The sequence below is a fragment of the Protopterus annectens genome, chromosome 9.part0 (assembly GCF_019279795.1).
Source record: "Protopterus annectens isolate FY-2018-M chromosome 9.part0, PAN1.0, whole genome shotgun sequence".
Taxonomy (NCBI): domain Eukaryota; kingdom Metazoa; phylum Chordata; order Ceratodontiformes; family Protopteridae; genus Protopterus; species Protopterus annectens.
This window is the reverse complement of record NC_056743.1, coordinates 704,382,499-704,670,856: the sequence shown is the minus strand read 5'-3', so window position 1 is coordinate 704,670,856 and position 288,358 is coordinate 704,382,499.

Here is a 288,358-nt window from a genome sequence, read left to right as displayed (position 1 = left end):
TGCACACTACAGCAAGCAGGTGTCATATCAGTAGCCATGCAGTTCACACAATAATGGTAGTATGCATGCATCCCCGTGATACACCATGTGGACCAGAACAGGATAACAGTACACATGGCTGACGTGACCTTGACATGTAATCTGCTGACGTGTGCATTAACATGCATACATGTCTGACACAATGGTGTCCTGACACATGTACAGCATCGTAATGGGCATCACATTGTGGTGTTGTCTGTATGCCCTACAGATAAAATGCATGTTTAGCAAATGTGCATGAGCATGGAAGGGTAGTGTGAGCCATCTACATTGGTATACAGTGTGAGCTACAGACACTGTGCCATTGCATGGCATCATGAGGCATCTATATTGCTATACAGTGCATAATATGTACACATTGCATAGCCATAACTGCATGCATACCCATGACATAACTGTGGATGGTGACCCATGATGCTGAGGTGTATACACAACAAACCATGGTGTGTCATGTGACAGGTCACTGGAGGACCTACAGATGACACCCCTGCACAACTACTACAGAGTCTTAGCTGCCTGGCAACCATGTCCACACATAGCAGACTTGTCAATTCACCATGTCCCACACGACATTGATGTACCACACACATGAGGTGCACAGCTAACGGTGATGTCCTACAGCAGCAAGGGAAATGTACAGTATCTTTGGCCTGATGTTATGTCAATGTCTGTGGAAGCTGTAGAGGTGACTACTGTCAAGCTATGACACAGTCGTGATGTTCAACACATCTTATATGATAGACTTCAGTGACACCTCCACTAGCTGTGCACAGGCTTTTAGGATAGCCAGTGTACCACATCAACTGTATAATCACTCAACTAAGGCTATAATTGGACCATGTGCGGACAATGTGCAACAGGGTGTATACACATCATATCTACTGTGTGGCTACATGTCTCAGGCCATCCCCCATGGCCATGTGTGCACATGTGTTGGCCAAATGTGTGTGATGGCCATCAATCTCACATGTCTGTGTTGTCCCATATGACATACACCCATAGATGTCAGATATGTCACCATCCACAGGGCTATGCAGACAACGGGTTGTATGTTTGGTATGTGGGGTATGGGTTATGGGATAGTGTGACAATATTGCAGCCAGAACACTATGTGTCTGGGACATGTCAGATGGCACATCACAATGTGTGCACCCATTGCAGGGGCATATAACACAATGGCGACTCCTGTGGGCTGCCCATATCACAGCTCACTGTGTGGTACTGTTTGCATACCACACGTGTTGTTCCAATGTATAGTACATATGCCTACATTGTACAACACCTCCACCGTTGTATGCACAGCTGTCCACACATGTAGCAATGACAAATACTGTGGTCTCATGTTGGTGTATCATTTCATTTGTATATATTGCACATGGGTGGCCAGTGTGAATGATGGGTGATGCAACCTGTATTTAGTGACTGGACTGAACATCATGTGTACAGGTGTTAACTGGCCACATGGTGACTAGATCTATGCTTTAACATGCCTGATACTTATGACAGTCTCACCTTAAATGGACTGATGTCTGTGCAGCACACCAGAGGTACCTGTATAGGGGTGACACAGCAGTTTGAACATTATCCATGACTGTATGACATCCACAGGGTGCACTGTGCATGTTAACACATTCGCCTGTACAATAGCATATAGTATGCACATGTGTGCATACACAGGGTAGTATACTGTAGTATGCAAAATGTGTGTAAACATACTTTGCATATGATGTTACATTACATAATGTACAGTGACACATGCAACTAAATGAGATATAATAGCCATATGTGCAGTAGTGACATACCAGGCAACTCCAGGCTCATTGGTTGGGAGACACCCACCTCCACGATGGCAGCTAGTGTTTGAGGATGCTGTTATGAGGGTGTCCCCAGACTGCCCATTAGCTCCTTGGTGTGCGTGAGTGGGGGCTGGGTTGGTGGCCCTCCACCTGTTCCACCTTGCTCCCTGGTGATTGTAGTGGCATGCTGTTTTGCATGTCATATCAAGTCCATGCAGTGTCTGTGCACCTGCTGGTAGGTGCAGTTATGGCCACCCACATCATTCACCCTCCTGCAAAGATCCTGCCACAGGTCATCACGCTGCTGGGCATGCTGTGGCACATGGCTGAACAACACCTCGTAGTTCTCGTGGAGGTACGGGATGAGGACATCATCCTCCTGGCAGCTGTACGCTGGCAGGCGTGTACGAAGCATTATCTGTAAGACATAATGATGGTGACAGGTCACATTATCAGAGATGTACAGAGATACAGCTGCACATACATTTCTAGTAAATCTAGTACATCTGCACAGTTATCTTTGCAAATTATCATGACAGTGACACAACTGACATGTTTGTGTCACACACATGTAACACCCGTTATGCATTGGATATCATCACCATATATGTGTGTCACCTCATTACATTGTTCATACTCCATGTGAATGATGTCTTGATGTGGGCATGTGTGTCTGCCTGCACTGGTGTTCTTACCTATCAGCACATGCCTGGATGTGTCCACGGTAATGCTGTTGAGCTTGATGCTGTGTATATGTCACATATCAACACATACACTGCCTTAATGGACTTGAGCAGTGACAATGCACACATATGCATGGAAACCTTTACATGCATGTTTTTTGCCATATACATCTACACGGCACTGTACAGCTGTTCAACATCCTGCCACAGCTCGCCTGTGTTGCACATGTGATAGACATGGGACAATGGCTAGTCGGATGTCATTCGCAGGGATGGTTATCAACTATAGCATGTGCGGGCAAGGTTTCCTAGCTGTATCCGACAGCCATTTTGGCACCTCAAGGTGCATCAGTGCCACATTACTGATCCAGACAGTTGATACTACATCTATCATACGGCCATCACACCATGTATGACAGAGATGACATGTGCAGCTTTGATGGACAGGGTTGCATGGTATGGCGGGAGTATGTCACATGTATGGCACAGGGATCTGTCCAGCATGTGGCGATCCAAGTAGTAGGACGGTGGCTGTCCATGATGTATGTCTTTCAGATCAGGATATGGACATATAGCATGTCCAACATCATAGTGTAGCACATGTCTTTATGCAAGGTAGACAGCATGCTGCATAGTAGAGGTGAGGATTGTGAAGGCTGGTATCGCCCATCCATGCATGGCCAATACCCCTTAAAGGTGATATGTGATCCAATATTGGTCACCCGAGTGCTGTGTATGCCTGTCCAATGCTCTCCATGCTCATGGATGGCACCCTGTCATGACATGGGTACCACGTATGACTACCTAAGGGGCCTGGAGACGTCATCAACTCAGTGAGGTGAACTGCACAGCACCATCCCTTACACAGTGTCCATAATGTTGACCGCAGCCTAGGTGGTAGTTAATGGGTACAGGGATATTCACCTAGCAGTGACAATGCTGATATCATCCGTCAGAATGTGCACATATGTCACACACCTCACCCACAAAGCCCATTCTGTATGTTGTTCACAACACTGAGACAGCTATTGCTCATAGGTCATGGCCATTCACATCCTTACTATGGGCTACAATGAGGGTGGAGTACAACACATTAACCCTGTTTTACTGTAGCTGGCACTAGTGTGATATGCACATGTAACTCTGGCACCTTTTGTAGTGTTGATTCTATCGACAGGCCACTGGTAGAACACTCCTGTGACATACGAAGGTATATGTAGTCAAACATCCGTACTGTCATGTACATCTGTACTGCTAACATCTACATTGATAATGGTTCATGGACATGCAGACCATACTCAGCAGGGTTATAGTGCAGTGCCACCAATTATGACTGTCGTCACCACTTGTGGGTTGATATTATCCAACACCCTATCTGCATTGTATTTCCATGCTCAGCACTTGTGCAGAACTTGTGAGCACTTCATGAGTTACTGATTAATATAGCACCCTTTCCACACCATTTCTCACAAGTACACTGTCTGTCCTGACATTTCCAGCTTGCTTACAGTACAACAGCTGTTGTACACACGTAACTCACATATCTTGTGAGACATGGTTGTATATACAGGCATGTCCAACTGTCACGTACCAATGCTATTGCCTGTCTATATGATGAATATGTTGTACATGTGGCAATAGAGCAATTGTCTCATGTGCACAGTCAATGCTCACCTCCCAACATACGACACTACAGCCTGTGGGAGATGCACATATGCAGCCCTGCTGGGGGTAATGCTGTCACCAACCCTGACTGCACCTGACAATCATGTGGGGATGTGTAACATTCGCAACACACCCCACTCATCACATAGTCTCACAAGATCTCCACCAACACAGGCCACACATACAGGTACAACTTGTGCAGTACCTCTCCATACTCTGTGCAGGCACCAAAGGCAGCCCCCATCACCAAACACAACAACAATAACTTATAGCCCACAGACTCATGTGTGCACATCACATACAGCCAATACGGTGTTATAACATACACAACACACCTGTCATAGGTGACTCTGTAGGCGGTCACACTGATGTTCCACTCAGCAGGCTACACAAGGCGATAGTCGCTTACATCTTGCTGTCGGGTAACTGGTTCTGCAACATAACCTATGCACCCATGCCACACCTCACCAGGTACAATTTGACTGTCATTCTCCATGTTAGTGTGACTGCCCTGAGATGCAACTTCACAGACTACATGTGCAGGGACATGCAATAGCTCACCAGTCTTGTAGCCCTGAAGGTATGGGCCTAGCCCTGGGGAGCATTATGCATTCATCCGGACCTGATACCACTGTACAATGACTGACTGTGTCACTTCAACAGTTGCCTATGCTTTTGCTGTCATTCCACAGGCATCTGTCTGCTTTGACTGACATGGTCAACAAAACACAATGCCTTGGCACAGCTGACCTGCACCTGTCAGCCCTGGGAGTACTGATAACATGTAAGGCTCTTGCTGCTTCAATACTGCCTGTCTTGCACAGTTTCCAACAACATTCACCACCAGAACGGGAACAGACAAGCAGAACATGGGGTCATGTGACGCAATGTTTGACATCTTCATCTCTGATGCACACAAGCAAGGCACTCCTTATAATGGACAACTTCAATATCTCTGCAGTGACTGGGACCTGCCTCTAGGCTCTACAGAGCACACCTGCAATGACAGGTTATACACAGACCATACCTTTCAGTCATGTAACCTGGACCGACACACCCATGGCTGAGGTGTTCCCATATTCCACTATGTTGTGCACACATCCTGGCTAGTTACTTAGCACAATGCATCAGAGGTGTTCCACATGCAACTAACTTTGGCCAGAACTGCTATACACATTGTAACAAGCTATGGATTCAATAACATACCCCACGGTTACCAGACCTCATTTCTTGGTGTACTGAACAGTAAGGCTCAGACAGGTACTACTGATGTGAGACTGACACTACCCCTCACTTAACTGGGATAGCCACTCATGTACCGACACATTAGGCCAAAGCTGTCCAGGATTCATAACCTCCACTCGGCTGGATCAACCCATACACACCACCTCCAAGACCAACAATATCCTTGACATGGACACTACCATCATGTGACTGGTGTTCCACACCTGGGGTTATCCCCTCATTGGTGGATTCCGAACATATGCTAATCACCCTTGTTATCCACATCCCGGCACCACACCCTTCACGGCATACACAGTACAAGGGTACTACAATGCCTACTGCAGACGTCTTATGACAGCAGTAGTTAACGTCATGACACCTGTGCAGATGGACAATGCACATACAAATGTTGAAACATACCCCAGTGCACTTCATTAGCACTTACACAACTGCATGGATCATGCTATTCCACACAGAGCCATGATGGTACCCACCAGATAATGGATGCCACTCTGGGGGTCCAGTTCCATGGACATAGTTTACAACAGGTGGTGCCTGTTGCAAAGTGGAGTACAATCCCATGGGTGGGGTAGCTCACTGGTCAGCCTCAGTAGGGCTACAGGATCCCTCATCACATACTCTGAAACTAGCTATGTAAACATTACTGCGACATATTCCAGGGTGTACCACAAGGCATTATGGAGGTATATTAGTGGTCAATGGCAATACCTACATCTTCTCTGACATACAACAGTTACTCAGGAACATTACAGAACCAGGTGATGTTGGCAACATGCTGGCGGATTGGTTCAATGCTAACATTACACCCTCTCACTCCCTACAGGGCCACAATCCATGCAGGAACATTGTGGTGTCCCTGCAGTCACACTTACACAGTGCTAACCTGCACTCTATATGGCCTGGAACACTGGCCCCATGTGACCATCCAACATCCCAGACTGTGATTTACACAAACCTCTGAACGACATGTCTCCCCACTTGGCCACCATGTTTAGTAATAGCCTTGTATCAGACATTGTGGCCCCTGAATGGCACACAGCAACAGTTATCACACTCCACACAGGTGGCGCCACAATACACGAGGGGGACTATTGCCCTACACACCTGACTGGACTGTTCTGCAAGGCTATGGGGCACATCATCATGGAAGTCATTCACAGAGACATTGGTGGGCTCCGGTCCTTTGATGCCACCCAGGTTGGACTTGTTAGGGCCAGAGCATGGCTCCTACACCTGGTGGACTCCTTTCATACAGTTACCAGGGTAGTTGATGACGGTAAGAGGGTCCACACAGCCTACATTGTCCTCTCATTGCCTTGCAGCACCGTTCTCCATTCTGGTATTGACAACATATGCATCCACCTGCACATCGACCCCTATGTCTCAGGATGCTATGCAAAGTGGCTCATGGACAGGACACACACAATGAGGGTAGCATATCATAGTACCTACTGTATTTCAGTTACACTTGGCGTACCACAGTTCTCAGTCATAGGGCCCCTCATGTTCGGTATATGCTTCCCTGGGGTACAGGCTAACACAGAGGGACTTTCCCTGCCTAGCTTTACAGACAACTGCATACAAAGCACCATGATTGATCCACCAGCTGATACTGACCCCCTCCATAAGGGTGTCACTGTGACGGATACCTGATATCAATATCATGTCCTCAAGCTGCATGACACAAGGTGCATGAACATCCCCTTTGCATTACACCATCCACCCACTATCACATAGGTGGTAGTCCCCTACATACATGTCTCATTGTACATGCTCGTAGTACACACGTATGTCGCACCCACTCCTTTGATAACCATATTGCCACTGTAGCGTGGATATCCTTCTACGTGGCCACACTTATCTGTACTGGGTTTGTACCTGGAACATAGGCACCCATTGTACCTTTGAACTCCAGATGTATACACATATTCAAGGGTACAACACCCCATTTAGGGTGTACCTTACACAACAGCTACGGCTTTACATACCACAACATTAACATGCCATGACATTTATTGAGCTCCGATGGTTGAAGTATGTGGCAGAACTACGGACACCACGTCTGTACACATTTGCATACTACATACTCAGGGGTGACCTCTGCTGAACAGACAGGGCCCATGTCCACAACAATATTCATGGATATACTCCACATACGCAACATAAGCAAAAGTCACTGTGAGCAACATGCTCATGGATATGTGCACACACGCAATGATGAGTGGGATGTGCATGAGGGTTACATTCCCAAACCAGACACTCACCATGCTTTGGAACATGATTCCTATGTACATCACGCAGGGACACTCAGTAGCACTGTGCATGTGATACCTCACTTGGTGGATGGGAGACACATGTACGCCAGGGATCACTGCAGTGGCTGTACTGTGCAGAGGTGCAGGTAACACATGGCTCTGCTGTTCACAGACAGGACACTACCCTAGAGAGGAGCCACTGGTGTGAACACTGTAGTTGTGCTTACACAGACTTGCCAGACTGTATAGTACTCCACTATGAACCTGTGAAGCTATTACATGTCCTTTGTGCATGGTTAATTGAGTAGCCCTTCCATTTAGATTAGCTCTCATGCTATTACAGTGTCCCGTGACTACAAGCCATATGTATCCTGTTATTGTATATTGTACATGCCAATAGACGATACCTTTGGTATGCATGATATGCCTGTTATGCTGTGTAGAATATCTGACATATCTACCTACAATACTGTACATTACACATATTTTATATAGTATCCCATAATGCAAAGCATACTTGCACAGCGGGACCACCTTCGACATGTCATTGTCGTTATATGCCCACACACATGTCTACTGTGACAGTATATCAACATATACTATCCCCTGCTATGGCACGTACTTGTTGGACATACCCTACCATTGACGGCGGGTGGTATGGAATTGTTCTGTTTAAAGCCTTCATGTAGCATCCCTTGTGGTGTCTGTGATGTTTACCTTGTGGCCCACTGCAGGACACACAACTTCTACAAGCGTTACTATGCTCAGCAAGACATCACTACATAATACCTTTCCCTACTTTATGCATTGCGGACACTTTTAATTAATACAAAACAGGCTATACATACACTAACATAATTAATACATAACAGGCTATACATACACTTACATACCGAGTGTTCTACATACCTTGTTATCATTCTGGACTTTCGTAACTATCTCTCTTACACTGTTTAAACAGTTCTATGGTATGAGCATATGGTTTGAATGTCTGGCAAGTCATCCTTATATACGTCGATACCTGTAACATGTGGTTTCCTGCCGCCAATTGCTGTTCCTGAGTGACTTATTACTTGTACATCAGCTGTGCAGCTACTCCATTCACCAGTTACGTGGCAACAGTGGGGTATAACTGAATTCTCCACTTGGGCATTGCCCATTTGCCCTACCTTTGGGGAGACGGCCTGTATTGTGTTTTGTTCTGTGTAATTGCAACTGCTATGTGTAGAGACACGTATAGTTTGGATTCATGTCCCCTGTGGATTGTGTGTGATGGCTAGAGTATGTAGTTCTACATGTGAGTGTACCTGTCATACCAACTGTCTGATAAGGGACTATTGCAAACAAAACCTGTAACATCGCTGTTTGTTCCATTATACAATGGCTACGATTTTACATGGCGCCTTTAAATGTGTCTCTCACAAGGTATGTTAACGCTTCTGCAGATGTAATTGACTGACTGGATGTTTGTGCTGTAATTACAGTCTGCATTGCTATAGTTTCGTGTGTGGGGGATGTAGGTGGGTGTACGTAGCATATACAGGTTTGTGGGGCCTGCATTTCTACATATTCCATATATGTGTGTGGGCTCCTTCCCTAATTAAAGAGCTATCAGTTAGTAGACATTTGTTACAGGATTATACATTGGGCCGTTGTTAATTGGTTTCTATATAGTATGCAGGTGAGGTTGATACTTCCATACCTCCGGAATTACAGCGATATGTAAAGGGATGTTGCTAACTGACAGCTGTCCCGTGTATTTCTGTCCCGGGTATTTGCAATCATTGCAGTTGTGTTGCTAACTGAACCTCTTTGGCATGGGTTGCCACCTTTTCAAATGGACATTGTGGGACACTTGCGGGACACACATCAGTGTTTACAGACTGACACATACCCATAGTCAGTACACAGGATAGCACATACTTTTATCCTCAATACATACTTATTGTTGTAGGACTTTGGCTACTTATCATATTGCATGTAACATTTACGTTTCTTACATACAGGCATAACTATTTAATGCAACTATTACATAATATATGGGACATAATAATGTCCTACAGTCTCGGACAGTTGCCCTTTGTAATGTTTTATGTCAGGACACAACTGCCCAGGGAGGGGCTGTCCCTCCTAATGTTGGACAGGTGGCAACCGTATGCCTACGGCTAGCTATAACCACACCTACCATAATGATCTACCTCCGAGTTAGCACTGACAGACACATGATGCAGACACACACACACACATTACAGTCACATGGAAACGCACACGGCACCCTCAACACACACATACACAGACTACAGCAATCACAAACACAGTTGAACACAGTACCTACGTGGACCGCAACACCGGCAGCGGTAACTAAATGTCCCTTCTTATCGTGATAATATTACTCGCGGTTCTAGTGTTCCGGTACTGTGTTCTTTCAGTCTTTCAGCCTTGTGGTTATGCATGTCGGTATTTGTACCTCCAAGGTTTTATGAATGTCGTTGACCTATCTATATATTTGCAGATATCAGTGAATCCGTATATATCAACATATATCTCTGTATCACCCTTTCTATCTGTATTATATCTATGTATATATATGTATATATATATATATATATATATATATATATATATATATATATATATATATATATATATATATATATATATATATATATATATATATATATATATATATCTGACAGGGAAAATGACAGGCAAACTACACCTTTCATTGTGTACTTGTCAGTGTATACTGTTTCCTGGACTCCACACGTTTGTGTCTGAACCTGTCACATTACACACCTGCCATAGGTACATCTTGGCTACCATAGTGTTAGGTAATTGTTTACATGATTGCGTGTTCCACTCCTGGCAGTGGTCATTTTACCCCTCAGAGCAGGCGCTATTAGTACAGGGGTGAATAATGCTGGTTTCACCTGTTCTGGACATCATTGACCATGATCTGCATGATATTCAGAGATGTTTGGCCCTGTTTCGCACATATCCATATACTCATATTTAAACAACGCTTACCTGCACTGGGCAACGCATATTCCCGCTAATGTGTGCTAAACATAATCTGATGACCTGCATCCGACATGCATTATTCGTGCCTTCGGGATTACGTTACATCCCTTGCAGGATGTGGGACCAGGAACATGCACGACGGTCACTCCATTTACCACTTGGCCATCTGGGACTTGTACATGTGTTATGGCATTTTGTATGTGGAGTATACTACGGCTGTTACTCCATACTGCACTCACATGGGTAACTCAGTTAGTTTACATATGGATGAGTCCAATTACTGGTGTGTCCATGTGATGTTTACTGGATGTGCTCCAGCACTGGGTATGCATATCACAGTGAGCCACACACGGTGATGTGCTACACCTTCGAACGAACGTAGGTGGACCATGCTGGAGTGATAAATACCTGTCATGGGTACACCTCATGCCTTGACACAACATCCATGATTACATTATGTGGAGCCCCTCATTAACACAGCACGGAATCCGTGCAGAGTGTGTGCAGAACAGTGCTTACACACATGTGATCCCGCGATTGCCTCTGCTCCACTGAGTGACAGTTGGTTACTCGATGTTGTGGCGCCAGCAGACACTGTTTGCCTCATTTGGTGTATGGCCTCTGACAATGGGGCGTGTACCTACCAATGTACCTAGGAACCTATACACACAGCACCAACATCTGCTGATAGGCGCATGTACTGTTCAGGTGTTGACAATCCTTGTTCCAATAGCTGTTGTGTGTACAATGTTTGAGGGCTGCCTATGTCGGATTCACACAGTGGGCCACCTATACATTACAATTTACAGGTGGTCGTGTGTGTGTGTGCCATCCATTTTACTGTGTGTGCAGGTGGAGAGGCGTGTCAGTCCATAGGGGCCTACACTGTCAGAGTATGTGCTATACGTTCCCTCTTTGCCAAGGCATAGGCATATTGGGCATGCCTCAGTCTACCTACTAGGCCTGGCACAGGGTGTTCGTGGTCTGAATCCCTCTGTGCCTGTGATGGCCTTGGCAATTGCGGTGGGCTATGAAGGCCTTCACCATTTTGTCCCTGCTGCAGCTGCTTCTGCAGGATCATGTTATGTAGTATGGCACATACTATGAAGATGTGGGAACACATGCCTGGAGAGTACTGCAAGGCTCCACCAGATGTGTCCAAGCAACGGAACCATGATTTCAGCATCCCGAACACACGCTCTATGATGATTCTGGTTTGTGCGTGTGCCTCATTATGGCATTCTTGCATGGGTGTGTGTGCATTTCTGATGGGAGTCATCATCCACGGCTCCAGTGCATAGCCAGCATCCCCCACAAGGTGGCCATGTGGGATGTCCCCCCTGACAAATACCTGATACAGCTGTGAGGCATGCCAGATATGGGAGTCATGGTAGCTTCCAGGGCTGCCAGCACACACATCCGTGATAATGCCCTGGGCATTGCACATGACCTGGCAGTTGATGTAGTGGAATCCCTTGCGGTTTATGTAGCACCTACCATGCTCACTGGGTGGTGACTTGATATGTATGTGCATGCAGTCTATCACACCCAGTACCTCCGGGTAGTGTACCACATGGTGGAAGTGGCGCATATTGCTGGCGAACTCCTCCTGAGTTCGGGGGATGTATATATGCTCATTGGCATGTGGTAACATGGCATCCAGGAACTGGTGTAGTACCCTGGATGCTGATGCCTGTGAGATCCTCATTATATCTCCAGTTGGCCTTTGAAAGGTACCTGTGGCTAGTATTCACAAGCTTACACATACCTTCATGTCCACTGGGATGGGTTCCCCTCTGTTGTTTCTGGTTCTCAGGCATGGCCGGCAAAACTCAACTATTTACTGTAAGATGTCCCTATCCACCCTGTAATGCTCTACTATCTCCAGATCATGTAGACCCTGGTAGGTTACCCTTGGTCTGAACACTCTTCTCCTCCTCCGGGGCCTGCAGTGGTTGTCAGCATCATCCTCCAAAACACCGTCAGTCTCTAACACATGGTGATGAATCACAGCTATGGCAGCTCCCAACATGTACATTTTAAAAGTTCCCCGTGTGTTTACACCTATGGTGCAGTGTTTGGGAATACACAGGTGTGTGTAGGGTGCTTTCACACTTTATACTATTGTGCTGTGAACACCGATGATGTCATAGGGTGTGTATGTATGATCATAGCTACAGGGTGTCTTATGTGTTTTACTACAGGGACTACTATTGTGGTGCCTTTGGTGTTGACTTACATTTGGCTGCCGTGGATTACCTCTTGCCCTTCCCTTTACATTTCTTCACATTTCACCTACAATTTTCTGGCATGCATCCAGCAGCCTGCTTTCATTTGTACTTTCCTAGACCTGGCTTATCTTGCGTAATGTGTTCTATTGCCAGTCTACTGTAGGTTTGCTTTGCTCTGCTATGACAGTTCTCCTTTCTTTGCAATCCGATGTCTCCCCTATCCTCTTTTGCAGGTTTCTGTGAGCAGACTTGTCAGCTGCCGTCGATTGCCCGCTGTGAGTTAATAGGTGTTAATTGCTCAGTTGTACTCCAATTACCCTACTGTGGCATTTCCTTCTTTTCTTCCCCTGACCTTCCTGTTTGTGCTATGGTTCGCGGCGCGTGCATCCACTTACCGGGTTTCGGGCACGTTTTCATCCCCGTACACATGCGCTTTTGGGCACCATGTGTGCTCTCAGCTAAACGATTCTATACCTATCTCCCCACCCCTGTCCTGCAGCTTTGCTTAGCAACGGCCAGGCCAGATTTGCATTGCTCCAATGTGCTTACAGCTACCATGGCATACCCCACTGCTGATGTCATGTATACCTCTGAGCCACTCCTCGGTGTTTTAGCGCTGCGCCGTATGGTGCATCCTTAATCCGGCGGGACATTTGCGATTCAGTATTACCTGCCTCATTTGCATGGCATTGACTACTAATTCATAGTTACCACGCCGAACACTGTCACAGACCCTTAGCAACCCTTGCAGCTTGGTTGTGGTGTACCATGCATACCATTGCATATTATGGTGAAATCCTGATTTGTATTACATTGCGATTTTCTCACACTTGTATATATTTTCTTTGTGTTCCAGTTTGCACACACATGCCCTGCAGTTGTACTTTGCGTTACTGTGGACATGACATTAAATGTTATTTTTTAGGTGTTGTGCATCTTTTCTTATGCCATTGGCTGTATATTTAGCCATTGGCATATGTTAACTTTGTAATACATGAGTCTGGTCTGCTTCCATAGCTCCGATGTTCTGTTTGGGAAAATGTAAACCGTGTTTTTTGGTTTACATTTCCGTGGGCTTACGCTACGACTGCATCACTTCATGAATCGCTATTTACCTTCATTTGCATGGTGCGGCACTGCGCATGGGGTGATTAGCATACCTACACCGAGGGCTGCGCAGTTCTGGCGTACGCCGGTAGTGCACGTGGAATTGGATAATACCTGAATTGCTCGACGGCCATATTTGCCGTTATATCGCCTACGCTATGCCTGCGCCTGGCACTAGCTTCATGAATCCCGGGGTGTTTGTCCTCCCTGCAGTCACATGGGTCTCCTTCAGGTGCTCCAGTTTCCTCCCACATTCCAAAGACATGCTGCAGGTGGATTGGACACTACAAATTGGCCCAACAGGTGTGTATGTGTGTGTGCCTTTTATGGAAGGTTGGGCGCTGGGCTGGCAACTCGACACTGTAAAATTCCACTGCCAGTCATTCTACAGACCGTTGTTCTGCTGTGGTGACCCCTAATGGGAAAAGCTGAAAGAAGAAGAAATATCACTTCCCTTCCATTATCTGAAGAAGTCTAACAGTTACAGATGGAAGCACTCATGTGATTTATGAAAATTATTGTGACTTAGCTCATCAATGAAGTTTTAAGACTACTAGTTTCTCTGTTTTCATTTTTTCCTCAGCACTTGTGGTGGTGAGGTTGGAACTAGACAGATTCCTGTGCTTGTTAATTTTTTATTTTCTAAATAAATGTGGTGTGGTTTGCAGTGATTATGGAGCATTCATGCTTTTTGTTCTTTTCACAGATGACGTCCTTGCAAAACCACCTACATTTCCAAAAACAGGAAATAAATTCTCCTCACCACTACTGAATCTCCAAAATGTTTTTTTTAAATCTGCATTCATCTATATGTCTGAAGTCTACTGAACGTTTTTTGTATATCTGTACCTGCTATAAATCTCAGATCCAAGATTCAATCCTGACCTCCACCGATTGTCCATGTACAGTTTGCATATACTTCTCATGTCAGTATAGGTTTTCTCTGGGTGCTATGGTTTCCTGCCACCATTGCAAAATGTGAGGGTTGATTGGCTGCTCTAAACTGACCATATATGTTATAATGTGTTTGCCCTTACTGTTATAAAAAAGTGTCAGTGATGGCAAGTTCACTTACCAGGTAAATTAATAAACTAAAAAATTAAAAACATTTAAATATTTCATTTAAATATTTCTTCTTGAACTCCACAATTCTCATGAATTACTTAAATAAGACCACTATAATATATCTTTGTTCTGAGAAAGTTATGTATCACAGCAAATTGATGGGTTCTGATACATCTCAGTAATTCAGTCCAGTAGCAAGAAATATACAGCAATACCTTGTCAATTAATTATAAATGTGAACATGGGGGCATTGCCCCTGGTGTCTCAATTTACTGGTCTTCAAGAGGCTTATTAAACAAAAATCATACAGTTGTAATGCAAACTCCACTAAAAACAGCAATAATTAAACAAACTGTGCTTGATATAAAACCAGGCAACTTAGTGGATGCAGTATATATTATCAAGTTACATGTATTACTTAACAACACATCAGAGAGTGTTGGCCAGTAGCTCAGTCTACACTTTGAGTCCTGTACCATAGTAATGTAAGCCGGCAACAGAGCCCTCAGCCTGACCATCCAGCAGCACTTTCTCAAACTCTCTGTATTTATTATAACAAACTCTAAGGTTTATACCCAAGGACAAGGAAAAGGGAACATCACAGCACTGTTGTTCATAATTTTCAAAAAATCAAGATTTGTTGGAAAAAGTCACTTTCACCAAGCCTTGACTTTGATGTATCTGAACCATGGTATGTTACCCAGTGAAATACAGTTTAACAAATGCTGTTGCAACCAGCTTGGTGCAGTCAGAGAAGAAGAAGATGGAAGGATATCAGATTCAAGAAGATGGAATGTCCTTTTGAGGAGCTGGGAACTTTTAGCCCAAAAGCTCTTAAGGTTCATATGAAAGAAATGAAAGGCATGTTAGCTTTCAGTGAGGCACATATGCTGAACTTGTTGCTTGAGTTCTTGTTTTGTAGTTGCCAATGCAAGTTGTAACAAAAGACATCAAAGACTATAACATTTATTTTTGTATGGTTTATTAACTAGTAGAAACATTGGTTCAGGAATGGCCTGTTCAGGTCATGACCCAAGAAAAGCAAATAAATAAATAAATACAGACTGTGAGAGACATTACACTAGCAATATACAATAAAAAACTGAAAATTTTACACCTTCAGCAATACTCAATGCAGCTACCATTTTTATGTAGAAATTCCATCAGTTCTGCAGACAGTGGTATCTGTTCAGTATCCCAGCCAGGAACTGAACGTAAAAGCCAAGTACCAGAAGCAACACTACAATCTGTTGTGTCACTGTGCTTTCCAGCCAGAAGATAGTAACAAAAATCATGGATAGACAATGAGATATATATATAAAACGAGACAAGATTGTGAATCAATGACTATTAATCATCTTGTGTACAAAAAAGTCTATATGAGTATAGGAAGAACATATTTGCTTCTAGGCAGAAAAATAACATAGCAAGGCACAACTTTTTTTAACACCTTTATTAAATTATCGCTTAAGGCATAGGCAAACATCAACAGAACACAAACAAGTTTAACATTTTCCATTTAAATACAATATACATCACATATAGTTTCTTTGCTGCTATCATCAGTCTAACATTACAAAAACTGCTGAATTCCTGCATTCCCTTAAGCCTCACTCCTCTTCCTCCTTAACACTATTATGCATGTATTGTTCCCACAATTTTCATTTAATTATATGTAATTTCCTCCTTCCCTTTTCTAAAGATCCATCCTCCAGTCCTTCTGTCTCTTTTATAACATTTAATACCTCACATACATTTGGTTTAGACTTTGATTTCATAGGTTTATAAGTTCATAACCAAGTACTAGATTACTTGCCCCTGGGAAACATTATATGCCTAGCCAATTTCCTTTTCAAAGGTGAGACTCGAAACTTGTACCTTGTGTTTGTGAGGTAAACAACTTACCATTATACCAACCCTCAAGTTTCCATTTCCTAGTAATTGCTTTTTTGGCATCCAACAGGATTAAACTTAATAAAGCCTTACTATGTCTAGACAATTCAGAACCTGTATCCCAGCTCAAAAGAATTGTTTCCTTACTTACAGCCATTTGCTCACCCAATATTTCTAATAGAGTACTCTGTAGGGAATTTTTTTAAATCTGCCAACTCATTACAGTCATAGGTTCATAGGTATGTACTAGGCTAATGGCCCTGGGGCCTTTACACGCCTACCTCATAGAAGTGCCCTGGCATTGTGCCATCCGTCGTCAGTTCCCAGTGCCTTTCTATTTCCCATCCACTCATCAAGATTTCTCTAGAAGAGGGCTAGTGAGGTGCTCTGCTTGACATGCATGGGAAGTCTATTCCAGAGCACGGGCAGTCTCTGGGTTATGAACCTGTCCCTCCAGCATGTTCTGTTGATTGTGGTAATGAGGTTGAGGTCTCTGGAACATGTGGTGTAGAGGGATTGGGATTTCTTTATATGTAGCATTTCTAACAAAGCTAGGTCAGACTTGGCTTTGTAAGTCAAGCAGAGATCGCCTCTAAGTAGGCGATATGAGACAGAGAATAGCTATAGTTTTTTGAGTCTGTCCATGTAGGACATGTGTTTAAGGCTTAGAATCCGCTTAGTGAGGTACTTTTGTGGCCGCTCCAGCTGTTGCAGCTGTCTTGTGAGGTGCATACCAAATGAGACATTATACTCTATAATTGGTCTAATGAGGGAAGAGTAGAGAGAAATGATGACCTCTTTCTTCCTGGATGCAAAACACTTGGTAATGAGATGTGCTAAACAGAAGGACTTTCTGACCACAGTGGCAATGTGGTGGTCGAAGGAGAGGTTGCTGTCAACCTGTGTCTCCAGATCTCTTATAACACCTTCAGTGTTCTGTGGGCTCCCACTGATGTGGTAATTAGTGGGAACTGAGTTTTTCCCAAAGGGGATGACGATACATATTTTGGCATTAAGCTTAAGGCCATGGTTTTGACACCAGTCATTTGTCTCAGTGAGGCCTTCTTTAGGATGTCTGCATCACTTGAGAAGTTAATAATGGCTCCCAGCTTGCAGTCGTCTGTGAATTTGGTCAGCCAGCGTCCCTCCATGTTAGCCTGGACTTCTGAGAAGTAGATCCCAAACAGAAGAGGACCCAGGACTGATCCCTATGGGACTCCACTTGTGACTGGTCAGCAGTCTGACTTGGAGTCCACTACTTTCACACTGTGGGTTCTATCTGTGAACCAATTTGCAACCCACCTAATGATGTAGGGGTTGATGCCTAGTTTGCTGAGTTTATATATATAATTCCTGAGTGAGGAATGGTATCAAAGGCATTGGCCAGATTGAGGTAGGCTGCATGAACTGCCTTACCTTCATCCACCGTTCTGGTGACCGGCTCAAAGAAGTCAACCAGGTTGAGCATGCATGATTTACCTTTCACAAAACCATATAGCGTGGGATCTAGAGTTTGGAGATTCCAAATATCCTTGTTAATTAGGTCCATGATGATGCGCTCCATAGCCTTACACATCAGACTCATCAGGCTAATGGGGCAATAATTCCCTGGGTCTGTAGTTGCTTCTCCTTTATGGAGAGGGATGACTGTAGCAGTGCGCCATTCTGTAGGGACAAAGCCTGAGGTGAGGCTGTGATTGAACAGGGCACACAGATGTGATGCCAGCTCATTTTGTAGTTCATGTAGAACACAGCCAGGGATATTGTCGGGTCCCATGGAAGCTGTATGCTTGGCCTTAGACAATGCAGCTTTAACTAGTGCAGCAGTAATGCTGGGTGCATGGCATTCTTCCAGTATTAAGATTGGTCCTTTGGGGGGAGTAAAGTTGACACTGAATCTGTCGGCCAGTATGTTGGCAATATCTGTTGGCTTAGTATAAGAGGTATCATTGTGCTGTAACTCAGAGCAAATCTGGGTATTGCCATGGAGATTCTTGATATAACTATAGAAGGCTTTGTGGTTGTTTTTAGTGTCTGCCACAATTCTGTCTTCATAGCTGGCTTTGGAGGTTTTGATGAGGGATGTCAACTTTTTGTTGAGACTAATAAGGGAATTTTTCCAGTCTTGGGACTTCACCTTTTCCTGCAACAATTAATGGCAGGGGACCACCAGACTGGTTTCATTTTTTTGGAGGAGAACATATTGGTTCTGTTGGGTATGGCTAGCTCCATGCATTTATGTACATGTTCATACAGTGCATTGGTGTATGATTTGGCAGTCATGCATCTATTTTCCATTGGCATGGATGCCGTGAAGTTAGCCACCTCTGTTGTTAGGAGTCCAAAGTCAGCTTTGGAGAAGTTTTTCATAGTGGGTACCTTTGCAGGGGGTGTGGGTGAGATGTGGATTTCCATAGTGATTAGTTTGGGTTTGGATCTAACCAGGGAGGAATTGACTATTGGTGTAGAGCAATGGTTGCCCATGTTAGTAATAACCAGGTCGAGGATGTTGCTTCCTCTAGTGGGGGTAAGAATGAGCTGGTCCAGGGCATATAAATTGATGAATTCCAGGAAGCATTGGGCAGTGAATTGGTGCATGAGTAGTTTTCCCAGCTAATGGAGGGGAAGTTGAAGTCACTTAGTATGAGAGTGTTGGGTTGGATCTTAATAGTTTCCAGGGTGTTTAGGAATGTGGAGTGAGAATCTTGGGACATGGTTGAGGACCTATAGCAGGCTACGACCTGAATCGCCATCTTACCCAATGTTAGTTGTACCTGGAGTATCTCAGATACGTTATGCTGGGCTACTAGTCTGGAGGTGTGCATATCCTTTATGAATATGGAGACAACACTGCCTTTGGAGCTTCAGTCCATGTTCTGGGGCTGAAAGGTGTGGAATGAGTCATAGCCTGATAGCACAGTAGTGCTTTCTGCTGCTTTAAATCAGGTCTCCGTTACAGCACAAATGTCGATGTTCTCCATTTTGAGGACTGCATTTATTTATAGCTGTTACCTCTTACATCTTTCTTCTCCATCACACCTCCAAAATTTGCTATCTACCTGAGGAAAAATTCTTTGAAGTCTGCTTGAGCTATAAAAATAGCTATACAACAACTTCCAAGAAAAGATGCTAAATGTTCTGGACTTGGTTGCATACTTATGAGCCATATATATGTCTGGACTCGGTTGCATACTTATGACCCATATATATGTCTGGACTTGGTTGCATACTTATGATCCATATATATGTCTGGACTTGGTTGCATACTTATGATCCATATATATGTCTGGACTTGGTTGCATACTTATGATCCATATATATGTCTGGACTTGGATGCATACTTATGATCCATATATATGTCTGGACTTGGATGCATATTTATGATCCATATATATGTCTTCCCATTGTTTTCTTGTAAATTGCTTTTCCACTCTTTCTTCCATGTCATTTCTAATCTCCTCTGATTGAGTCTTACAGTTATCAAACAATATTTTATATGCCCTACTAATTATCCCTTTTTAACAGCTGCTTCTCTCCTGGATTCAACTAAAAACTCTGGTAGCACACGTCTTTCAATTAAAAATTCCCCTATCCCTTTCTCTTTGTCTGTGCTCTGAGATCAAGCCCTGGTAGGGGAAGCAGTCTTTAGCTTGCAATCCAAATGTCTTCTTTGGCTCATTCCACTCTATTATCTTCCTTGCTTTAGTTATTCAGTCCCAATATATTGGTTCTTTTTCCAGGTTTCTCCAGTAGATTCTAGCCCCTCCTACCTATTTTCTGTACCCCTACTTACATTTACCCCTTTTGGCAAATTCTCCTTTCTCATTTCTCATATTGGCTTAGTTCTTACAATACTTTCTGCTACTTTTTGAGTATAATATTCTATATGGTTGTTATTATTCTCCTTAAGGATCTACAGCCAACATTTCACTCTCTCTCTCTGTTTCTTGAACTTCCCCCTTGCTTCCTCATTATCTCGTTCTGCTTTGAATTATAACTTGTTGTGTTGTATTTATGAGCCTTAATTGTGTAGCTCTAAAATATACCTTCAAATCCGGTAGACCTAAACCACGTTGCTCTATTGCAAGGATCAACTCATCCCACTTAACTCTTGCCATCTTTCCCTCCCAGATAAATTCCTTCAATGCTTTATTAATTATTGTCCACGACTTCCCCTTGGGTTGATAAAAGTATGCGTGACCCATGTACAAGACTAAAGAGACTGAAAACATTTTCGCTGTTTATATCATACTATCTATACCCATAAAAAGTTTCCAGTTTCTCAATGTTTGTATTTTCTTTTGTTTAGTCTCTTCCCACTTATTTTTAGCTGCCATAACAGAAGCCTTTTTAATCCATACTCCCATATACTTCATCTTATCATGTCTCCATAAATATGGGTATTGCTGAACCAATTCATGTGTGGGTACATTATTTACAGTTATACCTTTTGTTTTCTTTCATTAATTTTATATGTTGAAAAGAGTTGAAACTGTCTCAAAATGTTCCACAACATGGAGATCTCCTTTCCTGAATTTATCAGGTACAAAATATTATCATCTGCAAATAAAGCAAACTTTTCTTGATTATCATGCCAATTATATCCTTGAATTTCTGAGTCCCTTATTTTCTTTGCCAATGGCTCTAAATAACAAAGGGGAAAGATGACACCCCTACCTGGTTCCTCTGTTCAAACACACCTGAACTGAGAGGAACACTCCAACTTTAATTCTTGCCTTTGATCCTGTATATATCCCTCTAATTAACCTTATCATTGTATCAGGGAATGCAAATGTTTCCAATGGCCTATTCATAAAATCCCAGTTTACTTTGTCAAATGCTTTCTGTGCATCAAGACCTAATAACAACAGAGACATTTTCTTACATTCTCCTTCCCTCTGGATCATTATTGTTCTATTAATGTTGTCAAATGTTTGCCTCAACTCCACAAAAACACTGATCCATATCTATCAATTTTGGCAACATCTTTTGTCATTCTTTTAGCTAGTATAGACATAAAAGCTTATAATCGTGGTTTAAAATTGAAATGGCTCTATATGAAGCTGTGTCTGAAGGATCTTTGACATTTTTAGGTACACAGCCACCACAGCTTTCTTCCAGATGCTTCCCTTCCTTTTAAAATAGTGTTAAACAAGATATTCCAGATATTTATCACTTTCTTCCCTCCTAGTTTCAAAATTTCCACAGGAATATAATATATTCCTTAATAATTTTCCTGAAGATTAATTATATATCAGTTTTTATGTCTTCACCTCCTATCTTAATTAGTTGTTGTGCCTCATCTACCTCTAATCTTGACATAATTAAATGTTTCAGAAATATTTCTGTTTGTGCTCTTCCTTGATTTCCATGTTTCTCTACTTTATAAACATTTTCCTAAAATTTTGGAATATTTCTAAAACATCTACAGGATCTCTGGTTATTTTTCTTGTTATAGGTTCCCTAAGTCTGGCTGCAACCCTTTCAACATTCTGTTGCCTAAGCTGTTCTGCTAAACGTTTTTGTGCTCTGGGGTTGTTATCAAAAATAGTTGCTTAACTGCAGTCTTTCTAAACTCATGCATATTATCCAGCTACTCCCTTATTTTCTCTTTAGTACACTACATTTGCTCCTCCTCCTTTTGTTCTGTGAGATTCTCTTTATTCTGCAATGTTTTAACCTTCGTCAGCCCCTATAAGTAATGTTTATTACTTCTTAACCATATCGCTTTCTCTTTTATTTCAACCCTATTTTTAAATGCCATTTTCATTTTATCTTAGTAACTATAACTTCTGAAGATATTTCTATCTTCCTTAATAACTCTTGAATAATTTCCACTACCTATTCGTTAAGTTCCTCTCTTTTTAACAGGTAGGAGAGAAAGCTCTAGTGTCTTATTTTCACTTCATTACCCTGCATTTTTATCTTAATTTTTGTTGGTGAATGATCAGCAATAGTTATTGCATGTGTGTCAAAGGTTTCAATTAAATGCACATGTTCCTATAAAATATAATTTCTATTTAATCTAGCCCAGTTATCATAACTTGGGGAATAATATGCACATTCTGTACAAGTTCCTACTACTGAATTCATATCTTTCATACCAAATATTTTATAAATTTCTTCAGAAATCTACTGTTTTGTTATATTGTCCCCTCTAGGTCCCCTGATACACCCTCATTACTGCAACTCAAATTCCTATAGGTAATATTCTCTGCTGAAAGCTGACTATTTCTCACAAAATATTCTTAAGCTCTACAATAACTATGATGATGTGAGGTACTGCCAGCTATGCCAGAAGAAATAAAGCATTGGATGTGTAACATATGCCAGCATAGCTAGCTGGAGTTTTGTAAATAATTGGGTCCCCTTGACTTGATCGACACACCAGAACACCGACGCTCAGAAGACCGACTCCAGAAGACCGACGAGACAGATGATCGACAAGGTGAAATCCCGACAGCCGAAACACCGACATGGGCAATGTGTGAGCGTGACTTGGTAAGTGTGCGATAGTGAGGGATTTAGCGTTAGGGAGCGGACAGGTAAGTGTGAGATAGTGAGGGATTTAGGGTTAGGGTGCAGGAAAGGTGAGTGTGCGGTAGTGTCGGACTTAGGGTGCAGGTAAGGTAAGTGTGCAATAGTGACGGACTTTAGGTTTAAGGGCGGGTTAAGTGAGTTAGGGTGCGGGTAGGGTAAGTGTGCGATAGTGACGGACTTTAGGTTTAGTGGTGGGTTAAGTGAGTTAGGGTTAGGGTGCGGGTAGGGTAAGTGTGCGATAGTGACGGACTTTAGGTTTAGTGGCGGGTTAAGTGAGTTAGGGTTAGTTGCGGGTAGGGTAAGTGTGCGGTAGTGTCGGACCTTAGGGTTAGGGTTTGGGTTATGGTTAGTGCATGTATAGTTGTGTGTAATGTGTAGTTTACGTTTTGTGTGTCGGTGTTTTGGGTGTCGGTGTTATGGTGTTCGGTTTTGTGAGTTGTCGGTTTTGTGCGTTTTCGGTCTTTTGGTGTCGGTGTTTTGGGTGTCGGCTTTGTGGCGTGTTGGTGTTGTGATAGGGATCCAAATAATTATATGTTATTTGAATATCAAATTGATTTGTATAGATGCTCATGCTGAAAATGTATTCATAAAGTTGCTTGTGTTAAAAATGTATCAACAGCATGTCCTGATGGACAGAGAATGAATATACATATATGTTAGACTGTACTATTTTAACTGATTAAATGTATATATTGTAACAAAGGATACTGGAAGAGAAGAGGTTACTCTCAATCCAGCTAACTTTGAAAAATAAGCTGAAATTAAATTACCTGGTTTAGGCCATAAAGATTGTATCTTACAGTTCTGATTGCAGCCAGAGACAAAATGTCTGTGAAAAGCCTGGCTTAGTAGCTCTGTAGGAGTGGAAATCTTAAATTGTTTTATGACTTCCAGATGCTATTACACATCTTAGCAAAGCTTTATCTGTGTGGTAACACGTATGTACAAGATTCTGGTTCAGTGTCTATTAAAGGGGGCAGTATGGGAACCAGAAGTCAGGTGACCAGATGTGTGTGATGTCAATTCTGCAACCCAGCACTGATGATGCTTTAATACTAGATGACAGTAGTCTCAGTGCAGTCTGTTTTTGAAACCTGACAAAGGAGGACCACACACTCACATTAGCTTGCTTTGCTCTAGTAAGTGAATTAGGGAACAGTAATTCTTTAGATCAGTCAGGAAAATACAGTGAGAGTTTTTGGGATGCATTTGGGATGCATGGCTAGGCTTAAAAAGGCCCTTGTGGTTGTCATTAGCCTAGTAAACACTTATGAACCTAAGAGGTTGGATTTCTGTACTATCATACTGACCTGATCCTGTTTTTAGGATAGCCAAGGAAGCACGACAGAAGGTGGGTGATATAGACAAGCACCCAGACAGAATCCAAAGCTGCCACACTTTTATGATTGTAGCTAGTTAGGAGAAATCTTTAGCTTTTAACCTCTGCTTCCTAGGACAAGATGCTCATTTTATCTACCAAGTTTGGTCCTACCCACTTAGTACCAGAGCCTCTATGCAGAGGCAGACTAGCATGGAAAGCTAGCAAATGAAGTCAATGCAAATTGGACTCCACAGCCATTTCAGACGAAAGATGAACTGCTTAACTAAAGTGGGTACATCTGCAAATATGACCCAATTTAATTCACCGTGACAAATATACCTCTACCACAATAGGTTTTTCAATGGGGGAACCTGATCTGGCTGCTCTGTAGTCTGCAAACAGGTGTTAGTGCCCAAGAGGCACTGAATACCTCACAAAGGCCTGTAGGTTACAGAAACAGGAGAAGCCACAGACTCTACTCTTGGCCTGTGTGAAAGAAGTGCCACAGCACAGATTTTAAAGGAGAAATACTAAAACCAATTACAACCTAGGCTCTTAGAACCACTTGAATATTAAATACAGAGCCAGATGGCAAGATAGTTGCTCATGAAAGTCCACTCACACAACCCCTTTAACAAGCAGTGAGGGACTCCTCTCCTTTGTACAAGTGCCACACTACTACTACCAACACTATGAGAAACACCATTTCAGAACACACTCTTCTCACGCAAGACATGCAGCTCATTACTCCAGTCTGATCACAGCTGCTGTGTCCTAGGTGGTGCCTCGTCAGCTCTAGGCAATAATCTGGGGCCTACATGGTGGTAAGTGTATAAAAGCAATTAACTGACCAAAAATTCAATAGAAAACTTCAATAAAACTCTAGTGCTTCAGCATACAAGCTTTCAAGGAGAAAAAAAAAATCACACACACATATATACATACACAAATATATACACAAATGTATACATTTTATATACATATATATTACATGTATATATTATACATATTATGTATTTGTAAAAATAAACTCAGGGTGCATACTTTCCCTATTTAACAACTGGTTAACATGAGACTCCTTTCTAAATAACTTAGTAGAGATATTACCATGTTCATCCTTGTCAACATATACATCTAAGAAATGTATACCAATCTCTGAGACATTCAGGGTAAATTTTAAAAAATCACTAGATCTATTAACATATAATATAAAATCATCCAACTGTGATATTGACCCCTTCCAAAGAAGGAAGAGGTCATCCACAAACCTCCTGTAAAACAAAATTAAATGGCTAAATGGACCTTTTAATAAGTGTTCAGTCTCCCACACTGACATGACCACATTGGCATAGCAGTTAGAGCAGGAGCCACCCCATGTTTTTGTCTAAAAATCTTGTTGTCAAAAGTAAAAATGTTATTATTAAGGACCAGACTCAATAATGTCATAATTAGACTAACATTTGCTCCCGTAAACTCACCATTATTACTGAAAAGTTTTGTTACATATTCCAAACCTACATCATTAGGAATCACTGTAAACAAGGAGACTACGTCTAACGTGACAAACAGAAATTCTTCACATTAATTGTTAACATTCAAGTCACAATATAAATCACATAAAAAATGTTCAGTGTCTCTCAAAATTATTGGAGACTTACTTATCAATTTCCTAAGATGTTTCTCTAAATAAATAGAAATAGATTCAGTACTCCAATTGTGACCCGCAACTATGGGTCTTAAAGGAGGTTTGGTGGGGTGCTTATGAATTTTAGGGAGTCCCTGAATGATAGGTATAGAGGGAAATGGTGTATTAAAATATTTAGCCAAATCACTGTTAATAAGACAAGCCATTTCTAAATACTTAATGGTTTTAGAGATATTATAAACAACAGTATCTACTTGAGAACATGTCATAGTCTCATAAAACTTAGTGTCACTTAGCATATCCAACATTGTTTTATTATAATCACTTTTATCCATAACTACTACTTGACCACCTTTATCCGCTGGTCTGATGACCAACTGATTATTACTTCCAAGTGCTCGTAGGGCATTAAACTCTGTTCTGCTTAAGTTATGCCACTCATTATACCTTCTGGATTTCTTTTCTTGCTGATATACATTATAGATGTCTGATATACAAATTTGCTCAAACGCATTGACTAATACATTTTGTCTTAGTATAAATGTGCTGGGTCTTTTAAAGCACATATCCGATGGATTCTGTCCATCACCAAACATCATTTTTAAAGTCAAATTGCGTGTAAACATCTTTACATCAAAAATGGCATCAGTTATAGACATATCAGTAGCAGGTATAAATGTTAGTCCCTTTTCCAGGACCTTACGTTCAAATTCTGAAAGACAATAACTGGATAAATTGAAAACTAATGTCTTACTTGTTGTGCATGTTGGAATGCTCTTTTGATGTTGTATGAACTGTCCATTTCCTCGTTCATTTTCCGTTTGTTCCATGCAGTACTCCTGCCCCTTTGTTGAGACTGTGGTTGTCTCCCTGTTCTGTTGCTGATAGATCGTTCCCTCATTGGCAAGGGGAACTGTAGACCCAGTTTGTTTACATCTCTTAAAAAAGGATTAATAGAATGATTAGAGTCGAGGCATGTCGTAATGTCCTCAGACGCTTTATGCACATCAGCCGTGACGATAATAGTTTTCTTCTTTGCTCCTAGAATAGTATCACTCCGATTTATTGGAGTGTTCTGTGTCTCTAGAGACACATCAGATGTTTCAATAGTTGTGACTGTTGGAGACTCCACATTTAATCCACTGACTTCTGTAAATACTCTGAAAATCTCCTCTATAACAGCAACTTATCTGTTGGAACTGACAATGAACTGAATATAGATCATTTAGCGCTAAGAGGGGACCTTCTGTCTTTGGAGAAAGATTTAAGTAAACTAAAAAGATACAATATGAAAAGTTTCATCTTGAAGCCAGCTTGTCAGAAAAAATTATTCCACGTGGCTTAAGAGTATTGAAAATGCCATCCCAAATTGATTGTGATGTGCAACTCTTAAGCAAATGGCAGCAATTGAATATTTCAACCAGCTTTGGTTATCTGAAACTTCTTATACAATCTGCAATGAGACAGGAAGCTACAATATTGAATGTTATTAGGACTAAATATGTTGATATATGTAAAAAGTACAGTTCCGCTGTTTTATCTAGACCGATGGCTGATACCATTGATAATGTCAACATGTATTCTAGAAAATTATTACAAATTAAATTTAATAAATTCCAAAGCGATTGTAAAGATTTTACAGCCGGTAATATCTTCACCTGGCCACATGATTTTGAAAACCACACACGTACATCTTCATCAGACCCGCCCACACGAGTGATCTCTGCAACTAATGGTCAGCGAGAGCGAACGGAAGTAACAGCAGATGTGAATGCTGTATTTACAGAAGTCAGTGGCTTAAATGTGGAGTCTCCAACAGTCGCAACTATTGAAACATCTGATGTGTCTCTAGAGACACAGAACACTCCAATAAATTGGAGTGATACTATTCTAGGAGCAAAGAAGAAAACTATTATCGTCACGGCTGATGTGCATTAAGCATCTGAAGACATTACGACGTGCCTTGACTCAAATCATTCTATTAATCCTTTTTTAAGAGATGTAAACAAACTGGGTCTACAGTTCCCCTTGCCAATGAGGGAACGATCTATCAGCAACAGAACAGGGAGACAACCACAGTCTCAACAAAGGGGCAGGAGTACTGCACAGAACAAACAGAAAATGAATGAGGAAATGGACAGTTCATACATCAAAAGAGCATTCCAACATGCACAACAAGTAAGACATTAGTTTTCAATTTATCCAGTTATTGTCTTTCAGAATTTGAACGTAAGGTCCTGGAAAAGGGACTAACATTTATACCTGCTACTGATATGTCTATAACTGATGCCACTTTTGATGTAAAGATGTTTACACGCAATTTGACTTTAAAAATGATGTTTGTTGATGGACAGAATCCATCGGATATGTGCTTTAAAAGACCCAGCACATTTATACTAAGACAAAATGTATTAGTCAATGCGTTTGAGCAAATTTGTATATCAGACATCTATAATGTATATCAGCAAGAAAAGAAATCCAGAAGGTATAATGAGTGGCATAACTTAAGCAGAACAGAGTTTAATGCCCTACGAGCACTTGGAAGTAATAATCAGTTGGTCATCAGACCAGCGGATAAAGGTGGTCAAGTAGTAGTTATGGATAAAAGTGATTATAATAAAACAATGTTGGATATGCTAAGTGACACTAAGTTCTATGAGACTATTACATGTTCTCAAGTAGATACTGTTGTTTATAATATCTCTAAAACCATTAAGTATTTAGAAATGGCTTGTCTTATTAACAGTGATTTGGCTAAATATTTTAATACACCATTTCCCACTTTACCTATCATTCAGGGACTCCCTAAAATTCATAAGCACCCCACCAAACCTCTTTTAAGACCCATAGTTGCGGGTCACAATTGGAGTACTGAATCTATTTCTATTTATTTAGAGAAACATCTTAGGAAATTGATAAGTAAGTCTCCAATAATTTTGAGAGACACTGAACATTTTTTATGTGATTTATACTGTGACTTGAATGTTAACAATTAATGTGAAGAATTTCTGTTTGTCACGTTAGACGTAGTCTCCTTGTTTACAATGATTCCTAATGATGTAGGTTTGGAATATGTAACAAAACTTTTCAGTAATAATGGTGAGTTTACGGAAGCAAATGTTAGTCTAATTATGAAATTATTGAGTCTGGTCCTTAATAATAACATTTTTACTTTTGACAACAAGATTTTTAGACAAAAGCATGGGGTGGCTCCTACTCTAACTGCTATGCCAATGTGGTCATGTCAGTGTGGGAGACTGAACACTTATTAAAAGGTCCATTTAGCCATTTCATTTTGTTTTACAGGAGGTTTGTGGATGACCTCTTCCTTCTTTGGAAGGGGTCAATATCACAGTTGGATGATTTTATATTATATGTTAATAGAGCTAGTGATTTTTTAAAATTTACCCTGAATGTCTCAGAGATTGGTATAATTTTTTTAGATGTATATGTTGATAAGGATGAACATGGTAATATCTCTACTAAGTTATTTAGAAAGGAGTCTCATGTTAACCATATTATGTATTATATATATTATATCTTATGTTAGATACATACATACACGTATGTTACAGAGAGCACACTTTCAATAAAATAAAGCAATTAAACCAGATACTTCAGTTACATTCCGGATTTAAGCCCAAAGGCATTAAAGTGCCATATTTAATACACAAATTCCTTGTATGGTAATTGATTTTTAAAAGATTCCCCCAAACCCAACTACCACCTGCTCAAGAACAGTACCCTGTAAACCTGAAAAATCATCCAGATGACTTTAAAGTGCCAAGCAACGGGAATGTCAGACCATTGTTTCTTAATGTCCCCAATATGCTCCTGCAACTTAGATTTAAAAGCTTTTACTTTCACCTACATAAAGGTTGCAGGGACATTTCAGGGCATACAATATCTTCAGTATTGCATGTAAACATTCACAGGCTTAAACTAATTAAAAAAAAGGGAAACCTACAATAAAATCACAAATAGAACCCCACAAGGAAAGTACGTAAGGAAGGATGTCTACAAATATGCATAGCAGGAAACAAAACTTATCAGCATGTCCTCCAAGCTCCTGCCCAGTTTATAAGAGGAAAGCTATGCAATATTAAAGTTCACGATTCCAAGAAATAAATTCCAGTAATATCCAAGATAGAAAAGTTGTGTAAAATCTTAAACTAACCATAGATGTCCTTCTCTTCCATGTTGCAGTATTCAGCACACACAGGTCCACTCTTCCCGCTACCCAAGCCACCGACCACCTCACAAAAATCTGTCACTGTATGGTGCGTGAGATGTCCGATGTGGCTAGCAGCACGCCGACCACAAAAGTGACGCCTGCACACACCAGCCCTCAGAACTGTAAGCCCCAGTCAGAACCAGTCCTAGCAATGGTAACGCCAGTCCTTGCCATCCAGAAAGGGAAATGCTATACAACAAGAGGGGTAGGTGGGTGGGAAGGAATACTACAACATGTAACATGCAAAATGGGTCTAGTCACTGAATCCCCCTCCAACAGGCCTGATAGACTAACTAGTGCCAGATTTATGGTCTAAAACTATGCCAAAAAGTGCATCATAACATCTTCCAGAAAGACTGCCACCCCCAAACTACAATGATAATGCATCCTTAAGGGTTGACTCTCAAGTCAAAGATTTGAGAATGCATGTAGACAGCGATGCTACATTTGACCATCAGTTGCCTACAGTAGTAAGGAAATTATACACTGCACAACTTATAAGCAGGGGGTAGGCCATCTACATCCAACATGCAGTCATTCCATTGTATTCTGCTCTCATAAGACCAAGTGAGTATAATGCTCCCTTCGATATGTATCTGACCAAGCATGTGTGACTGAAACAACAGTATTCTTAACAAAAATACACTACTTGGAAAACAAATCATATGCACACTACCTCCAAGCTTTGTCTTTATATCTTGTGTCCTATGGGCTGTTGAGATGGTCTACACTTGACCTACAAAGCATCCTCCAATCCATCCCTTCTAGACCAGTTGCATATTTGAACAAATGGAACTACAACAATTGTAAAACTCCAAACAGTGCTTGCAGCAAATAGGAGATGCTGGAGGGATGGGTTGTGTGTTTAAGAGGCTCCCCGTTCTCTGGGGCAGGCTTCCCATCAATGTGAAATAGAGCTCATGTCTGCACTCAGAGAAACTTGGATCAGTGACTAAGGAACCACAAATATACCCATGGTCTGGCACCCATCTCCCTATTGCTCTGACAGAAACTTGTAAATGCTTGGCCACCTATACCCAAGTATTTATACCCCTGTAAAACCCCTGAGAACTAATAACTAACTTTATTGGAAAGAGTTGCTGGGCTTAAAAAGGTTAATTGGATGAACAATCTAGTATTCTGCTGTAATACCATGTAAAGTCATTTCCACATAAGTAGCATTTCATATTTGCCAAAATAAAATACCCAACTTACAAGGCCCCCCAGTTTTAAGCACATCCATTTAAATCCACAAGTTTCTTAACATGTTATGCTATGAAAGGATAGTTAAAAATTGTATTTTTGTATCTGTGTGAACCTTTCCACCTGTGTTATTTTTAATATTTCCTGTGCTGAAACTTTGGTGTTTACTGTAAATACATATTTAATATTTTCATGACCTTTTATTATTTATTATTAAATATATTTAAACTTTTTATTGTGGCTGGTCACTTAGAGAATATTTTAACCTCTGAGAGTACTCATATATATTTGGTGACAACTCTGGCCACTCCTGAAAGCCTTGTTGTTGGTATAAACTATCATTTGTATTAGTATCGATTGTACACAGTGTAATTGGGTACCCTTGTAAGACCCTTTGAGTAGCTGGCTTTGGCGTGTTCTGGTGGCAGTATATACCCTATAGTCTTGGCAGATGGGGCATAGCCAGTAAAGCTGTGCCAGCCTTTTCCAGGTGTGTGTGTGTGTGTGTGTGTGTGTGTGTGTGTGTGTGTGTGTGTGTGTGTGTGTGTGTGTGTGTGAAAATCAAATCTCAAAGTGTGTCAGCTACTTGGAGCAGGGACAAAAAGACTGGTTTCACAGAGAGTGTATTGGAGGATTTGGCCTGGGACACTCAGCAGAGGACTCAACTCTATAGCTGTACCAGTGGGGAGTCTTACTGGGGGGCCTGGAGAGAGACAGAAAGAGAGAAAGAGAGAAAGAAACCCAGACCACAGACTCTGTTCCCTGTGTGCGCTTAACGGAAATTGTGCTTGGTGCAGAGAGTTGCATCTGGAAATACTGTGTGTATCTTTGTTCAAAGTGAACATCCCTCACCAGTGTCAGTGGTGAGGACTGAGGTTCCTTGATCACTGGCCCAGAGGAGGGATGTCACACAGCTGATGGAGTTTGTAACCAATACTTTAAACTGGACAGCACTTTTAATGCAGTTACAAGAAATTCAATTTCTAGGTAGCCTGTTAATGCTGATTTGAAATCTTTTAATATTAACTGATTTTTTTTACTTCATTAGGAAGGGTGGCCCACATGGCAGGGCCAACTCTAGGGTGTGATGGCCCTCTCAATAAAACTGATACCAAGCAGCACCTTGCCAGGGCACTAAGTGATAATATTAATGTCACTCACTGTGGTGATCAGTGCAGGCACAGGTTTAATAACTGTGGAGGCCACACCTAGACCTGCTTGCCCATTGGGAGGCTGAAGTTAGGGAGAAGGAGTTATCTTACTGCTGTAGCACTGTATATTCAGAGTAGCATCTGTCACTGTGATTGGCTCCTGTTTTTGGGTATCTGTAGTGGTGCTGAGTGTGTGTGATTTGTTGTAACATAGCAAAGGAGGTAGAACTGAATGGAGAAGGCTATCTAATGAAACATGTCAGGCTCTCTAGCTATCCATATTGCCATATTTGAATGCATTGGCTTCCCACACGTAATAATCTGCTGCTTTTTTTGGTTCCTTTTCTCTTTCTATAAAGTACAGCTGTGGTACCGATGAAGTGCGGTAGTGGCCACTAAGGTTTGAAATGACCAGAGCATGAGTGGCTGTGACACCTGCAGGACCTCTGATCTGCATCTCCTCAGGTGATGAAGCTCAGCCTGTGGGATGTGACCTGCAGTGCTTGTTGGTGGCCTCAGTTGCAGCATCTCAGGAGAGTGGTGGAAGCTGCTCCTCTGAGAGTGGTTCAGAAGAGCCCCCTTGGTCACCTGCTGGTAGACATGATGGCTGGTGTTGGCCAGGGTGGGCAGGCATCTATATACCAACATATGCATACTGTGGCATCTTCTTCTGCAACTGAATGAGTCCCATCAAAGTATGTCCATTGCAACAGAGTTAATCAAAATTCTGGGTTTCCTGGATTCCATCTTCAGAAGACCTCCCATATACCTGGAAAAACTGGGTATGTGAATTCAGAATGGATCTTGTTCAAGCCTTCAGTAATTGACTTGGTGGCAAGTAGCAGCAGAATAAAGAAGTTATTGCTTGTCATGGCAGTAACCATACATTCTGCCTGTGGCCATCTGAGATGATCAAGCTCTCAGGTTAAAAAAGGAGGGCAGGAGATATAGGTTACAAAGTTGCATGCCTTCACTCTATTTCTCCTTCAAAAAAGAAATACAGTAACACCATACCATGATACTACATTTTCAAAAAATGTATCTCTGTAATTAAACAATATAATGAATTTTAGTTGTAAAACACACATTGTACCTTCCAACAGTACCTTTTGTTGTACTGGGGCTTCCTGCATGTTTGATTGACTATTACCTTGTTTGTGGTCTGCCAACTGCATGAAAATATCTTTCTTATAAAGCCCCTTTGGGAACATGCTGACATTAGCTGGCATGTATTATGGTACAAAAGGTATAATGTGTGAAGCTTGGGTTCAAGCCCTCATGATAATATTTACATAGAGACCTCTAACCTGGTATTCATAGTGATACCTATATCAAGGGTTTAGAGGCTTTTTTATATGTGTAGTTCTTATACTGCATGCCATTCCAAGGAACACAGAGTGCTGCCCATCAGCACACTATATGGTCTGTTGCACCCTGTTTGTTCTTGTGCAGCTATACAAAATAAACAGCACCATGAGCACCCTCACCAAAGACCATAATCTTCTCAGACACAGAAACAGAGCATGCTGGCACAATAGATTTCTGTCTCAAGAAATCCTATACTTAATAAATGAACTTCCTGTACATAGGTTTATAGGTTAGTACTAGGCTAACTGCCCTTGCGAGACATTTTAAGCCTAGCCAATTATCCCCTGTGAGATTCAAACCCTGTACCTTGTATTTGTAAGGCAAACACCTTAACCATTAGGCCACCCTCCCAGCTAATGCACATGTCAGACAATGCAACACATGGGCTACATTCAAACAATTTTTGAATAAATAGCTGGTAAATTACAAATCCTCCACGGTGGTAAATAGTATGGCACTCCTTGATCATGAAGCTTAATTCATTGAACTGTTCTTGGGTTTAGCTGGCTAGGCTACTCAATGGCATTCTGGACTGCATGCAACCTAATACATATATACAGCTATGTAATAGCACAGGTATAGTCTAAAGGAGGAGGAGGAGTCTCAATTTACATAAAAAATGAACACATCTCAAGGCGGGTCAAACAATATGACACATGAGCTTTTCCATGTCCAACTTACCATAAATAAAGTGCCATGCCATACCCTTGCAGGCTATATGTCCCCATCCGTGACCCAAGAAGCCATGCAACTTATTTTAATGAACTGGAGAGACTCTCCATTCTACCCAATACAATATTTGTGGGTGACATTAACTACCTGAACATTCACTGGGAATCATACATGAATTCAAACATGCAGTCCCAGAGACTACTGGACTTTGTTAACACAAACACCTTCGAGCATCTAAACTGCATGCCCACCAGGGGCACAAGTATCCTTGGCTTGATCCTCACAAACATGGGGGAATGATACAGTCCCCTTGTGCAAAGTTTACATGATCAGTTCGGACCACAAAGCTGTCTGCTGTGAAATAAATATTAAGCCTGAGACATAAGCTAATCTCAGAACATTTAAAAAATATTCCAAGGCTAATTACCTCCTTCTAAGCAACAGTCTAGCAAAATTACAAGTTCACAAAGCCTGAGAACACAACTGCCTATGAGGAACTGTTCATAGAAACCCAGTACAATCAAGTAAATAGCACATTCAGATAGCTGTATCTACCCAAAATAAACACAGGAAAACTTCCAAAAACAAGCCACTCTGGTTGAATCACATAAATAGAATGAAAGGAAATCATGTCCAAAAACAGGAAGAGAGTTGCCCAACAAGATAGACACTCCCTCATCAATTTGAACAAGAAACTCAGGGGACTAATCAAGTCCACCAAAACCAAATTTGAGATAAAAATATCCTCCCATGCTTAGGACAACCGTAATGCTTTCTTCAGTTATGTCTGTAACCTTAAAGGCAGCACCCAACAATGTACCAAACTAATGGTGAATGAAATCACCTATATAGAGGCAAGGAATATAGCAAATCTTCTGGCTGATTAATTTAACTCAAACTTTACCTCGTATCATCAGTCAACCCCAAAGAAATGCCCCAGTATTTCTCCACCAACAGCAGTGAACAGGTCCTCACTGTGCCCTCTAAGACCAAAAACACGGCTTCATTGGGCTCTAATAATATGAGGATACATCCTAAATAACACGAAACATGACCTGTCAGGCCTTCTATTTAACAATAGCCTCCAGAAAAGCTTTTTGCCAACTGAATGGATGACTACAATATTTATCATTCTACACAAGGAAAGGACTTCCATGGACATGGGAAACTACGGACCTCTAAGTTTGACTAATCTCACGTGCAAAGCTATAGAAAGAATTATCATGGATCTGATAAACAATGACATAAGAAACCTACAGACACAGGATCTTACTCAGTTCTTTCTTTGGCAAAGGCGAGTCATGACTACTAAACCTGGTGGACTTATTTAAGAAGGTCATTAAAGCTATGGATGAGAGTAAATATATACATACATACATACATACACACAAATGTTTCAAGCATGGGGATTAATGCCCTTCTAGCTTGCCAATATACCAAAACACTTCTTCCCACAATAAATGTCCAGGCTGTTCTTAAAAATATCTAAAATAGTACTTGCTTTAATGTAATTTGGTAGTCTGTTCCAAGCATCAGCTACTCTGTCAGAGAACCAATTAGTACACTTCTCATTCCTATAGAATCTTCTACATAGGCTATCTGATGATTCTCTGCTACTTTTTGATAACCCCAAACATTCCCAGAGGTAGTTGTCCGTAAATGTCCTCTATACCTGAATAAGATCTCCTCTTAAATATCTGTAAGCGACACTGTACAAGTTCAGATATTTTAGTCTTTCATGATAACTTAGATTTTCACATCCATGGATGCCCTTGGTATATTTCCGCTGTGCTCTTTCCAGTTTATTCATGCTTGTTTTCCTATAGGGTTTCCATATTGTTATTCCATACTCATGTTTGGGTCTAATGTAACTAACAAACAATGACTTCATTATGTTTGCTTTCCTAGACTTTATAAATCTTTTTACACAACCTATAGTTCTATAACTATCATTAGCCAATTGGTTGATGTGATTAGAAAAACACATAGCTGAATCTGCCCATATACCCAGGTACTTAAATGAGTCTACAGTTTCAATCACTGTGTGCTGTATTAAATATTCACCTTTCAGTTTATGTCTCCCAAATCTCATATGCTTAGTTTTTGATGTATTTATCAACATATTATTCTCCTGTGCCCAAATGGTCAATTTAGTCAAATTATTTTGCAGACATGCCTTATCTGTAACACTTGTAATCAGTTTACCCAATTTCAGGTCATCAGCATATAGACTGTAGAACACCTCAGATGAAAAAGTAAGGTCTGAAAGATACAATCTAAACAAGTAAGGGCCTAGTACAGAGCCCTGTGGGATACCTTGACTGTAACCAAGGATTTCACCTGTCCAGTTGGTGTGTGTTACTTGCCATGTCCTATTTGTAAGCCATGCAGCTATCCTATATAATCTGTCATGTCTGAGAATACGTTTTAGAATCTGCATACAGTTTGTCAATTTGTGTATCTTTACTCCTTCCACATCTTATGTATCTATAAAAAGGTTTCCCATTATGCCCAATATCTTTACATAAATTTTATTCAAATTTTTCTTGATCTTGTCTAACACTATGCTTAATCAGTTTGTCCAGCTTGTTTATTTCAGTTTTCAAAGTTGTAGTTCGACCTGTCTTCCATTTCTTATATTTTTTGTCTCTCACCTTAATCAGGTATATTGTTCTTATGGAAATATACCCCCTGATGTTGTGTGCCTAGATCCTGATGTTAAACATTTTTTTGACTTTTTGCACTCAAACAATTTCTCTTTCAAAACTTTCCACATTCCATCTGCAGTTTTTCCACTGAACACCTCACTCCAGTTAGTTTTATATAGTAACTGTTGTGCTTCCCTATAATCTGTAATTAACCTTCTGTGCATTGGCTTAGATTTCAGTTTGGCAGAATTATCTAGCAACAAATTAACCTTAATAAATCCATGATCACTGCACAGCAACAGTGGTAAAACTTGGCTTGAAGTTACAGTAATTTCTTTGGGAACACAAACAATATCTAGTATATTCTGTCCCCTGGTAGTTTTTTTTACAATCTGAAGCATTTGTTGTTCCTGAATATACTCTGTGAATAATTTCTTTACTAATGTTGTTGAATCAATATTATTCCAGTTTGTTTCTGGTAAATTTAAGTCCCCAGCTAATATTATTCTTCCCTCCTGTGTTTCATGTAAGAAATGTATGAATTCCTCTAGGTCATCTGCACTTGACTTTGGTGGTCTATACACTCCAACAATTGTTATATGTTCCAATGTTGTCTTTATTGTCACAATTGCACAGTCTATGGTATCAGTGTTATCACTGAACATGTAATAATCACAGGTCTCATAGCTATCTTTAATCCCTATCATAACACTTCCATCTGATTTTTTGTTAGAATGTCTGTTACAGTAAAAACATTTATACCCTGTTAGAATTGGTTTCTAGTCATTGTTCTTTAACTATGTTTTACAAACAATAAAAACATCAATCTTGTGGGAATGTAGTAAATTTTCTAATAAAAAACTTTATTATTAATGCTCCTAGCATTAACAACCATCAGAGATGCATCAAATGTTGCTATCTGTGAACTGTTACATTTCTGACCTGGTAAAAATCCTGGCTAGTGTTTGTCAAATATTGCAAAATATCTGCTGCAAACATTCTCTTCCCTGATCTAGACAAATGCATACCATCCTGTCTGAATACTTGTGCCCAAAAGAAGGCCTGGATGCTTTACACATTTCCATTTTTTAAAACAGGGCATAGTACATAATGTTTACATATCGACCTGGCCAAGGCATTCAACACAATACCTCACTCAGACGTTGCAGATAAACCTACAAAATTAGACATAAGCTTATATGTCATCTGATGGACAGCCATTTGGCTCACTGAAAGGATGCAGGAAGTTAGGATGAGGAGTCCACCTTGACAAAGAGGTAAATCACTAGAGGAGACCCACAGGAATCAGTAGTGGGGCCAATCCTCTTTAGCATCTACTTCTCTGAACTCAAGGCAAGCATTATGGGTTCTGGCAGACAAACTATGCACACAACTGCAAACTAGGTGTGGTCTTAAAATCTGTTAAAAACACAGATATCCTTATCAGGGCCTCAGACAGACAAGCAACTGATCACAGAGCCATGGACTAAAATTCAGTGTGAAAAAATGCATAACAGCACCTTTTGGAAAGATTGGAAAGACATTCACCCCTGGAAATTACCACATTGATAATTCACCCCCAAAAGTGGAATCAGTGTTCAGGAATATGGGAATGCATTTACAGTAACCTGACTTTTGACCACCATGTGTCTACTGTGGTGAGAAAATTATTCTACATTGCACTACTTATAATTTAGGACACATTATCCAGGTCCAGAGAGGTCACTGTTCCACTGCACTTGGCTCTTATCAGACCAATCAATGAGTACAATGAACACTTCAGTATGCACTTGATCAGTCACTTGCAACAGCTTGAGAGACCATAGAGGTTATTCACAAAAAGAATACACGGAGTAAACAACAAGTCCTATGCAGACCATTTCAAAGCCCTATTCCTGTACTCAATCTCCTATTGACTGCTATGAGGTGATCTATGCCCAGCCTACAAGGCATCCTCTGATCACACATTGATGGATGTGCTACATATCCACAAAATAAATAGCAGAAGAAGAATGTCTGGCATGCCAGATCACAGCAAGCCTCCATTTGTCTAAGGAAGTTCAGCTCGGATGTAGGTGTCTAAGAGGAGGGGGGTAGCCAGTTAGGGTAACAATAAATCAGAAGTGTTGGGAAGGGTCAAGCTGACTATGAGGTATTGAAAAGGCCAGGAACAAAACAACGTGGTCTTTTCAATTTATACCTTGGCAGCATTGGCAGCATTTGAGCAGGAAAACAGAAATCCTAAGAATGGTCAGGAGAACAGAGGAGAAATAAACAATGCACTGAATTCCAGCAAGATTTCAGAAACATCAGGAAATATTTTGGAAGCACTAAGCACTAGGGAGGTATAGAGCAAGGTCATCATAAGCTGGTGGCACAAGACACACAAATGAAATGCACGGTACAAGGTAAATCAGATCTGATTAATTTTTAGAATGCCAAGTTACTGAGTTTAAAAAAGAGAGAAAGAGATTAAGAAATAAAGAAATGAATAACTGTTTTCTTGGGTTTTGCTATATAAAACAGAGGCTAGATCTGGCTTACTTAGAAAAAGATCACCCTGGTGGGGCAGGACTGCACAGGTAGAGGTGTTCCCACCTTGACTGACACCGGATTTGGGGGTGTGACCATGCCTACATTACTTGGGAGGCTTGATTATGCTAATGCGGCAATGACATAATGAATACACTAGCAGAAAAAAGCCTCCCACCCTATTTCTTAGTAATATCTCTTGCAGAATTTTTATTTAAGTTTGCTATTACGCACTTACATGAATACAAATATATATTTTTCTGCACAGAGTTAATCTCATAAATAATTACTACCATAGATGCACTCAAAAAACTTATTAGCCATAGATGCACTGAAAAAATAGTTACACTAAGGTTCAGTTCTAAGATGGCTGTACACTGAGTAACAGCTTGTTTCAAGCTCTCCCAGTGTGAAAACAGAAACTCAGTAGAGAAGGCCAGTAGACTTGTGTTTATGGGTGAATTTCAGTAACTGGCTAGTAAGTACACTGCCTGGATGCCAGGAATAAAGAAATACAGAAGACCTGGAAAAAATCAGCTACAAAAAGTGAAGAAGAAATACTGACTAGAGAGAGTTCTGCAGCTGTTCAGCAAAAAGTAATGCAACCTTCAGACATGACTTCCACTAACCTACAGGATGACATAAGACAACTCTCCATACAGACCTGGTTACAATAAACAAAAGACTGATAGAGTATATCAAGACAAACAACAAAAGGATGGAAGAAGCTTTAAACAGATATTCAGATGAGATGATAAAGCTGCAAAAATCAGAGGTCGAAATGACAAAAAGGTTGGCTGAATATGAGACTGCTCAGGAAGACATGTTTCAAAAAAATATTAGAATTAGAGGACAGAGCATGTAGGGAAAACTTGAGATTTTCAGCTATACCAGAGAACCTGGAAGGAACACACTGCATTAATTTTATGAAAGCACAAATAAGCAACTGGACTGGTATTGAACAGCAGGACTGATTAGTTGAACAGGCACATCGCATGTATGCTCCATACCTAGCCATAAAAAAGCAACCTAGACCTTTAATAGTAAGGATGCAATCCTACCAGCAGAAAGAGTTGATTCTGTTACAACTTTGGCAGAAGGACAAAATACTAAAAGTAGCAGACAGCAGAGAGTTTGTGGAGAATGATTACTCATTGTACACACGGCAAAAGAGAAGTAAATTCATTCCTCTAGTCAAAGAATGTCGAGTCACAGGTGTGAGATTCAAACTGCTGTAGCCAATTCATTCCTCTATTCAGAGAATGTCGAGACAGAGGTGTAAGATTCAAACTGCTGTATCCAGCTGTCTTCATGGCATTTTTCCCTGAAGGGACAAAATCATTTTTTGATGAAGCACATGCTAAGGAGGAAATACAAAAGTTTGTCCAACAAAAACTGAGCTGTGAAACAGAAGGAGATTCTACTTATTTTTCCTCTAGTAATAAAGACCATAGAGAGATTGCACCTATGAGACCTTTTCCAGTATTTCAACAGAAGATGTTTGAAAGAAGGAAGGGAGCATGACTAGAAGAATTGAGAGGACATTGGAAATGAAGCAGAGACAGGATTCGGGTGATGGAGAACAGTAATAAAATCAGTAACAATGTGGGATTACAATGCAGTAATTATATTTTTGAAATATGACAACACAAGAAAGTCTGGAAATATTGGACTTCTTCAAAATTTGCTGAGTGGGGGACTCTAAAGTATATGCCCTGCTTCATGTCATTAATGTTCGGAAAAATGCTTTGGGGGGGAGAGGGGAGAATGCTAACTGTAAGTACAGAAAACACTTTTTTTTCTTAATAGTACTGTATCTGTGTTTTATGGTTTTCTTTGCATGCTATTTTTGGGTGTAATAAGGATTGTAAACCGGTGTTGTTTTTATTTTTCCTCCTCCTCTTTTTCTTCTTGTGTAGTTTTGAGAAACATAGGCAATGCAAGGGGAAAAAAAGGAAAAAGGGAGCCTGGTTAATGGTTAAGATGGGATGACAGAGTTCAAATTGATGTTCTTTTTCATTCTTGCATGGGGAAATGACTGATTAAGGACCTTTGTTTTATGAGAGAGAGCAAGTAAATGAAAAAGACTATTAAATGTTGTAAGTTTTTTTCTGGCACTTATAAATATGTATACTAAGTAGCATTTCTGCAGCTGGTCTTCATGCCTCCATGGAGACAATCTGATAAAGAGAAACTGGAGACAGTCTGGAGGAAGGGGATTAGCTGAGGCAAAATAAGAAAAAAGAACACAGAAATTGACTAGGGCATAATGTTCACTGAAACCAATCAAAGGTTTTCCCAGGCGTGACAGCTTTAAAGATAATACAAAATCAGTTAGACTTGAAGTAAAGTTCTCCCAGTGTTTTTTAAATGCAATGGAGACACTAATATACACAGGTGTTTTTGTGTTTTCTTGTTCACCCTTCTTCTCTCTTTTTCTTTGTTCAGTTTTGAGAAATGTAGGCAGAGCAATGAAAAAAAATGAGATGGGGAGGAGATGAGGTGGAGAGTGGAAGGGTCTGGTTAAGAGAGTATGACAAAAGAAAAATCAGTGTGCTTTTTCTCATGCTTGCATAGGGAAATGACTGGGTACAAACTCTAGGTGCTATTCAGTAACAAGTTTATTATAAAGCATGTAAATGAAAAAGAATATTGAATACTGTAAGGCTTTTTTCTGATAAACAAGGTACCCTTAGCAGTTCTGTGTCTGGTTTTCATGTCACTAAAAGACAATTTGATAAAGTGAAATGGCTTAGAGAAAGTGTTTACTGAGAGCATTCAAGTGTTTTCTCAACTGGGAGGGTTATGAAGAAATACAAAATCAAACAGCACTTACTAATAGTACAGGCTGTACTATGAGTCTTAGCATGACTAACCTTTCTTTTTGGTTAATTTTAGCCTTGTTTAGTGTCCATAACAATAATAACACTGATACAAATGTTGAGGTACCCAGAAGGAGTGAGGGGTTGGCAGAAAAGGAAAGAAAAAACTCACACCAGGATTTTACATTTCCCCCAGACAAATCAGGGGGGAGGGGGACCAGATTTCCACCGAGGAGATGGAACAAATGATTGTGAATGTCCATTCACAGTTGGACCCAGATTTTCATGTAAATTCAGACAAGTTTCCCAACCTTTCCGAGAAATTCACTGTGATAACTGAGAATAACTTTTCTGTATATAATTTTACGGACATACACATTAGTGAAGAGCACTTTGTTTTGTTTACAAGAGGTATGCACTTTGTACCAGCACGACCACTTAATTTAGAAGCAGAGTTAATAGATCTCAAAATGTTTGTTAGACAGTTGAACTTGTTACTGCATTTTAAAGGACAACCCCATTCTGACACAGCACTCTCAAGAAAGAGTACCTTCAACCCTCCAGTACACCCTACTACCAAGTGTTTGAGGAGTTAGTGGAAAGAGAGATGAGGGTCATTAATACCAGAAAACCCGTCATGGCTTCCAACAACCTTGGTTCAAACGAGGCTAATTTAATTAAGTTTCTTACCAGTGATGAAGCCAGATAAAGGGGGTGGTTTGGTCTTGATGTATAACACGGATTATGACACACACATTCATTGCATGCTACAGGACTCCGAACAATATGACATAGTATCTAGAAATGAGTTACACATAGCATACTCAAAAATAAACTACATGTTGATGGATCATTTGCTGCAAGGTACTTTCAATGAAAAGTTATACAACTATTTATTTGTAGCCAAACCAAGAACCCCAGTGATTTTTGGTATTCCAAAAACCCACAAAGGGTTGGACCCATTGCAATTTAGACCAATAGTTTCTGGTAAAGAAGGTATCCTAGAACCTTTAGGAAAATGTATAGATCATGTGCTCAAGGGATTTGTTACATCTTTGAAATACATTTGTAAAAACTCCTGGGACTTCCTTAAAGGCATAGGATTTCAATTGTATCACCCTGACCTTTTGATGGCAACTATTGACATTGTACAATTATTTCTGAGCATACCCCATTCAACGGGTTTGAGTTGGTTTAATGAGGTGTCGGCAAATGAGGCTAATCTTGGTGCGAATGTTTCCAACTTACTGGTAGAACTTATGGAAATCGTGTTAAGTAACAATTTCCTTTGTTTCAATGGTGAAATTTATAAACAAAAGATGGGTGTGGCGATGGTGCTCCATGTGCTTCTACCTACGTGAATATTGTACTGCACAAATGGGAGCAGACTTTTATATTTGCGACGGCATGGGCGAAGCATATCAAACATTATGTTAGGTACCTGGACGACATATGCCTTTTATGGTGCGGAACAACAGAAGAGTTTTTGGATTTCATTGGTTACATCAACTCTACCACCTCATTTTTGGTTTTCACACATTCTGTCAGTGACCAAAGTTTAAATTATTTGGACATTACCCTGTTCAAAGACACTATCAACAACAGGTTTGGTTCAAAGGTATTTAGGAAACCAACATATTCCAACTCATACCTGCACTTTGAGAGCAGCCACCCTTTTCATCAAAAGAAAGGGATTGTTAAAGGGCAGCTCATACGTGCATCCAGAATGACCAGTACTACAAAAAATGTTTTAGAAGAGGTGAACTTCTTGAAAGAGAGGTTTTACGAAAGAGGTTATCCTGTCACATTGGTCAACACTCTGGCCTTAGAAGTATGTATGCATAGGGAAGATAGATATCCACCTTTATTATGGTCTACCACCACGTTAGTGGATGAGCTGAATATCAACCCCCAAAAGTTTGAGCAAAATGTATACACACACACTTTTTCCAGTAATTCTAGGTTAATAGAGGAAGCAGTACTAAGGTTTTGGCCCGTACTTTCATTACATGAAGAATTAACAGAGATGGTTTCAAAGCAACCTAAATTTGTTAGGCGAAGGGACACTAATTTGAAAGAATTGTTTGAAAGAAAGCATACAACAGAAACTGTTAACATTAGACGCAAGAAAGGAACATTTAAGTGTGGAATGTGTAAACAGTGCCCAAACATTTTCAATGGTGACACTTTACATATTCCATCAAGGAAATTTATATGTCGGGCAAGTGGGTATTTTAATTGCAACACGAAATATGTTGTTTACTTAGGTTTTTGTTTAAAATGCCAAAGCTTCTATGTAGGGAAAACAGAAAGGACATTAAAAAGAAGAATTTATGAACATTTATATGACATCACAAAGAAGAAGGAATCTAATGCTTTTTACAAGCATTCATTGTCCTGTCCCAACATGGAGCTTAGGTTTATTGTTTTAGAGCAGCTTACACCGGATGGTAGAGGGGGTGACTGGGAGAGTAAACTGGAATATAAAGAGCTTATATGGCAATTAAGGTTGGACACTGCAAAATGGCCAGGGCTTAATGACAACATGAACTTGAGCAGTGTTTTGAAATTAAGAAGAGCCAAATTATAATAATACAACATAAAATTGGTATATTCACATACTTAATATACTCCCAAAGAATTGATTCATACATTTTTTATTATTTTGATTTTTTTATATTTATTCATTATTTTTTACTTATTTATTTTTTCTTCATACTTATTTAGTATTCATTAGCATTTATTATCTTGATCGCAATATGATTCATTTAATGTTTTATTGTTGTTGAACAATGTTTAGCAAGAAGTTTATGTTTCGAGCCTTTATGTATATGAGAAATATTATGACAAGGCTATTTAACTGGTTTTACATGTAGCCCTTTTAATACCAAGCACTTGCAGGTGATATTTTATCAATTAGTTTTTTAACTTAATTGATCACATGATTTTTTTAGTATTTAAATAGGAGCAGTTGTTACATGGTGTTCATCTTGATAAAGCTCAGTATTGCACTGAGCGAAAGCGCTTGAGGGATTTGTTACTGTGTGGTTTTTATCCAATAAATTTGTTCGTTGAATTTCACCTACTGGACTTCCATTTACCTTCTTTCTGCTGTGGACCACATTTTTTGGTTTCGAGTCTTAGCATGACTAACCTTTCTTTTTGGTTAATTTTAGCCTGTCTATGTAGCTATCAATTTAGAACTTATGTTGTTATTAGGAAGCAAAAAACAGTATTTGAAGATGTATTTAGTTGTGTGTGTTATTGTTAAGTTCATAGGTTTTAGGAAGATTTTTTGGGGGTTTGTTTGCTCTGTTTGAGGGCTTTCAAAAAAACAAAAAGTCATGTAAGATGTGACATAGGCACAAATGGATATGACATGAAACAACTGTATAAAAGACCAACCTGCCGAACAGTATACACATGTAATATAAAAGTTGGAACTAGACATCTAGCAAAAGAGCAGTTATATATAAAAGGTGGTAATAATAACTATATAAGATAATGAAGCTTTCCTGTAATGTCTTTCAATCTGAATGGACTTATGGGTTAATATAAAAAAGAAAGAGTAGTGAACTATATTTAAAAATGTAGAGTGCAATTAGCTATGCTACAGGAGACACACCTGGAAAGAACTGAACATGTGAATTTGCTAAAGAAAGGTTTTCAGGATGGTTATTCAGCAGAATATCTGGGGCAAAGGAAAAGAGGAGTACTTATATTAATTGTAAGAGGAGCTCCAATAGTGATAGAAGAGAGAAAAAAGATAATAATGTAAGATGCATAGTACTAAGGGGCTACTGGCTGAGGAGGAGGATTACATTTTTACATCCTCCCAAAAACTGCTATAAAGGAGCTTAAGAAATTTCTGAGAGAAATAATTAGCTTTCAGCAAGGTATATTTACTTATACGTGGAGACTAGAATTTGGTTTGCAACAGTGAAGATGTGTCTGGGGGAGGGCAAGAAGGGAAAATATAACAAAGGATGGTAGATTTTTGAAGAAATTTATGAAATTGTTTGGCATGGAAGATGTAAATTCAGTACTAGAAGTTCGGAGGGAATTTACATATTACTCATCGAGATACAAAAACTAGGCTAGACTAGATAGATTTTATATCTCACAGGAACATGTGCATTTAATTGAAGATCTTGAAACATACCCAATAACTATTTCAGATCATGCACCAATGATAACTAAAATAAAAGCACAATGTAATGAAATAAAAATGAGACACTGGTACTTTCCCACCTATCGGTTGAAAAACAGGAATTTAAGGGATGGGTTGTGGAATTAATTCAGGAGTTACTAGAGAAGATAGAATTATTATCTGAAAACATAGCTAAGGAGTGGGAAAAATGAAAGTAGAGTTTAAAACTAGGTTGTAAATAAGAGAATGGGAGATATGGTTAAACAGTAACAAGAATTATTTAGAGGGACTGACAAATGTTAAACTATTGCAAAACAGGGGAAATCTCTCAGAACAAGAAAAGAAGCAACTACAGAATACTAAACAGAAAATAAGGGATTACCTTGATAATATGCATGGGTTTAGAAAGATTGCTATTAAGCAACTGTTTTTGATAGTAATTCTAGAGCACAAAACTTTTAGCACAACAACTCAGGCAACAGAAAGTGAAAAGGACAGTCACCAAGCTTAGGGAGCCTATAACAAGGAAAGTAACAAGACACCCTGTAGAAGTACTAGAAATATTTTGGAAATTTTACGAAAATTTGTATAAAGCAGAGAAATATGGAAATCAGGAAAAAGTACAAATGGAAATGTTTATGGAAGAATTAAATATGCCAAAGTTAGTGGTAGACAAGGCTCATTCACTAACAGTTAGGATACGAAGGAATGAGATAAAAATGGCTACGTATAACCAATCTACAGGAAAGTGCCCAGGAATAGATGGCAATCCTGTGGAAGTTTGGAGATTAGGGGGAGAAAAAAGTGATAAAGATCTAGAAGGTTTTGTTTAACAGTGTTTTAAGAGGAGGAGAAGTACCAGCATCCCTGAAGAAGGCGGTCGTAATGGTAATACCTAAAGAGGGTAAAGATCCATCAAATCCAGCTTCATATAGTCCTATTTCAGTACTAAACCATGATTATAAAGTATTCATGTCTATAATGGCTAAAAGAATGGCAAAATTAATATCAAAATTGATAGATATGGATCAGTGTGGTTTTGTAGAGGGGAGGCAAACATCTGACAATATTAACAGAACACTGATGATCCAGGGGGAAGCAGAATGTAAGAAAATACCACAGTTATTGGTGGGTCTAAATACCACAGTTATTGGTGGGTCTAGATGCAGAGAAAGCATTTGACAGAGTAGACTGGGATTTCATGACCAGGGCAATGGAAATGTTTGCTTTCCCTGATACAATTATAAGGTTGATTAGAAAAATATGTGAGGGATTGGAGGTGCGAATTAAAGTGTGTGGGGTCCTCTCCGATAATTTCCGCTTGAGTAGAGGAACCAGGCAGGGTTATCCGCTTCCACTTTGTTGTTTGCATTATATTTAGAACCACTGACAATGAAAATAAGGGACTCAGAAATTCAAAGCAACTACAGTTGTTTCAATGATATCTGTGATGTAAACTGTTTGCAACTAAAGTGGTATCATTTTATATGTTCTTCATTTATATAAATGTAAGACTGCCTTTGTCATATGTGAAAATGTAATAAAGATGTTTGGAGAAAAAATAGTTATATTAACAAAAAAAATATGTATAGCATTACAAAATATTTGAAGACTGAATATACAAAAGTAAATTAATTCTGACTTATTTGAAAATATACTATACATGCTCATAAGTTAGTATTAGCACAAATGTAGTAAAAAAAATAAAAATACTGAATAATTTACATATAGCATTTAAAAATATTAGTACACTGAATAAATAAAAGCAAATTAATTTACACTGATTAGTTAATATACATTAAAAAACTAGATACTTATTGTTTATAATAAGTTATAGCATAACAATCTTAATGAATACCAAAGATATTATATATATATATATATATATATATATATATATATATATATATATATATACACACACATACACACACACACACACACACACACACACACACACACACACACACATATATATATATATATATATATATATATATATATATACACATACATATATATTTTTACACAGTACAAAGCTGTATAACAACTAATTTTAAGTGATGCACACTATTATTTGACCAAATTCCCAATAATCGCCCCTTAAATCAGTTTTGTGTAAATGAACAATATAAAATATATAAATTGTTTGTACCTTGTGACAGGACTCAGTTGTAAATGTTTGACTGCAAAGGAAAATTACTTTGTCTCCTTCCCTCATAAAATACATTTTTACTTTTTCCATTGGTGGCGGGTCATAAAGAGTGTTTTGAATGGTGTACCTTTGGTGTTTCTTACTGAGAATTTAATAATAAACTCCTGAAGACTACTATGGAAGTTTCTTGTCTTTTTTCTCCTGTATCTGCTGTAAGTTAGACTTATTGTGCTGTTTTTCAAATGTAATTCTTTTCCAGCTCCACAGCTTGGATTCATTTCATGAAGCAAAATAACTAAGTGTAGTATTTAAACTAATTAAAACAAAAGTAAAAAAAAAAAATCCTGCCTTATACTGCTGGATTTAAACACTATTGACCTTCTACTAGAGTTTAGGGCACCAGACAGCAACACTGTTTATGGGAAAATGCAGTAATAAATTATTAAGTTGTTCTACCATATCTGTGAATGAAACTACAAGACTATGGGCCCAGTAGGGTTTAAAATGCAAACAGATAGCTTTTACAGGTAATTCTACTTACAGAAACAGAAGTGCAGAATAATGCAGAAACTCTCTTCCCACAACCCTTAATTAAAATGCAAGACTAAGTTCCCAGAACAAACTAAAAATACACACAGATGGAACAGAGCAGAAAAGCACATTGTAGTATTATCACACAGGTCACTATAAATGCAACTTCGGTTCCAGCATTTTAGATTGCAAGACATTTCTCCATGAGCTGCAACTCCAAAACCAGAAGGCTGCAGCACTGCTTCACAGTAGAGCAATATGGCCAAAAAGCATAATCGCTATGGCATTAAATACTGATGAGAAACCTGGCACATTGCAACAATCGTTAAGGACAGCTACCAGCTGTATTCTAACAGCAGAGACAGCCGCACTAGAAAAGTTATCAGAGCAATGTATAGAAGTGCAAGGAAACTGGACAAAATCTAAAAGTCTAGGTTTATAGGTGGAACAGTTAAACTTGGCTCTATTTTGGAATTTTGTCCATCCATTATTTTAGATGGCATGGAATACAGTTATTTTTAGGGGTTCGCTCAATCCAGGATTCCTATTAGCTTATACTTGGGACAAAAATAGAAGGAAAACAGCATTGTATAACTAAGGAAGCAAACCTAGAAATCAGTGGTACTATCAATACCAGCCCATAGGCATCACCAACACCCCTAGCAAAAAGTTTAGCTCCAGGTACAGAACATCTGTTATAGTTCCAGCTAACCAAAGCCTCCAATGACCTTAAGCTTGTAGCTATAATGCAAAAAAGTGGTACTCTATAAATGCGTACAGAAGGCTGGAGTTAGCACTCACTACTGTACTGCCCTGCAAATCAGAGAAGTAATAAATTCAAAACCACAGGACATTGGCAGTATCACAACTTTTGAACCCTAGATAAGTAAGGCCACCACTGTATTAGACTTTGAATAACCGCTTTATATCTTATGATAATACTGAAATAGCTTTGACCACAGTCATGAACACTAGTTCTATGCATCTGGCCCCAATACGTTCACAACAGTGTCAATGGTGCAACAAGTAGCACACTCACCTTTGGAGCTGTGGTCTGTGGATTTCATTCCCACACCAGGTAGATGGACTGCTGACACTGCAGTGCAGCATGGGGGGGTACTGCACTCCTGAGTCTGTCTTCCTTTGGATGAGATGTTAAACTGAAATCCCAGCTGCTTGAGTTGGTGGTAGTACATGTGGATGTAAATGAGCCCATGGCACCTATTAAAAAAGAAGGAGAAGCTACCTTTGCCCTGGCCAAATTTCCTTTAGTAGTATATAAGTACATTCTCAAGTTTAACTGAAAAGAAGCTGTTAGCTTAGTGAAACTAACCTGGTCAACAAAGGATAATTAAAATTTATAAGGAATTGTGGTTTGGCATAATGGTTAAGGTTTTTACCTGACAGACGCAAGATACAGGATTTGATTCCCACCTTTTGGGGGAATTGCTTAGACATAAAATGGCTCACAATGACAGCTAGCCTAGAAGTTACCTATGAAGTTTTCTTGGTGAAGTACAATATATAATACAGTTTCTTTCCCTAACAACTTAAATAACCCCTTTCTACTGGGTTTGTTCATAGACTACTGTGTGGGCCAAAGTGGTGTTTTCACACAAGGTAGACTCTGCAGCTTCCTTTAGAGACTACAGAACCATCTGTGTCAGCATTGACTCTTGTATGTCCAAGGTTATGGAAGGAGGTTTACAGAACTTGTTAAAAAAGACACAAGTGACCGTCTGCTTAAAGATGCTTACCATTTTCTCATTATGAGTAAATATCTATCTCAGTAGGATGGCACATCAACAAATGCAGGGAAATTACCAAAAATTTTGATAAACTGTGAATTACTAGTAAAGACAATGACAAAAATCATTGATTAGGCTTACTCTATGATGTGTATCAAGAGATAGCATTCTTCCACCACCCTCTTACAACTACCAGTATACCTCCAGTTTTCTTTTATGCCCAGGTTGACCTACCACTTCAATTGTAAAACTGCTTTTCTGGACTATTCACTCCCCTCCCAGCTGACACACCCAAGTATAAAACTCTCATTACATTTCAGTATCTTCTTATACACCTCTATTTAGAGGGGCAGCACACTTATTCAAAGGAAGTATTTAAATATCTAATTGACTAAAGTAGTTACCAAAGTCCAAGGAGAGGGTAGATAGCACCTTTACTAAAAGGTGCTATACAAGAACAAAATCAGAGGATAGAGGCAGGCTGGCTCAGAAATGATTTGGCCATTGTTTTCAGTGAATTACAAATACATGAAATGGCTTTCCTCAGAAATATTTGAAAGAAATAAAGTTGTGACAAAATTCAAGAAAACACAAGATAACCAAAAATCAGTTCTAGTGCAAAGTAGGAAAAGTTAGAATACTGGATTACAGTGGCCTGCTCTATAAGTAGCAGATACCTTAACAGACACAGTCGTTGGGTTAAGCTGTCATTATGTATGAACAGATTCTATTTTTTCTATATGGGGTTTGCATCCACAGTAAACCTATGCATGTTATACTACTTAATATTGAAATCAAGGATATTACACTAACATGGTTTAAACCACTTAAGCATCTGTCCTGTACAGAGAGCTATTTTATTCTTCTTTTAACCCCATTGTGTTTAGTAATACTATCTATTTTAGATAACCTTAGAGCACAAGAGCTACATGACACTCTCAAGGTCACAAAACTGCAAGTGACAGCTGAAAGAAACAGATAAAACTGTGTGTGTGTTTATATAAGATAACATACCACAATTACCATAATACCCAGAACTGCAGTTTTAATAATTCTAGAGCAATTTAATATCACCAGGCTATAGGATGTTGGATACTAACTTCTTTTAGTTTTAATCAGTTATCCAATGGGAACTTACAAAACATCCTTTTATGGTCTTTATGCTTGATCATTCTCTCAGTATGAACAAATATCTATCTCAGTAGAATGTTCTGGATGAAGGTGACAGCCAGGGATACAGGGAATCTTCTTAGTAACAGTAGGACTCCATCCCCTGTAAGGGTGTGTCTGACAGCAACTGAAAACACTGAAAGGTTTGGCTATGAAAACAAGGAAACTCTTTTTATTTTTGTACATTAACCAGTGGGATTAAATATTGATATCTACTGTAGATTCATTTAATAACATACATATGTATATATTTATATATGGAAATACTCTTATTGAAACATGTTAACAGTGAGATCAATAACACAAACAACGAAAAGTTGACTTTATAAATGTTGACAGAGCACATATGGGTTAAGTAAATTGGTCAGCCACACATCTATGCAAAAATATTTGGTCTAAACACAATATGTGTGAAAAAAATGACAAAATACTCGCCAACAAGGAGAACTGTCGAATTTCTAAGCTTGTAAAAAAGTTAACTTCAAGTGTTTATGCAGGGGGCAAGTCCCTTCCCCCGCATCCCCTAATGTGGGACCCCAGTTTTATATATATATCAACTCCATGGTTGCACCAATGTTAAGATGGGAGAAATCTCTCAAAAGTTGGGAATCACTCATGTAAAAACTTGTTCTGCATTATGTGTTGGACAGAGCTGTCTTTAGGTTGCACTGTTTAAAGCATTTGATTAGTGGGCACTATGATGTATACATATGTATTATTTTTATCTATGTATCCTTTGTTGACTAGGTTAGTCCCACTAGGGTAATGACTATTTTCATGGGAGACCCAATTTACACTACTTGGGGAAATTTGGCCAGGGTATGAGGGAGCTTCCTCTACTCCTTTTGACAGGTGCCACTGGATCTTTTATAACCACTTGAACTACCATTAACTCAAGTAGCTGGGACCTTGTGTTAATATCTCATCTGAAGGACAGCACACTCAGGAGTAAAGCATCCCCACAACACTACATGATAGTATCAGTAATTCAATCACCTGGAGTTGGAATACAACCCACAAATTTCTGGTCCACCAGCACCAAAAGTGAATATGCTACCTTTTGAGCCACTGACACAATAAATATTATATGCATATATACATATATGGTTCCACTTTATAATCTCAAAATACTGAAATCTCGAATTTCAGTATCTCGAGACCATAAAGTCGAATGCTTAAAGTCCCAAAACCACAAAACACAAAATCGCGAACATAAACACATACAGCATCCTACCCACACTACAACAAATCAACAAACAAAACACACACAAACACAAAAACACAAACCAACAAACCTACACTACATATAAGCAGGGGGGCAAGCCCCCTGCGCCCCCCGCACCCCCCTACTTATATATACTAAATCTGAGATCACACCAAACAGAAAAAGACAGCAAACTCACCACTACACACTCTACAGTACCCTAGCACACACACACATCAAAAATATATGAACACCACCACTTTCAACACTTAAACACTCATACTTTTATCTGCCTACCCTAACCCATGCATAAACTTCCAAACACATTCACATACACTCAAACACATAACTAAAACCCAACAAAATACTCACTTACATTACATACAAGCGAATCCGCACACTAGACAATACATCCTGCACACACTACACCCTGCATCAAATACCGGAACACCATAACTGCAAATTTGGCATTTCTGGATTCGAGCTTATGGAGTTTTGCGATTTTAAAAATTTGACTTTATGGTCTGGAGATACTGACATTCAAGATTTCAGTATTTTGAGATTATAAAGTGGAACCACACACACACACACACACACACACACATATATATATATATATATATAGAGAGAGAGAGAGAGAGAGAGAGTGCAATGTATGTGTGCATGCATGCATGTGTTTGATCTCCAGGTACAGCACTGATCTCTAGGGACCTTTCTCACACTCAGCATGGGAGTGGTGTCTGGTTAAGTGACTTGCTCAGAGTTACAAAGTTAAGCAATGGAGGCTGAGGGAATCAAACCTTGAACTACTGGACAACAGTATAGATATGTATATATAGATATAGATAGCTATATGAGAAAATAAAATTCCCTTTGACATCATCCAATAATAATACAATAGAAATATACAACAACACAGTAAAAGAAAACCAGTGAAAATGCGTTCTTATATTTACCAAAAGCAATTTAATTCCACAGTTGACTTTCTCTTAGCGCCTCGGCCACACTCAGCCTTTACAGAGTAAAATTGTTTCAGTAATAAAACCTTTCTTTATATACTATTTAGAACACCATTAATTACATAATTACATACATTCAATTAAAACTAAAACAGGGCTTTATCTTAAAGTAAAACACCCTCTAAATAAAACTCTGCCAATTACATTCTTTATTTAATCCATAAGGTTGTTAAGAATAAAAAGACTGTGCAATAATAGATTGGAAGCATGTGAAGAAGCTAGAAAGATTGCTGCTATGTTTATAGAGAGGGGTTATAGCTCAGATACAGTAGACAAAAGTTTTTTGAATATTTTTGGGAATACACAAATAAAGAGTGGTAGATTGAGAAATACCAACAGTAGAGATAAAGGAAAAGAAATATCTGAGTATAATTCTTTATTTTTTGTTTCTAAATATACAGTGTTTTCTGAGAGGTTAAATGAACTAGTTAAAGGTTATTGGGAACAATTAAAAAAGGAGGTTCCTTCACTTTCCCAAATAGACTTAAAATTCTCATACCAAAGGGGAAGGAGTCTTAAAGATTTTTTAGTCCATAGTAAATATTTTAAATCAAAGGATAGAATTACAAGGAATTTAATGAAAACAGGTACTTTTCCATGTGGCAAATGTTCAATTTGTCAGTATATTACAACAAGTTTTGATACAATTAATAGAAAAAAATGTATTACTCGGGGTATATATTCTTGCATTAGTAGAAATATTATTTATGCTATAGAGTGCTCATGTGAGAAATATTATATAGGTGAGACTAAAAGAAGCCTGGGAGAAAGAGCTAAAGAGCATGTGAGAGATATAAAGAAAAATAAAAGTATTAGCCCTGTAGCTGAACATTTTAATACAACACACTTGGGGGACTTTAGTAGTTTTAAAATAACAGTTTTGGAACAAATAGTACAATCATATGAAAGTGGTGAGATGTTAAAACAATTATTGAGAAAAAAGGAATCTATTTTGATTATTAAGTATAATACTTTACAACCTTATGGATTAAATAAAGAATGTAATTGGCAGAGTTTTATTTAGAGGGTGTTTTACTTTAAGATAAAGCCCTGTTTTAGTTTTAATTGAATGTATGTAATTATATAATTAATGGTGTTCTAAATAGTATATAAAGAAAGGTTTTATTACTGAAACAATTTTACTCTGTAAAGGCTGAGTGTGGCCGAGGCGCTAAGAGAAAGTCAACTGTGGAATTAAATTGCTTTTGGTTTTCACTGGTTTTCTTTCGCTGTGTTGTTGTATGGTTCAAGTGGTGCTATTGTAGTTCATGTGAAGATAGGTAAAGGCTGCCAGCCTAGTCAGACAGAATTCTGTAGATAATTCTGTCATTTGTAAATATTAATGTAAGCCACAGGCTTGTTCTCTTAAATGTAAAAAGACTGCATTGGATATTGAACTGCAAAAATGTAACAACAGTGCACTCTGTTGTAAGAAAGCTAAGTCAAGCATTTCATGACTGTCTTTGATGTTAAAATTCAGAGCAGATATGTCTAGAGGGTGGCATCCTGCCTACTGTTTTAAGACCAGAGTCAATGGCTAGAATTTGCATATATAAATGTCCTTTATTGCTCTGGTTTCTGACCAGTTGTAAAGAATGTAAATGCAGTTTCTGTTAGCCTGGGAAAACCAGAGAAGTGTGAAGAATGATGTCATGTGACACACCTCTGTGTTATCAATTTAAAGAGAAAGAATCAGAGAGCTCAGAGCATTTTGTCTTGAGAACATCCAACTCACCACTCTGCCTGTTTCAATATGTAAGTTATTTAGAACTGTGTTTTCTCTTAGAAATAGTTAGGATTTAGGAAGATTAGATTAAGTATTTTTTCTGTGATGTCAGAACCTTTCTACTGTGTTAGTTTAAGTATTTTTCTGTGATCTCTGAACTCTTTGGCACTGTGTAGTAAGAAGTATTGTCTTGCATTTTTATTATTTATTATTAAATATTTTAAACATTTCAACTGTGGCTGTTTTTATATAGAGTTAATTTAACATCTAGAGTACATTGCATGTATATAGTGATACTGTACCAAGTCACTCTAATAAGCCTTGACTGTTCAGTCACACTTACCATTTGGATAATAATATTGCACAGTAATAATTGGACACCCTTTTAAGGGCATTTGAGTAGCTGATAAATACTAGTGGGTGGTGGCAGCTGGTACTACCTTTTAGGCTGGGCAGAAAAGGGGCACAGCTGGAGAACCTGTGTCAACCTTCCCTAGGAGTGTCTATGTGGTTGTATAAACTCTTATCTCAAAGTGTGTGTGTGTCAGCTACTTGGGCAGGGACACAAAGCACTAGTTGGACAGAGAGGGTGCTGGACATTTTAGCTTGCTCACTAGGCTGAGATCTGGACCCTATAGCTGTGCCAGTTGGGAGTCTTATTGGGGACCTGGAGAGAAAGGGAGAGACCATCCCCAGATTGACTGTGATCTCTGTGTGCTCTTAAGGGAAATTGTACTTTACTGTGTGTGTATTTATTATCTTTTCCCTATATGGATGCCTCTCACTGGTGTTAGTGGTGAGGACTGAGGCTCCTTGATTGCTGGGCCAGTGCACGGGCATCACAAATCAGAGTAAGAACTTTCCTACTATCAAGCCTTCTCCATGTCTCCAGTGCCTTCAGTAACTTGCATTAACATAACAAGTTAAACTTTAACACAGTGCAATAAAATAGCAAAATTTTCCTCCAACCTACCTAATAGGATTCTACCATTGCATTGCCATCAGCAGAATTTATTACCTAGAATTCCTAAGCTACCTAAGATAAATCCATCTAAAACTATCTTATATAATATTACACCATTCTAACAAATACTCCTCATTAACTACCCCCTACAGTGGTATACCACACCATGTATCTATGCTTTAAAGACTGATACTTTACTGACCTTTGATAAAAAAAAATATACTCACAGTACCCAAGCTCTGAAACAGTATCACACCCATCCTTAGACAAATCATCCAATTATTCAGTTTCAAAGTGAGACTGACAGAACGTCTCTAGACTTTAAGAATCTGTTATTATTCCTCCACACCAGGCAGGGTAGCTAAATGTCTTTATAGTGCAAATCTAAACCAGCTGAATTGAGTTATCTCAAAAATCATTATTATGATTGTATTGTCCTTAGGCATGTACTAACCGCTACCCTGAAAGGGTGGAAGTTTTTGAAATTGTTTTATAGCTTTCAGATGCTGCAACACATCTTAGCAAATGTCATTCTATAAGCATAACTGAAATGATTTTTTAGCTATTAGTAAGAGATATGATGGAACTCTCACAGCAGCACTTTGTCTTTTAGATCTGACAGGAAAGATCTCTTACAAATATCTCACACAGCCTCACACCTCATCTTGCCTTGCTATAGTAAGCAAATCAAGAATCATCATCTTACCTTGCTGCAGTAAGTAACTTAACTAGGGAACAGTAATTCTTTAGACTAGATGTGATGTCATTCTATAACCAGCACTGAAAATATGTTTTTAGTTATTAATGAGAGATATGATGGAACTCTTGCAGCAGCACTTTGTCTTTCTGAACCTGACAGTAAAGATCTGTCACAGATATCTCACACCTTCCTTGCCTTGCTGTAGTAAGCAACTCAACACTCATAATCTTGCCTTGCTGCAGTAGATAACTTAACTAGGGAAGAGTAATTCTTTAGTCAGTCAGGAAAATATAGCGAGATTAGTTAAGTATTGTTTTTTCTGCAACTGTGTGAATCTATCCAACTGTGTTATTTTTTATGTCTCCTATGACTGAAACTCTGGTGTTTATTGTAACTAATGAAATAGAAAAGCACAGATACCAACAGAGTACAAAAACAAAAAATGGTGCTGAAGCAAAACAGTTCAAACAGATATTTATTAAGCACTTTTCGTTTAGTCAAGGAGAAACTGAAAAATAGTAAATTAAAGAAACTTGAACAAGACCGGGTAGAATATGATAATGGCCTCACCTATCTCCATCCACCACCTTCACAAACTTGGCATCCTATTGGTAGATCTACAGCACATGTTTTATATGGCGGAAGAATTAGGGATTGCGATGACATGGCTATACCAGCACCCAGTATGAGTGCGTCTAGTCACAATGAGCAAGGTGAAACACCTTTAATCAGATGGAGTGAATATATTTTCAACAAAAGCTCAAACCAGGCTAATGTGAATAACAATAACCAGCAAGGAAATTTTTTACAACAACAGAATGACTGACTCCACTTTGAGGCTGCAGAATCAACCTCAACACAGGAAGAACTCTCGCAAAGGGAACAAACTCAGGAGGTAACAGATGGTTTGACCAATGACTTAACAGCAAATGATAATACTTGCAACATTATTACAAATAGTACTGGTGACTTTAAAATTTTTAACTTTTCCACATTTTCAGTTCTAGTCGAATTACTAGCTAAAGGCCTTACATTTGTGCCTGCATGGCGGGCAAACCTAGCTAAAACAGTTATGGACATTAAACTGTTTGTTAGGAAATTTAATTTAACAACATTGCTAGGAAATAACAATGATTCTAATGTTGAATTTAAAGTGTCGAGTACATTTAATCCCTCTGGTCACCCAGTTTTGAATTTGTTTGAATGAGTTTGTGAGCTGGACCTTTGTAATTTATTATATAGTCCTAATAGGTTTAAACCTGCTAGTATTAATGAGAGTTATCTTAACAATGTTAGTTAAGCTGAATGACAAACACTGAATATTTTACACACAGTGACTAAACCAGATAAGGGGGTGGGTTAGTGTTTATGGACTCTAATGACTATGTGCATAGGATGAAACAGATTCTAGAAGGGGACACTTACTAACATATTTCACTTAATGAGTTGAATATAGCTTATCAATGTATTAAATGCTACATAAATGACTTGTTTATTGAAGCAAAAATAGATGTCAGTATATTTAATTTCATGACAATGTTAGCCCCTAGAATCCCAATTTTATTTGGTATTCTTAAAGTCCATAAAAGTTTAAATAACCCACCAATGAGACCACTGGTTGATGGATGGAATTCTATTACATACCCATTTGCCAAAATAGTATATGTGATTTAAAAAAAATACATTATTTGTGAACCACAAATTTGTAAAGATTCTTGGTCATTCTTAGCAAAAATTAATGAATTAGAATTAAATGCTGATTTTGGTTTCTTGACTGTTTATGTAAAAGGCCTTTCTATAGCAATCCTCATCAAGAAGGAATTGAATGGATAACTTTGATGTTAAAGACTAGTGGGGCACCACCTTCAGAAATATCACTAGTGGAAGAACTTTTGGACATTATCCTCACAAACAATTATATTATGTTTGATAATAAATACTGTCTTCAAAAACTTGGGGTTGCAATGGGGTTCACTTGTAGCACAAGTTTTGCAAACCTAGTTATGGCATACTGGGAGGTGGAATATTTGTTTAAGAGCAGCCAAGTACAAGAAAGTATCCACTTCTATACTAGATATCTTGATGGCATTTTTATAATTTTCAAAGGTGATTTTGAAGTAGCTTCCCATTTAGTGAATTATTTAAATACCACCACCAGTTTTTTACAATTTACCTTGAACTTAAATCAGGAAGTAATGCCTTATTTGGATGTCGAACTTAAGAAGGATAAGATTAGAGGTAGATAAACAGCAAAAATCTTCAGGAAAAGCACATATTCAAATGCATTCTTTCACTATTTTAGCTGCCATCCGTTTCATCAGAAATGTTTAGTAGTTGTGGGACAACTAGTTAGGGCAGCTAGAATGATAACTGATGATGAAGATTTTACTAGTGAGTGTGACACTTTAAAGGGGATGTTCCTTAGATGTGGTTACCACAATACTTTAATAGTGACTTTAGTTGAAGAAGTCCAAAACAAGAGATGTATTGGGATAAATAAACCTATCCTTAGTCAGGAAGAAATACAGATTGCTGAAGTAAGGACCATAGTGAGCAATGCTAGGGCCACACAGAGCACCTTTAATGACACTAATTTTAAGCTGAGCTTTATTATGACATTTAGTATGGATGCCCCTTTACTAAGTAACATAATATATAAGAACTGGCACTTAGTAATGAATAATTCTGCTATTTCGACTAAAGTGGGTGAATGCCCTAAGTTAATTTTTAGGAGAGGCTTTAATTTGAAAAGTCTATTAGAAAATAGGATTATTTGCGACACTAAGCACCTGTGAATGTATAGGTGTGAAATGTGTGCTTATTGCAAGTACATGGATTTAGGTAGGGTATTTAGCATCAGCGGGGTTATATATAAAACAAGTAAAAAGTTTAATTGTAACTCCAAAATGGTAGTTTATCTAGCTAATTTCCAATGTTGCCCCGTCTACTTTATAGGCAAGCTGGAACAGAAATTTGAGGACAAGTATACAAACATATTTACTCCATCAATAAGGGTAAGATGGAAAATCCACTTGCAAAACATATTTCAGTAATTGATCAAATTCTTTCTCATAGTAGAGGTGGCCCTTATTCATTAAAGTTAGAAGAACTTAAACTATATTGGCAAATTCATTTGAACGCCTATTGTTATCCAGGTATAAATGATGCATGTTCAATGCTATGTTTATTAAAACTTAGAAGTCTTCCTAGATAACAGGAAGCTAAGTACATTTTAATATATACATTTCTGTATATAATTTTTTATATATTTTTTTTATCATATATATTCTTTATTTCGGATGTTTGGGCATGGATGTATACTTATAAATGTTTAATGCTCATGTAATTATGGCAGTTTGATAGTTTTAGTGTGTAAAAAAGGGGAGGAGGAGTAAAATGATTATTTGTTTTCCTATTGGGCCAGAATAGAACACATGATGTATGCTGTAAGGTTTTTAAATGTGTTGAATTTAGCTTTGGTTTATCTAAAGAAGTTTGGTTATTTTGACTAAACAAAAAGCGCTTAATAAATATCTGTTTGAACTGTTTTCCTTCAGCACCATTTTTATTTATTGTAACTAGTTATTCAGCATTCTCATGTTTTCTATTTTATTATTTATTATTAAATATTTCTATTCCTTTCATTGTGGCTGGTCTTTTAGAGAATACTTTTAACATCTTAAGCATACTTATGCTTATTTTAGTGACACTGTGGCCGCTTCTGAAAGCCTTGCTACGCTGGTTAAACTCTACCATTTGTATTAGTATTAATTTTACTTAGTATAATTGGGTACCCTTGTAAGAGCCTTAGAGTAACAGACTGGTGGACAGTGTAATCACCCTATAGTCTGGACAGAGGGGGCATAGCTGATAAATCTGTGCCAGCCTTTTCCAAGTGTGTGTGTGTGTGTGTATGTGTGTGTGTGTGTGTGTGAAAATGAAATATCCAAGAGAGTGTGTGTCACCTACCTGGAATAGGAACATGGTGCTCCAAAGTGGTTAGTGTGGAGTCTTGTTTGGGGCCTGGACAGAGAGTCCAGCCCCAGGTCTGGAGTGTGCTGCCTGTGTGCTCTTAAGGGAAATTGTGCTTGGTGCAGAGAGTTGCATCTGAAAATATTGTGTGTATCCATTTTTGTTCCTAGTGGCCATCCCTCACTGGTGTCAGTGGTGAGTACTGAGGCTCCTTGATTACTAACCTGGGGTAGGGGACCGTCACAGTGGTACTGTATCCATATTTGGCATAGACCCCATGACGTCCAGGTAGACCTTCAGAAACTCAGAAACTGAACTGATTGGGATCCAAATCTCACGAAACAGGACCAACTATCAGATAACATGCAGAAGGACCCCATCTGTGCTGCTAGAAAACTAGGCTCCTAAATACACTGTATGAACTACAAATCATCAGGACTCCCATTATCCTAGGAGACTTTAACTACCTGACCTCAAGTGAAGATTATATCCCCAAATTACTATTTCATAAACAAAAACTCTCTGAACCAAAATGTCAGAGAACCCACTAGAGGACATAATATTCTCAACCTGGTCCTTACCAAGATGACACCAGTATCAACTATACCTATGGTATTCCTATCTGCAGTTAAATCTGATCACAAACTGGTAACATTTTCCTTCAAAATCTCCCAAAAATTAAATGCAAGCATCACAAAGTTCAGAGATTTCAAACATATCAATCTTCTTCAATTCTATGAGGACTAAGAATTCAAAATTAACAGCATTACCAAAGATTCTGAGGGCTCCCTATTTAAATGTCATTACTCAAAATGGATTGCTGACAAGCCAGAAAAAAATACAAAAACACGGGAGAAGAGCAAAGCTACAAAACTGTTCTTCTCCATATAACTTCTTTTTGCAACAATGCATATATACCGACTCAGAAATTGCCATACATCAGAGAAAACAGAATATTGAAGAAATGGCATATTGAGCTTGATGTATACAAGTCTGATCTTTTGACCATTCATTCTCCACATTTTTGGAATTCGCTCTAGTAAGTCCCAACATTTCAAATGGTTATTGATTCTGACACAGCAAGTAGTTATGCAAACAAAGTCTATGTGCACCTACATAAATCTATTGACCTGGCAGTTCCTATGAGATACAAACTGGTAAATTTAAAAACAAACCAGCCTGGTGATCTACATGCATAAATAAAAAATGCAATAAAAGAAAAAAAAGCTTCTTAAACCGTATAGTAAAATAAAAAAAATTCTCAAATCAAAGTTAACAATAAAAAGCCATCAAAGTTATTAAAGAAAACACCATGAATTTTGACTGGCATGAGAAGCTAAAGATGATTACAGATCATTCTTCTGTTAGGAAACTAACATAACACCCAAATGTTGCTCAGAACCTATCCAAAATTGCATTACCTACATGGATCTAGTACAGACATACCAGCAAACAAATAAAGTGAAACGTATACCACTGAAACAACTATACAAAGCCCATATATCCCACAGAATCTCAAACCCCATCATAACCAAAGAACATTTGCTAAAGATATTCCCAAAATGAAAAACACAAAACATGCCACAGCTGGCATGAAAGACTCATAATTAAAAATAGAGCCACAGCAATGTATGCAGACAGAAGAAGGGAATGAAAAGGTTAAGCTATATGACTAGAGAGATAGCTGCATTTTCCTAGAATCTTGAAATGTGTTTTTATTTGTGAATGAAAAATGGGGCAAGAGAAATGATCAAGAAAAGAAGGAAGAGATTCCCACAGTTTGGGACCAATAACTGAGAAAGCATGGTCTGTGCAGTGAGGCCTAGTTTTTTTGGGGGGGTGGACACAAATGATTAAGATGTCTGAGGTTGTATGTTGGTGCTTCTCTGAATAACCTGGAAGCTATTGGAGGGAAGGTGGCAGTCTTTTTTTTAAACATCTTTATTGAATTATCACTTGTGACACTGGCAAATTTACATTTATACAACAGTAATCAAACTGTATTAACAAATTAACATTAACTTCACATATATTGCTTTACATCATATAACCTAAGCAACATTACATAAATTTATTCAATTACTGTATCTTTTTTAAACAAGAAACATCATTATTAAACCATCACTTACGGCATGAGCAATCATAAATGAAAACAAACCACACCGAGACAATCCTAGTTGAAAGCATTTTACATCACAAACCATAGCAACACACTCATAGTTGCAAACATAAATCACATATAATCTAACCAATCATTTTCAAACACTACACAACTCATTTAAGTCCTGCCTTCTTTTAAACCTCATTCCTCTCCTGTATGTATTGTTCCCACAATTCCCATTTTTCCTGTGCAGTTTGCTCCTACCATTTTATAAGGATCTCAATTCCAGTTGTTTTATCTCTGTTACTGTATTCACTACTTCTAATATAGTTGGTTTGGATTTTGATTTCCATTTTCTAGTTAGTGATCTTTTGGCACTCACCATAATTAGACACAGCAAGCCCTTAGCATGTCTAGGCAATTCAGATTATGTATCACAGCTCAGAAAAATCATCTCCCTCGTCACACCAATCCATCCACCCAGTATCTCTGACAGTACATCCCGCAGGGAAGCCTTAAAGTCCCCAACCCACTGCATTCCCAGAAAATATGTTCCCAAGTACCTCTTTCTTCCCCATCACACCTCCAAAATTTGCTGTCTACCTGAGGAAAAATTCTCTGGAGTCTATGGGGTATAAACCTATAGTAGTTTCATAGTTTCATAGTATAATACTAAGCTATCTGCCCTGGGGCATTTGTAAGCCTAGCCATAGTGATGTGGCTTTTGCCACCCCATGAAATGGTACAAAAATGTACAGAATAAATCTAGAATACTGTGCCTCTGTCTAGTAGTGACACAATGAAGGTCCCCTTATATAATAGAATTAGTTTACTGTGCCCCTGTCAAGCAGTGACACAGATGTGACCCCTGGGGTAAACTTTCGATCTCCCATCCACTCATCAAGATTTCTCTTGAAGAGAGTCAGTGAGGGGCTCTGCCTAATACGAACTGGGAAGCCTCTGGGTTATGAATCTATCCCCCCAGCATGTCCTATCCAGGGTGATTAGTTTGTGGTCAGATCTCACTAGTGAGGGGTATACTTCCGGTGTGGAGCATTTTGTCCCCATGTTTGTGATGATCAGGTCTAGTATATTATCTCCCCTAGTGGGAGAGGTGACTAGTTGTTCCAGTGCATTTGAATTTATGAATTCCAGGAACCTTTTGGGCTAGGGTATTAGGGCTAGAATAATGTACCCAATCTATGTTTGGGTAGTTGAAGTCTCCCAGTATGATGGTATTTTGTGATACATTCATATCCTCCAATGTCTTCAGGAAGGCTGAGTGGGATTCTTGAGGTTGGGAGGGTGGTCTGTAACATGCTACCAGTTGTATAGCAGTTTTGCCTATGGTTAGTTGCACCTGTATGGTCTCTGTTGCTTCATGTGTTGCTACTAACCTGGAGGTGTGGGTGTCCTTTATGAATATGGACACTCCCCCTCCCTTTGTGGTTCGGCCTGGGTTTTGGGGCCGAAAAGCATGATACGAGGTATAGCCTGGTAGCACTGGGGTGCTCTCAGGAGCCTTGAACCAGGTTTCAGTTACTGCACAGACATCGATGTTCTCCATGCTGAGGAGTGCATCAAGTGCCTGCATTTTGAGATTTAGACTTCTGGCGTTGAGCAGCATTACCCTTAGTTTTTTTCCATTTTTGTTTTCTAAGGAGGTGGGTTTGTCTTTTGAGCCTTGCCTAAAAAAGGCACTATGGGGGTGGCAAGAGCCTTTGCCAATATCCAAAGCACAGTGGTGACAGGTGTAAGCCATCCATTGCGAAGCAGTGTGGCTTGTCCAACATATCATCCCAGGCAGACAGACATTGGATCCCCTTGGAATGACACCAGTACTCGAGCCAATTGTTAAAGCTGATCATCTTGTCTTTGTATTGTGGTATCATTCTTGGTGAGGGCAAGATGCTGCTCAGGGTCAGGGTCATACCAGCCTGGGCTACATAATCGGAGAGCTCCTCTATGTCTCTTTTCATGTAGTCCAGGGAGGTACGTCTCAGGTCATTCACACCAGCATGGACAATGATGGAGTCATATTTGTACTTGCTTTGGAGTGACTTGAGTGCGTGTGTTATGTGGCAGATCCTAGCCCCCGATAGACAGCTCACAGTCACCTTCTCCTTGTTCAGCCTGGTCAGTGGGACATCAGTGTGTCTGACTATGGAGTCACCTATTACTAGTGTATCAGGCAAGGTGTTTGGCCTTAAGGGCTGCGATTGGTCGACACACTGATTTATTGAAGTATGTGTTGCATGTGTTTTGTTTTCAGGTGGTGGATTTTTGGATGTCTGCTTTGGGAGCCTCTGTTGTTTTGGTAAGTTTTTTATTAGAGCCTCCGAGTATGTCTTTGTGTTTTTATGTGTTTGGTTTGCAGTTGTGGTAGGTCTATGTGGGACTGGGATTGTTGTGTGTGTGGTTGCCATCTCCTCCTGTCTGGTCATGCCAGCCCTGGGTTGAGAGAGTTCAGCCTCCAGTTTGGCTATATAGTTGCATCTCTCACATGTATTTGTGTTTGTTGGGAGGAGGAGAGGGTTGTCTGTGTACATGAGACAATTGTAGCATTGTCTCAAGATGCCCAGATTGACCAGCTGAACTGGAGACGACGCCACTAATCTACCACTCGACATGCTAGAACAGTATACGGGAGTGGTATACCTTTAAGGGAAGTGGGTATTCACAGGGGTGGTAAGTAGATGTAGTGCTTTACTTAGTACGAGAGTGCTTACTTAGTAGAGAAGTATTGAGAACAAGTGCTAGGCTTATAAGACAGTGAGTAGTCTGGTTATACTAAGAGTAGAGCTTCCTTAAGGGAAAATTTGAAGAGCAGACTTGGCGGAGCCAGAAAACGTTTAACCTTGTTTAACCAGCGCTGTGCTATGCGCACGACCGCGCAAAGCTGTGCAAACGCGGATTTTAAACAGTGAACTACAAAAGAGCTAGGAATGGTACCAAACAACCAATTACTACAGCTTCTTGTGCTGAGGTCACTTCCCCCAAGGACAGGTAGGCTGCTCAAGGCTCCCCACTCCCACTGGTGAGCAAAGAAACTTCCTTCTATCCAAGTAAGGTAATGGACAACACAGGAACTACACCACAGCCCAGAATACAGCAATGCCTGTAAACTGGTCTAAGCTAGTCGAGGAAGGCGGGAAAACAAAGATTATTTTTTTTTTGTTTGTTTTTTTGGTAGAAACACACAGAAAATGCAGAGACAGTGATAAATTAGTTACACAGGCTAGCACACTTTAGTGGGCAGCCTCCACAGTTAAATTAAACAAACAAACAAACAAGCAAACTTTCGATCAAATTCGACTAAATGTAACTTTTAAGTGCAGATTTTAAAATAATGCAGCAATCAGTTAAAAAACAGTTCAGGCTAGTTCAAAGTAAGCTACAGAAGCTATTTCCAGTGAAAAAAAAGCAAAGATGCTTAAATCCAGAAAGTAGTCACTTTTTTGAGTTCCTTGCTGCTAGGACCACTCTGTAAACCCATGTGGAGCTTGTCTGAGCAGTATAGCCAGAAAGAAACACCCAGAGGTGGATTTTAAACAGTGAACTACAAAAGAGCTAGGAATGGTCCCAAACAACCAATTACTACAGCTTCTTGTGCTGAGGTCACTTCCCCCAAGGACAGGTAGGCTGCTCAAGGCTCCCCACTCCCACTGGTGAGCAAAGAAACTTCCTTCTATCCAAGTAAGGTAATGGACAACACAGGAACTACACCACAGCCCAGAATACAGCAATGCCTGTAAACTGGTCTAAGCTAGTCGAGGAAGGCGGGAAAACAAAGATTATTTTTTTGTTTTTTTGGTAGAAACACACAGAAAATGCAGAGACAGTGATAAATTAGTTACACAGGCTAGCACACTTTAGTGGGCAGCCTCCACAGTTAAATTAAACAAACAAACAAGCAAACTTAGATCAAATTCGACTAAATGTAACTTTTAAGTGCAGATTTTAAAATAATGCAGCAATCAGCTAAAAAAAAGTTCAGGCTAGTTCAAAGTAAGCTACATAAGCTATTTCCAGTGAAAAAAAACAAAGATACTTAAATCCAGAAGGTAGTCACTTTTTTGAGTTCCTTGCTGCTAGGACCACTCTGTAAACCCACGTGGAGCTTGTCTGAGCAGTATAGCCAGAAAAAAATGCCCAGAGGTGGATTTTAAACAGTGAACTACAAAAGAGTTAGGAATGGTCCCAAACAACCAATTACTACAGCTTCTTGTGCTGAGGTCACTTCCCCCAAGGACAGGTAGGCTTCTCAAGGCTTCCCACTCCCACTGGTGAGCAAAGAAACTTCCTTCTATCCAAGTAAGGTAATGGACAACACAGGAACTACACCACAGCCCAGAATACAGCAATGCCTGTAAACTGGTCTAAGCTAGTCGAGGAAGGCGGGAAAACAAAGATTATTTTTTTGTTTTTTTGTTTGTTTGGTAGAAACACACAGAAAATGCAGAGACAGTGATAAATTAGTTACACAGGCTAGCACACTTTAGTGGGCAGCCTCCACAGTTAAATTAAACAAACAAGCAAACTTTCGATCAAATTCGACTAAATGTAACTTTTAAGTGCAGATTTTAAAATAATGCAGCAATCAGTTAAAAAACAGTTCAGGCTAGTTCAAAGTAAGCTACAGAAGCTATTTCCAGTGGAAAAAAAGCAAAGATACTTAAATCCAGAAGGTAGTCGCTTTTTTGAGTTCCTTGCTGCTAGGACCACTCTGTAAACCCACGTGGAGCTTGTCTGAGCAGTATAGCAATGTAAACATTACATATTACATATATCTATGTAAACATTTCCAAATCCTAAATCATCTAGATTTTGTTGCGTATTTGTCCGACATACATATATCCTCCATTGTTTCTTTGTGAAATACTTATCCAATCTCTCTTTCCAATCCTTTCTAACCTCCTCTGATTGATTCTTATACTTATCATGCAATAGCTTATATGTTCTACTAATTATTCTTTTTTAATAGCAGCTTCTGTTCTAGATTATACTAAAAACCCTACCAGTGCTGGTCTTTCATTTAGGACCCCCCTATTTCTTTCACTTTGTCTGTACTCTGAAAAAATTCTGGACAGGGAAGGCAGTCTCTAACCTGAAGCCCAAAAGATCCTTGGTGTCTTCCCATTGTATTACCTTTCCCTCTCTAGTTATTTGATCCCAATATCTTGGACCTTTGCCAGTTTTCTCCAATAAATTCCAGCATCCTCATGCTTATTGTCTGTATCCCTATTCACAGTCATCCCTATCGGCAGAATCTCCATTCTCCATTCCCGTGTTGGCTTAGTTCTTAGAATACTTTCTCCTACTTTATGAATATAATATTCTGTATGATTACTGTTATTCTCCTTAAAGGCCTGCACCCAAAATCCCAGTCTCTCCTTATTTCTTGTGCCCCCCATTTCATCATCATCCCTTTTCACTTTGAATTATAGCTTTCTGCTTGTGCTATGTATAGGAGCCTTAACTGTGTTGGTCTAAAATACCCCTTCAAATCCAATAATCCCAATCTGCCTTGTTCTACTGGAAGAATCATCTTATCATACTTGACTCTTGACGTCTTCCCTCCCAAATAAAATCCTTCAGCTCTTTATTAATTGCTATCCACAATTTCTTCTCTGGTTGATGAAAATATGCCTGGCCTGTATATAAGACTAGGGACTAAAAACATTTTAATTGCTTGCATCTTACTATCCCTATCCATACAACAGAGTTTCCATTTTCTCAATTTTTGTATTATCTTTTGTTTAGTCTCTTCCCACATATCCTTAGCTGCCACATGGAATCATTTTTAATCCATACTCCTAAAAATTTCATTTTATCATGTCCCCTTAAATATGAATATTGCTGAATCAATTTGTATGTGGTTACATAATTTATCATTGCCTTTGTTTTAGCTTCATTAATTGAGTATCCCCCAAAAAATCAAAAACCGTCTCAAAATGTTCCACAACACAAAACTTCCAAGATGGCTGCACACTGAGTAACAACTTATTTCTAGCTCTGCCCGTGTGAAAATAGAAACTCAGCAGAGAAGGCCAGTAGACTTGTGTTTATGGGTAAATTTCAGTAACTGGCTGGTAGGTACACTGCCTCAATGCCAGGAATAAAGAAATACGGAAGACATGGGAAAAATTAGCTACAAGAAAATGAGGGAGAAACACTGACTGGGGAGAATTCTGCAGCTGTTCGGCAAAAAGCAATGCAACCTTCAGACATGACTTCCAGTAACTTACAGGAAAATATGACAACTGCATACAGACCTGGTTAAAATAAACTAAACACTGATGTTAGTATATTAACACAAACAACAACAAAAGGTTGGAAAATGGAAGAATATTTAAACAGATATTCAGATGAGATGATAAAGCTGCAAAAATCAGAGGTCAAAATAAAGAAAAGGCTGGCTGAATATGAGACTGCTCAGGAAGAGATGTTTCAAAAAATAATAGAATTAGAAGGACAGATCATGTAGGGGAAAAACCAGAGATTTTTCAGCTATACCAAAGAAGCTGGAAGGAACAGACTGCATTAATTTTATGAAAGCATAAATAAGCAACTGGAGTGGCATTCTACAGTAGGAGTTGTTAGTTGAAAGGGCACATTGTGTGTTGTGCTCCAAACCTGGCTATAAGAAAGTAATCTAGACCTTTAATAGTAAACATAGCTGGCCTTAGGCATAGGCCAACTAGGCGGCCACCTAGGGCGCCGCTCTTGCAGGGGCACTTTTCCAGTATTTATTTGGTGTAGATAGACCAGGATAGGGGCACCGGGTGGTGTGGTGGGGGCACCATGGAGCCCTTTTGCCTAGGCCATCAGCTGACCTAAGGCCGCGCCTGATAGTAAAGATGCAATCATACCAGCAGAAGGTGTTGATTCTGACAAAATTGTGGCAGAAGAACAAAGTACTAAAAGTGTGAGACAGCAGAGTGTTTGTGAAGAATGATTACTCATTATACATCAGGCAGAACAGGAGCAAATCTGTTCCACTCTTCAGGGAATGTCAACATGCAAGTATGAGATTCAAACTGCTGTACCCATCTGTCTTCAAGTTATTCTTCCTTGGAGGGATAAAATAATTTCTTGATGAAGCACATGCTAAGGAGGAAGTACAAAAGCTTGTCCAACAAACAGTGAACTGTGAAACAGAAGTGAATTCTGCTTCTTGTTCGTCTGGTAATAAACACCACAGAGAGACTGTGCCTGTAAAAGTTTTTCATCTGTTTCAACAGAAAATGTTGGAGAGAAGAAAGGGAGCATGAGAGTTGACTAGAAGAATCAATAGGATGTTGGAAAGGAAGCAGAGACAGGATTTCAAAGATGAACAGTAATAAAACCAGTAACTTAACATGGGATTACAATGCAATAATTATATTTGTGAAATGTGACAGAAAAAGAAAATCTGGAAATATTGGACTTTTTTTAGAGTTTGTTGGACTTGTGATGGACTCTAAAGCATATGCCCTACTTCAGGTCATTAATGCTCTGAAAAGTGCTTTGGGGAGGGCAACAAGAGGGAAAAGGTTAACTGTCAGTAACATTTTTTTTAAAACATTACCAATTTTGTGGCATGTGGTTTCCTTTACATGCTATAAAGTAAAGCTTTTCAGTTATTTTAAGTGCAATAGGGGTTGTAAACAGGAGCTGTTGTTATGAAATGCAGTCTTTCAGCCATTTGGAGTGTAGTCTTGCTGTCTGCCTTGCCCAGTTTTGCCCTAGAGAAAGAGACAACTAATTGATTAGATTGTCTTATGCTTTTTGTTGTATGAAGATAGAAGCACAGCTGTCTATGTTCATCTAGTAAATGCAAGGCATACTTCCCTATGTTAGAATAGTTAGGAAAGAAAATTGGCAAATTAATTGTCTGGTTAATATTTGTTTCTGAGACAACCTTGGGTAAAAAGGAGGGGTTGTTCACAAAGATACCCTATTCTTGTGGAAAATAAGATAAGGAGGTTCCTATGATAAGGTTTGGATCTCTGAAATCTTTCTGGCAGATATAATGGCTACCAAAAATAGTGTCTTCCAGGTTAAAAATTTGTAGGTCACATTTTGCAGAGGGTTTGAAGGGAGGATGTATCATTGCCTGTAAAACTAAGTTCAAGTCCCAAGGAGGAGTTGGCTCTTTGTACAGGGGGTGGGGGTGGCGGCAGACGAATACCTCTTAGGAGCGATTTACAAAGTCTATGAGAAGCTAAGGATCGTTCATCCAAATCATTATGGAAATATGAAATAGCAGCTAACTGAATTTTGATAGTAGAAGGAGAAGCTCCATTATTAAACAGAGTGGCTAAAAAATCTAGAGCTTGTTCTATGGATGCTGAAAAAGGATCTATTTGCTTTTCAAAGGCTCAAATGGTATTTTTTTTCTACTTATTGATTTAAAGCTTTCTAGTGGAAGGTTTGTGAGCTGACAGTAGAATTTTGCATACTAGGGAAGAAATATTTGGATGCCTGGCAATTAATGGAACTGGAGGAACCATGCAGTCAGCTTGAGGTTCAGAATGTTTGGTTGAACAAGACTGTCTGGATGGGACATAAGATCTGGCTCTGGGTCCAGGATCCATGGGGGAACCACTATGACTGTGGGTTTCAGAAAGACAAAGGGGAGACCTTGAAGAACTTGGTAGGACTGTATCCATCAAAGAAGGTCCATTTTGCAACTGTTGGTGATCAGAACTTGATTTAACAACAGGTGATGAAGGATAGACTATTGGGAGGCTATCATCCATTGCAGAATTCTCAAATATAATCTGGCTAGTGGCACTAAGGTTATGGAAGCTGCCATAGAACCTAGGGCTTGTAGGACTAAATGTGCTGGAACCTTCTTTCTGTGAAGTAATAGTTGTACCTGATTCACAAGCTTTTGACTTCTCTCTGGTGGAAGAGAAGTTATCAATGTCTGAGTATTCAATAATGCTCCTATGAATTCCAAAATATGTGCTGGGGTTAAGCATGACTTTTGTAAATTTCCTGTTATCCCCAGATGGGAGCAGATGTTGAGGGTGTAGTCCCTGGCTAATACCAACTGACACTTGCTCGAAATGGTTATGAGCCAGTTGTTCAAGTATGGAAACAATAGGAATACTTGCAGTCTCAAACTGCTACGACTGCCATGCATTTGGTAAACACCCTGGGGGCTGTTATGAGTCAAAAGGGCAGTGCTCTGAATTCGTAATGACTGGCTCCCAGCCAGATGCAGAGAAACCTTCTGGAGTGCTTCTCCATTTTTATGTGGTAATACACATCTTGAAGGTCTATACAGCATATCCAGTCCTCTTTCTTTAGAAAAGGAAGGATAGACTGTACCGTGAACATCTGGAACTTTGTTGAACTGATTTATTCAGTACCCTGAGATCCGGTATTGGTCTCCAGTCCCCTGTCTTTTTTGGCATTAAAAAGTATCTTGAGTAAGTTTCAGATCCTTTTTGGTCTGGTGGGACCAGCAGTTTATGAATTTCTTGTACTGCTGAATCCCTCTGATTGGGTAGAACATTGGGGATTTTCTTGTAAACATGGGGAGGTTGAGAAAAGGGAATGGTATAGCCTCTGGATACAATCTGTTGCACCCAAGAATCTGCTGTTATGTTTTGCCAGGCATCTAGGTACAAGGATAAGCATCCTGTGACTGCCTCCAGAGGAAGACAATCAGTTCTCATTTCAGGAGCTCTGGAAGGGCTTACCTGGAAAAGAATCCCTAAAGCCCTGGTTTTGCTGACCACCTCTGCCGCTTGGATGGCATCTTCTGTTTTGGTTCCCCCTTCTGCCCCTGGAGAAACTCCCTCCAAGTATGTCTTAAAAAGACTCTTGGGATATTTTGAACCACATTTTTCCACCACTCCTCTGGTTCCTAGAAAATGACCTTTGGTGAGTGGAAAACCATAAGCCCACAACAGAAAGGGTGTTACCATCTTTCTCACACTTGGACAATGTTTCTTTTCCTTTTGTGCCAAATAAAGATATCCTGTCAAAAGAAGCATTGACAAAAAAGATTTGCATGGTTCTGCAAAATCACAATGGTGCATCCAGGAATGTCTCCTAATGGCTATGCCTGTACCCACTGCTCTAGATGCCCCGTTGGCTGTATGGGGAACCAGCCTCATGGATGAGTTGGACACAGACTCCAGGGTGGTCAACTGAGAAGCAACTTTCTCTTGTACTTTCTCAGCCACAGCTGCCGACAGGGTATCCGATAACTCCATGATCAAATCCCATTGGAGTCTGGTGAAATGTGCCAAGAAATTCAAAGACTTTATAGTGAGAGTTGATGAAGCATAGACCCACTTCCCAAATCTGCCCATAGTCCGACAGTATCCACTATGAGACTCTTGGCCCAAAATTGCTTGTCTTCAGGTACAGATAGTATTTTGTCTGGTCTCTTGGGGATTGGCTCTACAGAATCAGGGGCTTTCTATGCCCACTGTGAAATCAACTGAATGAGATCATCAGTGGGAGGAGTCAGCCAAGAGGTAGATGGGTGGGTGATGAATACCTTCATTTAAACAGACTCCTCAGAGAAAGGGTTCTGAGACATCCAGCCACCCTTCTGTTTCAGAATTTCCAAGATGTCTCCAAAGGAGACATCATTAGGGGGTGACTGAGGGAACCCTCCCCTCACTGAAATCTGTGACCAATTCCTGGGGGAATCCAAGTGCTTTCTCTTGCACTTCTTTTTGTGAGGGTCCTCCTCAGGGGGATAGTCTGGGGAGGTATCCAAGGATGACAGAACCTGTGTCTGTGAAACCTGAAGCTTCAGCATCCACTGTCCCAGTGGAGAGGCTGGAGAAACAGCAGAAGTAGACAGGGGGATCTGTTCTGATGGGGTAAGCACAAACTGCATCTCTGCTAGAGAAAGTGCCCTCTGCATAGCCTCAAAGGCTGGTCCCCCTGAAGAAGGAAGGGAGGCCAGAACCAAGACAGACTGCCTTGGAACCCGGGTCACCTCCCGCTCTGAAAAACCAACCCTTGAGGCTGAAACAGGAGCTGAACTCACTCAAGCTAAAGCTCCAAGGAGCAGGAACGGCTTCAAAAAACCTGTAGTCAAGACCTGCTCCTTGGAACCAGCAGGGAAGCCAAGGCTTTGTGAGGTGTCTGGTTCAGATATAACCGAACAGCTCAGCGTGACAGCTGGCTCCATAGAAGTGAGCACCCACTCCACAGTCAACCCAGTTGGTGCCGGGGAATTAGAACAGAGAACTCTAAAACCTCCATGGAGGTTAGAGGAGTCATAAATAGACTAAAGGATGTCTTGGTACCAAAAGCAGAAGGAATTGGTACTGAAGATGGGCCAGAAAGCCCTCTAGCCCACAAAATCTTGTTCAACAGCCTCTCCATGTTGAGTTCTGACAGACTTTTGGTGGAGCAGACCGAGGAAGAGGACGAAGACTTGGGCTTCTTCAGGAATACTTCAGGTAAATCCCACAAAGATATCCATCAAGGGTGAATAAGTAGTTCTAGGTAGAGAAATTAAGGTCCTGAGTCAAGGCCTTCGAGGTGGAAGGACTCTATGTTTTTGTCTGAGATGAAACCAATGTTTTTGGTGCCATGGTGTCAAAAGCAGAGGCATTTGGATCCTATGGAGGTGTAGGAACTGAAGTCTTCAATTTTTTTTGTCTTCAGAATTGATGGAGAGGTTGGAACTGATTGGCTTCTCTTTTTTGTTTTGTCCACGGAGGATGAAGAAGAAACAGAAGAAATATCTGTTTTTGGTTTGTCTCCAGTACATAAGGCTTCCCCAAAAGCAGAAGACCCTTTAAGATTAATTTGTTACACCTCTCAACTGATGCTCTGTGACTGAATGCATGATGAGTACTACAGTCTTCTTGGAGATGGTGAGGGCCAAGACAGTAAACACCCAGTGCATGGAAATCCAAGGATGGAATTTTATGGCCACACTTCTGGCATTTTTTGAAACAACCAGAAGGGGCCTTACCCTTGTCAGTCATAGTAACAGTGAACAAGAAAAAAGGAAGGGGAAAAATAACTTTTTTTTTTTTTTTAAGATTGTCTATCAACAATGATAGAAAAGGAGTACACAAACATGTGAAGATGGAGAAAAGAGCAAAGTTGAAAAAAGGCAGAGAAAAGAAAAACTATCAATGATGATAGTTATGAAGTACATAAAAGTGTACAGATGGGTAGAAGGATAGAAAAGTATCAACAGTGATACATAGAATAGCAAAAGGGTAGAGAAATGGAAAAAAATCTAACAAATACAGCAGAAAAATTACCTAAATTGAAGAAAGCTTGAGAGTCTTAGCTAAATGCAACTATTTCGGAAAGTGACAAATTAGATCTGGAGTAACTGAGACAGAGGGATTCTGGGTAGAGCTGAAGCTCGAGAGTTTTTGGCTGGCATGAGCTGTAGTAACGGCCAAGTCAGTTCCAATATCTGAACCAAACCCATCAGTGAAAGATGGAATGAAGATAGTCATTTTATTTTTGATTTGTACAGAAGTGTTGTTTCATGTACTTATGGTCTGGTTATTGTATTTTAGCTTTTAAAAAAAGAAGTTATGTACTTACCATAACATTCCATGTGAGTTGTTCATCTCTCCTTCATTCTTACTGATGGGTTTGGAGCCGATCCCTCGGCTCTGAGTCGGCCTATTACAAAGCTCAAGGATTTCAAGTAGCTCGAAGCTAAGTCCCTATCCCATGATGCACCTAGAGTTACCTCAGATCTTGTTTGCTGCATATAATAATACCATATGTCATTCTATAACTCCATAAGAGAGAAAGTATAGAAGGGTTGGGTGATTAAGAAAGATCTAGCATCTCGGTCTTCTGAAAGCCCAGGAGGGGGTAGGAGGGAGAGACGTAAGAATGAAGGCGAGATGTACAACTGACATGGAATGTTATGGTAAGTACATAACTTCTTTATGCGAAGTTCTATCTCGCCGTTCATTCTTACTGATGGGTAGCTTCCCAAGCACCATCTACCTTGGGTGGCTCACGGGAGTGTATTTTTCAGGACCGTGAAGCCAAAGGAAGCTGTCCCTAGAGGCTCTGTCAACTTTGTAATGAGTGATAAAGGTATGAGGTTTCGACCAAGTGGCTGCTGCGCAAATGTTATCAATAGGAAATCTGGCAGAAAAAGCAGAGGATGTAGAAACTGCTGTGGTTGAGTGAGTTTTAATTTTATGCTGTAAGGGCATATTGGCAGCTGAATAAGCAAAGGTGATACAATCAGATAACCATTTAAGTAACCAAAACCAGAAGGAAACAGCTAACGCCACACGCTATGTAGTCTTGAGAAACCGGTAACTCCCTCTTCTGAAATAATAACCAAGGTACCTTCCAACAAACGATAGCAGCAGCCCTCTAATGGCAAAGATCCACAATTTATTAAAAAACGGTACATACACAAAAAACGGTTTAGTGTTTTCACCTGTACACAATGCAGGCTTCTTCAGAACTGACTTACATCTTTGATTTAGCCCAGTTTAAATTACTTTTTTGGCGCCAAACAGAGCTCACAAATTTAAAGACACACTGCAGCATAACCACCTATCTACATAAATATACTACTGATGCCTAATATACAAATTCATAAAAACTGATCAATTCATTCTATAAAAAAGAAAATCATAAAATAAAAATAATATTATTAAATAAATAAATATAAGAATATATGAATAATTTAATCAAATGCATATCAGAGTACTTTCAAAACCAATTGTATATATATATGTGTATATATTAAAAATATGTAAAAAATATGTTAAAAAATATATTTCGACAATAATTATATATTAATAAATATAATATTACATAATATATTAATAAAATACTTAAAATAATTAAAATGTCTTACATAAGTAAAGCTTTAATTGAAATATTATCATTCAGGCCGGGAATAGTAGAGGCATCCATGAATAATTGCCACCACATTTCACGAAAAGATAAATACCCTTTACAGTCACCCCCCCCCGGGGTCTGGCCTAATAGTATCTATAATACCAAAGGTAAACCAATGATCCAAACCATACTGGTTTATATGTCTATACAGGGCATTCCTGTCATCACCAACATCCAGTGATAGCAACATTAGTAGGTACACCCAAGATTCATAAGAGTTTCGATGATCCACCGTTTAGACCTATTGTCTCTGGCAGTAGATCTAAAACCTTCTCATTGGGGGGGGGTGACTGTAAAGGGTATTTATCTTTCCGTGAAATGTGGTGGCAATTATTCATGGATGCCTCTACTATTCCCGGCCTGAATGATAATATTTCAATTAAACCATTACTTATGTAAGACATTTAAATTATTTTAAGTATTTTATTAATATATTATGTAATATTATATTTATTAATATATAAATATTGTCGAAATATATTTTTTAACATATTTTAATATATACACATATATATACAATTGGTTTTGAGAGTACTCTGATATGCATTTGATTAAATTATTCATATATTCTTATATTTATTTATTTAATAATATTATTTTTATTTTATGATGTTCTTTTTTATAGAATGAATTGATCAGTTTTTGTGAATTTGTATATTAGGAAGCAGTAGTATATTTATATAGATAGGTGGTTATGGGGCAGTGTGTCTTTAAATTTGTGAGCTCTGTTTGGCGCCAAAAAAGTAATTTAAACTGGGCTAAATCAATGATGTAAGTCAGTTCTGAAGAAGCCTGCATTGTGTACAGGTGAAAGCGCTAAACCGTTTTTTGTGTATGTACCGTTTTTTAATAAATTGTGGATCTTTGCCATTAGAGGGCTGCTGCTATCGTTTGTTGGAAGGTACCTTGGCTATTATTTCAGAAGAGGGAGTTACCGGTTTCTCAAGACTACATAGCGTGTGGCGTTAGCTGTTTCCTTCTGGTTTTGGTTACTTAGTTGCCGCGAATGCCGTTTTTTGGTTATTGTTGTTACAGATAACCATTTAGACAGAGTTGTTTTAGCCACTGGCATACCTTTCATGGACTCTGAAAAGGAAACAAAAAGCTGATATGATTTCCTGAAATCTTTTGTTCTATCCAAATAAAATCAGAGCTGTCTGTGAAAATCAGATTTGTGCAGCATGTACTCTAGATTGTTGGAGTGATTAGGGAAGAAAACTGGCAAATCAATAATTTGACTGAGATTAGTTTCAGTGCAAACTTTGGGCAAAAAAGGGGTTTATTCGAAGTGAGACTCTGTCAACATGGAAAATCAAATAAGGAGGCTTAATGGACAAGGCTTGAAGCTCTGACACTTTGTGGGCAGAAGTAATAGCCACTAAAAAGATGGTTTTCCATGGCAAAAATTTGAGGTCACATGATGAGCTGGTTCAAATGAAGGGAGAATAATGTGGGAAAGCATAAAATTTAGATTCCATGGGGAACAGGGAGATTTCACAGATGGTCTGAGATGAAAGGTCCCTTTGAGAAAGGCTTTGGATAATTTGTGTGACATAATATTCGGTCCTTCAAATCCAAGATGAAAGTTAGAAATGGCAGCAAGTTGAACACAGACTGTTGCAGCTGCAGCTCCTTTATTGAAGATCATGGTCAATAATTCTAGAATAGAGGCCATAGGGGCTTGAAAAGGATCAATATTGCTTTTAGAGACCCATATAGAACATTTTTTCCATTTGTTCAGGTATAGCTTCCTCAAAGAGGATTAATGAGAGGATAAGAGAATTTGCTTTGTCTCAATGGAAAGGTTATGGAACCTGGCTATGATGGGAATTGGAGCAGCCAAGCTGTCAGCTTCAGTGACTGCAGAGAGGGATGAAGTTCCCCCAACTAGTGCATCAAAAGGTCCAGAATACAGACGTCCTCCAAAAGATGAAGTCGAAGGAAGGGGAACCAAATCTGATGAGGCCAATGAGGAGCTACTATTAGAATGATAGTCCTTCCTAGGGCTTTCACTTTCTGTAATACCTTGGTTATCAATGGGATTGGTGGAAATGCATAGACGAGACCCAGGGGCCAATTGTGAATGAGTGCATCCCTTGGGGCTTCTCCCAGAGGGGGAATCAGGGCAAAGTAGCTTCTGCATTGGGTGTTCATGTGACTTGCAAAAAGATTGCAGCAAGGCTGGCCCCACCTGTGGAATATCCTGTCTACTATTTCTGTCTTGAGGGACCCTTCATGGGACAACAAAATTGCTCTGCTCAGCTTGTCTGCTATCACACTGGATTTCCCCAGGATGTGCGTTGTTAACAGAAAGCACTGGGTGGATATAGCCCACTGCCATACTCTTAGGGGCTTGTGACAAAGGGGGTATGACCTGGTTCCTCTTTGTTTGTTCAAGTACCAGACCACTGACATGTTGTCCATCTGAATCACAATCGTACTCACAGGAAGAGAGTCCTGGAAGTACTGCAATGCCAAAAGTACTGCTCTCATCTCTAGGACATTGATATTCAGATGTGTCTCTTGATTAGTCCATGTGCCTTGGGCTGTCCTTCCCTGAAAATGCCCCCCCCACCTTATCAGGGGAAGCATCCATGGTCACTGTGGCAGCTGGTGGGGGTAAAGCAAATGGATGTCCTATCGTAACATGAAGTGAGGTCAACCACCACTGAAGATCCTTTTTGCAGGAGTTTGTGATCATTATCATGTGAAACATGGGGAACTCTTGGTAAGACCATTGAGTGAACAACAGCTATTACAGTATCTGCATGTGCATATGACCCAGTGGTATGGCCAGAATTGCTGCTGCCATCATACCTAACAATTTCAGAACTTCTGATGCTGGTGCCTTGTTTGTGGATATTAGAATATGGACCTGCTGAAGGAGAAGTAAGACTCTTTCTGCTGGAAGTCTTAGAGTGGTGGTGGTGGTGTCCAGTTCTGCTCTGATAAAGACAATATGCTGTGATGGCAACAGGGCAGATTTTTATGAGTTTATTATAATGTCCAGCTGGTTACAGAGTGACAGAGTGGATTCCCTGGTCTGAATGAGTTGATGCCTGGTGGTGGTGAGGAGCCAATCATCTAGGTACGGAAACATCTCAGGTGAGCCGTGACCACTGCCATGCATTTGGTGAACACTCTGGGGGCTGTAGTGAGACCAAAGGGCAGGGCTCAAAACTAGTAATGATTAGCTCCCTGATGGAAGTGCAGGGGATCCCTGAATGGCCTGGCCATTTTTATGTGGTAGTACGCATCCTGGAGATCTATCAAGCACATCCAATTGTTTTTCCCTAAGAAGAGAAGTATCGACTGAAGCGTGACCATCTGAAACTTCTCTTTCATTACAGATTTCTTTAGTCTGCTGAGGTCCAATATAGGTCTTCAGTCCCCTGTCTTTTTTGGAACTAAAAAGAATTTGAGTAAGTTCCAGATCCTGTTTGATCTGCTGGGACTGGTTGGATGACTTTTTCTTAGCAACGTCTAGACCTCTACTGTTGCTTGTTCCCTGTAACTGGCTGGAACGTCCGGGATTTTTCTTGTCAGTGGAAGGGGTGTGGCGAATGAGATGAAGTATCCTCTGCAAATGATACTTTGTACCCAGTTGTCATTTGTTATTTTGAGCCAGGCATCTGGGTACAAAGATAAACGACCCCCGACTGCCTCCAGAGCAGGACAGTCGGGCCTCTTTCAGGAGCAATGGTACGGCTTCCCAAAGAAGTGATCTCCATCACCCTGGTTTTGCAGACCCCCTCTTCTGCGAAGGCAGTGTCTCACATTATTGCCCCCTCCTGTGTCCCTGGAGGGGGGTTCACCACGTGTGTCCTGAAAGGCTCCTTGGACTTTTCAAAACCACATTTTCCCTCCCACTTTGACCCTTGGTGTAGGGTCTGGTAGGGGTGGAAAAATGGACTCCGACGGCAGACAGAGTCTTTCCCTCCTGCTCACACCTGGTCAAAGTTTCCTTACCTTTGGGCCTGAAAAGTTAAGAGCCATCAAAAGGGGGATTCACAAAGGATGACTTGAAGGACTCCATGAAGGAACACAAGTGCATCCATGAATGTCTCCTAAGAGCAACTCCTGTATTTGCTGCCCTGCTCATTCCATCAGCTGCATATGAAATGAGGTGCATGGACAAGTTGACAGTAGAGTTGAGGGTAGCAACCTGGGAGGCAATTTTGTCTGTAGCGCCTGCAGCTACTGTATCCTGAAGAGAATCTCCCAGCTCTTTAAGGAGATCTCTTTGTAGTCTCATATAATAGATTAAATAGTTAAGCAAATGGAGTGCAAAAGTCGCTGAACTAAACATGCACTTCCCTTATCTATCCATGATCCTGGAGTCTCTGTTAGGAGGATGGATAGATGAGGAAGTTTCAGACATTTCCTTTTTGGTGGCTGCCACCACCACCACGGCATCAACTGGCACACCTTTGGTCAAGAAGGATTTATCTTGGGGGGCAGATATGAACTTATTAGGCCTCCTAGGGACAGGCTCCATGGTGTCCGGAGACTCCCACACCCTTTGTGAGGCCAGCTGCATAAGTTCATCGAAGGGAGGAGACACCCAAGAGGTGGAGGGCTGAGACCCGAAAGCCTGCAGGAGATCTGACTCATCCTCAGTAGGGTTGGTGGACTGCCAATCACCCCTCTGCCTATGGATTTCAAATATCTCTGCAAATGAGATATCCTCAGAGGAGGACTGTGAGGTCCCTTCTGATTCATCCAATTCAGTATCAGATGTTAGGGGCTCCTGAGGGGAGTTTAAATGTTTCCTCTTACACACTCTCTTCCTGAGAAACTCAAAAGTGGGAGCTTCTGGTGAAGTCTTGGAAGAGCATGGGCCATCCAATGGGGGTTCTTGAGGCTCTGGGTCTCTGCACTTTGCTAGAATCTGTGAAGCAGAAGCAGACACAGGGGCTTTAGGGGATGAAGAAGTTAAAGATGTCTTGGGAGACATAACTGTCCTCATGGCTTCAAAGGCACCCCTGCTCCAGTGTGAAGGGACTGACGGATCTGGGGAAAGAGTCGATACCCCCAGCACCAGGACAGTGGGTTCTGAGCCTGAGGTAGGAGCCAAGCTCATCCAAGCCGAAACCCTGAGAGGCAAAGTCAGAACCAACAAGTCAGTTCGACTATCCTCCCCTGACCCGACCAGAGAGTGTAGGCTCTTAGATTCCTTGATCAGCACCAAGGACATCAGAGTGAATGGAGCCGAAGACACTGGAGCAGACATCAGCTCCGAAGGCTCCACAATCAGCAAGTCTGACTCCTCTGTCTCCGAAGGAACGGTATGCCTGGAGGAGGAAGAGTTATAGCTGGCATAAGGATCTTCGGCTCCAAAGCCACCTGGGTTGGAGCTGATAACAATTTTGCAAAGGCTGGTGCCTGTAAAAGCTTCTGCACCACCTGATCTACATCCAAATCTGAAAGGCTCAGAAGACTGAGATGAATGGATCGATGGTACCGACTGAAGTAGTGGAGATTTAGGAATTTTGGATACCAGTTCCAAAACTGGGGATCGGCTCCAAAAAGAAAAGACAGTTGGCTCCGAGACCTGTGCAGCTGATGACACAGACTTTTTTGAATCCACAGAAGTCTTGGAGGACTTTGAGGACTTACTAGATCCATCCTGGTCACTCAAAGCCTCCTGGAAAGAAGGTTTCAACAAACCCCTGTCAATAAGTTTCCACTTTCCCTCTTGGAGAACCAGAGAGGAAAAGAAATGGCATACAGAACATGTTTCTTGTAAGTGCAAGGCACCTAAGCAGTAGACACAATTGACATGGCAGTCAGTAACAGACATCTTCTGCCCACATTTAGGGCATTTTTTTAAACCCTGACTTAGGTTGTTTGTCCTTGTCATCAGCCATGACAGAAATGGACACACCCAACAACAACAAATATAAATTAGCCTTCTAATAAAAAAAAAAAAACAGGCTAACTATAAAGACACACACACAAGCACTTTAAACTAAGGCTAACTACAATTAATTATTAATAAGCCTTCTAATAAAAGAAGGCTAAATATATGCACACAAGCCCTCAAACTAAGGCTAACACACACACACACACACACACACACACACACACACACACACACACACACACACACACACACACACACACACACACACACACACACACACAAAATTATCTAAGCAGATAATATTAATAAGTGAAAATCACTAAACTACACACTAGCAAGTTAACTCAACAGTTATACAATTTTACAAAAGGTCACTAAGTAATCACACAATACTATGACTAAGAAAGAGGGAGACAGAAAGGTCACTGGATAAACAAGTTCTAGTCAGAAAATTTAAATAGGCATATGGAAAAAAAAACGAGGACAAATATATAGCTATGAAAAAGCACACAAGGGAAGGGAAAACTGCAGATAAAGCTATAAGAGCTTATCTAACCTAAATATCTAACAATTTTAAAATAAAATCTCAATAATTTTAAGAAATAGAAAAGTAGTAAAGTTTTTACTGGGCTGAGCTAGCAAGAACCTCTGATCAGTTGCAGCGGCAAACTAGATCTGAGGTAACTCTATGTGCATCATGGGATAGGGACTTGGCCTCGAGCTACTTGAAATCCTCGAGCTTTGTTGTAGGCCAACTTGGAGCAGAGGGATCAGCTCCAAACCCATCAGTAAGAATGAATGGTGAGATAAAACAACTTCATATTAAATGCTTTGTATCTGACTCAAATGTGTCGTATTGAATATTACAAATATTCTACCAGGCCTCATGGCAATGGCATGTTTCACACAGTGCAAAAATAGGGTGTTACACATTGCTAGGGTATGTATTCCACACTGGTCTGTTAAAAGCTTGAGACCTAAGGCTGGTGAGGAAGAATCACCTGGTCAAGAGGAATTCCCTCTCACAGAAATTTATATCCTAGATGAAATATACTCAGGACCATAACTCTCAAACACTTGAAGCAAGAAATCTGGACAAAGGCCAAAAATAGGGACAGTTTTTAAATATTGCTCTTATAAACTTAGAAAGTTGATAGAATAAGAGGATTTGCATTAGCATTAATTTTCTGAAGGATATTAAGTCTGAAAATCAAATGTCTGCCATTATTTTCCTGACATCAGTCCTCAGTGCTTTGCCAGTGATTTATCAGAAAAAAAGAAGTTACCATAACATTCCATCTGTGTTGTCGATCTTCGTTTATACTTGACCAGTGTTTTCGGTTCCGAAATCAAAATCGACTTGGCCGTACTACAGCCTGTGAGAACCAAAAACACTTGAGTTTTTCTCCCTACCCATAATGCTCCTCTCCCTTTTACCTCAGATTGAGTGTGGTGAGAGGCAGAAAAGGTATGTATCCCCAATATACTTTTGTGGAGATCAAATCTGGTATAGTAATACTATAAAAATAGTAAATAGGGACACAGCCCGCTTCACCAAGAGATATCAAAGGATGGGGGCTGGAGGGAGGGGCATCAAGGATAAATGAACAACACATAAACAACACAGATGGAACACTATGGTGAGTACATAACTTCTTTATCTGATATTGTCAATCTTCATTTATTTCTTGACCTACTTTTTACCTTGGGCGGACTCATGGAAGAATATTCCTAAGCACCATAGAGCCAAATGACACTCTTCCTCTAGAGGCCATATCCAATTTATAATGAGTGATAAAGGTATGTGAGGTAGCCCAAGTTGCTGCAGTGTAAATGTCATCCAAGGAGCCTCTGGAATGAAAAACAGTTGATGTAGCTAAGTGTACCTTAAGCAGTTCAGGTAACTTATCATTCCTTTTAGCATATATGAAGGATATGCAGTCTTTCAACCACCTAGAAAGGGTAAAAAGAAGTTATGTCTTACCATAATGTTCCCTCTGTGTTGTTGATCTTCATCTATTCTTGACTGATGGGTTATGGTTCCGATCCTCAGACTTGATCCAGCCGTTATACAACTTGCATCAGCCACAAATCTCTTGAGCTAATAGTCTACCCACAATGCCCCTCTCTACGTTACCGCAGATCAAGTTTGCAGACTTATAGGAAACATAATGAAAACATAATGAGAAAATTAACTCAAGGAAGAAGCCATGGCCAAGGTGTATCCTAACAGGAAAACCCATGACAGCAAATCGCTCCACCAGGACTCTATAGGAGAGGGGTGGTGTGGTGGGATTTAATATCAGATGAAGATTGACAACACAGATGGAACGTTATGGTAAGACATAACTTCTTTATATGATGTTGTCAATTTTCATCTATTCTTGACTGATTGGACAGCGTCCCCAGCTACCTTAGATTCTGGGTGGCCCTATGGAAGTACATGCCTGAGAATCATAGAACCAAAGGAGGCTCTCCCCCTGGAGACCAAATCCAATTTGTAATGAGTAATAAAGGTATGTGGAGTAGCCAATGTTGCTACTGCTGCATATATCTCAGTCATGGAAGGTTTAGAATGAAAAACAGCTGATGTTGCCATAGATCTGGTGGAATGTGCCTTCAGCAGCATAGGAAGCTTTATATTCTTTTTACTGTAAATAAAAGAAATACAATCTCTTAACCATCTTGACAAAGTAACCATAGAGACAGGTTTGCCTATGTTTGCACCAGAAAAGGAAACAAATAACTGTTCTGATCGTCTGACTTGTTTAGTTCTGTCGAGGTAAAAATGCAATTGCCTGTGCACATCTAAAAGGTATAAACAATATTCACCTTTATTAGAAAAATTTGGGAAAAATACAGGTAACTCTATAATCTGATTGATGTTGGCCTTTGAAACCACTTTTGGAAGGAAGGACAGGTTTGTTCTGAGTGAAACTTTGTCCTTATGAAAGACTAAGTAAGAAGGATTTGAACATAGAGCTTGTAATTTGGAAACTCATCTTGCAGAGGCGACAGCTATGAGTAAAAAGCATTTTCCAAGACAGGAATTTCAAGTCACAAGTAGCTGCAGATTCAAAGGGGGATAGTATCGGGGACTGCAAGACAATCATCAGATCCTATGGTGATAGAGGATCCTTGAATGGGGGCTTTAAATTAATTGTTTCCTTAAGAAATATCTTACAAAGTCTGTGAGAAATTAAGGGCTGATCACCAAAACCATTATGAAAATTTGAGATGGCTGCTAGGATAACCTTAACTGTAGAAGGAGAAGTCCCTTTACCAAAAATGGTAGCTAAAAACTGTAGGACTTTTTCTACTGGAAAATGGATCAAGACCATTATCACAAGCCCAGCTAGAAAATCTCTTCCATTTACTGAGGTAGAGATTCCTGGTGGATGGTTTGTGGGATGCCAGCAAAATCTGTCATACAGGAGATGGAATGTCATTATGCATGGTGACTAATGGAATTGGAGAAACCAAGCTGTTAGCTTGAGAGTTTGCAGAATGGGATGCACCAGTCCCTGGGGATGAGACTAAAGGTCTGGAACTGGGTCCAGAATTTATGGGCACTGAATTAGATGAGGCCATAGGAAGAGAAACCAGATTTGTTGAGGCCAGTAGGGTGCAATGTGGATTACTTTGCTTCTCAACCTGGCTGCTTTCTTGAGGAAAAGGGGGATGAGAGGGAAAGGAGGAAAGCCATATAGGAGACATGGGCACCAATCGAGGAGAGAAGCATCTCTTGGGGACTCCCCTGAGGGGGAATTAGGGCAAAATAGCTTCTACACTTGTTGTTTAGGGGGTGAAGCAAACAGCTCACAGCAAGGCTGGGCCCAGCAAAAAAATATCTTTTTCGCCACACTGAAATTGAGAGACCACTCATGAGGTATGAAAATGCATCTGCTCAGTTTGTCTGCTATCAAGATTGAACTCCCCAGGATGTGCATTGCTATCAGAAAGTGGTTGGAGGCTATGGCCCATTGCCACACTCGGAGGGCTTTTCAATACAGGGGGTAGGATTTGGTTCCCCCTTGTTTGTTGATGTACCAGACTCTGAACATGTTGTCTGATAGAATTGCAATAATTTCTTGAGATAGGGCAGAGTGAAATTGCAATGCTAGAAGCACCACCCTCAGCTCCAGAATGATAATATGCAGATTGGCCTCTAAGGGGACCAAGCGCTTTGGACTGTTTTCACCAGATAATGACACCCTCCCCATCTGGGAAGCATCCGTGGTCACTATGGCCTAAGGTTAAGAAGGGACAGCCCAGAAGGATGTCTTTCAACTGCATCCACCAGGATAGGTCATCTTTGCAGCAGTTGGTTATAAAAACTGTGTGATTCATGGGATGGGTTAGAATGGACCAATGATTCACAAGAAGACATTCTAGGAGCCTCATGTGAAACCCTGCCATTGTGACCAGAGTAATTGTTGCTGCCATGGAGCCCAATGCTTGACGTACTAGTTGTGCCGGTATCTTGTTTAAGCAAAGAATAGACTGAACCTAAGATTGTATTTTCTGTAATCTGTGGTGGGGAAGAGAGGCCACACAAGATAAAGTGTTGAGACGAGCTCCAATAAATTCCATGTCTTGAGAAGGAATCAGTTGAGATTCGTAAGACTGACCGTGATGCCCAACTGCTAAGAGAGATACATGATGAATTCTATCACTTGAAGCAGTAGATGTCTGGTGAAACTGGTGATGAGCCAGTTGTCTAGATATGGAAACACCCGGAATCCGTGCAGCCTCAAATATGCTGTTACTGCTGCCATACATTTGGTAAACACACTGGGGGCTGTGGTGAGACCAAAGGGCAGCACCCTGAATTGAAACTGACTGGCTCCTAGCTGGAAGTGGAGAAACATTCTTGAGCATTTTCCATTTTTATGTGGTAATACGTGTAGCACATCCAATCATTTTCCTCTAGAAAGGGAAGTATTGACTGAACCATGACCATCCGTAATTTTGACTGCTGGACAAATTTGTTTAAAATGCTGAGATCCAAAATTGGCATCCAGCCCCATGTCTTCTTTGAAAAAAAACATTGAGTAAAATCTGGATCCTATTTTGTCTGGTGGGACTTCTTGGATGAAACTTTTTTTCTAGCAGCTTTTGGATTTCTAAGGCTGCTGCTTCCTCTGACTAGGTGGAACAACAGGGAGTCTTATTGGAGCTCTTGAATAAAGGGTGAAAGGGATAAAATAACCTCTGGCAATTATTCTTAGTACTCAGGTATCATCATCGCCAGGCTGTTGGGTGCAAAGAAAATTTTTCCCCGACTGCCTCCAGAGGCAAGCAATTGGGTCTCCTATCAGGAGCACTGGTATGGTTGACCAGAGAAGGTCTCCCTGGAACCTTGGTTCTGTGGACCACCCCTGCTTCTAGGATGGCATTTTCCATTGTAAACCCCCTGCCCCAAGAGTAGTCTGCACCATGTGTGTCCTGGAAAGGCTTCTGGGACTTCTTGAACCATATCTTACCACTCTCCTTTGATTCATGGAACAGGATCATTGGGGAGTGGAAAAATGTATGCCCACAGCAGACAGAGTCTTTCCATCTTTCTCACACCTGGATAGGGTTTCATTTAAGTTGGGACTGAACAAAGAGGATCTGTCAAAAGAAGCATTGATGAAGGAAGACTTGAATGGCTCCACAAACTCACACAGGCACATCCAAGCATGTCATCGAATAGCAATGCCTGAACCTGCTGACCTAGTTGCCCCTTCGGCTGCATGTGCAATTAGCCTCATGGATGAGCTTGAGATAGACTCCAGGGTAACTAACTGGGAGGCCACTTTTTTCTGGGCCCCCTCAGCTACTGCTCCCACCAAGGTACCTGACAGCTCCTTGACCAGATCCCTCTGGAGTCTAGTGAAGTGTGCCAAAAAATTCAAGAACTATGTGTAGACCTGCTTCCCAAACCTGTCCATGGTCCTTGACTCTCTGTTAGGGAGATGTACAGTAGAACTTTCTTTAGTCAGTTCTTTCTTAGTGGCAGCCACTACCATCATGGCATCTACTGCTAAATTTTTTGCTCAGTGTTGATGAACCTCTGGAGAGGAAAGAATTTTATCAGGTCTCAAGGGAGTGGGTTTTATAGAGTCAGGAGCCTCCCAAGCCCACTGAGTGATCAATTTAATAAGATTGTCTGCAGGAGGGGTCACCCAGGAGGTAGATGGGTGAGCTCCAAAGGCCTGCAAGTACAGAAGAAGTGTCTTTGGGCTTCCAATCATCCCTCTGTTTAACGATCTCCAGAATGTCTCCAAAGGAGATGTCTTCCAGTGGAGAAGGAGGCAAACCCTCCCACTCATTGAAATCTATGTCCTCAGTGACAGACTCTTAAGGAGAGTCCAAGAGTTTCCTCTTACACAATTTCTTCTAAGGAGGCTCTTCAGTAAGAACATCTAAAGAGGATTCAGAAGAGGGTAGACCTTTGGTCGGCAACTCTTGTGACCTTGGTGCTCACTGTCTGGAAATGGATGTTGGTGGTAGCTCTGGATGAGCAAGGGTTAATGGGTGAGACTCCAGTAACACAGGAGCCACCTGAGAAGAAGCAGTGACCAAAGCTCTTTCTATAGTTTGAAGGGCAGGCCCCCTGAGGAGGGATGAGAGCCCAGAACCAAGACAGACAAATTCAGAACCAGGGTCACACCCCCACCCTGTGAGACCCACCTGAAAGGCTGGAACCATGGATGAGTCCTCCGCCAGTGCAGCCCAAAATGGTAAGGTCGGCTCAGAAGAAAAAACAGAGTCAACTTGAACCCCCCCCCAGGCCTGACAGTGAAGACCTGCTCCTGAGGACCTATTGGTCCCGAAGGCACCAAAGGAGTCAGAGCCATACCCAGAACCAAAGCAAAAAAGTTGCCGGCACTAAGGTCACTGGGATCTGTGTGGTTGGAGTCAACTGCTATAAAGCCTGCAAAGAGGTCAGAGGAGGAGTATAAGAAGGGGTAGTAGGTGAGAAACCCACTGTACCAGAAGGGAGAGGGGGCTGAGAAGAAGGGGGAAGACCCCTAGCTGTCAGAAGCTGGTCCACTAACCTCACAATGTCAAGTTTGGAAAAACTCCTGGTGGAGTGAATGGACAAACCACAAGGGGATTCAGGTGTCTCTAAAAAGGGACTGGGAAGATGTCCCAAAGAGGGGTCACTTGAAGGAGAGTAGTTAGCCCTGGGTAAAAAAATCCATCTTCAGCACTGGGGCACAGGGTAACATCTTCAGAGCCATAGGAGCTGGTGCTGATGCTGCAGTAAGGGAAATCAGTGTCAACATCGGAGCCAGAGTCAAATTAGCAGTAGTCGGTGTCGTGGTCAGTGTAGTCATTGGTATCGATGGCACCAATATGGGAGTTGGTGCCAAAAAATCACTCTATTCCGAAAGCTTCAGAACCTTAGATTTCAGTTCCAAAGAGGAACCTGCTGATGACTGCTTATACTTTCTTGCTGTCAGTGCCAAAGGAGACATTGTCACTGAATGAGAAGTTTTTGTACGAGAGACCTGAGGAGACTTGTCAGCCTTGGACAAGGCTTCTTTGAAAGGGGCTTTAAGAAGCCCTTTAAGGATTAATTTGTTTTTATGTTCTACCAGGGCTCTATTACTGAAACCCTGGCAGACAGAGCACTCTAAATTCAAGTGGGAAACACCCAAACAATACACACATTTGTGTCCATCAGAGTTTGGCATTTTCCTGTCACACTCTTTACACCACTTAAACCCAGTGGTAGATTTAGATTTATCTGCCATACTGCCAAAAAAATCCAACATGAGAGGCAGAAACAGAAAAAAGAAAGGAAATACTCGCACAACAAAGGGAAAAACTACCAACAATGGTAGAAAGATTAGTGAAAAGGTTTGGGGATGAGGGGTAAAGGAAACTACCAACTATGGTAGGTAAGCAATACAGATTGGTAAAGGGAAGGAACACTCTCACTGCAGTCAAAGGGTAAATAAGAGGTTGTAAAAACTAATGAACCGAAGTAAGATGGAATTAAGAGAAAAAAAAGTAACAATAATAATAAACTTTACTAAGCTATGAGAGAGAGAGAGAGAGAGAGAGAGAGAGTGTGTCGGCTGATGCATCTTTCTGTAAGAGCAGCAAACGAGATCTGAAGTAATGTAGAGAGGTGCATTGTGGGTAGACCATTACCTCAAGAGATTTTTTGGCTGATGCAAGCTATATAACAGCTGAATCTGTTCTAAGGATCAGAACCATAACCCACCAGTCAAGAACAGATGAAGATTGACAACATCAGATCTTTAGATACTGGTCTACCCTGTCTAGCACTAGAAAAGGCAATAAAAAGTTGGTCAGATTTTCTGACAAACTTTGTTCTATGAAGGTAAAAATGGAACTGCCTGTGGACATCTAACAAATGCAGATAGTGTTCACCTTTGTTTGAATATTTTTAAAAGAAAACTGGTAAATTTATAGTCTGATTAATATTTTACTCCAAAACAACCTTTGGAAGGAAAGGATTGGTCTTTAACGAGACACAATCTGGGTGGAAAATCAAATACGGTGATTTACAAGGTAATGCTTGGATCTCTGAAATTCATCTAGCAGAGTTAATAGCTATTAAAAAAATCTGTTTTCCAAGACAAGTACTTCAATTCACACGTGGCTGCATACTCAAAGGGGGAAATATATCAAAGTCTTGAGAACTAAATCGATATCCCATGGAACATATGGGACTTTATGTGGAGGCTTCAGCATCAATGTCCCTTTCAAAAAGGCCTTCCAGAGTTTATGAGACATGAGGTGTTCTGTAATCCATTGCAGAAGTTTGAAATGGACACTAGTTGAATCCTAATGCTAGATGCAGAAGCTCCTTCTTCAAAGAGTGAGGTCAAAAAATCTAAGACTTTTGTGATGGGGACTGAGAAAGGGTCTATATGATTACTATGATCCCAACAGGAATTTTTTTCCATTTGCTACAGTTAAGTTTTCTAGTGGAAGGTTTTTGCGAGGCCAAAACAGTCTTACAGACTGGAAAAGACATAGAGTTATGCCTGGCAATCAATGGAAGTGGGGAAGCCATGCTGTGAGCTTTAAATTTTTAAGGTTCATGTAAACTAATCCCTCTGGATGGAATAGGAGGTCCGAAGCTGGTCCCAGAGTCCACAGTTGTTGAATCAGATGAGGCCAGACAAAGGGAAACCAAATCTGTCAAAGCCAGAATGGGGCAATGAGGGTAACTTTGCTCTTCAACCTGGTAGCTTTCTTTAGAAACTGAGGAATTAATGGTATTCTGGGAAAGGCATATAGGAGTCCCAAGGGCCAACCATGAAGGACAGCATCTCTCAGGGACTCCCTCAGAGGGATCAGGGCAAAATAGCTGCTGCACTTGCTGTTTAGAGGACATGCAAAGAGGTCACTGCAAGGCTTGCCCCAGCGATAAAAAATAATTTGAGCCAATTTTGGGTTGAAAGACCACTCGTAAGACATGACAATACATCTGCTCAAATTGTCCGCTATCACACTGGATGTCCCCAGAATGTGGGTTGCTATCAGAAAGTGGTTGAAAGAGATCACTCATTGCCAAACACTGTTTCTTGACAAAGGGGATAAGACTTTGTTCCCCCATTTGTTGATGTACTAGACCACTAACATGTTGCCCATCTGGATCACAATTTTCCCTGGAGGAAGAACAGCTTGGAAGGCCTGCAATGCTAACAGCATTGTCTTCATCTCTAGGACATTGATATGCAAGCTGGCCTCTGTGAGTGACCAAGTCCCTTGGACTGTATTGCCCAGATAATGCCCCCCAACCTGATCTGAGAGGCATAGGACTGAGGTGTTTAGAAAGTCCAACCAGCTAGAATGTCTGTGGAGTGAATCCACCAGAGCAAGTTTCTTTTGCTGTGGTTGGTCACCAAATTATGATGCGACACTGGCTGATGAAGAATGGACCATTGGGATGCAAGATGCCATTGTAGGATTCTCATGTGAAATCTTGCTAGAAGTACCAATGTAATGGTCTCTGCCATAGTACCTAGAGTCTGCAGAACTAGATGTGCAGGTACTGTCCTGCTGCTGCTGATTTTCCTGACTTGGAAACTGATCTTTTCTAGATGGTGAAAGGGAAGACAGGCTATGCAAGAGTCTGTGTTCAAATTTGCCCCTATAAATTCCAAATTCTGTGTTGGAGTCAAGTAAGTTTTTTGTGGTTTATTGTGATTTTGTGGTAGGTACAAGTCTGAAGAACATAGTCTCTTGATTTTTCTAGGAGCTGCCTGGTGGGAGCAGTGATGAGTCAGTCGTCTAAGTAAGGAAACACTTGGTGTCTTTGAAGTCTCAAGTGAAATGCTACCACTGCCATACATTTGTTGAATACCCTAGGGGCTGTGGTGAGACAAAAGGGCAGTGCTCTGAATTTGTAGTGACTGGCTCCCAGCCGGAAGCAGAGATATCTCTTGGAGTGTTTGTCCATCTTGATGTAGTAATATGCATCCTGAAGATCTACTGAGCACACCCAATCATCCCTTCCCTAAAAAATGGAAGGCTGGACCAAACCATGACCATCCGGAATGTCATCTGATGAACAGGTTTGCTCAAAACACTGACATCCAAAATTGTTCTCCAGTCTTCTTTGGCACTAAAAAGAATCTTGAGTAAATTCCAGATTTTTTCTGGTCTGAGGGAACATGTTGGATGACTCTTTTTTTCCTAGTACTTTTTTGATTTTGTGAAAGGGAATTGAGCATCCTCTGGAAATGATCTTTTGCACCCAAATATCTGTAGTAATGTCTAGCCAGGCTTGTTTGTGTAAGGATAATAATTCCCTGACTGCTTCTAGAGGCAAGCAATTGGGGTTCCCTTCAGGAGTGCTGGTAGGGTTTGGTTGAGAAGGATTCTCTGGAACCCTGATTTTGCGGGCCACCTCTGCCACTGGATGGTGTCTTCTGTTGAAATACCCCCCCTGCCCCTGGGGGAGGTACCACCATATGTGTCCTGGAAAGGCCCTTGGGATTTTCAGAACCACATTTTCCCATGCCTCTGCTTCCTCAAGAAGGACCATTGAGGAATAGAGGAGCATACACCCACTGCAGAGAGGGTCTTTCCATCTTCTTACACCTGGACAAGGTTTCTTGAACATTTAGGCCAAAAAGAGAAGATTTGTCAAAAGGCGTATTGACGAAAGAAGACTTGAATGGCTCTGCAAATCTGCATTAGCGTATCCAGCTGTGTCTCTTTATGGCTACACCAGAACCCGCTGCTGTGGTCGGCCCTTCGGCTGCATGTGCTATGAGCCTCATAGATGAGTCAGATATAGACTCAGTGGAAAATGAGAAGCAGCCTTTTCTTGAACTCCTTCAGATATGACTCCTACAAGGGTATATGATAACTCATTAATCAAATACCTTTGAAGTCTAGTGAAATGTGCCATAAAATTCAATGACTGTAAGGCAAAAGTGATGAAGCGTATACCCACTTTCCAAACCTATCCATCTCCTGGGACTCTCTGTTCGGATGGATAGTAGAACTCTCCTCAGAAAGTTCTTTCTTTGTGGCTGCCACAACCACCATGGCATCTACTGCTAAGCCTTTTGCCCAAAACTGAAAATCTTCAGGAGCCGAGATAATTTTGTCTGGCTTCTTATGGCTCGGCTCTATGGAGTCAGAAATCTTCCATGCCCGCTGTGTGATCAGTTTAATGAGATCATCAGCTGGGAGGGTCACCCAAGAAGTAGACAAAAGCTTGCAGACATACTGAATCCTCAGGGAAGGGATGTTGGGACTTCCAGCCACCCCTCTGTTTAAGGATCTCAAGGAGTCATCTTTGGGGGGTGACCTAGGGGACCCCTCCCCTTCTTTGTAGTCTGTATCCTCATTGACATATTCTTTTGGGGAATCAAATTACTTCCTCTTGCACTTTCTTTTAGGAGGAACGTCTTCACTGGCATAATTTGAAGAAGTATCAGAAAAGGATAAGACCTGGACAGGTGTATCCTACAGCTTTGGCCCACGCTGTCCCGATGCAGAGCCTGGGTGAGAGTCAGAATGAGAGGAAGGTTCAGGGATCAACTCTGTTTGAAGGGCAGATGACTGGGTGCCCACTGAGGACAAAGCCCTCTCCATTGCATGGAAAACAGGACTCCCCGAAGAAGGAAGGGAGCCCGGAGCCAAGAATGACTGCCTCAGAACTGAGGTAATTCCCACTCCAAGGAGACCACCACAGATGCCGAAGCCAGAGTGGAGCTCTCATGAGCTGAGCCCCAAGGCAAAAGGACGGCTCTGAAAAAACTAGATTTGAGGCCCTGCCACTCGGAACTGACAGAGGAACCCACACCCTGGGTGCCCTCCTGTTCCGAAAGGACTAAAGAGGTCAAGATAGTAATTGACCCCAGAGATGAAGATCTGACTGGAGCCGAAACAGTATGTACCAGTAAGATTGGAGCCTGAGTCTCCAAAACCACAGATGAGGTCAGTGGAGTCATGGAGAAGGTAGTTCCAGAACTAGAAGTATCAGAACTAAGGAGATAGAAGACAATCCTCTTGTCGCAACAACCTCATCTACTAGCCTGAGCAAGTCCATTTCTGGTAGTCTCTTGGTGGAGCAAACTGATTGAGTGGATGGAGATTTAGGTCTCTCTAAAAACGGACTAAGTAGTTGGCTCTCATATGGATTTATAGAAGGGGCAGTAATGTGTTCTTGGAAAAATGTACTCAGTTTCCTCTAGAATAATTGTCAGAACTGATGGTGTTGGTGCCAGTGCAGTGGACAGAACTGAGGTTGTAGGTTCTGAAACTTTGTCTTTCTTTTCAAGTGCCTGCTCTGGTGCTGTAGATACCACAGGTCTCAGAGCAGAGGTTTTCGGTTCCATTGTTATTTGTCAACCCTCTAGTTTAGCTTTCTTAGTCACTGGTACCAAGGGGGAGGTTGGTGCCGAGTGACTTTTCCTCTTATGCTTCTCGGTTTTGGAAGAGGAAGAAGAAAAAGGGTCCATCTTAGATTTAGAGCCAGATAAGGCCTCCACAAAAGATGACTTTAGCATGCCTTTTAACATCAAAATGAAGTTATATTCTTACCATAACATTCCATCTGTATTGTTGATCTTCATTCATTCATTACTGATGGATATCGGTTCCATCCTTGGAACTGAGTTGACCGTTATAACAAGCTCACACCAGCCAAAAAACTCTTGAGCTAAGCTTACCCATAGTGCCCCTTTCTCTCTCTATCACCTCAGATCGAATTTGCCTATAAGAAAGAAAGCGGAGGCTTTATCTGAGCAAATTCCTTATCGTGGAGCTTGGACCAAATCCGAATCTCCAGGAGTATTTCAGATGGGGTAGGAGGGTGGGATGTAATGAATGAATGAAGATCAACAACACAAATGAAACGTTATGGTAAGAACATAACTTTTTTATCTGATGTTGTTAATCTTCATTCATTCATTACTGATGGGACAGAGTCTCTAGCTACTTTATGTCCTGGGAAGCCCTATGGAAGGATATTTCTGAACATCATTGAACCAAAGGATGCTCTTCCCTAGAGACCAAGTCCAATTTGTAATGAGTGATAAAGGTATGAGGAGAAGCCCATGTTGCTGCTGCACAAATGTCATCCATGGAAGCTCTTGAATGGAAGGCAACAGATGTTGTAACTGATCTGGTTGTATGTGTTTTGACCTTAGTTGGTATAAGAACTTTGTTTTGTTGGTAGATAAAGGAAATGCAATCTCTCAGCAATTTAGCTAAAGTCGCTTTCAAAAGAGATTTTCCAAAATTTAGTCCTGAGAAGGATATGAAGAATTGGTCAGATTTCTGTAGTGATTTAGTCATGTCCAAGTAGAAATGTAATTGTCTATGCACATCAAGCAAATGCAGGCAATATTCTCCTTTATTAGAAAAACTAGGAAAGAAGACTGGCAGGTCAACTGTTTGATTAATAGTCAAATCCAAAATAACTTTTGGTAAGAAGGAGGGATTAGTCCAGAGTTATACTCTTGTCTTTATGGAAAAACAAGTAAGGACATTTTACGCACAAAGCTTGTAGGTCAGATATTCACCTTGCTGAGGTAATAGCTACCAAGAACAGAGTTTTCCAGGATAAAAATTTCATATTGCAAGTGGCAGCAGGCTCAAAGGGAGGACAAATCAAGGATTGTAGCACCAATGTCAAGTTCCAAGGTTTGATTGGCTCTTTGAAGGGTGGTCTAATGTGAGTAACACCTTTCAAAAAGGTTTTACAGACATGGTGAGATATCAAGGACAAGTCCTGGAAGCCATTGTGGAAGTTTGAGATAGCTGCCAGATGTACTCAAATAGTGGAAGCTGCCACTTCCGTATGGAGGAGATTTGATAAATAGTCCAGTAAAGAACCTACTGGAGTCGAGAAGGGGTCAAGTCTTTTCTCTCGAGACCAAATTATGAATCTTCTCCATTTGCTAAAATAAAGTTTCTTGGTGGATGGTTTGTGGGAAGCCAGAAGAATGTTTCATACAGGGGAGGATAAATTATTCTGCCTGGCCATTACTGGAAGTGGAGGAACCAAGCTGTCAGCTTGAGACTCGTTATGTTCGGCTGGATCAGCCCTTGCAAGTGCGACAGCAATTCCGGAGTTGGATCCAGAATCCATGGTTGGTGGAGCAGGTAAGCCCAAAGGAAGGGAAACCAAACTTGTCAGGGCCAATAGGGAACAATGAGGATTACTCTGCTTATCAACCGAAGAGCTTTCTTTAGGAATTGCAGGTTCAGAGGAAAAGGCATAAAGAAATCCAGTGGGCCAATCGTGTATTAAAGTGTCCCTTGGGGACTCCCTCTGAGGGGGAGTCAGGGCAAAGTAGCTGCTGCATTTGTGGTTTATGAGGGATGCAAATAGATTGCAGCAAGGCTGGCCCCAGCTGAAAGAATACTCTGTTCTATTTAGTATACACTGTCTTTTCAAACTATGGCTAGCATGATTATTAGCTTGAATAAAAGCTGTAAGAATAATATGAAATATAAAGGGTTAATTTAGAAATAGTATAAAATGCTGAAAAATAGGAAGTAATAAGTGTGCTGGCAGAGCTTTGTTAGATTTTGGCATCTGTGTAAAGGCGTATGTTATTGAGAAACAAAGTCTGTAAAAATAACTGTGCAAATGGCAGCTGGGAGGGCATCAACAAACTATAGAGATGTAACATCAAGCAAGATAAAGTTGGAACATCAGATAGTGCTGGAACACCACGTTTCAGATAACTGAGTTTCCTTGGACCACCAAGATTAACTGTGCATAAACAAGCTTTGGGTATTTGCCATAGAGAGCTGACAGCATTTGTGTTACATGCTTGTAGATCTGAAAAGAAAAATGTGAAAGTAAAGTGTATTAACTGAAATAGTTATCTTTGTGTATTTATTGTACTGAGTACAATACAGTAACAAGACTAGTTGATTACAATAACTAGTTAAATGAACTGTGGTATGTTTGCATGTAAATGCAACTAACAGCAAGATAACAAACATGAAGACGTGCATAAAGTTCATAGAATTCTTCAATGGCGAGCCACAGTTGATCGACCAAGTGGTTTCTTATTGTGTCTACAGCTTCTTTTTTATTTTATTCATTTAGTACGCTCCGTTCCAGTGCAAACATTTGCCTCCTTCTTATGTACAGTATCCAGTAGCAGACCAGTGCCTCTCTGCAAATTCCACAGGTCCTGCGCATTTCCCCATTTGAATCTGCAAACTGTGGTTGACTTCCTTTTCAGAGAATCAACAGGGGACTTTCCATGCTTTCTCGATGGAAGATTTGGCCACCTTCCACACAAAAACTGGTAATTCTCTTTTTGTTTCTCGTTCTACAACATGGATGCCATAAACAGCAGAACTGTAAAGTGTAACACTACCTTTCAGGTAGACAGTAATAATAGTCCAGCACATGTATTGTCAGGATTTAAAGATTTGTATAAACAGAACTGTAGCACATGTAATACTTTTCTAGGTAACGTTAATGTCATTGCTTTATTGTGCAAGTCATATAAAACTGCTTTCTGTGTACAATGCCATAATGAAACTGCTTTGTGTGTGCAATTCATGGAAGTCATGGTAAACAGCCAGGTGCATTATGTCCTGTCACCACATGTGGAATGTTGGTTTCAGAGTTACAATATCAGTCCAGTCAGTTATTTAGAACATTTTATGTATATCTTGCTAGACAAAAGTGGCATAAAACCACTGCATATTACAAAACAGATAAGAACAGAGACGAGGTTCATGGTGAACTGACAAAAAGATTTAATAAACTTCTAAGACACAGTCAGAGTGAGTTCAAAAAGTTCAGACAACATATGCACTTTTTCAAAAGTGCATAACAGCTTTAAAGTCAGCAGAACAGAATACTAACAAATATAATCTGGTTAGTAAAGCATTAAAGCAATAGCAGTTAATTGTGCTGATAAAAAATAATTTACAGCATACTATTCTACATTTAGAAAATGGTCAAGTGTACACAGCACAAACTTTCGTTAGTTAAAACAAGGCACTTAAATAGTGATTTTAAAACCATTTCAACTAGCAAAACAGTTCTAGGGCATAGAAATCAAATTAGGGTAGTTAAACGCAAAAAAGACATGATGTCACAAGACTGACATGCATGTATTTTCTTCTCACCTAAAGTGCAGACAACAGCAAATGTAAATATATTTGTTTTAAGCATGTGTCAGTTAAGTCGATATCTCTTTTGTTTCTTACAATATTTTGTAATTGTATGATAGCATAAAACATAGAAAACAGTATTCAAAAACAATATTATGCATAGTTAAGCAAGTTAATGTTTATTACAACTGCATTCTAGTATCAAGTTGCAAGTATATTAACGAATGACTAAAGGTACGAGTAAGTGCTGAAGGAGTTATGGGTTAAGCATCTGCAATGCGCAAAAAGAAAAAAGTATGTGAGCTCAAATCTTTCCAGGCTGGAATGGGTAGTTACAAGAAATGTTGTATAAGATAAAACATTACTGGTACTTAAATTTATAAGGTCAAGGAAACAACAGTGGTTGCCATGCCAAATGGCTTATGTTTTTCTAAAACATTATTGTTAAGTATTCATATACAGCATTAAACATAAAGCACAAAAGTCTACAAAAATCCTGTTTAGTAATTATAATAAGATGTCACAATTGTGCATACATGTCATTAATAATCTGTTTGCAAGTAAATACTATGAGTACAGTTAGTACATGGGCTATAGCATGCAATTAAAATAAATGATACAGGTCCCTTTACAAAAATGGAGGGTACGAATAGCTAGTAGTAACAGTAAACGTCTTTTCAAAATGAGTAAAAGCAATTCCTATTACAACTTTGACAGTATAGGCAACAGCAAAAGCTTTATAAAAATATTTTCTGTTTTTAAAAATGGTAAAAAAATGAGCAAATGTGTAAGAGCAAAGTGTCACAGTCTACGTAACAGCCAAAAGGCAAGCATATTCTCACAGTATAAAGCATAAACAAACAATACTGCAATAAAATTATGTATACTACAGGGGGAAGGGCATGCTTTTAATTTTACACTAACTGTGTAAACAGTACTGCAAAATGTATATAATTAGCAGGCTTCAGTTTAATGCTAAGTTTATAAACTGGACTGAGTGTACATTACGGCCATGTATGTACAAATACAAAAACACAATCTGTACAAGCAAGTGTACTCTGTACAGTATATAATAAATGGTTTATCTATGTAAATAGAGTAACAAGTCAAAGCTTGATATTTGTGACGTGTGTTTTTTTTTTTCAAAAAACAAGACTGCAATGCCTTTGCAATAAAATCCTCAAGCATTGTCAATAAATTATTGTAGAGGACATCACTGTATAGAGTCATATTCAGATTACTCCAGTTCTAATAGTAATGGTTGTCATCATTGTGTTGACAATATAAAACTGTGTTAACTTCCTGTACTAAAAGAAAACTAAAGGTTTTGTTTCCCAATGTGCTTCTAGTTAATAGCAATATAACTTGACTGTAGACAGTTTAGATTTAAAATAAAACAGAGTGAATGCATACAGTGATAGATATGTTTAAAAATGTATACATGCATGTGCACATCTATTTGCTAGTTAAATGCATATATACATCTGTTGCTATAATATATGTAGAAATAATATAGTTAGTTAAATACATGCATTTCTGTTTGCTAACGTAGATATATTCTGGTACAGATTGAGACAAGCTGAATGTTCAGTGTCTAGGACATGCTTCAAGGACTATAGATAAAAATGCAGCTGCGAGACAAGGCACGCAGCATTCAATACAGACATCTGCATTTCATTTGCATCATTCTGGACATCAAAACAGAGGGAATTACAATATTTCATTATGGATAAAACTTAGTTAAAAAAATGCATTGCCTTTAAAAGGAGGGGGAACGGATGCTCAATAAAGTTTATGTTTCTGTTTTTTAGAAACAACAACGTACAAGACTAAATGCCAAGCGTTGTGCAAAGTTTGTTAAAAGTACTCCCAAAAAGGTTGATAGGACAAACAAGTTTTAATAAACATGAGAAATGTGATTGTTATTGTAAGCATTGTGCTCAGTGGACTCCTTTTGGTAGACTGCCAAACAGAGGGAATCAAGGTTGTTTATTACAACATTTCACAAATAACACTAAGTTGGGAAATGCTACACAAAATAGAATACAAGACAATTTCAGTTGTAAAATGCAAACAAAAGTGCATCTTTGGAAGCATAACATTTAACAATAATATAACAGCATGGTTAGCTAAACAGGGTCAGGCATACATAAAAGTAGAAGAAGAGTCAAAGACTAACAAACATTTCACTAAACAACAGCTCACTCTCTTTTAGATGCTATACATTACCCCCTGAAGATGTAACAATTCTGACAAGAAAAGACATCATACAAAAAATGTCACTATGTTTTAATAATAACACAAAAATAATAAATTAGACAGGAAAGAACAGGTATAATTTCTACTAATACACTGTTTATTTGTATAAACAACACAGTAATACAAGGAAAAGGACCATGGGTCGGAATGCTTATCATTCTGGGTAATAAACCAGCACTTCATACAGATCAAGTAGTAAAAATACCATCCACTTGTACCATGATAGGACAACAATACCAAAAAAACAACATTGTACTTCAATATTACATTTCCAAGTTTTAAATATACCAAATGCAAATTTAAAAGAGCTTGGTATAAAAACTAGTAGGACAAAATATCTCACAGATTGTACATTTACAAGCATAATAAAATCCTACTATTTAGTAAGTCATTACAAGTATCTTTAATAGACAGATTACAATTTAGTATAAATGGACAATATTGCCTTCAAATTTCAAAATGTTTGTTAAAGTGGCACCACAGTTTGTATGTGTGGTTTCAAATAACCCAGTGTTAATCGTGAAAGACAAAAACAGAAGCTGACACTGCCCATAATTAGTGGGACATATTTAGAGGATGGTCAACATCTGGGACCAAATTGCTAAATTGGTTAATACATCCTGTGTTAATAATTTTAGGAGTCATAATAATAATGACAGCTTACAATAGTTTATATGCTGCAGGTTACAAGAGTTGCAATAACTCAACAAGTTATGATTGTAAATATAAACAAAGTGGTAAATGCTGTAAATAGCAATGATGATGAAACAAATGCAGTCTTTTCTTTAACTGAAGTTTAGTCCGTTCCTCAAACAATTTAAAAAAAAAAACGGAACTGAAAGAATACTCTGTTCTATTTAGTATACACTGTATTTTCAAACTATGGCTAGCATGATTATTAGCTTGAATAAAAGCTGCAAGAATAATATGAAATATAAAGGGATAATTTAGAAATGGTATAAAATGTTGAAAAATTAGTAAGTGTGCTGGCATAGCTTAATTAGATTTTGGCATCTGTGTAAAGGAGTATGTTATTGAGAAACAAAGTCTGTAAAAATAACTGCGCAGATGGCAGCTGGAAGGACATTAACAAAGTAAAGAGATGTAACATCAAGCAAGATAAAGTTAGAACATCGGATAGTGCTGGAACACCACGTTTCAGATAACTGAGTTTCCTTGGACCACCGAGCTTAAATAAGGACAAATCATAAATTAAAAGAACAAAGAGAAAAATACCAGACCTTCTGGTATAAATGTAACCGTGCATAAACAAGCTTTTGGTATTTGCCATAGAGAGCTGACAGCATTTGTGTTACATGTTTGTAGATCTGAAAAGAAAAATGTGAAAGTAAAGCGTATTAACTGAAACAGTTATTTTCGTGTATTTATTGTACTCAGTACAATACAGTAATAAGACTAGTTGATTACAATAACTAGTTAAATGAACTGTGGTATGTATGCATGTAAATGCAACTAACAGCAAGATAACAGAATTGTAGACCAGAGACTGAAGCTCTTCCGTCGCTATGACAGGGTTGAGGGAACCACTTGTGAAGCAGGAGAATGCATCTGCTCAGCTTGTCTGCAATTACGCTGGAATCCCCGGGAATGTGCATTGCTATCAGAAAGTTGTTGGAAGATATTGCCCAGTGCCAAATTCTCATGGCTTCTTAACACAACAGGTAGGATTTGGTTCCCTCTTGTTTGTTGATATACCAGAATATGGACATGTTATCCAACTTGATAGCAATTGTCCCTGCCCTCAGTTGTAGAACACTGATATGCAGGTTGGTCTCTATGGGGGACCAAGTACCTTGGACTGTTTTTCCCTGGAAACGCCCTCCACCCCCATCAGGGAAGCATCCATGGTCACTATGGCCTTGGGCTGGGAGGGGGAGAAGGGATGACTCCATAGGTTTTTTCTGGCTTCATCCACCAAATTAAGTCTTATTTGCATCGATTTGTTATGCAGATCTGAAATGACATAGGATCAGTTAGAGGGGACCACTGTGCTGCTAAGAGCCATTGTAGGAGTCTCATGTGTAGTCTTCCTAGGGGAACTATAGTAACTGATGCTGCCATTGATCCTAGTAGCTGAAGGACTGCACAAGTTGAAACCTTGCCCTGAGAGAGTATAATCTGGAGATGAGACCTTAGTCTTTGTAACCTGTGAAGTGGAAGGGCAACTAGGCAAGACTGAGTGTTGAAAGCTACTCCTATGAATTCCAGATTTTGAGTAGGAGTCAATTTGGACTTTTCTTCATTTACTGAGATCCCTAAGGATCTTGCTAGCTTTAGGGTGTAATGTAAGGCTGTAATCAGCAGATGCTTGGTAGAGGCGGTAAGGAGCCAATCATCTAAATACAAAAACACCCGGAATCCTTGCAGTCTCAAGTGAGCTGTTACCACTACCATGCATTTGCTGAACACTCTGGGGGCCGTTGAGAGACCATAAGGCAGTGCTCGGAATTGGCAGTGATTGGTTCCCAGCCAGAAGCAGAGGAATCTCCTGGAGCATTTGTCCATTTTTAATGTGGTAATATGCATCCTGGAGATCTAGCAAGCACATCCAATCGTCTTGCTCCAGAAATGTAAAGATAGACTGAACTGTGACCATCCGGAATTTTGTCTGTCTGACAAACTTTTTAAGATGTTGAGGTCAAAAACTGGCCTCCAGTCCCCTGTCTTTTTTGCCACTAAAAAGAACCTTGAGTAAAATCCAGATTCTATCTGGTCTGGTGGGACTGTTTGGATGACTCTTTTTAGAAGCAGCTTTTGTATTTCTTGAGCTGCTGCTTCCTGTTGACTGGGTGGGATGTCAGGAATTTGACTTTGTGGCTTCGGGAAGGAATTTAAAGGGATGTGATAACCTCTGGTAATTATCATCTGCACCCAAGAATCTGTTGTTACAGATTGCCAGACAAGGTGGTGCAGAGAGAATCGTTCCCCAACTGCTTCCAGAGGTAAGCAATTGGGCCACTCTTCAGGAGCATTGATAGGGCTTTTCTGTCCAGAGAAAGAGTCTCTAGATCCCTGATTATGCAGACCCCCTCTGCCTCTGCAGGGGCATCTTCCTGATGAGTTCCCCTTCTTTCCCAAGGGTTAAACTCACCATGTGTGTCACGGAAAGGACCCTGGGCTTTCCTGTACCACATCTTTCCACTCCTCTGATTCTTAGAGAAGAATTGTTGGGGGATGGAAAAATGCATGCCCATGGCAGACAAGGTCTTACTGTCCTTTTCACACCTGGCTAATGCATCTTTTACCATACAAAACAGAATCCAGAACTAGAAACTCAGTCACCACAATGTTGTTGTTGTGTCTTTCGGCTTTTCCCGGTTAGGGGTCGCCAAAGCGGAACTCTGGTCCGCTAATGATTGGCAGTAGATTTTTACGTGCTGAGTTGCCAGCCCTGACGCACAACCTTCAACGAAGGTACACCCATTCACGCATGTCTCCATGACAGAAGATGCTCTAGCTGAGAATCAAACGGGACAACATCTTACTGTGAGGCGACAGTGCTACCGCAGCACCACCACCACAGTGGTCAGTCACCACAATGTACCAAATCTTAAAACGAAGTTTAATTTAGCACTTTCGTCAAAGCATGTAACGAATGACTTCTTCAGAATACAAACCTTCAAAAAAAGTAACATGTACCAAATCTTAAAACGAAGTTTAATTTAGCACTTTCGTCAAAGCATGTAACAAATGACTTCTTCAGAATATAAACCTTCAAAAAAAGTAACATTTAAATGTAAGTTCCTAAAAAACACGACATTCTCGGTCAATGAAACATTGTTCCCTATAAAATAATTAACCAAGTTACACAAATTAAAGTAACCACATCATAAATATTAAATGAAACAAAACTCACATTTGTGTTAATGAGAAATGAAATAAATGAAAATAAATCTGTTAAAATTTGTGAAGACAAGGCCTGAATCTCTGAAATTCGTCTAGCTGAAGTAATGGCTACCAGAAAGATGGTTTTCCAAGTAAGAAACTTAAGTTCACATTTAGCTGCTGGTTCAAAGGGGGAATGTATCAATGCCTGCAGCACCAGAATGAAATCCCATGATGGAGTACAGTGTTAAATGGTGGTCTCAAAAGAAGAGTATCTCTCAGAAAGCTTTACAAAGTTTATGAGAGGCTACTAAAAAACCTTCAGCTCCAATATGGAAATTGGAGATTGCTGCCAATTGAACCTTAATGGTTGAGGAACTAGCTCCTTCTTTAAAAATAAAGCCAATAACTCGGGTATGTTATGTATTGGAGTTGAAAGGGGGTCAATACTACTCTGATTAGCTCAGAAAAAAATCTTTTCCATTTACTTGAATAGAGTCTTCTTGCAGAAGCCTTATAAGGAAGATAAAAAAAAAAAATGTGATGGACATGGGAAGACAGCACTGGTCGTCAAGCTATTAACAAACTTGGAGAAACTAGGCTGTCAGCCTGAGGCTTGAGATGTCTGGATGAATCATGCCTGTCGGGTGAGACAGGAGGTCTGGAACTGGATCCAGAATTCAAGGTTTGTGAAGTAGGTGAGGCCAGAGGAAGGGGAACCAGACCTGTTGAGGCCAGTAAGGTGCAATGAGGATGATGCTGGCTCTTCAACCTGGCAGCTTTCTGTAGAAATTTCAGAATTAATAGTATTGGTGGATAAGCATAAAGTAGACTGGCAGGCCAATACTGGAGTAGAGCATCCCTTGATGATTCCCCAGAGGGGAGATTAGGGCAAAGTAGCTGCTGCATTTATTGTTCAAGGGAGAAGCAAAAAGATCATAGCAAGGCTGACCCCATCAATGAAAAATCATTCACATCACTTTGTTGTTGAGAGACCACTCATAAGGTATAAGAACATACCTGCTCAACTTGTCTGCTATCATGCTGGACTTTCCTGTAGTGTGCATTGCTACAAGAAAGTGGTTGGATAAGATCACCCACTGACATACTGAGTGCTTCTCAACATAGTTGGCATGACTTGGTCCATCCCTGTTTGTTGATGTACCAAAGTACTGAAATATTGTCTGTTTGAACAGCAATTGTCCCTGAAGGAAGAACATTCTGGAAGGCTTGAAATGCTAACAGCACTGCTCTCATCTCCAGCATATTTATATGCAAATCCTCTTCTGGGGACCAAGTGTCTTGGACTGTCTTTCCCAGAAAGTGTTCCCCCCACCCCAACTGGGAAGTGCCTGTGATCACTATGGCCTTGGGCTGAGGGAGAGTGAATGGACGGCCTTGCAGAACCTGGTCTGATTGAATCCACCACCTGAGATCACTTTTGCATGGCTGAGTGACCCTTATTTGAACTGACATAGGTCATGCAAAACCACTGTGTTGCTAGCATCCACTAAAGAATCCTCATATGGAATCTGGCTAATGATGCAAATGTTATAGCTGCTGGCACTGATCCTAGAGTTTTGAAGGGCCAACTGGGCTGACATCTTGGCACGCAAATTATCTTTCTGAACTACAATCTAATAGTCTGTACCCTTGATAGAGGTAGTGAATCTACCATAGACTTTGATTTGAAATTTGTTCACTTATCGTAATTTATGGTTACCCCAAAATGAGAGCGAGTGTGGAGAACCTGATCTCTTGCCCTTATCAACAGATGGCTGGTTGGGGTGGTAATGATTCAGTCGTCTAGATATGGAAACACCAGAAATCCCTGCAGTCTCAAATGAGCTGCTACTACTGCCATACATTTGGTAAACACCCTGGGGGGCTGTGGAGAGGCCAAAGGGCAGAGCTCTGAACTATAAATTGGTAGTGACTGGCTCCTAGCCAGAAGTGTAAAAACATTCTAGATCATCTGTTCATTTTTATGTGATAGCACGCAACCTGAAGGTCTGTTGAACACACCCAGTTGTCCTTGTCCAGCAAAGGGAGAATGGATTGAACTGTGACCATCCACATCTTTGTGTGTTGAACTGACTTGTTCATATTGCTGAGATCCAAAATTGGTCTTCAGTCTCCTGTTTTCTTTGGCACTAAAAAGAATCTTGAGTAAGTTCCGGATTCAATTTGGTTTAGTGTGACCTTTTGAATGACTTTTCTGTGTAGCAAGTTTTGTATTTGAATTGCTGCTTGTTCCCTCTGACTGTGTGGAACATCAGGGATTTTTCATGAGACTGGAGGTGGAAGGGAAAAGGGTATTATATTACCTCTGGATATAATCCTCTGCACCCACATATCTTTTAGGTGTAGCTAGGCTCTGTGGTGCAGAGACTGTCCACCTCTGGAGGCAACTGAGGGATGACTATCAGGCCTACTTTCAGGAATGCTGGTAGGGTCTGTCAAAGAATCTCTGGAGCCCTGGTGTTGGGAGCCTCCTTTGCCATGGGAGTGGCATTGACTGTTCGAGTTCCCACCTCTGCCCCTAAGAGAACTCTCTCTACTTGTGTTCTGGAAAGGACTCTGGGACTTCCTGAACCACATCTTCCAATTGCTGTATTGGTGCCTTGAAAAGGATCTTTGCAGGGTCGATAAATGTACACAGACTGCAGAGAGGGTCTTTCCATCCTTTTCACACCAGGATAAAGTGTTCTTTACTGTAGGGCCAAACAATGAAGTGCTGTCAAAAGGAGCATGGAGAACAGCAACTTGAAGGGCTCTATAAAATCACGTAAGTGCATCCAGGCATGCCGCCTGAAGGAAATGCCTGAACCCACTGCCTATGAGGCGCCTTTGGCTGCGTGTGAAATTAGCAGCAAGGATGAATTTGAAATAGAGTGTAGGGTAGCCAACTGAGAGGCTACAGATTACTGAACCTCTGCAGGAGTGGACCCTGAAAGGGTATTTGAAAGTTCTTTGATCAAATCCCTTTGCAGCCTAGTGAAATAAGCCAAATAATTCAGCAACCTAAGGGCAAAGGTTGCTGAAGCACAGACACACTTCTCAAAGCTGTCCATTGCTCTGGACTCCCTGTTAGGGGGATGAACAGTGGAACTCTGTGCAGAAAGTTCCTTTTTGGTGGCTGCTGCCATGGCCATGGCATCCATCAGTACCCCTTTAGCACAAAACACCTTCCCTAAAGATGGTGCTAGAATTTTGTCTGGTCTCCTGGGTGCTAGTTCCACATAGACAGGTTCCTTCCATGTCCACTGAGTGACCAAATCAATTAGCTTGTTGGTGGGCAGAGTAAACCAGGAGGTAGATGGGCCACCTTATGAATGCCGAAATACTGACTCCTCGGGTAAGGGTTGCTGGATGTCCAACCACATCTCAGCTTCAGGATCTCATGGATATCTCCAAATAAGATTTCTTCTAGAGGTAATTGTGGGGACTCTTCACCTTCATCGAAATCAGTATCCTCCATGACTGCCTCTTGGGGAGACACAAGTGCCTCCTTTTATAATTTCTCTTCCTAGAGACATCCTTGGTGGGATGCTCCAGGGAGGAATCCAAAGAAATTGTAAACCCTTCTTGGGAAGTCTGGAGGTCTCAGTGTGGCAAAGAATGATGAGGCTCCAAGCGTGAAGACATTTGGGAGGAAGATTGAGGATCCAAGGAAGGAAGATCCATCTGTTTTGTCAAAGCAGAGAATACCCTCTTCATAGCCTTGAAGGCCAATAGCCCCAGAAACAAATAAGACCCCAGCACCAAGAAGGTGTGCTTTTGAACTGTCTCCTCCCATCCTAAAGGCAAACTCCCTGAGGAGGAAGTCAGAGCTGTGTTATTCAGTGCCGAAGTCCCAAAGCCCAGACACTACTCCAAAAACTTCAGAGTTGACTCCAATGTCTTGGATCTGACAAGGAAGCTTTGGCTTTGAGAGTCATCTGGATCTGAAGAAGCCCAAACTGCACCACTCAAAGTAGCTTTGGATCTGAAAAAATTGTTATCTTTGCATCCGAACCAGATGGACCAGGAAGACTTGGATCCAGGGACTCTGAAGCAGTCAAAGGAGTCAGAGAAGGAGCATGAAGAGGTGGTATGGTCAAAGGATGGGCCTCCTCACCTGAAGGGCCCCCATCTGAATCTGCACGAAGATGAATTTCCACATTCCTCAGTCAAATTTCCGGCCGAATGAGTTGAGGTAACCAAGAGGAACTTTGACTGATGCTGTAACATGAATGGTGAGAGAACTCTAGAAGGCACAGGGTCAATGGTCAGAGGGTATCTTGTTCTAATAACGGGTGGAGCTGGGGTTTTCGGATTCGTGGTCATCTTTGTAGGATCTGACTTGACAAAATCAGATACTTTTTTCCTCTTCAGATCTTCTTGGATCCAATTTCGGTCTCTTCTTGGAGGGCTCTGAAAAACTTTTCCCACTTTTAATGTGACCTATAACCTGTACAATTCAAATCTGTTAGGGGAAAAATATAAAAAATAAAAAACGTACAATCAGCAGGTTGCATAAGTGTGCGCACCCTTAAACTAATACTTTGTTGAAGCACCTTTTGATTTAATTACAGCATTCAGACTTCTTGGGTAGGAGTCTTATCAGCATGACACATATTGACTTGCCAATATTTGCTCACTCTTCCTTACAAAAGTGCTCCAGATCTTTCAACAATGAGATCCCTTTGATGCTTAAAAAGCTCTCTGCAAACCATGGCTTTTGCTGTAGCAGGCAACTGAGTACATGTCAGGAAAATCCTACTAGGACAGCTGAACTTTATTTGGGGTAATCAGAGTCTCTTTAACTGATGTGTACTCCAGAAGAGTGAATGCTGTAATTAAATCAAAAGGTGCTTCAACAAAGTATTAGTTTAAGGGTGTGCACACGTATGCAACCAGCTTATTGTACGTTTTTTATTTTTTTCCCTAACAGATTTGTTTGTTTTTCAATTGAATTGTACAGGTTATAGGTCACATTAAAGATGGGAAAAGTTTTGAAATGATTTATTGTGGTCTCAATTTTTATATCAGAAAAACTTGACATTTTAACAGGAGCGTGTAAGCTTTTTATATCCACTGTACATGGAAAACTTAGGGAAAAAAAATGGTAGCTGAATTGATTGTTTAATGTTCGATTCTGTGGCTACCTTAGGCATAAAGTAGGGATTTATTTTTAAAGATACCCCATCTTTATGTAAAATGATGTAAGGAGGTTTCGCTGACAAAGCTTGAAGCTCCGATACTCTTAGCAGAAGTAAGTGCTACTATAAAAATGGTTTTCCAGGAAAGAAATTTCATGTCACAACCATCTGCCGGCTCAAAGGGCTCCTGTATAAGGCATGCAGCACTAACGAGAGATCCTGAGGAGGAGAAGGGTCTTTAATTGGAGACCTAAGAAGAAAAATGCCTTTCAAGATAGCCTTGCATAACCTGGAAGACAAAAAGAGAAGATCCCTTTCCAGCATGAAAACTGGAAATGGCAGACAGTTGAAGTTTAATAGTAGAAAAACTGGCTCCTTCTTGATAAAGATTACTAAGAAAAAAGGAGAATAGCTGAAGTGGGAGCAGAGAATGGATTGATATTCTCTTTCGAGGCCCGAACAGAAAATCTCTCCCACTTGCTGTTTGTAGACCTTTTTAGTGGAAGCTCTCTTGAGAGGCCAGGATTATATCACAGACAGAAGGGGTGAGCCTGAACTTCTTACAATTACTGGAAGTGGGGAAGCCATGTGGTCAACCTTAGGGTGTGGAGATTGTGGGGCTGGATGTCTGACAGCTGGGATATAAAATCCTGTCTGGGAATCAGTATCCAAACTGGATACTTCAGATGAGACCACAGAAAGGGGAATCATACCTGACAAGGCCAGAATGGGGCAATGAGGATTACTGAGCTCTTCAACCTGCTGGCTCTCTGTAGAAATTTTGTGATCAGAGGAAGAGGAGGATATGCATAAAGGAGACTCGGGGGCTAATTGTGGACTAGCACATCCCTTGGTGACTCCTCTTTCGGGGGGAGGGATCAGAGCAAAATACTTGCTGCAACCTCTTTGCCTCTCCCCAGAACTTCAAGTGCAACAAATTTAGCCTCAATGGCTGAAAATCCTGTTTTCCCCTGACTGGTTGGGAGACCACTCATGAAGAATCAAAATGGATCTGCTGAGTCTGTCTGCTAGAATGCTGGTTTTCCCCGGAACGTGCCCTGCAACTAGAAAATGGTCTTAAGAAATTGCTCTTTCCCAAACTCTCATGGCCTCCCTGAGCAATGGGTATAAAGGGGTTCCTCCTGGTTTACTGATGTACCAGACTACTGATATGTTGTCTGTATAAATTGCAACTGTCCCAAGAGGGAGAAAGCCTGAAAGGCTTGCAGTGTTAGAAGGACTGCTCTCATCTCTAGGACACTGATATGCAGATTGATGACCACACACCTTGGAGCATCTTTCCTTGGTAATGCCTCCACCACACAATGGAAAGCGTCCATGGTCACTGGGGCTATCGGGGCAGGGAGAGAAAAAGGTCTGTCTAGAAACAGGTCATTTGATTGCATCCACCACTGTAGATGATTCCTGCAGATTGAAGACAGTTATATGGGAACTGAAAGTGTTTGGTAGAGGATGGACCATTGATCCACTATTGTCTACTGAAGAACCCTCATAAAGAACCTTGCTCATGGGACAAGAACAATTGCAACTGCCAATGAACCCAGAGCCTGAAGTATTAATCTTGCTGGTGCAAAAAGTCTATCTAATAAGTTCTGGACCTGTTGTCTTAGAGATATTATAAGATGCCTCCAAAAGGAAGCCACTTGTGTAATCATGTCCAACTGTGCCCCTATGAATTCTAGGTTTTGAACAAGAATCCAGTTTGATTTTCCCAGATTTATCATGTTACCCAGATGTTTGAAGATCTTTACTAGATAATTCCTGGACTGTAGCAGTCATGCCTTGTTGGTGCAGTGAGGAGCCAATCATCTAGACAGGGAAACACCCAGAATCCTTTTAGCCTCAGGTGAGCTGCTACCACTGCCAAGTATTTGGTAAATGCCCAGGGGGCTGTGGTGAGTCCAAAGGGCAGTGCTCTGAATTGGTAATAAATGGCTTTCAGCTGAAAGTGCAAGTGCCTTCTGGAGTGCCTCTCTATTTTGATATGGCAGTGCATGTCCTGAAGATCCACCAAGCACATCCAATCGACCTAGCACAAAAGTGGCAGAATGGACTGAACCATAACCATTTGGAACTTTGACTTCTTGATGAAATTATTCAAGTTGCTGAGATCTAATATAGACCTCAGGTCGCCTGTTTTATTTGGCAATAAAAAGAAGTGAGAATAAGTTCTGAGTCCTCTTTGTTTGGTCGGGACCTCTTGGACGACTCTTTTTTGTAGAAGTTTTGGACTTCTTGAATAGCACACTCCTTTTGACTAGGTGATATGTCAGCAAGTTTCCTCCTGGGACCTGGAGGAAATAGGGAAAAGGGAATGCAATAAACTCTGGATATAATGTTTCACACCCAGGTGTTGTTTGTTATGTTTGTCCGGGCATCCAGGAACAAGGATAGACACCCCCCAACTGCCTCCAGAGCAGAACAGTGAGGTAGCACTTCAGGAGTGCTGATACAATATGTCAGGAAAGGGCTCCATGAAACCCTGATTTTTGGGTCCCTCTGCCTCTAGGATGGCATATGCCATTAAAACTTCCTCCTCTGCCTCTGGAGGAGGTGTCCCCACATGGGTCTTGGAAAGATCCTTGAGACTTTCTGAACCAACCTTTCTTCCCTCCTCACTGATTCCTTGAGGATGTTTCTCTGATGGGGTAGAAAACTTGATCCACACAGCAGACAAGGTCTTCCCTTCTTGCTTACTGCAGGTTAGTGTGTCTTTCACTGACAGTCCAAAGAGGAACCATCAAAGGGGGACTAATGAATGATGTCTTGAAGGGATTTGCAAAGTCAAAGCTGCAACCAGGCATGTCAACTAATGCCTATGCCTACACCAGCTGTTCGCAAAGTGCCTTCTGTCATGTGCAAAAATCAACCTCATCAAGGAATTTGCAAGGGAGGAAAGAGTAGCCACCTGGGGAGAAACCTTCTTCAAGTCCTCCTCCAACATTGATCTCTGCAAGACAGTTGGTTAGCTCCTTGACCAAGTCTCTCTACAATCAGGTAAAGTGCGCTAAATAGTTTAACAACCTCAGAGGAAAGTAGGTGAGGCATAAATGTGCTTTCCATGTCTGTCCAACACCCTAGACTCCTTTTTTGGTGGAAGAACAGTGGAGCTTTGTTCAGCTAGCTCCTTCATCATGGCTGCTGCAACAACAACAGCATCCACCGGAACACCTGTGCTCCAATGTGGAATAGGATGGTGGGCTGAGAAACCTATCAGAGAACTTAGGGATAGGATCAACCATGTCTGTTTTCTTCCAGGCCAGGCAAAAAACTAAATCTATCATGACATCTGCTGGGAAAGACACCCAAGACATAGATGGGCTGCCCTGAAAGCCTCGAGGAACACTGATTTCTCAGAAGGAGGAGGTTGGGGGACCAGCCACCTTTCTACCTAAGGAGTTCCAGGATGTCTCCAAAAGAGACATCATCAGGTGATGAGCCAGGAGATCCTTCTCCCTCATCATAATTGGTGTTCTCAGTAAGAGATTCCATTGGGGAGTTTATGTGCTTCCTTTTACACTTTTTCTTCAAGGGACTGCCTCCATAGTGTGTTCTGGGGAGGTATTGGGAAAAAGGGGGGGCTTCCTGGGGAGAAGTGGTCTGGAGGGTCCTCAGGTCAGGCTGACCTATGGCAAGCATGATAGGCTCAGTGCTCAGATCCAATGAAGGATGAGGCAGACCCTGGGAGTGAAAATATACTTCTCTGATCCTAGAGAAAGCCATTTCTGCAACATGGAAGGCTGATGGACCAGAAGAAAGATTCACCCTCTCCCTCAGAGGCACAATTATTAAAGGAGAGAGAGCAGAGTCAGCCATAGATCTGAAATCTAATGACAGAACCAGACCTGAGTTGCGGAGGGCTGAAGTCCCAAGGGGAAGTGATGGTTCTGCAATCCCCCTAGAGTTGGTACCAATGTCTTGGATCCAGGACCCACTCTAATCCAACAAGAAAGAAGCAGGGTTTGTCAGGGACATAGTCAGAGTCAAGGAAGGGTGCTTCATCAGATCAGACCTCGACTCTCTCTGGAAACCAGGATACTAGGTTTCCAAAACTGAGGGATGGATCACAAAAGGACTCAGAAAAGTAGGATATGGAGCACTCACAGATCCAAAATGAGACAGAGATGTCAGGACCCCTGTCTGGATCTGCACCCTGGGGAACTTCCACATCATCCTGTCCATATTGGCCTCAGTGAAACTCTGGGAAGACCTGGAGGAGGATGCTGAGGAAGCATGCCTAGCTTTTGTTGGCATCTGAAATACTCTGGCAGGAAGAGCTGGAGAGACTGGTTTGATTTGAAAGGCTGGGAGATGAGTCTTAACTGTATAATCCACATATGTCATCCCTGGAGCAGGAGAACTAGTAATAAAGACTGGACTTTCCTGATCTGAAAGAGACTTTGATCTGCCTGGGGCCGAAGCAATAGGATCCAATGACGTCTTAGGACTTGACTGTTTCAAGACACTAGGATCCAGATGACGGATCTGAGGATGCTTTTGGATCCAATGTCTTTCTGGTTACACTCGGATCCAGGGTAGTCAGATCCAAGGGCCTTAGTCTTTTCTGGCTGGGCTCTGAAGACTCCCTTGCAGAAACCAAAAGGGATCTTTTGGTGCCAACATGCTTCAAGAGGGGTTGAACCCCTTAAAAAGAGGATGCAGACAAAAGGCCTTTCAGTATTAATTTATTCCGGTGGTCGGGCAAGGCCCAGGGGTTAAAGGCCACACACTAGGCAGTTAGTGTCCAAATGTCCTGGTCCAAAGTAATAGATGCACTTCTTGTGGGCATCAAAATTTGGGATCTTACCCCTAGAAGAAGTGCATAATTTAAAGCCTGTAGGTTTCTCAGCCATTTCTAGTAGCTGGAAACCTATTAGAAGAGAACAAGACAACAGCAACAAGAAAAAGAACAAGGAAAAATAACCCTAATATTCTATATTATAAAGACATAGGGCCAGTTTACGAAAGCTTGCATGGAGTTGTAGAGTAGTGTAAGTCGTCAAACAGGCAATATGTCTGCCGTGCGATCCAGGAACAGACAGCAGGGGCATGCACGAGAGCTGCTAAAGCTACTCTTGCACAGACAGCATCATGGTATGCAAATTACCTCATTTGCTACTGAAAGCTGTACAAATGAGGTAAATTTGCAATCCAGGAAACACTAACCTGTCCGTGGAAGATTAGTGTTATCTGCAGAAATGTACTCCATTGGTAATGGAGTACCATTCTGCAAATAGCTAAACGGAGCTATGACAGCTCCAAATAAAGGATACACACAGTTGAGAAAGCATGCCAATGGCCAAATATAAGGCCATTGGCATTTATAAATGTTTAAAAATATAAAACTCTAACTTCCCCCCCGATCTTCGATGTTTAAGCATAGCGCAGCACCACGCAAACGTGCGGCACTTTAAAAAACAAGAAAATAATTTAAAAATAGCCAAAAATAGGCATTTTCACTAAAAAGCTTATCCTGCCATGCAGGTGAATGGCAGGCTGAAGACAACATGGCCACTGAGTAGTGGTTGCTAAGGGGGGGAAGCTCAGTATGAGAGATGTAACCATGTATTAGTAGGCAATCCTATGCAAATGAGGATAAGGATAGTGAATCCCCAATTTTCCCCAGCATGTGAGCCATGTTCCAAGAGTGTAAGAGTAGGAGTAGGTGAGTAGTAGGGTAGAATATAGGTGACATCATGAGGGGGTGTTTCAGAAAGGATGTAAGCTAATTGGAGCACAGTGGCTTGTGTTTGCCCTGAGTTGCTCAAGATTGCAAGAGGTGTGCCTACAGTTGTCCTATTTGAAAACCTGAAACCAAAGGTGCACACTGTTAAAAGATCGGAAATTTCTTGCAAACATGCACACAGTGTGTGCGCACGCTTGCGCGGCGCTGCCCCAGGCGGAAACAGAAAGGCAAAAGGAAGGAAAAAAAGTAGTAGGAAGTTAACCAAGGAGAACTAGCAGAGCTGCCAGGTGAAATATATCAGAATCAGCCAATTACACAGGCAGCAGACTAGCCCAGCCCAGCAGTTTAAACTCTGCAACAGCATTCCCCCGTTTTTTCCCAAGAACTCTGCAACACTGCAGTATATAAAGAGGGAAAGCTTAAAAAGCTCAAGTCAGAAAAAATGTTAGGGGCTGCTCTTGCTATCATAAACCAACATGTACAAGGTGCTGAGGGTGAATGCTGCTGAGCAACCCACAGTGAGGAGATGGAGAAGAGTGTACAGACCCAGGGGCTACATGAGCTGGAGATAGTGGAATGCTATAGGGTGGACAGAGACCTCCTGCAGCAAACTGTTGAGCTGTGCCAGCCACGCTTCACACACAGAACCAATAGAGGGGAACCCCTCCCAGTGGATACCAAGGTATGTGTTGGCATAAGAATACTAGCTACAGGTACCTTCCAGAGACCAACTGGTGATATGATGGGTATTTCATAAGCATCAGCATCCAGGGTACTCCACCAGTTCCTGGATGCCATGTCAGCACATGTCGGTGACCCCGTATATTTCCCCAATTCTCATGAGGCATTGGCCAGCAATATGAGTCTTTTCCACCAAATAGCAGAATACCCTGAGGTAGTGGGTGCAATAGACTGCAAGCACATATGCATCAAAGCACCACCCGGTGAGTGGGGTAGGATCTACATCAACTGCAAGGGCTTCCCCTCCATCAACTGCCAGGTCGTGTGTGATGCCCAGGGCATAATAATGAATGTGCATGCTGGCTGCCCTGGAAGCCATCACAATTCCCATATTTGGCAGCTGTACCAGAGATTTGCCAATGGGGACATCCCTGATGGCCACTAGTGGGAGATGCTGGATACGCACTGGACCCATGGCTGATGACAACCATCAGAAATGCACACACACCTGAACAAGAACTCCATAATGAGGCACATGCACAAACAAGAAACATAATTGAGCGTGTGTTTGGGATGCTCAAGTCATGGTTCCGGTGCCTGGACACATCTGGTGGAGCCTTGCAGTACTCACCAACTACATGTACCCAAATTGCTATGGTATGTGCCATGCTACACAATATGATCCTGTGGAAACAGCTGCAGCAGGAACAGCATGGGGAAGGGCCAAACAGCCCCCCACCATTGCCAAGGCCTGCACAGGCACAGCGTGACTTGGAGGAGGAACAACCTGAGCCTGCCCCAGTAGGCAGAAGGAGGCATGCCCAGTATGCCCTGGCCTTGGCAAAGAGGCAACGCATAGCACATAACTGACTCAGTAGGAACCCTGGAAATGACACCTCTCTCTGACTCACACATACAGTAAAAGGGATGCCTAACTTGACACTACCTGTTTTCAAACATGTATAGGGACTGTACTATGTGCATCCAACATAGGCAGCCCTGCAGCACCACCTGAGGCATGAGTGCCCTATTTTAAGCAATATAAAGCACTGCTAAGCACATTTTACCAGTATTGAGCATATTTAAATACAATTGCGCGTAGCTGCACACCTCGCTAACCAGCACAACGTTGGGCAATGTTGAGCAAAGTCGGGTAAACACGCTCACACCTGCTTTAGTGTTCCTTAACCAGTCAGGTCTGCCCAGCAGGAAAATAAAAAGCAGTGACAGGACTCGAACTCAGGATACTGTGCACTATAGTCACAGTACTGAACCACTAAGCCCTGACAGCATTTCACTGGCACAGACACAACTTAAGTCACTCACACATACCAGTTTGGGGGTCACATACCTAACAGTCACAGCCAGCAGGACAATTGTAGACAAATGCAAACACAAACAAATGCTGTATCATGCCCTCTGAAGAGGCATATGAGTAACCTCCCCCCAGGCCTATGCAGACAGATAACAGCAGACCAGGCAGTGTGATGTGGGTTGGGTAGGCTATGAAGTCACAAACTAATATGTGTGTAATTGGAAGCTAAGGTCTGTAGTACGGTGGTATGCCTCAAGCCAGTATGATAGGCAACAGTACAGATTGAAATGGAGTACCTGCCATAGCAGTGCAGGCCTAGCAAATGTGTATAAGTGTCAGGTGTACCCCTCATCCTATGTACACCCACAGTAACAATTAGCTGTGCCCCCGGGTATAAATGTACAAATAATAGCTGTATGTAACAGCTGTATGTAAAAATGTTGATAAGTCTATGCAAATTGACTCATGGAAGCCCTGCAGGCACAGCGTGCTTCCTGTCAATGTACAACACAAAGGTGAGCCTTAAAGTAAAAACCAACTTGATTTTTCACACACATATAGTATATATGCCCATAGTGGGCATGCTCACACACTTAAACAAACAAAGCAAATGTCAGTCAACAGCATACTGCAAGGTCATACTGGGCATGCTCACACACTTAGGCCATGTCTGAGTACAGCAGTGGACCACACATATCTGGCAGTTGCAGTTCTTACTCCAGACACTTCTCACTTTTCACCAATCCTGCGTTGTGCACACAGTGATATGAATACAGACCCATATAATATATTGGATCCCTGTCATAATCAAACTATGTACTACAAGTACTTAAGTTGTTCAAAGAAAGTGAAAATCCAAAGAAGATCAATAAATCTCCGATCAGTATCAAGAAACAATGAGCACTCCTAACATTATCCAAGCCATGTTCTGGCAAAGATATTGCCAAAGAGTCCATATAGAACCATGAAGCTTTCTTTCGCTATGTCATAAATATCAATGTAAACTCATATATGTTCTGAGTCCGTGCAAAGTGTAAATGAATACATGTACATGACTGACATTGCCAACATCTTGTCAGACAGGTTCATACATATTTACCCCCCCCTCTCACTGACAAAAGGACCCATTACCATACCTGGAGATTGTGAAAATCCAGAAATCACATATACAATGGTTAAACAGCTCTATCCAAACCTAAAAACACTGCGTCTATGGGATGACATGGTTTCCCTGGCTGTGTCATATGTGAATTCCAAAACAAACAAACTCTGCACCTGAACAGTCTGTTGAGACTCACCCTCTGTACAGGATATGAAACTGTTGAATGAGTTACAACAACGTTTGACACACTCCACAAGTGTTGGTGCACAACAGACCATGGGAACTAGTGTCTTATAAGCCTAATAAGCCTGATCTGCAAGGCCATTGAGTCCATCATTATGTAACTCATAAACAGAGCTATTGGGAGCCTACAAACACCCAACCCTACCCATTTTAGTTTGGTCAGAGGCAGATCATGGTTCCTAAACCTGCTAGACAGTTTTCAAGGCAGTTTCCCAGGACATACATCAATGACATGAGCTATACACAGCCTACATAGACCTTGAAAAGCCCTTTTCCAATATCCCACACACATGTCATATCCACAAAATCAGCAACCTGTGCATAAACACGTATGTCATCTGATGGATTGCCAACTGGGGCACAGATAGACCCCACAAGGTAAGAATTGTGGTCTCCCTGTTGGACTGTAAGCTGGTAACAACTGCTGTCCCCCATGGCTCAGTCCTGGGACCTCTCTTCTCTGGTGTATATTTTTCAGAAATACAGTCAAACACACGAGGGCTATGGTTAGCAAAGTTTGTGGATGACTGCAAAAAGGTTGTCATAATTGATGTTTGGGACAACAGAGACATCCTTAAAAAGGGTCTCAGTCAGACAGATGTGGTGTCAAAATTATGGCCTCAAGCTACAGTCATACAAATACCACATAGGTGCCAACACCCTAAATATGGAGGTAATAATAAGGGATCTATGGACACATGTGGATAGTCATCTCTCCTTCCAGAAACACATTCACAAAGTGGTTAGAAAATCATGCTATGTGTTCCCACAAATTACCAAGGTCTTTGCATGTAGGTCAAAGGAGGTTCCCGCTACTCATCAGTCATCATAACCATCAGAGAGTATTATGACACACTTGCGATGAATCTGACTAGGCACCTTCAGCAGCTGGAAAGACTACTGAAGTACCTCAACAAGAGGATTACTGGCCTCAAACAGTTGCCCCATGCAACAAGACTGAATTTAACTCAATATGTACTCTGTTGCATACTGTGTCCTCAGGTGAACTCTGCCCAACAGACAGGTCCATGTCCAATGCAGAACTGATGTACATGCGCTATCTGAAGTAAACCCAAGCTCACTGTGCCACATGCTCTAGGGATATCATCATCACAACAATAAATAGTACATGTTGGAGGGATATATTACTAACTCACAGACTTCCCTTGCTTTGGAACAGGCTCCCAACCTACATTAAGCTGAGTCCCTCACTGACACTCTTCCAGAGGAGCCTTGATGAGTATATGTGAAACTGAACTGTTACACCATGAATCACATCATCAGCTCTACTACACAGAGGCCTAGGGAACTAACCCCATGTGTGGTGATAGCTGCACACTCTGGCCATACTAATATATGCCTTTAGGCAAGATAGCCTATTACCTGCCTATGTACCTATATATATATATATATATATATATATATATATATATATATATATATATATATATGTAGGGGAACACAGTATAATAAGCCAAAGATGGATGGGCAGAGATGTGTGTAAGAGGGTGGCCATGACAGGGAGCCATCCAGGACTGTCCCACCCAGCACACATCCCAATGGCACAAAAGACATGAGGTGCGCATCTCACCCACTGTACATAACAGCCACCAGATCGGTAAGCATTACAGTGTATGTGGTCCATGTGCCTGCTGTACAACATGACTGTACAATGAAGTACACATCTACCATCTGTAGACATGTACCTGTCACATAGGTTCATAGTTATGTAGTAGACTTCAAAAAGGCATATATTAGCCTAGGAAAGTTGTGCAGTTTTCACCACCCCATTGGGCAGTCTCCTAAGCCCTAGCTCTAATAGTTAGTACCCTAAGCCCCTTTATAGTGGGGCTGCTGATGTGATGCCTGGAGTGAATTGTCTGTTTCCCATCCACTCGTCAAGGTTCCTATTGAAAGGTGTCAGCAATGGGCTCTGTCTGATGTACATTGGGACTCTGTTCCACAGTAAGGCAAGTGTCTGGGATGGTACTCTATCCCACCAGCATGTTGTATTAATTGCTGTGATGAGGTTCATATCCCTGGAGTGTGTAGTGTGACTCAATTTTGTTATCCGTAGATGGAGCATGTTCAACAGTTATGTGTTGGACATGGCTCTGTATGTTAGGCAGAGTGTACCTCTGAGTAGGTGGTACGCAACGGAGAACAGATTTAGTTTTACCAGTTGTGTTGTATAACACAACGGTTTGAGGCCAGTAATACTCTTGGTGATGTACCCTGTGGTCTCTACAGCTGCTGGATATGCTTAGTTGAGTACATCCAAAATGGTGCATTGTACTCAATGATGGGTCTGATGACTTAAGAGTAGAGGGCCACCACTACCTCTTTTGATCCTGATGCAAACCCTTTGTTGATTAGATGGGCCACATAGGATTTCCTAATCACTTTGGCAACATGGTTGTCAAAGGAAAGATGACTATCTACTTGTGTCCCCAGATCCCTTATTACCTTGTCAGTTTTTAGGGGGTAACACCTATGTGGTAGTTTGTGGGTACTTTGATTTCACCAAAGGGGATTACTATGCATTCTTCCACATTGAGCTTGAGGCCATGATTCTGACACCACACATCTATCTCATAGAGTCCCTTCTGGAGAATATTTGTGTCATCCGGGGAATCTATTATGGAAAACACTTTACAGTTCCCAGAAAACTTAGTCAACCACAACCCTCCTGTGTTGGTATGTACTTTTGAGAAGTCTATACCAAACAGGAGGGACCCCAGGACTGAACCCTGGGGGACACCAGTTGTTACCGGTGTAGAGTCTGACATGTAGCCAACAACTCTTAATTTGTGGCATCTATCTGTGAGCCAGTTTGCAATCCATCTTGTGATGTATGGATTCATGCCCAGGTTGGTGAGTTCATCTATGATACCTGACTAGGGAATGGTGTCAAAGGCCTTAGCGAATTATAGGTAGGCTGTGTGGAGCTCATTTCAATTATCTGTAGCCTGGGTAACTGTCTCAAAAAAATCCACCCAGTTCAGGAGGCGTGATCTGCATTTGATGTAAACCTCCATTGAAATCTCCTGCACGTAAGGAGTTGCACGGCTACATAGTATGCACAAACAAAAAGAAAAAAGCCAGCAACTGGTGAACCGTTGAAAAGAGGTAGTTTAATAATAAACTACCAAAGCCACACAAAAGCTCATAACATACCGGTTTCGGCCCGGGTTTAAATCTGGCCTTCTTCAGTGTATTACAATACAGCCAATCATAAAATGCTTTTATATAACCAAAAATGATATGATTGGTTAAACAAACAATAATGTGCTCATAAATATTCATCAGTATTGTATATCTTACAATTGTGTAGGACAACCTATATTGGATATTCAATAAACAAAATTACATATCAAAAATGACATGCTGTGCTTACATATTATGTTTATAAACATTCATTAAGCCCTGGATTAAATAATGCACCAAGTTTAGTGATCCATTTCTTTTCTTTTAAGTCCAGTTTTTTATGCCAGCCCCCTTTATTTGCTCTATCACCAATAATTTTATCAATAATTGTGAAGTGAAATTGTGCCTTATTATGTATAAGTGTGTGTTTATATAGTGCATTAGATGTCTTTTTACATCTAATGTCACTAAGGTGTTCCGACACCCGTAATCTAACCGGCCGAGAGGTTTGACCAACGAAAACGTAAAGCGGTGACAAGTACAACAAGCCATATATATTGCCCAATCGGTATTACAATTTGCAAAAAATTGAATATCAAAGACTTTATTACTATTTCTGCTAGTGAATTCTTTTGTTTTCACAATGGATTTACAATTAACACAGTGACCACAAGGAAAGCAGCCAATAAGTTTATCCCCCAAAATCGTTGTTTGATATACATTAGGTAAAGAAGATTCAAAATGATGTTTATAATGATTGAAATAACCCGCCAGGTTCTTTCCTTTCTTGAAAGGAGAATAAACATTTGTTTGGAATGATTGTTCTAATTCTAGTGTCTGCTTCCAGTATGTTCCAATTATCCTGAATGATATTGATAAAGTTATTAGTATTTCTACCATATGTTGTTGTGAAACGCAATGTATTTGTCTTTGTAGGTTTCTTCTTGTACGTCAATAGATTTGATCTATGTAAACCTGAGGCATAATTGCGAGCCATTGTAACATACCCTGAGCTGTAACCCCTATCAATAAATCTATTATACAAATCTTGAGCATGATGACCAAAACTGATATTGTCAGAACAATTCCGTCTGATTCTAATGAATTGTGATTTTGGAATGTTTTTGGCGATGTGTTTTGGATGAAAGCTGGAGGCGTGGAGAATGGTGTTATACTGGGGAAATTTTCGATAAATTTCAGTTTTTAAAGTATTGTCCAAATTCCTAGTTATCAAAACATCCAAAAAAGTTATGGATTTTTGGTCATAGGTAATGGTAAATTGTATTCCCCATTTGTTATCATTCAAGTATTCCATAAATTCTTGAAGATATGAAACATCCGATCTCCACACCATCCAGCAGTCATCCAAATATCTACGCCAGATGTCAATATCAGGCAGAAAAAGATTATGAGTATCATCATAAATCATAATCTGTTCTATATAAGCCATAAATAGATCAGCATATATGGGGGCAAAAGGTGCCCCCATTGCTGTGCCTCTGATCTGTAAAAAACATTCCTGATTATAGAAAAAAACATTTTTGGTCAACACATGCTCAGTTAGATTTAACAAAAAAGTATTGAATCCTGGTGGATACATATTAGATTGATGTAGCCAAAATTCAATAGCATCCAGTCCCGCCCAATGTGGAATATTGGTATATAATGAGCACACATCCAAAGTACAGAGCCACCAATCTGAATCTAACTGCATATCATTTACAATACCCAAAAATTGAGTAGTGTCCTGTATACGTGATCTGACAAATGTTAGCAAAGGTTTCAAATGCATAGTCAAAAATTCAGAAAGGGGCTCAGTTAATGATCCCATGCCCGACACAATGGGCCTACCGGGTGGATGTAAGAGATCTTTATGTATTTTTGGTAGAAAGTAGATATACTGTCTAGTGGGGTCAGAGATTGTTAAATGGTTGAACGTTTTTTTAGATATAATGCCATTATCAAAAGCAGAATGTAAAAAATCATCTATTTCTTTTTTAAACACTGGGGTGGGGTCCAGTGGCATTTTTGTGTAGTACCGAGCATCATCCAATTGTTTGTGTGCTTCAATATCATAATAACTCCAATCTAACACAACCACTGCCCCACCCTTATCCGCATTGATAATGACCAAATCCTTATTGCGTACTAGTTCTTCTAAACAAGATATATCCACATCAGTCATGTTATTAGAAATTGGTGAACAATGATTATATTGAAAATGTAACTCATTAAGAACACTGCGCAAAAATAAATTAACAGTAGGATGCATAGGGGGTGTAAATGATGAAGTATGATATTTGAAAGAATCAATTTGTGATTGTACAACATCTTCTTTATCCTGAAAAAATAATTTAAGATTGATGAGTCTGCAAAATGGAAATAAATCTTGTGTAAAGTTATCCTCAGACACAAAAAAACCCGGAATGAAAGATAGTCCTTTATTAAGTAATGATATTTGTTCAGCTGTAAGTTCAGTACTTGAAATATTGTAGACATTATTTACTTGTTCGTCAGTATTTGCATCAAATTTTATAGACTTGTAACTTTTCCTGTGCTTCCTACCACCCCTCCTCCCTCTATATTCCCTAAAGGGGATGTACAGTTTTTACGTTTGGGAGTTGGGGAATCCAAAGTGGACTGTGTCTCCGTGTCTGTCCCTGATGAGGTGTCATAATCAGTAGATTCAATACTACTACCACGTCCTTTCAGTATAGAACGCTGGGGGGCTGGCATAAAAAACTGGACTTAAAAGAAAAGAAATGGATCACTAAACTTGGTGCATTATTTAATCCAGGGCTTAATGAATGTTTATAAACATAATATGTAAGCACAGCATGTCATTTTTGATATGTAATTTTGTTTATTGAATATCCAATATAGGTTGTCCTACACAATTGTAAGATATACAATACTGATGAATATTTATGAGCACATTATTGTTTGTTTAACCAATCATATCATTTTTGGTTATATAAAAGCATTTTATGATTGGCTCTATTGTAATACACTGAAGAAGGCCAGGTTTAAACCCGGGCCGAAACCGGTATGTTATGAGCTTTTGTGTGGCTTTGGTAGTTTATTATTAAACTACCTCTTTTCAACGGTTCACCAGTTGCTGGCTTTTTTCTTTTTGTTTGTGCATACTATGTAGCCGTGCAACTCCTTACGTGCAGGAGATTTCATTGGAGGTTTACGTTGGTCTACTTCCTGCTGGGGGAATCATGGTGGACTGTGTCGGCGTGTTCGTTGAATCTTGTTTGGTTTATTCAACTATTTAACTATTGCTCATCTTGGAATTTAATTTGGATGACCTTTTTGATATGCTGTGTCATACAGGTTTGACTAACTGATCTCGATAACTAATTTTTGCACCAAGTTGTTTTTGTGATTTAACGATTAAGATGCCATGACTCTCTTACCATTTGCGTCAAATACATAGAGGCTGTTATCAACAATAGAAGGGTTCGTATATGCTATATGGTGTTATACCATTACTGTGCATTGGGACTGTGACTTTTTCTGCGTAGTGGCAATTTGCGACCAATGTCATTTACAATTTCTTTGAAGCTACTATCAAAATTGTACCTAGTTGGTTATGTGATTCAAAGATTCAGATACTAGGCCACGTTATTACTAGCGTCAACTATATAGAGGATGATGGTAACCATAGAAGGGGCCGCATATTTTATGTGGTAAGACGTTATTTTTCTGTATTGAATTCTACTACTTTTGGTGCGGAACCTACTGTACCCACAAGGAAACCATCAAAATCTTTTCATGGAAATTTTCCCGTGTACAGATGCTCTATCGCTACTCAGCATTGGGATTGCTATATTTTTTGGCTGGCGGTGAATTGCGACCAGTGTTACCAAAAGTTCTTTGGTGGACTTACTAGTGAAACATATTTTGATATGTATGGGGGTATTGATTCCATGTACAATTATTGTTATTACTGTTTTTTTCTAACATGTGTTAAGCGTTGTGCTTGATGTCAACCATTTAAGGGCCTGCACATGCTATGTGGTGAGTCGTTATTTACTTGCATCTAATTTTACTATCTTTGATGCGAAATTTACCGTGCGGGAGGATTATAAAGAAAATTACGGCAATCTGTTGCATTATTATTCTACATTGGGACTGTCACTTTTTCTACATAATGGTGTATGGGTACTAAGGCGTTTGGTGCCCACCTATTATGATAGGACTTCCTCTAATATATGCGGACTCATTTAATATTCTTTTTAGGACAAATTTTGGTGGACTGTGCTCTGTTTCATTTCGTTTGAAAACAACAGCGACAACTGACTAAAGCTTTTCCTAAGGAACTATGATTAATATTGGCCCTATGAACATTTTATTACATGGATATGGACATAAATAAATGCATTTATATTAATGCATGATAATTATAAATGTTTGGACAATTATTCCATACTTTTGATTACCAATAACTGATGTTGAGTACTATGCTTTGGTCTTTGTTATCTGTTTGACAGTATAAGAAATTTTTGGTCAAAAAGTATATGGAATTTTTTGTTCATTTTTCATTGATGCAAATTATGCCCGTTAACACCAGGGCCTGAACAAAATCATTATTATTTGTTCCTTGAATGGCATATCATCTTCCTTAGATGTTAAGTGGAACACTGTTCAACGGTCTTCACCAAAAAACTTTTTTGTGTATGTCTGGCAAAATGATGGGTTTCGATAACTTTAGTGATTATGTTTATTGTACTATATAAATGTCTAATCCAAATAATAATTCCAATGTTGGATGCTTTATAACATCTTGTGAACATTATTTCATTATTTGTATATTATATTATTAACAATTGAAATATCAATTGTCTTATATGGTCCATATAACTATTGTGTTTGTGTGCTCTACGAGTACATATGAGTAAGGTCTGTAAATACATAGGTTTATTTTTATGTTAAATGGTACTGGGCACTTTTTCCACAATATTGGTTATAATCTTTTTAGTGCTAGTATTATTATAACTGTATATGCTCATATAAATCTTTTGAGTATAGTTGTATTTTGAGCTTATTATTAGTCTGGCTGTTACAATATTGTGGGTTTGTCCTTCTAATGACTGTAACAACATACAAAAATTTTTTTGCAATTTACATTTGATTATTTTAGTATTATAAATATGGTAAATGTGTTTTGATTACATATGTGCTGATAGGTATATTATTATTTTTAGAAAAAATTCTTTCTCTTTAAATAACTTGTTATTGGGCCCGCCAGATTGCCTTAACTATTATATATGGGTTTGTTCTTCTTTAAGTGGGCTGTTTATCTCTATATTCTATATATATACTAAAGGACCCTTAGGATAATTATAGTGATATATTTATTACTCTAATATTCATTTTAGATATATTTCTAATTGTGCATTCATAACTTTATATCACCAGTTGATTATCTTGGTGCACGTTTCCGAAATAAACATAACAGTCAATATATATGATTATATACAAATTTGATTTCATTGAACCATAAAGTGTCTATAGTCAGGCTCCATTTTTTACCTCTGAGACCACCAAAATTAAAACTTTTTTACATCTATATCATTTAGAAAATTTTGGGTGCCAAACATTTGATTTTGAGTTTGGGTTAATATACCATTATTGTCCTGTATTTGACGTGGCTATAAGGTGCATTATTTAGGCATCGATAGTATATTGCCATTATTGTCTGATTACCATCAGAATTAGTACAGGACGTGGTTACATTTATAATATTTTGAATAATATAAACTCACTATGGATCTAAATAAAATATTTTTGAACCTATCAGCAGATAAGGATGATCTTGCACCTTTTGGTATTGGTGATGAATCAATGGCCTCTGGGAATATCATTTCCATGAAGCCAGAACAAAAATGTGAAAAACATTTTGCTGAACTTAACAAAAACATGAAAACACTTAGATCCTGTGTTTGGCATCACAAATTACTTAAAGCTTATTTGGCTAAGGGCATTTGCCCAAGGGGTCTCAGGGTCAAAATTCAGCCTCTAGTGGCAGACCCTGATGAAAGTTTAACTTCAGAATGGTCTTCCATCCAACAAGAATGTTCAACTAAATTTGTAAATTCTTTATCTGACTATTATGCTAGGACTATTGATAAGGAAACTAGTCTAGTCTTAAAATCTATTGAGGAATGTAACCACTACCAAAATGAAACTTATTTTCCTGCCCTACTTTCAAAACTTAGTACTGAACTACTAAGTTTTGATACTATTTTGAAAGAAAGAAAAATTAAAAAATTTACTCGTGATCTTTTGGATTATGAGAAGGGGCAACCTTTCAAAAATGTTAGACATGTTAGATTCCAAGATGGGCATAATAAAAATAACAATTCATTTAATCATAAAAGGAAACGTCCGCGTTCTATACTGAAAGGACGTGGTAGTAATATTGAATCTACTGATTATGACACCTCATCAGGGACAGACACGGAGACACAGTCCACTTTGGATTCCCCAACTCCCAAGCGTAAAACTGTACATCCCTTTAGGGAATATAGAGGAGGAGGGTGGTAGGAAGCACAGGAAAAGTTACAAGTCTACAAAATTTGATGCAAATACTGACGAACAAGTAAATAATGTCTACAATATTTCAAGTACTGAACTTACAGCTGAACAAATATCATTACTTAATAAAGGACTATCTTTCATTCCGGTTTTTGTGTCTGAGGATAACTTTACACAAGATTTATTTTCATTTTGCAGACTCATCAATCTTAAATTATTTTTTCAGGATAAAGAAGATGTTGTACAATCACAAATTGATTCTTTCAAATATCATACTTCATCATTTACACCCCCTATGCATCCTACTGTTAATTTATTTTTGCGCAGTGTTCTTAATGAGTTACATTTTCAATATAATCATTGTTCACCAATTTCTAATAACATGACTGATGTGGATATATCTTGTTTAGAAGAACTAGTACATAATAAGGATTTGGTCATTATCAATGCGGATAAGGGTGGGGCAGTGGTTGTGTTAGATTGGAGTTATTATGATATTGAAGCACACAAACAATTGGATGATGCTCGGTACTACACAAAAATGCCACTGGACCCCACCCCAGTGTTTAAAAAAGAAATAGATGATTTTTTACATTCTGCTTTTGATGATGGCATTATATCTAAAAAAACGTTCAACCATTTAACAATCTCTGACCCCACTAGACAGTATATCTACTTTCTACCGAAAATACATAAAGATCTCTTACATCCACCCGGTAGGCCCATTGTGTCGGGCATGGGATCATTAACTGAGCCCCTTTCTGAATTTCTGGCTATGCATTTGAAACCTTTGCTAACATTTGTCAGATCACGTATACAGGACACTACTCAATTTTTGGGTATTGTAAATGATATGCAGTTAGATTCAGATTGGTGGCTCTGTACTTTGGATGTGTGCTCATTATATACCAATATTCCACATTGGGCAGGACTGGATGCTATTGAATTTTGGCTACATCAATCTAATATGTATCCACCAGGATTCAATACTTTTTTGTTAAATCTAACTGAGCATGTGTTGACCAAAAATGTTTTTTTCTATAATCAGGAATGTTTTTTACAGATCAGAGGCACAGCAATGGGGGCATCTTTTGCCCCCATATATGCTGATCTATTTATGGCTTATATAGAACAGATTATGATTTATGATGATACTCATAATCTTTTTCTGCCTGATATTGACATCTGGCGTAGATATTTGGATGACTGCTGGATGGTGTGGAGATCGGATGTTTCATATCTTCAAGAATTTATGGAATACTTGAATGATAACAAATGGGGAATACAATTTACCATTACCTATGACCAAAAATCCATAACTTTTTTGGATGTTTTGATAACTAGGAATTTGGACAATACTTTAAAAACTGAAATTTATCGAAAATTTCCCCAGTATAACACCATTCTCCACGCCTCCAGCTTTCATCCAAAACACATCGCCAAAAACATTCCAAAATCACAATTCATTAGAATCAGACGGAATTGTTCTGACAATATCAGTTTTGGTCATCATGCTCAAGATTTGTATAATAGATTTATTGATAGGGTTACAGCTCAGGGTATGTTACAATGGCTCTAAATATATGCCTCAGGTTTACATAGATCAAATCTATTGACGACAAGAAGAAACCTACAAAGACAAATACATTGCGTTTCACAACAACATATGGTAGAAATACTAATAACTTTATCAATATCATTCAGGATAATTGGAACATACTGGAAGCAGACACTAGAATTAGAACAATCATTCCAAACAAATGTTTATTCTCCTTTCAAGAAAAAAGAACCTGGGTTATTTCAATCATTATAAACATCATTTTGAATCTTCTTTACCTAATGTATATCAAACAACGATTTTGGGGGATAAACTTATTGGCTGCTTTCCTTGTGGTCACTGTGTTAATTGTAAATCCATTGTGAAAACAAAAGAATTCACTAGCAGAAATAGTAATAAAGTCTTTGATATTCAATTTTTTGCAAATTGTAATACCGATTGGGCAATATATATGGCTTGTTGTACTTGTCACTCGTTTTACGTTGGTCAAACCTCTCGGCCGGTTAGATTACGGGTGTCGGAACACCTTAGTGACATTAGATGTAAAAAGACATCTAATGCACTATATAAACACACACTTATACATAATAAGGCACAATTTCACTTCACAATTATTGATAAAATTATTGGTGATAGAGCAAATAAAGGGGGCTGGCATAAAAAACTGGACTTAAAAGAAAAGAAATGGATCACTAAACTTGGTGCATTATTTAATCCAGGGCTTAATGAATGTTTATAAACATAATATGTAAGCACAGCATGTCATTTTTGATATGTAATTTTGTTTATTGAATATCCAATATAGGTTGTCCTACACAATTGTAAGATATACAATACTGATGAATATTTATGAGCACATTATTGTTTGTTTAACCAATCATATCATTTTTGGTTATATAAAAGCATTTTATGATTGGCTCTATTGTAATACACTGAAGAAGGCCAGGTTTAAACCGGGCGAAACTGTGTATTATGAGCTTTTGTGTGGCTTTGGTAGTTTATTATTAAACTACCTCTTTTCAACGGTTCACCAGTTGCTGGCTTTTTTCTTTTTGTTTCTGCATTTGATGTAGCCAAACTGGGTGTGCTCAACTGTGTGAAGGTTCCCAATGTCTTTATTGTTGACTTCCATTATGATTGGCTTCATTGCCTTGCAGATCAGACTCGTCAGGCTCATAGAGAGGGAATGCCAAGGGTCTTTTGTGGCCCCACCCCTGTGGAGTGGGAAGAACGTTGCTGTGCAACATTCTATGGGTACATATCATGTAGAGAGGATGTAGACAGAGGTGTAGGTATCCTTGATGAATATGGATACATCCCCGCCCTATGTGCTATGATCCAGGTTCTGATGCTGGAAGGTATGGAATGAGTAGTATCCTGATAGGGCTGGTGTGCTCTCTGGAGCCTTGAACTAGGTTTCTGTTACTGAACAAATATCAATATTCTCCATACTGAGAAGTGCCTCGAGTGTGTGCATTTGGAGGCTGAGACTTCTGGCAATGAGTAGCATTTAGCTCACTTTGTGGTTATTTGTGTTGGTTATAGGGTTTGGTTTGCCCTGAGTGACCGGTGTTCCACACCTGAAGTCAATGCCTCATTCGTCCCTTCTGACCATAAGCTAATTACCCTACATATCCACATTCTGCCCCCACCCCCCATTAAGGAAACCATGTTAAAAAATTTCTCTAAAGCCAACTTCATGCTTCTTAAGACAGAAGTGGTGAACTTCAGGACACCCATGCAGATGAACAATACAGTTATGACTACTGAAGCCTACACAATTGCACTTTATAAGCACTTACATGAGTGCATGGATCGTGCTATCCCAAACAGAACCAAGATGCTATCCTCCAAGAAAAGGAAGACAATCTGGTGGTCCTTTGCCATAAACAAACTGTACAACTGAAGGAAGAAACTGTTGCAAAAGATCCCGTGAGTGGAGGAGCTCCCTGGTCAGCCTCAGTAAGAAGCTGTGATCCCTGATAAAATCCTCCAAAGCTAGTTACGAAAACAAAAAAACCACTGAGTCTAAAGACAACCACAAAGCATTCTATAGCTATGTCAAGAATCTCAATGGCAACACTCAGATCTGCTTTGAGTTAAAGCACAACGGCACTAAATATGCAGACCCAACTGATATTGCCAACATCCTGGCAGATAGGATCAGTGCTAACTTTACCCCCCTCTCACCCATGAAAGAGCCCATCTCTATACCGGAAGAATGCAAAGTTGCTGTCATCATGGCTGCACAGGTAAAAAACACTCTCCAAATCCAGGAACTCAGCATCCATGGGACCAGACAACATCCCAGGCTGCATTCTATACGAACTACAGAATAAACTGGCACCACACCTAAGTACCATGTTCAACCATAGCCTCACCTCAGGCTTTGTGCCTTCTGAATGGTGCACAGAGACAGTTATCCCACTACACAAGAGGGGAGCCACCACAGACCCTGGGAACTAGCACCCCATTAGCCTGATGAGCCTGGTCTGCAAGGCCATGGAATGTATCATCATGGAACTTATAAACAAAGACATTGGTAATCTCCAAACTCTGGACCACAACCAGTTCGGGTTTGTAAAAGGCAGATCATGTCTCTTAAACCTGATAGACTTCTTTGAAGCAGTCACCAAAGCTGTAGACAAGGGTAAGGTGGTTCACACAGCCTATCTAGATCTTGCCAAGGCTTTCGACACCATCCCCCACTCTGGAATTATAGATAAACTCACTAAACTAGGTATAAATCCCTATGTCACAAGATGGGTTGCCAAATGGCTCACTGACAGAACCCACACTGTGAAAGCAGCAGACTCCAAATCCGACTTCAAACCAGTGACAAGTTGAGTACCACAGGGTTCAGTCCTGTGTCCTGTCCTGTTTGGTATCTACTTCCCTGAAGTACAGGCTAACACAGAAGGTATTTGGCTAATGAAGTTCCCAGATGACTGCAAACTAGGAGCCATAATCAAAACTACTAACAATGTGGACATCCTACAAAAGGGCCTCACTGAGTCAGATGCCTGGTGTCAAAGCCATGGTCTCAAGCTCAATGTCAAAAAATGCATTGTCATCCCCTTTGGTAAAAACTCTGTACCCATGAACTACAACATAGGAACATAGACGGTAGTATATTTAACACTGAAAGTGTGATAAGAGACCTTGGGACATAGGTGGACAGTAGTCTGTCCTTTGATAATCACATTGCCACAGTAGTCAGGAAATCCTTCTATGTGGCACACCTCATCACAAAAGGTTTCTCATGCAGAAAAAAAGAGGTCATTGTTCCCCTCTACTCATCACTCATTAAATCAATTATAGAGTACAATGCCCCTTTTGGTATGTACCTCACAAGACATCTACAACAACTGGAAAGCCCACAGAAATACCTCACAAAGAGGATTACCGGCCTCAAATACATGCCCTACACAGACCGTCTCAAAACACTCCAGCTTTACTCTGTTGCATATCGCCTACTCAGAGGTGATCTCTGCCTAACATACAAAGCTATGTCAAACAAAGAGCTGTTGGACATGCTCCACCTAAAGAAATCCCAATCCCTCCGAGCTTCGGCCCCAAAACCCGGACCGAAATACAAAAGGAGGGGGTGTATCTATTTTCATAAAGGATACCCACACTTCCAGGTTAGTGACACAGCACGAGGCCTCAGAGACCATCCAAATGCAACTAGCAGTGGGCAAAGCTGCTTTTCAGATCGTAGCCTGCTACAGATCACCTACCTTGTCTCAGGACCCTCACTCAGCATTCCTAAGAACACTGGAAAATATAAAGGTCCTACCAAACACCATGATATTAGGAGATTTCAACTACCCAAACATTGACTGGGAGAATTACTCAAGTACAAACTCCTTTGCCCAATGCTTCCTAGAGTTTATAAACTCAAACTCCCTGGAACAGCTGGTCACCATGCCCACTAGAGGTGACAACATACTGGACATGATCATCACCAACATGGGGGATCAGTGTTCCACACCAGAGGTAAACCCCTTGCTTGTAAGATCAGTTCATAAAGTAATCACACTGGACTTCCACATCACAACCCCACCCCCAGTCAAGGAAACCACTGTGAAAAACTTTTCAAAAGCAAATTTCACACTTCTCAAGGTCAAATTGGAAAGTTTCAAAGCCTCCTTGCTACAGGATAATGCTATCCAATCCACAGAATCCTTTACAAGTGCATTCTATGAGCATCTCCAGGGATGGATGGATTGAGCCATCCCAAGTAAAACCAAGACTCACTCCTGCAAAAAGAGGAAACCAGTCTGGTGGTCCCCGGCCATAAATAAGCCATACAACAGAAGGAGGAAACTACTACATGATAGAGCAAAATCCCAAAAAGGAAAGGCAGCACTGATCATTATTAGCAAGAAACTACAATCGCTCATAAAATCATCCAAGGCCAGTTTCTAAAGATAAATTGCCAAGGAATCTAAAGATAACCACAAAGACTTCTTTAGCTATATCAGAAATGTAGGTGGCAACTCTCAGATATGCTCTGAGCTACTGCAAAATGACAAAAAATACACTGAACCAACTGACATTGCCAACATCCTGGTGGACTAGTTCAGTGCAAACTTCACTCCCCCACCCCCAAAAGGGCCCATGTCCATCCCAGAAGAATGCAGAGCCCCAGACATCACAGACATGCATGTAAACACAGCCCTCTCAAAGCTAAGAACACAGCATCAATGGGACCGTTTGGTGTCTCAGGCTGCGTCTTACACAAGCTCCAAAAGGAACTAAACCCTCACCTAAATTCACTGTTCAGACTCAGCTTTACCACAGGCTATGTACCCAAAGAATAGTGTACAGCAACAATCATCCCACTCCACAAAGGTGGTGCCACAACAGAACCTGGGAACTATCACCCTATAATCCTGACCAGCCTGGTCTGCAAAGCTATGGAGCGAGTTATCATGGAACTTATAAACAGAGACATTGGGAACCTCCAGACACTGGACCCTACCCAATTTACTTTGTTAAAAGCAGATCCTGTCTCCTAAACCTAGTTGACTTCTTTGAAACCGTTACCAAGGCCAAAAATGAAGGGAAGGTAGTCCACACAGCCTACATGGACCTCGCTAAGGCCTTCAACACCATTCTCCACTCTGGCATCATAGACAAGTTTACCAGCTTGAACACTAACCCCTATGTAGATGGGTGACCAACTGGCTCATGGATAGTACACACATGGTCAGAGTTGCGGGTCCATGTCCGGCTCTAAACCAGTCACAAGTGGCATCCCACAGGGCTCAGTCCTGGGACCCCTCATGTTCGTTATATACTTCTCTGAGGTATAGGCAAGCACGGGAGGACTATGGCTGACCAAGTTTGCAAACTGGGGGCCATAATCAACTCTCCGGCTGACACAGACATCCTCCAGAAGGGTCTTACTGAGACAGATACCTGGTGTCAAAACCATGGCCTCAAGCTGAATGCCAAAAAATGCATAGTCATCTGCTTTGGAAAAAACAAAGTGCCCACAAATTACCACATAGGTGGTAATCCACTAGGTACAGAAAATGTAATTAGGGACCTGGGGACCCAGGTAATTAGTAACCTCTCCTTTGATAATCACATTGCCAAAGTGGTTAGAAATTCCTTCTATGTAGCCCACCTAATCATGAAAGGGTTCACCTCTAGATCAAGAGAGGTCATTGTGCCCCTCTACTCATCACTAATTAGGCCATAATAGAATACAATGCCCCATTTGTTGTGTATCTTAATTGGCACATGCAACAGCTGGAAAGACCACAGAAGTACCTCACCAAGAGGATCATGGGCCTTAAAGAGATGCCCTATGCAGCTCGACTAAAGAAACTCCAGCTCTACTCGGTTGCTTACTGCCTGCTCAGAGGTGATCTACGGCTGACGTATAAGGCCATGTCCAACCCGGAATTAATAGACATACTCCACCTCAAGAAAACCAAATCTCTTAGAGCCACACGCTCCAGTGAATTAAACCTCAGCACAGCAATAAACAGGACGTGCTGGAGGGATAGATTCATGTCCCAGAGACTTCCTTCGCTCTGGAATAGAATCCCAGTTTATGTTAGGCAGAGCTCCTCGCTGACTCTCTTAAAGAGGAATCTTGATGAATTGATGGGAAATCGTAAATTTACCACTGGGATCACTTCAGTGTCCCTGCAAGACAGAGGCCCAGGAAACTAATTTAAAAGGTAGGCGAAAGCCAACACATTCTGGCTATGCTTATAAATGCCCTTGGGCAGATAGCCTAGTACCTACCTATGAACCTACACTCTCTAGGGGACCTACACCTTGTCACCACAATAAACAGAACATGCCAGAAGGATAGATTCTGTCCCAGAGACTTCCCATACTCAGGAATAAACTACCTGTCTATATTAAACAAAGCTCCTCATTAGCACTCTTCAAGAAAAATTAATAGGGTATCTTTTTGGCTGGGCTTGCATAGGCCCCAGGGCTGATAGCCTAGTACCTACCTATGAACCTATGAACCTTTGAGCCTTGCCTAAAAAAGGTAATATGGGGACAGCAAGAGCCGTGGCCAGTATTCAGAAGCATAGTGGTGACAGGTGCAAACCATCTGTATCGAAGCAATGAGGCTTGTCTATCATGTCATCACAGGCAGACAGAGACTGGATCCCCTTTGAATGACACCAGAAGCTCAGCCAGTTGTTGAAGTTTATTGTCTTTCTGTTACATTGCAGTATCATGTAGGTGAAGGTAAGATACTACTCAAGGTCAGGGTCATACCAGCCTGGGCTACATGATCATAGAGCTAATATGTATCTCTTGTCATGTTGTCCTGGGAGGTATGTCTCAGATAATTCACACTGACATGTACAAAGAACACGTCATATATGTGCCTGTTCTGGAGTGTTCTGGAGTGATGTAAGTGCTTGTGTTATGTGGTGGATCATAGCACCTGACAGACAATTGACAGTAACCTTCCCCTTGTCCAGCCGAGTGAGTGGAACATCTGTGTGCCTGACTACGAAGTCACCTATTACTAGTGTGTTGGGTATGTTGTTTTGCCTTAGGGCCTTGTTGTGAGGCACACTGCTTTGATGTATTATGTGTTTTCTGGTGTGTGCTAGGAGGTGCATGTTGCTTGTGTGTCTGCTTAGGAGGACACTCTCTCTTTTTCAGATTAATATTTGTATTCTACGAGTATGGTAATGTGTATTTATGTGTGTGTTTTGCTGGTGCTTATATTGTAGGTCTATGTGAGACAGTTGGTATTGTGGTTGTATAACCCTACTCCTCCTGACTGTATTGTCCAGTGTTGGGTTTACATAGCTTAGCCACCGGTTTGACCCTGTGTGTGCCAGCATGTGGTGCATCAACCCATATATGATATGGTCATGGCCTATGCATACAATACACTCACAATACACTTAGTATGATAAGCCTGCTGAGGTTAGCAAATGTGAAAAAAAACCTTTGGGCAAACTGTCAGCAAGTAATGTCTGTATTGCACCCTGTAACTCCATATTGCTTGCTGAAGTGTAAAGACGTACTTAGCTTGGATTAAGAACCCCGCACTTGCCAATTATGTGTGTGTGTGTCTGTCTCTCCCTGGGGAGAGAGCAACCTTTTAGGAGACTACGCACACCCCTTAAAAGTGGTATACTCATCTTTGTCAAGTCTGATGATGTCACCATCCTACAAATATACCTGTGGAAAGGAGAAATCCCAGTAATGTGTATAGCGCATCATGTAAATGTGTACTGCTGTAGTAACATAATGTACTTAGGAAGGAGTTTGAATCTCGCACTTGCTGACTGTGTGTGTGTGTTCCAGGTGTATGAGATTGTGTGACACCGTTGGTCAATGTGGAGTGGGTTTTGATTTTTCTGGTGTATGACATATCACAATGACAACTGTATGTGCATTACACATGTAAGGTAGCTGTGGGGTAAAGCCATATACATAAATGTGACCTCAATTATTTCATAGGTGGGTACTCTGCTTTCTCCATGAACGCATCTGTTATCTTTGCCAGAGCATGCTGGCACTTTCCAGACCTTAGGTCACTTCTGTATGCTAGTGACAAGCTTAGCCACTGCAGTGATTCCTGGACTACGTCTTCTGTTTCACATCCACTCATCATGGTTTCTATTGAAGAGTGTGAGTGAGGGTTTATGCTTGAGGTATATTTAAATCCTGTTCCAAAGCAAGCAAAGTCTGGCAAAGATGACTAATCATTATAGGTGTGCAACAACCTTTGTGGATCTGCATGCAAACCCTTTACTGCTTATGTGCTCCACAGAGGGATTTCCAAAACCCTTTGGTAATGTGATTAACAAAGGAGAGATGACTTAACATGTGGCTCTATGTATACATTAGTACCTGTTCCACATTTTAGGGGCTACTACCTATGTTGTACTCTGGGGATACTTTGTTTTCTAAAAGTGGATAACTATGCTTTCTTTGGCTTATAGCTTTACAGCATGAGTTTGACACCATGTATCTGTCTTTATGATACCCTTTTGGTGGATGTGTGTGTCATCTGGAGAATAAAGTATAGCCCACAGTATGCATTTTCATCACACATGGGCAGACATATCCCTACTGTGTTTGCTTGTACCTAAGAAAGCTATATGCCAAACAGGAGTGGTCCCAGAACTGAGTGCAGTGGAATACCATTTGTTGCTGGCATAGAATTGTACATGGAGGCTGCAAATATTACTGTGTGTCCTACATATGTGCATCAGTTGTCAATCCATCATCTAACAATCGTTTATGGTCAGTCTGTTAAGGATATGTATAATACCAGAATGTGGGATGGGAATGAATTGCTTGTGAGCTATAGCTTGGCTGTGTGGACCTCCCTTCCCTCACCTATAGCCTTGTTAACTGGCTTGAAGTCTACTAGGTTTAGGAGCTATGATCTGGCCTTTAGAGAACCTAAGTGGGTATGGTGCAGTGTTTGCAGTTTCATAATGTCTCTGTTAATGAGTTCCATAATGCTGTGCTCCATAGCCTTCCCGATAACATTTGTCTGGCTTATAGGGTGAGAGTTTCCAGGATCTGTTGTAGTTCTACCCTTAATCAATTTATGTTAACATTTGCACTGGGTGTGACGAGGGTGGACAGGTTTAGGAATAAGTATATTAGAGGGTCCACCCAGGTTTGAAGGTAAGTAGACCAAGCCAGATAGGCAGGATTAAGTTGGTTTGTACATGTGCTGAGGAGGGATGCAGAGTATATTGTGAAATAGATGCTAAGGATGAAGCTGCCAGATAACAGGAAAAGAGGAATGCCTAAGATGAGGTTTATGGCTGTGGTGAGAGAGGACATGCAGGTGGATGGTGTGACAGCGCAAGATGCAGAGGGCAGGAACAAATGGAAACAGATGATCTACTGTGGTGAACCCTAATGGGAGCATCTGAAAGGAGAAGAAGATGTTGTAGCTCAACTCTTGTGGACTGTGAACACCATTAAAGTGCATCATTCCACAAGTATGTAACCTGTATAGAGGCTGCATCTGGACAGAGTGTTTAGGTGAGTGGTGACTTCATATGTCAGCTTGTGTATGACACCACCAGGGACACTGTCCAGTACCATTGCCACTGTGGTTTGGACTTTGGTAAAGGGATATTTTAACTAGAGTGCCTGTGAATCATCAGGTTTTACATTCTTCGGGTCTGGAAATGTGGCCCTTGTGTAACGACAGGGTGGTGAAATCCGTATTCAAACTGTCTGACAAGAAATTGGTAATGTCAGTCAGATAAGTGTACTTTGTGCCCAATCTGAGATTTCCCTGTAGATTATACACAACACTAAAGAAAGCTTTAGTGTTGTCTTTGGAATCCTTGCCATTTTGTATTTTGAAACTTGCCTTGTATGTTTATTGAGGGATTGTATTTTCCCAATGATACTGACCAGAGAGGTTATCCCTTCTTGGTATGTAACTCTTTTTTGGTACAACTTCACACCTTCTATTATATATTTAGTTTATGGCAAGGGTCCATGAGACTAATGCACTTTTACTGTATAAGTGAGAATTTCTTGTGTTTGTGATAGCCCGGTCCATGCAACCCTGTAGGTGAACAGCGTGCATTACTAAAGGATTATGCAGCTGGGACAGTGTTAACCTTAGTAATGCAAACCAATGACAGATAGCAACAACAGCATCACCCACAGCACAGTGTCAACCCGTGTCATACACACACATGCGTACTCAAGTTCCAAGATGCATGTAGTACAATGCATACTGGCCACCAATAAAAACTATGGAGTGTTAACACTGGCCAATACAGGGCATGTCACCCTGCCCATGTGTCCAATATGCATGTACATGCAGACAGTGCACCTCCACCATGTTCACAAATGGACATCTGCAAACCTGTGTTGCACACACGTCACACTTATTGCCCACTGTATAACGCATGCTGACACAACTACACACATCGGCCAAGTGGCACATGGGCAAACAAAACACAATTGGAATAAACACTGGGGAAAACAATACAACATTGCTAATTACAGCTTTAATGCATCGTGCCTGTTCAGCTACACCTTCAAGGATATCATTACACTTTACTGCTGACAACATGCTACACATCCAACCATTACTATACTTTATTAAAGTCACCCTGTGCATCAGCACTATGTTAGCCTGTTCCTGCATCAATGTTACAGATGACAGGAGGTGGCACAGGTTTCATCATATGCATAGGGTTTGTTGTTGGTTTGCCAGAGGCCTACACTGAGCCATACAATCTACATGTGTGTGCGAGTGTGTGTGTGAGGGTCATGAATACTGTTATGGGCCAATGATGATGTAATGTGTGCGGGTATGTGTTTGCCCTAGGTTTCTGGTTTATGTGTGTGTGTCTGCATGCACACAGTTCCACCATGTGGCTGCCATATACAAGGATTTGTGAGACAGCTACAGACTGTACCTGGCAGGCTTTACAGATCACCGTCTCTGGCCATGGATACGGAACCTGTGCCTGGCAGGGGTGCTACAGACAGTATCAGGTACTAATCCAGATTGGGTACTATCCGAAGAGGTTGACATATGTCCACTGGATCCAGGTCCCTGCTGGGACTGGCCAGAGCCAGGTGCACATGGTCTGCTAGGACGGTCTATGGACAGCCCCCCCAACATTGCTGGGGCTGGTACTGACACTACAGGAGCAGCTGTGACTTGCTGGATGTCCATGGCGACCTCCAGTTGCTGATGTTGCTGGCATATGTCCACGTCAACGTCTCAACCATCCCGCACTGTCCTGACACATGGACATGACATTGTGGAGGACATTCAATGTCTTACCTCAACATCTCCCAATGACCTCAGTGTAGTTGCATATGGCACCTGCTAGGTCATGGATACTGTCATTTACAGAGGTGTTATGAGCCCTCTGTGCCCTTAGTCCCTGTCTGGTGTACTGCTCCATTCATGTCTGTGTCTCCATGACAGCCTGGAACATGTGTGTGGTAGAAAGAGGTGTGGCATGTCTGCCAGGGGCATGATGAACAGCAGTGCTCTGACGAGAACCCCTGGGCATCTGCCTATGTGGTACCATTCCAGACATCTGGCTATGGCTGCTGTGTCCTGATATATGTGCCGTAGATACCACACTGTCCTGGCCAGTGCCAACCGTACACTGTCCCTCAGCTAAGGGCAATGGTGATGATGGATGTACAGGCAGTATGACTGTGTGCATGGATGGGGTGGAGACTTGTGTACTGTCAACTGGTGGCCCAACAACAGACCCTGACAAACCTGCCTGTGCCTCAACACACCTATCCTCATCATCACTGTCTGTCTCAGTGACATCAGGTTCCCTGCTATACTGAACCAGCCCCACCTCAGCACCTGTGAGAGGAAAACAGGAAACACACTTTAAGACCTGAACATGACTTCAGACCACATGCACACACATAAAAATACACTCTGGCCTAAAGCAGACACATACAACACCAGCAATCACAGAACATACACAATAGCAGGTGATGGTGGGGTACAGTATCACAAGCAAAACAGTCATATCAAACATGTTAGCATGCAGGACATGTGTTGCTCAACAGCATGCAGTGCAAGTGTAGTCAGTTCTTGTTATTAACAGTATACATGGCTTTGATGCATGTGTTTTGTTATTAGGTGATGGCCCTCCCCCGGAACATGGACACAACATTGATGTGCAGATATTCATAACCCTGTAATGTACTGTGCACCATAACTCACAGGTGTACATACCATTGCTAGATGTGCATCTGTGTGTCAGATAGGTATCCAATGCTGATTACAGCCTCTGTGTCTTTAGCAAATAATTGTGGACACATTTTTAGCACATGCATGATGAGTATTCACACATCATCATCAGTGGTGCATGGATAATTGCTGGAATACCATTTGGCCACATACCCAATGTACAGTACTTACGGTGAGTGTAGATCATATTGTGGACATGCCAGTCTCATCCATGCCATGGCAAGCTAAAACACAACTGCATATTTAAACACTACACATTATGACCTAGCCACTCAGTAGCATCACAAGACATATATGTGTCAGTTGTGCAAATGGTGATTGGTATGCATACTGTTTAGAGGTGCATATGTGTGCACACACACAACATTAAGGTGTATAGCAATGAAAGCTATGTGTAGTACTGTGGTTACAATAACTGGATGGGGTATAGACCATCATCATGAAGCATCAAATGGTCACTCAAGGCTACAAATGTTTCCCAAACCAGCACTAATCATGCTGTGCCGGAACTGTACTACCTTGGCTAAATTCACCATTTCACAACCAGTTGCTACGTAAGTTTGTAAGGAGGCCAATAATAAGCATTCCCTGACATGAATGTGTAGTGTGTTGCAGAGTGTTTAAATGTCCCATGATAGGCCTCTACCCCTCAGATATATTATGTGTAATGTGTGTATGAGATTTTGGATACTGGAGTGTGTCTTTACAGAGGGTTTGGGAATCCTTTATGTGTAGCATGTTAAAATGCTCTGTGTATGACATAGATGTGTATGTTATGTGTATGTTGAGAATAAACTGTGCCTATCCAATGGTCACTACAGTCTAGCCACATTTGTTCGAGATGGTTTGGGTATTGCATGTGTTTGAGGCAGCTAATCGCGTTAGTGAGATGTGCGTGCTCTTACACCAAACATGCATAGCATGCATTATGGTAGGTGTGTTACATGTGTAATGGCCTACACCTTAATTATGACATGCACTTTTTATTTACAATAATAAATATAGAACACAATCACCAACATCTGTCCACTGCCTTGATGTCACCCCAGAGGGACCTACATAGAGATGAGACAGTTTACTGTGTGTTTGCAATCTTACAGTACAACAGTTTACATTCACAGGGCTACAGATTATGTTCCAAATGAACAGGCTCCACATTTTTGAACAACACACTCCACATCTCACATATGCATGACCTACCAATATAGATAACAGTAGTCTACAGATATGCCATGTTACCTGCATGCTCCATGTGTGCTTGCTGGGTGGCTCCAACCTCCATCATGGTGTATGTCTGCTGCTGTTGTTGTTGGGCAGGTGCCACTAGGCTCAGGAGCAGCTCCTCCACTCTGGTGATGGGGGGATGGATATTAACACCACCTCCTGTTGCAAGCTGTTGTCTACGCACATCAGCAGCATGCTGACGGACATGCCTGAGAAGATCACTGCAGTGGTGGCGTACCTGCTCATATGTCTGGTTATGCAGGCCTACCTCATTGACCCTGCGGACAACATCTTGCCACATTGCAGTACGCTCCTTCTGGTCCTGGCTGGTTTGTGAGAACATAAGATGGTAGCGCTGAATCATACTGCTAGTAATGATATTATCTTCAGCACTACTGTAACTGGGGTTCCTGTGATGGGCCATGATCCCTGGAAGACATAAATACAAAAATATGTCTGAGCAAGTCATATGGCACATTTAGCATTATACAGTACAGATATCACTGAACTGCCATATATAGCAACCTATTATCTAACCGAGAGTGAAACACTAACTGCCACTTATCACTGCTTACCCCACAACTGCTTGAAAGTGCCTTGCTCACACTCTATCTAATGTACCATGTTTTGCACAGCAACAAAATAAAATCACTATATAAGACTATACAAGAGTACCTGGCACACTGTTTGCAACACGATGAACCACCTAGCCAAAGCAGATATACATCAAGCTGATGTGTAAAGAAATATATCATCCATCACAATCAGTGTAAGGTCCAGTAAATGTATTACTATTATATCACACAACTTGTTAATGCCAAACCCGTGGCCAAAATATGCGCACAATTGGGAATATAGGTCGCATACTGCTGTAGTACACTATGAATGTTGCTAGATACGCAGTTATATGTTTTACCACACATATGTCAAAGGACATTTTACAGACAAACCCACAAACACATCAGACATAATTACAGGACACAAAGGTATGACAACCCAGATAAGCTTTCAGTGTGTACTATACGTACTGTGTGTCAGTACTTACACAACCTTAATCTTGATACACACCCTTAATCTTGAGAAATGTAATCTGTGATGAATACAGGGACCACACAAAACAGTGAATGCAAGCAGTGTGGACATACACCATACTTTGCTGTACAGGCCCAGAGCTTCAGTTAGTACTACAGTACACACAGGATTTGCATTCAACATCAGTACCAATCAATAATCATAGATGTAGTGCTTTAGCCTCCAATGACACACCCTAGTTAAAACCAAGGGACGTAATCACACTGTATGCAACAGCACTTGTTCTGTCTAGCAGCAGAATACACAGCTTTTGCTAGGATCAAAGCAAGGACCCATAATACCATGACATAAACAGTTTCCCGCTAAACTATCTCACAGATACATATCTTTGACCTATTCACAAACATATTGACCATCACAGTCAGTCAACAGTACAGAGAATCTACTGCAACAAGTAGTAGGTGTGTATGAGTATATATAAATATATATATATATATATATATATATATATATATATATATATATATATATATATATATATATATATATACACACACACACACACACACACACATCCATTGATCTACATATACATATATACATATGTAGGCACATATACATTTCACCTTTCATAGCGAGAATATCAATTATACAAAGGATGTAAGGTGTACAGTAATGTAATAAAATTGCACGGTCTTGGGATAAGTGCATTGAAGGTGTTCACAGCCCAGGTAGCTTTAGCAGGCTTTACTGGCTTCAACATTGCAAACTGAACAAACCACCCACAGTGTTTAACTACCACATGTCATATACCAGCACTGTATGGTGTCTAGTTTGTCACACACTAAAACCTACATACAAATATGCGCATACTAACCTTCACCAACATGTATATCTCCCCCCATTCACAAACAGTTGCAATATGTCCCCTGCTCTATGCACATATACAGATGTGAATATATATGACACATATATATTTCTCCGTATGTGTGTGGTATACACACACACAATGTCCACACTGTTGTAAGTCCCTGGACCTCACAGCTGAACTGTTGGGCCTTGCTGCAACACAAACAGGTGTCACATATGAACACACACACTAAATTAGGGGGGTATATATGGCAACAGATGCTAAATAAGCATACTAGACTGCTACAGCAGTTGCCAATGCTAAGCTACACTTTAATATGACTATCATGCATGTGTTGTTCTGTCACACCCATGTTTATATAATGTCAGTGCTAATCCCCCCAACAGCCATTGGCCACACTACTGTACAGAACACAGATAACATGGATCAGATCTTTGACATTTAATGCTGAGCTACACATTTCACAGGTATGTCCCACTGCCCACAGGTACATACAATATTGTCCATAGCAGTAGTTAAGCAAAACATATGTGCATAAAGAAGTACTGCTGCCACATATGAATGATTCACATTATGTAGGCTATTCTTCAATAACATCTACTACATGTCAGTAAATACATATGTGTCACATACCTTTCCTTTGTATGATTTGATAATATTTCTTTTTCCTTTTCTCTGTCTCTCTCTGTCAGTCTCTGTAATAGAGTGATTGAGTTTGTTGGCAGAGATAGCAGCCTGCTTTTGTAGGAATTTGCACATGAGCATGTGATGGCCTCTGCACCAATTAGTGGCCACCATTTGCTAATTGCATGCAGCCTGCTGTGTAGTAATTACAGTAATCACTGTCATAGCAACCCAGTACTATAAATTGCCAACTCATGTAGGCATGGCCCTTTCAGCTTTCCAAGATGGAGATCATCCTTGTTTGCTGTGGACATCATTGTTTAAGACAGAAGGTTGGTATAGTTCTTATATCAGAAGCCAGGGGTGTAGCCAGAGATTTACATTTTGTACTCAGACCTAATGTTGCTACTTCCAGTACCCACTTGTCAGTGTAGAAATGTACTCACCCCTCAAAATGCTACCCCAAGATACATGGAAAGATGTACTTTATTTTCAACTGTTACAATTAACTGCCATACAAAGCTAGTTATAGAGATTTATTCCTTTGGCACAAGAATTGTTTGTGAACTGCTATACTGTGAATATTAATTTACTCAGTTCTAAACAGTTTGTGCTTTTTTAGTGTTGATATTAGCACAAACTGCTCAAAACAACTGGACACATTTCAGTACTGTGAGTATGCTTACCTGCATCCTTGGTAGACCCTGCACATACAGGTATATTCTACATTTGGGTAGGGTTGCAGAAGCACAGAGAGCGTAAGTACTATTGTGTGGATTTTATCTTGCTGGACTTACAGGGTTGCTGTGTACATGTTAGTTTATCAAGGCAAGTAGCCTGTTTAACTCCCAACTGTGGACCTATCCACATGATAGCCAGAGAATAGCCTGCTATTTTTTTGTCTGTGCACCACACAGGTCTTTTCAGCAATAGAGCAATGGCATTCCTACAGTTGGTTGCTATCAGTACATGGCTACATCCATTTGTATTTCAGTGTTGTATTCCTACATAAGGGTATGCTTCTGAAACGCCTTCCAAAGCTATTTGCACAGTGTGTAACAGCAGAAAAGCTAGTATGCCTCTGTGTTTCTGCCTCTGCCAGACCTCTCAACCACTCAGGTACATATTTGAGCAGACTCAGGGAAAAGTCAAGAAAATGTCAGGGACAATCAGGGACACCTTTAAAATATTAGTGCCATTAAGTTGAGACATTGAGAGAATCAGGGCATATGAATTAATACACCTTTTCTGAAGTAAAAGAAATGTCAAACTCTTAATTATTGTCATTATTCATTAAGTGTAATTCACCACCTTTCTGGCCAAATTCAGTAGTTTTCAGAGGGATTCAGAGGGACACAGCTAAAATTTGTTTCAAAATCAGGGACATCCCTGAAAATTAGGGACAGTTGGGAGGTATGGCCTCTGTCCTAAACAGATATGCCAGTGTTTGTCCAGCTGTAATACTGTGTGGGGTTGTAAAGTGATGGTGTAACATTATTTCCTGCTAGAATGGCTGCTTCTCTCATCACAGTCATGTAATGTAATCCCACGACAACTGTTGGTCAACATCCATAGAACAAGTTGTGTGGTATGGTATTCCTATTTTTCCTTTACATTCACTCATTCTGATGCATGATATATTTATTTAAGCACCAACTTCATGTATACCTACCGTGGCTTAGTGGTACTTCTTGTTGTGTAGTGTGTGCAAGGTCTGGGGTTTGAGACTTACAGAGGTGTTTTATTTTGCTCCTGAGCAGAACAACGGCCCTCACATACAGAGTGACTGAGGCACTTTTAAGCAGTTGTAAGCGGGTTTGCGTGGGTTTGTGCATTGTTACGCATTGCTTAGCCAAGCGCAAACAAGTGCAAACTTGTGCAAACACACTAACTACTGCTTAATAGTGCTTATTCCCGCTAACTCCCGCGCTCATTTCTTTGAAAGAAAAGAAAAATGGGGAAATAGGAAAGTGGTGAAAAAGGGGCACAAAAAGGGAAATACAGTATGGAAAAATAGCTCGGGATGTGCAGGACAGGTGTAGGGAAGGTTCATAGCTGCCCATTTCTTCAACAGCAACAGCTGTGCATATGCAATAAATTTGGAGGTAGATATGAAACCTTCAACCCCCGAGAGAGGGGTGAGGACAACAAAGTATGTTGTAATGCCAATTAAATAACATTTCATATGTCCAGTGGACATGTGTGCAAAATGGGCAGCTATGTATGGGGCGTAATATTTTTTTTTGGGAGCAGATTGCCCTTTTTTTTTTCAGGTGAGAATGGAATGTGGGGTAGGGGAAGTAGGTATATTTGGGGAGGTAGGTTGTGGAGGTAAACAGACAAGATAAGATGCATACAGGGGCAGTATATGACACATGTGGTGGGTGAACACCTTTGATGGGGAGGGATGTTTGGAAATCGCAAGACCATGAGCCTCCAAATGGAAACAGTGGGACTGAGGTCCCCACCCATGGGCAGTCACCACTGCACCTTCACGGCCCAGAGGGTGGCTGTGCTGGGGGCTGTGTAGGAGGGGCAGGCTGACCCAGGAGTTGCGCCACTCAGGCCTCAAGCTGGTGTAGAGGTTCTGCAACAGAATGTTCAATCTCTCTACACACCACAGCCCGGACCGTTCGAAGGGTGATAGGTGGCCCTCATCTGCCCACGCTTGCACGGGGGGCCCAAGCCCCATCCCCTGTAGCGCTTCCACCTGAAGGTGGCACAGGGCCAATGGAGGAGGAGGTCCCCAGCTGGGCACCAGATATGCTAGTGCCAGGTGCCATGGCCAGCTGAGGTAGAACAGGTGGGTCTGCTGGGACCGGCCTTCCCATACGAACTAAGTTTTGGAGAGTTTAGTAAAGATATGGGTTAGTAACAGTCACGAGCATTCCCAATTAGTTATAACAGCATGCAGAAGTATTCCCATTAACCCAACACACCAGATTTTCAACAGTTGAAAAGCAAGCATACACATGCATATATACAACAATAGTGGACATTACAACAGCATGCAGGTTGAATTGATGGCAACAGGGCACCAATACTGTGGTATTTTAACAGGGCACATGCATAGAAATAAATGCAAATATTTATAAACCAATAGGACATATGTCCCAACAAATGTTTTGAGATTAGACATACCGACTGAGGTGTGGAATTGCATTTTTTATGCACATATAGTAGGGTGGAAAAAGCTCAATTAACAACTTATATATCCTTCTAGTTTTCACTGCATTCCTGCTAACTGCAGTTATATGTCCCTTACATGTATTACTACACTACCCAATGTCCTTATATTGTGCAATTGGATTTTGCTAGATCATTATATACATGAGCTGTATCTTACATACAAACTGTCCAAGATGCAGATGTTACTGAAACATATTCTGAGAGTTGCTCACACACACTACTGCTAAGATGGTACACTGATAGCTCTAATTTCATATAATTATCTAGACATGTTCAGGTGAAAGTATCAGTTATATGTTAACAGCTCCCTACATTTCTGGCAGCACACTGACATTTCTGGGGAACACAATACCAAGCTACTCATGTGCCAGATTAACCTGTACATGCTGGGCATGAACCAACAGTTGAGGGCTGTAAATATGCATAAAAGCTACTGGCACTCCCTTCATCCACATTATATGGCCCTACCCAAGTGTGGGTTGACATTGTTTAATACAACACTACTATGTGTAGAATGCAACAGTACAACAACATATCAAAGAAAATGACACAGATGCACTCCAGGAATTATACATTTATTAAAGGATTATTACACCTTTATGTATTGGGTTAAAACACTTTTTGAAGGCTCTCATTTATTTTATATAACAGTACATGCAGAATAATTACTAACCTGCCTGATGGTGCAGCCTTTGCAGCCTATCTTCATGGGCTTGCTGGTTCATAGCCCAGACACCTGCAACTGTGTAGTAAATGCAGTGATATTGAGACATACCTATCCATAGTATAGACAAGCATAGCAATTCTTAACTACTTAATACAATGGCTACTCAGTACTGAGGCATTAGGCATTGCACAGGATTCCTGGATCCACTGGTCCAGTTGATCCTCCCTACGTCACTTCAGGTCAGAATAATGGTGCCTGACCAGCTCACCAGTCTGAGGAATACTAGTGGCACTGGTGAGATCATGGGCAAGACTGTTCAAGGCCTCTGATTTATATTGGGTACCCTGGTACTGGCCCCGCAGGAGTCTTTCCTCATGATTGTGGACAAGGAGCCAAACCATTACTTTGGACTCCTCACTGCTCCAGTGTTGCGCTCTAAATCGAGTGACTTCAACAACACCAGCCATGCTGACTGCAGAAGGAAGCTACAACCAGTTATAGCAAGTATTCCCACCTCTGGAGCTTAAATATGCCTCATTTCCCGCACTTATTTGTGATTTGCCGGTTTTGGAAAAACTCAGCTGTAGACACGCCTGCTTAGCTGATGTTGGCAATGTTTACAATTCCTTTGATAGATATGTGTCTGTTGAAAGTGCATGTATATGAAATGCTGTCATGGCTTAGTGGTTAAGTACGGTGACTATAGTGCACAGTATCCTGAGTTTGAGCCCTGTCACTGCTTTTTATTTTCCTACTGGGCAGATCTGGTTAAGGTATAGTAAAGGAGGTGTGGCCATGTTTAACCGACTTTGCTCAACTTTGCCCGACATTGCGCTGGTTAGCGCAGTGCACAGCTACGCGCAAATACATTGTGATTGCGGTGGTTAGCGTGGTCCGCAGCTATGCACAAATACATTGCGCTGGTTAACGTGGTGCACAGCTATGAGCAATTGGATTTAAATATGCTCAATACTGGTAAAATGTGCTTAGTAGTACTTTATATTGCTTAAAATAGGGTACTCATGCTTCAGAATGCATAACCATTTCACCTTTATATATATATATATATATATATATATATATATATATATATATATATATATAAAATTCATTCACTACTACATTTAACTTTTCAATGCTTTTTACAAAATTTATACATAAAAAAATGTCAGAAAATATTTTTGCATACAGATTTCCAACAGGAAATGGAACGTGCAGTAGTGGGACTCAAACCGGCAATGCCTCCTCTTTGTGCGAAGGCACTAACCACTATGCTATCGCTATTTTGCTTAACTTGCATACATTTTTCTCATTATCCTCTTCTGATGTCTAAGCTGCTAACTGTAGCTAAGCAATGGGCAAACACGCGCAAGCATAGGCAGCTATAGCGAATGAAATAAAAAAAATAAAAAAAAATCTTTCTATTTTTAATTTTGCCAGTTGTTTAACATATGGGGGAGTATAGTGTTACATTGTGCACATGTGAGTGGACTCGCTCATGTAACTTGAAATTGCGGCATTTTTTCATTGCAGGGGCATGAATTTTTGGACTGCTCAGCAGTCCGACACACCCCCTACACTCGTCCACGCTCCGTGTAAGTTTTAGAGTTGAGGCAGAGTGCCCTCATTAATATGCATGGTGCACTGCCGTTATACTCTTAGACTGGCACTTCCATGTAAGACTAATCTAGTCTTACATGGAAGATTAGTAAATCCTGGGGATGAGCTCAAGACCTTTTTTTTTATTTTTTTGTCAAGAACAAGGAAAGGAGTGCCAATGACATGACAGGAAGGGAGAGAAGAGTTCTAAGGTCCCTGATGCCCTCAAGATTCTAACAACATGGGAGGGGAGGAGGAATGCAGAGAAAAATGTTATACACACACACACACACACACACACACACACACACATATATATATATATATATATATATATATATATATAGAGAGAGAGAGATATGGTTTCACTTTGGAATCTCGAAATAATGAAATATCGAATTTCAGTATTTCAAGACCAAAGTGTCGAATCTGCAGTTGCGCAAATGTTGAGAATGTCAAATATGGAAATGTTGAACATGTCATGGTGATGGTGCGTTTGGTAAGTGTTATGTTTTTTAAGGGTGTTGGGGAGGATGTGTGTGTTTGGGGAGTTTTAAATGTGGGTTAGGGTAGGTAGGTAAGAGTATGTATGTGTAAGTGTTGAGAGTGGTTGTGTTCGTATGTATGTGGTGTGTGGTGTGTGTGTAAGGGGAGTGTAAAATGTGTGGTAATGGGTTTGCTGTCTTCCATTTTTTATTGCAACCTCGGAGTTAGTACATATAAGTAGAGGGGGTGTGAGGGACACAGCTCCCCTGCTTTTAGCAAGTGTGTGTGTGTTAGTTTTGTTGTGTTTGTGTGTGTTTGTTTGATTTGTTGCAGTGCCGGCAGGTTGGTGCAAGTGTGTTTGTGTGGTGCAGTGTTTTGTTTATGTTATGCTCGTGGTTTTAACTTTTGCAGTTTTGAAATTTCCGGTTTGTGATTTTTCAGCTTTATTTTGAGATTATAAAGTGAATATATTTATATATATATATATATATATATATATATATATATATATATGATAATTAGAAACTTAGAGAAATTTTTCTGAGACTTATCTCACAATAAAGAAAAGTCCTGAGACTCCGGAACCATGTCTGTCCGCAAAGCGCAATAAACGATATCTGGGGAGTTACAGATGCATTATGGGAACAGGGAGGAGATTGAGACTTGGATCCTAAGTTTGGAAAAAGTGGCTGAGTCTGATCTGAAACCCATCAGTGATGAAGAATGAAAAAGGCAAAAACAGATCTAGAACTTATCTCAAGCGCTCGAGATCTAGGTCAACCATGTCTTTTGCAAAAAGCAGCAAACAAGATCTGTGGCAACGTAGGAATGGCGCATTATGGGTGAGGGAGAAGCTTGAGAGCTTTTTGGTTACCAAGAGCTTTATTAACAGCCGAGTCAACCCATCAGTTGAGGATATAATGAAAACTGACATAATCAGATTCATATTTTCTAAGGGACTGTGAAACCCTAGTGTTCTTACAATGAAAACAATGGCTCATTATGGAAAGCCTCTCGGAGAAACAGAATTCTTTACAGGGGGAAATCAGATACCACACATTCCTCAGAATCTGAATCAGAAACTTGATGAGATAAGACTGCATCAGTCCCTTCACATTCACCTACAGATTACAATTCTTGAACCTCTTCATGGGAAAGGAATCCATTCAAAGAAAGGACAACAGCCTGTTCAACACACCGAGCCAAGCTGATTAAATCAGACTTATCAGAGACACTGGCAAAGGAGAAGCTAAATGTTAAGTTTTCAGTCTTTTTGATGGGAAGTTAGGGCAAACAGACCCAGTATTGCCAGCAACAGCTTTTCCAGGAATGGGAACAACACATTCTCTGCCACTCTGCCCGTTATTAAAAATAGTGTCTCTCTCTTGACCACTGAGGGGAACCCAACAGCCACAGAAGACATGGGTAACCCCTAATTCATAGTCGCAGTATGGACAACACCAGAATGATCCAAAGATAAACATGAGTGGTCCAAGGAACCAGATTTGGCCACAGCACTCACCCACCTGTGGCTGAGACAAATTATCAGCCTGCTGTTGTGGCAAAGGCTGCTTAACAATCTTCATTTTGTGGCTGGAAGCAGGTCTGACTGAGGAACAAATAGTTTGTTCCACAGTCAAGCCAAAAACTATGCTTGCTTCCTGAAGAAGGTTAGCAGCAAGTCGGTAAAACAGGACAGTAGTTTAAAATGTAACTTTCCCCAGAAAAAGGCACAGCACTTCAAAAGCTTTACAATCCTCAAAAAGTAAAACAGTATAACCACAGGAAAAAACTTTTTACCACAACAGTAAAAAATGAAAAAGCGCACTCGTGGAAGTTCTAAGACGATCAAAGAAAATACGTTTTCCCAGCTGAAAAAGTACTTGTTTCATTCAAAAAGTAACTTTAAACAAGTGTAAAAAAAGTAATGAACAAAAGGAGTTTGTAAATGTTTCAGCTCCCAAACCCATGTTTACACTTATCAAGGGTATGAGAACTTGTCAGAGATTTGGGATGCATACCTAAACTTACAAAGGGCCTTGTGGTTATTAGCCTTGTAAACACCTATGAACCTATATGTGGAAGGATTTTTCCCAAAGGGAACTCATCTGTCTAGAAAAAGAATAGCAGTAGCCGACCAATCCTCGAAAGCCTGCAGAGTAGCATTCTCCTCAGTGACAGGAAAGCTCTGAAGGGCTTGGCACCCTAGCCTGACTGTCTAGTCAGTCAACTCAGATTAAGCTAACAGTTTGGGTGCATGGAAGGTGTCCTGAAGGCGTGGAAGCTGGCCAGCTAATGTACCAAATGCAGGGTACAACCCAGATCACTCAAGAAAAACTCTGCCAGTGGTGCAATATATAGCAAGTTTGCCTTTATTACAGATGGCTTAGAATTCTACCCTCACACCAGGTAAACAGATTGCTGACACTGCAGTGCAGTATAAGGATTGTGTGGCTGCATTCAGTGTGTGTCATCCTTTGGATGAGATGTTAAACAGAAGCCCCATATGCCACATTTGGTGGGAGCTCAGGTGGATGTAAAGATCTCTCAGCATTCATCAAAAAATGATAGGGGAGGTAACCTAATGCCCTGGCCAAATTTCCCCTAGCAGTATAAATACCATCTCAGGTCTCCCCTGAAAAGTGGATACTAGCCTAGCCGGGCTAACCTGGCTAACAAAGGATAAAATAAAAATAGGAGATCAATATGAAGAACATTACCACTGACATTTTGGAAGGTGGACAGAGAGATGGTTGAGATGGACGGAAGACCACATAGATCTAGTTTTATGGCAAACAGCTTTTGTATCCAAATGACCTATGGTGCAGAGTCCCCAGCCAAACTGGGTGGCATCAAGAGAAAATATTCTGCAACACAATGATGCCAAAGACAATCTCAGATCTGGACCAAATGTCTGGATTATAATGGGGCAAAAAGTGTTTGACAAGGTAGTCAGTGCATAAATATATAAGGTGTTGAATTAGATACCACCCTAGTAGGATCAACTTTTGGTTTGACAAGTAGGGCCAAAACTGTAGATACACAATCAGGTCATCTGGACAAAGTTACTGGAAAGTGGTTTCACAAGCTTAGCTGCACAAAAGGACACAAAAAGCTGGCCTGAATTATTGATATGACTGTTCCTGCCCAAATAAAATCTAAACTGATGATGAAGGTCCATGCAATGAAGCATGCATTTGCCCTTACTACTGAAGTTTGAAAAGTAAACTGGCAACTGAATTGACTGGTTCGTACTAGATTCAGAGGCCACCTTATGCAAAAAGGAAAAGGATTAGTCTGCAGTGAAACCCAATCTTTGTGAAAAATATGGTAAGCAGGGTATATGTTAAAGTCCAAAGCTCAGAAACTTGGTTGAAGTTAGCGTACTTAAGTGTTTTCCATGACAGAAACTTTAGGTCCACAGTAGCAGCTGACTCAAAAGGGGCGCTGGTCAAGGATTGAAACAGACTATGCCAGTCCCAAGAAGGAAATGTGTAACTTACTGGAGGCTTGAGAAGGAAGTTACCCTTCAAAAAGGATAATTTTAAAGAAGCAATCTGCATGTGGTCTTGACCCACATGGAAATTTTAAATGGCTGCTTGTTGAACTTTAACAATATAATAACTAGCCCAAGACAGCTGGAAAATCTAGAATTGCATCTAACAGAGCAGAGAATGGATCCACAGTCTAAAATGACCCAAAGGGTAAATCTTTTTCACTTGTTACAACATACCTTTCTGAATGAAGGCTTCTGAGAAGTGAGGGTACATGCTCTACTTAACAGATAGCTTGGGATTTCTGACAAATTAATGGAAGTGGGGGAACCAAGAAGTTCAACTGATATTTCAGACTTGGGTGAGCCTGGTCTGAAGGGTGAGAAATCACATATGAAATGGGATCTAGAACAGAAAGGGTGCAAAAGGAAGGAAAAACAGATTTGTCTGAGCCAGGATGATGTTATGAAAATTATTGTTCTGCAACGGGCTTTATGTTAAAATTTTATCAAGGGCATAAAGGAGACCTTGGTGCCAAGCATGCAACAGAACATCCCTCTGTGACTGTCCCTTGGAGGGATCAAAGCAAAAAAGCTGCTGCATTTAGTTTTGAAGGAGGTAGCAAACAGACTGCAGCATGGCTGGCCCAGGCATCTGAAAATCTGTGTAGCCACTGACTGATCACTTGAGAGTCATCAGAATGTTCCTGCTCAATATGCCCGCTAAAATGTTGGATACCCCCAGAATCTGGACTGCTAAAAGAAAAAGTTACTAGGACAATATCCACTGCCACACTGTTATGGTCTTACAACACAGAGGATAGGACTGGGTTCTCTCTTGTTTGTGTACCACACCACCGCAGTACTATCAGCCTGGATTGAGATCATGTGTTTGGGGAGGCAGTTGTGGAAAGCCTGCAATATTAGGAGGATTGCTCTCACCTCCAAAACACTGATGTGCAGTTGGGCTTATGACTGGGACCAGGTACCTCAGGCCATTTTTCCTTCATAGTGAGAACAGGAAAATTCATTGGGTGAATTGTTCTAGACCCCTGGACTGAGATAGTCTATTAAAGAACTTGGCTAGAAGACCAGATTGCAATGGCCACCAAGCAAGTGAAGGCAAAGAAAGAAGAAAGCAGGTGGTCTCTGATGCACCAGAATTTTATTGGCCTTAATTCAGAGGGAATATCTTGATGGCAGAAGTCTGGAAATCTGAGTGATTGTGTCCAGATGCCAAAAGATAAAATCTAGAGCTTGGACAGGTTCCAGACTGACTGTGCTGAAACTTACTGTAATGCCCAAGGACAGGCACAGATGGAACTAGGAGTCTTTCACTTAGACCAAGGATTCTCTTGAATTCACTGTAAGAAGCCAGATGTCTAGGTACAGAAAGACCAAGAACCCCCCTGCAGCCAGAGCCATACTGCTACTAATGCCATGTATTTGGTGAACACATGGGGAACTATGGCAAAACCAAAGGGCATTGCTCAAAATGGTAGTGATGAGCTCCTAGCCTGAAGAGCAAGAACCTCCTGGAATACCTTTGTTGTCATTACATGGTAGAAATCCTTAAACGTCCAATAAACACATCCAATTATTCTTTCTCAGTACAGGTAGAATGGACTTCCCAGTCACCATCCAAAACTTGGTCTGTGACAATCATGTTTAATTTATTTTGATCTGAAGTGGGACTGAGGTCCTCAGTTTTCTTTGGCACCAAAATATCTTGAATAGACCTCAGATCCTCTCTGGTCTGGTGGGACCTGTTGGTTGACTCATTTTATGAACAGCTCTCGAATCCCACTTGGTGGTGTGTCTGGAAGGAATGCTGTAATCTTTGGAAATTACTCTCTACCCAGGCCTCTCAATCCTGGGGGCAGAGAGCCAAAAACATCCAACTGCCTTCACAGCACAACAGTAGGAGAAATTTTCAGGAGTTCAGGAATGGCTTACAAGAGCAGGGTCTTCTAAAGGTTCTGATCTAAGACCACCCTATCCCTAGGCCCTGGAGGATCCTGAGCAAACTGGTGCAACTTATGGAACAGCCATTCCCCTTTGGAGTTTGGTCCTCTGTGGGGCATAAAAGAAAAATCCCATGGCAGATGTCTTACCATCCTGTTCACTCCTGGTCAGTGTCCTTAAGTTTTGATCCAAAGTGGATCCAAATGGTGCATTAAGGAATGACACCTTGAAGCACTCAGCAAAATTACACACAGGTGGAGCCAAGCAAAGTGGAAAACTAATTCCAGTGCCTGCTGTGTGTGTAGTACATCCAGTGCAATGGAGGGAAGATATCAATAACATTGTGGTCAAATGATTTTCCAAGGCTTTTAGAGACTTTACTGAAGGTTAAAATGCCCCAAACTTAGAAACTACAGTAATTAAATCCCTCTGAAGCCTAGTTAAATGCTCCATATAGTTCAGCCCACAGAGGACAAACATGGCTGAAGCACATGTGCACTTCCCATATTGGACCAACACCCTTGACTCTATGTTCGGGAGATGAAATGATGCATTCTTTGGAGATTTGTTTCTTCCTAGATGCAGAAACCACAATGGCATACACTGAAGGACTCTTGATCCAGTAGGACCTATCTTCTGGTGACACCAAAACTGTCAAACATATTTGATATTGGCTCCATCACATTGGGCCCTTTCCATGCTCTCCTCAACAGGAGGTTGACTGTCACACCCAGAGTGGGTTCAAACCAAGGTGTAGACAGACTTGCACCAAAAGTTTTAATAATGACCAACTCCTCAGGGGAAGGGGTTTTGGTAGCCCAACTCCCTTGTTGTGTCAACATTATTTTAAGATGGGTCATCATGAAAGATTTAGGGGACCATTTCCCTTTGAGATCAGAATCCTCAGTCAGGGATTTCTCAAGGGAATCCAAGCATTTCCTTATACATGGATTCTTCTGGTGTACCTCCTCAGGGGGAGTGGCTTGGGGATATGCAGAAGCATCATGGCAGCCCTAGGTCTGGTGCTGCACAAACCTTTGAGTATGGGCTGTCCTTGGGCAAGTTCTTATGAAGTCAAAGACCCATGAAGGAGAGAAGATCGGGATGGATCCATTACTGGGTGTCATGACCCAGTCTCTGAATGAGACAAAATCCTCTCCACATCATCAAACACCAATCTGAAGGCCAGAAGACTGGGGTGACACATTTTAATCCACAGACCTTGGACAGACGCTAGCGCCAGCCACTGACCTGACAAGGTCATATTCTATACTGTCCAGGGTTAACTAGCTCAGAGGCAAGGATGGATCCAATGACCTCAGTCTACCCCCCAGGGCTACAACCCTAACTCTGCAGGTCTAGGAAAATGAAGTTTTGTACTCACCATAATGTTCCATCTGTGTTGCCGATCTTAATTCATTCTTTACCTTTGGGTACTCTGTTTCAGTCCTTGGAACTGGCTCAGACGTTATATAGCTTGTGCCAGCCAAAAACTCTCAAGCTAAGACTCTACCCACAATACCCCTCTCCATATTACCTCAGATCACATTTGTAGCCACATAGTAAGACAGACGAATCTGTAACAAAAGGAAGAACCATTGTCCAAAGTCAAACCTGACAAGTTTCCAGGACAAGCATCTGATCCTTAAGGAAGTCTACAGCAGAGGGAAGGGGGTGGGGTGTCAAGGATGAATAAAGATCAACAATACAGATGGAACATTATCGTGAGTACATAACTTCTTTACCTGATGTCAAACTTCATTCATCCTTGACCTTTGGGACAGAGTCCTCAGATACTTTAGGTCCTGGGTGGCCTTATGGAAGGATATTCCAGGGAACCATAGAGCCAAAGGATTCTTTTCTCCTGGAGACCATATCCAATTTGTAATGAGTGATAAAGGTATGTGGAGTAGCCCATGTTGCGGCTGTGCATATTTCATCCATGGAAGCCTTGGAGTGGAAAACAGCTAACGTGGCTATTGATCTGGTGGAATGCACTCTCACAGGCATAGGTAACTTGAGGTTGTTGTGATTGTAAATGAAGGTAACACAGTCTCTTAACCACTTAGACAAAGTAACTTTTGGGACACATTTTCCCAGGGTTGGGCCAGAAAAGGGCATAAATAACTGGTCCGATTTTCTAGATTCTTTGGTCCTACTGAGGTAAACATGAACATGTATACGAAATTGAGAAAAAGAAAAATACTAATGCTTTCTTCAAACACTCTCTAATATGTGACAACATGTCTTTAAAATTTTTTGTTTTGGAACGAGTTACCAGTGACCCTAGGGGAGGTGACTGGGAAACTTACCTGGAAACCAGAGAGTTAACTTGGCAACTTAAATTAGATGCTTCAAGAAACCCAGGAATGAATGAGAGCATCAGTATTAACAGTATACTGAAAATGAAAAGGAATAAATTATAAATTATTTTTAAGGTTTTTGTTTGTGTTTAAAATTTATGAAATTTCATGAATATTTACATTCAATTACATCATACTAGTTTTTTAAAAGAAAGATTAATACATCAATTAATTCATTTATGAATTTGGTTACTAATATTAGAAAAATTTCAAATACAAATGAATTAATTTAATTTTGTATTAATGTTATATAAACATTTGTGCAATAGTAACCACAAATATTGTGGTTACCTTTTTTAGTACAATTTTTTAGTACAATATTTACACTTTATAGTTAGGAAACTACTTTTACTGATGTGTTTTTAATTCATGACTAATAGAGATTTTTAAGTGCTGTTCAAATTTATTAATTATGACTATTAATGTATTCCATTTGCACACTTAACGAATTTAGAAAAGATTTGCTACTCTTAGTAATACTTAAATTTGTTTAGCTGTTGGTCAATGTTCGTTGATATTAAATGACTATATTTGTTAAGCAAAGTATAATGTTTGCAGCACTATTGCACTTTAAAAGTCGATTGCATTATTCCAATTGTTAACTTAATTGCTTAATTGGCCGATCAACTTGTGTATTTATACAGTGTGGCCACACTTGCATTTTAACCTTGAAAAAGCCTGGAATTGTCCAGGCGAAAGCGCTTGGTTTACTTTTGGAGTACTCTTCTGGTCTTTACTTTGTTAATAAAAGATTTGCGGTGGAACTACCTGGTTTGCCATTCCTTTACTACCTAAGGAAGAAATTTGTACTGTTTTGTTCGGTACTCAACTTGTACTGTTTGGTTTGGTACTCAACTAGTACTGGAAGATTTTTACAGAAATTTCTGCTGTGCATCAACGGATTTCAGTTACTTTAAACGTTGTTTTTGGTCCAGGCTTGGTGAGTTGTTCCAGTTCCTGTTTTCCCTACTGAGGTAAAACCATAACTGTCTGTGAATGTCCAGCAAATGTAAGCAATATTTACCATTGTTGGAAAAAAGGGAAAGAAAATGGGCAAATCAAGTTTAATTAATACTGGATTTTGAGATCACTTTAGGAAGAAAGAATGGGTTGGTTCTTAGTGAAACTCTATCCGTATGAAAAAACAGATATGGGGAGTTTGAACATAATGCTTGAATTTCAGACACCTTTCTGGCAGAAGTAATTGCTATTAGAATAAGAAGTTATGTACTCACCATAACGTTCCATCTGAGTAGGTATCTTCATTTGTCTGCAACCTTTGGGATACGGATCCGATCTCGGATCCGAGCCAGCAACTTCTACCACAGCATAGATCTGAGCTCCTAGCCCCTCCCTTTACCCATAATCCCCTGCCAACCCTGACTGACCTCAGATCAAGTTTGCCCCATATAACAACTGTTGCTGTGTCCCGAAAGGGACTCATCTAAGAAAAACTCTAAATCAGAATCATATTGGTCAGGGGGAAGGAGGGGGGGATGGTTGCAGACAAATGAAGATACCTACTCAGATGGAACGTTATGGTGAGTACATAACTTCTTAATATGCAGTAGGCACTTCATTTGTCAGCAACCTGTGGGACAGAGTCCCCAGTTACCTGAATCTTGGGTGGCCTTTATGGAAGGATATTCCGAAGCACTGCCGAGCCAAAGGACGCCCTACCTCTGGAGACAACATCCAGTTTGTAATGGCTGATAAAGGTATGAGATGAAGCCCAAGTGACTGCGGAACAAATATCATCCAAGGGAACCCTAGATCTAAACACAGCCGATGTAGCAATGGCCCTAGTGGAATGAGCGCAGACTTCCTGAGGTGCAGGCCTTCCCGAATTCTGATATGCTAAGAGGATACAACTAGCTATCCACCGTGGCAGGGTAACTTTAGAAACTGACTTGCCTAAATTGGTTTTGGCAAAGGAGACAAACAACTGGTTGGATAGTCTATGACCAGCAGTTCGATGAATATAAAAACGCAATTGTCTGTGCACGTCCAAAGAATGCAGTTTATACTCTCCTTTGTTCTGATAGTTGGGAAAGAACATGGGAAGATTGATAGATTGATTAATGTTAGCTTCCGAAGATACCTTAGGCAGAAAGGATGGATTGATCCTGAGGTAAACTCAATCCTAATGGAAGGCCAAATACAGTGGTTTGACACAGAGAGCCTAAAGTTCAGAGACTCTTTTAGCTGAAGTAATGGCCACGAGAAAGGCCGTCTTCCAAGAGAGGTATTTAAGATCGACCGTGGCCGCTGGCTCGAAAGGGGAGCTGGTCAAGGCCTGTAGAACCAAAGATAAATCCCATGGGGGTACTACCTCCCTGACAGGAGGTCTGAGGAGGAAGGTACCCTTGAGGAAAGCTTTACAGAGCTTGGAGGTAATAAGAGGGCCCGACTCATGCCCTACATGATAGTGTGAAATCGCTGCTAGTTGTACTTTGACTGTAGAACAGCTAGCCCCTTGATGAAAAAGGGTAGTTAGAAAATCCAAAAACTATGTTAAAGGCACCGTAAAAGGATCTAAGTGATGGAGCTCAGCCCAGATGGAGAAACGTTTCCACTTACTCTGATAGACCCTTCTGGTGGACGGTTTATGTGCTGCTACTAGAATGGCTTTGACTGGTGAAGAGATTCCGGGAGTCTTCATCAGGAGTGGAACTGGAGCAACCAAGCCGTCAGCTTGAGGTTGACCAGGATGGGGGTCGGGAGACCCAGAGGGTGAGAAATGAGATCCGGAAGGGGATCCAGAATCCAGGGCAGATGAATCAGGTGAGACCATAGGTATGGGAACCATGTCTGACGAGGCCAGAATGGGGCAATGAGGATCATCTTGCTCCCCAACCGACTGGCTTTCTGTAACAGTTTTAGCATCAGGGGCAGTGGAGGGTAAGCATAAAGAAGACCGGGAGGCCAAGCATGTACTAGAGTGTCTCTCGGGGACTCCCCCTGAGGGGGGATTAGAGCGACGTAACTATTGCATTTGGTATTTGAGGGAGAGGCAAAAAGATCGCAACAGGGTTGCCCCCATTGGGCAAATATTCGCTCTGCTACTAGAGGGTTGAGAGACCATTCGTATGGGGTCAGAATTGTATGACTGAGCCTGTCTGCTAGGATGTTGGACCGTCCTGGAATGTGCGTTGCAATGAGAAAGCGGTTGGTGGATATTGCCCATTCCCACACTCTCATGGCCTCGCGACAAAGAGGATAAGACCTGGTTCCCCTCTGTTTGTTGATGTACCAGGCAATTGACATGTTGCCCGTCTGTACTGCAATCGTCCCAATCGGAAGAAGGTCGTGAAGTGCCTGCAACGTCAAAAGCACCGCCCTCATCTCTAGGACATTGATATGCAAGGAGGTCTCTATGTCGTTCCACGTGCCTTGGACCGTTCTGCCTGAATAGTGCCCCCCCCACCCCAGGTGAGAAGCGTCCGTGGTCACTGTGGCGATGGGAGGAGGCATTGAGAAAGGGTGTCCCGTGTGGAGGCTCGGGGACTGGAGCCACCACATGAGCGACCTTCTGCAAGTCCTGCTTAGGGGGATGGGACAGGGGGTTGTGAGACAGGGACTATTGCACCTGGAAGGTCCACTGTATGACCCTCATATTTAGACGGGCTAAGGGCAGCAGAGAAATTGCTGCCGCCATGGACTCTAGAGCCCTCAGGACCAATGCCACCGATGGAGCTTGAAGTTGGAGAATGGCCTGTACGTGCAACCTCAGGTTCTGAAGCCGATCTGGAGTCAGGAAGACAAGCATTAGTCTGGAATCCAATCTCGCCACTATGAAATCTATTACCTGTGTAGGAGCCAGAGAGGATTTGGCCATGTTGACAGTCAAACCTAGGTGTGGAGCAAGATTGAGGAAGTAATCCCTGCCTGAACAGAGTAGATGCCTTGTTGGGGCAATGAGGAGCCAGTCGTCCAGGTACGGGAAAGACCTGAATTCCCTGGAGTCTCAGGTGGGCCGCTATTACCGCCAAGACTTTGGTGAACACCCTGGGGGCTGAGGTGAGACAAAAAGGGGAGGGCCCTGAACTGAAAGTGACTGGCTCCCAGCCGGAAGCGGAGAAACCTTCTGGAGCGTCTGTCCACTAGAATGTGATAGTACGCATCCTTGAGGTCTATCGAGCACATCCAGTCACTCTCCCGTAACAGGGGGAGAATAGATTGCAGTGTGACCATCTGGAACTTTTCTTTGGGTACCGCCAAGTTCAAGAGAGAGAGGTTGAGGATGGACCTCAAGTCCCCCATCTTTTTTGGCACCAGAAAGAACCTGGAGTAAAACCCTGATCCAAGCTGATCTGGGGGAACGGGTTGGATGGCTCTTTTTTGTAAAAGCTGCTGTATTTCTGTAGCAGCTACCTCCCTCTGACTGGGTGGTACGTCGGGGAGGCTTCTGGTTTTGGGGGTTACAATAAAGGGAATTTGGTAACCTCTGGATATGATGCGAAGCTCCCAGTGATCTGTTGTTATGGACTCCCACATTGTTAGGTGCCTTGAAAAATGCCCCCCGACTGCCTCCAGAGTGGAGCAGCCGGGCAACCCCTCAGGGGTTCTGCGTGGGTCTCTCAGAGAGGGGTTCTCTGGACTCAAAATTCCTGGGACCCCCTCTGCCTCTAGGGCGGCGTCCTCCCTGTCCTCCTCTTACATGAGAGGACTGATTGTCTGGAGCAGACTGGGATTGATGGGATTTCTGGAACCACATCTTCTTCTGACCCTTTTGTTCTTGGAAAAGGACCTCTGGGGAGCAGAGAAGCAGACTCCGATGGCAGACAATGTCTTCCCATCTTTCTCGCTCTGGACTAAAGTGTTGCGAACGGTTTTGCCAAACAGTGCAGAACCATCAAGGGGGGCATTCACGAATGATGCATTAAAGGGTTCCGAGAAGTCACAGTGTCAGAGCCAGGCCTGTCGCCTCATGACCAGGCTGACTCCGCCAGCTCTAGCGGCTCCCTCAGTGGCGTGAGACAAGAGCTGCATAGAGGTGTTAGAAATGGAACGCAGAGTGGGACATTTGGGAGGAGTACAGTTGCTTGTCCCCTTTCGACATGGACTCTGGGGGGGGAGCAGCGTATTCTTTTATTAGATCCCGCTGCATCCGGATGACGTGTGCCATATAGTTCAGCGCCCTCATCGAGAAGGTTGCTGAACTGAAAGCCCGCTTCCCAAAGTGGTCCATTGCACGAGACTCCTTGCTCGGTGGGTGGACCGCGGAGCTCTCCTGAGCCAACTCTCTCTTGGTGGCCGCTGCCACCAACATGGCATCCACGGGGGGACCTCTGCTCCAATGGGTCCTCTCTGCAGGGGCACTCAAGATCCTATCTGGGCACTTGGGGACTGGCTCTACAGTGTCCAGCTCCTTCCAAGCCCTGGTGGAGATAAGGTCCACCAGGGGGTTGGGGGGAGGGGACACCCAAGAGGTAGATGGCCCTGCTTCGAATGCCTCTAGGAATACGGACTCATCAGAGGAAGCCTTGGGGGCAGACCAAACCCCCTAATCCTAAGCATTTCCATGATGTCTCCAAAGGAGACATCCTCGGGGGGTGACCTTGGGGAGCCTTCCCCTTCATCTAAGTCCGTATCTTCCGTAAGGGACTCGGGGGAGTCCACATGCCTTCTCTTACAGTTAGCCTTGTGAGGAACCTCCTCAGGGGGGCTGTCTGAAGAAGTCTCACCAGCAATGTCATGTTCCGAAGGAACACCCAGAGGCGCTGAAGCAGGCTGCCCCAAAGGCTGGGTGATGGGAGCATGGACCAGCTGAGAGGGAGTGCAGGGGGGAGCTGAAGTCAGGACCAGAGGCCCAGATGCACTCAACAGTGCCCTCTCCACCGCAGCGAAAGCCGAGGGGGAGCCACCCTTGATCAGATCCGAGAGCCGACTCCCACTCGGATACGAAGTGGAGACCGGACCCGGGGCCGAGACCATCGGATCCGAAGGACCCATGTGCTCTGACCAGGATGGAGCCGAAGGCACACCAAATCCCTCGGATCCGAAGCTCAGCCCGCGGCTCCGAGAGGTTGGATCCGACAAACTCGAGGGACCAGTCGGAGCCGAAGTGGCCAGCACTGTCTCCGACCCACCACCGGATCCAACGCGGCTCGGCTCCGAACGCTCCGAACCCGGAAAATGGGTCGGAGAAGGAACGATTGGAGCAAAAAATGGGGTCGAGCTCCCGCCTGGAGGGGGGGGGGGCAAGAGCACTCCCATCTGCAGCTGGGCCTAGATGAACCTCCTCATCATCCGGTCCATGTCTGCATCCGACATACTAAAAGTGGACCTCGAAGAGGCCACCGAGGCAGACCTGGAGTGCTGCCTCGATGATCTCGACGGGGACCGGGTCACCTCCTCCTCGGGTCCCGGTGAGAAGCAAGGGGACCGGAGCCGAGGAGGAGGTGATCCAGAAGCCCTGGAGGGAGAAGCCTGCTTGGCGGGCGGGGCTGAGGAGGAGTCCTCAGCCCGCCGCTTATGGTGCTTCTCTCTCCACTTGGCTTTCCTGGCCTCCCTCTCCTCTGGAGCCGAAGTGGGAGGTTGAGTCCCGATCGGAGGGAGGGAGGCAGGAGTGGCCACCACAGAGGGCTGGGTAGCGGCTACAGAAGCACCGGAGCTGGATCTGGGGGAAAAAGGCCCGCCAGAATCAGCTTCGACCTCCGGTCCTTAAGTGCCCTGGGGTTGAACGCCGCACAGATCGCGCATCCAGAGGAGATGTGTTCAACCCCAAGGCACCTCACTGAGTGTGGCCATCCACTGGTGAAAGCTTATGGCCACACTCGGTGCACTTCGAAAAAGTGGCTTTAGGGGCCTCCGACATTATTAAAGGAAACACACTCACTAGGCCCCTACACACACACACTATGACCAGCGAGGGCAGGGAGGAGAAAAAGGACCACAAATTTAAATTAAGAGAGAGAAAAAATAAGGGCTATAGGGTACCTAAACACTCACTCTCACTCACACAAGGAAAAAGGGCAAGAAAAATTGAAATTTTTTTCTCACAAGTTCGATCCAACCAGGAGCTCAGGAACCTAGCTTGTAGCTTGAAGCGCGGCAAACTAGATCTGAGGTCAGTCAGGGTTGGCAGGGGATTATGGGTAAAGGGAGGAGCTAGGAGCTCGGATCTATGCTGTGGTAGAAGTTGCTGGCTCGGATCCGAGATCGGATCCGTATCCCAAAGGTTGCTGACAAATGAAGTGCCTACTGCAGATATAGAGTTTTCCATGAAAGAAATTTTAGGTGGCAAGTCACTGCTGGTTCAAAGGTGGGGGAGCACCAAAAATTGTAAGACCAAAATCAGATCCCATGGAGCTATAGGATTTTTAAACAGAGATTTTAATTGTAACACCCCTTTAAGGAACACTTTGCATAAGTGGTGGGAAATTAATGAATGGTCCTTGAAGCCACTGTGAAAGTTAGAGATTTCTATGTTGCAGTATTCTTAGTGTGGGGGAGTGCCACAGCTTAGTTGGAAGGAAGAGGTAGCTGATTCCAGGAAGCCCTGCAGGACTGCCCTAGCAAACCCTGCCCTGGCTCTGAAGACATGATCCAATTTATAGTGTCTGGTGAAAGTGTGTATGGTGGACCAGGTAGCTGCTTCCATAATGGAGGCAGTGTCCAGGACTTTGAGGAAGGCTTTGGAGGATACTGTGGCTGTAGGAGAATGAGCTCTTACTCCCTGGAGTATGTCCTTGCCATGATGGGAGTAGCAGAAGCAGATAGTTTTTCTGATCCAGAAGGAAATGTTTTGTTTGATGACTGCCTTGCCCAGGGCTCTGGGGTGGAAGGATACAAAGAATTGGTTGTATTTTCTGATGGACTTAGTTTTGTCTAAATAAAACCTTAGTTGTCTGTGCACATCCAGGGAATGGAGTATCCTCTCACTGTCATTAGTGGGAGAGGGGAAAAATGTGGACGGGTGAATCAATTGCTTAAAAACAGTTGGTTGACTACCTTTGGCATGAAGGATGGGTTAGTGCATAGGGTCACCCTATCCTTGTGGAAGGTAGTGTAGGGTGAGCATTCCATGAGAGCTTGTAACTCTGACACCCTTCTAGCAGAGGTAAGGGCCACCAGCAATACAGTCTTCCATGTGCACATTTGGAGTGTTGCAGCACTGGCTGGCTTGAATGGAGGCAGTGTGAGTTTTTCCAGGATGAAGTTTAGGCCCCAAGGAGATGGGATGGGTTTTCTTGGTGGTCTGATGCGCAAGAACTCTTTCATGAATAATTTAACATCTAGCCTGGCTAGCAGAGGGGCTTCTACTGGTAAGCATGCAGAGATTGCAGATAGGTGGACTTTCACTGAGGAGAATGAGAGGCCAGCCTTGATAAGTTCACACACATAAGTAAGAACTATAAGGGTAGCCGCTTGAAAGGGATCCCTGTGCCTATGAAGACACCACTTGGAGAATCTCTCCCTTTTTGACATGTAGGATCTCCTTGTAGTAGGTTTCCTGGCCTCCTTCAGGATTAAAGGCGAGTCTTCAGAGTAGTGGTGTTGGGAAGGGATTAAAAGTTTATCACCCAGAGTGTTAGACCTAACATCTGTAGGTGAGGATGAATGAGAGATTCCTTCTGTTGTGTGAGTAGGTCCACCTTATGGGGTAAAATGTGGTGATTGCCCTTGACCAGTGAGAGTAGTAGGGGAACCAGTGCTGCCTTGGCTAATAGGGAGTCAGCAGCAGGATTTTGAGTTTGTCCTTCCTGATCTTCAGGAGGTCTTTTGGAATGAGAGGGAAGGGTGGAAATGCATATAGAAAGTGTCCCTTCCATGGAATGCTGAAAGCATCTACCCTCCAGGCAAGTAGAGAGTGATCCTTGGTGCAGAATTTCTTCAATTATCTGATCTGGGGGAGACAAACAAATCTACCTGAGGTGTGCCCCACCAGTGGACAATGTCTAGAAAAATGTGCCTGTTCAGTATCCACTCATGCTGTAGAGAGGATGTTCTGCTGAGAACATCCGCTTGCTGGTTGTTCTGGGAAGGAACTTGTTCCCTCCTTGTTTGTTGAGGTACCGCATGACTGTTGTATTGTCTGTGAAGATTTGAAGAAGGGTCTGGTCGCAGGATTGGGAAAAAGGCTTTCAGGGCCAGAAGGACTGCTGTCATTTCACTCACACTGATATGTTTCTTTTGAAGGGTAGGGTGCCAGGTCTCCTGTGCCATAAAGCCCATCATGGTAGCCCCCCACCCTAGGTCTGATGCATCTGTATGCATGTGCTGGGTTGGGGTGGGGCGTTGCAGTGGAAGGCCTGGGTTCATTAGTATTTGTTGAATCCACCACCTTAGTTCTGCTTTGAGTCAGGGCAAGAGTGTAATCTGAAACTCTAGAGGGTGTTTGTATTGGGACCACACATTCTTCAAGTACCACTGCAGTTTTTGCATATGCATTCTGGCCAAAGGTAACATAGGGATGGTGGCTGCCATTAGGCCCAGGACCCGCAAGAATTGTCATGCAGATTATATGTTGAACCTGCAGTAGATTTTGGAAGTGAGTGGAGAGGGAGAGTATTTTGTCCTGAGGGAGGAATGCCCGCATCAGGTCTGTTCTGATCCTGCAGCCCAGAAAGATTTTGTCCTGCTGAGGAGTTAGGGATGATTTTGGGATGTTGGGGGAGAACCCCAGGCTCTGAAGCAGGGTAATGGTGAACTGCAGATGATTTTGTAGAGTGTCCTCTCTTTCTGCTAGAATGAGGATGTCATATAGGTAGGGATAAATTTGGACACCTTTGGTTCTGCAAAAGGCTATAGCTGGAGCTAAGCATTTTGTGAATACCCTGGGTGCAGTAGACAAACCAAAGAGCACAGTTGTAAATTGAAAGTGTGAACAAGGCCTAGCAAAACGCAAGTATTTTCAGTGGGAGGGTTTGATGGGGGATATGGAGGAAGCCCTCCTTCAGATTGAGTGTGGCCATAAAGGTCTGGGCTGGCAACAGTGGAAGAAGGTTTTGTAGAGATAACATTCTAAATTATGGAACTTTTAGGAATAGGTTTAGAAAGGACAGATCCAGTATTGGCCTCCAAGGGCCACTTTTTGGAGGGACCAGAAATAATATTGAGTAAAAGCCTTTTTCTTCCTGTCCTGGGGGACAGGTTCTATAGTTCCTAGGTTCAGAAGGTCCTGCAGGACTTGAGGAAAAAGGTGCAGTTGTTTTTTTTTTTTTTTTTTTGGGAGGGGGTGGAATGCCCATTGTAAAAGACTTTTCCTTCCAAGAGAAGGACAAGTACTACTGCCAGCACCCAGCGGTCTGAAGTGATGGATCTCCAAAGGGGGAGACAGTGGGAGAGACAGGCTAACAAGGCGAGGTGGGCAAGGCAGTCACACATTGTTGGAGCCATTTCTGTCATGAAAGGGCTGTCTTTGGGTAGGCTATGAGGCTGCTGGTCTGGAGGTGGTCTGCCTCCTGGTTCCTCTCCTATGCCTGGAAGAGGATGGGGTAGCAGAGGAGGGTGTCCTTCTGACAAAGGTAGTCTTAGTAGGGTAATTTCTGTAATATTTAGGAATGGGAGACCAGCAGGTGCTTGATGTCTTGAAGCTCTTTACTTTTCTCCTGAAGGTTTTTAAAGAGGTCTGCAGACTGTTTACCAAACAGGAAGTTGTGGTCTACAGGGGCATCTAGGAGTTTTGACTTGAAATCCTCAGGCAGGTCGAAGGCGTAGCCAATAGAATTTGCAGAGTACTGACACAGAAGCTGTGGACCTTGCAGAGGCCTCTGCTGCATCATAACTGTATCTAATAGAATGTCTGGCTACTTGAGAAGCCAGGGACAGTTTTGATGCTAAACTCTGTCTTGCTAGGGCAGTCAGGTGTGTATGACAAGAGAGTAGAAGCTTGGGATACAAGGTCCAAAGCATATTTTATCATATGGGTTTGGTAGTTGACAGCTCTGAAGGCTAGGATGGAAGAGGTATAAATCTTCTTGCCTATTCTGTCCATGTTTTTACTATCTTTGTCAGTAGGCAAAAGGGATGAAGGAATCAGTCTAGACTGCATGTCAGGGGATACAGCAATCACTGCTGGGTCTGCCAGGGGTGGTTTTACCAGGAATTTTTGTTCATCTGGTACTTTACAGAAATGGTCAGGGCTCTTAAGGGCAGGAGGCTGTGAGTCTGGAATTTTAGATGCTGAAGAGAATGCATCAAAGTAGGCAGGAATAACTGGTGGGTTGGCTGAAGGGGAGGGAGATTCCACTTGAAGTAACTCAAAGTATCTCTCTTGAGTTTGTCATTTGGGAAGTGTCCCATTTAAAGTATTCTTTCATCTTTGTGGTGGTCTCTCCAAAGGTGATATCCTCTGGTGGAGAGTCCCCTTCTATGGATTCTTCATCAGGGGAATAATATTGTAGTGGAGAGGCAATTTGAGATGAATAAGAAATGGACTCCTCTGAAGATGAGTAGTAAGCCTCCTGTTCCTCATCCCCTTCATGAGCAGTGGAAAGGAGGAGAGAAGCAGCTGACACAGACCTAGGACTGATAACAGGAATGGTGGAGGGTGGAAGAGGCTATGGGCCTAAGGGCCATGAAGGCCCGCATCATGGAGTTGGTGAAGGACTGCCAGTGTGGAACTCCCTCTGTGGGTGGAGGCAGGTGTTTAGTTTTCTGCTTCCTTTTCAAAAGAGTAGTCTTAGGAGAAGGCCTGGATTCAGGGGCCTGGATAGGAGTAGGGGATTAAGGTAATGGTCTTGGGTTCAGTTGTCCGGCATTATCTGGTTCCCCCTCAACATTGGTAGGGACCAACGTCTGCGCTATCTCTGTGGATGTGCTGCCAGTACTTCTGAAATGTCTTCCTCGAGGGGAGTTGCCGAAGTAGGCAGTTCTAACAGACGTCTCTCAACTCCTAAATCAGAAGCTGGCTGGGTGTCCGATGGCAGAGAGGCATCTTGGAATCTTGGCCATTTTCTGTGGTGGTTCCACCGGGGCGGCCAACTTGGGATCCATCCTGAGTGCTAGTTTTTTGAGCCTCTGGTTTTCTAAATACAGATTTAGGGCAACCAGACAGCTTTGGAGGGTCTTAAGTACAAATAATTGACAAACAGGGCAAGAGGTATGGTTGTGTTCTTGGCTTAGGCAGAAAATGCAACAGTAGTGCTTTTCCTTATGTGGAATCTGGCACCCATATTGGCATTTACCCTTCTTAGTGGACATGGGCTACTGGTTGAGTACAGCAAACCAAGCTCAAGTAAGAATTAAAACAAAATCCCCAATGGGTACTTAGCTTTATACATCTTCAAAGTAGAGGAGTGAAGCGAACAATGTGATGGTCAACTGCGGCTGAAAAGTTCTGAGGTCTGTGCGTGCAGATGTCACATTTAAGGTTCCTGATTTATGGCCCTACATGTGATGTCTCATGCACCTACAGCAGCCAGGCTTAAGCTTTTGTATAGGAGCTGACGTTCGGGTCGCCTGAGGTGGGGAATCCCACACTAAGAATACTGCAACATAGGAATAGAAGGACATCTAAGAATTCCAAAACTTTCTCGATTGATGCCAAGAAGCGATTGAGGTCTTTATTACAGGCCCAAGTCGAAAATCTCTTCCATTTGCAAAGGTAGAGTTTCCTGGTGGACAGTCTACAGAAAGCCAGAAGAATTTTTTGAACTGAGAAAGGTAAATTATTCTGCCTGGCGACTAATGGAATTGGAGGAACCAAGTTGTAAGCTTGAGATTCTGAAGTCTGGGGGTGGATCAGTCCCTGCGGATGAGACAGCAGGTCTGGAACTGGGTCCAGAATCCATGTGTGGTGAATTAGGTGAGGCCATGGGGAGGGGAACCAGACTTGTTGGAGACAGAAGGCTGCAATCAGGATCACTTTGCTTCTCAATTTGTGAGCTTTCTTCAAAAAGAGGGGAATGAGAGGGAAGGCAGGAAAAGTGTAGAGAAGACCCGAGGGCCAATCGAGAAGAAGACCGCCTCTCAGGGACTCCCCCTTGAGGGGAAACTAGGGCAAATTAGCTGCTGTGCTTGTTGTTCATGGGTGATGCAAAGATATCACAGCAAGGCTGGCCACAGCGTTGAAAAATCTCCTTCATCACTCTGGGATTGAGTCCACTCGTGAGGCAGGAGAATGCATCTGCTCAGTTTGTCTGCTATCACGATGGAGCTCCCCAGGATGTGCATTGCTTTTAGAAAGTATTTGGAGGATATTGCCCATTGCCACATTCTGAGTGCTTCCTGACACAGAGGATAGGACATGGTTCCATCCTGCTTATTGATGCACCATACCACCGACACGCTGTTTAACTGAATTACAACTTTTCCTAGAGGGAAGACAGATTGAAAGGCTTGCAATGCTAAGAGCACTGCCCTCAATTCCAGGACACTGATATGCAGGTTGGCTTCTAGCAGAGACCAAGTGCCTTAGACTGCTCTTCCCCAGATAATACCTCCATCTGGCAGGAATCTGTGGTGACAATGACCTTGGGTTGAGGGGAAAAGAAGAGACGGCCCAAAAGAATTTCCTCAGATTCCATCCACCAGGACGAGTCCTTCTTGCAGCGACTGGTGATTAGAATTGGGTACGTCACTGGATGCATTAGGATGGACCACTGGGAAGCCAAGAGCCACTGAAGTAGCCTCATGTGAAATTTTGCCAGAGGTAAAGGTAATGGTCACTGCCATGAACTCTAAAGTTTGGAGGACTAGAAGAGCAGGAGAGAATGGCTTGTACTTGGAATTTTATCTTCTGCAGTCTGTGAAGAGGAAGGGTAGCTACATAAGAGAATGCACTGAGATAGGCTCCTATGAACTCTAAGTCTTGAGTGGGAGTTCGTTGTGTTTTTTCTTGATTGACTGTAAAACCCAGATAAGTGAACCGGTGCAGAATGAAGTTTGAGGCTTGCAGCAGTAGATGCCTGGTAACAGTGGTGATGAGCCAGTCTAGATAAGAAAACACCTAGAATCCGTGCAGTCTCAAGTGAGCTGTAACTGCTGACATGCACTTGGTGAACACCCTGGGGGCTGTGGTGAGACCAAAGGGCAGCACTCTGAATTGGAAATTACTGGCTCCTAGCCGAAAGCGGAGAACGCTTCTGGAGTGTTTGCCCATTTTAATGTGGTAATACGTGTCTTAAAGGTCTATACAGCACATCCAATCATTTTCCTCTAGAAAGTGAAGTGCAGACTGAACTATGACCATCTTAAATTTTGTTTGCTAAACAAATTTGTTCAGAAGGCTGAGATCCAAAATTGGTCTCATGTCCCCTATCTTTTCTGGCACCAAAAAGAACCTTGAGTAAAACCAGGATCCTATCTAGTCTGCTGGGACTTCTTGGATGACACTTTTTCTAGCAGCTTTTGAATCTCTAAGGCTGCTTGGTCCCTCTGAATGGATGGCACATCAGAGAGCATTCTGTGAGATCTTGGGAAAATAATCCCCAAAAAACTTAGCAAGTGACCAAAAGGATCCAACAGACTGATGAGTAAATAGGAAGAAAAAAAACAAGAATCCAAGCCACTAAAAACACCTTTAATAACACAGCAAAGCTTTTGAACCAAAAAGTTCTTTGCCAATGCATATACAATCAGGTTAAAAACAGCCATTTACCACTTCTGCGACTGCTAATGTGGTATATTTAGCTAATTATAAATCATGTACTTGTTTCTATAAAGGTAAGATGACTCAAAAGCTAAAGGAAAGAATTGGATCCCACTTGTCTGAAATTCAAAGAAATATTGAGACCAATGCTCTTAGTAAACATATAATTGATTTTGGCCCAGAGCATACTTTTGCATTTAGAGTATTACAAAAAATTCATAAGCTAAAAAGAGGGGAGGAAATACTGTCAATATAAGTGGATTCATTATTTTAGGGCTGATAGATTTCCTGGCTTAAGTAATGTAAATACCCTTAAATCGGTGTTAAAAGAGAAACATAGTTATGTTTAGTTTTATATGTGTTTTATATTTGATTTATACTAAATGTGTTTTTTTTTATTAACCCTAGGGCTGCTGCAATATAATTATATAATTATATACTTTATTAATTAGTCATACGAAAAATGGGATTGTATTGACTGGATGGCTGTTTTTAACCTGACTGTATATGCATTGACTAAAATAACTTTTTGGTTCGAAAGATTTACTGTGTTATTAAAGATCTTGGGAAAAGACTGAAAGGGATATGGTAACCTCTGGTAATAATCTTCTGTACCCAAGTATCAGAAGTTATCTGTCACCAGACTGTTGAGTGCAGCTTCCAGAAGTAAGCATTCAGGCCTCCTTTCAGGACCATTGAGAGGGTTGCCCAGAGAAAGAATCTCTGGAACCCTGACTTTGCGGGTCACCATCTTCCATTAGAGCTCCCATCTTTGGCATGAGAGGAGCCACCTGAAAAGGCCCTTGGGAGTTTATCAGCCACATCTTTCTGCTCATCTAATTCCTAGAGTAGGAACGTTGGGAAGCAGAAAAATATATCCCTACTGAAGATAGGGTCTTTCCATCCTTCTTGCATCTGGCTAGAGTTTCTTTGACTTTGGAACAAAGACGATCCATCAAAGGGAGCACTGACAAAGAAAGATGTAAATGGTTCCACAAACTCACACAAGTGCATCCAGGCATGACGCCTTATGGCAATGCCTGAACCCGCTTCCCTGGTCATCACTTCAGCTGCATGTACAATGAGCCTCATGGATGAGTTAGAAATAAACTCCAAGGTGGCTAGCTGAGAGGCACCTTTATCCTGTACCTACTCAGACACATCTCTTGCAAGGATATCCAACAACAACTTGATCAGATCCCTCTGGAGCTTAGTGAAATGTGCCATAAAATGCAAATACCTTAAGGCAAAGGTTGATGAAGCGTACACAAGCTTTCCAAATCTGTCCATTTTCCAGGACTCTCAGGGGGATGAACAGTGTGACTCTCATTGGCGAGCTGCTTTTTGGTGGCCACTACCACCACCACAGCATCTACTGCTAAGCTCTTGGCCCAGCACTGGTGGTCTTCAGGGGCTGACAAAATGTTGTCCAGTCTCAGGGAGATCGGGCTCTCTGGAATCAGGAGCCCTCCATGCCCGCTAAATGATCAATTTAATAAGAGCAGGACCAAAAGCTTGCAAGTACGTGGATTCCTCAGAGGTCAGGTCTTTGGGCTGCCGGGCTGCCAGTCACCCCTCTATCTGAGGATCTCTAGGATGTCTCCGAAGGAGATGTCTTCCAGGGGTGACCAGGTGGAACTCTCCTCATCATTGAAGATTATGTCTTCAGTGACAGATTCTTCCAGGGAATCTAAGTGCTTCCTCTTGCACATTGTCTTTCAGGGAGGCTCCTCAGTGGAGATCTCTGAGGAGGACTCCAAAGAACAGGGGCTTGTACAAGGGTAGCTTGCAGCTTTGGTGTCCAATGCCTGGGCATGGAGGATGGTTACAGCTCTGGGCAAGAAGGAGTTTGGGAACATAACTCCGACATAGAAGGAACCAGCTGATTGCCTGCAGAGGTCAAGGCCACCTCCACATCTTGGAAACCAGGCTCCCCTAAAGAGGGATGGGTGTTCAGAACAGAGAAAGACAACCATGGAACAGAGGTCACACCCCACTCTGAGAGACCTACTTCTGAAGCAAGAGCCAAGGAAGAGCCCACAGCTGCCAAAGTTCTCAGAGTTAAGGGTGACCTCTGGCCACTAGTAGCTGATCCAACAACCTCACGGGGACCACTTCTGTAAGACTCCTGGAGGAATGGACAGATAATCTAGAAGGGGACTCTGGGCTTTCCAAAAAAAGATGTGAATCTGGCCCACAAAGGGACTGATGGAAGGTGAATATCTTGTCCTGAGTGAATAACATAATTTCTGATTTCAACATCAAGAGCATGGGAAAATGTCTGCTGCAGTGCAGTAGGTGAGGTCAGCACTGACCAGGAAACTAAAGAAGTCAGTGCCAAAAAGACCAGTGTTGTAAAATTAGCCAGTGCCAAGGTGTCAGTTCTGTAGATGTGGAGGAAACAGACTTATGCTTTTTTGCCACCAGTGCCAAAGAAGTCAGCACCGAGTGAGTTTTTTCATACCATGGTCAGATTTAGAGGGAGATGAAGCAATATTGGGCAAGGCTTCTTTGAAAGAAAACTTAAGTAAACCTTTCAACATTAAAGAGAAGTTATGTCCTTACCATAACGTTCCATGTGGAGTGTTCATCTCGCCTTTGTTCTTACACATGGGTGTCGGAGCCGATCCTCGGATCCGAGTCGGCCACTTAGCAAAGCTTTGCATCTAGAAGAAGCTCGAGACCAACCTACCTCCCACAATTCCCTCTGCCTCTACCTCAGATCTAGTTTGCAAAAAAAAACAATACCAGATCCAGCAATAACAAGGTAATCACCCATAAAGAATACATAAGTATACATAAGGAACGTAACTAGCTCAAGCCAGTAGAACAACAGAGAGACCACTAGTGGGAGACAAACAGACCAGACTTCTAATCCGTACATTCTTCCAGACCTGAGGGTGGGAGGGTGGGGATGTAAGAACAAAGGCGAGATGAACACTCCACATGGAACATTATGGTAAGGACATAACTTCTCTATGTGAGAGTGTTCAATCTCGCCGTTTGTTCTTACACATGGGTAGCGTCCCTAGCTCCATTACCCTGAGTGACTCACGGAAGAAAGTTCCTGAGCACAGTGGAACCAAAAGATGCTCTGTCCCTGGAAGTCCGGTCCACTTTATAATCAGTGATGAACGTATGCGGTTTAGACCAAGTGGCGGCTGCACAAATAGTGTCCAAAGGCAGACGAGCCGCATGAGCCAAAGATGTGGAAACTGATCTAGTAGAATGTCCTTTTGGTTTGGTGGGCAAACTCTGATTAGAAGCAGAATAAACAAAGGTTATACAATCAGTTAGCCATTTGGAAAGTGTACGCTTCGTCACTGCCATGCCCTTTTTGTTGTCCGCAAAGGCTATAAAGAGTTGGTCCACTTTTCTATGGTCTTTAGTTCTATCCAGGTAGAATCTGAGTTGTCTATGAACATCCAACTTGAGCAACATATATTCCAGCTTATTGGAATGGTTTTTGAAAAATGTAGGAAGCTCAATGGACTGATTAATGTTGTTAACTGAACAAACCTTAGGGAGGAAGGGTTGGTGCGTAATGATACCCTGTCCGGGTGAAAAATTAAATATGGCTGCTTAATGGAAAGCACCTGAAGTTCTGATACTTGTCTGGCTGAAGTGATAGCTACCAGGAAAAGAGTCTTCCAGGACAAGAACTTTAAAGAACAGGAAGAAGCTGGTTCAAAGGGTGGTAAAATTAGTTGGGATAAGAGTAAATTTAGATTCCAAGGAGCTGTAGGTAACCTAACTGCTGGTCTAAGATGAAAGGACCCTTTCAAAAAGGCTTTACAAAGCCTATGAGCCATGATGGGCGCTCCGTTCTCTCCTACATGAAAGTTGGAAATAGCGGCCAACTGAACTTTTAAAGTGGCAGTAGAGGCTCCTTGATGAAACAGCATGGATAGGAACTCCAAAATCTTGTTTAGAGGGGCTACTAAGGGATCTAAATGTTGTGTAGTCGCCCAGTAGATGAAACGTTTCCACTTACCAGTGTAAATTTTAGTAGTGGAAGCCTTATGAGAGGCTACTAGAATGTCATGAACCGCCGGAGAGAGAAGATCAGACCTGGCTAAGTAGGGAAGCAGAGCAGCCAAGCTGCTAACTTGAGGGACAGGAGTGACGGGTGAGGAGCTCCTGACGAATGAGTCAGTAGGTCTGGCACCGGGTCCAGAATCCAGGGCTCCCACATTTGGTGAGCTTGAAGAAAGGGGAACCAAATCTGTCAAGGCCAGAATGGGGCAATGAGAATTATAGTCCTCTCCTGGTCCTTGGCTTTCTGAAGAAATCTCGGTATCAGTGGTATAGGGGGAAAAGTGTACAGGAGACCCGGGGGCCAATCATGAATCAGAGCATCCCTGGGGACATCCCCTGGAGTGGGTAAAAGGGCAAAGTAGCTTCTGCATTTGGTGTTCATTGGAGACGCAAACAGATCACAGCAAGGCTGGCCCCACTTGCGGAAGATCCTTTCCGCCACTATCTGATTGAGGGACCACTCGTGAGGTAACAGGATGGCTCTGCTCAACCTGTCCGCTATGACGTTGGATAACCCCGGGATGTGCGTTGCTATCAGAAAGCGACCCATGGATTCTGCCCATTGCCAAATTCTCATGGCCTCTCTGCACAACTGGTAAGATTTGGTTCCTCCTTGTTTGTTTATGTACCAGACTACGGACATGTTGTCCGTCTGAACTGCAATGGTCCCTAGAGGTAGAAGGGGGGAGAAGTGTTGCAATGCTAGAAACACTGCCCTCATCTCTAGAACATTTATGTGCAGGTTGTACTCTAAATTGGACCATTCGCCTTGGACTGTTTGTCCCTGAAAGATGCCCCCCACCCTATCAGGGAAGCGTCTGTGGTCACTGTGGCTGTTGGTGTGGATAACACAAACGGTCGGCCGCTGATGAAATTGTGATTCTGTAACCACCAAGACAGGTGTGCTTTGCAGGTGTTCGTAATGTGAATCTCGTATGTTAGTGGTAACTGTTGGAACGACCACTGTGCGAACAGCAGCCATTGGAGAACTCTCATGTGTAGCCTCCCCATGGGAACTGCAATGAGGGAAGCTGACATGAGTCCCAAGACTTTCAGGACTAGTTTGGCTGGGGACTTTTTGGGCAATAGTAGGAAAGATACGTGTTCTTGTAGGGAAGCTATTCTTGCGGAGGGGAGTTTTAGTAGCAAGGAACGGGTACCTAGATCTGCCCCTATAAATGAAATATGCTGCGAGGGCTGTAACGCAGATTTTTCGGAATTTATCGAAATCCCTAGCTGAACACAAAGGCTGAGTGTGTAGTCCCTGGCCTCTATCAGTTGACGCTCGGTGATGGCAGAAAGGAGCCAGTCGTCCAGATATGGAAACACCCGGAATCCTAGGCGTCTCAAGTGAGACGCTACCACTGCCATGTATTTGGTGAAAATCCTGGGGGCTGAGGTTAGACCAAAGGGCAGGGCCCAAAACTGAAAGCGGCTGGCTCCCAGCCGGAAGCGCAGGTGATCTCTGGACACTCTGGCCATTTTGATGTGGTAGTAGGCGTCCCTGAGATCTATTGAGCACATCCAGTCATCCTTCTGTAAAAACGGAAGGATCGATTGAAGCGTGACCATCCGGAACTTTTCCTTCTTCACAAAGGTATTGAGAGTGCTTAGGTCTAGAACTGGCCTCCAGTCCCCTGTCTTTTTTGGAACTAAAAAGAACCTTGAGTAAGTTCCAGATCCTCTTTGGTCCGCCGGGACTGGCTGGATGACTCTTTTTTCTAGCAGCTTTGATATTTCTATAGCTGCAGGTTCTCGCAGATGGGGTGGTACATCTGGGAATCTTTTTTGTGGTAATGGGGGAGCTAAAAAGGGAATCTTGTAACCTCTGGTAATAATGCTTTTTACCCAATTGTCTGAAGTAAGGTTTTGCCAGGCCTGAGGGTATAAAGCCAAGCGACCCCCGACTGCCTCAAGAGCAGGACAGTCGGGCCTCCTTTCAGGAGTGCTGGAAAGGCTTCCCAGGGACGGTATCCCTGTCACCTTGGTTCTGCGGATCCCCTCTGCCGCCAGGGTGGTGTCTTCCATTTCTGCCCCTTCCTCTGCCTCTGGGGGGGGCATCACCCTGTGTGCCTGGGAAAGAGCCTTGGGGTTTGCAAAACCACATCTTTCCACCTCGTTGCCCTTTGGGGTATGGTCTGGATGGGGTGGAAAAACGGACTCCGACAGCAGACAGAGTCTTTCCCTCCTGCTCACACCCGGTTAGGGTCTCCTTTACTTTGGGGCCAATAAGAGTGGCACCATCAAAAGGGGCGTTAGTAAAGGAAGACTTGAAGGCTTTCGCAAAGGAGCACAGGCCAATCCAGGATTGTCTACGAAGAGCAATCGCTGAAGCTGCAACCCTACTCGACCCTTCGGCCGCATACGAGATGAGCCTCATGGACGAGTTCACAATAGATGTAAGGGTATTGAGCTGTGCTGTAACCTTATCCGAGACAGCAGCATCTGTACTACCCTGGAGGGTATCTCCCAACTCTTTGACTAGATCCCTCTGTAATCATGTGAAGTGTGTCGAGTAGTTCAGCGATTGCATGGAAAAAGTCGCTGAGCTGAAAATGCGCTTCCCATATCTGTCCATGGTCCTAGAGTCTCTGTTAGGAGGATGAACAGACGAGGAAGATTCGGACATCTCCTTTTTCGTGGCTGCTGCCACCACCATAGCATCCACTGGAACTCCCTTAGTGAGGTAGGACTTATCCTTTGGGGCAGTTATATATTTGTTAGGCTTCCTGGGAACTGGCTCCACTGTGTCAGGTGCCTCCTACGCCCTTCGAGCAATTAATTCCATTAACTCGTCGAAGGGTGGAGTGACCCAGGAGGAAGAAGGGCGAGCACCAAATGCCTTCAGCAGAACCGACTCATCCTCAGAAGGCGGTAGGGCCTGCCAATCACCTCTCTGTTTCAGGATCTCCAGGATGTCAGAAAAGGAGACATCCTCCGAGGGTGATTTTGGGGACCCCTCTGACTCATCTAAGTCAGTATCCGATGTTAAGGATTCTTGTGGAGAATCTAAGTGCCTCCTCTTGCACAATCTTTTCCTCGGAACGTCATCGGGGGGGCATCCGATGAGGCCTCCGAGGAAGAAGGGACTCCCTCTGGGAGTGGCTGAGACACTGGTGCTCGACGCTTTTGTGTAGTCGTGGGTGCAGAAGAAGACAATGGACCTTTACGGGAGGGAGAAGTTGCTTCTGCTGAAGTGGTTGTCTGAGAAGAGAATACCTTCCTCATAAGGTCGAAGGCCCCCGGACCCCAAGCCGAGGAATCCCCCGGTTCCGAAGAACGCGGAAGTATCTCTGACACGGAGGCCAAGGGCATCGACCCCGAGGACGGAGCCGAAGTGATCCGTGCTGAGGGGGAGAGTCGGCACTGAAACATCGGTTTGACTCTCGGTCCCAGAACCAAGGATAGATCGTCGGCTCCACGAGTCCGGTAATGGTTCCGATGGAGTCAAGGTCAACGGTGCCGACCGAGGAAGGGACGGTTCCGGGACCAAGGGCTCCACTATCATCAGATCAACATCTCCTGGCTCCGAAGGCTGAGTAGGCCTCGGAGGAGGATCAGATGGAGATAAAGGAAGGCCTTCGAGTCTCAACACCAATTGAGAGGAGACTGAAATAAGCTTGGACAGGGCCGTGTTCTCCATTAACTTCTGCACCACACAATCTACGTCGGTGTTGGAGAGGGGCCTGGAAGATCAAGTCAAAGGAATCGAGGACGGTGCCGACCTCAATAGAGCAGGAGGTGGAAGCTCCGTCACCGGTTCCAAGACTCGAGGCTCGGTGACGGACAGAAGTTCGACACTCGGTCCCGAAGTCTGCGGAACCAGTGAACGAACCTTAAACAAAGAACTCGGAGCCGATGACATGAGCTCTGATGCCTTTGACTCCTTTGAGGATTTAGAAGCCTGGTCTGACTTGTCAAGAGCCTCTTGGAAGGCAGGCTTCAAAAGACCTCTATCCATAAGCTTCCTGCGTCTATCTGTCATGACCCTTCCACTAAAAGAATGACAAATAGAACAGTCTTCTTGTAGATGGAGAGGGCCAAGACAGTAGACACATGAGCTATGGTTGTCAGTGACAGACATCTTTTGCCCACACTGGCACCTCTTAAATCCTGACTTAGCTTTTTCAGACATCTGTGTAAGAAAAAGTACTGTACACTATCAATAACACTGTCAAAATAGGTTAGTAAGTCCACAGTCACAGCAATAAGATTGCAAGTATCAAATTCCTAGTTCAGTAGTAGGTGGGGTAGGCCCTAAGGTAAACCTAAACTATATATATATATATATATATATATATATAAATTATATATATATAAGAGTAGTTAAAGGATAACCACACACACACACACACACACACACACACACACACACACACACACACACACACACACACACACACATAAATATATATCTCAAAGAATCCTAAGATTTTCAAGAAAAAAGTTAGCTTATCTTCCCAGTTGGTCAGAGCTCTTCAAAAACGATGCGATTGGTTGCAGCGGCAAACTAGATCTGAGGTAGGTTGGTCTCGAGCTTCTTCTAGATGCAAAGCTTTGCTAAGCGGCCGACTCGGAGCCGAGGATCGGCTCCGACACCCATGTGTAAGAACAAACGGCGAGATTGAACACTCTCACATCTTATTTTTACGCTCAACCAAGGCCCTGTGACTAAAGGCCTAGTAGACAGAACAGTCTTGGTCCAAATGTGCTGCACCCAGATAATAAACTCAGGAAGAGTGCCCATCCGAACTGGGCATCTTCCATCCGCAATCCTGGCACTATTTAAACCCCGTAGTGTCTTTTGGTTTATCAGCCATGTTGATGAATGGAAAGACAGGAGTCAATTGGTGGGAATTTACCTTCCGAATGTACCTCACAAGACATCTGCAACAGCTGGAAAGGCCACAGAAGTACCTCACAAAGAGGATTACTGGCCTCAATCAAATGCCCTACACTGACCGTCTCAAAAAACTCCAGCTTTACTCCATAGCATATTGCCTATTCCAAGGTGATCTCTGCCTAACATATAAAGCTATGCCAAACCCAAAGCTGTTGGACATGCTACACCTAAAAAAATCCCAATCCCTCTGAGCTACATGCTCTAGGGACCTAAACCTTATCACCACAATAAACAAGACATGCTGGAGGGATAGAGTCCTGTCCCAAAGACTTCCCATACTCTGGAACAGGCTACCCATCTATGTCAAGCAAAGTTCTTCATTAGCACTCTTCAAGAAAAATCTTAATGAGTGGATGGGAAATAGGAAATACACCCCAGGGACCACTTCTGTGTCGCTGCTCGACAGAGACACAGGAAAATAACTTTCTTGGATGGTGTAAGCCAGGGAACCTTGTTGGCTAGGCTTACGTAGGCCCTTGGGCTGATAGCCTAGTACCTACCTATGAACCTATAAACTCAATCACAAAAACACTCACGCATAAAAAAGGACAGGAAGAAAAAACTACCAACTATGATAGAAATAAATACCAAAGACTGGTAAAGAGAGAAAATAAAATACCAGCTATGGTAAGAGAGAGAGAGCTACCTGACAAGGTAGAAAAGGAAAAAAGAGGGGGGTTTACCAATGATGGTAGAGAGAATACCATAAGGTATTGGGAAAAAGCACCCAATCAGAAAGGTGGATAGAGATTAAATATAGAAATATATATAGAGAGAGTAGAAAGGATTTGAGAAAAACTTTGTTTTTTTTGTTTGTTTGTTGCAAGAGGAATGGCTGATGTATCTTGCAAAGTGAGAGACAAAAAAGATCTCAGGTAATTTGGAGAGGGGTATTGTGGGTAGAGTCTTAACTTGAGAGTTTTTGGCTGGTGCAAGCTGTATAATGGCCAAGCCGGTTCAGAGGATCGGAACAGAGTACCCAAAGGTCAAGGATGAATGAAGATTGAGAACATCAGATCCAGGGTTACCAGTGCCCAAGGATGAACTGGAGAAGAAACAACCAGTAACAGGGCAGCTCTCTTCACCCTCTAAGCAGAGGAACAGAGAACGATCCTCAGGTCCATCTGGTCCTTCAAAAGGGTTCATGTCACTTGTTCAGATCTCATCCTACAATACTAAGTGGAACCTGTAGACCTAGAAGAAGCCAAAGATGGCTTGCTGGGTCAGTACATGGGTTTCTCAACTTCTTGGAACCTGAAAGGAAAAGACTGGACCCAAGGACAAGGAGATTGTAGCTGATATAGAATGATGGCCAGGAAGTGGGGGCCTGTAGTAGATCAGACTCTGGTGTTGCAACAAGAAAGGGCTTGGGATCTCAAACTGCAGAACACTGTGGGCCTTAGATGCCAGAAACAGCAAGAAAACAGATGGCCTTCAGTTCAAAGAATTATCAGGCTGTTTTTCTCTACTCCTTTCCGAGTTTATCCTTATACTTGTCATCATTTTTCTCCACTGATTTCTCAAATGAAGAGAGCAGGATGCAAGGGTGCTTCCAAGGAATAAAGCATCTCTTTCATAACTTCACCTTCAGATAAGTTCTGGCCTCAAATGCCCAGGCCAGACAATCAGCATCTAAATGGGAAATTCCTTAATCAAAATATACAGTGGTAATGAGAATCTTGGTGGGGGGGGCAGTTCATGACTGTCCCCAAGACGTTAAGCCTGAAGTCTTATCCACCTTGGAACAGCAAAGTACAGCACACAAGAAATACTACAGGGAACAATAACTAATACAAATATTCCACAGAACCAACAGATAAACTTAATAGTACAAAAAAAGTTATATACTTATCATAACATTCCATCTGTGTTGTCTATTTTCATTTCTCCTTGACTTATGGGTTCGGATTTGAGGCGCTGGATCCAACTTGGCCGCTGTAACCAGAACCCATCAGCTGAAGATGGAATGAAAATTGACAACATTGGTTAGCATTTATCAATTTGTTTAACCTTAGTAGTAAAACAACATTCCTATAATATCTCAGCAGTAATAGGGAAGATCATTAAGATAGCGGGTGAAAGCAGAGCTCATGCGCTCAACCACTAATGGCAGAGCCAAAAGTAAAGAAAGAAAGATACCATTTTTTTTTCCCGGAGGAGGAAAAATCCAATATCAAGTAAACTATGAAGAAAAATATGATCAAACACACAACAAAGCCACAAGCACTTGAATGCAAAGAAGCTTTGGAAGAATGTGTCCTACACTGAAGAGCAGCAAACAAGATCTGAGGAGAGTTAGGCATGTGAATCATTATGGGAGAGGAGGTGGAGTTTTGGATTTGAAAAGTCTGAAGTGCCAGCATTGAATCAAATAACCCTCTCAGGTTGAGGTGAAAGGAAAGAGCATCAGATCCCTTATTTGAATATCTAGCAGAGACATCTTGTGAAAATAGACTACCTTTTAACTTGCATAAGAAAAAAAAAACTTTTCCATAGGCTTCTAGTGTTTAGTTTTCTGACCTCTTTCAGAATGAAAAGGACATCTTGAATAGGGTAAAGTAGGTGGAGTCAAAATCCAATCCACCAAGCTGTGAGCTTGATGGTTGTCAGGTTTAAGTGAATTGCAGACCTCCTAGTTTAGGTTGACAACATACATGATTCATCAGAGTTTTGTCTTCAAGCACTGAGACACAGAAGATGGGATAATGAATGTTGCCTGGGCCAGAGAGGTGTAATTATAATAATTTTTGGCTCATGGCCTCACCTTTAGCAGCATCCTGGGGATAATGAGTTCTGTGGAAAGGTATACAGGAAAAGGTTTGGACATTTGAAGATGTCCACTCTCTATGCACCTGTCTGTTGGGTTCTGGAGCACTTGTTCAACTGCATGTTCTCTGAAGAAGCAAACAGATGTCTGGGATCCATAGGTTCATAGATTAGGACTAGGCTAACTGCCTTTTGTGGGCCATTTTAAGCCTAGCCAATTACCCCATATGAGAATCAAACCCTGCACCTTGTGTCTGTAAGGGAAACACCTTAACCATTATGCCAAACTCTCTACCCTGCCCCCACTGATGAATGAGATCCATAAAGATATCCCTTTTCAATGTCCAGACACTGGGGTTTAGGAGGAATTCATTCAGAGAGTTTGCCAGATTACCCTGGCCTGGATGCAAGATGCCATGGATATTATCATGAGATGCTGTCCCAGTATCCAAGTATTCATAGCCAGCATGCTTATGGGATATGACTGTGGTATTGTCTGTCCAAAGTTGAAGAGCTCCTGGAATCAGCTTGTCCCTGAAGTCGTTCATGGCCAAGAAAACTGTCATGTCTGGTTTGAAGATCTCTGAGGTATTTTGAGAGAAACAGAATCTTGTCCTGAGGAAGGGAGGCTTTTTGTTGTGCAGAATCTAAGACTGCTTCCAGGAAAGTAATTGTTGTACTTAGTGGCAATTGAGACTTCTGGAGATAGACAGCAAGGCCCACCTTCTGAAAGCAATCCATTCTGACTTGCAAGGGTGTCTAAAGTTCCAAGGAAGACTTTGCCTGAATAAGAAAGTTGTCCAGGTAAGGATATATGTGGACTCCTACTGTCCAGCATAAAACAATAACTGGTGCCAAAAACTTGGTAAAAAACCCTGGTGCAGTAAATATCCAAATAGAAAAGTACAAAACTATTATTTATGTACTTACCATAACTTGGTATCTGTGTTGTGCTTCTCATTCTGCTTCACTGATGGGTTACGGATCTGATCCTTGGATCTGACTAGGCTGCCTTCTACAGATTTCAGCTTCCAGCCTTGAGCTCCTTCCTTACCCATAATCCTCTGCCCTTAGCTCAACTTCCTCAGATCAAGTTTGCTGCTCCTTAAAGAAAGAAAATGGAACCAAGGGCACAACCTGGGACAGTGTTTCCAACAAATGCCTTTCCAGATCTCTAGAACCAAAATTTTTGGAGGGGGGGTGGATGGACGGAAGGTGAAGCAGAATGAGAAAAGGACAACACAAATACTAAGTTATGGTAAGCACATAACTAATAAATTTGATGTCCTTCTTACTGTGCTTCACTGATGGGTCAGAGTCCCCAGCTACATGATTTCTTGGGTGGCCTCAAGGAAGGATATGCCAGAGCACTGACAAGCCAAAGGATATACTGCTCCTGGAGACCATGTTCAACTTATAATGGGGTCATGAAGGTATGAGATTTAGACCAGGTAGCTGCAGCACAAATGTCATCAATAGAAATTCTAGATGAAAAGGCCATTGGCGCAGCTATGTATCTTGTTATATGGGCTTTTGAACACTAGGCAACTTACAGTTAGGTGAGAAAGAGACAAAGAACTGGTCAAATTTTCTGAATTATTTTGTTCTATGAAGGTAGAAAAGTAACCGTCTGTGAACATCCAAGGAATGTAACATATATTCTTTATTAGACTAGTTAGGAAAGAACAGTGGTAACTGAATGCACTGATTTATGTTAGATTCTGTGGCACTTCTGACATGAAGGAAGGATTAGTATGGAGGGAAACCCTATCCTTATGAAAAATAATATAAGGAGGCTTAGACAAAAGTGCCTGCAATTCAGAAACTCTTTTTGCTGAGGTAATAACCATAAGAAAAGTGGACTTCCAGGATAAATATTTCAAGTTACAGTTATTAACCAGTTCAAAGGATTTTTGAGTCAAACCTTGCAGGATGACAGTCAGATGCCACGAAGGAGTTGGGTCCTTGATTGGCGGTCTGAAAAGAAAACTGCCTTTCTTAAAGGCTTTACATAAGCTGGTTGAAGTAATAGATCCTGAAGGCAATCCCAAATGAAAATTGGATATGGTAGCTAACTGGAGCTTAATAGTCGCAAAAACTCAAGAAATGAAAGGGTTGAAGAAACAGGCGCCGAGAAAGGATCAATGTGGTGATTAGCAGCCCAAATACAGAGTCTTTTCCACTTGCTTTTACAAACTTTCTTGGTGGTTGCTTTGCTGGGAAGATAGAATGATAGCTTTGACTGGCGAGGAAAACCTGGACCCTCTGGCAATCATGGGAACTTGAGAAACCAAGCAGTTAACTTGAGTGAGGGGAGATCCAGGTGGAGTCTCAGTGTGGGGTGAGGAGGTCCGGTTTGGATATCTCAGGAGAGACCAGAGGAAGGCGAACCAAATCTGATGAGGCTAGAAAAGGGCAATGAAGATCACAGTGCTTTTCAACCATTTGGCTTTCTGAAGAAATTTGTGTCAGTGGTAGATGGGTGTAAGCATAAAGGAGAGCGGGGGGCCAATCATGCACTACAGCATATCTTGGGGAACTCCCTGAAGGAGGGATCAGAGGGAAATATCTGCTGCACTTCTTGTTGTGAGGGAATGCAAAGAGACTGCTGCAGGGGTGACCACAATGGTCAAATATCATGTTCGCTACTGAATGAGGGGACCACCTGTGGTGCATCAGAATGGACCTGCTGAGCCTGTCTGCCAATACACTGGACTTCCCTGGTACGTGCTGCAAGTAGAAAGTGGTGTGAAGAGATTGCCCATTCCAAAACCTTCATGGTCTCTCTACACAGTGGGTATGAACGGGTTCGTCCTTGATCGTTGATATACCAGACTGACATATTATGCAATGGTAAAAAAAACACAAGAATACAAGAAAACTGAACAAAATAATATAAAGTACAGTCCAAGCACTTCAGAAAACCTGCCTTTATTAATAAACGTATTGAGTGCTTTCGTCCCTGAAACTAGGGACGTCATCAGAATACAAAAATCAAATGCACAGACATAGTATAAATACCCTACTTCACATCCAGGTGCAGTATACAACCAATCAAAAACTAATTGCAACAGAACTATTACATTAGCTTTTACATAAGATGTTTCATCCTTAATACAAATAAAAACCTGGTTTTGAGGATGAACAGGATTTTCAAATGTTGAGACACTTAGAGAGATTAGCTCAAAGGTACACAGAGAAGGGGGAATATTGCATGAAATATTACCCGCAGTCATGCAAGGGAATACCTACAGGGGTACGAACAAACACATATGGTTTTAAGTAATTATGGTCACCAAATAATATGCACCTTGAATGGGTTTACTATCTACAATTATACGGACAGGGTTATATCTCCAGAATATTTCAATTTGTTATCGAAGGGCATTTAATTTATCCAAGAAAAAAAGGAAGATGTTAACAGTATAACAAGAGTTAAAATTGTATATGAGGAAGTTAAATTTTGATGTATTTTTTTCTGGACAAGAAGAACATCCCATTGAAGGGCCTGGGAGGTTTCTATACCTAGGAAAGAGTACATTTAATTCCCCTTTGCACCTACTTTTAGATGTATTTGAAAAGAAAGTGATGTAGGATATTTATAAAATTTATCAGGAAGAAATAAAGGTGCATGGGAATTTAACTAGGGAAGAATGTAAGTTATTGTCCGAGTTGAGAGCTGCTACATCTCTATGTATCATGACTCCAGACAAGGGAGGGGGGATAGTGATATTTAGGGCAACTGATTACTCTCATGCAATGCAGAGATTATTATTCGATGACACAATATATGTGGTGGCCTCAAGAAATCAGATCAATATTGTGTATTCCCGTATTGACGTTTACTTGGAGGATTATGTTGTTAATCAGAGAATTGGTGTTGAGTTGTACAATTTCCTATACAGGAAGGACCCTATTATGCCTGCATTTTTTGGCATCCCAAACATTCATAAAAATGTAGACCCAACCTCCATTTAGACAGATAGTGGCAGCTAGTGGGTCTAAGACACACCCACTGGCAATACTGGTAGATTCTTGGATCCAACCATTGGTGCAGTGTACCCCACATTTGGTTAAGGATTGGGAGTTTTAGTGGGCAATTAAGACAGGATATTTGGGAGGCTGACCTTATTTTTATTACCACAGATGTCAAGGACCTGTTTTCTGTAATCCCTAAGGAGGAGAGGTTAGAATTATTTGAAGATACTTTATTTCTGCAACCCAACCTAACTCACGACCAAGTTACCCTCATGTGTGAACTTATGGGCCTCATTTTGGAGAACAATTTTGTATTCTTCAAGGGACAATACTTTCAACAAATCAAAGGTGTGGGAATGGGGGCAAACTGTGCCCCCTGTTTAAGCCAACTCTGTTTTATTTGGGTGGGAGAATAGCTATCTTTTTACTTGTCCTTATTGGAATAATGTGAAAATGTATTAGATTCTTGGATGATATCTTTATTTTGTGGAAAAGCTGAAGATATCCAGGAATTTGTACATTATCTGGGGACTACGACCCAATTTTTGGAGTTTACTTTTAAATATGACAAGTTGGGATTAATTATTTGGATACCCATATATCACATTTCAATGGAAGGTTTAAATCTAGGATCCACCACAAGGATACCTTTGGTAACTCTTACCTACATTTCAATAGCAGCCATCTAAATGCCCCAAAAAAAGAGTATTGTAAAAGGGCAAGTAATACGGGTAGCCTGTATGACATCACACCAGGTAGATGTCAAGGTAGAAAGAATAGTTGTGTAAAATCTTACCATACAGAGCTGAGTATATTTTTCTGCACTTCAGAGTTGTGTACTGGTAATTGTTGTTTGACTAATTTTATATCATTGCTGGCTGATTTCAGAGTTGTGCACTGTTATTTTTGCTTCACTGTATAGTTTTTCAGATCTCTGCTGAAGGTGTTGGATTTCCCATACCCACCCTCCTTACTCCTGTGTTGTTGTTGTTTAAATTTGGAGGCTTTTGCAGTTGCCCGCCCCCACTGTAGATTTGATCTGGGACACTCCCCCCAGTCCCATCTCTTTACCTCATTCTACCTAATAGACTCCTCCTGCACTTGTTTTTAGTCATTTTTAATTTAATCGCATTTTTTAAACTGTTTGGTTTAACATTGCTACATACTCAAGTGTGCTAGCTTGCACTGCAGTTGAATTGTTTTTACTGCTGTTTTAGCTACTTTTCTGTATATATATATATATATATATATATATATATATATATATATATATAAATATAAAATAATATATATATATACATATATATATACCTTTCCTGTAACTAGTGTAGTCCAGATTCAGATTTGCTGTATCCAGGATTGTATGTAAGCTTCTGAGCCCCTCCAAGCTTTCTGTGTTGGAGGGAAGCCTTCTAGCTTATTAGTGGGAGCGGTAAGCACTAGGTAACCTATCTGCCACATAAGGAGTGGTTCTGGCCCAGAAATTGTAGTTATTGGCCGTTTGGGCAGTTTTTCCATCTCTCTCAATTTTCTGATTTAAAAGCCCGCATTTGCACTTGTTTCCCCCCTTTCCTGTAACTAGTTTAGTCCAGATACAGATTCTTAGTTTTAGCACTTGAATTTGTTTATTCGTGATCAGCACTTGTTCAGAACTTGTAAGCACTAAATAACCTACTAATTACTACAGCACTCAACCTTCCTCATTACCTAGAGGAAAACAGTTTTGGTACTTACTTTCCTCACTTGCTTAGAGAAAAACAGCTCTTGTACTCACTTTCCTCACTTATCTAGAGGAAAATATTTTTTTATTCAGGCATGTCCAAGGGTCAGCCCCCAGTGTACTCTCCTGTCTATCTGATGAATCTGGGCATCTTGAGGCACTGTAGAAATTGCCTCATGTACACAGACAACCCTCTCCTCCTACCACCCAACACTACAACCTGTGAGAGATGCACTTATTTAGCCAAACTGGAGGTAAAGCTCTCTCCAATCAAGACTGAACTTGACAGTCAAGAGGAGAAGGTAAACACTTGCACCACACCACACTCATTACATAGCCTCACTAAATCTACACCACCAAAATCCACACATAGAAACACAAAAACATTCGCGGAGGCTCTCAATAATAATCTGCTCAAGCAAGAGACCTCCAAAGCAGAAATGCAAGCAACCTCCATCCCCCCAACACAACCCAAATGACACATAGCCCACAGACTCAGTGTGCCACTCAACCACAACCAATAAGGCAAAACAACGTACCCAACACACTAGTCATAGGTGACTCTATAGTCAGGCACACTGATGTCCCACTCACCAGGCTAAACAAGGAGAAAGTTACTGTCAGGTGCCTGTCGGGTGCCAGGATCCACCACATAACCCACACACACAGATCACTCCACAACAAGTACAAATATGACTCTGTCATTGTCCATGCTGGTGTGAATGACCTGAGATGTACCTCCCTGGACTGCATGAAAACAGACATGGAAGAGCTCTCTGATCTTGTAGCCAAGGCAGGTATGACCCTAGCCCTGAGTAGCATTCTGCCATCACCCAGAATGATGCCGCAGTACAAGGACAAAATAACTGACTTCAACAATTGCCTAAGCTTCTGGTGCCATTCTAAAGGATCCAGTATCTGTCTGCCTGGGATGACATGGTCGACAGACCACGATGCTTTGCCAGAGATGGCCTGCACCTGTCACCCCTGGGATTCCGGATACTGGCTAAGGTTCTTGCCACCCTACAGTGCCTTTTTTAGGCAAGGTTCAAATGACAAATTCACCACCATAACAGGAATAGGCAAGCAAAAACTGAGGGTGATGCTACTCAATGCTAGAAGTCTAAATCTCAAAATGCACTCACTCGAGGCACTCCTTAAAATGGAGAACATTGCTATCTGTGCAGTGACTGAGACCTGGTTCAAGGCTCCAGAGAACACCCCTGCACTACCAGGCTATAACTCATAACTTTTAGTTATGTACTTACCATAATTTTAGATGTTTGGGATCCATCTCGCCTACATTCTGTGCTGATGGGCTCGGAGCCGATCCCTCGGCTCCGACTCGGCACGCTATGCTATAGAGCGAGGCCTCTTATTGGCTGAGCTATTTCTTATCCCAGGATGCACCACCACTAATCCCCCAGATCTTGTTTGTCCGCATTCATGCACACATGCACAACTTGTTTATATAACATTGTTAGATGTTTCAAGATGAAACAACAGGATTCAGACCTTCTGATATCCTCTGATCTCCAAGGAAGGGGGAAGGAGGGTGGGTTATTGAATGTAGGCGAGATGGATCCCAAACATCTAAAGTTATGGTAAGTACATAACTAAAAGATGTTATGTGATCCTATCTCGCCTACATTCTGTACTGATGGGACAGCGTCCTAGCACCTAAATCCTGGGTGGCTCATTGGAAAACACTCCTGAGCACTGTGGAACCAAATGAAGCTCGTCCTCTAGATGCCACATCCAATTTGTAGTGTGAAATGAAAGTGTGCGGGGAAGACCATGTAGCCGCAGCACAAATGTCACTAATGGCAAGCTTAGAATGAAATGCTATCGAAGTAGCCATAGCCCTTGTAGAATGAGCTTTGACAGAGGTGGTAAGCTCTTTGTTAGAATAAGAATAAGCTTGAGCAATACAGTCCCTGATCCATTTGGCAATAGTGACCTTTGTGACAGCTTTGCCCAATTTATTGTCTGCAAAGGATACAAACAACTGATCTGTTTTCCTTGTTTGTTTGGTCCTGTCTAAATAAAAACGCAACTGCCTGTGGACATCTAATGTGTGGAATATAAATTCCGCTTTGTTAGAATATTTCAGAAAAAAAACTGGAAGTTCTAATGATTGTTGTAGGCAGAAACTGGAACAAACTTTAGGGACAAAGGAAGAATTTGGCCTGAGAGATACTCTGTCTTTGTGAAAAACCAAGTACGGAGGTTTTACAGACAAAGCTTGAAGCTCTGAAACTCTTCTGGCAGAAGTAATCGCCACCAGAAAAGCAGTCTTCCACGATAGAAATTTTAGATCACATGTCGCTGCCGGTTCGAAGGGGGAGGAAGTTAAGGTGCGTAACACCACATCGAGATCCCATGGAGGAGCAGGATGAGAAATCGGAGGTCTTAAATGCGCAGCACCTTTCAAGAAGGTCTTACACAATCTGTTGCTCATTAAAGGTGGGTTTATAGATTCGTGAAAATTGGAAATTGCTGCCAATTGAACCTTGATGGTAGAGACTGAAGAGCCTTGATTGAAAAGAGAAGTTAAAAATTTTAGTACTTCTGATACGGGAACAGTGATGGGATCCAGGCCCCGGAGTTGAGCCCAAATAGCAAATCTTTTCCATTTGCTAGAATACAATTTCTTTGTAGCAGACTTGTGGGCCGAAGATAAGATGTGTACAACTTCTGGATCCAATGTATGACTCCTGACTATAGTTGGAAGAGGAGGAGCCAAGCCGTCAATTTTAAGGTGTGTAGGGACTGGTGGAATAGTCCCGACTGATGAACCAAAAGGTCTGGGATCTGATCCAGGAACCATGGACCTTCCAGAGCATATTTCCAAAGATAGGGAAACCATACTTGACGAGGCCAGTAAGGAGCAACTAAGATCATTTTGCTCCCCAGGAGAGATGCCTTTTGGATCACCCTGGGAAGGAGAGGAACTGGGGGGAAGGCATAAAGCAAGCCGGTGGGTGCGTCCATGGGGCTCTTCCCCGGAGCCAGGGTTAGGGAGAAGAATTTTTTGCACTTCGCATTCAGTGGAGTCGCGAAGAGGTCGCAACACGGAACTCCCCATTTGCTGAAAATCTGATTTGCAACTGTCATGTTCAGAGACCATTCATGAGGAGAGAGGATGGTTCTGCTCAGTCTGTCGGCTATCACATTGGACTTGCCCGGGATATGAGTAGCCACTAGAAAGCGTTTGGTCGAGACTGCCCATTCCCAGACTCTCATGGCCTCTCTGCAAAGAGGATAGGATCTGGTCCCTCCCTGTTTGTTCAGGTACCAGACAACTGACATGTTGTCTGAGTGAACGGCAATTACGCCCTGAGGGAGGTAATCGTGAAGGGCTTGAAGGGACAGAAGCACTGCCCTCATTTCTGGGATGTTGATATGAAGTAGGGTCTCTTCTGGGTGCCATTTGCCTTGGACTGACCTGCCCAGGGAATGCCCCCCCACCCCATCTGGGAGGCGTCCGTGGTCAAAGTGGCCGCAGGAGGAGGTGGAACAAAGGGTCGTCCCTGATCCAAATTGGAGGGCACTAGCCACCAGCGAAGGTCCCGTTTGCAGGTTTCCGTGATCCATATGAGGTGACTTGAGAGGGAGTTCCTGAAAGGACCACTGAGCTGAAAGAAGCCACTGGAGAATTCTCATGTGCAACCTTGCCAGGGGGACTAGAAGAACCGTGGCGGACATGGATCCCAATAGCTGCAGAACCATTCTGGCTGGGGCTTTGGACCTGAGAAGTAAGGCTCGAACTTGAGTCTGTATGGTTTGTATTCTGTCTGTAGGTAGATAGACCCGTATTCGGTTTGAGTCTATCTCTACCCCTATGAATCTTATGCGTTGAGATGGCAGCAACACAGACTTTGGCCAATTGAAGGTGATTCCAAGGGAATTGCCCAGTGATATAGTGGCTTGTAGGCTCCGCAATAGTAGATGCTTGGAGGTGGCAGTTAGGAGCCAGTCGTCTAGATACGGAAACACCTGGAATCCTAGACTTCTCAGGTGAGCAGTCACGACCGCCAAACATTTGGTGAACACCCTGGGGGCTGTGGTGAGACCAAAGGGCAGCGCGCAGAACTGAAAATGACTGCCTCCTATGCTGAAGCGCAGATGTCTCCTGGACGCTTGATGTACCATGATATGGTAATAAGCATCCTTGAGATCTATGGAGCACATCCAAACACCTTTCTCCAGCAATGGGAGAATGGTTTGCAGGGTGACCATTCGGAACTTGGACTTTTTGACTGAACGGTTCAGAATGCTGAGATCCAAAATGGGTCTCAAGTCCCCGGTCTTTTTTGGCACCAAAAACAATCTTGAGTAAGTCCCTAATCCGATCTGGTCTGCGGGGACCGGTTGGATGACTCCTTTTTGCAGCAGCTTTGAAACTTCTAAGGCTGCAGTTTCCCGTTGACTGGGTGGTGGGTCCGGGATTTTTTTGGACTGAGGTGGATAGTGAGAGAAAGGGATGGTGTAACCTCCGGCGATAATTCGAAGCACCCATTGGTCCTGAGAGATACCTTCCCAGGCTTTTAGGTGCCTCGAAAAACGACCCCAGACTGGCTCCGGAGCTGCACAGTTGGGCAATCCCTCAGGGACTGTGAAAGGCTGAAGAGCCACGAAAGGACTCGCGGTCTCCAGTGTTGCGAGGGCCTCTGCCGCCTCTGGGACGGCGTCTTCCGGAAGAATTTCCCCCTCCCCTGCCTCTGGAAGGGGGATCATCCTGCTGAGAGGGGTAAGGCTTCTGAGATCTACGGAACCACATTTTCCCTCCTCTTTTAGCCTTGGGATAAGGCCGAAAGGGAGTGGAAAATCATGCCCCTACGGCAGTCAGAGTCTTACCCTCCTGTTCGCAGTGGGTCAGTGTGTCCTTTACCTTGGGTCCAAACAGGGAGGACCCATCAAAGGGGGCGTCGGCAAAGGAAGACTTAAAGGCCTCCGCGAAATGACACAGGCAGAGCCAGGCTTGTCTCTGTAGAGCAATGCCTGTACTGCTGCTTACTCGCCCCCTCGGCCGCATAAGAAATGAGCCTCATGGACGAGTTTGAAATGGACGACAATGTAGCCAGCTGAGAGCCAACCGTCTGGGCCAGCTCCTCAGGCAGGTTACCCAAGAGGGTATCGGAAAGTTCTTTAATCAGATCCCTCTGAAATCTGGTAAAGTGCGTAAGGTAGTTCAAGGACCTTAATGTAAAGGCCGCTGAACTTAGGGTGCGCTTTCGCACGATCCATGCTCCTAGACTCCTTATTAGGAGGATGGACGGACGTCGAAGCCTCTGCTACATCTTACTGGGTAGCAGATGCCACCATCAAAGCATCTACAGCCACACCTTTAGTTAGAAACTCTTTTTCAGGGGGTGCCAAGAGGAACTTATTAGGATGAGCAGGCACCGGTTCCACAGAGTCTGGGTGTTCCCACGCCCTTCGACAGATCAAATCCAAGAGCTCGTCGAAGGGCGGAGACACCCAGGAGGTGGAGGGCTGAGCCCCGAAGGCCTTAAGGAACACCGACTCATCAGCAGAAGGGGGTTTGGACTGCCAGCCGCCTCGTTGTTTAAGGGCTTCCAGGATGTCTGCAAAGGAGACATCATCCGAGGACGACTTAGGGGACCCTTCTGCATCATCGAGATCAGTGTCTGATGTAAGAGACTCATCAGGGGAGTCAACGTGCTTCCTCTTGCACGATCTTTTCCTGGGGGGTTCTTCCGAAGAAGCTTCAGAAGGACCTCCAGGAGGGGGGGAAACCCCAGTGGGGGTAACCTCAGGCCCCGGGGCTCTGCTGTCTAAGGACAGGGGGACTGCCAAAGACCCAGTCTCGGTATGCAGGGAAGGAGCTGGGGAGACCATGGAGGTAGCCAAAGATGATTTGGCTAACGCACTCCTCATAGCCCTGAAGGCGGGACCACCAGAATCCTGGGAGGGTCCCACCTCCATGGCCACGACGGTAGACGGCACTCCCGCAGCCGACGCACCGAGAGGAAGACTTGGGACCGAAAACATCAATCCCGAGCATCCCCCCCGGGGCCGACGGAAGAAGTCCGCGTACCGAACTCCGACTCAACAGCCGGAGTTGGAGTAAGGGTCGGGCCCGACCCTAAAACCTCTGGGCGCCATAGTAGAAAACACATCTGACACAGATATCCTTCAGAAGGGTCTCACAGAAACGGATAACTGGTGCCAGAGCCATGGCCTAAAGTTAAATGCCAAAAAATGCATAGTCATACCTTCGAAAAACAAGGTTACCCCTAGCTACCAAATAGGTGGCAATCCACTGAGCAAAGAAGAAGTTATCAGGGACCTGGGGACCCAGGTTGATAGTAGTCTGTCATTCGACACCCATGTAGCTAAAGTAGTTAGGAAGACCTTCTACATTGCCCGCCTTATCATGAAGGATTCTCATCTAGATCAAGGGAGGTCATTGTCTCCTCTACTCATCACTCATCAGACCAATGATTGAGTACAATGCCCCATTCGAATGTATCTGACCCGACACTTGCAGCAGCTGGAGAGGGCACAACAGTTCCTCACCAAAAGGATAAAGGGTCTCGAAAACCTGTCCGATGCTGCCCGACTGAAAGAACTCCAGCTCTATTCAGTCGCCACCGCTTGCTCAGAGGTGACCTTTGCCTAACATACAAGGCCATGTCAAACCCAGATTTGATAAATATGCTTCACCTCAAAAAATCTAGATCCATCAGAGCCACAACGGCCTGAGCCTTAAACCTCGACATGGCTATTAATAGGACGTGCTGGAGGGATAGATTCATCACCCAAAGACTCCCTATGCTGTGGAACAAAATCCCGGTATATGTGAGGCAGAGCACCTCGCTGGCCTTGTTCAAGAGAAATCTTGACCAATGGATGGGAGATCGCAGATATACCCCAGGGATTACCTCAGTGTCACTGCTCGACAGAGGCACAGCAAAATAATGGGTATAGTTCCCCATACTAAAGGGGTGGTGTAAGCCACAAAACTATGGGCCAGGCTTGTAAATGCCCTTGGGCAGATAGCCTAGTATGAACCTATGAACCGGTTCCACCAGCACTGGCTCCAACGGTGCCGAGGCTGTTGGAGGAGGAACCATAGTAGCAAGGTGGACCATCGGCTCCGAAGCCAAATGGGCTGGAGCCAAAACTAACTTTTGGAACACCGGAGACTGGAAGAGTCTTAGGAGCACCCTGTCGATGTCCGAATCAGACATCTTGGAGGATCTGGACGATACCGATTGGGTCCGAACCGATTTCTCCATCGGCTCCATAGGACTAGGGGACTGGCTCCAAATGGATTCTATAATTATCGGTTCCGAGGGAGATCTCAAGGCAATTTCCCTCGGTGCCGATGAGGACTTCGCCGAGGGAAGAGTCTGAGCCGGCAACCTTCATCGGCTCCAATATCAGTGGAGCCGATGAAGGTGACCGCCTCGATGCCCCAGTCCTCGGCTCCGAAACCAGAGGGTCGAGACTGAGGCATCGAGGCAGACGTTCCGCCTCGGCCCAAGTCCGTGGAGCCGATGGAGAAGCCTGCCTAGGTTTTTTGGCAGTCGGTGCCGACAGGCTGGTCGGAGCCGACGCTTTTTCTTTTTGAAGGAGAGGAAGATGAAGATAAAGCCTCCTCGAAGGAAGGCTTTATCAAACCTTTTAGGATTAATTTGTTCTTCCTCTCCTGGAGGACTCTTGATGAAAAGGCGTGACACACGCTACATGACTCTTGTAGGTGCTTGGCGCCTAAACAATAAACGCACGAGGAGTGGTCGTCCGTTATGGACATCTTATAACCACACCTCGCGCACTTTTTAAACCCGGAGGGTCTATGTTCTTTTGACATAACTACAGATAGAAAAAGCACCAAAAACTAGTAGTTTAAAGTTGAAAGAAATGCAAAGTTTTTTTTTTTTTTTTTTTTTTTATCACAATACAGTTAACAAAAACACAGAAAGAGAGGGTCAAGACCCTCTAACTTCGGGTACTTGACCCACAAAACAAACGCTAGAATAGCAAATAGCAAAAGGGGAAGGCCCCTCTAACTAAAACGGGAAACCTTCCCTGACGAAAAAATTCCTCAATAAAAATACGCAAAACACACTCGTATCACAACAGTAGCTGTTAAAACAGCTTTTGGGTTCAAAACAAGCAAATTCCTGACAGGAAAAGCCTAAATAAAGTAGTACTTAGCCCAGCCAAGTTGAGACCACGTCTAAGCTTGTAAGCGGCAAACGAGATCTGGGGGATTAGTGGTAGTGCATCCTGGGATAAGAAATAGCTCAGCCAATAAGAGGCCTCGCTCTATAGCATAGCGTGCCGAGTCGGAGCCGAGGGATCGGCTCCGAGCCCATCAGTACAGAATGTAGGCAAGATAGGATCACATAACATCACACTTTTCGGCCATGTAACCTGGACCAGAACACCAAAGGCGGAGGTGTGTCCATATTCATTAAGGATATCCACATCTCCAGGCTAGTTGCTCAGCATAATGCAGCCGAGGTTATCCAAGTGAAACTAACTCTGGGCAAAACTGCAATCCAAATTGTAGCTTGCTACAGATCACCCACCATGCCCCAGGATTCCCACTCCTCTTTTCTTGATGTACTGGAAAATATTGGGGTTCAACCAAACACCTTAATAATGGGGCAATTTCATCTACCCCACCATTAACTGGGAAAACTACTCATGTACCAACTCCTTCGCTCACCGCTTTCTGGAATTCATAAACTCCAATGCCCTGGATCAACTTATCCACACCCCCACCAGGGGCAACAATATCCTAGATCTAGTCATTACCAGCATAAGTGACCAGTGTTCCACACCTGAAGTCAATGTCTTATTGGTCCAATCCGACCATAAGCTAATTACCCTAGATATCCACATCCTGCTCCCACCCCCCATTAAGGAAACCATGATAAAAAATTTCTCCAAAGCCAACTTCATGCTTCTTAAGACAGAAGTGGTGAACTTCATGACACCCATGCAGATGGACAGTACAGTTATGACTACTGAATCCTACACAATTGCACTTTATAAGCACTTATGAGTGCATGGATTGTGCTATCCCAAACAGAACAAAGATGCTATCCTCCAAATAAAGGAAGCCAATCTGGTGGCCCCCTGCCATAAACAAATGGTACAACAGAAGGAAGAAACTGTTGCAAAAGAGAGTGAAATCCCATGAGTGGAGGAGCTCCCTGGTCAGCCTCAGTAAGAAGCTGTGATCCCTCATAAAATCCTCCAAAGCTACGTACGAAAACAAAATCGCCACTGATTCTAAAGACAACCACAAAGCATTCTATAGCTATGTCAAGAATCTCAATGGCAACACTCAGATCTGCTCTGAGTTACAGCACAATGGCATTAAATATACAGACCCAACTGATATTGCCAACATCCTGGCAGACAGGTTCAGTGCTAACTTTACCCCCCTCTCACCCCCTAAAGAGTCCATCTCTATACCGGAAGAATGCAAAGTTCCTGTAATCACAGCTGCACAGGTAAAAAACACACTCTCCAAAGCCAAGAACACAGCATCCATGGGACCAGACAACATCCCAGGCTGCGTTCTACATGAACTACAAAACAAACTGGCACTCCACCTAAGTACCGTGTTCAATCATAGCCTCATCTCAGGCTTTGTGCCTGCTGAATGGCGCACAGCGACGGTTATCCCACTCCATAAGAGAGGAGCCACCAATGACCCCAGGAACTACCGCCCCATTAGCCTGATGAGCCTGGCCTGCAAGGCCATGGAACGTATCATCATGGAACTTATAAGCAAAGACATTGGTAATCTCCAAACTCTGGACCCCACCCAGTTTGGGTTTGTAAAAGGCAGATCATGTCTCCTAAACCTGATAGACGTCTTTGAAGCAGTCACCAAAGCCGTAGACAAGGGTAAGGTGGTTCACACAGCCTACCTAGATCTCGACAAGGCTTTTGACACCATCCCCCACTCTGGAATTATAGATAAACTCACTAAACTTGGTATAAATACCTATGTCACAAGATGGGTTGCCAACTGGTTCACTGACAGAACCCACACTGTGAAAGTAGCAGACTCCAAATCTGACTTCAGACCAGTGACAAGTGGAGTGCCACAGGGTTCAGTCCTGGGTCCTCTCCTGTTTGGTATCTACTTCTCTGAAGTACAGGCTAACACAGAAGGTCTTTGGCTAACGAAGTTCACAGATGACTGCAAACTAGGAGCCATAATCGAAATTCCTAATAATGTGGACATCCTACAAAAGGGCCTCACTGAGACAGATGCCTGGTCTCAAAGCCATGGCCTCAAGCTCAGTGCCAAAAAGTGCATTGTCATCCCCTTTGGTAAAAACTCTGTACCCATGAACTACAACATAGCCGGTAGTATACTTAAGACTGAAAGTGTGATAAGCGACCTTGGGACACAGGTGGACAGTAGTCTCTCCTTTGATAATCACATCGCCACAGCAGTCAGGAAATCCTTCTACGTGGCACACCTCATCACAAAAGGTTTCTCATCCAGAAAAAAAGAAGTCATTGTTCCCCTCTACTCATCACTCATTAGACCCATTATAGAGTACAACACCCCTTTTGGTATGTACCTCACAAGACATCTACAACAACTGGAAAGGCCGCAAAAATACCTCACAAAGAGGATTACCAGCCTCAAACAGATGCTCTATGCAGACCGTCTCAAAAAAACCCAGCTTTACTTCGTCGCATATCGCCTACTCAGAGGTGATCTCTGCCTAACATACAAAGCTATGTCAAACCCAGAGCTGTTGGACATGCTCCACTTAAAGAAATCCCAATCCCTCTGAGCTACACACTCTAGGGACTTAAACCTTGTCACCACAATAAACAGAACATGCTGGAGGGATAGAGTCCTGTCACAGAGACTTCCCATACCCTGGAATAAACTACCTATCTATATCAAACAAAGCTCCTCATTAGCACTCTTCAAGAAAAATCTTGATGATTGGATGGGAAATAGGAAATTCACCCCGGGGATCACCTCTGTAGCTCTGCTCGACAGTGGCACAGGAAAATAATTTTCTTGGGTGGCAAAAGCCAGGGTACCTTTTTGGCTGGGCTTGTATAGGCCCCAGGGCCAGTAGCCTAGTACCTACCTATGAACCTACCTATAACCATAGATGTCCTTCTCTTCCATGTTGCAGTATTCTTACTGTGGGATTTCCCACCGCAGGTGACCCGACATCAGCTACTATACAAAAGCTTAAGCCTGGTTGCTGTAGATGTGTGGGATGTCACAAGTAGGGCCATAAACCAGGGACCTTAAATGTGACATTTACACATACAGACCTCAGAACATGAAGGCCAGACAGACCGTCTTAAGAGAGGAATAAGTGACTATCAGCTAGAAGTGTCATATGCTGACTAGTTGCTCTAGGTTAAGGGTACAGCTTCCTAGAAGCTAGGAGCTAGGTTAGTAGTCCAATGTAATGCAGGGGGAAGGTGGGTGGGATGGAATACTGCAACATGGAAGAGAAGGACATCTATGGTTATGGCAAGATTCTACACAACTATTCTATGTCCTTCTGTTCCTATGTTGCAGTATTCTTAATGTGGGAGAGTACCACAGCTAGTTAGAGGTAAGGCTGGTTGTAGAACTGGAAGATTCCAGAAACCCGTGCAGGACTGTCCTAGCAAAGCATGCCCTGGTGGTGGAGACTTGATCTAGTTTATAGTATTTGGTGAAGGTGTGGATGATGGGCCAGGTGTAAGATCCCTCTCAGGAAGAGTTTAACATCTAGCCTGGATAGTAAAGGGGGGTCTAGAGGCAGGCAGGCACATGTGGCTTAAAGATGTACTTTCACTGAGGAGTAAGAAAGACCATCTTTAATGAGTTCACACACATATGTAAGGACTAGGGAAGGGTCAGCCTGACTGGGGTCCCTGTCTTTACATATACACCATTTTGAGAATCTCTCCCATTTTGATAAGTATGATTTTCTAGTAGCAGGTTTCCTGGTCTCCCTCAGGACTGTAAGCACGTCCTCTAATAGTAGTGTCTAAAAGGGATTAGAAGTTTATCACCCAGTGTGTTAGTGCTAACTTCTGTAGGTGAGGATGGATTAGTGTTCCCTTTTGCTGTGTGAGGAGGTCCACCTTGTGGGGTAACTTGTGATGATTGCCCTTGGGTAGTGAGTGAAGTAGGGGGAACCAGTGCTGCCTGCGGGTAACCAACAAGATTTTTGGTTTGTACTTCCCGATTTTTAGCAGGACCTTTTGAATTAGAGGGAAGGGGGAAAGGCATAAAGAAACAGTCCCTTCCAATGAATGCTAAAGGCATCTGCTCTCCAGGCTATTGGGGAGTGATCCTTGGTGCAGAAATTGGTCAATTGTCTGTTCTGGGGGGAAGCAAACAGAGCCACTTGGAGTGCCCCACTGGTGGACAATGTCTAGAAAGGTTTCCCTGTTCAGCATCCACTCGTGCTGTAGAGAAGATGTTCTGCTTAGATCATCTGCCTGTTTGTTGTCCTGAGAGGGTATGTAGAAGCCCTGCAGGGACGGTCTGTGCCTGGAGGAGATTTCCCAGATTTGTAGAGTTATTCTACAAAGGAAGTAGGCTTTGGTTCCTACTTGTTTGTTGAGGTACCACATGGCTATAGTATTGTCTGTGAATATTAGAAGGGGTCCTAGGTGGAGAGCAGGAAGGAAAGCCTCTAGGACTAGGAGAACAGCAGTCATCTCCCTGGCATTGATATGTTTCTTTTGAAGAGCAAGACTCCAAATTTCCTGAACTCTGAAGTCCTTGTAGGTGGCACCCCCACCCAAGGTCTGACGCATTTGTGAAGATTAACTGGTTTGGGGAGGGGATTTGTAGAGGCATTCCTGGGTTGAGACGTGTTTGTTGAATCCACCACCTTAGCTCTGATTTGAGGCAGGGCAGAAAGGGGATATGCTTCTCTAAAGAGTGTTGGTGTTGTGACCACACATTATTGAGGTATGACTGGAACTTCTGCATCTGCATTCTTGCCAAGGAAAGCATGGGAATGGTGGCTGCCATAAGGCCCAGGAGTTTCAGGAAATGTCTTGCAGAAATCTGGGATTCCAGTAAGAGGTTTTGAAAGTGAGTGGAGAGGAAATGGACCTTTTTGCTGTGGGAGAAAGAACCACATTAGATCTGTCCTGATCCTGCAGCCCAGAAAAAAATTGTCTTGCTGAGGGAGCAAGGAGGATTTGTTTAAATTGAGGGTGAAGTCCAGGTTTTGAAGAAGGGTGGTGGTGGTGGACCTGAGGTGGTCTCTGAGATGGGATTCTCTCTCTGCCAGAAAGAGAATGTTGTCTAGGTAGGGGTAGAGTTGTATACCTTGGGTCCTGCAGTAAGCAACGGCTGGGGCTAGGCATTTTGTGAACACTCTGGGTGCTGTAAACAAATTAAAGGCCAAGGCTGTAAACTGAAAGTGAGACAGCAGGGTGCAGAGAAGTGTAGAAATTTTCTGTTGGAGGGTTTTATGGGGATATGGCGGTAAGCCTCCTTTAAATCCAGTGTGGCCGTGAAGGCCTGGTCTGGGATAACAGGGAGTAGGGTTGGAAGGGAGAGCATTCTGAAAGAAGGCACTTCTAGAGATAGGTTCAGGAAGGATACGTCCAGTAAAGGTCTCCAAGTACCATCTTTTTTGGGGACCAGAAAGAGTCTTGACTGAAATCTTTTTCCTTCCTGCCCGGAAGGAACAGATTCTATGGTTCCTAGTTTTTGGAGGCCTTGAAGAATTTGTGGCAGTAGGTGGATTTGTTTTTTTTTTGGGGGGGGGGGGGGATGGGCCTTGGGATGGGCTTTTCCCCTCCAGGAAAGGAAGTATCCATTTTGGATGATACTTAGTACCCATTGGTCTGAAGTGATGGTTTTCCAGATGGGTAAACAGTGGGATAGGTGGGCTGACAAAGGCAGATGGGCAAGGCAGTCACACGTTGTTGTTTATTTCTATCCTGAAAGGACTGTCTAGGACTTGGTTGACAGGTGGCAGGTCTGGAGAATGTTTGCCTTCTGATTCCCCTCCTGTGCCTGGAGGATGAAGGGGAGGCAGAGGAAGGGTTCTCCTGACAAATGAGGTTTCCGCAGGGTAGCTCATGTAATACTTTGGAATAGGGGACAAGCAAATGCTTGATGTCCCGCAGTTCCTTGCTTTTCTCCTGCAGACTTTTAAAAAACTCTGCAGACTGTTTTCCGAACAAAAGGTTATGGTCTAAGGGGGCATCCATAATCTTAGTTTTAAAGTCTTCAAGCAGACGTTGTAGGAGCATCCAGAGGTATCTGCGGAGGACAGAAGCAGAAGCTGCTGACCTAGCAGAGGCCTCTGCAGCATCATAACTGCACCTAATTGAATGTCTGGCTACCTGTGAAGCCAGAGACAATTTAGATGTTATGTCTGCTTTGGTAGGGCAGTCATGTGTGGCAGCCAGGAGGTTAGTTGCTTGAGAGACAATGTCCAGTGCATATTTTACCATGTGCATCTGGTAATTTATGGCACGGAAGGCTAGGGTGGAAGAGGTGTACACTTTTTTACCAATCCTGTCCATGGTTTTGCTATCAGTAGGTAAAAGAGATGCAGAAGGAATATGTCTGGATTTTGTCTGGAGAGACAGAAATGACTGCAGGGTCTGCTGGGGGTTAACTAAGAATTTTTGATCATCAGGAACCTTATAAAACCTGTCTGGTCTTTTAGGTGCAGGTGGTTGAAAGTCTGGGTTTTTAGATGCAGAGGTAAAAGCATCCAGATAGCCAGGTAAGACTGGTGGGATGGTTGATGGGGAGGGAGACTCCACTTGAAGGAGTTCAAAATACCTCTCTGGGTGTCAGTCATCTGGGTAGTGTCCCATTTAAAATAATCTTTAATCTTAGTTATTGTTTCACCAAAGGTAATGTCCTCTGGTGGAGAGTCCCCTTCAATAGATTCCTCATCTGGTGAATAATATTCTAAAGGAGAGGCAATTTGGGATGCATAGAAATGGACTCTTCAGAGGAAGAGTAGCAAGGTTATACTCCCTCCTCTCCTTCTTGGGTTGTCTGCAAGGGAAGAGAAATTGCAGATGCAGGCCTTGGACTGAGCACAGGTATAGTGGTGGGAGAAGAGTCTGTAAACCTGAGAGCCATAAAGGCCTGCATCAGACAGTACAGGAACCTTATAAAACCTGTCTGGTCTTTTAGGTGCACAGGTATAGTGCATCAGACAGACAAACAGTACTCAAGCCGCTGAATCCATCACTTTTAAAAATGCCTTCAGCACCTCACTGCAGGCTGGATGGATCAAAGCAAAAACAAAAAAAACAAAAAAGACTTTGTACTAAAGGCAAGTCTGGTGGACCCCACTAACCAAAACTAAACTCTACAACAAAGGAGTACAAGATAGGAGCAAAGAGCAAAAAAAAAGAAACCCTTGATCACTATAAGTAAAAAAGTAAAAAAAACTAAAAATCATCAAAAAATCAATCATCAAAAATCGAAAGAGAAAAAAAAGCAAGACTCAAAAAAAAAGACTATCATTTTAGCTATGTTAGAAACCTGGGAAAACTGGAGAAACTAGTTCAAAATGCTCAGAAATTGAAAGTCCTACAGACATTGCCAACATTACTACTGACAGCTGACATCAAATGACTGACAGGTTTCCTCCCCCTCCAGTCCCCTCCCCCCCATCCAAAGCCCCAACAATCTCAGCCCCCCCAAGTAGCAAAAAACCCCCCTCAAGCATCTCCAGCAAACAAATGGTGACACAGCTCCAATCCATGCCCCGTGGTGACCTGATCCACCCTTGAGAGGGACAGCTAACACAGCAGCTACATATGGAAGGTAATTAGCAGATGACTATTGACGCACTGCGGTATGGTACTACAAAAAACTTGTACCCCACCACAACCTACTGCTCAAATCCCCCCCTGGCCAACCAAATTACCGGCCACCAACAAGCATTAATTGCATCCCTTGGAGACATAAATATCATAATGGATAAATTTGCTGAAGACCATATTTGAGTTTTTGGAAAGTTTGGGTTTTACAAACAAAGGCAGATCATGCCTTTTTGAAACTCTTTCTTTTTTCAAACCTATTCAAAGCACCAAATTAAGGGGAGCCTACCCATCAGCCTACAGCCTCCCTACAATACCCTATATCGGGTATCATTGTTCCATCAAGATATCATTATAAAACTCATCAGTTTAAATGTCAACATCAACCCATACTGCACAAGATGGGAGTGAAAGAACCCAGAGCAGAAGCACCTCACTCAGCGCCATGTCAGACTCAAAGTCTGTCACAACTGGTGTCCACAGGGCTCACAGCTCCACTGACACCTTGTGCTTTTTGTTACAAGCAACGCTGGGAGGGTACATGAAAACACAGTTTTTGACTGCAACCAAAGGATCAGAACATGAAAACACATCTGACACAGAAGATCCTGACACAGAGGATACAGATAAGAAGAAATGAAACAAATAACATAACCCTAAAATAAGGAAAAAATATGTATAAATGCTGAAAAATGCATACAAAACCCGAAGGAAAGGTTAAGGGACCTGGGCAATAGGTGAGTACAGAAGAAAGGGACCTGAAGACCCAGGTTGATGACCTTCTGTCATTCGACACCGCAATAATTGACCACACTAGAAGAAAAGGTAGTAGAAGACCCCTTATCTGTCATTCACATCTCATCAAGATTCTCATCCATAGGAATCAAGGGGATCAATTCTTACCACCATCTGAGCACACAATGCCCCATTTGAGTACAATGCCCCACGTAGTCACTGTTAAAGGGACTGACACCAGCAGCAAACCAAAAGGCCAAAGGGTCTCAAAACCAAAATCTGTGCTCCTTGCAATGAATCTCCAGTGACTTTCAGTCACACAGCTACTCCAGAAGTGGCTTTTAGCTACAAACAGGCCTTTGAAAATCAAGCCAGATTCAGTCAAAGGTAGAGGCAAAAAAAACAAAATCTGACTCAACCACACAAGAAAAGACTTAAACAGATTGCATTTTAATATGCTTGACCTCTGAAAAGATAGGATCGCTAAAGACTCCCAGGAGGCCTAGAAAAAAAACTTGTGCAAGTGTGAGCAAGAGGGGGGAGCAATGGAGAAGAAAGACCCAAAGATGGAATATTCTGGATAACCTGAGACTCCAGAGATTAGATCAGGGATATTCCCAGGGAGAGGAGGCACAGCAAAATATGAGGTATACTAAAGGGGTACAATAATTATAGTTCCCCATACTAAGGGGTGGCTTGAAATCAAAATGCCATAGGCTAAGATACTAACCCCCTACCTATGCCTAGCTGAAGTTAGTGAAAGATTGCCAGTCAGGGACTCATTCAGGGGTAGGAGTCAGATGTTTAGTTTTCTGTTTATGTTTAGTAGGTGTAGGTTTGGGAGAAGGCCTAGGTTCAGAAACATGAGTCTCAGGAATAGGAGTCTCCAAAGGCTGACCAACTGTTTTTGGTTCCTCTCAACATCTGGGCTATCTCAGAGGGTGTGCAGGCCACAACTTCTGAAGTGGCTTCCTCAGTGGGAGCTGAAATAGTCGGTTCTGTCGGATGACCCTCAACTCCTATATATCAGAAGCTGGCAGGACATCTGATGGCAGAAAGGCAATGAAGTAGGCCTGGAAACTTTGGCTTTTTTCCACGGTGGTTCAGTCGGAGTGGCTGATTTCGGGGCCCATTCTAAGCTCAAGCTTTTTGAGATGCTGGTTCTCTAAATATAAATTTAGTACGGCCAGACAGCTGCGGAGGGTCTTCAGTATGAAAGATTAGCAAATGGAACACATGGTATGACTGTTCCTTCCCAAGACAAAAGACGCAATGGTTGTGGGTATCCTTATGTGGTATCTGACGTGCGCAACAGCATTTTCCCTTTTTAGCTGAGATCAGCCAATATAAAATACAGCTAACCAAGCTCAAGCAAAAAGAATGTAAGGTTTCTCCAATGGGGTACTTAGCTTTTTAGAAGTCTTATAGAGTAGGAGCAAAGTGAACAATGTGACGTCGTCTGTGGCTGAAAAGTTCTGAGGTCTGTACATGCAGATGTCACATTTAAAGTCCCTGGTTTATGGCCCTGCGTGTGATGCCCCACACAACTATAGCAAACAGGCTTAAGCTTTTGTATAGGAGCTGACGTTGGTCACCTTAGGTGAGATATCCCACAGTAAGAATACTGCAGCATAGGAATAGGAGGACATTTGGATAAAACTGGAATGATGTTTTGTGAGAGAGGGTACCCTAAGGAATGGGTGGATGACATACTGGATGATGTATATAAGAAATAGGTAACACAATATAAGCACTTATTGGGTGTGGGATTAGAGAAGAACTGTGAAACCTTGGCAGGGACTAAAACTAGATATGAAAGAGCCTGTGTTTTGCAATACAATTATGTGATGGAAAAAACGTTTTTAGAAAGAACGGAATATATTTAAAGTTAACTCTGACGACTACAGTACGAACATATATTTATGAGAAAGTAGGAGAGGGACCACAGTTTAAAAAAGCGGGTGCAAATTTCAAAAAGTTATTAGAGACTAAGACTGGGTCGATGGGTGATTTTGATAATGGTACCAAACCCTGTGGAGCCTGTAATCAATGTGGCTATATTAATAAACAAATAAATATTGTTTTGGACACTAGATTAGGAAGTAAGGTGATATTAAAGATGAACTGTTCAACAAGTGAAGTGGTGTACCTGGCCATATGTGAAACATGGTAGTTTTTATGTGGGAAAAACTGAGTGCCCTTTTAGAAGTAGGATCTATGAACATTTAAACAATATGAAAAATAAAAGAATAGTGCCCTGTTTAAGTATTCCCAACTTTGTACTGTTTTTTCCAAGTTTACAGTTGGTATTCTGGAGGGTGTTAAGCCTAGTCTGAGGGGAGGTGACTGGAAAAACATACTTAGGAAAAAGGAGACAGAGTGGCAGTTCAGGTTAGCAGCAATGTTTCCTCCGAGACTGAGTGATGCTATTTCTATTATGAGCAGGTAATTAATTATAGGTTGTGTTTGAATAAAAATTGCAATATTTCTTATGGTTTTAACAAACTTAAAACCTTTTTAACACAAATTTTAATATTGGGGCACATATATATTTTTTTCACTACGAACTGGTTTATTTTAACACTTGTATAGTGGTGAGGTTTTTATTTGTATGAAGGATGAAACATCTTGTGTAAACTCTGATGTAATATTAGTTTTTGTTGCAATTAGCTTTTGATTGGTTGTTGTATGCTGCACCTGGATGTGATGTGAGGTATTTAAACTATGTCTATGCATTCGCTTTTTGTATTCTGATGAAGTCCCAAGTTTCAGAGACAAAAGCACTCAATACACTGTTTATTAATAAAGGCAGGTTTTCTGAAGCGCTTGGGCAGTTCTGTATATTATTTTGATCATATTATGCAATGGTCCCCCAGAGAGAGAGTATCCTCAAAGACTTGCAATAATAGGACTGCTCTCATCTCCAGGACACTGTTATGCAATCTGGTCTCTAGGTGATTCCATGTGCCTTAAACATCTTCCCCTGGAAATGCCCCCCCCCCAGGTGGAAAGTGTCTGTGGTCACTGTGGCTGTCGAAGGGGGAAGAATGAAAGGTCCACCGACTGACAGGTCAGAGTGATGCCACCATTCTAGATGACTTCTGCAAATATTGGTCAACCTGATAGGGACTGATGTAGAATTTACCATTGAACACCCAGCATCCATTGTAGAATGTGCATACAGTATCTGGCTAGAAAGGCCAAGACTATAGCAGCTGCCATACATCCCAGGGCTTGGAGAATCAATCTGGCAGGAGGTGAGGGATGAGATAGTATGGCTGGGACCTGAACAGTCAAAGTGCTGATGCAATGTTGGGGCAAGGAAGCTACCTGTGTAATGGTGTTCAGCTGTGCCCAATAAATTCCAACATTTGTACCAGCAATGGTTGTGACTTTTCTGGATTTATGGTGATGCCTAGAAAGTGGGATAGCCAGTAGAGATAGTCCCTGATCTTAGATAGTTGACATTGGGTGACGGCAGTTAGGAGTCAATCATCTAGGTATGGGTATACCTGAAACCCTTGCAGTCAGAGATGAGCTGCGACCACTGCCATGCATTTGGCAAACATCTGGGGGCTGTGGTGAGGCCAAAGGGCAGGGCTCTGCATTGGAAGTGATTGGCTGCCATGCATAAGTGCAGGTTACATCTGGAGTGCCTGTCTGTTTTGATGTGATAGCATGCATCCTTAAAGTCCACAGAGCACATTGAATAGTCTTTCCTTAGTAACAGAAGGACAAAATGAACCATCACCATCTGGAACTTCTCTTTCTTTACGTATACATTGAGTTTGCTTAGGTCAAAGACAGGCCTCAGGTCCCGTTTTCTTTGGCACCAAAAATTAATGGGAGTAAGTTCTGTATCCTCTGTTCGGCTAGGACCTCTTGGATAACTCTCTTTTGCAGTACTTTTTTGACTTCTAGAACTGCCAACTTCCTCTGGCTGGGTGGAATGTTGAGCAGCTTTTTAAACATTTTTGGAGGGACTAGAGAAAAGGGAATGTAGCAGCCTCTAGAAATTATGCTTTGCACCCAAACATTTGTCATTATTTGGGCCTGGGTGCAAGGAGAAATGACCATGACTGCCTCCAGAGTCGGACAGTATGGCAGTACTTCAGAAGCGCTGAAAGGGCTTGTTGGAAAAGGGTTTTCTAAAGCTCTGGTTTTGTAGGCCCCCTCTGCCTCAAGGGTGGCATCTCCCATTAAAGCCTTTCCTCTGCCTCTGGAGGAGTACTCTCTGCTTTGATCAGGAAAAGAACCTTCGCACTTTCAGAACCAAGACTTCTTAGTCCCTTTTGGATTCCTTGAGTAGGTTTGTTGAGGTGTGGAAACCTTGATTCCCACAGCAGACAAGGTCTTACCTTCTTGCTTGCTACAGGTCAGGGTGTCCTTAACTGATGGTCCAAACAAGGAAGAACCATCAAAAGGGGTGTTGACAAACAGACTCCTGAAAAAGGGTCCAAAAGCCTAATTCATGCATGTCTACATATCACAATGCCAGTGCCAGCTGCCCTTGAGGATCCCTCCGCTGAATGGGAAAAGAGCCTCATGGAAGAGTTTGCCAGGGAAGTAAGAGTGGTCAGCTTTGGAGAAACTTTATCAAGCTCAGCTCCTCCTTAGGCATGCACTCCACCAAGGACTCAGAATTCCTTAACGAGGTCTCTCTGTAAGACAATTTTATTGAGCACTTTTGTCAGTTTATATCTAATGACTTCTTCAGAATAAATGGGAAAGATGTAACAAACATATTTAAAAGCCAAATTACAGTCACATGACATCAAAACAGCCAATAAAAAGTAAATTAAAATATTAATCAATTAAATACCCTCCTAGCAACAAAGCACAGTCCTTAAAAACAATAAGAATGTAGCCTTAAATAACTAGCAATACTAAAGGTATCACTAAGTCCAGGTGGGGCCTGGGCATTCAAATTTATCTGCCAGATAAGTTCTCTAAACTCCACCATATATGCCCATGGTCCCCCACGAAGTTCTTTTTTAACCCCTTCTGTAACAACAAATTTAAAATTATGTGCAAGAAAAACTTCTACATGTTTGTATAGAGCATTGTTAGTATTTTTGTTTTTCATATCTCTAACATGATGTAAACACAATCGTCAGGAGACCAGATCCAGAGAAGCAACTGAGTTTGAGCTTTAACGCAATTTTTATTTTAGAACACACCAAATAGCATTTTCGCTACTGATAATACAGTAGCTTCATCAGAAGTAAGAAACAGATTGGCGCCAAAGTCCATTTAAAAGTTTTTTTAAAAAAGTGACGTCACCATTTTAAAACGTGGACTTGCGCAAATAGACTTAACAATCAGTTGAAAACAATCAGTTAAAAACAAAAAGCAGCTTGAAAATTGCAACGCTTAACCTAGGGGACATTCAGAAACACTGGCAGAAGGACTCAGATCGTCCAGATACTCATATAGCATTCCAAAACATTCCATGATGTAAATTAACCTTATTCCAGCCTTACCGTGTTACCAAAATAAAAGCCAGTTAATTAGAGCCTCAAAAATGTGTACTACAGATGAAAGCTTTAATAAAGAATGTACTACACTTGGTAGTATGTTCTCAAGTAGAGATTACCCTGAAGATCTAATTTCGGAACTTACTCAAGAAGTTAGACATAAAAGACAGTCAGGACTATATGCACCTTTGCTAGATATTAGTCATTATAATCTTGACGGCTGTTTAGATACAACTGTGACAGGGTTAACTTCATCTGACACTAGCTTAACAACACAGGAGAACATTAGTAATAGTTCCCCAATAAATCCAAATTCTAATTTTGACAATAGTTTTATAACTACATTCAACTTGGAGTCTACCACTATAAGATCCATCATTTATAAAAACTGGTATTTTATTACCAGTAATCCACAATTTCATGGAAGATTTGAAGTTTTACCATCTATTCTGTACAGGAAAGGCAATAATCTTAAAAGTATATTAGAAAGAAATAAAAAGCCTGATTTCTTCTCAAAACAGAAAGGTACGTTTCTATGTGGCCACTGCAATTGGTGTAAATTTCTAAAAACAGGTTCAACATTCCAAATTAGAGGTAAAAAATATGATATTTTTCACAAAATGGACTGTAACACTAGATCCATAGTTTATTTGGCTTTATGTGACTGTTGTCCGGCATATTATGTCGGAAAAACAGACCAAAGGTTTAAGGATAGAATATACGAACACAATTATGCAATAAGGAAAAAGAAAGAAGATAATGCTTTAGCAAAACACATCATAAATCAGAGTGGTCACAGCTTCCATTTTTTAGCCATTGACCACATCCCATATAACATCCGGGGTGGACCTCAAGCACTATTCCTTGAAATTAAGGAATTGGAATGGCAGATCAAATTGGAAGCATTTAGTAGCCCGGGTCTTAATGAACATTGTAATATTTCTTGCATCCTTAAACTCAAGAGCTATATGAGATAACTAAACTTTATTGCCCCACTACTTGTTCTTTTTATTAGTATTAACTTCTTTTATTATTATTTATTCTGGTTCTATCATAATTACATATGAACAATTTGAATAACCTTTTTTTTTTTTTTTGGTTATATTTTGAGTTAGTGGGATTAAAACATGGCAAGTAATAGACTGTGAAAAATAATAAGGTTTGTGCAGCTCTTCATTTGAAGGCTGCTTCACACTTTTATATTTAACATATTTTTATATTTAAATTTTTTTACATACATATACACAATTTTATGATAGTACAACACCCCCTTTTGATATAGTTAACTTTTGAGTACAATCTAGGTACTATCCACTCGTTTGTAGGTACATATGTACGTTAGGCTTTGAATATAGCATAATGTTGTTTATACAATGGAACCTTTTCATTGATGGTCTTGTTATATGCCCCTTGAAGTTTCATTCAGTTGAGATTGTCACAGTTTTTGTATATTTATAAATTTTTATTATATAAATATTTTGCACTTTAAAATGCCACGCACTGGCATACTTTTTACTTTATGTTAATTGCTTTTATTTTTTCATACTCTTTGGAAGGGAGTTGCTAGCCGGGCGTCATGTTTGTATACTCATTCACATACATATACTTTCTAGTGCAAGAATTTGTTTTCTTGCTTTTATTTTGGTAACACGGTAAGGCTGGAATAAGGTTAATTTACATCATGGAATGTTTTGGAACGCTATATGAGTATCTGGACGATCTGTGTCCTTCTGCCAGTGTTTCTGAATGTCCCCTAGGTTAAGCGTTGCAATTTTCAAGCTGCTTTTTGTTTTTAACCGATTGTTTTCAACTGATTGTTAAGTCTATTTGCGCAAGTCCACGTTTTAAAATGGTGACGTCACTTTTTTAAAAAAAACTTTTAAATGGACTTTGGCGCCAATCTGTTTCTTACTTCTGATGAAGCTACTGTATTATCAGTAGCAAAAACGCTATTTGGTGTGTTCTAAAATAAAAATTGCGTTAAAGCTCAAACTCAGTTGCTTCTCTGGATCTGGTCTCCTGACGATTGTGTTTACATCAGTTTTTCTTTTGCCTTGGTTCCAGTATATCTCTAACATGCTCATAAATTCTCTTTCAATTTACGTGTAGTTCTTCCTATGTAAAATCCATAACACTGAGAACAAATTGCAGCATAAATCACATCTACTGAATTACAATTAAAAAGCCCATTAGACCTAATATTATGCTGATTAATCTTAACATTTCCTGTAGTTGAAATATAGCTGAATTGTGTGCAAAATCCACATTTTTTGGTACCCACTCTCTTAGTGCTAGATGAATTTTGATATTTCCATTCTAGCATGTTTTTTTTTTATTGTGGATCCCCTCCTATACACTATGTTGGGCTTGTATCCTAGTTTTTCTACTAGCCCATTTTGTCCTAAAAATATTTGTCAGTTTTTATTTAATATGTCCTGAATAAACAGTGATCCACAGAGAATCTGGTAACAAAGGAACAGTGGTAATCTTTTGTAACTTCAGTAGCTGGTAGTTCTAAGTTGTTTGAATATCTATTCCCTTTTGCCTTCAATAATGGCACAAGTAAACCATTATTTCTTTCTCTTACAATCTCATTTTTCATTTTTTCGATTAAAGACCTAGGATAATCTCTAAAAGAAACACGCTACTTAATGTATCACTGAATGAATTCAGCATCACAAGTAATCATACATGCCATCTGGACAAACTGGCCCTTCATTATACCTCTTTTAACATGGTCAGAATGGCAACTATGGTAATGCAGGAGGCTGTTACATTAAGTGGACTTCCAACCAAACAAAAAACAAATCTAAATAGCGCAGGTATAAACTCCATTTACTTTTAAAGTGTGAGGGAAATAAAAACTTCCTCTCCCACATCAACATTATGATGTTTGCAAATAAGAGGGGACCAAGTGCCCCCATACCTACACCAGTTTTTTGAAGAAAATACTGTCACTCGAAGTATACAAAATTATTACGTAAAATTAATCCATGAAATTAACCATAACGTCTACCTGCTCATTTGTATAAAATTGAGAGTCAAATAAAAATTCTTGAAACCATTCAATTCCTAGGGTGTGGGGTATAACATTAACCACATCCACTGTAAGAAAAAATTACGTCTTCATTGAAAGGTAAATCATTATTTTTTTTTCAAAAAAATGCCAGAAATAAGTACAAATATGTAGTTCATCCTTTAAGACTTTCTTCAACTGTGTATCTATGTACATGCATAAAGAATGTATTTTAGACCCCTTAGCACTGACAATGGGTCTCATTTGAGGGTCATGCATATTCTTATGTATCTTAGAGATTCCAAAAATATTAGGTACAATTGGATATGTAGTATTCAAAAATTCTAGTCTCCACAGAGGTGTAGTGAATATGTTGAAAGTTGACCACATTAACAGAATGAATGTATTTTTACTAGATGGGTCAACTTATAAAGAGGTATCCTTGAATATTGTTAATGTTTCTTATTATAAAACTGATCTATTAATCAAGGACATGGAAGATCAGGGGGCAGTTAGATCATGAGATTGACGAAAGCGCTCAATAAAACTGCCTTTTGGGACTCTGTTTATGGTGTCCTTGGAATTGTGCTGTACTTTTTGAGTTTGTTTGCATTTGAGGTCTCTCTGTAGGCGAATAAAATGTGCCAAGTAATTAAGTGCTCTAAGCAAAAAAGTTGCCAAAGCGAAGGTGCACTTCCCAAATCTGTCCAGTGCTATGGACACCCTGTTCGGTGGGTGGACAGTCAAGCGCTGTTGTGCATGCTCTTTCTTTGTAGCTCCTGCCACCACCATGGCATCAACTGGGATGCCCTTACTCCAAAAGGTTCGATCCTCACTGGGAGACAAGAATTTGCCTGGGCACTTTGGTATAGGCTCTATGGTGTCCAGCTCCTTCCAGGCCTGATGAGCGACAAGATGTATAAGAGCATCTACTGGGGGGGGGACTACCCAAGATGTAGACGGGCCTGCCCCGAAGGCCTCCAGCAATATGGACTCCTCCGAAGGGTTTTTAGATGACCAGCCACCTCTTTGCTTTAAAATTTGTAAGATGTCTGCAAAGCAGAAATCGTCTGGTGGTGATTTGGGAGACCCCTTCGCCCAAATCATAGTCTGTATCCTCAGTAACTCCATAGGGAGTCCAAATGCCTCATCTTGCACATCCTCTTTTGTGGGATACTGAGGTTAGGAGTCAGAAGATGAAGGAACCACCTCAAGTTGGAAGGGTCTGGAGGTCCTTACAGGCAGGCTGACCCTAGAAAGAAATGGAGGTGTAAGACCCTGACCCAATGCAGGAACACGGGGCTGGAACAGAAGTCAAAGGTTCCATTGCTCAGCCTGCAAAGGTGGCCTTTTCCAAAACCCAGGAAAGCTGCAGGTTCCAGGGATACCCTTCCCCCATTCCCCTGGGGCAGACATCCCCAAAGAAGGCAAGAGCACCCCAGAACCTTGACTCCCAGATAATACTGGACCCGCACTATTGAGGGCCAAAGCTCCAAAGGGGAGGGAAAGATCTGATAAAACCAGAGCCAAAACTCGCCCCTCCGATCCAGCCATGACATCATGGATCCAGAACTCACTCCGATCTGAGGACCTTGCAGCAGAGGTGGTCAAAGATCATGGTGTTCAGACCCCAAATCCCTCAGGAGACTGCAGTCCTGGGGCTCTGAAACCACTATGTGGATCAGACAAGGAGAAAAAGAAGCCGCAGGGACACAGATTCACAAGGGGACTGAGGTGGAAGTACCCCCATCTGAATCTGAGCCTTGATAATGGATCTAATCATTTTGGCCAAATCATCATATAGTCTTTGAAAGGATCTGGAAGAAGCCTTTTAAGAAGGTTGTGAGTGCCTAGGAGTTTGTAGCATCTTTTTTGGCACCATGGGAGATATGGATCTGACAGAACTCCCAGGCAACCAAATCCTAGACTCCAGATCCAGGGATTTTTGGAGCTGATGTGCTGGTTGAATGCCCAGATCCGATTGGTTAGGAATCCAAAGAAGTAGTTGAGGAGATATGGCGAGATGGAGGAGTAGAGCTGACTAGAAAAACTTCGGTCCAGAAGAAAGCTCACTCAGAGCTGTCAAATCTACTGCATCTGAAGAAGCAGACATAGATCTTGGTGTCATTCTCAGACAAGACTCTTTAGGAAGTTTTGCAGGAGGCTCTGAAGATACCCTAGAGTCCTTATGGCTGAATTTCTTAGTCCCAGAACCCTGCAAATCTTTACAGGGGATTTGAGTCCCTGGAGAAGATAAAAGAGCGAGCAGAAGGGCCTCCAGAATCAGCTTATTTTTCCTTTCTTAGACAATCTGAGGATTGAAACCTTCACAAATATTGCAATGGGAATACAAGTGGGACCCTCCTAAACAATAAACACACGTGTGTCAGAGTGTGAAATCTTCCTATCACACTTGGTGCACTGTTTAAAACCTGTTTTTTTATTCATCTGTAGGAGAAAAAAATAAAAAGCTACTAGAAAGGGAAAGTTTTTTTTGTTTTTTTTGCTAAAGAAAAAGAAGGGTCAAGGCCTGAAGGGAGTGGAAAGGTGGAGGACAGAAGAGACCTAATGACCTCTCACACTAAAAGGAAAAGGAGAAAATTATACAAGAATTATATAAGGATTAAATATATATAAACAAAATTAAAACAGAAGGGAGTTTTTAAGAAGTAAGAATTTGAAATAACTTACCTGCTCGTTGCACTGGAATCATGACTGTACTTACTGGCGGCAAACAAGGTCTGAGGAGGTTGAGCTAAGGGCAGAGGATTACGGGTAAGGGAGGAGCTCGAGCCTGGAAGCTGAAGTCTGTAGAAGGTGGCAGAGTTGGATCCATAACCCATCAGTGAAGCAGAATGAAGAGGATAACATCAGATCTGGTAATACAGCTCCCCTATTTAAAAATGTAGGTACCTCATGTGCTCCTGGGATATAGGGACATGAAGGTAGGCATTCTTTAATTATAAAATTACCCTCCATAACCCTTAATATCAAGGGTAGTACCTTTTGCAAGGTAAACTTCTCAAATTTGGGAACATCAAGAAATTTACTTAACCATGACAGACCTTGGATAGGTCTGAAATTCCCTTCTTTTCTGGGCACAGGAAAAAGTCCTGAGTAAAACCCTGTGTTCACTTTTCTGGGAACTCTCTGAATAGGACCCTGTAATAACACATTTTTTTTTTTCTGAGGCGCTTTTTTTTTTTTTTTTTGGAGGAGGTAGGATTCCATAAGAAGGGAGGGTTTTTTTTCTCTCCAGGACTGAGTAGCATTGCCTTCCTTTATTATTTTTAGGATTCAATTGTCCTGAGTCACCTTCCCAATGATGGTAAAAAGCTGAAAGTCTACATGCGTGTGTGTGTGTGTGTGTGTGTGTGTGTGTGTGTGTGTGTGTGTGTGTCAGTTTGGCTGGTTTGGGTTAGATGGGATTTGGGGAAAGGGAGGTGCTGGAGACAGTCATAGCTGTTCCCAGGGTGGCAAGGATCCTTTAATACCTATGCAGAATATAATCTGTTCAGGGAAGGCTAGTGCAGCAGTTATCAATATGATGAACATCTAGCAGTTGAAAGTCCTCATGGCCAACGTGGCTGAAATGCAAATCTTTTTATCAAATTGGTCCATGCAATCTACTTTCCCCTATTTTTGATACGGGACTCCTAGATGTGTGCCCAGGAGCTACCCCTGGCAGATTCTGTAGACACCAGAATCCGCCACTAGATTTTTATAAAGGTGTTCATGGGATTCTAGCACCCTAAAGGAGCAATATGGCTTCCTAGCAGCAGGGAGAAGGAAGTATGGATGGAGATACGTCCTCAAAGACATTAGCCAAGACTGCATTAATTCAAGAAACTACCAAAGGTAAAAGGGATGTAAGGTTCTAAAGCTTTAGGAGTTTGAGCCTTAGAGAAGTCAACAATCATAATTGAATGCTTCCTGAATCCTGTCTAATGTGTCAAAGGATAAATCTTCAGGGGGGCCAAGTTGAGAATAGGATGCCATCAGAATATTATGAAGTCTGAGGGGGGGAAGCTGTTCTACAAATCCCACTTGGTGGGGGCATCCTTTTTCCTTTTCCCAGGCTGAACTTCCTGGCTCAGGATACTTCTGCAGGGTAGGCTGCCTGGTCTTCATGAAATCCATGAAGTCCTGTGCCAACCTGATCAAGAATTGTGAAGAGACCTGAGAAGAGGAGGCACTGGGATGGGACAAACCTGAAAGCCTCAAGTCTGAATAGACAGGGCTTAAGAAAGGTGGGGCCTCAAGTCACAGGCAGGCAGCTGTCACATGAATTTAGTTCCTGGGGATCTCCTCCAGAAAGAATAGTTGTGTAAAATCTTACCATATCCATAGATGCCCTTCTCTTCCATGATGCAGTGTTCTTACTGTGGGATTTCCCACCTCAGGTGACCCAACATTGGCTCCTACACAAAAGCTTAAGCCTGGTTGCTGTAGGTGCATGGGACATCACTCATAGGGCCATAAACCAGGAACCTTAAATGTGATGTCTGCATGCACAAACCTCAAAACTTGAAGGCCAGACAGACTTAAGAGAGGAATAAGAGATTATCAGCTGGAAGAGTCAAGTGTCATATGCTGAATAGTTGCTCTTGGTTAAGGGTAGACCTTCCTAAAAGCTTGGAGCTAGGTTAGTAGTCCAATGTAATGCAGGGGGGAAGGTGGGAGAGATGGAATATGGAAACACGGAAGAGAAAGACATCTATGGTTACAATAAGATTTTACACAACTATTCTATGTCCTTCTGTTTCTATGTTGCAGTATTCTTACTGTAGGAAAGTACCACAGGTAGTGAGAGGTAAGGGTGGGAGTAGAGGTGGAAGACTCCAGAAACCCATGCAGGATTGTTCTAGCAAAGCCTACCCTTGCTCTGGAGACTTGATCTAGTTTGTAGTGCTTGGTGAAGGTGTGGATAGTGGACTAGGTGGCAGCTTCTAAAATGGAAGCTGTGTCCACCCCTTTGAGGAAGGCTTTGGAAGTAGCCATACCCTCTGGTGGAATGAGCTCTCACCCCTGGGGTAAAGGTTTGCCATGGTGTGAGTAGCAGAAATTAATGGATTTTCTAATCCATCCTGAGATAGTTTGCTTGGAAACTGCCTTGCCCATAGCTCTGGGGTGGAAGGAGACAAAAAGTTGTTCAGATTTTCTGAAGGGTTTAGTTTTGTCTAGGTAGAATCTAAGTTGTCTGTACACATCCAGGGAATGGAGAATCCTCTCACTCTTGTTAGTTGGAGAGGCTTCAAGAAGGTAGGCAGGTGAACAAATTGCTTTAAGGACAGCTAAGGATTAGTACGAAAGGTCATCCTGTCCTTGTGGAAGACAGTGTAGGGGGGGCAGGCCATGAGCACCTGCAACTCTGAGACTCTCCTAGCAGAAGTGATGGTGATCAACAGTACAGTTTTCCATGTACAGAGTTGTAAAGTAGCATTGCTAGCTAGTTCAAAGGGGCTACGTGTTAGTTTCTCCAGGACAAAGTTTTGATCCCAGGGTGGTGGGATGGGTTTCCTAGGTGGTCTGATGTGTAAGACCCCTCTCAGGAAAAGTTTAACATCTAGCCTGGATAGTAAAGGGGGGTCTAGACGCAGGCAGATATGGCTTAAAGATGTACTTTCACTGAGGAGTAAGAAAGGCCATTCTTAATGAGTTCTCACACACAGGTAAGGACTAGGGAAGGGCTCACCTGGCTGGAGTCCCTGTCTTTACGTAGACACCATTTTAAGAATCTCTCTCATTTTGATAAGTATGATTTTCTAGTAGCAGGTTTCATGGCCTCCCTCAGGACTGTAAGCATATCCTCTGAACAGTGGTTTCTAAAAGGGATTAGAAGTTTATCACCCAGTGTTAGTACTAACATCTGTAGGTGGGGATGGATTAGGGTTCCTTTTTGTTGTGTGAGAAGGTCCAGCTTGTGGGGCAACTTGTGGTGATTGCCCTTGGCTAGAGAGTGAAGTAGGGGGGACCAGTGCTGTCTTGGCCAGTAGGGGGTCACCAACAAGATTTTTGGTTTGTCCTTACTGATTTTCAGCAGGACCTTTTGAATTAGAGGGAAGGGGGAAGGTGTAAAGAAACAGTCCCTTCCAAGGAATGCTGACGGCATCTACTCTCCAGGCCAGTGGGGAGTGATCCTTGGTGCAGAAATTGGCCAATTGTCTGTTCTGGGGGGAGGCAAACAGATCCACTTGAGGAGTGCCCCACCAGTGGACAATGTCTAGAAAGGTTTCCCTGTTTAGCATCCACTCCTGCTGTAGAGAAGATGTTCTGCTTAGGAGATCTGCCTGTTTGTTGTCTTGAGAGGGTATGTAAGAGGCCTGCAGGGAGACGGTGTGCCTGGAGGCTACTTCCCAGATTTGTAGGGTTATTCTACAAAGGAGGTAGGCTTTTGTTCCTCCTTGTTTGTTGAGGTACCACATGACTGTGGTGTTATCTGTGAATATTAGAAGGATTCTTGGGTGGAGAGTAGGAAGAAAATCCTCCAGGGCTAGGAGAACTGCAGTCATCTCCCTGACATTGATGTGTTTCTTTTGAAGGGCAGGTCTCCAAATTTCCAGAACTCTGAAGTTCTTGCAGGTGGCATCCCACTCTAGGTCTGAAGCATCTGTGTAGATGAACTGGTTTGGGGAGGGGTTTTGGAGAGGCATTCCCCGGTTGTGATGGATTTGTTTAATCCACCACCTTAGCTCTGATTTGAAACAGGGCAGAAGGGGGTGATTTGCTTCTCTAAAGAGTGTAGGCATTGTGACCACATGTTCTTTAGGTACCAATGGAACTTTTGCATATGTATTCTTGCCAAGGGAAGCATGGGAATGGTGGCTGCCCTAAGCCCCAGGAATTGTCTTGCAGAATTCTGGGATTCCAGTAAAAGGTTTTCAAAGTGAGTGGAGGGGGATTGGACCTTTGTCTGTGGGAGAAAAGCCCGCATTAGATCTGTCCTGATCCTGCAGCCCATAAATTTTTGTCTTGCTGAGGGAGCAAGGAGGATTTCTTTAAGTTGAGGGTGAAGCCCAGGTTATGAAGGGTGGTGGTGAACCTGGGGTGGTCTCCGAGATGGGTTTCTGTCTCGGCTAGGAGGAGAATGTCATCTAGGTAGGGGTAGAGTTGTATACCTTGGGTCTGCAGTAAACAATGGCTGGGGCTAGGCATTTTGTGAATACTCTGGGTGCTGTAGACAAACCAAAGGGCAAGGCTGTAAACTTAAAGTGAGAGCAGGGTCCAGAAAAACGTAGGAAATTTCTGTTGGAGGGTTTTATGGGGATACAAAGGTATGCCCCTTTTAGATCCAGAGTGGGCATAAAGGGATAAACTAGAGGGAAATGGTGCCAGTGCTGCAGATCCATGAGCAGTAGGGTATACAATTAAGCCCACAGATGACACTTGTAAGCAGAGATAAAGAAAGTTAATAAACTTCTTTGTTTTACTGGATTTTACAGGGCAGGGTTACAAAACTGGAGTAAAAACAGTTTAAGCCTCAATCTGTTGTCCCTAACGTTGCAAGCCTTTCAAAGTGGGGGAGGGCAGGCTGGGTTAGGTGAATGGGCTAATAATTCCCGGGAAGGAGAGGAACAGAAAAGAAAAAGTATATAGTTGCAACAGTAAGCAGGGTGAAACAGGTAATGCAAAACAAAACCACCTCCTAAAAATGCTTCCACAACAGCAATCAGGGAGAACAAACTGCAATCATATCAGTAGTAAAAATGCTATTTGTAACAAAGTTCAGTTCTTTCTGGTAACAATCAATTATATCAGTAGTAAAATGCTATTAGTAACAAAGCTCAGTTCTTTCTGGTATCAAGAATCTTGGGAATTTTAAAAACACGACAATATGTTACAGGAACTAAGTCACAGTATGGAGTTACAATGTTTCCAATTTCACTATAAGGAAGCACTGCATTTGTTCAACGGTATTATCTACTTCCTTGAGAGTGTATCTTTAAATTAACCCTCACAATTTTATGTGCACATTTGAGGGTGAGAATGATTTCCTAAGCATTTCTTCGGCTTAGTTTTAATCTTAGTTTTAGTAATATTTCTTAGTTATAATACTTTTAATTATATAGCTTACCTATCTTAGTTTTAAAGTCTTCTGGAAGAGGTTTGTAGGAACAGCCAAGAGTATCTGCGGAGGACAGAAGCTGCTGACCTGGCAAAAGCTTCTGCAGCATCATAACTGCAGGTAATTGAATGTCTGGATACCTGTGAAGCCAGAGACAATTTAGATGTTATGTCTAATTTGGTAGGGCATTCAGGTGTGGCAGCCACGAGATTAGTAGCTTGTGAGACCAGGTCCAGTGCATATTTAACCGTGTGTGTCTAGTAATTTATAGCATGGAAGGCCGGGGTGGAAGAGGTGTACACCTTTTTTACCCATCTTGTCCATGGTTTTACTGTCTTTATCAGTAGGCAAAAAGAGATGCAGAGGGAAAAAGTCTGGATTGCTTTCCTGGAGAGACAGCAAAAACTGCAGTGTCTGCCAAATGTGTGTGTGTGTGTGTGTGTGTGTGTGTGTGTGTGTGTGTGTGTGTGTGTGTGTGGGGGTTTGACTAAGAATTTTTGATCAGGAACTTATAAAACCTGTCTGGTCTTTTGGGTGCAGGTGGTTGACAGTCTGGGTTTTTGGATGCAGAGGTAAAAGCATCCAGATAGGCAGGTAAGACTGGTGGGATGGCTGATGGGGAGGAAGACTCTGCTTGAAGTTCAAAATACCTCCTCTGGGTGTTAGTCATCTGGATAGTGTCCCATTTAAAGTACTCTTTCATCTTAAGTTATTGTTTCACCAAAAGTAATGTCCTCTGGTGATGAGTCCCCTTAAACAGATTCCTCATCTGGTGAATAATATTCTAAAGGGGAGGCAATCAGGGATGCATAAGAAATGGACTCTTCAGAAGAAGAGTAGTAGGGTTCTAGTCCCTCCTCTCCTTCTTGGGTAGACTGCAATGGGTGAGAAATGGCACAGGCAGGCCTAGGGCTGAGCACAGGTATAGTGGAAGGAGAAGAAAGTACAGTTTTGTACCTACCATAAATGTAGATGTCCGATAGGAATGCATCTGCAGTCCTTACAAATGGGTTGTCCTGTCATCAGGCAGCCCTTCGGTCGGCCGGATTCCAAAGTCTGGGTCTGGCCTCGGCTGATGTCGCACTTCACCCGACGTCATAGCTGCAGTTATTCGGGTATAAAGGTATCAGCCGACGCCATTTTCCTCAGTGTTTCTTGCCCCAGATGCCAGGTGCCCTCTAGGAAGGCTAAATTTGGATAATTGCAAAAGTTTCCAAATAAGAGAGAGCAAATAAAAATAAACATGTATATACATATATACAAACAAATACACCATAATAGATTCCCCCAGCTAGCTAGAAGATGGGTAAATTCCCTAGGAGTACCTCAGAGGGGAAGGAGGGAGGGTAATCCTGACTGCAGATGCATTCCTATCGGACATCTACATTTATGGTAGGTACAAAACTGTACTATGTCCTTCAAGGATGCATCTGCAGTCCTTACAAATGGGTAGAATACCATAGCCAAACTGGGGGAGGAGGAGTAATAAGATTATGGTGTAGTTAAGATCCCTTGCAAAACAGCAGTGGCAAAACCTGCTCGGGATCTGGAGTATAAAGGTAAATTATAATGCTTGGCAAATATATGCACGGAGCTCCAAGTAGCAGCCTCTAAAATGTCTTTGGTAGCCACTCCTCGTAAGAAAGCTGTGGTAGTGGCTGTAGCCCTTGTAGAGTGAGGTCTGATATTTTCTGGAGTTTTCTTCCCATGGTAAGAGTAACAAAATCTAATGCAATTTCCTATCCACTTAGAGATTGTCTGTTTTGAAATTGCTTTTCCTTCCATTCCTGTTGCATATGCTACCAGTAGCTGGTCAGTTTTTCTATTGCTCTTGGTCCTGTCCAGGTAGTAACGTAATTGTCTATGTACATCCAAGGTATGCAACAGTCTTTCTCCCCTGTTCTGTGGGTTGGGGAAGAATGTAGACAGGTGGATAGCTTGGTTTAAAGATACCCTGGAGACCACCTTTGGCATAAACGTAGGATTAGTTCTCATGGACACTCTATCCTGGTGGAAGATCAGGAAGGGCTGTACTGCCATTAATGCCTGTAGCTCAGAAATCCTTCTTGCTGAAGTGATTGCAAGCAGGAAAGCAGTTTTCCATGATAAGTACTGTAATTCTGCTGTTGCTGCTGGCTCGAAATGAGGCAGTGTCAACTTTTCTAGCACAAAGTTCAAGTCCCATGCTGGCAATGGTGGCTTCCTGGGTGGTTTAACATTTTTAATTCCTCTCAGAAACTGCCTGAGCAGAGGATGTGAGAAGACTGGAGGATCCAAGTTGTATTCTGCTGAAATAGCTGATGCATGAATCTTAATGGAAGAATAGGACAGGCCATTGTGGAAGAGCTCTGCCAAGTATTCCAGGATGTTAGCTATGTTTACTAGTGACACATTTTCTCCTTTTGCAGTACTCCAAATGAGATATCTTTTCCATTTTGCTGAATAGTTTTTTCTTGTTGAGGGTCTGCGAGCCTCCAAGATAATGTCTTTAACCCTTTGAGATAAATCTGGGTTATTTGTTCTTATGCAATGTTCCAGGCAGCCAGCTGCAGTGTTTTCAGGTTTGGATGCAGGGTTTTGTAGTTGTTCTGTGTTAACAGTAAGGGAACCAGGGGCATAGGGCATATTTGTTCCCGAGACATACTCCTCAGTAATGGGTACCAATGTTGCCTTGGCCAGTCTGGAGCTATCAGGATGATCCTTGGACGGTCTTCTTTGATCTTCAGTAGCACTTTGTGCATCAAAGGAAGAGGTGGGAATGCATATGCTGTCAGGTTTTTCCAACTGAAAGATAGGGAGTCCACTTTCCACGCAAGTGGGTGGTACGTCCTCGTGCAGAATTTTTTCAGTTGGTGATTGTGTGGGGATGCAAATAAGTCTATTTCTGGTAGTCCCCATTTCCCTGTCATGGTTTTGAAGATGTCCGGATGCAGCATCCATTCGTGGGCATCCGTGGTAGTTCTGCTTAGGATGTCTGCTAGTATATTTTCTTTTCCTGGCACAAAAATTGCTTGTAACTGAATGTTGAAGCTCAGGGCCACATTCCAGAGGTCCATAGCCATCCGGCATAGAGGGTATGAATGTGTGCCTCCCTGTTTGTTGATGTACCACATAACTGTGGTGTTGTCCGTCCTTATCAACAGTTGACCCTGTCGAAGAAATGGTCTGAATGTCTGAATTGCCAGTTTTACTGCCAGCATTTCCTTTTGATTTATGTGTAGGTGCAGCTGGTCGTGAGTCCATAAGCCTTGTATGCACTTGTCCAGCATGTGCGCCCCCCAACCGAGGTCTGAGGTGTCCGTTGTGATGGTCTGGCTTGGTTGAGTGCTGTGGAAGGTCAGTCCTTTGTTTGATTGACAGGCCTGAGCCCACCATTGGAATTCTTGCTTCAGGCGTGGAATTATTGGAATTTGGGTTTCTAGGCTGTGCTTGTGCTGAGACCATAAATTCCTTAGGTACCACTGTAACTTTCTCATATGTAGTCTGGCATGTGGAATCAATATTATGCAGGATGCCATGTAACCCAGGGCTTGCAGGACTTTTCTTGCTGTTAGCTGGTTCTGCTTTGTTAATGCCATGAAGTAGAGGTAGTTGCTCCTGTTTTTCTACTGTCAGGAATGCCATTTGTTTTAATGTGCCCAGCTCTGCACCCAAGAAGGTTATCCTCTGGGATGGTATCAGCCTTGACTTTTTTAAAATGACTGTGTATCCCAGGGCTTGCAGTAAATGATTGACCCTTTTCAAATCTTTTGTTCATTTGTTTTTGTTGTCCGCTTGTAACAGGCAGTCGTCCAGGTAAGGGTAGATTTGAATTCCCTGAAGCCTGCAATGAGCAATTACTGATGCCAGGCATTTTGTGAAAACTCTGGGTGCAGTAGATAAGCCAAAGGGCAATGCTGAGAATTGATAATGCTCTGATCCTGCAAGAAATCTGAGGTATCTTCTGCAATTTGGTCGTATGGGGACATGCAGGTATGCCTCCTTGAGATCTAGAGTTACCAGCCAAGACTCCTTGCCCAGCATGGGAAGAAGTTGCTGTAGGGTCAGTATTTTGAATTTTGGAACAATGAGGTATGTGTTTAAAGCGGACAGGTCGAGAATAGGTCTCCATTGTTTTTCTTTTCTTGGTACCAGGAAGAGTCTGGAGTAAAATCCTTGCCCTTGTTCCATAGATGGTACCCTTTCTACAGCTCTCATCCTTAGTAAGTGAGTTATTTGTTTTAGAGCTTCTGTCCTCTGATTCGGAGGTAGGTTTGGCATTCCTCTCTTCCTTGGTAGAGTATGGAAGTGAAACCTGTAACCTTGGTCTATTGTCTGTAAAATCCACTTGTCTCCTGTGATGTAATGCCAGTTTACTGAAAATAGAGCTAGCTTGCCGCCTAAGGGTGCTTCTAGTTGTTCCCTGGTAGGCGGTGCCAGAGCCAAGTCACTGTGATTGTCCTGTGGAAATGGTGGTGGCTGGATCTGTGGCTGTACCTCGCTGGTTGTTGGCCTGCCACTGGCGTCCCCTGTAGGCACCTCTGGATTGACCCCTGCCTCTTGAGCGCCTATTCCTGCCTCTCTGAGCTCTCGAGGTGTCCGGAAAGGACCAATTCTTGGAAGGCCAGTTCCTGCTAAACCTTGGAGGCTGGACCTGTAAGAAATCCTTGACTGTCTGGACAGATTTTGCTTTCTCTTCCACCTTTTTCAGCACCTGTTGTGCAGGGGAGCCAAACAAATTGAGCTTATCCATAGGAGCATCTAGGAGCTTTGATTTAACATGGTCTGGTAAGGACTGCTCTTTTAACCATGCATGTCTTCTGATCACTGTACCAGTCATGGCTGATCTAAAGGAAGCCTCCAGTGCATCATAGCCGCATTTTAAGGAATGTTTACTGACCTGCTGAATGTTATGCACCATTTCCTGAACAGATTTTTTGTCTAATGGTTCATCCGAGGACAGTTTCTTAGTTAACTGGTCTAACATATATTCCTGATACTGAATCATGTGGAATTGACAGTTCAAGGCCCTAGCTGAAAGAGTAGCAGAAGTGTAAACTTTTTTACCCCACTTCTCTAAGGCCCTAGATTCCCTTTCAGAGGGGAGGGGGTTCTTGGCAGAAGTAGCTGCTACAGCCTTGGGTCCCTGGGAGATAGTTTTGGGATCTGCAAAAGGAGCCTTATACAAATGATAGTGTGTGTCCGGAACCCTGTAGTACCTATCGGGCTTAGCAGGGGCCGGAGGAAGAGAATCAGGAGCAGTACAAGCATCATTAAATGCATCATCCACAACAGTAAGTACTGGAGGAATGGCTAAAGGCCTATGCTGTGGCAAATGCAAAAAGGTTCTAAGCCTTTTCCTAGAGTCTGAAAAATCCTGGCCCTGCCATTGAAATTGTTCCCTCATAGCATGCAAGGTTTCCCCAAAGGAAAATTCCTCAGGCGGGGAGGCAGAAGGAATGGACTCTTCTGCATCAGAGTCTTCATAAGGAGAAAAAGGGCCCTCTGGAGGGTTTGAATTATCTGATTCATCAGAGGAGTCATCTGAAGAAACTGGCTCAGGGGGCTCTACTCTAGGCCTCTTCTCTGGAGGTGGGTGAGAGGCCCTGTCTGGGTGTGGTTGGGATCCCCGGATCAAAGAAATGAGATCCGCTGCTAGACTAAGCATTTGTGAACTAGTGCTAGGCCTGTGAGAGGGTGTCTTAGCAGGAACAGTTTTGGTAGATTTTGCTGCTTTAGCCCTGGCAAAGGCCTTAATCGACATGGATGCAGGTGGCCTAGCAGCTCCACGTGCAGGGGTAGAAATATCCAAAGGGATAGTATCAGATAAATCCTGTGAACCTGCAATAACGGGTGAGATTTCAGTAGCAGATTCAGCCATGCTGGATGAGGCCTCGGTAGAAGGTAAGCTTTCAGCCGAAGGAAGAACCGTGGACTCGGTTTCAGCCGAAACCGAGACACTCGCGGTTGGCTTAACCGCGGTTTCGGTCCTTTTCCTTGCGCTTTTTGGATATTTGCGTAGTCGGAGGATCCGACGGCATAATGTAAGCAAAAGCGGAGCCGAAAAATTCCTCAGCAAATTCTGACCGACGTCTAAGCGTCCGTCGGTTGAAAGAAGCACAGGCTAGACAAGCTGCTACGTCGTGGTCTGGGCCTAAACAAGGTAAGCAGTAAGAGTGGAAATCTTTATGAGGTATTTGTTTCCCACAAGTTAAACAGTTATTCACTTTTTCTGACATCGGCTGAGGCAAGAAAGAGTCCCCAACGGGGTACTTAGCTTTTTAGAAGTCTTCGGTAGTAGTAATCTCTGGTTCTGACCGACCGGCACTTGCGAACAGCTTCTGCTTCGGGCGCCACGCGGCAAGAAAGACGGAGGAAAATGGCGTCGGCTGATACCTTTATACCCGAATAACTGCAGCTATGACGTCGGGTGAAGTGCGACATCAGCCGAGGCCAGACCCAGACTTTGGAATCTGGCCGACCGAAGGGCTGCCTGACGACAGGACAACCCATTTGTAAGGACTGCAGATGCATCCTTGAAGGACATCCTGTGGGCCATAAAGGCCTGCATCAGAAAGTTAGTGAAAGATTGCCAATCAGAGACTCCTTCAGGGGTAGGAGTCAGATGTTTAGTTTTCTGTTTACGTTTAGTAAGCGTTGGTTTGGGAGAAGGCTTAGACTCAGAAGCTTGAGTCTCAAGAATAGGAGTATCTGAAGGCCGACCGTTTCTGGCTCCCCCTCGACATTGGTAGAAACTGACATCTGGACCATCTCTGTGGACATGCAGGGCACAACTTCCAAAGCGGCTTCCTCGGTGGGAGCCGAAGTACTTGCTTCTGTCGATGTCCAACTCCTATATCGGAAGCTGGGGGGACATCCAATGACAGAGAGGCAATTGAAGTAGGCCTGGAAACTTTGGCTTTTTTCCACAGTGGTTTAGTCGGAGCGGCCAATCCGGGGTCCATTCTAAGTGCAAGCTTTTTGAGACGTTTGTTCTCTAAATATAAATTTAGTGTGGCTAGACAGGCTGTGGAGGGTCTTCTGTATGAAAGACTGGCAAATGAAACACGCAGTATGATCGCGTTCCTTCCCAAGACAAAAATGCAATGGTTGTGGGTATCCTTATGTGGTATCTGATGCCCGCAATGGCATTTGACCTTTTAGCTGACATCGGCTAATATAAAATACAGCTAACCAAGCTCAAGCAAAAATAACTTAAGGTTTCCCTAATGGGGTATTTAGCTTTTCAGAAGTCTTCTAGAGTAGCAGCGAAGCGAACAATGTGACATTGTCTGAGGCTGAAAAGTTCTGAGGTGTGTGTCTGCAGACATCACATTTAAGGTGCCTGGTTTATGGCCCTACATGTGATATCCCACACACCTACAGCAACCAGGCTTAAGCTTTTGTACAGGACCCTGAGGCGGGAAATCCCACAGTAAGAATACTGCAACATAGGAATAAAAGGACATCTACTTATAACTGTTGCAGTATTCCACCCCCCTCTATACCTTACTTCAACCTTCCTATTTTAATTCCCATTTGCTTTAACCTCCACTACATAGGAACGGGGGAGTTTTATTACTTATTCAAGCTACACCCCTCCAAGCTAACCAGTCCCCATCCCTCAAGTAGCCTTCAGTCTTGCTGGCTTGGAGATGGACTTGAGCACAGATCCTCATGCTATCTATATACCCCATCATATATGAGATGAGGCCATTCATCAGACATACAATCTTGGGAAAATAAAGCTTTAGTACCCTGGCCAGACTTCACTGCTGACAATCCATATGTCCAGAATACTGCCAACAGTGATTAGTAGGACATCTACTGTTAAATAACTGTACTACACCCTTACTGAAATCTCTTGTTTCAGTACTCCTGATATATGGGTGATTCACAGGGCTGATGGAGAAAGGAAGGGTTGACTAACAAGAGAGAGTTGTCCAGCAGTCTGGACAGGACTAACCCAGCAATAGGTGCCCTGAACACGGAGAAAGCACCCAATTTTGTAGTGTTTCATAAATGTAAGAACAGAGCACCACATGGCAGCCTCCAAGACAAACCTAGAGTATATTCCTTTATGAAAAGCACCTAAGGTAGTCACTGCCTTACTGGAATGTGACCTAGGACAGGAAGGCAAGGTCTAATTATGGTGTGAGTAGCAGAAACACAGCCTTAGAGATCCAAGCTGCACTAGTGTTTGCAGAGAGGCTGGCTCAGCTTAGGGCTCAAATGACAAACAGCTGAGTCAGTCTTTCTGAGAGATTTAGTTTTATCTGGATAAAATCCGAGTTGCCTGTGAATGTCCAGAGAATGTAAGATTATCTCTCCTCTGTTTTGTGGATTGGGAAAGTGGGTAGGTGAACAGCCTAATTGAGGGACAGTTCATTCACTACATTAAGCATGAAGGATGGATTAGCTCTGAATACCCCTGTTTATGTGAACAATAAGAAAAGGGGGGAATGGGCATGGAGCTTGCAATTCAAACTCTCCTAACAAAGGTGAGGGCCAAGAGAAGGACAGTCTTCAAAGTACAGCATTTTAGAAAAGTGGAAGATACTGGTTCAAAAGAGGGCAGTATAAGCTTTTCTATCACAAAATTATGATCCCAAGAGGAAGAGCTTGGTTTCTTTGGTTAAGATTCTGGACTCTCCCAAGGAAAAGCTTGACTTCCACCCTAGCCATAAGTGGAGGGCTCAGAAGGCTACAGACACTGATAGCTGACTGGTGAGCTTTTACAGAAGAGAAGGTCAAACCTGTTCAAAGTGGTTATCAGAGACACTGCAGTACAGAAGGAACCTCTAGTAAGATAGAGTCCCCGACTGTTTGCATCACCAGTAGGAAAACCTTCTATTTTGCTGTATAAGATTTTCTAGTAGTGGGTCTCCTGGCTTCTTGTGGGACTTGAACAATTGCTCCAGGGAAGATATGTCTGAGGAATTAAAATCCAGGTTGAGAGAGAGAGATTTGGGTGGAGCAGCAATCCTTTTTGCTGTTAACAGGTCCGATTGTAGAGGTATTTTCCTGTAATTTCCCTTTGTCAGGTAAAAAAGCAGTGGGATCCAATGCTGCCTCAGCCAAAAGGGTGCCCAGTAAAACAAGTTAGGATGCTTCCTTTTGTGCCCTGACAAGAGTTTTTGGAAGAGGAAGTAGAGGAAGAAAAGCACAGAGGAAGTTTCTCTGCCCACTAGAAGGAAAAGGCATCCATCCTCCAGGCTAAGGGAGGTAGGTCCATGATGCAGAACGGGGGAAATGATGACTGGTTGGTGACAGAGACCTATCTTAGGAGTGCCTCACTGAAGGGTGACAGTCTGGAAAACCTCTGTTCAATGTGTTTGTGTGTGGGTCCTACAAGGGAGCTGATAAATGATCAAAGCAAAGGTACCCAAAAGGAGAACAGTCTGACAGATGCACAACCTGCATTCAGGCTGGCAGTGAGATAGTATGAGTGAGAGTCTTCAGTCTACATACCCCAATGCATATGAGTGGAGGTAACTGCGTAAATTTTACTCCCTTGGGAAGGTAAAGCTTTTGTAGCTCAGCTGGATGTTAATGGTGGTAACCCATGGCAGGAATACTACAACAGTAAATTCAGTCAGGCTATTTAGACATACTGCCCTTATCTGTTTTAACCAGCACATTGGCATCAGTAGCTGTAGCCTGAACAACTTCAGATCCAACAGATATTAGCCTTGTGTAGGACTGTGAACTATGGGCCTTAGTGGTGGTGGTCTCCAGAGGGGTTTTGTCAGAGGGCTTTGGCCTAAAACATGTCTGACCAAATAGTTGCAAAGGTGCCTTCCCTGCGTCAGCAACTTCAAATCAAGGGGCTGAATATAAATGCCCTCAAAGTCCAATCCATCCTTCTTCTTTAGACATTTATCCTTGCTCTTTTTTGGAAGGACAGCAGATGCCGAGGAGTGTGGAAGGCCTACCTTACTAAAACCCTTGCCTGACTCCAGGTGTAATGGAAGGGACTTAGCCCTACATTTAATGGTTCTGAAATGAAACCTCACAATACTTGCACTTAGCAAAGTTATGCTGAGGGCCTAGACAAAACAAGCAATGTGAATGGAAATCTTTTTGGGGGGAATTTGCTCTCACAAGATGGACTTTCTTGAACATTAAGAAAAATGTCCAACAGGGTACTTATCTGAAGGAGTGTGGAACTGTGGTGATTCAAGCCAATCGACAAGACAGTAGACGGTAAAAAGCAGTAGCTAATGCCCATTTTGTACCCTGACATCTGGATGTCAGTTCCGCACGGACATCCATCAGTTGATAGATGAATACATTTCTAGTATTTGGGCTGGTTATAGGCTTCTGCACAGCAGAAACACCCAACAATCAATACTGCAACACTGGCTACAAAGAACATCATGCCAGAAAAAAAGTTATACGCTCACCATAACATTCCCTCTGTTACTCATTTTCACTCTTCAACAAATGGGTTTGGATCGACTTGGCCGCTTTTACTAGCTTTTGTAACACTGAAAACTCTTGTGCTCCTCCCTAATGCCCTAGACCCAGTATACTTAAAGATCATGTTTGCTGCCTTCAAGCCTGCAAATATCATATGATAGAGAGAGAACAGCATCTGGAGCTTAGATAAAGGAACATTGGTTCCTTCAGCATCTTTCAATCCTTCCAGAAGATAAAACTGGAGGGTACATAGCTATCTGATGATTTCATTTTCACTTGTTCCTCAACAAATGGGACAGTGTGCCTGGCTACCTAAATCCCAACAAGACTCTAAGGAAGGATATTCCTAAGCACCACTGCAACAAAGGCTGCTCTTCCCCCTAGAGACCAGATCCAATTATGAGGATTAGCCCAAGTTGCTGCTACGCATATAATTTAAAGATATGGATAAAAAAGCTTAGATCTGTTGGAATGAGCATTTGGTGGTCTTGGAAGAGATAAACCCAATTACAGATAAAGGCAATACAGTCATTTAGCCAAGATCACTTTTGAAACTGATTTGCCCAACTTTAATTCTGAGAAGGAAACAACTGCTCTGACTTCCTGAAACTTTTCGTTCTATGAAGGTAAAAACACAATTTCCTGTGAACATCCAAAAAGGTGCAACATATACTCTTCTTTGTTCAAGGAATTTGAAAAGACTGGAAGACTGATGATCTGATTAATATTAGACTCTGACACTACCTTAGGAAAAAAGGAGTTGGTATGTAAGGATACCTTATCCTTATGAAAAAAATCCAATAAGGATGCTTGGAAGATGGGGCCTGTACTTCTGAAACTCTTCTAGCAGAAGTAATGGCCATTAAAATATACTTTTACAGGTCAAAAATTTTAGTTTGCTCTTGGCTGGTGGTTCAAAATGAAATTGTGTCAATGACTGTGAAACAATGTTTAAGTTCCACAGAGAAGTGGGGTCTTTTAAAGGTGTCTAAGAAAAGTTAATCTTAAAAAATGCTTTACACAGTTTTGAAGAGGCTAAAGATGAATTACTCCTACATGAAAAAATGGATGTTGCAGCTAGTTCTATTTTGACAGTAGAGGAACGAGTATCTTCATTAAAAATTGCAGAAAGAAATTAAAGGACTTTAGGAACTGGTGCTGAAAAGAGGTCAGTGCCTTTTTGCTGTGCCCAAAACCCAAAATTTTCCATCTATTTCTATAAAGCCTTATCATGTAAGCATTGTAAGAGGACAGGATGAGAGAATACAAAGGAAAGGGGATGACAGCCTGGGCTATCAACAGTCGTGGAGAAACCATGCAGTCAACTTTAGGCCTTGAATGCCCGGGGGGTGTCATGTCTATTGGGTGAGGGAGATCTGGAACTGGATCCAGAATCCATGGTGGGTGAAGACATTGAGGCCAAGGAAGGGGAAACCAAACATTATGAGGCCAATAAGGAGCACTGAGGATAACTGCTCTTCAATCAAGATGCTTTCTGAAGAAATTTGGGGATTAGAGGTACCAGGGGTAGAAGTAAGGAGACTGGGGCTCCAATCGTGGAGAACAGTATCCTTCTGTAAGTCCCCCGGTGGGAGGAATCAGGGTAAAAAAATTGCTGCATTTGTTGAGGGGAGATGCAAATAGGTCGCAGCAAAGCTAGCCCCATCAATGAAAAATCTTTTCCACAACTTTTATATTGAGAGACCACTTTGAGCCATTAGAATGGACCTTCTTAATTTATCTATAATCACACTGGATTTCCCTGGAATGTGCACTGCTATCAGAATCCAACTGGATGAGATTGCTCACTGCCAAACGCTCGTAGTTTCTCAACACAGGGGGTAAAAATTTGGTTCCTCCTTGTTTGTTGATGCATCAGACTACTGACATTATCCTTCTGTATCGCAAAAGTCCAGGTGGCGAGTGCGTCTTGGAATGCCTGCAATGCTAGGAGGGCCACTCTCATTTCTAGGACATTGATAACAGTCTTGCCCTCTTCAGGGGACAATGTGCCTTGGACCATCTTTCCCAAGAATTGCTCCCACCCCCATCCAATCTAGGAGGAATCTGTGGTCACTACAGCATTGGGTTGGGTGAGAATAATGGGACGACATCTTGCATTATCTGTTTGGAGTTCCCCACCACAGAAGGTAATTGTTGCAGGCCTGAGTTATCTTGATTTGGGTGGGTAAGAGCTGATGAAGGATGGACCACTGATTCGCTAGGGTGAACTGAATTCTCATGTGATACCTTGACAGTGGAACTAAAACTTATCACAGCAGATATTGATCCCAAAATCAATTGAGTTGAAAGAGAAGTACTTTGAATATTAGTAACACAGAATCGAATGGTTTGAATCCTTGGTAGAGGAAGAGAGGTTGTCTGATTCCATACCGAACAATGCTCCAATGAACTGCAATACTTGAGTTGGGATTTTTATGACTGGTGGTAATCCCCAGGAGTGAGCATAAGTGGAGTACATAATCTTGGGCTATGATCAAATGATGCCTGGTCTCAGTGGTAATGAGCCAGTCAGTCACCAAATATGGAAATGCCCAGAATCCCTGTAGCCTCAAGTGAGCTATTACCACCATACATTTGATGAATACCTTAGGGGCTGTGCTGACACCAAAGGTCAGAACTCTAAACTTGTAATGAGGGGCTCCCAGGTGGAAGCGTAAATATCTTCTTGATCTATTCATTTTGACATTATAGTATGCAGCCTGAAGATCTATTAAGCATATCCAGTTATCCTGTGCAGAAAGTGTAGAATGGGCTGAACAGTGACCATCTGGAACGTGGTGTACTGAACTGACTTTCTCAGAATGCTGAGATCTAAAATTGCTCTTCAGTCCCGTTTTCTTTGGCACTAAAAGAATCTTGAATAAGTTCCAGATTCTCTCTGGTCTGGGGAGACTTCTTGGGATAACTTTTCTAGCAGCTTGTCTATTTCTGGTGTAGCTGCTTCCCACTGATTGGGTTGAACATCAGGGATTTTGCTTATAGATAAAGGGGGGTGATAGGAAAAATGGTATAATATAACCTCAAGAGATAATCTTCTGCATCCATAATTTTTTTGTAATTTCTAGCCAGGCTTTCCCATCCAGGGATAAGTGACCCCCGACTGTTTCCAGAGATGGATAGTTGGGCCTCCTTTCAAGAGTGCTGAAAACATCTGTATCAGGATACATCTCTAGATCCCTGGTTCTGTGGGCCACCGCTGCCTAGTGGGTGGCGTCTTCCATTACAATTCCCCCCTCTGCCCCTAGGGGAACTATCATCATGGGGATCTTGGAAGGGTCCCTGGGATCTACATCTTTCGACCACCTCATTAGTTCCTGGAAAAGGTCCTTTGAATGGTCGAAAAATGCACACCAACAGACTGGTTTTAACTTCCTGCTCACACCTGGATAATGTAACTTTGGGGCCAAATAAACTTCATCAAAGGAGGCATTGATGAAGAAAGACTTGTAAGGTCCCATGAAGTCACACAGGTGCATCCAGGCATGTCTCCTGATGGAAATGCCTGAAGATGCCGCCCTTGAGGTACCTTCAGCTGTGTGGGAGCCTCATGGATGAGTTAAAGACTGTAGAGTTGCCAAATGTGAAGCAATTAAAGCTTCTGCCTCATAAGTAATGGTCCCACTGTGGATTTTGGCAAATTCTTTAATCAAATCCCTCTGATGTCTTGTAAAGTGTGCTAAATAATTCGACTGAACAGCAAAAGTCGCTAAAGCATAAACATGCTTCCAGAAACTGCCAAATGCCTTAGACTCCCTGTTAGGGGGTGAACAGAGAAAGTACAGTTGCGTACACTTACCATAAATGTAGATGTTTGAGTGTATTCACTGTTGCAGTCCTTACAAATGGGTTATCTGGCTCCCGGTAGCCCGCAGTCGGCCAGAATACCAAAGTCCTTGGTATATGACGTCGACTGCCTACGGATTAAGCCTGACGCCAGGTACAAAGGCAGGCAGCTTTTTCTTGCCATACCTGTCAGGAGCTCCCACAAAAAAAAAAGACCAGGTAAAGAAGAAATCCAGTTTGTGCCCTAGGAAAAAAGGGGGGTGGAAGGGGGGGGGGACCAGGACTGCAACAGTGAATACACTCGAACATCTACATTTATGGTAAGTGTAAACAATTGTACTATGTTCGTGCTTCACTCTTGCAGTCCTTACAAATGGTTTGATTCCCAAAGCCCAGGAAAAAAACAAAATAGGGGGGGAAGAATACCACTGATTAATGGTTGGTAAGAATGCCCTGCAACACTGCAGTGGCAAAACCGGCCCAGGGCTTAGAAAACAAGGGGGAAATTGAATGTTTGGTGAAAGTGTGGACAGAAGTCCAGGTAACTGCTTCCAGGATGTCCTTAGTAGGTACACCTCTAAGAAAAGCTGCTGAGGTAGAGGTAGCTCTAGTAGAATGAGTCCTAACACCTTGAGGAGGAACCTTGCCATGCTGTAACAAAAGTGAATACGATGAGTAATCCACTTAGAAATAGTCTGTTTAGAAATAGATTTGCCCTGGGCTCCAGGAGCAAAACTGACCAACATCTGATCTGACTTTCGAAAAGGTTTAGTCCTGTCCAGGTAGAATCTAAGTTGCCTATGCACATCCAGTGAATGCAGCAACCTTTCCCCTCTATTCTGTGGATTAGGAAAGAAGGTAGGCAGGTGGATAGACTGGTTAAGAGTCAGGTTAGAAATCACCTTAGGCATAAAAGAAGGATTAGTCTGAAGAGAAACCCGATCCACATGGAAAGTGATAAAAGGCTCTACTGCCATTAAGGCCTGTAGCTCAGACACTCTTCTAACTGAAGTAATGGCCAAAAGAAAAGCAGTTTTCTAGGAGACAAATGTCAAATCTGCTGAGGCAGCAGGCTCAAAGGGAGGCAGAGTAAGTTTCTCAAGCACAAAATTAAGATCCCAAGCAGGAGTAGGTGCCCTTCTGGGAGGCTTTAAATTGCTAACTCCCCTGAAAACTGTTTCATCAGTGGATGAGAGAAAATGGGTTATTCAAAGGAACAGTGAACAGAAATAGCTGAAGCATGAATCTTGATTGAAGAGAAGGAAAGTCCGCAATTAAGTAAACTTGCCAGATAATCAAGTATTAGAGGAAGAGTAGTTTGAGATGGGTCTTCTCCTCTAGTCTGCAACCAAATGGAGAATCTTTTCCACTTATCTGCATAGGATTTCCTAGTACTAGGTCTCCTGGCCTCACGAAGGACCTCAACCACCTGTTGAGAAAGGTTTAAATTATGAGCCAGTTAGTCAAATGCAGAGTCTGAAGGAGAGGATGCAGAATCCTTCCTCCATCCTGAACCAAGAGGTTTGGTATCAGGGGAAGATGCCGAGACTGAGACTGGGAAAGACTGTGAAGAAGAGGATACCAATGCTGCCTGGGCCAGTCTGGAGCTATGATGATGGTCCCTTTAACAGCACTCTGGGAAGAAGAGGCAGAGGAGGGAATGCATAGACTGATAGCTGTGTCCAGGGGAAGGACAGAGCATCCACTTTCCAAGCTTTGTCGTGATGATCCCTGGTGCAAAAAGTTGGAAGAAGGTAGTTGGTTGGAGAAGAGAAGAGATTCACCTGGGGAGTGCCCCAACACTGAATGATGCGATGGAACATTGTCTTGTTTAGTTGCCACTCGTGAGGATCCAGGACCTGCCAGCTCAATCAGTCTGCCAAGGTGTTGAGCCTTCCTGGAATAAACTGGGCTATCAGATGACTGCCCAAAGAAGCTGCCATGGACCACAGTCTCATGCTTTGCACAGGGGGTAAGAGTGAGTCCCTCCCTGCTTGTTGACAGTGGGTAAGAGCGAGTCCCTCCCTGCTTATTGATGTACCACATGATTGCAATGCTGTCTGTCCTGACGAGAAGAGTACCAGGAGAGAGAAGATGCTTGAAAGCCATCAAGGCCTGCTGAACTGCAATAATTTCCTTCAGATTTATGTGCAGTTGAGCTTGTTGATAGCTCCAAGTTCCCTGAATGCATGTGCCCTCTAGATGTGCTCCCCAAACATAGTTAGAGGCATCCGTGGTGATAGTCTGGCTGGCAGGAGGTGGACAGAAGGGTAGGCCTTTGTTCTGTGCACAGGCCATTGCCCACCAAAGGAACTCCGTCTGCAGGCAGGGAATCAGAGGAAGAATAAAGTCTAAATCCTGAGTGTGTTGACACCAAAGGTTTTTGAGGTACCATTGTATTTTCCTCATATGCAGTCTGACATATGGAATCATCAGAATACATGAAGCCATGAACCTCAGGGCTTGCAGGATTTGACTTGCAGGGAGCTGGGTCATGCTTGCCAAATTCTTGAAGTAATTCGAAAGATACGTTTCTCTTGAGGGAGGGATGCCATCTGGGCAGCTGTGTTCAGACTCGCTCCCAGGAATACAATCTCCCTGGTGGGTACAAATTTTGACTTCTTTTCATTGACTGTGTAGCCGAAAGAGGTGAGAAAAAGAAGTTAAGTCTTTGAGAAAAAGAAGTTATGTCTTACCATAACGTCCCATCTGTATTGTTGATCCTCGTTCAGTCATTACGACTGGGTTAACGGTTCCGACCTCGGAACCGAGCCAGCTTCCAAGCTCACGACAGCCACAAACTATCGAGCTAAACTCTTAACCCACAATTTCCCTCTCCCTGTTACCTCAGATTGAGTTTGCAAGTCAAAGAAAGTAGAGGCTTCCTCTGGTCAAAGGACCTAATGGAACCGGATGATGAGATCCACTATAAGCCTCGGGAGGGAGAAGGAGTGAGGGTTGTAATGACTAAACGAGGATCAATAATACAGATGGAACATTATGGTAAGACATAACTTCTTTATCTGATATTGTTAATCCTCGTTCATTCCTTACACCTGGGACAGAGTCCCCAGCTACCTTTATCCCTGGGAGGCTCTCATGGAAGGACATTCCTGAGCACCATTGAACCAAAGGATGCTCTTCCTCTAGAGGCCAAATGCAATTTGTAATGGTCGATGAAGGTATGAGGTCTAGCTCAAGTTGTAGCTGCATAAATGTCATTTAAAGAAGCTCTAGCATGGAAGGCAGCAGAAGTTGCTACCGATCTAGTGGAATGAGCCCTTATGGCTGTAGTCAGAGGGATATTGTGAGTTTTGTGAATAAATGTTACACAGTCTTTTAACCATTTAGCCAATGTGAGCTTAGAAAAAGCATATCCAAATCTAGGCCCAGAATGCCTGATCTGATTTGTGAGAAGCCTTAGTTCTGTCCAGATAGAAACAAATTTGCCTGTGAATGTCTAGCGTATGTAGACAATACTCTCCTCTGTTAGAATGATTGGAAAAGAAAACTGGCAATTCAATGGTTTGGTTAATGGACATTTCAGAGATCCCTTTTGGCAGAAAGGAAGGATTAGTTCTCAATGACACTATCTTTATGAAAGATCAAGTAAGGCTGTTTAATGCACAGAGCTTGAAGATCAGAGACATGTCTAGCAGAAGTAATGGTGACTGAGAACAAAGTTATCCATGAAAGAAACTTGAGGTCGCATGAAGAAGCTGGTTCAAAAGGAGATGTCAAAGCTTGCAGGACTAATGACAGGTCCCATAGCTGGATAGGTTCTCTAAAGGGGGTTTCAAATGATTTATGCCTTTTAGAAAGGTCTTGCATAATTTGTGTGACATAAGGGAAGAGTCATGGACACCATTGTGAAAATTAGATATTGCGGCCAAATGAACTCGAATGGTAGAAGTAGATAGGCCAGATTGGAATAAACTTGACCGGTATTCAGGTACTACCGGCACTGGTGCTGAAAAAGGATCCATCCATTTTTCCCTCAGCCAAATGGTAAACCTTTTCCACTTGCTGACATACGTAGTTCTGGTGGAAGACTTATGAGATGCAATAAGAATGTCACGTACTGGGGAAGAAAGATCAGTCTGCCTGGTAATCACCGGAAGTGGAGGAGCCAAGCTGTGAGCTTTAGGCTGTTCAAATTGGGGTGAATCAGGCTCTGCGGATGGGAAATCAAGTCCAGAGTTGGATCGACAATCCATGGTTGATCTAGCAGATGATGCCATAGGAAGGGGAACCAAATTTGACGAAGCCAATATGGCGCTATGAGGATTATCTTGCTCTTCAACTGGCATGCTTTCTTCAGGAACTGGGGAATGAGAGGAAGAGGGGGACAGGCATAAAGCAGACCTGAGGGCCAATCGTGGACTAGAGCGTCCCTAGATGACTGTCCCCAAGGGGGAATCAGGGCAAAGTACTTGCTGCATTTGTAGTTGGTTGGAGATGCAAAGAGTTCACAGCAAGGGAGACCCCAGCGGTTGAAAATCTCCGCCACTATAAGAGGATTCAGAGACCACTCGTAAGGTTGCAGAATGCTCCTGCTCAATCTGTCTGCTATCACATTGGAACTGCCAGGAATGTGCATTGCTAACAGAAAGTGGTTGGTAGCCATCGCCCATTGCCATATCCTCATGGCCTCCCGACAAAGTGGGTGGGATTTGGCTCCACCTTGTTTGTTGATATACCAGACTACAGCCATGTTGTCCGATTGTATTGCAATAGTCCCTGACGGGAGGAGGGGATGGAATGCTTGCAACACTAGAAGCATCGCCCTCAGTCCTAGGACATTTATAGGCAGATGGGCCTCTAGTTCTGACCACGTGCCTTGGACTGTCTTCCCCTGAAAAAGCCCCCCCACCACCCCATCAAGGAGGCATCCGTGGTCACTGTGGCTTTGGGCTGTTGGGGGGTGAAGGGGTGAGACCACTGTGACGGGTTCTGTGACATCCACCAAATCAAGTCTTGTTTGCATCGGAGTCACCCGAATCTGGGATAAGAGGAAACTGAAAAAAGAGTACCATTGGGCAAGTACTAACCATTTTAAGAGCCTCATGTGGAATCTCGCAAGGAGGACAATGGTAATGGAAGCTGCCATGGAACCCAACAGGTGGAGAACGGAATGTGCTGTGAATCTTTCCCTTGAGAGGACTGGAATGAGTTGTTTTATCCTTAGAATTCTGTGCTCTGGAATCAATGCTTTGCAGTTCTTTGTACCCAACAGGACCCCAATGAATTCTATGGATTGGGGAGGTTGGATTTTTGCCAGTTTATAGTTGCACCTAGCCTTTCTGTGGTATGAAGGGAGTATGCCAAGGCTTCTTCCAATAGATGTCTGGTGGGGGCGGTGATGAGACAGTCATCTAGGTATGGAAACACCTGGAATCCTTGAAGTCGCAGATGAGCTGTGAAAACTGCCATGCACTTTGTGAACACTCTGGGGGCTGTAGGGAGTCTGAAGGGCAGTACTTGGAACTCATAATGACTAGCTCCCGCACGGAAGTGAATGAATCTTCTCGATGATCTGTCCACATTTATGTGGTAGTACTCATCTTGAAGATCTATAGAGCACATCCAATCATCTGCCTCCAAGAGTGGGAGGATAGACTGCATTGTGACCATCCAGAATTTCTGTACCTTTACGAATTTAACACACTGAGATCCAAAATCGGTCTCCAGTCCACTGTCTTTTTTGGCACCAAAAATAATCCTGAGTAGAATCCGGATCCTATCTGGTCTGGTAGGACTATTTGGATGACTCTCTCTTAGCAGCTTTGAAATCTCTAATGCTGCTTCTTCCCTTTGACTGGGTGGAACGTCGAGTAAGTTTCTTAGGGGGGGTGGGACAAAGATTGAAGAGAATATGATAACTTCTGGTTATCTCTCATACCCAAGAATCAGTGGTAATGGTTAGCCAGGCAGAAGGCTACAAAGAGAAACGACTCCCAACTGCTTCCAGAGGAAAGCTGTTGGGCCGCTCTTCAGTAGTGCTGGTAGGACTGGCCAGAGAAAGAATCTCTGGAGCCCTGGTTATGTGGACCTCCTCTGCCCCGCAAAAGGAGTCTTCCATATGAGTTTCCCCCTCTGCCTCTAGGGGAAAACTCGGCTCGTGTTTCACGGAAAGAACCTTGAAACTTTTTGTGCCACATCTTCTCACTCTTCTAGTTTCTGGAAAAAGCTTGTTGAGGGGGAAGAATAACGGACACCCAGAGCAGAAAGGGTCTTACCATCCTGTTCACATCTAGTCAGTGTCTTTTAACTTGGGTCCAAATAATGAAGAGGCGTCAATGGGAGCGTTCAGAAAGGGAGCCTTGAAGGGTTCCACAAAAATCACACAAGCACATCCAGGCATGCCACCTCAGGACAATGCCTGCACCAGCTGCTCCTTCTGATGCGTGAGAAATCAGACGCATGGAGGAGTTAAGAGATCGATTCAAGGGTGGCTAACTGTGAGGCCACTATGTCCCGGACCTCATCAGAAACAGCTCCGGCCAAAGTTTCAGAGAGCTCAGAAATTAAGTCTCTTTGAAGCCTGGTAAAATGTGCCATATAATTCAGGGACTTGACAGCAAAGGTCGCTGATGCAAAAGTATGTTTCCCTAATCTGTCCAGTGCCCGGGACTCTGTTGGGTGGGTGGACAGTCTGGCTTTCTTCCACCAGATCCTTTTTTGTTGTGGCCGCCCCCACCAAGGCATCTACAGGAAGACCTTTGGACCAGTGAAGATCACTATCGGGAGGGGACAAGATTTTATCTGGCCTTCAGGGAATGGTTTCAACGGTGTCAGGAGCCTTCCATGCATGCTGCATGACAAGTCGGACAAGGTCTTTGGCAGGTGGAGTAACCCAGGATGTAGGGGGACCGGCACGAAAGGCCTGTAAAAACACAGACTCTTCTGAGATTGGGTTAGAGGGCCACCATTCACCTCTCTAAGTATTTTGAGGATATCTCCAAAGGATACCTCGAAGGTAACCAAGGGGACCCTTCCCCATCATCAAAGTCTGTCTCTTCCATGAGGGACTCTTATGGGGGAGTCCACGTGCTTCCCCTTACACAAACTCTTGTGATGAACCTCCACAGTGGGAGAATCTGGGGAAGACAGCGCCAAAAGGGGCCTCCTGTGGGAGTGTGTCCTAAGGCCCTTGTGCCCAGTGTCCGCTAGGGGTGGCTTGTGCAAAATGCAGTCCAGAGGTGGACGGGGGGCACTGATAGCACAGGATCCCCAACAGATGCAAGAGCCTTCTCCGTGAGTTGGAAGGCTGGTCCACCCGAAGAGGTAACAATTCGCTCAAGCAAATCAGCCTGCCAATTCAGAGTTCCTGGATGGCTGTGAAAAACAGAGTACATATGCCACAGCTGGCATCCTGAGCAGTGACTGGGAGTGACAAGTCTCTCCTGCCGCAACGGCAACTGCAGCTCCTTAGTGAGGTCCATAAAAGGAGCCGTAGTTTGGGGAGTCTGTGCTACAGCAAGGGGCAATGAAGGAGAATAGGAAGGGGTCTTTGGAGAATGGTGTTCACCTCATAAGGAAGAATAGGTCCTAGAGGGTTGGATACTTCTGGCTGAAAGCAATTGATCCACAAGACGCACCACATCATGTTCAGAGAGGCTTCTAGTGGATCTCGTGGACATAGCTGAAGGGGAGTCAGGTCTATCCAAGGATGAAGGAAACTCTGTGCCCACAAAGGGGTCTTTGGATTGCACTAAAATAAGTGTCTGCACTGAGAACAACAGAGCCATTAAGGCCTGTACTACTCCTGTCTGCACCGAGGAGATAATCTGTGCCGAAGGTAAGGTCTGCGCCGAGGTCGGTGCCGAAGTGGTAGTTCGCACTATGGTAGGTGCTGTAAGAGTCTGTGCGGAAAACAAGGTGGTCATTACCGAGAAGATAGTCAGTGCCGTGTAAGCTGTCAGAGCCGAAGCAGGAGAGGGCGTAGGAACAGTCATCGATGCTGTAAAGGTCTGCACCGATGAAAAAGTCGGTGCCGGTAAGGAAGTCTGAACCGAGGGGCCACTCGGTTTCGATGAGGTGCAGGGCACAATACTCTGTGCTGAAGTAGCAGATGGTGCCAAAGGCTTTGGTACAGATGATCTAGGCACTGAAAGCCTCGGGGCTGAGGAAGTCAACTCCTAACTAGAAGGTTTGGCCTACTTAGGTCTCAGTTCCTGGGGGTCCCCAGCAGGAGATGACAAAAGAGACTTGGCCTTCTTATGTTCATCCCTTTTCTTATGGGAACTAGGAGGGTTTGAAGCCTCCGATCCAGAAATAGTCCCTTTAAGATCAGTTTATTTTTCCTTTCCACCAAAGTCCTGTTAGAAAAGTTCGTACAAATCCTGCAAGGCGGGTCAACAGTTAAGTGAGGCAAACAGTAAACACATAATGAATGTGCATCCGAAATAGGCAATTTATGCCCACAATCCATACATCTCTTAAATCCCGGACTACCTTTTTTCTCTGCCATGACAGGTAGGAGGAAGAAAAAGAAAGAAAGGAAGGAAGACGGTACCAACAATGGTACGAGAAATACCTGAAGGTAAAGCAAAGAAAGGTTTTACCAACGATGGATCACAATAAGAAAGAAGGGCTAAAAAAAAAAAACAAGAGAGAGTCGCCAGATGCGATAGGGTAAGAGATAACTATTTAACAAGATTTCAACTGAGAAAAGCTGTAATACGATTAGGTATTATCAAAGAAAGTTTTACTTAGCTCAAGAGAAGTGGCTTGACACAACTGAATGTCGATGCGGCAAACGAAATCGGAGGTAACGGAGAGGGGAATTGTGGGTAAGAGTTTAGCTCGAGTGTTTGCAGCTGTCGCGAGCTTGGAAGGTGGCCGGCTCGATTCCGAGGTCAGAACCGGTAACCCAGGCGTAAGGAATGAATGAGGATTAACAATATCAGATGGCTCTCTATAAAGTCCAAATCCTTTAGAAGTTGCTCTGGAGAGTTTGCTTGAATAAAGCAATCGTCCAAGTAAGGGTAAATTTGAATGTTTTTTTTGCCTGCAAAAGGCAATGACTGAAGCTAGACATTTTGTAAAAACTCTGGGAGCAGTAGATAAGCCAAAGGACAGTGAAGAGAATTAGAAGTGCCTGTTCCCCGTCCTGAAATGAAGGAACTGCCTGCAGCTTTCCCTTACAGGGATGTGCAAGTAAGCTACTTTTAGATCCAAAATCACCAGCCAGGAATCCTTGGCCAGCACTGGCAGCAACTGCTGAAGAGTGAGCATTTGGAATTTGGGAATCACCAGATAGGTGTTTAGAATGAACAAATCCTGAATAGGACGCCAGGTGTCCCCTTTTTTGGGGACCAGGAAAAGTCTTGAGTAAAAACCCTGGCCTATATGTAGTGCAGGAACTGGCTCTATTGCTCCCAGGTTTAACAAGGAAGAAACTTGATTCTCTACTTCTGCCCTTTGAAGTGGGGGAATATCTGGGTATCCTTGGAGGACTGGGAAGGTGTGAAATAAGAAGTTATGTACTCACCATAACGTTCCATCTGAGTAGGTGACTTCATTTGTCTGCAACCTTTGGGTCTTGGATCCGATCTCGGATCCGAGCCGGCAACTTATTTCATAGCTTAGAGATCTGAGCTCCTAGCTCCTCCCCTTACCCATAATCCCCTGCCAACCTTGACTGACCTCAGATCAAGTTTCCCCATATACAAAAAAACAAAGGCTAAATACGTCCCGAAGGGTACCAGCGGAAGGACATACAGGAACAAGAATTCTGAGGACCAGGGAGAAGGAGGGGGGGGGGATGGTTGCAGACAAATGAAGTCACCTACTCAGATGGAACGTTATGGTGAGTACATAACTTCTTAATCTGAAGTAGGTACTTCATTTGTCAGCAACCTGTGGGACAGAGCCCCCAAGCTACCTAAATCTTGGGTGGCCATCATGGAAGGATGTTCCGGAGCACTGCAGAGCCAAAGGACGCTCTCCCTCTGGAGATATGTCCAGCTTATAATGGTTGATAAAGGTATGAGATGAGGCCAGGTATGAGATGAGGCCCAAGTGGCCGTGGAACAAATATCATCCAGAGAAACTCTAGACCTAAAGGCAGCAGAGGTAGATATAGAAGTAGAATGCGCACGAACTCCCTGAGGTGCGAGCCTCCCAGAACTTTCATAGGCCAAAAGAATACACTGTGAGATCCATCGTGATAAAGTGATCTTAGAGACAGATTTACCTAGGTTAAATTTGGAAAAGGACATGAACAATTGGTCGGATTGCCTATGACCAGCAGTCCTGTGAATGTAGAAGCGCAGTTGTCTATGCACATCTAACGAATGGAGTTTGTATTCTCCTTTGTTCTGATACTTAGGGAAAAAGACTGGCAGGTTAATGGATTGATTGATATTAGCCTCTGAAGCCACCTTGGGAAGAAAAGAAGGATTGGTCCTGAGGTGCACTCTATCCTGATGAAAGGCCAAGTACGGGGGTTTCACACAAAGAGCCTGAAGCTCGGAAAGCCTTTTCACCGAAGTAATAGCGACTAGGAACGCTGTTTTCCAAGAGAGGCATTTGTGATCGACCGAAGCAGCAGGTTCAAAAGGGGGAGCTGTCAAGGCCTGTAGAACTAGAGATAAATCCCAAGGGGGTACAATTTCCTTGACAGGAGGTCTGAGCAAGAAGGTACCCTTGAGGAAGGTTTTACACAATTTTGCTGTAATCAAGGGGCCCGATTCATGCCCCACATGGTAATAAGAAATAGCTGCTAGTTGAACCTTGACCATAGAGCAGCTAGCCCCCTGATGAAACAGACCCGTAAGGAACTCCAACACAGACGGTAACGGGGCTGTGAAGGGATCTAAATTATTATTTTCCACCCAGATGGAGAAGCGTTTCCACTTACTATGATAGACTTTCCTAGTGGAAGGTTTATGTGCTGCTACGAGGATGGCTTTAACTGGGGAAGAGATTCCGGGAGTCCTGACTAGGAGTGGAACTGGAGCAGCTAAGCTGTCAACTTGAGGTTGTCCAGATTAGGGATCAGGAGATCTAGGGGATGAGATACTAGATCCGGGAGGGGATCGAGAATCCAAGGAGGATTCACCAGATGAGACCACAGGTAAGGGAACCATGTTTGACGAGGCCAGAATGGGGCAATGAGGATCATTCTGCTCCCTAACCGACTGGCCTTCTGAATGAGTTTTAGCATCAGTGGTAGAGGAGGGTAGGCATAAATTAGACCGGGGGGCCAAGGATGCACCAAAGTGTCTCTCGGGGATTCCCCGACGGGGGGAATTAGAGCAAAGTAGCTGTTGCATTTCATATTTGAGGGAGAGGCGAAGAGATCGCAACAGGGTTACCCCCATTCGGCAAATATCCGCTTTGCTACTTGGAGATTGAGAGACCACTCGTAAGGAGAAAGGATGGTGTGGCTGAGTCTGTCCGCCAGAATGTTGGACCGTCCCGGAATGTGCGTTGCAACAAGAAAGCGGTTGGTAGAAATCGCCCATTCCCACACTCTCATGGCCTCTCGACAGAGAGGATAGGACCTGGTTCCCCCCGGTTTGTTGATGTACCAGACCACTGACATATTGTCCGTCTGTATCACAATAGTCCCTACTGGAAGAAGGTTCTGTAGTGCTTGCAACGCCAACAGCACCGCCCTCATCTCCAGGACATTGATATGCAAGGAGGTCTCTGTGTCATTCCACGTGCCTTGGACCGTCTTGCCTGCGCAATACCCCCACCTGAGGTGAGAAGAGTCTGTGGTCACCGTGGCGAGGGGAGGAGGCATGGAGAAAGGACGTCCCGTATGGAGATCCGGAGATTGGAGCCACCATAAGAGAGCCCTCCTGCACGCCCTGCTGATGGAAATAGGATGGCTTAGGGGGTAATGTTGAAAAGACCATTGGACTTGAAGGGTCCATTGCAGTACCCTCATATTCAGACAAGCCAATGGCAAGAGAGTGATTGCCACCGCCATGGAGTCTAGAGCCCTCAGGAGCAATTCCGCCAGTGGAGCTGTTGATTGGAGGATGGCACGCACATGAAGCCTCAAGTTCTGAAGACGTTCCGCAGTCAGGAATACTAGAAGGTTTCTTGTATCCAATTTGGCCCCTATAAACTCTATCACCTGGGTAGGAGCAAGGGAGGATTTGTTCATGTTGATCGTGATGCCCAGCTGGGGAGCCAGCCGGAGGAAGTAGTCCCTGGCTGAGCAAAGTAGATGCCTTGCCGGGGCGGTCAAGAGCCAGTCGTCCAGGTATGGAAAAACCTGCATTTCCTGAAGTCTCAGGTGGGCCACTATCACTGCTAATACTTTGGTAAACACCCTGGGTGCTGTGGTGAGACCAAAGGGAAGGACCCTGAACTGGTAGTGACTGGCTTCCAGCCGGAAGCGGAGAAGCCTCCTGGATCGTCTGTCCATTAGAATGTGGTAGTACGCATCCTTGAGGTCTACTGAGGACATCCAGTCATTCTCCCGCAGCAGGGGAGGATGGATTGCAGAGTGACCATCTGGAATTTTTCTTTGGTTACTGACAGGTTCAGAAGGGAGAGATCGAGGATTGGCCTTAAGTCCCCCGTATTTTTTGGCACCAGAAAGAACCTGGAGTAAAACCCTAATCTGAGCTGGTCTGGGGGGACGGGCTGGATGGCTCTTTTTTCTAGCAGCTACTGGATCTCTGCAGCTGCTGCCTCCCTCTGATCAGGTGGTACATCGGGGAGGCTTTTGATTCTGGGGACATGGTACATGGAAATTTGGTAACCTCTGGATATGATACGAAGCACCCAGCGATCTGATGTGATGGACTCCCAAGCTGCCAGGTGCTTCGAGAAATGCCTCCCGACTGCCTCCAGAGTGGAGCAGTTGGGCAACCCCTCAGGGTTGCTGCGCGGGTCGGTCAGTGAAAGTTTCCCCTGGACCCAAAATTCTTCAGGCCCCCTCTTTTTCTAGGGCGGCATCCTCCCTGTCCTCCTCTGCCACGGAAGGACTGGTTGTCCGGAGCAGGCTGGGAATGTTGCGATTTCCGGAACCACATCTTCTTCTGTCCCTTTTGGTTCTTGGAGAAGGACCTCTGGGGAGCGGAGAAGCAGACTCAGACGGCAGACGTCTTCCTGTCCTTTTCGCTCTGGACTAAAGTCTTGCGAACGGTCTTGCCAAATAAGGCAGAACCATCAAAGGGGGCATTCGCAAATGACACCTTGAAGGGTTCCGTGAAGTCACAATGTCGGAGCCAGGCCTGGCGCCTCATGACTAGGTCTGCTCCACTGGCTCTAGCGGCTCCCTCTGTAGCATGGGACAACAGCCGCATAGAGGTATTAGATATGGATCTTAGAGTGGCCATGTGAGTGGAGTACAATTGTTTCTCCTCCGCCGACATGGACTCCGGGGGGGAGGCAGCGTACTCTTTGGTAAGATCTCGCTGCATCCTAATAACGTGTGCCATGTAGTTCAGGGACCTTACTGAGAAGGTCGCTGAACTAAAAACCCGCTTCCCCAGGCGATCCATCGAGCGGGACTCTTTGCTCGGTGGATGGACCGAGGGGCTCTCCTGAGCTAATTCCCTCTTCATGGTTACCGCCATCAACATGGCATCTACAGGGGGACCCTTGCTCCAGTGGGATCTGTCTGCAGGGGGGCTCAGAATTCTATTGGGGCATTTGGGAACTGGCTCCACAGTGTCCGGCTCCTTCCACGCCCTGGTGGTAATAAGGTCCACCAGGGAGTCGGCCGAAGGGGACACCCAAGAGGTAGATGGGCCTGCTTCGAATGCCTCCAAGAACACGGACTCGTCGGAGGAAGCCTTGGGGGCAGACCACTCCCCGTAATCCTGAGCATTTCCATGATGTCTCCGAAGGAGACATCCTCGGGGGCGACCTTGGGGAGCCTTCCCCTTCATCCAAGTCCGTGTCTTCTGTTAAGGACTCGGGGGAGTCCACATGTCTCCTCTTACACTTCTGCTTATGAGGCACATCCTCGGGGGGGCTGTCCGAGGAGGTCTCACCAGCAACGTCCTGTTCCAGGGGAACGACCTGAGACATCGAAGCAGGCTGTCCCTGTGGCCGGGTGATGGAAGCCTGACTCAGCCGAGAGGGAGTGCAGGGTGGAGCCGAAGCAAGGGCCAGGGGTCCGGATGCCCTCAACAGAGCCCTCTCCACTACATCGAAGGCTGAGGGGGAGTCGCTCTCCCTGGGATCCGAAAGCCGACTCCCACTCAGATCCGATGGAGGGATCGGAACCAGCGCTGAGACCATCGGATCCGAAGGACCCGTGTGCTCCGACCTGGACAGAGCCGAAGGCACATTGAATCCCTCGGATCCAAAGCTCGGATCCGACAAGGAAGGACCCGACAGACTTGAGGGCAAAGTCGGATCCGAAGTACCCAGTACTGTCGGCGCCGACCCGCCCCTGGCTCCAACGCTGCCCAGCTATGGGCACTCCGAACCTGGGAAGCAGGTCAGGGAAGGAGCTATCGAGGCAAAAAAAGGTGTTGAGCTCCCCCCCGAAGGGGGGAAGGCATGAGCACTCCCATCTGCAGCTGGGCCTGGATGAACTTTCGCATCATCTGGTCCAAGTCCGCATCCGAAAGGCTATAGGTAGATCTTGACGAGGCCACCGAGGCGGGCCGGGAGTGCCACCTCGATGACCTCGACGGAGATCAGGTTTCCTCCTCCTCGGGTTCCGGAGAGAAGCACAGGGATCGGAGCTGAGGAAGAGGGGACCTGGAAGCAGTGGTGGGAGAAGCCCGCTTAGCTGGGGGGCCCGAAGCGGAGGCCTCGGCCCGCAGCTTGTGGTGCTTCTCCCTCCTTTTCTCCCTCCTGGCCTCCCTCTCCTCCGGCACTTTTGTGGGAGTTTGAGTCCCGGCCGGGGGGCAGGAGTGGCCTCCACCGAGGACTGGGGTGGAGCCACGGGAGTACCGGAGGCCGAAGCCGAATCCGGGGGCAAAAGTCCCACCAGGATCAACTTCGACCTATGGTCTTTCAGTGCCCTGGGGTTGAACGCCGCACAGATCGATCACCAAGAAGAGAGGTGTTCAACCCCAAGGCACCGAACACACCGAGTGTGGCCATCCGCCGGTGAAAGCTTATGGCCACACTCGGTGCATTTGGAAAAAATAGGCTTTGGGGCCTCCGACAGTTTGAAATAAAACTAAAAATTTAAAACCAACTCACACACACCAGGCCCCAAAAACACAACAACCCACACATACACTACGTACCAGCGAAGGAAGGGGAGGAAATTACACTAAATATAAAGGTAAAACTACAAAAGGGGAACCTAACCACACACAACCTGTTTAATTATAAAATATATAGAATTTTACAAAAAAATTTTAACCACTTATCTGTAAAGCGCTAGGAGCTCCGCAATCTAGAAGCTTACTCTAAGAGTGGCAAACTAGATCTGAGGTCAGTCAGGGTTGGCATGGGGATTATGGGTAAGGGGAGGAGCTAGGAGCTCGGATCTCTAAGCTATGAAATAAGTTGCCAGCTCGGATCCAAGATCGGATCCAAGACCCAAAGGTTGCTGACAAATGAAGTACCTACTTCAGATAGATAATTTGTAGCCTTGGGATACTATTTTTAGCACCTATTTGTCATCCGTGATAGTGTGCTAGACATCTGCAAAGATGGCTAACCCCCCAAAGGAAACCGTGGGCCCGCAGAGGCAAGCAGGGGAAGACTGGAGTCATTGAGAATGTTTGCTTTGGGAAGTCTGCTTAAAACTCCCTGATTTTAAAGATGAAGCCTGCCAGTGTTTAGCCTTTTGAGGAGTGGAAGTCTGTCCCCTGGAAGACCTGTAGCCTGTAGATCTAGTGTGACCCTGTTTACTAGGGTCAGGAAAAGTCCAACTCTTAGAAGGGTAATGCCTGCTAAAACGAGAAGGCTGAACTTGCAAGAAGTCCTTAACAATTTGCATAGATTTAGCCTTATCCTTCAACACCTCTTCTGCTTTGCTTCCAAAAAGTTTGTCCTTATGCAAGGGCACATCCAGTAATTTAGATTTTACAGGTTCAGAAAGGGGCTGTTCCCTGAGCCAAGAATGTTTTCTGATTACAGAACCAGTGGCCACTGCTCTGCAAGAAGCCTCCAAAGTGTCAAAACCACAATGTAGAGAATGTTTAGTAACCAGAGTGGCAGAACTCAACAAGTCTTGCATGTCCTTATTCTCCATCAGTGAAGGAACACCAGCAATTTTAGGCCTAATGGCCTCCAAAGTATGCTGCTGATACATAAGCATAAAAAAGAGACAATTAACAAACCTAATAGCCAGGGTAGAAGTATAAACCTTTTTACCCCACCTATCTAAGACCCTAGATTCCCTGTCAGAAGGAACAGGATTTTTAGCAACAGTGGCCTTAACACCCTTAGGGCCCTGCAAAATAATCTCTGGATCAGCAGTAGGATTTTTGAAAAGGAACTGATGAGAATCAGGAACTCTATAATACCTGTCAGGCTTTCTGGGAGCAGGAGGAACAGAATTAGGAGTCAAAGAATTCTCCATGAAAACATCAACAACTTCCAAAACTGGAGGAATAGCCAAAGGCTTATGCTGAGGCAAATCCAAAAACTCCCTAATCCGCTTCTTAGACTGAGGGTAATTCTGACTTTCTCATCTAAAATGCTTCTTAAGGGTATTCAGAGTATCCCCAACAGAGAAATCTTCTGGGGGAGTGGCAGAAAAGATAGAATCTTCAGCATCAGAATCCTCAAAACCACAAAAGAGCTGTGTGTGTCCATCAGCAGAGTTGCTGGAAACCTCAGAGTCTGAGGCAGACAAAACATCCGGGAAAAATTCCATAGCACTCTTAGAAGGAGGTGGCTGAGAGCCCCTAATAAGAGTCAAGAAATCACTAGCCATCTTAACCATCTGAGCCTGAGGTGATTGAGGAGAGGCCGGCACCTGTTTAGGAGTAGATTTTCGGCTGGGAAGCCTGCTAGAAAGCCGGAGGGACTCGGGAGGCTTAGCCACCGCAGAAGTGTGAACCGAGGTAGTCTGTCTGGATCTGGTCTCCGGGCGGAGAAAAGAAGCCTCCGAAGCTGGGACCTGCTTAGCGGCCCCGGATCCATCAGAGGAAGCGACTGGCAGAGGGTCTGAAGGCAAAGTAGAAGCCTGAAAAAAAAAACCTTCAAGAATAGTCTCCTCTTGGGAAGGGTTTTCAATAGACCAACCACCTCTGCTTGAGGATTTCTAGAATGTCTCCATCTTGGGGACCGCCTTCCCCCTCATTGAAGTCCATATCCTTTTGTGACAGACTCGAGAGGAGTCTAAGTGCCTCTTCTTGCATTTCTTCCTTGAACTTCCTTGGTGGGATGTTCCAGAGAAGTATCAGAAGAAAACAATATACCCCTCAGGGTATCCTATTGGCTTATCTGGGCTGGCTGCCCCTGTGGTGTAGAAAAATGGGACTCAAGTTGCAAAGACAACTTTTACTGGAGTTGGGAAGTAGGAGCCAAAGAGGATGGAAATGTCCTTCCTCTAGGAGTAGGAGAAACACCTTGAAAGTGGAATGCCTCAGAGAAAAAAGTACAGTTTTGTACCTACCATAAATGTAGATGTCCGAGAGGTATGCATCTGCAGTCCTTAAAAATGGGTTGTCCTGCCTCAGACAGCCCTTCGGTCGGCCGGATTCCAAAGTCTGGGTCTGGCCTCGGCTGATGTCGCACTTCACCCGTCATAGCTGCAGTTCAGCGGGTATAAAGGCATCAGCCAACGCCATTTTCCTCAGTGTTTCTTGCCCCAGATGCCAGGAGCCCTCTAGGAAGGCTAAATTTGGATAAATGCAAATGTTTCCAAACAAAAGAGAACAAATAGAAATAAACATGTATATACATATATACAAAACAAATACACCATAATAGATTCCCCCAGCTAGCTACAAGATGGGCAAATACCCTAGGAGTACCACAGAGGGGAAGGAGGGTGGGTAATCCTGACTGCAGATGCATACCTCTCGGACATCTACATTTATGGTAGGTACAAAACTGTACTATGTCCTTCAAGGATGCATCTGCAGTCCTTACAAATGGGTAGAATACCATAGCCAAACTGGGGGAGGAGGTACTAATAAGATTATGGTGTAGTTAGGATCCCTTGCAAAACAGCAGTGGCAAAACCTGCTCGGGATCTGGAGTATAAGGGTAGATTATAATGCTTGGCAAATGTATGCACGGAGCTCCAAGTAGCAGCCTCTAAAATGTCTTTGGTAGCCACTCCTCGTAAAAAAGCTGTAGTAGTGGCTGTAGCCCTTGTGGAGTGAGGTCTGATGTTTTCTGGAATTGTCTTTCCATGATAAGAGTAACAAAATCTAATGCAATTTCCTATCCATTTTGAGATTGTCTGTTTTGAAATTGCTTTTCCTTCCATTCCTGTTGCATATGCTACCAGAAGCTGGTCAGTTTTTCTATTGTTCTTGGTTCTGTCCAGGTAGTAGCGCAATTGCCTATGCACATCCAAGGTATGTAGTAGTCTTTCTCCCCTGTTCTGTGGGTTGGGGAAGAATGTAGGTAGGTGGATTGCTTGGTTCAAAGATACCCTGGAGACCACCTTTGGCATAAAAGTAGGATTAGTTCTCATGGACACTCTATCCTGATGGAAGATAAGGAAGGGCTGTACTGCCATTAATGCCTGTAATTCAGAAACCCTTCTTGCTGAAGTGATTGCAAGCAGGAACGCAGTTTTCCATGATAAGTACTGTAATTCTGCTGTTGCTGCTGGTTCAAAAGGGGGGAGTGTCAACTTTTCTAGCACAAAGTTCAAGTCCCATGTAGGCAATGGTGGCTTCCTTGGTGGCTTTACATTTTTAATTCCTCTCAGAAACTGCCTGAGGAGAGGATGAGAGAAGACTGGAGGATCCATGTTGTATTCTGCTGAAATAGCTGACGCATGAATCTTAATGGAAGAGTAGGACAGGCCATTGTGGAAAAGCTCTGCTAAGTATTCCAGGATGTTAGCTATGTTTACCAGTGATACATTTTCTCCTTTTGCTGCACTCCAAATTAGATATCTTTTCCATTTTGCTGAGTAAGTTTTCCTTGTTGAGGGTCTGCGAGCCTCCAAGATAATGTCTTTAACCCTTTGAGATAAACGTGGGTTATTTTGTCTTATGCAATGTTCCAAGCAGTTAGCTGCAGTGTCTTCAAGTTTGGATGCAGGGTTTTGAAGTTGTTCTGTGTTAGCAGTAAAGGAACTAGGGGTAGAGGCCATGCGTGTTAGCGAGACATACTTCTCAGTAATGGATACCAATGCTGCCTCGGCCAGTCTGGAGCTATCAGGATGATCCTTGGGTGGTCTTCTTTGATCTTCAATAGCACCTTGTGCATCAAAGGAAGAGGTGGGAATGCATATGCTGTCAGGTTTTCCCAACTGAAGGACAGGGAGTCCACCTTCCAAGCAAGTGGGTGGTATGTCCTTGTGCAGAATTTCTTCAATTGGTGGTTGTGTGGGGATGCGAATAAGTCTATTTCTGGTAGTCCCCATTTCCTTGTAATGGATTTGAAGATGTCTGGATGCAGCATCCATTCGTGGGCATCCGTGGTAGTTCTGCTTAAGATGTCTGCTAATATATTTTCTTTTCCTGGTACAAATATTGCCTGGAGCTGTAAGTTGAGGCTCAGAGCCACATTCCAGAGGTCCATTGCCATCCGGCATAGAGGATATGAATGTGTGCCTCCCTGTTTGTTGATATACCACATAACTGTGGTGTTGTCCGTCCTTATCAGCAATTGACCCTGTTGAAGAAACGGTCTGAATGCCTGAATTGCCAGTTTTACTGCCAGCATCTCTTTTTGATTTATGTGTAGGTTCAGCTGGTCTTGAGTCCATAAGCCTTGTATGCACTTGTCCAGCATGTGTGCCCCCAAACCGAGGTCTGAGGCGTCCGTGGTGATAGTCTGGCTTGGTTGAGGGCTGTAGAAGGGCAGTCCTTTGTTCAATTGACAGGCCTGAGCCCACCATCGGAATTCTTGCTTCAGGCATGGAATTATTGGAATTTGGGTTTCTAGGCTGTGCTTGTGCTGAGACCATAAATTCCTTAGGTACCACTGCAACTTCCTCATATGTAGTCTGGCATGTGGAATCAATATTATGCAGGATGCCATGTAACCCAGGGCTTGTAGGATTTTCCTTGCTGAAAGCTGGTTCTGCGTTGTTAATGCCATGAAATAGAGTGGAAGGTGCTTCTGTTTTTCTGCTGTGAGGGATGCCATTTGATTTGATGTGTCCAGTTCTGCACCCAAGAAAGTTATCCTTTGGGATGGTATCAGCCTTGACTTTTTTATATTGACTGTGTATCCCAGGGCTTGCAGTAGATGAATGACCTTTTTCAAATCTTTTGTTAATTTGTTTTTGTTGTCCGCTTGTAACAGGCAGTCGTCCAGGTAAGGGTAAATTTGAATTCCCTGAAGCCTGCAATGAGCAATTACTGATGCCAGGCATTTTGTGAATACTCTGGGCGCAGTAGATAAGCCAAAAGGCAATGCTGAGAATTGATAATGCTCTGATCCTGCAAGAAATCTGAGGTATCTTCTGCAATTTGGTCGTATGGGGACGTGCAGGTATGCCTCCTTGAGATCTAGAGTTACCAGCCAAGACTCCTTGCCCAGCATGGGAAGAAGCTGCTGTAGGGTCAGCATCTTGAATTTTGGTACAATGAGATATGTGTTCAGAGTGGACAGGTCGAGAATAGGTCTCCATTGGTTTTCCTTTCTTGGCACCAGGAAAAGTCTGGAGTAAAAACCTTGCCCTTGTTCCATAGACGGTACCTTTTCTATAGCTCTCATTCTTATTAAGTGGTCTATTTGTTCTAGAGCGTTTGTCTTTTGATTTGGAGGTAGGTTTGGCATTCCTCTCTTCCTTGGTAGAGTATGGAAGTGAAACCTGTAACCTTTGTCTATTGTCTGTAAAATCCATTTGTCTCTTGTAATGTAATGCCAGTTTACTGAAAATAAGGCTAGCTTTCTGCCCAAGGGTGCTTCTAGTTTTTCCCTGGTAGGCGGTTTCAGAGCCAAGTCACTGTGATTGTCCTGTGGAAGTGGTAGTGGCTGGATCTGTGGCAGTGCTTCGCTGGTTGTTAGGCTGCCACTGACGTCCCCTGTAGGCACCTCTGGATTGACCTCTGCCTCTTGGGTGCCTATTCCTGCCTCTCTGTGCTCTGGAGTTGTCTGGAAAGGACCAATTCTTGGAAGGCCAGTTCCTACTAAACCTTGGAGGCTGGACCTGTAAGAAATCCTTGACTGTCTGGACAGATTTTGCTTTCTCTTCCACCTTCTTCAGCACTTGCTGTGCAGGGGAGCCAGACAAATTGTGTTTATCCATGGGAGCATCTAGGAGCTTTGATTTTACATGGTCTGGTAAGGACTGCTCTTTTAACCATGCATGCCTTCTGATCACTGTACCAGTCATAGCTAATCTAAAGGAAGCCTCCAGTGCATCATAGCCGCATTTTAAGGAATGATTACTGACCTGCTGAATGTTATGTACCATTTCCTGAAGGGACTTTCGGTCTAAAGGTTCAGGCGAGGACAGCTTTTTAGTTAACTGATCTAACATAAATTCCTGATACTGAATCATGTGGAATTGACAGTTTAAGGCCCTAGCCAAAAGAGTAGCAGAAGTGTAAACTTTTTTACCCCATCTCTCTAAGGCCCTAGATTCCCTTTCAGAGGGGAGGGGTTTTTTGGCAGAGGTAGATGCTACAGCCTTGGGGCCCTGTGAAATAGTTTCAGGATCTGCAAAAGGAGCCTTATACAAGTGATAATGTGTGTCCGGAACCCTGTAGTATCTGTCGGGCTTAGCAGGGGCCGGAGGAAGAGAATCAGGAGCAGTACAAGCATCATTAAATGCATCATCCACAACTGTAAGTACTGGAGGAATAGCTAAAGGCCTATGCTGTGGCAAATGCAAAAAGGTCCTAAGCCTTTTCCTAGAGTCTGAAAAATCCTGGCCCTGCCATTGAAATTGTTCCCTCATAGCATGCAAGGTTTCCCCAAAAGAAAATTCCTCAGGAGGAGAGGCAGAAGGAATGGAGTCTTCTGCATCAGAGTGCTCATATGGAGAATAAGGGCCTTCTGGAGGGTTTGTATTTTCTGAACCATCAGAGGAGCAATCTGTAGAAACTGGCTCAGGGGGCTCTGCTCTAGGCCTCTTCTCTGGAGGGGGGTGAGAGGCCCTGTCAGGGTGAGGCTGGGATCCCCTGATCAAAGAAATGAGATCCTCTGCTAAACTGAGCATTTGAGTACTAGAACTAGGCCTGTGAGAAGGGGTTTTAGCAGGCACGGTCTTGGTTGATTTTGCTGCTTTAGCCCTGGCAAAGGCCTTAAATGACATGGATGCAGGGGGCCTAGCAGCTCCACGTGCAGGAGTGGATATATCTAAAGGGATAGTATCAGATAAATCCTGGGAACCTGTAAGAGCAGGTGGAATTTCAGTAGCAGATTCAGCCATGATGGATGAGGCCTCGGTAGGAGGCAAGCTTTCGGCCGAAGAACCGGGGACTCGGTTTCAGCCGAAACCGAGACACTCGCGGTTGACTTAACCGCGGTTTCAGCCGAAACCGTGGACCGCGAGTGTCGGTCCTTTTCCTTGCGCTTTTTAGCTAATTGTGAAGTCGGAGTCTCCGACGGCATGTTGTAAGCAAAAGCGGAGCCGAAAAACTCCTCTGCAAACTCCGACCGACGTCTAAGTGTCCGTTGGTTGAAAGAAGCACAGGCTAGACAAGCTGCTACGTCGTGGTCTGGGCCTAAACAAGGTAAGCAGTAAGAGTGGAAATCTTTATAAGGTATTTGTTTCCCACAAGTTAAACAATTATTCACTTTTTCTGACATCGGCTGAGGCAAGAAAGAGTCCCCAACGGGGTACTTAGCTTTTTAGAAGTCTTCGGTAGCAATCTCTGGTTCTGACCAACCGGCACTTGCGAACAGCTTCTGCTTCGGGCGCCATGCGGCAAGAAAGACTGAGGAAAATGGCGTCGGCTGATGCCTTTATACCCGCTGAACTGCAGCTATGACGTCGGGTGAAGTGCGACATCAGCCGAGGCCAGACCCAGACTTTGGAATCCGGCCGACCGAAGGGCTGCCTGAGGCAGGACAACCCATTTGTAAGGACTGCAGATGCATCCTTGAAGGACATCAGACTGATCCAAGAAGGCATGCTTCCCTTCGACCCAAAGGCAAACCACTCAAGGAAAGAGTAAGAGCTGAGCTATAGAGTGCCGAGACTGAGAGAGACGGACATAGCAACAACTTTGGAGTCAATTCCAACATCTCGGATCCAGCACCAAAGCTATGAATCCACAAGTCATCCATCTCCGAAATACTCAGAAGCAGTGCACTCAGAGAAAAGTACAGTTGTGTACACTTATCATAAATGTAGATGTTTGAGTGTATTCACTGTTGCAGTCATTACACTTGGGTTATCCTGCTGGCAGGCTACCCTCAGTCGGCCTGAATTCCAAAGTCTAGGTCCGGCGTCGGTTGCTGTCGCTTCTTCCCTGACGTCAGTGCACCAGGGGTATAAAAGATGCAGTCAAAGCCATTTTCTTCAGTTTTTCTTGCCCCAGATGTCAGGTGCCCCCAAAAGGATAGGCTAAAAATATGCCAATAAAACATGCATGCACCAAAAATATACCACCTTCATCTACAAGCAAATACACCACATAGGTTGTATAGATTAGAAAAGTGTAGGTAAGTTCCACCAAAGAGATGGGGGATGGTGGGTGGGTAACCTGGACTGCAACAGTGAATACACTTGAACATCTACATTTATGGTAAGTGTACACAACTGTACTATGTTCTTCGTGTTTCACTGTTGCAGTCATTACACTTGGGTTGAATCCCAAAGCTATGGTTGGGAGGCTGGAGCTAAATAGCATTAGGAGCAACTATGAGGCCTTGCAGGACTGCAGTGGCAAAGCCTGCCCTGGATTTAGAATAGAGTGGTAAATGATAGTGCTTTGTAAAGGTGTGCACTGAACTCCAGGTAGCAGCCTCTAAAATGTCTTTGGTTGGTACTCCCCTGAGGAAGGCTGCTGCTCTGGTTGAATGTGGCCTAATGCCCTTAGGCACTGGCTTGCCATGTTGTGAATAGCAGAAACGAATGCAGTGGCCTATCCACTTTGAAATAGCCTTTCCTTGTGATCCTGCAGCATATGCCACTAGTAGTTGCTCAGTCTTTCTGAAAGCTTGGTTCTGTTCAAATAGAAGCGTAGCTGTCTGTGTATGTCCAAAGAATGCAGAATTCTCTCCCCCTTATTCTGTGGATTTGGATAAAAAGTAGGTAGATGAATAGTTTGGTTAAGGGCCACACTGGACACTACCTTAGGCATAAATGTCGGGTTTGTCCTCAGAGAAACCCTGTCTGGATACAAAATGATAAAAGGTTTCACAGCCATGAGTGCTTGTAGCTCTGAGACTCATCTTGCAGAGCTTATTGCTAGGAGCAGAGCTGTTTTCCAAGATAAGAACTTTATATCAGCTGTAGTGGCTGGCTCAAAAGGGGGCAGAGTGAGTTTTTCCAAAACATAATTGAGGTCCCATGCAGGTATTGGTAATCTTCTTGGAGGCCTTAAGTTTGTGGCTCCTCTGAGGTATTGCCTTAACAAAGGATGAGAAAAGATTGGTGGCTCTGTGTTGTAATGAGCCGAAATTGCAGACGCATGAATTTTAACTGATGAAAAGGATAGGCCTTTGTCCAGCATCTCAGTTAAGTATTGCAAAATCTGAGGAATGTTTGGCACTGCTATGTCAATTCCTTGTGTCTGGTTCAAGGCACAGAATCTCTTCCATTTTCCAGCATAGGATTTTCTAGTACTAGGCCTCCTGGCCTCCAAAATGACACCCATCACCGCTTTAGTGAGAGGTGTGCTTTGTATGACTACATTATCTGCCATGCTGCCAGATTTAAGGTCGAGTTGGCTGTGCAGGATCTGATTGTTTTGTTGGGACAGTAGGTGAGGTATTTGAGGTAAGGTCCAGGCTGGGCATTGAGACAAGTTCCTTAGGATTGGATACCAGTACTGGCGGGGCCAGTCTGGGGCAATCAGTATCATTTTTAGCTTCTCTTGTCTGACCTTTAGGAGTACCTTGGGGAGGAGAGGCAGTGGAGGAAAGGCATATACTGTTAAGTTTTTCCAGCTGAAAGATAGGGCATCCACTTTCCATGCTTGTCTGTGATAAGGCCTTGTGCAGAATCTCTTTAGTTGGCAGTTGTGAGGAGAGGCAAATAGGTCTATGTCCGGGCATCCCCATTTCATTGTTATGTTGAAGACTTGTGGATCCAATTTCCACTCGTGGGGATCCATGAGGTTTCTGCTTAGTTCGTCTGCCAGAGTATTTATCTTTCCTGGCAGGAATTGTGCCTGCAGATGTACTTGGTAAGTCCATGCTGTGTCCCACAAAGTCATGGCTAGTCTGCAGAGGGGGTAAGAATGAGTGCCTCCCTGCTTGTTTATATACCACATGACCATGGTATTGTCTGTCTTTATCAGTAGTTGTCCCGGATGAAGTAGGTCCTTGAGGGCTGTCAGGGCATTCTGAACAGCTAGCATCTCTTTTTGATTGATATGTAGATGCATTTGGTTGGCGGACCATGTGCCTTGAATACATCTTCCTGCCATGTATGCCCACCAGGCATAATCTGATGCATCCGTTGTCAATGTCTGCCTGGATGGGGGTAAGGTGAATGGTTGTCCCTTGTTCTGGTGACAGGCCTTTGCCCACCGAAATTCCTGTTGCAGGCAGGGAATGAGAGTAATTATTGTTTCCTGGCTGTGGCAATGCTAAGTCCAAACACTTTTTAGGTACCATTGAAGTTTCCTCATATGCAGTCTTGCATATGGAATTAGTAGAATGCAGGATGCCATGAAACCCAAAGCCTGCAGAATTTTTCTTGCAGTTAACTGGGCCTTTGTTGCAAACAGTTTGAAAAGTACAGTTTTGTACCTACCATAAATGTAGATGTTCGAGGATCCACATTGCTGCAGTCATAACCTGTGGGTAGTCCGCTGTCCTCGGTCGGCCCGAATACCAAAGAGTTAGGCTGGCGTCGGTCATGGGTGCCCAGAGCTGACGTCAGTACGTAGTAGTACTTAAGCGCATGACCGACGCCATATCCTCAGTCTTTCTTGCCCCAGATGTCAGAAGGCCTTAAAAAAGGAAAGGCCAGAGCCACAAAGGAGAAAATAACAATTATCCCCAAGGAACAACAACAACAACAACCCCAAACCATAGAGGGGAGGGAAAATAGGACTGCAGCAATGTGGATCCTCGAACATCTACATTTATGGTAGGTACAAAACTGTACTATGTTCTTCGTCTCACATTGCTGCAGTCATAACCTGTGGGTAGAATCCCAAAGCAAAGGAGAAGGGAGGCTGGCAAACTAAAAAGCATTAGGGGCTGCTAACATGCCCTGTAAGACTGCAGTGGCAAACCCAGCCCTGGACTTGGAATAAAGAGGGAGATGGTAATGCTTAGTAAAAGTGTGTACTGAACTCCAAGTAGCTGCTTCCAAAATATCCTTAGTAGCTACACCCCTCAAAAAGGCAGTAGATGTGGCAGTAGCCCTAGTGGAATGAGGTCTAATCCCAGCCGGAACATTCTTCCCATGATGAGAATAACAAAAAGCAATACAATTACCAATCCACTTTGAAATAGTCTGCTTTGAAACAGCTTTCCCTTGTGAACTCAAAGCAAAAGAAACAAATAACTGTTGAGTCTGTCTGAACTCCTTAGTTCTGCTCAAATAGAAACGTAACTACCTGTGTATATCCAAAGAATGCAAGATTTTTTCCCCCTTATTTTGTGGATCAGCATAAAAGGTAGGCAAATGGATAGACTGGTTCAAAGCCACATTAGAAATCACTTTTGGCATGAAAGTAGGGTTAGTACGCAAAGAAACTCTATCCTTATGGAATATCAGAAAGGGTTCAACTGCCATGAGAGCCTGCAATTCAGATACCCTTCTAGCAGAAGTAATGGCCAACAAAAAAGCAGTCTTCCAAGACAAAAACTTCAATTCAGACGTAGCTGCAGGTTCAAAAGGAGGCAAAGTAAGCTTCTCCAACACAAAATTGAGATCCCAGGAAGGAGTAGGAGCTCTACGTGGAGGTCTTATATTTTTTGCCCCTCTAAGAAATTGCTTAAACAAAGGGTGAGAAAATAAAGGAGGGTCACAATCATAGTGAGCAGAAATGGCTGCAGCATGAACCTTCACAGAGGAAAATGACAAACCCTTGTCTAGTAATTCAGTAAGGTACTGCAGTGTAAAACTCAAATTAGGTACCGAGACATCAAAGTCCTTTGTTGTGCTCCAAAGAAAAAATCTCTTCCATTTATCAGCATAAACTTTTCTAGTGCTGGGCCGTCTAGCTTCCAAAATGACATCTAAAACCTGTTGAGGAATCTGAGAACCCACAGGCTCTAAAACAGAATACGCCAGGCCGTTAGATGCAGGGACTGCACCCTGACATTGAGCAAATGACTGCTTGACTGGGACAACAAGTGAGGAAGCTGTGGCAAAGGCCAAGGAGGCTCCTGAATTAAACTCCTCAGCAGAGGATACCAGTGCTGTCGTGGCCAATCTGGTGCTATTAAAATCATGCAAGGCTTGTCCCGCCTGACTTTCAAGAGTACCTTGGTAAGGAGAGGCAGAGGAGGAAAAGCATAGACATGAAGGTTGTTCCAACTGAAAGATAGAGCATCCACTTTCCAAGCTTTTGGGTGAAACAGCTTTGTGCAAAATTTTGGTAGTTGGAAATTTAGAGGAGAAGCGAACAGATCTATGTCTGGAGTTCCCAAGCCACTGTCAACTGTTGGAATACCTGAGGATCCAATTTCCACTCGTGGGGTCCACAATTTGTCTGCTCAATACATCTGCTAGGGAGTTCTGTGCTCCTGGCAGAAACCGTGCTTGAAGAGTGATGTGCAAACTCAGAGCAGTCTCCCACAATATCATAGCTTGTCTGCAAAGAGGGTAAGAATGGGTTCCCCCCTGCTTGTTGATGTACCACATGACTGTAGTGTTGTCTGTTTGTATCAACACCTGTCCTGGTTGAAGTAGGCCCTTGAAAGCCATCAGGGCAAACTGGACTGCTAACATCTCCTTCATGTTGATATGCAAATGCTGTAGTCTGAGAGGCCACATGTCTTGAATCCATTTCCCATTGAAGTGTGCTCCCCAAGCCAGGTCTGAGGCATCCGTCGTTAAGATCTGACTCGCCTCTGGTCGGGTCACAGAGAGTCCCTTGTTTAGGTGACATTCCTGTGCCCACCACAAGAATTCCTTCTGGATGCAAGGTATTATCTGAATGACAGTGTCCAAATCGTGGCAGTGTTGAGTCCATACACTTTTGAGATACCATTGTAGCTTCCTCATATGCAGTTTGGCATTGGGAAGTACCAGAATGCAAGATGCCATGAACCCCAAGGCTTGAAGGACTGTCCTTGCAGTCAGCCTGGACAGTACTGATAATTGCTGGAAGTATAGGTGAAGAGTTCTTTGTTTGTCCGGGGTCAGAAAAGCCATCTGAGAGGCTGTATTCAGTCTCACACCCAGAAAGCACATGTCCTGAGAGGGTACTAGACTGGACTTTATTTCATTCACAGAATACCCTAGGCACCTTAAAACTGCCATTACATACTGTAGCTGTTGAAGTAACTTGTCTTTGTCTTGAGCAAGAATCAGGCAATCGTCCAGATAAGGATAAATTTGTATTCCCCTCAGTCTTAAGAAAGCTATTACAGGAGCCAGAACCTTTGTGAACACCCTGGGTGCAGTAGATAAACCAAAGGGCAATGCAGAGAACTGATAATGAGAAGTACCAGCCCGAAAACGCAGGAATCTCCTGCAGCTGGGCCTGATAGGAATGTGAAGATAGGCCTCTTTGAGATCCAGAGTTACCATCCAGTGATCTTTGCCTAGCAGAGGCAGAAGTTGCTGTAATGTTAACATCTTGAACTTTGGAACGTCTAGGTATGTATTGAGAATGGACAAATCCAGAATTGGCCTCCAAGTGTTTCCTTTCTTTGGCACTAGGAATAGACAAGAATAAAACCTTAGGCCTTCTTCTGACGGAGGTACCACCTGGATTGCCCCCATCTGTAAAAGCAAAGAAATTTGTTCCTGAGCCTCCAGCCTTTGCTGAGGAGGTACATCTGGCATGCCTTCCAAAGGAGGAAAAGTGTGAAAATAAAACTTGTAACCTTGATTTATTATGTCCAACACCCATTTGTCCTGGGTGACCAAATGCCAATTTTGTTTGAAAAGTGCCAACTTTCCTCCTAGAGGAGCTGCCAGAAAAGAAGGATCTGGCAGCTGAAGATACAGCTCATTGGGTCTGTTTACGAAAAGGCTGACCCCTGCCCTCACCAGAAGATTGTGCAGGAGAACTCCAAGTTCTAGGTTTGAAAGAGCCCTGAGCGTGAGCCCTGCCCCTACCACATCTAGACCTGCCCTTAGACTGAAAATCCGAAGAAGGGTAAGACCATCCTCTTGCAGGCCAATTCCTGCTAAACTTAGGGGGCTGTACTTGCAAAAATTCCTTAACCGTCTGCATAGACTTAGCTTTGTCTTCCATCTTTTTCAAAACTGACTCCACAGGGGAACCAAAAAGAACTTCAGATTGAAGAGGAGCATCCAAAATCCGAGCTTTAACATGCTCTGACAAATTTTGATCCTTAAGCCAGGCATGTCTACGAATAACTGAACCAGTAGCAGCCACCCTGGATGAAGCCTGAAGGGCATCAAGCCACACTGCAAGGAATGTTTACCAACTTGATCTGAAGCATGAACCAAGTCCTGCAATTCCTTACACTCTATACCCTCAGATAAAGCATCTACCTTGGATTTCAATTGACCTAACAGAAAGTTCTGATACTTCAGCATATGAAATTGGCAATTTAAAGCCCTCATAGCTAACGTAGAAGAGGTGTACACTTTTTTACCCCACCTATCCAATGCTCTAGAATCTTTATCCAAAGGAACTGGATTCTTAACCACAGAAGCCCTGACACCCTTAGGCCCTTGAATAATAGTTTCCGGGTCAGCTCTAGGACTCTTATACAAATATTTATGTGCCTCTGGAACTCTGTAATACCTGTCTGGCTTGACAGGGGGTAAAGAATCAGGATTAAGGGAAGCTTCAGAAAAAACATCCTGAACAACATCTAAAACAGGGGGAATAGCCAAAGGTCTATGTTGTGGCAAAAACAAAAATTCCCTAAGCCTCTTAAGAGAATCTGAGAAATCCTGACCTTCCCACTTGAAATGCTCCCTCATGGAATGCAAGGTTTCAGAAAAGGAAAAATCCTCTGGAGGTGAAGCAGAAGGACAGGAATCCTCTGCATCCAAATCAGAATAGGGAGGAAAATCCTGAAAATCCTCAGCTGAGGACTCAGAGTAATCTGAGGAATGCTCCATTCCCTCTAAATCTGTCTCCACCCTAGGCCTCTTCTCTGGAGGGGGCATAGAACCCCTGATCAAAGTAATCAAATCCTCTGCCATTTTCAACATATGTTTTTTAGGAACAGAGCCCGAAGAACTAGAGCTACGGCCCGTACCAGAAAGACCAGGTCTAGCCTTAGCAGGGCCTTTAGTGACTGAAGTAGAAGGCCTAATAACCTTTTGTAAGGATGGAACCACAGAAACTTGAGAAGCACCCTCGGCCTGGCCTAACTCCTGAGAGGCCAACTCCTGTAAAAGTAAAGGTTCCCCCTGGGATTCAGCCGAGACCTCGGCTCGATCCACAGATTCAACCATAGATTCCATAGAACCGGCGTCCACAACGGACGACTCATCCGGTTTAGATCTTAAAGATTTAGCTTTTTGCTTTTTTGCGGTAGCGGGCGTCGGAGGATCCGACGGCATGTTGTAGTTACACCGCTTACCGAAAGCAAGCCTAGCACAGTCTAATCTGCGTTTAATGGTGCGCTTATTAAATCTAGTGCAAAAGCGACACCCGACTACGTCGTGCTCAGGCCCCAAGCAAGGAATACAGAGAGAATGATAGTCCCTATGAGGTATCTGTTTCCCACAAGAAATACAATTATTAACTTTTTCTGACATCCGGATTAACTGAGGCAAGAAAAGACAAAAATTTTCCCCAACAGGGTACTTAGCAAAACTTGGTCTTCGGTCTGAAACTCTAAAATTGACAATTTCAGAATGCCGAACGGCACCTGCAAACGCTGCTTCTGCTTCGGACCACGCGGCAAGAAAGACTGAGGATATGGCGTCGGTCATGCGCTTAAGTACTACTACGTACTGACGTCAGCTCCGGGCGCCCATGACCGACGCCAGCCTAACTCTTTGGTATTCGGGCCGACCGAGGACAGCGGACTACCCACAGGTTATGACTGCAGCAATGTGAGACGAAGAACATCAGGTAGTCAGTTGCCTTTGTTTGTCTGGCGTGAGATAAGCCATCTGGGCAGTTGTATTTAAGCTTGCACCCAGGAATATTATCTTTTGAGAGGTACTAGTTTTGATTTTTGTTCATTGACTGTGTACCCTAGACATGGTAGTAATCTCTTTACAAATGCCAGATGCTGTAGAATGTCCTTGTTCTTCTGCTTGTATGAGGCAGTCATCCAAGTAAGGATATATTTGTATTCCTCTTTGTCTGTAAAATGCAATTACTGGTGCCATGCACTTTGTGAAGACCCTGGGCGCAGTAGATAAGCCAAAGGGCAGTGCAGAGAATTGGTAGTGCATTGAGCCAGCTTTGAATCTGAGGTATCTTCTGCATGTTTGTCTGATTGGGACATGCAGGTATGCCTCTTTTAGGTTTAAAGTCACAAGCAAATCCTTCTTGCCCAGCATGGGCAGAAGCTGCTGTAAGGTCAACATTTTGAATTTTGGTATATCCAGATATGTGTTTAGAATAGAAAGGTCCCGTATTGGTCTCCAGGCTTTGTCCTTTCTGGGTACCAATAACAGTCATGAATAAAATCCTTGTCCCTGCTCTTGGTCTGGTACTTGTTGAATGGCCCTCATGTCCATGAGGGATGAGACTTGTTTTTGTGCCTCTGTCCATTGTTTTTTTTTTTGGTAGGTCTGGCCAACCGTTTGCCCTTGGCAGGGTATGAAAGTGAAACTTGTAGCCCCGTGACACTGTCTAAGACCCATTTGTCCTGGGTTACTATGTGCCAATTTTGAGAAAAAAGTGCTAGTTTTCCCCCTAAAGGTGCTGCCAGAACATAAGTGCTTGGCGCAGGCAGGGGGAAGTCATTGGGACTGTTTCCTGTAAGGCTGTGATTTGTCTTCTCCACGTTTGGAGGTAGAAGCACCCCATTGTTTAGACCTGTATGAACTTTGGGGCTGGGATCTGCCTCTTGGGCGTCTGTATCTGCCCCTTTGTGGTCTGTCTGACACTGGAAAGGACCAATTCTTTGTAGGCCAGTGTCTGCTAAATCTTGGAGGCTGTACCTGTAAGAAATCCTTGACTGCTTGCATAGATTTAGCTTTGTCCTCCATTTTCTTTAACACCTTTTCTGCTTTAACACCAAACAAAGTATCATGCTGTAATGGAGCATCTAATAATTTTGCTTTAACCAAGCATGCCTCCTAATGACCCGAACCCGTGACAGCGGCCCTGCAGGAGGCCTCCAAAGAGTCAAAACCACATTGCAAAGTATGATTTCCAACTTGTTCAGCTGCATGCAATTAATCCTGCATTTCTTTGTTTTCTGCACCTTCAGAATTTATCAACATTTTCTGTTTAAGCAGTGTCATAATATACTGCTATTTGAGCATAAGAAAATGACAATTTAAAGCCCTTATAACCATGGTAGCAGAGGTGTAAATCTTCTTTCCCCATCTGTTTAAGGCCCTAGAATCCCTGTCAGAGGGGGTAGGGGTTTTTTTCAGTGGATGCCTTGACCCCTTTGGGACCCTGAGAAATAGTTTCTGGGTCAGCAGCAGGGTTCTTGAAAAGGAATTTATGAGAGTCAGGCACCCTGTAGTACCTACTAGTAAATTTGACCGAAACTGTATATCCAAAACAGAAAGTGCTTTAATAAAAACACATGGAACCACGAACTGTACAATAAAACATAAGGCAGAGTTCAAACAAACAATTCGTAAAAAAGTTCTTAAAACTGTTCTTTAAAAACTTAGCGCTTTCACCCGTGTAACTAAACAGGCTTCAGAGTTAATAGCTGTTGTAAAGTAACTTTTAAAACCTTGTACATCATGCACACACCTCTCTTTCTTAGCCAATCAAAACACTTTTACCTCATAATAACAGTGTGTTGATGTCCCTAAAGTTATATCTATAATGCCCATAAATGCATATAAATACATATAAATACTTATAGTGTATTGCTGTTCAAAGCATCTAATGTTCTGTATATCTTTAGATCTATATTTTAACTGTGTATTTTAAATGTACATTTTTAAATACAGTACGACTTCAATTTCAACATACTTGAAATAGAAATATGGCCATTCATTCCAGGAGGTTTTGTAGCATGAAGTCTAAGTTGCCACAAACTTTCCTTGACCTCCAATAAAGTCTTAAAGTCACCTCCAAGTTTTTAAAGAACAGTTTTAAGAACTTTTTTACGAATTGTTTGTTTGAACTCTTATGTTTTATTGTACAGTTCGTGGTTCCATGTGTTTTTATTAAAGCACTTTCCATTTTGGACATACAGTTTCAGTCGAATTTACTAGTTGGTGGTGATCAGTTTTATTGGTGTTGGTTTTTGAACTGCCGACTGCACCTCCTTGAGACTGCTTTGTAGACACATTATGGAACAACTCATGCTTCAATATGTTGAACTTACTCAAAAGATAATCCGAACTCTACAAAACAAAGGTTTGAGTACTAACATTTCTACAGATGAGGGCTGGGAAGACGTGACACTTACTGAGTCTCAAGCTCTTTTGCTTACATTGCACACACCTACCAGTACATCGGTGCGGGAAGTATCGGTAAGGGACACCGGTGATTTGCGCAACGTTAGTTTGACGAAGAATATCGGTTCTACTATGATGCACAAACCACTGAATACTGCCGCAGCTCAAGCGAACACTTTGAGTGGATTTGATAGAATGCTCGGCATGCCGAGCTTGAACTGGGCGCCAGGATCATTTAAATCTACCTCAACACCTAACGGTTCACTCAAAGCGCAGTTAACAACTTTTGAGTCCAAATTAAGAAAATTTAAATTGTTACAAATGGACAATGTTTATTTAGAAAGGTCATTAGAATTAAAACAAGTTCCAAAAGGACTAAGGCTGTTCAAACTACCAACTGAATTTGAAGTAGGATCTGAGGGCTACCAGGAACTTATTACACTTTACAATCGAGCAGGTATGGATTTGGTTAACATTACTATTCGTAACAACAGATTAATAGAAATGTTAAAAAAAGAACTGGATACTATTAACAACAGTATCACTAAAGATTTATTATTGGAATACAAGACGAGATTTGATAAAATATCAGACACTGACTCTTTTGTTAACAAGGGTTTAGCCATCAAATCTGATAAATTGAACAGAGACAGCAATGATTATGCTAACAATCGAGTGTTTGCTCACTTCAAAGAATACAAAAACAGTCTAGTCAGACTTGAAGTGGCAAACAAAGGTACTGATCACACTAGTTCTTTAGGTGCTAAAGCCATGTCAAATAATGTTGTTTTGGTTGACAATACCGACGATTATTGTTGTGACAATGATGAAGGGTTTTTTTTAGAGAACCCAAAGATACGGCGCTCCGAGAGAATACGCGAGTGCAACCAAGTATCGAGACAGCAGGAACATTTCAGGGGAAGAGGGCAGAGACAGACCTCTCATCGGAGGTGGTCACAGACGAATTACTGACTGTTTGCGACAACCCTAGTCCCGGGGAGGAACGAGAGATGACAGTAACTGATAGCTTGGATGCTATCAGTAACTATGATCGAACTGAATTGACAATGGATGTTACTGACCTCTTGTTGCACAGTATAGATGATGACAGTTCTAATACACACTTGCCTTTCAATTTTAATGTTGATTTGCGTAATTTGCACGAAGGAACTGACAATGTTGTTTTTGGTTCTCACAACTTTGAAAATGTTTCAGGTAGTAACTTGATACTTGATATGAATAAGAGTCAACAACTGATACATACAACTATGAACAGTGTCTGCATTAAGTATGATAATATGTGTATTTACAACTTTACTGACTTACAGTTGAAAAAAGATCATTTGATTCTATTTAAAAAAGGTTTCAAGTTTGTCCCAACGTTTAAATATGAGGTGGCAAAAATATTAATGAATTCAAAACTATATATTAGACAGATGAATTTGAGCATCTTCTTTTCAAAGAATATTGATCCACAAGTGGATGGAAGCATCACACTCAACAGATCCAGTTTATTCATCCCCTGGTGAATCCTAATATACATTTATTTGAAGAAATGTGTAAATCACAACTTAGGAGGCTTTTTAAGAAAAAAATCAGTTAGTTGTAATTTGACCACGGGTGAAAGATTTTGTCTTGCAGAATTGACATCTAATAAAAATTACAGAATAATGAAACCAGATAAAGGGGGTGGGGTAGTCGTGATGTCTAACATTGATTACATTAACATTATGTTAGAACTTTTAAATGACTCCACCTACACTAGAGTATCCATCAACGAAGTGAATAGAGCCTATGCAAAAATTGACTGGCAATTGTATGAATGGTGGATGGAGGGGATTATTGATAAAAGGGAATATGAATATTTATGTGTTGATTTTCCAGTATTACCATCAATATTTGGGATCCCAAAAATAGATAAAAATCCAAGACATTCACCATTTTGCCCTATAGTATCAGCCAGAAGCTCAAAAACTGAACCCATTGCTTAGTTTGTGGACTTTTACAATAAGTAAGTATTGAATAAATTTCCATATATATTAAAAGACTTGTGGCATTGTTTAGAGCTTATTAAAAAGGTAGACATGAGGGAAAGGTTTGTGATGTTGACTATTGATGTAATAAATTTATTTTCGATCATACCTCACGAACAGGGATTAGAAATGTTTAACAATAGTTTGAACAAATTTAGTAACCTCAGTAAAAGTAAAGTCACTATGTTGGTTGATCTGGTTGAAATGGTTCTAAACAATAACTTTTTATCATTTGAAGGAGAACTGTTCAAGCAGACAACAGGGGTAGCAATGGGAGCCAAGTGTGCCCCAGTATATGCCAACTTGGTATTGGCAGACTGGGAGGCAAAATATATTTTTAATTCTAAGTTTACGATCAATATTAAACTATACTTGCGCTTCCTGGATGATATACTGTGCGAAGAAGAAATTAACAAATTCATTGAATATATTAACAGTACGACTACATTTTTAAAGTTTACTCATAGAATACACGGTGACACGTGTGATTATTTAGATCTTCTCCTGATATATGATAGAGAGAATAACTTGATGGAATCTAATTTATTTAGGAAAAAAACCTACTCCAATTCCTTTTTGCATTTTGAGAGTTGTCACCCGTTTCACCAGAAAAAGAATATTGTCAAGGGACAGATGGTGGGACTCTCAAGATTGGTAAGTGAAGACAATTGATTTGAGGTGGAGCTTGCTAATCTTGTTAGAATGTTCAGTGAGTGGGGTTATCCAAGTGAGATTTTAGAAAATACCCGCTCAGAAATTTTGGTTAAAAGGAAGTCAACATTTAAACCAATATTAAGAGGAGGGTTATTTGACATAGACGCAGGTATCTCTATTAGGACAGAGCTTATCAATAATACAAATAAAAGAGCTATGATTCTTCCATATAATTCTATGGCAGAAGATGTAAAACTAATTTTAATAGACACCTGGGACAGTGTACTTAATAAAGACAATACGAGTATATTGGGAGACAAACCCATTATTACTTATAGTAGGGGAAAATTTTTAAAAGAAATTTTGGAAAAGGACAGCAGTACGGAGGCATATAAAAACTCTAAAATGAGCAAATGTGGTGCTTGCTCAGCTTGTAAGTTTATAAACAACAGACCATATGTAGCTGTCCAAAGTTTTACTAGAACTATAAAATGTCCTGGATACGTAAACTGCAACACGAAAATGGTGATTTACATAGCTACATGTTAAAGTTGCCCAACTTTCTCTGTAGGAAAAACTATTAGAAAATTGAGACTAAGAATAAATGAGCACATTAGAAATATTAAAAATAGAAAAACTACTAAGTGCTCTATATATGGATAGTCAGGTTTGCCCTAATTTCAATAAATATATATTCTTTGTTATAGATAGGGTTCCACCAAGGGATAGGGGAGGTGACTAAGACTTTATTGGGGTCAAGGAAAGTTTGTGGCAACTTAGACTTGATGCTACAAAACCTCCTAGAATTAATGACCATATTTCTATTTCGAGTATGATGAAATTGAAGTCGTACTGTATTTAAAATGTACATTTAAAATACACAGTTAAAATATAGATCTAAAGATATACAGAACATTAGATGCTTTGAACAGCAATACACTAAGTATTTATATGTATTTATATGCATTTACGGGCATTATAGATATAACTTTAGGGACATCAACACACTGTTATTATGAGGTAAAAGTGTTTTGACTGGCTAAGAAAGAGGTGTGTGCATGACGTACAAGGTTTTAAAAGTTACTTTACAACAGCTATTAATTAACTTTGATGAAGCCTGTTTAGTTACACGGGTGAAAGCGCTAAGTTTTTAAAAAACAGTTTTAAGAAGTTTTAAGAACTTTTTTACGAATTGTTTGTTTGAACTCTGCCTTCTGTTTTATTGTACAGTTCGTGGTTCCATGTGTTTTTATTAAAGTACTTTCCGTTTTGGATATACAGTTTCAGTCGAATTTACCCTGTAGTACATGTCCGGCTTAACAGGAGCTGGAGGTAAGAGTCAGGGGTCAGACTGGACTCTGAAAATACATCATCTACGATGTCTAACACAGGCGGAATAGCTAGGGGCCTGTGTTGTGGGAGTAAAAGGAAGTCCCTGAGCCTTTTCTTAGATTCAGAATAATCTTGGCTCTCCCAGTGGAAATGTTCCCTCATGGTATGCAAGGTTTCCCCAAAAGAGTAATCCTCAGGAGGAGAGGCTGAAGGGATAGATTCTTCAGCATCAGAATCCTCATAGGGAGGAAGAGAGTATTCCTGATCAGAAGAGGAATCTGAAGAAATGGAAACCTGATCTGAAGATTCATATTCTGTCTCTTGCCTAGGCCTCTTTATCAGGAGGGGGATGGGAACCCCTGATCAAAGTAATTAAGTCTTCAGCCATTTTGAGCATCTGTTTTTTGGGCATGGAGGCCTGTCCATGAGGCTGTTGTACTTGTTTCTTTGTATTTAAAGATGCTTTAGTCTTTGCCTTTGTAGCTGGAGTCGCTTTAATGTACAATTGAGTAGGTCTGAAAACACCCTCAGAATCCGATGCCTGCTCAGCGGCTCCGGACCCATCTGAGGGAAAAGCTTCCAGCGGCCTAGGCGACTCCACGTGGGAGTCTGTAGCGGCCTGGGGTTCCAAAGTAGCAGGCGTCAGGGGCTGCGAAAGCGCCTCACTGAGAGCCGGCGAACCGGCAACTGGCTTAGAAGAAGCTTTGTCATCGGTTTTAGACCTCGGATGCCTGTCCTTTTCTTTTTCTTTGCATTTCTTGTGAATTGTGGTAGTCGGTTGGCTATCAGACGGCATCGTGTAATTAAATCTTCTGCCAAAATAATGAAAAGCAAAATTGTACCGGCGCTTTATAGTGCGCTGGTTGAATCTAGCAGAAAACCAACAAGCAACGTTGTGGTCAGGGCCTAGGCAAGGAATACAGTAAGAATGAAAATCCTTATGAGGTATTTGCTTCCCACAAAAAATACAATTAACTTTTTCTGACATTGATCTGAAGCAAGAAAAAAGTTTTCCCAATGGGGTACTTCACTTTATTGAAGCTTTCGGTTCTGAAATTCAATTTCGAAAATCTCAGGAATCGGCCGACCGGCAGTTGTGAACTGCTTCTGCTTCGGGCACTGCGCGGCAAGAAAGACTGGAGAAAATGGCGTCAGCTGCATCTTTTATACCCCTGGCACATGGACGTCAAGGAAGAGGTGACAGCAACTGACGCCAGACCTAGACTTTGGAATTCAGGCCGACTGCAGGTAGCCTGCCAGCAGGATAACCCAAGTGTAATGACTGCAACAGTGAAACACGATGAACATCCAGGACTGCAACAGTGAATACACTAGAACATCTACATTTATGGTAAGTGTACACAACTGTACTATGTTCTTCGTGTTTCACTGTTGCAGTCATCACATTTGGGTTGATTCCCAAAGCTAAGGAAGGGAGGAGGAAGTTAGAGAGCATTAGGGCTAGCTATTAAGCCCTGCAAGACTGCAGTGGCAAAAACAGCTCTGGATTTAGAAAAAAGAGGCATGTGGTAATGCTTGGTGAAGGTATGTACAGAGCTCCAGGCAGCAGCTTCTAGGATGTCCCTGGTAGGGACTCCTCTGAGAAAGGCTGCAGAGATAGATGCAGCTCTGGTGGAATGTGATCTTATCCCCGGTGGGGTAGGTTTTCCATGATGCTTGTAGCAGAAATGAATGCAATAGGCAATCCATTTGGAAAAGGTTTGTTTTGAAATGGCCTTCCCCCCTCTGCCCCTGCAGCAAAGCCAACTAGCAGCTGTTCAGATTTTCTGAGAGGTTTAATCCTGTCCAAATAAAATCGAAGTTGTCTGTACACGTCCAGAGAGTGCATTATTCGTTCTCCTTTGTTTTGTGGATTAGGGAAGAAAGTAGGCAAGTTAATGGACTGATTTAGGACCACACTAGACACCACCTAGGGCGTAAAGGAAGGATTGATCCTGAGGGAAACCCTCTCTGCATGGAAGATAATGAAGGGTTCCTACTGCCATGAGGGCCAGTAATTCAGACACTCTTCTTGCTGAAGTGATGCCTAGAAGGAATGCCGCTTTCCAAGAAAGGAATTTCAACTCTGCTGTTGCAGCTGGCTCAAAGAGAGGGAGAGTGAGCTTTTCCAATACAAAGTTAAGGTCCCAGCCTGGAGTAGGGGCTCTCCTGGGGGGTGGGGGTTCTTACATTTTTGGCCCCTCTAAGGAATTGTTTTAGCAGAGGGTGAGAGAAGAGGGGTGGGCTCAGTATTATAATGAGCTGAACTGGCAGAGGCATGAATTTAATTGACAAGAAGGCTAGGCCCTTTTGGAGCATTTCTGTTAAGTACTTTAGAATATGAAAACTAAAAAAAACTAAACTAAACTACTTTAGAATATGCTGTAAAGTGGGCACAGTTGTGCCCATCCCCTGAGTCTGGCTCCAGAAACAGTATATTTTCTACTTTCCAGCATAGGATTTTCTAGTACTAGGCCTCCTTGCCTCCAGAATGACATCTAGCACCTGCTTACTGAGGGATGCTATTGGAGAACTCAAGGAATTAGCCAGGCTTCAAGGTTCATAGTTTGAAGCCGAGGGTGCAGAATCTGGCCTGCCTGCTGGGACAACAGGGAAGGGGTTTGAAGCAGGTGCCATGGTTCCAGCAGTGTCATACTGTGCAAGAAGGGGGTACCAGTGCTGGCGTGGCCAGTCTGGTGCAATCAGTATTGTCCTTGGCTTGGCCTGTTTGATCTTTAGCAGAACCTTTGAGAGGAGAGGAGAGGCAGAGGGGGAAAGGCATAAACAGAGAGACTTTCCCAGGTAAAGGGCAGTGCATCCACTTTCCAAGCTTGACTGTGGGGAGTCCTTGTGCAGGATTTGTCCAATTGGTAGTTCTGAGGGGAGGCAAACAGGTCTACCTCTGGTGTCTCCCATTTGTTCAAGAGGTTGAATATATTTGGTTCCAGTTTCTATTCATGTGGATCCATGAGATTTCTGTTTAAGTTGTCTGCCAGTGAATTTAGCTTGCCTGACAGGAACTGAGCTTGTAAGTACACTTGGAAGCTCAAGGCTTCCACAGAGCCATAGCTAGTCTGCAGAGAGGGTACGAGTGGGTTCCCCCCTGCTTGCTTATGTACCACCTAACCGTGGTGTTGTCTGACTTTACCAATAGTTGTCCTCAAAGAATGCGGTCTTTGAAGGCTGTCAGGGAATTCAGTACAGCTAACATTTCTTTTTGGTTGATATGCAGGTGCATCTGTCCTGGGTTCCATTTGCCCTGAATGCACTGTCTTGCCGAGTGAGCCCCCCATGCATAGTCTGATGCGTCTGTTCGGGTTTGGGCGGCAGAGGGTAGAGTGAAAGGGAGCCCCCCTTGTTGTGGCAGCAGGCCTCTGCCCACCAAAGTAACTGTCTTTATACAAGGAATGATGGGAATCATTGATTCCAGGTCCTGAGAATGTTGACACCATATGCTTTTTAGACACCACTGTAGTTTCTTCATATGCAGTCTTGCATATGGAATTAGAAGAATGCAGGAGGCCATGAACCCCAAGGCTTGTAGTATTTGCCTTGCAGATAGCAGGGTTTTTGTGGTCACTTGTTTGAAGTTTTTGTGGTCACTTGTTTGAAGTAGATTGTCCAATGAATTTGTTTCTCTGGCGTAGGAAAAACCATCTGGGAAGTTGTATTCAAGCTTCTTCCCAGGAATATAATTTGTTGACAGAGTACCTGGTGTGATTTATTTTTGTTTATGGTGTACCCCAGACAAGTTAACACCCTTTGTACAAAGGTCAGATGCTTCAAAAGTATATCCTGGCTTTCTGCCTGAATTAGACAATCCTCCAGGAATGGGTATATTTGAATATTTATTTGCCTGCAAAATACGACGACTGGAGCTAGGCACTTTGTGAATACCCTGGGCACAGTAGATAAGCCAAAGGGCAGTGCAGAGAACTGATAGCCTGCTTTTTGAAGCGTAGGTATCTTCTGCAAGATTGCCTGATTGGGATGTGAAGGTACACTTCCTTTAAATCTAGTGTTGCCAACCAGGCATCTTTGCCTAGCATAGGGAGTAACTGGTGAAGAGTCAGCATCTTGAAGTTTGGAATCACCAAAAATGTGTTTAGAAGGTCCAAGATAGGACACCATGAATTGTCTTTTCCGGGCACCAGGAAAAATGTTGAGTAGGAACCTTGTCCCTTATCCTCTTCTGGTACCAACTGAATAGCCCCCATGCTTGAGAGAAAGCACTTGCTTTTGGGCCTCTGCCCACTGATTTGGGGGTAGATCTGGCCACTCGCTTGGTCTTGGTAACATGTAGAAGTGAAATCTGTATCCCTGGGACACTATATTTAAAACCAAATTGTCTTGGGTAATTTCCCAGTTCTTTGCATGAAGAGCAATCTTTCCCCCTAAAGGGGCAGTCAGTTGAGAAGTGCTTGGCAGTTTTAAAAAGAACTCATTGAGACAGTTTACCATAAGGGGAAATTTTACTACCCTCAGATTTGGAAGTGGAGGCCCCCACTGCTTAGTCCTGTGCGTACCCTGGGACTGAAGCCTGGGAGCTTTGCTGGATCTGGGTTTGGACTGAGAAGGTCTGGAAGAGGCAGTTAAGGACCAATTCTTGGAAGGCCAATGTCTACTAAACCTTGGAGGTTGTACTTGTAAAAATCTTTAACAGTTTGCATAGATTTAGCTTTTTTTCCCCATCTTTTTGAGAACTTTTTCTGCCTTGTTGCCAAACAGGCGGTCCTGGTTTAAGGGAACATCCAGTAATTTTGCTTTAAAGGAGTACAATGGGTTTCTATAATGCATTCCTCAACAACTTGGCCCTTATGCTCCCTATTTACAGTTCCCTCTATAAAAGGAACAACAATACACCATTTAAAATAAATCTAATTCACCTTACTTCTCTAACTGAAGCCTACCTTAGCGTACTGTGATGGCTTCACTTTCAAAAAGATTTTCTCGTGTTTTATTAAAGTTTGCTGGAGTCACCCAATTACTTGCATCATTGCTGCCAGGCAGCGCAGGTAATTTTTCTCACCAGTTCCCTCCCCCAAAGTGACATCACCATGGCCGGCCTCTGTTTCTAATTAAAACAACGAAACCCACACATTCTGTGATCTCACAGCTTCCTTGTCCTTCCCCCCACCCTTTGAATGCCCAAACACAGCTGCAGAAGGTAGGGAAGTTTTTTTACTGGTGTTGTTTGCAGTAAGCTGTGTTTTCTGATTGGGACTTCTTGTGCGAGTCTCTCTCTAGAGTAGCTTCTTTCGTGGTTAATTAATTGAAGAGTGTCATTTTTTTCTAAATGCATTGTTCTAGGGTAAAATATGTGTTAGCTGCAATAATCTTGGCATTCACACGTGCATCCAAAAACTGTAAATGGTTGCCTGTTTAGGTCATGTTTGCCAACAAAACTGCTGTGTGTGCACACGTGGACTTTACTCCTAAGCTTCTGTCTGGCCGTTCACTGCTTTACTTTTAGTACTGTTTTTTGCCTTTGCAGCGACGTTTGTTTGCTGGAGCGCGTTGCCTTGGTTGCCAATAGCAACCAATTTTTTCCTTTATCGTTGTTTTCATAGTTTAAAAAGAAATGCATTGCACTGTGCTTTTGTTAGCATTGACATTAGCTTTGCAGGATCTAGCTCCATTTTGAAAAAAAATGTTTAATGAGATCTTTCATTTAGAGGAGCGTGTGAGCCATGGTAGTCCTTTGTCTGGTCATTTAGCTTAATGCTGGAAAGGGTGGCTTTAGTTTCACTTTCTTCTGTACAGTGCTGCGCTCAAAGATTGGTTCCTGCCAGAGACTATTTCTTCTGCATTTCCTTCCTGCCATCTGTGATCGCAAACGTTCACAGTAAAATGAACAAGTGCAGATTTGTCTTATGAAAAGCAGCAGCACAAGGGTAGCAAAAGTCGTACACTGTTTGGGAATGCACTTCCTGGGAATTAAACGTTTTGGTTTTGGATCACTTGTTGGTTTTGTTGGGTTTCTCTCTGGTAATAATAGTTTTACATTTAAAGTATGCTTTATTGCTGTGAGAAATGTGTTATTCTGTTTGTAGTTCAGTAGAACTGAAGTCATGATTGTGAAATATTCCTCTCAACTGTCCAGATTATTGCAGAATGTCAATAGTCTCTTGTTTTTGGTATGTTTCTCATAAAAGTTTTGGTGTTCTGGCAAATTATTGGGAAGATCTGAGGACTTAAGTCACGAAAGAAGAGTGCTTTGCAAAGCATACACTGTTCTTGTGAAATGAGTCTACTGTTGCTAGATGCAGTCACCTTTGGAATTACTTGCAGTTCAATGGTCTAGTTATATAATTGTGATATTCAAAATGCTCAGTTTATTGTAGGTGTTACTTTATTTCCACAGACCGCTAGATAGGCTTGTAACACCAAAGGAGCACTGTAACTAAAACTGATTCTGTATTTGTGTTTTTTGTTGATTTACTGAGGTGGGGGCGTGGGTGTGGGTAGGTGTGATACTGTATTCTTTGGTGGGTTGAAACCTTATGTGCAGGTTTATGTGCTTCTTTCTGTTGCTGCATTACATGTAGTATAGAAGCAGTATTCCAAGTTCTACTTGTCTGAACAGGCAACATTGCAAACCAAGCGCATTCCTTAACTTTTCTCTTACATGTTGTCATAATCTAACTTTATTTTTTAGGACATATTAAGAATGTGTGTGTCTTAAAACTTTTATTATCATACTAAGTTTTTGTGTGTCTTAGAGCATTTGGTGTTAAATGCTTGCAGCTCCTGTTAAGGTTAAAAATTTTGTACTTTGTACCCCAAATTCCTGCTGAAAAAGGTTAAACATTTTATCTTCTGTAAAAACATCTTATTTGTTAAATGACAGACGGTTCTAATGATCAACGTTACATAACACTTTAAAAAAACAGTTGCCACATATCTGCTGCTTTAGTAATATGTCCTTCTTTGCCACATTTATGTTTTCAAAGAAAATGTCACTTATGAATAAAAAGCTGAATAATGTGGGAATGCTTTAGGAAGACTTGGATCTTGGGTTAGGAAAGAGTTCCACTGTTGGCCATAACTCACAACCTCTTAGCACTGGAAATCTGCACAAGGGCTACAATAATGGGGGACAAAGGTCCAAAAATAGGATAGATTTTAAATATTGCTCTAATAAACACAGAAATTTGCTCGAACTACAGGATTTGTTTTAGCATGCACTTTCCCTTTAGTGCAAAGGTTTAGACAGGCATACTCTTTGTACCCTACTGAGTACATCTTTTTTCAGAGCATCATATCGACATGGCTTTTTTTAGGTCATAACTTGTCTGCACCTGTCTAAATGAATAACTTTAACAGGTGCAGTATTGCTAATCTAAAAACAAAATATCTATTAATTTTAGGGGGAACAGCTGGTATATGTATTAAGTGCTTGGGGTGGGTAGCATTTTGAGAAATGTGCCCAGAGGTGTCCAACGGGGTAGCACTAAGAGCTTGTGGACTACAAAGTGGAATTTGCTTGATACATCCCTGAATTAGTAATTTAAATCCTTACCAGAAAACTATCAAATTTACGAGGGACAGACCTAAATATAGGAGGGAAAAATCTGGACAGTTGAGAGGTATGACGGTTAATACATACACATGTGTGTGTGTGTGTGTGTGTATGTATATATATATGTGTATATATATATATATATATATATATATATATACATACATATATATATATATGTATGCATATATATATGTGTGTGTATATATATATATATATATAGATATGTGTGTGTATTTTATATACAATGTGTAGATGTGTGAGTAAAGATATATGTTATTCAATACAAATAAACGTGTTGATAAACAGATACATGCATCTATTATAATTATATCCTATTATATTATACCATAAAATATAATACAAATTCAATACAAATATACGTGTTGATAAACAGATACATACATCTATTATAATTATATCCTATTAAATTATATTATACCATAAAATCTCCAAAAATGTGGAAGACTACTTTTCCTAATGTCGAGCAAAATAAGCACAATGTTGATCACTTACTAGCAGCTTAAAAAGGAAATCACCATGTGGTCTGTAACAGAGGCTATGGATTGACTTCAAACCCAGTGTGAAAGATTTCTTGAAAGCTAGTTGTTCAAAATGATATTGCAGTGTTACAAGAGGGGACTTCTTTTCTGCCTATTTATTTTGTGCAAATGTAAGTCTTGCTTTGATACCAGGTGCATTCAGTTGTGTCCTGGGTTGATCTTTGTACATGTATATACAGAGAGCGCCCTAGTATTATTTGGTGCTTTTTGTTCCACATGCTGCTTTATGAGTTACAGCAAGGCTGAACACCAAGTTCCCATTTCAGAGAGGTTGCTAGTGCATATCTGAATGATTCTATCCTTATGCCAAAGAACTTTATTTTAATCAAAGTTAAATTTATGCAGTCAATTAAGTATGATGCTATGGTACACTGCCTCAAAAGTATGTCATTTGTACAGACCTAACAGTGCATTGAAGGAATTTCTGATACAACGCTTTTGATCACAGATAGCGTAACTGTTTATATGTTTAAACAATTGTTGCTATATTATTTTTTTCAAAAGATTGTAGTGATTAGGCATAAGCTGGAGATAGGTATGTAATGCTTATTTTTTGAGGGTTTGTGGACTTTGGGTATACTGGTAGAATGCCTGAATGCAAACAGTACCAGTGGTGTGTGAATATGTGTAACAGGCTCTGCATTTCTTTTGCTACTTTTGACCTAGCTTACATATACCCCTTAAAATCTCTAAAGCACATACATTTGTGGGAAACAATTAGGATGCTTGGTTCTTGTAGTTGTTAGCTCAGCTTACATGTATAAACCCATTTGTCACTACTGTTGCTGTAATGCTACAGGAGTTGGTAATATTTATAATAGTGTCTGATTTCTGTAGTCAGTGGCAAAATTTAAGTTAGAGTTGAGGCAATTATTACTAGTCAGTTGATTAAAATCAGTAACATTTGTTAACTGTTTTATCCCTTTTCCAAAATAGATTTGGAAATGTCATGAGGGTGTTTGCCTTTGGCAATATTTGTACACTATTTCTGCTGCAAATAATG